Consider the following 252,492-nt stretch of genomic DNA (forward strand, 5'->3'; position numbering starts at 1 on the left):
AGGGCAATCAAGCAACGGAAAACATCTGTTTTTCACTGTCTAAAATGGATTTATCCCCTATGAGTTACAGGTTCTCTGACTTCACTCAGTATATTCTAGTTTGGGAGAGCAGTGTCTTAATGTCACCACCACACTCTCTAATTAGTCCATAAGAAGGCTTTATTTCTACTTGTCCTCTTCTTTCACATCTAGTGTTTATTCAAATTGCTTTTCCCCCCATGAATATTTTAAAATCTCTGTTCTCATAATTGGCTATGACTTCAACTATTACCGTTTTTCTTGGCTAGTTATTTCTCCCTCCTTTGATTTAGTCAATATATTTTATCAAAATAATTTAATGGTGATTCTTTTATAAGAGCAAACAACCACCTCTCTAAGTTCATTTATCTTTTTTGCAATTTGATTTGCTTAAGGAGAATATGCTTGAATTCCTAGTCTTAAGCAATAGGCAAGAACAGCTATTATAAGCTAAAGAACCCAGGTGATTGTCTCTTTTCTCAAGAAATCTACTCATAATGAATAAATATAAGAAATCCTATTTGCATTATCCCTACAGTTTTCATCCTTAGGTCCTTTACATTTCTATGCTGCTAATGTATATATTTCCTACTGCTGGGAGAGGGGAGGAATGTGAAAGAAGGAATTTATGTTTTTGTTGACTTCCATTTTACCCAAATTGACCCTCTTTGGAAATACAAGCTATCCTTTCTGTTGCATAAAAGGAGATAAATGTTGCTATTTACTGTTAGTAAAATAAATGGAAAAGAGCAAGGATATTCCAACTGTAAAGCTGTTCCTTTTACTTGAGAACAGGGAGAGAATCTTGGACTCTTGAGTGTGCCAATTCAATAAATACAATAGCAGTTAAATAAATAAGTTGATATTTAAGTATGTAAAATGATTGTTTTAAATTCTATCCAATAATTTCAGAGACTTTGCTTTGAATAGCATCTCTCTCTCTCTCCTTTTTTTCTCCAGGTTTTTGCGCAATTCAGGTTTTTTTTTTCCAGCCTTTTTGAAACACAACCTGAATTTACTGAAGTTTTATTTACTAGCCTTAATGCACTTGAGTATCTCCAAATCTTAAGTCAGTTTCCAGATGTAAGCTGGCAGATACCAGAGGAATAGACTTTAGTCAGTCATCATTATGGCTGAACTGCTAAGACAGTGAGGTTTTCAGTGTGGTGACGTTGCTAGCTCTGGTGTCAGGCTGACCCAGCTTCTCTCCCTGGCTCTGCCATTTACAAGTTATGCGGACAAACCTCTTAACCAGGATGAGCATAATAATCACCCAAACTAGGATGCTTTTGAGAGTGAATAGTGATGTCATCAATAATTATGCCAGGATAACATGTATAAATCAGGACTGTCTTGGCCAAACCAGAATGCATGGTCACCCAACTCTTAGTAGAATAAGCTGTTTCCTCTGCAAAATGTGTAGGAAAAAATGTAAACATTTGAAAAATACCATCTTACACGGTGGTTTGTGGATTAAATGCGATAATAAATAGAGTCCTTAGTATACAACCTGGCGTATACTAAGTCAGTAAATGTTAGTTATTATTGTGAATATATATCTAACTTTTCATGTCCTTCAGAGCAATCTAAAATGTGAAATAGTATTGATAATTGATAACTACCATTTGCTTATCATATATAACTCACCAAAGCTCTTCGTTTTATTTCTTGAAAGATGTGTGTCATTTTTCCCTGTTTCCCTTAAGTATAATAGTCAAGTCTTGCCATCCCAGACCTTTCACCTGAATGAATTAACTTTTTATTAAATCTGTTATACCAGAATGCTACTTACTGCCCCTGGGTTTAGAGAAAGGGAGTATAGAGGAGGCTATCACAGTTCTGAATTTAAGTTTGTAATTTTCTATTGCAGTCTAATCACCAATAGAGAATTTTATTCTCCAGTTTTAGTGCAGAGATCTGCCTGAAAGCTTCAGAAAATGTTGCATGGCCTTTTCAGAGGTTACTTATGATTCTGGAGGCTTTTAGTGTTGCTGCTCTTGCAATAAGAGCTTGTCTTTGAGAACAAAAATACTTCTCTGATGCCCTGTTTTTGTTTAGTAAAGAAAACAAGAATTGGAGATATTAGAATGTCCTCAATACCAGTGTGATGAAAAACTCAGCTTAGTTGTGCAGGAAGGTTTGTGAGAGGTAAAGAAGGTGGACACCTTGGAAAAACCTCATATTCCTCTCAGAAGCATCCTTGAAAACCCATCCCCAGAGCTGCTTGATGGGCCCAGTAATTTCGTGCTTGTTTCTGTTTTTGTAAGATCTTGTGGATAGCTTTGGAAGAATGTTTTCCTGCTAGCATCATCAAGATACTAGTGGAGTTATTGATGACTTGTCTCCGTGAAGAGCTCTGTAAACTAGCTTCATTAATTCATCCAGCCATCTACACATCCATTAATCTGTGTATCTGTTCAACAAATATTTATTAGGCCTACTAGTATGGACTAGGAGCAAAAGATTTTAAGCAAGTAATATTCATTCTTTGCCTTTGTGGTAGATTTGCAAAAATGTCTCCAATTATTTGCCTCTCCATCTTTGCTTCATAACTTTAGAGTGCTCTTCCATTTCTGACTCTGGTCTTAGCCATAAGACTTGCTTTGGCCAATGATTTGTTGAAAAGCAAGTCACTGGTCAAGCAAAGGCTTGAAAGTACTTGCAAAAATCAGGCTTGTTATCACTCTTACCTTTTCATCACCATAAGAATATCTGTGCTAGTCTGTTGGGTGATTAGAGACACTTGGAAAAGAGATGAATTAGTACAGTCATTCCAGCTAAGAGTATCCTATATTGGCTGATAACCAGCTGACCTGTATACATCAGTACATCTTCCTAAACATGTGATATTGTCCAACCGAGACCAGAAGAACCATCCACTCAACCCAGCCAAGATCAGCAGAGCTACCTAATCAACCATCCCAGAGGCATGAGTAAGGACTGCTTATTGTTGTATGCCTTTGAAGTGTTGTGGTTGGTTGATAGTCAGCATTATTGTGGGAACAGTTAATGATACAGCTTCAGACTTTTGTTCTCATCTTTTCTCCTTGACAGTCACACTCCCATTTTTCCTAAGACATGTTGTGTATCTGCCAACTTGATGTTCTCACACATCCCACAGTGATTTCTTTGGAAGAATGCAATGGCTGTTTTGAGGTATTTATCTCTGGCGAGTTCATGCTTCTGAAAGACTTGGATCAAAACTGCAAAAACCTTGAGTGTCTGTGAAATGGAAGAGACGATTCATTCACTTGTTTATCATTTATTGGGTGTTTGGGTGCTGGCTCTGTATCAGAAACAACACTGAGCCTTAGGGATGGTAGGGGCAAACGTAAATAAGTTTGTTTGTGCAGATCTTGCATTCTACCGAAGGATGCTTCAAATGGGGAAACAAACCAAAAAAGCACAATATGAAAAGAACAAATACAGAGAAATCAGCACAGTTGTGCTTATTTTCCAGCCTAGAGAAAGAGAACTTTTGATGGAAACACTTAAATTAAAGAAATGCTAAACTATTATTAAATCATTATTTATTCAATAAGTACATATTGAACACCTAGTATGGACAAAACAATGAACTAGACACTTGAAGGTTATACAAAAATAAGTTCTTAACAGGTTTATAGTCTAGAAGGGGAGACCCTTAATTTAAAAATTAATGTAAAGCAGAAGTAATGAAGTGCTAAAACAAAGGTGTAAAGTATAATGTAAGCTGAGAGCAAAGAATGACCAATTCTTATTTGGAAAATCATGCAATGCTGTAAGAACACAATGAAATTTAAGCTGGGTTTTGAAAAGATTTGGAAAGAGAAAACTGAGAGGTAACGTGCTGCAGAGGAAGAGCACCTAGAAATAATGAGAGACTTGAGCCTCAGGTTCAATCCTTAGCGGTACGACTCATTGGTGTGACTCTGGCCAGTTTTAATGTTTTTACCTCAAAACTTAGTAGAGTGATGCTACATGATCTATACAGACCCTTGCAGCTTTAATACCCTGAGTCACCTCATTCAATTGCCCATCATATGCTTAAGCACAATAAAGTGGCCAATAATTTCCACTAAGGACAGGCCAGCGTGGGCTCAGTTCATGGGTGTCACTCTGGAAATGTTATTCTTGGAGTAACAGAATCGTTAGTTCTTGTTAGGAGTCTGGAGAGTGGGCTATGTAGGGAGGTTCTATGGCAGAGTAAAGAGAATGTCACACAGACCCGGCTTTGAATGCTGATGCTGTCACCAGCAATGTTCTTCGGCCTAAGTTACTTAACCTCTTCTCACCTCAGTGTTCTCATCTACAGAGTCGGGATGATAATCCTGCTACATAAGGTGAGGAGCGAATAAGGTGGGACATGCAGCGTTACGCATTAGTAATAGTTCACTGTGGATGACACATGGTGAATAAGCGAGGTATTTGTATGAGAATGGCCCTCTCTATACACAAGCGATGTGTTCCTGAAAGATCACGGGTGATTTGAATTGTCTAATGCCTCTTTCATATTTGAAATGTGTTATTTTAAAAGTCTTTGCTGTGACTCTTCTTTCTTAACAATTTATTGTTTATTAGATTATGTAAAGTTTGAATTTATAAAACAGGGTAATTATTTGCTTAAAGAATGAATTATGAAACTAGACTGACCGTGGAATAAACTGGTAGTTTTCTATGCAGTATTCACTTTCCCCTTCTTTCTTAGAAAGATGTTATTTGAGCCGCCAGAGTGCTCAACTAAAAGACTACATTCCACAATATTTCTCGCATGCATGGGTGGCCAATGTGATGTAAACCCAAGGCAGTAAGTAAGGCATCAGGAAGAATCCCCTTACCGTATCCCTTTTTCCCATCTAGAATGAAGGTGAGACACTTGCAGCTTTGAGAATGGAAGTCACACACTAAAGATGATGGAGCTGCAGCCCCCAATGACTGTGTGTGCTGCAGCACTAGCCCTGAACTGCCCATCTTTGGACTTTCCTTTCTGTGAGACAGCAATAAGCTTCTCTTTTGTCTAAGCCTCTATTAGTTCTGTTCTCTGATACTAGCAGCTTATTGCAGTTTCTAACTGATGCCCCTAGCAATATTAGTGAGATCATCAAGTTCAATGGGCTGGCATTATGTGTATCAGAATTGAAAATCAGAGTAATAACCATGGCTGAGCACAACCCCCTGGGAATCTTTTGAACAAGATCCCACAAGATTAACTAGATAATATTAGGAATGCTGTTATCGATAAAGTTTATTGAGCATTCACTTAGATGCCTGGGAACAATGTAGGAAGGGGACCTAGTCTAGTCTTGAAAAACCACAGATGTCTTCATTAGGAAGGTGATATGAATGCTGAAAACCGAAGCAAAGCAGCTAAAGGAAAGGTGGAAGGGAGTGGAGAGGATGGGGGAAGGGTGTATAGGCAAAATAAACAGTGCTTACAAAGGCACGGAGGCAAAGTGAACTTGTTCTATTTGAGGGAACTGTAAGTGCTTTATAAATAAACAGAACATCGTATCAGAGGTCAGGATAGGGAGTAGATGGAGGTACTACGGGAGGCCAGAAAACTAGGCAGGAGAGTAGATCATGCAGACTTTTAAAACCACACTTACACATTCCAGTCTTTCCTAAAAGGTATCAGCTTCCATTTTCAAAAGACCATTGGGATGGCAAGGCAGAGAAAAAACAGGGTGGATGGGAGTTGGTTGTTTCAGTGAACCAGGTACAAGATAACGGTGACTATTGTAGCATGTGGTATTGGAAATATAAAAGGTAGACAAATTCAGAAGGTAATACAAGTTGGAACCGATATGACTTGATAATTGATTGGCTTAGTGGTGAGGAAGATGCCAAGATTCTTGGCTTAGGCCAGAAGACAAGAGAAGGAGTGGCATTAATACTTGAACATTCATCAATGCACATTTGAAAATCTCATAGATTGTGTATTTGGTGCTTCTTATGAGTATCCTAAGTGTCTGTTTCCTGCTTAAAAATTAGCTTGATAGCAATCGGTTTAGTGAAAATCCAATTTTATTGGTAAGAAGGGCAAGCCCTCTGGCTGTTCTCTGACTGGTTGGTATCTATTTCCTGGGGTATAATAAAGATGGACCCCCTGCCACAGGAAGCTACTACCGGATCTTATTTATTTCCTGATTAAAAAGGAGCAAATCATAGCTGGACATCTGTGGAGAATGAGTTTCTAGTACAGCTAAGGTAGTTAATGTCTAAATGGGAGTTTCTTCTGTGATGATAAATGTCTATTCTGTTGAAATGTTTCCATAAAACTCAATCGGTAAAAGGGTAGAGATATTATGCAACCGTCAATGAGGCAATAAAGGGATGCTTGTTTATTGGTTTTATAATCAACAACAAATCCTAACTCTTATGAAAAATGAAAATGTTTTGGTGTACCAGTTTAGCAATATAAGAGCTTCTTTTTCAGAAAAAAACTGTATTTTAATATGAATTTAGTATAACATTCAGTGGATAATAGAAAAAATGTGGAGGACGTCACTAGGAAAAACAGTGAACAACTCCCATGTGTGGGAGCACAATGCTAATAGTTCTTAGAACACATAGTAGCATATTGCTGTCAAGTTAGTGTACACAAGGGGTGGGCTTTTAAAAGTCTTTGTTCTGTATAAGCTTTGCCTATAAAATCCCTCACTGCTAGATTGTTGTCTGTTTTGATGGACTGATGGAATGTAGCTGCAAGAGGTGAAATGTACCTTTACCTTCAATTCCCGCTTCTTTTTCTCCCTTAAATACCTTGATGAAAAATACTGAACTGCTTCAATGACATTGGATGTAATTAGAAACACAAAAATCCATTGTGCTCTGTGTATGTCATGCTACTGCTGTCCTTGTCGCAGTTGCTTTCCATAGACTCTGGTTGGGTGGGGAGGGTAAATGGGAAAGCAAGGAAGATGTGACCATTTCCAGAGGTTTGGTGATCTTCTCTAGGTTATGAAGATCACTGGGTTCCACTAGGTACGTGGTTATCTTCAGCTGGTTGTGCTAGAAACCAGCAGGGCTTCCTCTTTTGGAGACAGTTATCTAGAACCAGTTTCTATTAGTCAAAATCAGACTACGCTGTTTTAACAAAGAGACCCAAACATACCATGACACATGTAAGCTAGAAATTTACTTTTCTTTCACGTAACAGTCCAGAGATGGGGATGAGCAGAGGTCCAGGGTGGGAAAAGAATTGTGCTCTACTGGCCATCTTGGGTTTTGAGTTTCTTTGAACTTGTTGCTTTCCCTTCCCAGACTATTGTCCTGAGCTGCAGGGTCAAAGTCAAGTCATAAGCATCACATTCGCTTTCAAACCCAAGGGAAGAAGGAAACAGAAAATTAAGGGCAACCAGCTTTCTTTTAATGATATAACCCAGAAGCTGCTCGTCCCATGGCCTACCTGCAAGGGATCCTGGACGATAAAGTCTCTAGCTGGATGGCCATGTCCCAGCTAAAACTGAAAAGTTTTCTAGTACTAAAAGGAAGTTAAGGAAAATGATAGTGGGAGGCATATAGCAGTCTCTGCTGCACAGTCCTTTCAGTTTGCTTTAGTGACTGCTCTCTTTCTCAAATTTCATTTCACGGGTGTTTGGGAAGCTGTCCCCATATCTTATTGATGATGCCCAGATGGTGACTATTTATTACTAAGAAAGAAACCATTGGAAACTATATATTTCAAATGTCATGTTTAAACTGACATAGTTTGAATATTTCATACATTTAAGTTATTCATACATGAATACACTTCACTCTTAATGTGGCAGACTCAACATGGTGGTAATTACATTGTCTATCATACTTACCTTCCTACCCTAAGCCATATTCAAGGGAAGCTTGAATGTATGCGCTGGGGATTTTCTTGTGTTGTTCCACAGCTCTGTCCTTGGAACCTGGCAATTAAGATTTGCTACCAAGAAATAAATAATGACAACACTTGAACTGAAATGGGAGGCTTTGTATGTTTAACACTAAAGGAAAATACATTGAGTACATTTGTATTTCAAAATATTATAGAAAGTTTTGTTTCTATGAAGTCAAATGCATCTCAGAGGATTCTGAGTTTTGTTTTCTTCTGCAATATTAAAATTATATTTCCTAGGACTACCATGATGCTTTTGGATGGGTTGGGGCTGGTGAATTGAAAGGGCCTAGTCTTTGGATGTTTAGGAGACATCCAGGATTTACTATCTGAGAGCCCAAAGGAGACATGTGGGGTCATTCAGGACTCTCTTCACACTTTGAGCAAGCAGTAACAGCATAAATATAAATGGTATAAATATAAATATATTTTGGAGACAGGGTCTCACCCTGTCACCTAGGCTGGAGTGCAGTGGCTGGCTGGATCATGGCTCACTTCAGCCTTGACCTTCTGGGCTCAAGTGATCCTCCCACCTCAGCCTCCTGAGTATCTGGGACTACAGGCATGCATCACCATGCCCAGATAATTTTTTGTTGTTGTTGTTTGTTTTAATTTGTAGAGACCAGGTCTCACTATGTTGCTCAGGCCCGTCTCCAACTCCTGGGCTCAAGTGATCCTCCAGCCTCAGCCTCCAAAAGTGCTGGGATTATAGGCATGAGCCACCATGCCTGGCAGCACTAACAATATTTTACTTCACTTATCCATTTTGTAGTATGGTTGCTTTTTTTTTTTTTTTTTTTTTTTTTTAGTAGTATGGTTAACTATTTTTCTCTCCAATAAACCTTGAACTCCTTGATGGGAAGAACTCTGTCCTTTCCCCTTTGTGTTTCCAGGGCCTATCACACACTGGCACAAAGTAGAGGCTGTGTGAGCTGGATGGGAATGGATGGGAAAGAGAAGTGGGACAGTATCTCTAGATAGGAGTTAGGAAACTTCCTTCAGTGTATGAGAACCAAAGGAGGAAAAGATGGGCATGGATATACAAAGTCCAGGACGCCCCTGACTGATGGCTTCTGTGTATTCTGAGAGGGAGGAGGAGCTATCTTCAGTGGGTAGTGAGAGGGGGTGGGGAGTCCAATACTTTTGGGGAGCAGAAAACTTCAAAATAGTTACCGTGGGAAATAGGAGAGACAGTTGATGGGGAAATATAGGGAGCTGGCTTGCAATACTTAGAATCTTTTTCACTTTCTGTCCCATCTTCTATTTATTACCCTCTTTTCCCTTTTGGTTTCTTCCTTTCTCTGTTTAAAAGATGCTCACATGCTTGCAGATTAAATGTACAAAAATCTCCCTCAAGCCCAAATCCCTCTCCAGAAATTGCCTTCTCCCTTGCCCCTATAAAGACAAACCCCTAAGGAGAGTTGCTGTCCTGACTTCTTGACTTTTTCCTGTCCCTTTGGACTCCACCCACTGACCTCCTTCTATTCCCTTCATTGAAATTATTTTCAACAAGTCCTCATGATATATCCCTCTTGCTAAACCCAAGCAAACTTGAGGTCCTTTACTCACTTGATTTCAGAGCAGCTTTTGACTTCTCCTTCGTTCGTGAAATATTCTATTTTCTTGGCTTCCAAATCATTCCCGTGTCTCTTATCTCTTATCTTTCGCCTGATCTTAAGTGCTGGTATCCCTCAAGGTTTTGTCCTGGGCCTTCTTTCTTCCATGTTTTCAGTTATGTCATTATACTGATGACTATCGAATTCACATCTCCACCTCATTTATCTCTCCTTAGCTCCAGACTCATATTTCTAGATGCTTCCTGGACCTCCACACCTGCATGTCCTAAACTCTTCCTGTCCAGAACTCAACTCATCACCATTCACTTAACACCTGCTTTTTCTCCTATGTTCCCTAGTTTAGTGAATGGCATCTGGCAAACAAGCCAGAAATGAGGTCATCGTCCCCACCTGGAAGTTCCCCATCACCATGATTTTCCCTTTTAAAACTTCTTCTCAAAATCCTGCAGCACATTAATGCTGCCCTAGGCTAGCCACCAAAGTCTCTTGTCTACATTACTTCAACAGATTCTGACTGGTTTTCCTATTTTCAGTTCATCTCCTCTCCCAACCCAGATCTCTGCATTGCAGCTAGAATGACCTTTCTAAATGCAAATTTTATCATTTTCTTTCCTGCTTAAATTTTTAAAAAGATGTCCCCTTTTCCTTCTCCAGGAAGTTTAAACTTTTACCTGGCATAGAGTTTTTCATAATCTGACCATTGATTATCTCTCCTGCCGTATCTTTAAACCCTTTCCCCACCACCACCCCAGCAATCTAGGCCACATCCACATTGATCTCCTTTCGGTTTCTTGAACATACCATTCTCTCTCATCTCAACATGACACTTCTGTCTGGAAATCCCTTTCTTCCCTCCTTCTTTGCCTGGCTAATATTCGTTAATTCATTTAACAATCCTTTTTTGGTTAATGTATTGTCGAATTAGGGAAGTATTATCCTAAGCACTAAGGAGATAATAGTGAATAAAATAGAAAACTCCCTGTCTACCAATATCAGGACTATGGATGTTCCAATCAGGCTTTTGTGTCATCTGTCATGCAAACATCCAACTAGGGCTCATTTTGTGGATTCTTCACAGGTCCCCAAGGGAAACTTTTCACTACACCCTTCCCTAGGGGGAGACACTGGGTGGCTCACCAATTTAAACGGAGAACTGAATGACAAAACCTTGGAGAAACAATACCCGAGAAAGCTCTAGGATCTTAAGGTCAGGAACCCTTGGATCGGCTCCACCTGGTGCTAACCTTGAAATGTCTCAGTTCCTGCTAGCTTCCTAAAATTAAGATATGTTGGAGGGGGATTTCTATGTGTTTCCTTGATGATGATTCAAATTTCTTTAAGGGTACAAAGTTTCAGTTATGCAAGATGATTAAGTTCTAGAGGTCTATGGTTCATTGTAGTGCCTATAGCTAATAATGCTATATTACATACTTAAAAAGTAACTAAGCGGGTGGATCTTTAAAGTGTTCTTACCTACACAAAAATTTCAGACTCCTGTAATCAGATTGACTTAAGTAGGTTCAAATATCTATACCTACAGGTTGGATAATGGGTCTGGAAACTAGAGCTACTGTAACTACCACTGCAGTGGTCTAGATAGGAGATGATGGTAATTTGGGTTATAGTCGCAGTGGTGACAGAGAAAAGTGGATGAATATGTTAATGGGCAGAAGCTATCAGGATTTATAGAATAAAGTGATTGTGAAGGTGGAAGGAAAAAGAAAGAGAATCATAAATGATGCCTAGATTTGGGGCTCAAATAACTGGTGGAAGGTGGAGCCATTTACTGAGATTGGAAGAATGTGTAAGGAGGGAGATTTATGTTAGTGGGGTTTGGGGGAAAGACAGGAGAGCATGAGTCTATTTTGATCATAGTACATTTGAGATGCACAATCAGCCACTGGATATGAATCTGAAGCTCAGTGCAGCAGTGAGGTCTAAAGATATAAATACAGGAATCGTCAGCATAGAGATGCTAAAGTCATGAGCCTAGATGATATGACATATGGACAGATGGAAGGTAGAGAAGAGAGAAAGCCCTGGGACTGAGCCCTGGGACACAGCTATACTTAGAGATTATAATAGAGGAAGAGGAGTCTGCAAAGAGGCTGAGAAGGGAGGCCAGCAAGGTAAATGAAAAAAAAAAAAAAAGAAATTTCCCAGCATTGTCAGAGAAGCCAGATTGTCAGCCTAGACAACAAAGTGAGACCCTTCTTTACAAAAAAAAATTTTTTTTAAATTAGCTGGGCATCATGGCACATGCCTATGATCCCCGCTATTTGGGAAGCTGAGGTGGGAGTATGGCTGGAGCCCAGGAGTTTGAGGCTGAGCCGTGATTACACTACTACCCTCCAGCCTAGATGACAGAGTGAGATGCTTTCTCTTAAAAGAAGAAGAAGAAGAAAAAGAGAAAGAGGAAGAGGAGGAGGAGGAGGAGGAGGAGAAGGAGAAGAGGAAGAGGAAGAGGAAGAAGAAGAAGAAGAAGAAGAAGAAGAAGAAGAAGAAGAAGCCGCCAAATCTTATTATCAGTAACAGATCTTCTCCTGTGCCTGCTCAATCTTGAAATGCATAATCTGCTTTAGTTGTCTTGAAGTTGGATTTGGGGGTGATTCCAAGATGGCTGAATAGGAACAGCTCCAGGCTACAGCTCCCACCGTGAGTGACACAGAAGACAGGTGATTTCTGCATTTCCAACTGAGGTACCAGGTTCATCTCACTGGGGTGTGTCGGACAGTGGGTGCAGGACAGTGGGTGCAGCCCACTGAGTGAGACTGAAGCAGGGCGAGGCACCACCTCACCTGGGAAGTGCAAGAAGTAAGGGAATTCCCTTTCCTAGCCAAGGGAAACCGTGACACACAGCACCTGGAAAATCGGGTCACTCCCACCCTAATACTGCACTTTTCCAAGGGTCTTAGCAAACAGCACAATAGTCAATTATATCCCACGCCTGGCTCAGAGGGTCCCACGCGCACGGGGCCTCTCTCATTGCTAGCACAGTAGTCTGAGCTCTAACTGCAAGGCAGCAGCGAGGCTGGGGGAGGGGTGCCCACCATGGCTGAGGCTTGAGTAGGTAAACAAAGTGGCGGGGAAGCTCGAACTGGGTGGAGCCCACTGCAGCTCAAGGAGGCCTGCCTGCCTCTGTGGACTCCACCTCTGGGGACAGGGCATTGCCAAACAAAAGGCAGCAGAACCCTCTGCAGATTTAAATGTCCCTGTCTGACAGCTTTGAAGACAGTAGTGGTTCTCCCAGCACAGAGTTTGAGATCTGACAACGGACAGACTGCCTCCTCAAGTGGGTCCCTGACCCCCAGGTAGCCTAACCAGCAGGCACCCCCCAGTAGGGGCAGACTGACACCTCACACAGCCAGGTACCCCTCTGGGACGAAGCTTCCAGAGGAATGATCAAGCAGCAACATTTGCTGTTCAGAAATATTCACTCTTCTGCAGCCTCTGCTGCTGATACCCAGGCAAACAGGGTCTGGAGTGGACCTCCAGCAAACTCCAACAGACCTGCAGCTGAGGGTCCTGACTGTTATAAAGAAAACTAACAAACAGAAAGGACATCCACACCAAAACCCCATCTGTACATCAGCATCATCAAAGACCAAAGGTAGATAAAACCACAAAGATGGGGAAAAACCAGTGCAGAAAAGCTCAAAATTCAAAAAATCAGAGTGCCTCTCCCCCTCCAAAGAAATGCAGCTTCTCGCCAGCAATGGAGCAAAGCTGGATGGAGAATGACTTTGATGAGTTGAGAAAAGAAGGCTTCAGTCAATCAAACTTCTCAGAGCTAAAGGAGGAACTACGAACCAAGCACAAAGAAACTAAAAACCTTGAAAAGAGATTTGACGAATGGATAACTAGAATAACCAGTGCAGAGAAGTCCATAAACGACCTGATGGAGATGAAAACCATGACACGAGAACGACGTGACAAATGCACAAGCTTCAGTAACTGACTCGATCAACTGGAAGAAAGGGTGTCAGAGATTGAAGAGCAAATGAATGAAATGAAGCGAGAAGAGAAGTTTAGAGAAAAAAGAGTAAAAAGAAATGAACAAAGCTTCCAAGAAATATGGGATTATGTGAAAAGACCAAATCTACATCTGATTGGTGTACCTGAAAGTGATGGGGAGAATGGAACCAAGTTGGAAAACACTCTGCAGGATATTATCCAGGAGAACTTCCCTAACCTAGCAAGGCAGGCCAACGTTCAAATTCAGGAAATACAGAGAATGCCACAAAGATACTCCTAGAGAAGAGCAACTCCAAGACACATGATTGTCAGATTCACCAAAGTTGAAATGGAGGAGAAAATGTTAAGGGCAGCTAGAGAGAAAGGTCGGGTTACCCACAAAGGGAAGCCCATCAGACTAACAGCGGATCTCTTGGCAGAAACTCTACAAGCCAGAAGAGTGGGAGCCAATATTCAACATTCTTAAAGAAAAGAATTTTCAGCCCAGCATTTCATATCCAGCCAAACTAAGCTTTATAAGTGAAGGAGAAATAAAATCCTTTACAGACAAGCAAATGTTGAGAGATTTTGTCACCACCAGGCCTGCCCTACAAGAGCTCCTGAAGGTAGCACTAAACATGGAAAGGAACAACCAGTACCAGCCACTGGAAAAATGCCAAAATGTAAAGACCATCAATGCTAGGAAGAAACTGCATCAACTAACGAGCAAAATAACCAGTTAACATCATAATGACAGGTTCAAGTTCACACATAATAATATTAACCTTAAATGTAAATGGACTAAATGCCCCAATTAAAAGACACAGACTGGCAAATTGGATAAAGAGTCAAGACCCATCAGTGTGCTGTATTCAGGAGACCCATCTCATGTGCAGAGACACACATAGGCTCAAAACAAAGGGATGGAGGAATATCTACCAAGCAAATGGAAAACAAAAAAGAGGCAGGGGTTGCGATCCTAGTCTCTGATAAAACAGCCTTTAAACCAACAAAGATCAAAAGAGACAAAGAAGGCCATTACATAATGGGAAATGGATCAATTCAACAAGAAGAGCTAACTATCCTATATATATATATATGCACCCAATACAGGAGCACCCAAATTCATAAAGCAAGTCCTTAGAGACTTACAAAGAGACTTAGACTCCCACACAATAATAATGGGAGACTTATCACCCCACTGTCAACATTAGACAGATCAACGAGACAGAAAGTTAACAAGTATATCCAGGAATTGAACTCAGTTCTGCACCAAGTGGACCTAGTAGACATCTACAGAACTCTCCACCCCAAATCAACAGAATATACATTCCTCTCAGCACCACATCACACTTATTCCAAAATTGACCACATAGTTGGAAGTAAAGCACTCCTCAGCAAATGCAAAAGAACAGAAATTATAACAAACTGTCTCTGAGACCACAGTACAATCAAACTAGAACTCAGGATTAAGAAACTCCCTCAAAACTGCTCAACTACATGGAAACTGAACAAGCTGCTCCTGAATGACCACTGGATACAAAAAGAAATGAAGGCAGAAATAAAGATGTTCTTTGAAACCAATGAGAACAAAGATATAACATGCCTGAATCTCTGGATCACATTTAAAGCAGTGTATAGAGGGAAATTTATAGCACTAAATGCCCACAAGAGAAAGCAGGAAAGAGCTAAAATTGACACCCTAACATCACAATTAAAAGAACTAGAGAAGCAAGAGCAAACACATTCAAAAGCTAGCAGAAGGCAAGAAATAACTAAGATCAGAGAAGAACTGAAGGAGATAGAGACACAAAAAATCCTTCAAAAAATCAATGAATCCAGGAGCTGGTTTTTTTGAAAAGATCGACAAAATTGATAGACCACTAGCAAGACTAATAAAGAAGAAAAGAGAGAAGAATCAAATAGATGCAATAAAAAATAATAAAGGGGATATCACAACCGACCCCACAGAAATACAAACTACCATCAGAGAATACTATAAACACCTCTATGCAAATAAACTAGAAAACCTAGAAGAAATGGATAAATTCCTGGACACATACACTCTCCCAAGACTAAACCAGGAAGAAGTTGAATCCCTGAATAGACCAATAACAGGCTTTGAAATTGAGGCAATAATTAATAGCCTACCAACCAAAAAAAGTCCAGGAGCAGACGGATTCACAGACAAATTCTACCAGAGGTACAAAGAGGAGCTGGTACCATTCCTTCTGAAACTATTCCAATCAATAGAAAAAGAGGGAATCCTCCCTAACTCATTTTATGAGGCCAACATCATCCTAATACCAAAGCCTGGCAGAGACACAACAAAAAAAGAGAATTTTAGACCAATATCCCTGATGAACATCGATGCAAAAATCCTCAATAAAATACTGGCAAACCAAATCCAGCAGCACATCAAAAAGCTTACCTACCATGATCAAGTGGGTTTCATCCCTGGGATGCAAGGCTGGTTCAACATACGCAAATCAATAAACGTAATCCAGCATATAAACAGAACCAAAGACAAAAACCACATGATTATTTCAATAGATGCAGAAAAGGCCTTTGACAAAATTCCACAGCCCTTCATGCTAAAAACTCGCAATAAATTCGGTATTGATGGGACATATCTCAAAATAATAAGAGCTATTTATGACAAAGCCACAGCCAATATCATACTGAATGGGCAAAAACTGGAAGCATTCCCTTTGAAAACTGGCACAAGACAGGGTTGCCCTCTGTCACCACTCTTATTCAACATAGTGTTGGAAATTCTGGCCAGGGCAATCAGGCAGGAGAAAGAAATAAAGGGTATTCAATTAGGAAAAGAGGAAGTCAAATTGTCCCTGTTTGCAGATGACATGATTGTATATTTAGAAAACCCCATCGTCTCAGCCCAAAATCTCCTTAAGCTGATAAGCAACTTCAGCAAAGTCTCAGGATACAAAATCAATGTGCAAAAATCACAAGCATTCTTATACACCAATAACAAACAAACAGAGAGCCAAATCATGAGTGAACTCCCATTCACAATTGCTTCAAATAGAATAAAATACCTAGGAATCCAACTTACAAGGGATGTGAAGGACCTCTTCAAGGAGAACTACAAACCACTGCTCAATGAAATAAAAAAGGACACAAACAAATGGAAGAACATTGCATGCTCATGGATAGGAAGAATCAATATCGTGAAAATGGCCATACTGCCCAAGGTAATTTATAGATTCAATGCCATCCCCATCAAGCTACCAATGACTTTCTTCACAGAATTGGAAAAAACTACTTTAAAGATCATATGGAACCAAAAAAGAGCCCGCATTGCCAAGACGATCATAAGCCAAAAGAACAAAGCTAGAGGCATCATGCTACCTGACTTCAAACTATACTACAAGGCTACAGTAACCAAAACAGCATGGTACTGGTACCAAAACAGAGATATAGACCAATGGAACAGAACAGAGCCTTCAGAAATAATACCACACATCTACAGCCATCTGATCTTTGACAAACCTGACAAAAACAAGAAATGGGGAAAGGATTCCCTATTTAATAAATGGTGCTAGGAAAACTGACTAGCCATAATTAGAAAGCTGAAACTGGATCCCTTCCTTATACTTTATATGAAAAATAATTCAAGATGGATTACAGACTTAAATGTTAGACCTAAAACCATAAAAACCCTAGAAGAAAACCTAGGCAATACCATTCAGGACACAGGCATGGGCAAGGACTTCATGTCTAAAACACCAAAAGCAATGGCCACCAAAGCCAAAATTGACAAATGGCATCTAATTAAACTAAAGAACTTCTGCACAGCAAAAGAAACTACCATCAGAGTGAACAGGCAACCTACAGAATGGGAGAAAATTTTTGCAATCTACTCATTTGACAAAGGACTAATATCCAGAACCTACAAAGAACTCAAAGAAATTTACAAGAGAAAAATAACCCTATCAAAAAGTGGGTGAAGGATATGAACAGACACTTCTCAAAAGAAGTGGGGAGAGAGGGGAGGGAGGGATAGCATTAGGAGATATAACTAATGTAAATGATGAGTTAATGGGTACAGCACACCAACATGGCACATGTGTACATATGTAACAAACCTGCACGTTGTGCACATGTACCCTAGAACTTAAAGTATAATAATAAATAAATAAGTAAATAAATAGAAGTTGGATTCACTCTTGCCCTCCCTATGTATTCGAATGTCTCTGATTTAATCCATCACTGTTCCAAGTTTCATGGATATGTCACCCAAACCAGAAGGTATGTGTGGCATCATTAGCAGTCTAACCACATGCTGTCCCTCTTCTCTATGGTGCTTATTTTCCTGTACAGGCTATCACCTGTCCAATTAATCCTGCTTTTCTGTGTTTTCGGGGGAATTTCCCCCACCTAATTCCTGTTATGGTCATGTGCTTTCTGCTGTTGATGGTCTGAGATCTGCACTATGGTTAGGCCTTTTTCTAAGCAAATAGAGTATTAGGGCTAGGTGAATGCTAAGCAATCCTACAATTCCAACCCCTTACTTTCCCCCCTAGCTTTATTGAGGTATAATTGACACATTAAAATTGTATGTATTTAAGGTGTACAACTTTATGTTTTGATGTACATATACATTGTGAAATAATGACCACAATCAAGCTAACATATCTATAACCTTGCCACATCAGCATCTTCAACAGATATCTGCCCTACTGTGTTTATTACAGCATTATTCACAATAGCCAAGATATGGAAACAACTAACCCCTTATTTTTAAGGCTAAGGAGGCTGAGCCTAGAAATGATCATCCTATGCAAAGGGATGTGATGATGACATTTTAGCAGCTCTACTAATGGAATGAATTCTTTCTGATGAATGAAATAAATTATTTTGTGTATTCTAAACATAAATTCATAAATGTCATAGACCAAGAGACATAAATATCTGGGGCTGAGGCAAGGGAGGTGGTTGTGTAAAGAAAATGATAACACCAGTTCTGCCACCTTTATGGTTCTATCATTAGATGGCATGAATAATATTGTAAAGTTCATGATAAATAATAATGTGCCATACACATGCGAGGCCATCTCTGTGCTCCAGATAAGACAGGTAAATACTGAGCAATTTTCTCAAAAGTCATTTGCACTCAAGAAAGGAGCTTATCCTCTGTCCTAAGAGCCCTCTGGCTTTAGATTTCTCAGCTCTAATAAGCACATATGGACCCCCAGCCCCAGACTAGGGTAGCCCTTACATGCAGTCAAGGACCTTTGTGGGCTTAAGAAAGAACCCTTGAGATTCACCCCATATTTTGGTATGGGCCAACTGGCTCAAACCTGCTTCTCCCTGTAAAGCAGATGTTCCTAAAGTACCAAAAGGCACCTAAGGGTGGGAAGCTAAGCTGCATGGCAAGTTTAGTCCAGGGGCAAACCCTGGAATGTAGCAGGGTCATTGCATGTCCTCTAGGAGGCATAAGAATGTTGGAAAGACTGATAGGAAGAACACACCATTAAATAAATAGAGACGAATAACACATACGCTTCAAATGAAGACAAATGCATTTTAGCTTGATTTTATTTTCTCATTTTTCCTTAGGGTGCCAAATGGCCCAGGATTCCCACAGGTGGAATTGCTATTAATCATGATCATTTACCTTCCAAAAAGGAAAAAATGAAGCCCAACGTGTGCAAGCTGTATTTCTAAATTTCGTATACATTTGGAAACCATAGCTTCATTCTTCCTAATAATTACCAACTACGGAAGGAGAGAAAAAGCTTGTAATCAGGGACGCAACGTCAGCCTTTTTGGCACTTTCGTTTAAGACATTTATCCACCCTGAAAAAAACATTATTAGGTTTCCGTTCCAGATTGGTTCCAGAGAAAGCTTTTCACTTTCCCTCCCATGACACAGAATTTTAATATAAAACACACAGGGGCTACTGGGTAGAGAAAGGACAGAATCAGAAGGGAATTTAAAGATCTGAAATTATAATAAAGATCACTCTATAGACAAGGCGAGAATGATTTCTAAACATATCCTCTATCCCTGCCCTGACACCTTCCGTTCCCTATTGACTACCTTGTGTACAGATGTTGTGAGTACTCTGAATCTAAAGGACCAATGCCAGGCAGGAGGACAAACACTGTAATGCCTGAAGACAAACACTGAAACCAGAAACTTCACCTAGGGCAATGGCACAAACAAACCATGGCCAAATTCATCCTCCTATTCCTTCTCTCCCTTTCACCTTAGTATGCATCTTACAAATTTAACTATCCGATTTTTTTAAAAATCCTCAGTGGTGAGTTCTCATTTTAAAATAATGGTGTTATACAAGCAGCTCATGATAATCTGGATCCTGGAATAATTTGAGTCCTATACATTCACACTCCTGCTTCCATTTCTCCTAGGACTGACAGGATCATTTTTTCCTCTTTCCCTTTCTTTTTCCTTCCTTTTTCTCCTTCATTTAATTGATTCCCCACTTGTCCCCCACAGTAACAAAACATGGGTTTGAGGCTGCCTACAGAAATATGGGAAATATTAAAAAAAACAAGAAATAGATGAAGAAATTGGGGTGAAAGGAAAATTGGATTGCAAAAATGAGAGGCAGCCAGGGGTGAGGTTAATGTTTGGCAGAAGAAATGATAAAGTTCTATTTGAAAGCCAAAGGTTGGCCACAGAGTTTGTTTTGAGCTTCTTGGGTAAAGGAGGAATGGGATTAGTTGCCAATAGCCAAAAACATACCGGTTGCTCAGAAGAACTTTTATATACTGGTTCACATTTTGTTTACCTACTTTTGACCTTTTTATTGCTTCTCCACTCTATCGTTAGCTGAGACAGGAAGATGGAGCAAGATAGAAGCTGTAGGCTGATTTGAGGCTGAGCCTTTGGTATAGCAGTAGTTTCTACATCAAGCTACACACCAGATTCATCAGCGGAGGGGGAGCTTTGAAAAAATACACATCCTTGGGACCCATTCATGGAGATTATGGTTTTGTAGGTATGGGGTGAACATGAGAAATCTGAAAAACATATCTGCTATAGCAAGTCTGCAGCACACATTTAGAAACTGCTGATGTAAGATGTGGTGAGAGGTGTCATGTTGCTGGTCAGGTTCTCCATGAAACAGAGATTTGCATGCAGAAAGTTGATTGGGGGCACTCTTGCGATCAACACCTGTAGGGAGTGAAGGAGAAAAAATATGGCAGAGGAAAAAGTCAGACTGTGAAGCAATCATTGAAAAGGACTTTGGTCAATTCCAAGAAGAACTTTGAAATAGCTCTGCATATTTTTCTGAATTAGGGTAAGGGAGATGGGCCTTTGTATTTCCTCCTTGACCAGTCACTGGAGGGGAACACAATCTTGGAGGGTGTGGCCTTCTTCAGTGGAGGGCAATCTCTAGAGAGGGACTCAGCATGAGCTGTCCATTGCTGATACTCTGAGCAGCTGGGGAAATGAGACCTTCAGTGCTGGAAAGTAGGATCTGGATAGCACAAGGCAGCATACAGTACAGTCCACCCCTTGACCCATTCATATTGACTTGCTTCATATATGTTTGGGGAGCAGCCCATTTGAGATTCTGGTGGCCCTCTTTTCCTGGGGTGAACTTATAAGTAGAAGTTTAGTGGGATGAACTATAACCCCTATGACTCTCTGTCATCCATAGGGATGCCTTATTCTTTTAAGCATCTCCACATCTTTCTAAGGGTTGGTCCTTCTTGGCAGCCACTCTGTCCTTGCTGTTCTTTGGTCAGTAATTGCATCTACCTTGTCCCTGATGTCTAAGTTCTCCCCTCCCACATCTGTATTATGTTGGGATCCAGTGATCTACATTGCTGCCAGGGAGCTCAATTCTATGATAGCATCTCCTATTGTCAACCATGAACTACAGAAGTTGCTCAACACTGAGCTTCCCAGTGATACTGCTGCCCCTTGCCCTGGGACATTCCTTATGGATTTGTTAATAGAACGCTTTCTGGGCCCTCTTGTGGATCAAAGTCATCTGGTGTCCTTTTCAGCTTTATCTGCTATACCCATGATTGCCACTCTTCTGATGCTTTAAATCTTTCCTTTCACCTATGCCACAGTATTTCTGTACTACTTAGTGTGGGCCATTGCTTTTTCTAAGCTATTAAGGATGCTCCTGGTAGCATATTATCACCGTCTAACTGGGTTCTTGCCAAGGGTTAATTGAGTCTTACTCTACTCTCATATCTATAAATTCTCCTTTATCCACTTTTATGTTCCACCTTAATCCTTAGAATTCAGCCCCATACATGTTCTCCTGGCCTCTGTTGATGTATGTTGTATAGGTTCTACAGCTCCTGCGGCCTGTCAGTCCTTCCTTGCTTAGCATGTCCAGCACTTCTTAGGCCAAATTTTGTTATGAGTTAAACCTAATTACTGTTTTAGTGGTCAGAAGGTAGGTGATTAGGGCAGATCCTGGGTGGAATCTGTCTTGTCTAGCAAGAGAAGAGTCCTTCTGCCTTGTAGTCCATCAAGCAGGACATTGGAAAGAAAGAGGGGGCCACTTCTGCAGAAGATTCAGAAAAATCTGGGGACTCAGATTAAATGCATCAATGCCAGCATTTCTATATCATATCTCAAGGTCTCATTCCTTCATAATCAGGACCTTGACCTGGGTATATAGACCTGCCAGGAATCTTGAGGTATTGGGAGTGATGCAACTCTTATTCTTTTTTTTTTTTTTTTGCTACGGAGTCTCGCTCTGTCACCCAGGCTGGAGTGCAGTGGCGCAATCTTGGCTCACTGCAAGCTCCACCTCCCAGGTTCACGCTATTCTCCTGCCTCAGCCTCCCGAGTAGCTGGGACTACAGGTGCCCGCCACCACGCCCAGCTAATTTTTTGTATTTTAGTAGAGATGGCATTTCACCGTGTTAGCCAGGATGGTCTCGATCTCCTGACCTCGTGATCTGCCCGCTTCATCCTCCCAAAGTGCTGGGATTACAGGCGTGAGCCACCGCGCCTGGCCACAACTCTTATTCTTATAAATCGTGGGCTTGATCCTCAGTTTTGTCTGTCTTGCAGTGGCGGGAAATGAGAGTCACTTGATAATGCTGCAAAGCCGCCTTTGGCTTTTGTACTCAATTTTAATTATTGATGAATTACCCATATGATGCCTATTTCCTCCGTGTTTCTCAAATGCCTCATACACTGGACCTGCTGAACATTTCATTTCACTAGTATATGGTGCTGGCTCACCATCAGTGAAAGTCTTCCCTCACGCTGGCATCTAACTGCCATCGGTGGCAGCCGTCATTATTGCTGCCTGGCTCATGGGTGATCCAGCTCCAACATCTTATTTGTGAGTCGTTGTTTTGACCACTTCTAATACCCTACCTGCTGCAGATCAGGTTCCCTGGGAGCTGGTAATCTTTGGCTCAACCTTTGTGGGAAAGAGAAGAAAGCAAAAGTGGATAGAGGAAGAAACTGGTCTGTGAGGCATTCACAACCAAGACCTCAGCCCATTCCATTGTTTGCTGTGTAGCTGTGGCCACTCTGTATCATCATCCCCAATTGGGGCAGGGGCCCCAGCCTTTATATACCTGACCAGTCATTCACTGGGGGCTGCTCCCAGGTAGTTGATGAGCTTAGGTTTAGCAGAGAACAATCTCTGCAGCAGGACTCTATTATGAGCTGTTAGCTACCAATACTCCCAGGAGCTGGGAAAATGAGTGTCTTAGTCCTGAAAGGGAGGAGATATTTGGATGGCCCAACACAATGTCCACTACAGAAAGAAAAGCAAGTTAGGACTTTGAACTTTGAGTCACTTACAGAAAACATACAAAGTCTGTTCTGTTTGCTTTTATAAGGACAAATATTATAGAGCTGTCTGAGATGAAGACTTAGAATGCTAATATAAATGTGGAAAGATGAAGGAGAAATCATTAGATATCATTTTAGTTATACAAATCCAAAAATGTCTCCTGATGGTGATCATTTCGTTAAGTCTTCTCTTTTCTCCATCTAAGAGAACCTGTGGTTATTAATTGCAGTTCCCCCAGGTCTCTATTCTGAAAGCACTCTGGTCCATCTTCTTAGAGAATACAAGCATCAGCAGACATTTTACCTGTCCTCCAGGTAGGTGGATTGCAAGGCTATTCCCAGCTTGATCAATTGTTAGTCCCGCCGCTGATTGAATGAGAACTGATTAAGGGTGCAGAAGGGAAAGAAGGAAGGAGAACAACACCACATTAAATACACTTATAAATTATAGGATGCATCTCAATTTCAGAAATGTTAAAATGTGTGTAATTATGTGCCTCAGGAAGGGAACAATACAGTAAGAGACAGGAGTAAATGTTATGATAAAAACGGAGAAAATATGGGAAAAGCCATGGAGAGGCCATTCCAAAAAAAAAAAAAACAGGAAAAACCTCAGGGGAGAGGTACAATTGGAATAGGGCCTTGAAGAAAAAAACGTATGACACACTTACATATGTGTGTAATTCTGTGGTCGTTGACCTTTGAAACATCTATATTTATCTATTTAGGCTGGTCTAATCTGGCAGATAAAATCACATTTTTCTGTTCCATTCTTTGTTTTAGCTGAGTCTCCTAGTATATTAAATTTGTAGGGATCTAATTATTGATCCACTTACATTGTATTTTTATTCAACTATTTAAACGATATTTGCATATATATCATGTTATGGTGTCAAGAGACCTTACAGCAAGGTAAACCTATTAAAATATCAGTAAAGCAAATGGTGTTTACATTTGCTTTGCTACTTGTTAACATTTGCCAGTTGAGTGTTGTAGTCTCCTAGTAACAACAGGGACAAAAATAATAATTTTGTAGCCAGTATTACATACTTACCTCAAATTCACAGTAAAGTGATAGAGATAAAGTAATTCCCAGTTACCACCACATTTCATATTTGTGAGTAGTAGAACTAGATAAGGAAGAAAGAACATTTAGATGATGACATCACAATATTTTGGCAAACCTTAAAGCATTTTTTCCATTTAAAATGCTTCTTTCTTCTGCTTATAGAATTAATACAAGCTCATTGTAAGAAATTTAGAAAATATAGACAAATGAAGATTGGGATGAATTATTCATGTACACTTCTCAGTAAGGTAGGAAGAGCAATTTGGCAATTGAAAATTGGAACAGTGCCACCATGAAGTGACTTTTGAATGTTATGATTCACACACACACACACACACACACACACACACACACTTCATTCTATAGCTCAAATCTTCTAGAAAACAGTAATAAGACTGCCTTGCCCCCTCAGTCTTTCCTTCCTCCCCTCCTTTTTGATCTTTCTCAATAAACTAACCCCTTGCGAATAATATGAAATCCACTTTTACAAGGTTTATAGAACAAGGAGCCATGTGCTATCCTAGCACTTGTGAGGCAGTTTTGAGAATAACAAGACATTCAAGATGATTTCAAAGCTGGTGTCACTGCATTATCCTGAAAAGAACTGTTTTTCCCAAGAAGAGATGCCAAAATATTGGCCATGACACTTCAGAATTGTTTCAGAGCGGCGCTCTTAGATGTCATAGTTATGGTGATGTATAATGGAAAATAAGATTTGTTGATTTAGGAAAACCACATTACGTATAAAAACATCCATTTGTAACCATTTGGCTAGTCTGTCTTTAAAGGGATTTGATCACATCTACTAAATCTCTCTGAAACGAAATCTCTCTTGTGGCAGTTGTGGGTCTGCCCTGTAAATCTTATTGGAAAGAGTTAAGATACAAATGATCAGTGAGTGGAAGTGGAACTTTGGGCCATATATCTATGCAGTGAATACTGATGGCATGACAGAACAAGAGCATGGCTCTTGAAAGTGAGCTGTATGATGGAGGCAGATGGTCAACTGAGTATATGTCATTCACCATAACTTGGTCTAAACTAATTACCTAATGCAAGAAACAGATGTCCAGGGAGCCTCATAAACAGAAATGATATATGGATGACTTTATAGTGTGGCTAGAATGATGGCAGCTATTAAAATGCCATTGATCTCCAAAAATAGAAAAAAAGTATGTCAAATAGTACTTTATAATTATTTTTTCTCTCAGAATTTAAAACATCATATTACCAGCAACATGACCCATGCATATGAGTAACCATAAAATAGGGCTATTTGTGGGATTGCTTACTCTGCATAGGTCATCGGGGTACTTTATTTAAATTATTGCTCCTCTGGACGGAATTGTATTCCAGTGACCTGCAAACATAAATGCACCTCTGAAGGTTTCCAGTGCCCAGGCAGAATCTGTTCTTACGAACAATGCAGTGTTTGCTGTATCCTTAAAAGGAAGCCAATGAGAAAACTAAGACCTGCTCTAAGAGGAGTAAAGTCAGCTTCTTAACTCCCAGTTTGGTTTGGGAGATCTGTCTCCCATAGATCATGTTACTGATAAATATAGTGGCTGCACATCAGTCCTAATTTAGGATCTCTGATTTGATCAAACAGAAGCTTATATATTTTAATAAATCACATCTTCTAGTACTTTCTGCTTCCTTTTATTTCACATTAGAAAAGTATAAAGAATGATATAAAACAAACATAGCTACTAATCACGAAGATTTAATAAATGCTAATATTTTGTCATGTTTGCTTCAGATCTTGGGGTGGGGATTGGGGACAGTGGGAAGAACAAAACACTTTAGGTAAAGTTAGGAAGGACTTTTCTTTTTTTTTTTTTTAATTTTTATTTTAGGTTCAGGGGTACATATGCACGTGTGTTATTTAGGTAAACACATATCATGGGGGTTTGTTGTACAGATTATTTCATTACTCAGGTACCAAGCCTAGTACCCAAGAGTTATTTTTTTCTAATTCTCTCCCTCCATCTACCCTCCACCCTCAAGTAATCTTCAGTGTCTGTTGTTTCCTTCTTTGTGTCCCTGTGTTCTCATCATTTAGCTCCCAGTCGTAAGTGAGAAGATGTGGTATTTGATTTTCTATTTCTGTGCTAGTTCACTTAGGATGATGCCCTCCTGTTCGATCCATGTTCCCGCAAAGGACATGCTCTAATTCATTTTTATGGCTGCATAGTGTTCCATGGTGTATATGTACCATATTTTGTTTATCCAGTGTACTACTGGTGGGCATTTAGGTTGATTCCATGTGTTTGCTATTGTGAGTAGTGCTGCAATGAACATATGCGTGCATGTATCTACAATAGAATGATTTCTATTCCTTTGCGTATATAATGGTAGTTCCATTTTTAGCTCTTTGAGAAATTACCACACTGCTTTTCACAATGGCTATGGAAAGTGATTTACCCTCCCACCAACAGTGCATAAACATTCCCTTTTCTCTGCAACCTTGCCAGCAACTGTTATTCTGTTATTTTTTGACTTTGTAATAATAGCCATTATGAATGGTGTAAGATGGTATCTCATCTTGGTTTTGATTTGCATCTCTCTAATGGTCAGTGATGTTGAGCCTTTTCTTCATATGCTTGTTGTCCACATGTATGTCTTCTTTTGAAAAGTGTCTGTTCGTGTCCTTTGACCACTTTTTAATAGGGCTTTCTTTTTTTTTCTTGTAAATTTTGTTTCAGTTCCTTATAGATGCCGGATATTAGACCATTGTCTGATGCATAATTTGTGAATATTTTCTCCCATTTTGTAGGTTGTCTGTTTACTCCATTGATAGTGTCTTTTGCTGTGCAGAAGCTCTTAAGTTTAAGATCCCATTTGTCAATTTTTGCTTTTGTTGAGATAACTTTTGACATCTTCATCATGAAATCTTTGCCCATGCCTGTGTCCTGAATGGTATTGCCTAGGTTGTCTTCCAGGGTTTTTATAGCTTTGCATTTTACATTTAAGTCTTAATCCACCTTGAGCTAGTTTTTGTATATGGTGTAAGGAAGGGATCCAGTTTCAATCTTCTGCATATAGCTAGCCAGTTATCCCAGCACCATTTATTGAATAGGGAATCCAGGAAGGACTTTCCTGAGCTCATTTTTCTCTCTCCTCAAGAGCAACTCTTATCTCAAAGTTGATGTATATCCTTCCTTTCCATGATTTTCTATTTGACTTCAAACATGTGTATGCATAAACAGCATATGGAATAAAAATATACATAAATAGCATCATTCCTATACATATTATACAACCTGCTTTTTAATTAAATGTTATGTTTTCCAATTCCTATCCACATCAGTACAAGTGCATCTTGATCATGTGCTTTTTGACTGGTTAAATAAGGCTTATTTAACTCTGGTTTGGAATTCCTTTGTTGGAGATATACCACAATATATCCACCTATCGATTTCTCTGTTCTGGAACATTTTAATTGTTTCTAATTTTTCTCTACTACAACAAAGTTTCAAAAAAACATCTTTGTACCTGGAAGAGAAATTACCTATTCATATATCAACTTTTTTGTATTTTTAAATTTTCATTTTCTTATTCACTTGAGGGAGCTATTTAAGTTTTCAAATACAATCTGCTGTTATTGTTGTTATATAATGCAAATATCTTCTTCAAGTGTGTGTTTTATTTTTAAACATTGTGCTCTCCTGTTTATAGTCAAATTAATCAAACCTTTCCTTTGTAATTGGTGTTTTTGTCTTGTTAAAGAAATCTTTTCTTCTAAGATTTAGTAGGGATTATAACCTCTAATTTCTACTAAAAATACTACAATTTTGTATTTCTTATTTAAATATTTAATTCCTTTGGAATGTTCGACCGTAGTGGGAGTTTCTAATTTAATTTAATGCTTTTTTTTTTCTATATGAAAAATAATTAACCATTACCAGTTTTTGAATATCCAGTATTTTCTTAATAATCTGTAATGTCATCTCTTTCCCATATCAAGCTCTCGTATAAGGGGTACATGACTAGTGCTCACCAATATCTGGCTATTCTGTCTTCCTGGATATCCCAAAGACTACTTCTCAGCTCTTCACCAGGACCATGTACCTAGAAATGGCCAATGGCCTGTGAGCAGAAATGATGTGTGTAACTCTGGGATGAGACTGTGAAACATCCTTGTTCTATCTTTCAGTTTCCCTCTTCTCATGTGTTGGAAAGCATGAAGAATGTATGTTGGGATGAGAGAGCCCACACAAGATAGAGCTACCTGGATTGTTACATCACCTTGTGTTCATCTGTATTAACAGCAGGTCCTGTGTGAGTAAGAAGTTAACTTCGAAATGCTAAACCTCAGATGTCAGGACTAATGTGTTACTGTAGCTTACCTCGATGAATACCCCATGGTTCTGACTGTGGGCTCTCTATTTTCTTCCACTGGTTCATTTGTCTATCCAAATACCATTACTGCATTATCTTAATTATTTTGGCTTTGTATAAAGTCTTGCTTTCTAATAGGGCAAGTCTCTATCCTCCTCTTTCTTGTCTTTTTTTGTCTTTTTATCTTTCCAAATGGATTTTTGAATAATTATCAAGGTTAACAAAATTGCTGCTGAGACTGATTAGAGTTTTATTAAATCTGTGCTTTAAGTCGAGAAAAAATGACATCTTCATTATATTGAGTCTTTTATTCAAAAGCATGATAAATCTCCTCCGTTTATTAGGTTTAGCCATCTTAAAGTACCACTTTTTTGTAGATTGAAAAAGTCATAGGACCTGTCTGAGGTATCATTTAGAGACAGGAAAAGATGATCAAGTTCACATAGTGAGTTGAAGAAACAATGGAGAAAGAATAGAATATTTCTGCCTGTCCTCTCAAGTCTAATTTAGTCAATAAGCTAGTTATATGAGTTAGATCATGAAAGCTTTAAATTTTTTTAAATAATTAAAAATGTAATTTCATACATAGCAAACGAATATATATGAAAGATTTGTGTGTAGGGCAGTGGTTCTCAATTGGGGGTGATTTTTGTCTCCTAGGGGACGTTTGGCAATGCCTGTGGACAGTTTTGGATGTCACAACTGGGAGGATGGTGCTGCTGTCATTCAGTCAGTAGAGGCCAGGGTACCGCTGACCATCATACAACTGCATAACTGCTTGCTTTTGCCTTATTTATTTATTTTTTATTTTAATGGTTTTTTTAAGAGATGGGGCCTCCTTCTGTTGTACAGGCTGGAGTGCAGTGGTGTGATCTAAGCTCACTGTAGCCTCGGACTCCTGGCCTCAGTTACCACCCACAGCAAATATTTATTTGAGTTTGAGAACTCTGATATGAAGTGATTTAGAATAACAATAAAATAAATACCACATCTCACAATCTGGCTTAAAAAATTAAATTAAAAATTCATTTATGGCCGGGCGCGGTGGCTCAAGCCTGTAATCCCAGCACTTTGGGAGGCCGAGACGGGTGAATCACGAGTTCAGGAGATCGAGACCATCCTGGCTAACACAGTGAAACCCCGTCTCTACTAAAATACTAAAAAAATTAGCCGGGCGAGGTGGCGGGCGCCTGTACTCCCAGCTACTTGGGAGGCTGAGGCAGGAGAATGGCGTGAACCCGGGAGGCGGGGCTTGCAGTGAGCTGAGATCCGGCCACTGCACTACAGCCTGGGCAACAGAGCCAGACTCCGTCTCAAAAAAAAAAAAAAAAAAAAAAAATTCATTTAACCATAGAAGTCGCCACTATACTGAATTTTGAGTTTATCATTTCTTTGCATTTCTTTATAATTTGACTCCATACGCATGCATCCCTAAAAAACATATGGTTGAGTTTTGCATGTCTGTATACTTTATAAAATAAATCCTGCTGCATTTTGCTTCTTCATACCATGTTTACAGGATCCATGTATGTTGAAGTGTGAAGTTGTAGTTCAATTGATTCATTCATTTTTCACTGTTGTATAGCATTCCATTGGGTGAATTTAACTACTTTACTTAGTGTCATGTTGATTATTTAGGTTGTTTCCAGTTTTCTATTATGAACAACATTATTATGTACATTGTTGCATGCACCTTTTGGTGCACATGGAAAAGCTTTTCTTCATGGTATATGCTTGGAATTAAACTGCTGGGCTACAGAGTATATGCATTTTTTACTTTATTGGAAAATGCAGATGAGCTAATACTCATTTTTGTCAGCTGTGTGTAACTGTTCCTGATGCTCCACATCCATGGGACTCTGTGTCTTTATAATTTCTGTTAATCTGGTGAGTCTAAATGGTATCTTTTTGTGATTTTAATGTTCATTTCCTAAATTTATAGTAAGGGGGGAACATTTCATATTTTTATCAGTTATTTGTGTTTATTTTTCGGTGAAATGCTTGCTTATGCCTTATTTATTTATTATTTTAACTTTTTTAGAGATGGGGTCTCCCTCTGTCACACAGGCTGGAGTGCAGTGGTGTGATCATAGCTCACTGCAGCCTCCAACTCCCTGCCTCAAGCAATTCTCCTCCCTCAGACTCCTGAGTAGCTAGGATTACAGGCCCATGCCACCACCTCCAAATAATTTTTAAACTTTTTTGTTTTAGAAATGGGATCTTGTTATGTTGTTCAGGCTGGTCTTGAACACCTGGACTCAGGTGATTCTCCCACCTCAGCTTCCTGCATAGCTGTATTTATGCCTTTTGCCCATTAAGGTATTGGTCTTGTTTTCTTTTAGGAGGTTCTAAATATTCTGCATACTAATCCTCTGTCTATTATATGAATTGCAAATATCATCTACCAATTGGTGGATTGTTGTTACCTGTTAAATAATGTCAGTATTTTCTTTTTTTGGTTTGTTAAAAGTCATATTGAAGAAAATTACTTTCTAACCTAAGAGTATAAAGGAAAGTTCTATTTGAAACTTTAACCCGAATGGAAATATATTTTTGGTTATATTTTAAGGTATCTGGTTCTGTATTTTCAATATACCTACCCAATTGTCCAAGCACTATTTCTTCAAAAGTCCATTTTTCTCTTCCAATATGCAAACTCCCTTCTATCACATATTAATTTTACATATATGTGTGTGGGCCAGTTTCTGGACTCTATTTTGTTTTATGGGTTTATTTATTTATCCCACACCAATATCATGCTATTGTGCTATTTTTGTAAATGGGGCTTAGTATCTGCTAGGATGAGTCACCCAATCTTTTTCTTCTCATTATGTAGAAGTTTTTGTTTCTATTTTTGGCAATCTTGGTCTTCAGCACAAATGTTAGAATTAGCTTATCAAGATTTATAAAAAATCTGGTTAAGATCTTAACTGGAATTGCATCGAATCTATAGATTTAGAGAGAATTGATATCTTTACAATATTTAGTAACCCCACCCCACCAAAATTTATTCAATTTTTCTTATATATTTAAATTTATTCAATTTTTCTTATATATCCTGGCAATGCATTAAAATTATTTTCATGCAGTGATTCTGTGTTTGCAGTGAGAGGGCCTCGTTCTACATCAATCCATCTGCCTTGACTGGTAGTATCCTCAAATACTATTAACCAGATCTGTATTTTTAACAAGATTCTTCAAGAAATGTATAATCTAGTGATAATGGTTAATAGCTATAGCTACACATAGAAAAGATTAAATCAACTAAATCTGTAAAGAATTTTCAGTTTATTTGAATTAAGATGTGTTGGGATAATTCATGATTCTCACTTGAAGCATTCCCTTTTTATTGACCTCTTCCCTAATCTTATTTCTAGAGCAACACTGAAGCTTATTTTCCATTGAAATTTTCTAACATCATCTTCTATTTTAGAATATCCATGTGAACCCTACTTTTCCCCACTAGACTTCAAAATTACATTAATGCTTTCTTGCCCAATACCTCAAATGATCAAAAACAAGGATGTTTCCCCTCCAAATATTTATTATAACAATTTTCAAACATTAAGAAAATTGCAAGAACAGTAAAATAGAAACCATATACCTACCACCGGTAGAAACCATTTAAGGTATTAGTATTTTCCCCTATGTACTTCATCTGTCTCCTATTCTATTATTTATCAATCATCTATTTTGTTGAACCTTTTCAACATAAGTTGCAATATTATGGCCCTTCATCTTTAAATACTTTAACATGCATCTCCTAAAAATGACATTCTTCTACATAACACAATGCTATTATATACCTAAGAAAGTGTTAATGATATTCCAAAAACCATCCAATATCAAGTCCATATTAAACTTTTCCCATTGGTGAGTTTTCTACTTCTACTCTTCCTTCTGTATTACCCAACATTGCTCTTTAAAGCAGAGGTTTTTTGTTTTGTTTTGTTTTTGTTTTTTTTTCTTTTATTATTATTATTATTATTATTATTATTATACTTTAAGTTCTAGGGTACATGTGGATAACGTGCAGGTTTGTTACATATGTATACTTGTGCCATGTTGGTGTGCTGCACCCATCAACTCATCAGCACCCATCAACTCGCCATTTATATCAGGTATAACTCCCAGTGCAATCCCTCCCCCCTCCCCCTTCCCCGTGATAGGCCCCGGTGTGTGATGTTCCCCTTCCCGAGTCCAAGTGATCTCATTGTTCAGTTCCCACCTATGAGTGAGAACGTGCGGTGTTTGGTTTTCTGTTCTTGCGATAGTTTGCTGAGAATGATGGTTTCCAGCTGCATCCATGTCCCTACAAAGGACACAAACTCATCCTTTTTTATGGCTGCATAGTATTCCATGGTGTATATGTGCCACATTTTCTTAATCCAGTCTGTCACTGATGGACATTTGGGTTGATTCCAAGTCTTTGCTATTGTGAATAGTGCCGCAATAAGCATACGTGTGCATGTATCTTTATAGCAGCATGATTTATAATCCTTTTGGTAATCTACTCATCTGACAAAGGGCTAATATCCAGAACCTACAAAGAACTCAAACAAATTTACAAGAAAAAAGCAAACAACCCCATCGAAAAGTGGGCAAAGGATATGAACAGACACTTCTCAAAAGAAGACATTCATACAGCCAACAGACACATGAAAAAATGCTCATCATCACTGGCCATCAGAGAAATGCAAATCAAAACCACAATGAAATACCATCTCACACCAGTTAGAATGGCAATCATTAAAAAGTCAGGAAACAACAGGTGCTGGAGAGGATGTGGAGAAATAGGAACACTTTTACACTGTTGGTGGGATTGTAAACTAGTTCAACCATTATGGAAAACAGTATGGCGATTCCTCAAGGATCTAGAACTAGAAATACCATATGACCCAGCCATCCCATTACTGGGTATATACCCAAAGCAGAGGTTTTATCACTAACTAGAGAAGTAAACATTAGTTGCTTCTAAATAGCCAAATTAAATTAAAATGCAATTTCTTAACCTGGGATTTGTAGTGACCAGAGGACGCATTTCGGAGTTTTGTGAACCTCTTTAAATTGTATATACATACATACATTTTTTTGGTGCGCAAACAAACATTTCATTTGTTTGCTGCAATGGTAACCACCTACTTTAAAGGAGTTCTATAGGAGCTCTAGAGCCCAAAAATCACAGTGGGCTCTGGTTCTCAGAAGTGTCTGTGATACCCCAAAAGATTAAGAACCACTCTTCTAAATGTTCCTTGTTATCCAGTGTGAAACGTGGAGTTCTCTGTGTTGACATACAGAGGAACTATACCAAATGAGAAATAGCCATATGTTCCATTTCAGAATGTGTATTGCTGATTAAAGGGCAAAAGGGAGTTATAAAATTTGGGAAAGTGAAGGAAAATAAATGCAACTATTAATTAGGATCTAGTTTATGATACTATTGTGAAGAGTAATACATCTTTAGTTAAATAATATTCAATATCTTGATCATATGTACCATTAGGGGAAAACAGTGACTAAGTTGTTGTTAGTCTATAAAATTAAAACATACCCTAAAAATTAAAGCATCAGCTGGGTGTAGTGGCTCAAGCCTGTAATCCCAGCACTTTGGGAGGCCGAGGCAGGTGGATCACGAGGTCAGGAGTTCTAGACCAGCCTGGCCAATATGGTGAAACCCCGTCTCTACTAAAAATACAAAAATTAGCTGGGTGTAGTAGTGCATGCCTGCAATCCCAGCTACTCAGGAGGCTGAGGCAGGAGAATCACTTGAACCTGGGAGGCGGAGGTTGCAGTGAGCCAAGATCGTGCCACTGCACTCCAGCCTGGGTGATAAGGCGAGACTCCATCTCAGAAGAAAAAAAAATTAAAGCATTATCATTTGCTGACAGGCACTAATGACTCTGGTGGTGACAGGTTAGCTTAGTTCACACATTTCATAGATGATTAAAGTTAATGAGTGAAGTGTAAGCAGGACTCTACTGAATGAATGTGCTAATTGTTTTCCTTGCTGCAAATGTTAGTGTTGCTTTTAACCACAATATACAGAAGATTAGGAGGCAATTCATTATACGTTATTTAATGAGTTATATTTATACTATATAATGGCATTGTTAAATTCACACAGTACCCTGCTTAATATTCAAAGCACTTTACTAGAGCACACTATTTTAAGCTCAAAGCTGTCCTTTATCATGGGGAGGCAGGAACAGTATGCCTATTTTAGCGTGGTGGTTATGAACTCAGTCTCTGAATTCATGCTGCCTGGATTTAAGTCCTGGCTCCTACTTACCAGCTGTGTGACCTAAGAAATGTTACCGACCTTTCTGTGCCTCAGTTGTCTCACTCATAAAGCAAGGTGAGTGGTAGTATCTACATCATGGGGTGTTATAGAATTTGGTGAGTTAATGCTTGTAAAGGGTTTGATGCAGTGCGGGGCATGCTGCGAGTCTCCGAAGTATGTTACATGATTCTCAATTACACTCCTTCCCTCATGATCCATTCTCCACGCAGCACTCAAAGTGAACTTTCAAAACAGAGAATCCCTTCATGTCACCTGGCTGCTTAAAATACTCTGGGGACTGCCCATGGCAAGGGATTGAAGTCCAAACCGTTCACCATGGCCAGGCCTGTCCTCTAGACTGTGCCTAGCTCTGCACACTCATCTTTCTCTCCTCACCCGTGCCTGGCTCCTGTGCTCTAAGCACGCCGCTCTCCTTTTTGTTTTTCAAACACACCAAACTCCTTTCTGCTTCAAGGACATTGCCTGGACCTCCCTTCGCCCAGATCCTCTGGCACCTCTGATTCACATGCCAACTCAAGGCAGATTCAGGAACGAAGGCTGCCTTCCCTGACTACCCCATCCCAGTTGCACCTGGCTGTTGCCACTGCCCTGTTGAATGAATAAGTGAATGAAATTTTGTGAACCTTCAGGCTCATGGCACACTCTCATCACTAGTCCTTGCTTTATTCTATTTTCTTTATAGCTCTTATCCCTTAAACAACGCGTAAATATACACACAGGATATTTATTTATCTGAATAAATCTGCAGTGGTGCATAAGTCCCTTAGAACTCAGAATCTCCTTGGCTGATACTGTCATTCTTTCCATATGCTCTCTTGGCTGGTGGTTCTCCAAGTTCAGTGTGTGCTGGGCCTATCTCCAGAGTTTCTGATTTGGTAGGCCAGGGCAGATCTCCTTGGGAAAGTGACATTCAAGGATGAGACCTAAAGGATGAGAAGAAGTCCAATCGCATGGGAGCTGGAGGATGAGAGTTCTAGGCAGTAGGAACAGCAAGTGCCAATAAGCTGAGCTGAGGAAAGAGCTATAGGAGTGTTTGAGTAACAGAAGGAAGGTGAGTATGGCTAAAGCTTGGAGGGAGAATGGGAAAGAATTCCAGGCTGACCTTGAACAGGAGGCAGGGGTCTGATCAGACAGTGCTTATTGGCCCTGTGGGAGGGTAGTTTGTGTTCGGAGAAAACTTTGCACAGGGGAGAAACATCATCAAGTTCACATTGTTTTAAAGGATCACTCAGGATGCTGTGTGGACAGAGCCTTGTAAAGGGGCAAAAGTTCAGTAATGAGATTCAATCTACTCCTTCCTCTGAAGCAAACCTCTTGTCTACACTGACTTCCCACAGAGCCTACTGTATTTTTTAGGCTCTAGAGCTTCTATAGAACTCCTTTAAAGTAGGTGGTTGCCATTGTAGCAAACAAATGAATATAGCGTCTGCCTCAATTCCCAACTTGGAGGAAAAGCTTCAAGCTCACAGTCCCTGTCTAAGGAGCAGCCCATGCCTCTTTCTGTGTAGGGGAACTCTGTACTCTGCCTCACCTATCCTGTTGCTCTGGCCCAGCTGTTGGACCAGGAGAGACACCAGGGTGGCCAGAATGCAGCCTGCAGTTAGCAAGGTGGCCCGGCACAGGGCTCTGCCTAGCAAGGTTAATGATAGTGAACAAACCACTCCCATCAGACACTGTCTTTTGCAGCAGCAGCAGCAGTAGCAGATGGTAGCAGGACTCGCTTATGCGCAGGGAAATATCATGAGGCTGCAGGAGCCACAAGAGCGAGGTTATGAATTAGAGTCAGAAGTGAGCAGAACTTACTGGCAAACCTAAAAGCCAGTGGAAAAATACCCAGAGCAAAATGGGTTGCTTGGTGATGGCAGAAGAGGCAGAGGCCAAGGCAAAGCAGCACTGGGGTCCCCAACCTGGTAGAGTCCATTAACTTCTGCTGCTGGGAAGTAGAATGAATGGAAGCAAAGAGGGCCAGGTTTCCAGAGGAGTGCAGAGTCCTCAAGGTAATCTGTTTCAGGCCTGCCTTTTCTGGGCTTCTCTGCCTTCTATACATTTCCTGTAATACCGTCCTACCCACACTCATTACACACAGTGCCCCGAGCCCCTTGCTAAAATGAACACTGATACCCACACCCCATTTAGGAATGGAAATTCCTCCTTGCTTACTGGAATTCCTTTACAGCCCTCAGATGTACAACTTGTTATAATTTAACACTGTTCTATCATTGTTTAGGCCAGAATAATGTCTTCATTTTTATTTGAAACTTTAGTATAAATTTGCCTTCACAGAAAGAAATGAACACCTGTTGTACCAAAATATGAGAAAACAGCCATCTGACTGTAAATTACTATAGAACAGGAAAATCTCCCCTAAAATATAATTTTTAATTCATTGAGCTTATGATTTATACATTTTTTGGTATGTAAAATTCTAAAAATTAAATATAAAATATGGTAACATTTTCTCAGAGGTGCAAAAGAGATGCATCACTTGCCTGTTTAAAACCACTTATTAGGCTGGGTACAGTGGCTCATGCCTGTAATGCCAACACTTCAGGAGACCAAGGCGGGAGGATCACATGAAACTAGGAGTTTGAGACCAGCCTAAGCAACAAAAAGGACCCTATCGCTACAAAAACATACAAAAAATTTTTTAAAAAACTCATTTATTAGTAATTCATGACATTTAGGGAATAATCTCAGATCCTTAGAAGGAAATTGGAGGCCCATCTCTTCAGCCTTCTCCACCAGCCAATTTTTCTTCTTTGTTTTCCAAAATGCAGAGGTCCTGCTCCATCTGTATGGAACCACCTATAACATACTAACCAGGTGTGTTCTCTCATGCCTTGTACTGTTATAGCATGTCTGGTCTGGAAGTCTCTGTCCAACTTCAGTCCTGACTAGTTTGAGTGATTCCCCTCCTTGATCACACTTGGAACTGACTTCTTTCATTACATTGTGATGCGTTCCACCGGATGCTTCTGTTTACTTGTGCATCCAGAGCTAGGATCTCAGCCTCCAGAAGACAGGGACTGTGCCTTTATCTTTCTCCGGAAACTAGCTTTGTGCCAGGGCATATATAGTGTGGGGCCCAAAATAAAGGTTTATGGAATGAAGGAATGAAGCTACAAAGTCTCATGCCACGGTCTCAGAGGTATGGCCTGGGGTTGCCTCAGGAAGACAGATTCAGTACTCTCAATATCTTTATTACAGAATATGTACAAAATCCTTCTTCACACATGATTCCCAAATACTGTTGTGCATGAGTGGCATGCTTCATGAAGTTTCAGGGTTTTAAGTACATCTCCCTTCCCCCAGGTCCCACCTGGAAAGGTCAAGTGTGTTGTACAAACCCCTCCTCTGTATGTGGCTTAGATGAGGAGATCAAACGCCTCACCTGTCCCAGGAGCAGAATGTTTTCTGGGTCTCATTGGAGCCTGGCTTCGATTATTTTTTAATCATTGGTTTCAGCCTGTGGGAACTAAACCTTACATGCCACCTCCTCAGAGGTGTTTTGTCTCTCTGGACAACCTGTTCATTCCTTTGTAGCAGCGGTCCCCAACTTTCTTGGCACCAGGGACCATTTCGTGGAAGACAATTTTTCCAGGGATGAGGGAGCAGGGGGGTTGGTTTTGGCATGAAACTGTTCCACCTTAGATCATCCGGCATTAGATTCTCATATGGAGCGTGCAACCTAGATCCCTCACATATGCAGTTCACAGTAGGGTTCGTGCTCCTATGAGAATCTAATGCTGCTACTGACCTGGTAGGAGGTGGAGCTCAGGTGCTAATGCTTGCCCCTGCTGCTCACCTCCTGCTGTGTGGCCCAGTTTCCAACAGGCCACAGACTGGTACCAGGCCGCAGCCTGGGGGTTAGGGACCCCTGCTTTGTAGCACTCAGTACAATTTTACTGATATATTTATTTCTTTACTGTCTCTCTCAGAGTTGAGTATGAGCTCTGCAAGGGTGGGGACGGTGCCTATTCTATCTGTTGTGTGAAGCACACAACACAGTGTGGTGCTTCAAAGGTACCTGATGAGCATCTGCTGGGTTGTGTTTGGGTTGAAATACCCTCCAAGTTTCATACTACTAACTGGCATGCCCAACTTTGAAAAATATCACATAATTTCTCTCTCTCTCAAAAAAAAAAAACAAAAAACCTGAAAAGTGTGAATTGCTATTGCTGTTTTACCAGTAAGGTAATAGCCCAAAGAGAGATTGACTTGATGAAAATCCCAGTCACTGAGAGAAATAAGACTTAGACCCAGATTTTCTGAGAGAAAACCAGTTTTTTTACTTCTACAATTATCTTTAGAGAAAATTTCAGGAGTGCTAAACTATGGAATGCTATTCCAAAAGGTCACCCGGTGGAAATTCTATTGTCCCTCTGCCCAGTGCATTCTAGGGAAGAGAAAGAAAATCAACAGGATGATAATGAAATGATGGTAGAAATGATCCAGACTATTGAACATGCTACTCGGCTTTTCCTTAAAGTTGTTGTAGTAACTTATTATAAAACAATAAGACACAAATCTTTAATTCACACCAAAAAATAAACTCCCTGTAGTCTCATATGTGTGCCATCACATCTTTAGGAAGCTTTTTATTCGTTGAATTGATAAGCATCAACACTGAGGTCTTATCAGTCCAACAAGACTGAAGAGAATTCAAATGCGAAATTCAATCCGGTCAAGAATTTGTTATTGGGCAGGAGCCAATAAAAATGAGGCTCTGAGTTCATTATTCTAGTTTTTAGAATGCCCTGTCAGAATAAACACTAGAAAATATTTTATTTTCAAAACATAATGTTTTATACATATTAGTGTAAAGCACTATGACTCAGAAATTCTAGTTACCATATCTCAACATTATGGCAAAAATTGCTATAAGAACACATGGAGATAGTACAAGCTTCTATGAATTATGATGAGCAAATGGCATTGATTCATGTCTCTGTGAATTAAAAGCTTGGGAAATGTCTATAGAACTTCCCCTTTGATGTATTGTCTGCTAATCTTTATAAACAATTTCCTGTGTATTCTCATGATAAATTTAGACGCTTTAATACAATGTTTCTTAAATGATTTTGATTACAATTCACTGTGAAAACTACATTGGAACCCAACGTTCACATACATATGTATATATAACTGGAACTGTGTCTTATGATGATACCTTTGCTGTGTACCACGTATCCTGGTATTTTTTATTTTATTCTTTTCTATTTCACTAGTTAAAACAAATTCTGGTCATTACCCGGTAAGTTGACTTCATGTCCCATTCATGGATTGTGTGCATAAGCTTAAAAACTCTCCTAGAGGATGTTCTGGGCATATATTGCTTTGCAGTGAACAACTGCTACTTTGTGGCTGAAAACAAAAACAGTTTTTATTACATTTCAACATTTTATTGGTCAGGAATTTGGGCAGTGTTTGGCTGCGTAATTTTTATGTTCCATATGGCATTAATGGGTTCACTTGGCAGCATTTGGCTGAAGAATGACTGGTTTTAAGGGCCCCAGATGGCTTCACTCATATGTTGTTGGAGATGGCTAAAAAACTTGGCTCAAGTGGGACTGCCAATAGAAGGGCCTGCATGTGCCTACTCTGGCTTAGAGACCTCTAAGTAGTTGAATTTACATGATGGCCCAAGAATCCACCAAATAAGGTGGAAGCTCTATGATCTTTTATGACCTAGCCTTGAAAGTCCCACTGTGTCATTTCCATGGTACGCCATAGGTGAAAGCAGTCACAGAGGCCACCCAGATTTAAGGAAAGGGAATGTAGATCCTAATTCTCAGTGAAAACAATGTCAAAGATTTTTTGGACGTGTTTTCAAAACCATACAAATAGCATTGAGTCATGTTTCTCTGAATTAAGAGCTGTGGATATATCTATGGACCATCCCTTTTGATCTAAAATTTATAAACAATAACTTCTGTATTCTTATATTAAATTCAAATATTGTAATACAATGTTTTTCAAATGATTTGACTATAATCCCCAGTGAGAAATACATTTTTCATTACAATCCAGGACACACACACACAAACTACACATACATAACACTAAAAATGCTTTATGAAACAATACTTACACTGTGTACCTTGCATTCCATAGCTTCTCATGTATTCTATTATATTTGTAGATAATGGTAGCTATTACCTACTAAATGAATTTCACACTTGTTAATGAATTGTGACCCTAAGTTTTAAAAACACTGTTTTAGTGGATGATCCCTTTTTTCAATTTAGACCCAAATTTGCCTTTTCGAGACCCTTAGCTCTTAGAGATCAAGAAAGTAGTTTTATTATTCTTTGTTTCTGATGCCATTGTAGATGTTCAGTAAATGTTTCTTGAGTCTTGAATTGAGAGAAAGAAAAAAATAAAGAATTGAAATTTCTCTCACTCTGTCTACAATTTTACATTTGTCTTCTATTCTCTTTGACCTCAGTGTTATAGTTCAGTGAAACTTGTGCAGAAGTTATACATCATGATATATAACAAGACCAGTGGTGGCTGAAGACCTGTTGTTCAGTCGAATTTCTTTCTTTCCTTCCGGCCTTCCTTCTCTCCAACATGCAGGAGGAAAGACAGAAATGTAAACAGAAAACACTAATACAAGTTCATGACTGAGATGGTTAACAGTCTGTCCAAAGTGTGCAGAGTAGAGAGTTATTACTTCTGCCTGTAGTAGAATTGGTGAGGCCACGCAAAGCAAAAGGCATTTAAGAGGATGAAGAGGACTTTGTTAGATAGATGAGAAGATTAAATGTTTTCCTAGTGGAGGCACATGATGAACAAAGACTGAGAGGTGAGATGTGTCTGCAGGGTGTCCTGAGAGTCTGTGACATTCCTGTGAGTGTAGAGGACAAAGGGAGAAGGGAGGAAGGGAAGGATGGGGAGAGAAAACTGAGGAGGTGAGTTGGGGCCATGTCAAGAAGAGCCTTATGACATATTAAGTCATTTAGTTCAGGGTGCCCTCTGGTACCCGTCAGTGGCTTGTTAGGAACTGGGCGGCACAGCAGGAGGTGAGCAGGGAGGCGGGGGCAAGTGAGAGAAGCTTCATCTGTATTTACAGCCACTCCCCATCACTTGCATTACTGCCTAAGCTTTGCCTCCTGTCAGATCAGTGGCATCATTGGATTCTCACAGGAACACAAATCCTACTGTGAACTACGCATGCGAGGGATCTAAGCTGTGTGCTCCTTATGAGAATCTAATGCCTGATAATTTGTCACTGTCTCCCATCAGCCCCAGATGGAATTGCCTAGTTGTAGGAAAACAAGCTCAGGGCTCCCACCGAGTCTACATTATGGTGAGTTGTATAATTATTTCATTATATATTACAATGTAATGATAATAGGAATAAAGTGCACAATAGACGTAATGCATTTGAATCATCCCGAAACCACTCCCTGACCCAGTCCATGGAAAAACTATCTTCCACGAAACTAGTCCCTGGTGCCAAAAGAGTTGGGGACAGCTGTTTTAGACTTTGTCCTGAAAGCAACGAGGAGTGTTTCATCATATGACACTGTTCTTAAGAAATTATAGGCAAAGGTCAGCACATAGAGATATGAACCAACGCAACCCCGCCAAAGGCCCTCCCAAGGTAAGAATACGTCTGTTTATTTCCAGCAGAGGAAATTAACAGCACCAGACTGTCTTCATTATTAACACGAACAAATGGTGGCTTTGGTCTGTGATCTATAGCTGTAAGATAAGCTGCTATGCTGTATCCCAGGAATACACTGGAACCTGGTTTAGGGACTCAAGGTGGGGACTCAGGACAGCTGAATTGCTTTTGGCCACTCTTAGATTCGTAATCTTTGGTGTGACATGAGACTTCAGAAAACCGGGCCTTAGTTTTCTCCACTGCAAATTATGAAGTGAGATTATATCAATGATTTATATCAAGAGTTGCACTTTTTTTTTCTTATAAAGAGCCAGATCATAAATACATAGGGTTTGTGGGCCATATGGTCTCTGTAACAACTACTCAGCTCTGCCATTGTAGCTTGAAAGCAGCCATAGACAATATAAAAATGAATGGGCGTGGCTGGGTTCCAAAAAAGCTTTATTTACACGTGCTGAAATTTGAATTTAGTACAATTTTCATGTATCATGAAGTAATGTTCTCATTATGTTTTTTAACCATTCAAAATGTGTAAAATACCTTCGTAGTTTGCAGGTTGTAAATACCAGTGGTGGGCTGGATTTTGGCCTATGGGCTATTATTAGCCAATCCCTGTTCTCTATGGTTACATCAAAGTATAAGGTTTCTATATATGCCCTATTTCCTTATAGGGAACATATAATGCTTTTTAAAAGTTCAACAATAGTGTATTTTCTAATGTTTGTACATTTAATAATTTACTTTTAAACATAGCCAACCTGTATGGATAAGACTTATGTTGGTTATAAGGGTGCTTACTTTTTGGTAACAAAGATTTGTGGAAAAACTATAGGACCAAATAAATTAGCTTCCCTGATATTCCCACCATGACTACAGATACTTTAAAGAATTACTTTATCAGTTCTTACATTGTCACTTAGAGGGATAAGAAGTTACAGTATTAATATTTTTAAAACATTTTTTTAAGTGAGAAAGATCTGAACAGATGTTTCTACACCCATGTTCTGACAGCATTATTCACAACAGCCAAAAGGTGGAAATAACCCAATGCCCATCAGGTGAATGGGTAAACAAAATATGCTATATACATACAATGAAATATTATGCAGCTTGAAAAAGTAATGAAACTATGATTTGTGTTACAACATGGATGAACCTTGGAGACATTATCCAAGTGAAATAAGACCGGTACAAAGAGACAAATATTGCATGAATCCACTTAAATGAGAAACCAGAGTAGTCAAACTCATAGAGACAGAAAGTAGAATGGTGGTTGCCGCAGACTGGGAGAGGGAAAAATGGGGAACAGATGAATGGGCACGGTTTCAGTTTGGGAAAATGTAAAAGTTCTGAAGATGGATGGTGGTGATGGTTGTATAGCAATGTAAATGTACTTAATGAACTTAAAAACGGTAAAATTTATGTTATGTCTATTTTACCACAACAATTAAAAAAGGGAAATAATAGAACAATGAAATAGTTAACCTAGCATCACACAAGACGGAAAGAAGATTGGAGTCAGCTGTGGGACTAGGACCTGGGATAGTAGTGCTGGGCTCTTTGACCACAAGATGACTGCGACAACTTTAATGTCTGTCTTTTGAGCTCTCTGTAATGGACACTTTGCAATATTATTTCAGAGAATCTCAACTGACATTTTACAGAGGAGGACACAGAGGTTCATTTGCCAAGGAACCAACAGGCAAGGTTGAGAAGCAAACCCATGACTGTGCTTCCAAAGCCTTTGTGTTGACCACCACAGAACACCACTTCCCCGAAATTCTGAAGCCACCTATCTTGGAGTATGGAAGCCTCTGACACTGAATGCAGGTTTTTCAGTGTAAATCATGGAACATTGCTACCCCGGAAGGCGAGAGGCTCCCGTAACTGCGCTGCCTGAGTCTGGGCCCGCGGCACAGGACCTGGTGCTGTTGGTTTACAAGAAAGCAGGAAGGTGGTGCCTCGTGCTGGCAGATGATGCTGCGGGCCAGGTTGGTTTGTGTCTTCACTGTCAGGAACATGGCTAATACAGCCTTTTAGCTCACAGATTCCCACCTCAAATGTTTACATGACACCACTAAATAAAAAATATGTGCATGCTCTGCCTCCCCCACTTGACTGTAAGGTAAGGGCAGGAGCTGGGCCTCTTTAATATTTATACCCTCCATAAGATCACCCTGTGCTAGGGTTTGCATCAAGTAGGCACTCAGCAAATATTTGTTGAATGAATGCATAAATGAATGTTAAATCATCTGCCTCCAGATTTTCCTTTTGTTTCCAATTTTCCCCTCCAACTGACATATGCAAGTGCCTCCCGTGTCCCTTTCACAGATATTACAGATGCCCTCGACTATTTTTTTGTGTTCTTCTGGCCTGCTTTTTCTCATTGCTGCTGCAACAGACTGAGGCCTAAAAATAGAAACCTCCTTGACAACTCTGCAGAGGACTTACATTCCCGATTCCTAAGGTAGCAACACTGACTCTGTTGGAGCAGGATGGGAATTTCATGACCTGTCACATATTTGATTTTGCCTGATTTTTTAAAGGGATAAGAGTTTTCCCCACATCATGGTTGATGCAACTTGCAATCACCCTTGGAAGTTAGGGTTTGGGACAAATAGAGGAATGTCATCAAACAGGAATGTCACTGCTTGTCTTAAGGATGCTTCAAAATTCTTGAAAAGGAGGCAGAATTTCTTTTCCTTTCTTTTTTTTTTTTTTTTCCTTCACTTCTTCCCTCCCTCTCTCCCTCCTTTCTTAGTTCATTTCTTTCCCTCTCTGGATATCTCTGGTTTATGGCAGGGCCCATGACTCATATGTGTTTTCAAGCCAGTGCATATTATGAAGACACAAGACAAGAATGTGTATAAACACACACTCTGCCATAATGCTGATTTCTTTGGATTAAACTGGGGGAAAAAAAACAGCAACAGACACTGCCTCAGTCTAGAATTATCTGTAATCCATATACATCAGCACATGGTTTCCAGTATTGTGTTATGGGGAATTAGAGAGGAGACCTGGCTCCTTCTCTCAGGGATACCACAGTATGTGAAGAAGATAGGACAGAGATAGAGTTAATAATACAAGTTAGCATCTAAGTGATAAGTGGGTACTAATAAAATCTAAATAGTTACTCTTAATAAAAATCATTTCCATTTATGCAGTGCTTGCTCAATTCTAGACACCGTGCTAAGAACTTTATATCCTTAGCTCTTTTGAATTCCAACCACAACCCACAGCCTCAGTACACAGGTGTTGGGAGGCAGTAAAGTGCAGTGGTGGGTGCCAGGCTATGGAATCACACTGCAAGGTCCTGGTCCCTGGTGTCTCTTGGCATTCCCTACTGTAGAGAGAGAATATTCCTTCCTAGACATTGAGTCATTGTGCCAGCGTCTGCTACCAGCCAGGTGACTCTTTGAGCGCAGATGCCCCTCTCTCTGTTTCCATTTCCTTGTCTATAAAATAGGGATAATAACCGCGGAACTTACCTTATAGGGTTTATATTAAATGAGATAATGTAAGTATAGTGCTTAAAACAGTGCCTGACATAGAGTCAATGACCTATAAATATTAGATTTTATGACCCTGAGGCTCAGAGAAGTTAAATAACTTGCCAGTGTTCACTCAATAAATTTATATCAGAACGAGAATTCACACTCAAACCCGACTGATCCCAAGGCCCTCTGATCTTAACAACTTCACCGTAATGGTTGTTCAGAGAGCGGTAAATCATTATGGATTAGTGTAAAAACGGGTAGATTTACAGAGAATGTGAGAGAGTTTGAAGGATGGAGTAGAATTTATTGAAAAAGAAATGGTGACTCTAGGCTTCAATGTAGAAAGATCTAGAGTTAACAAAGTGCCTCTCCCCACTTCCTTTGCCTAACGACTACCTCTGGGTTTCCTTTTTTTCCAACGAAGAAGACACAGCAGTTAAAATGCCCATCACTGGGGATGGGCAAAAATGCTTCCTGCCCTTCCCTAAATCTCCTAGAGTGGTGCTCTGGATTGTGGTTTCTTTTGTTTTATTTTAGGTTTTACTTGCTAATGCACACGTGAATTTTTAAAAATCTAATATTTTAGCACTTAATTATGTAACTCATTTATTTAAGTCAGAAACAATGTTTGTAAATGTGGTAGGAAGGATGTACCAGCTCTTCTCTCTGAGAGAACTAGGATCCTCTCAAAGTTAAGGAAATAGGGAAACTGTATGTATATATGTATGTATTATTTTTCCATCTCCATCTAGGAACACAACAGAAGTTGGGGAAGCAAACACTCTTGGCATTAGAAGCTACAGGAGACTGGCTAGCACTAATTCAATCTCTGTAGTTCACAAAGATTTGCAGATTATGCTTTACATTTTCTAACCTTAGCATTGGCCACAGTAAGGGTCTCTCCTTCCTTTTCCACATTGATGCTTGTAATATGCTTTGACTGCATCCCCACTGAATCTCCTCTCAAATTACTCCCATAATTTCCACGTGTTGTGGGAGGGACCCAGATAATTGAATCATGGGGGCAGTTTCCCCCATACTGTTCTCATGGTGGTGAATAAGTCTCATGAGATCTGATGGTTTTATAAAGGGTTTCCCTTTTTGCTTGGCTCTCATTCTCTGTAGCCCGCCACCATGTAAGACGTGCCTTTTGCCTTCCGCCATGATTGTGGGGCCTCCCCAGCCACAAGGAACTGTGAGTCCATTAAAATTATTTTTCTTTATAAATTACTCGGTCTCAGGTGTGTCTTTATCAGCAGTGTGAAAACAGACTAATACACCTTGGGCTCAGAGTCTTTAACAGACTGTGTAGAGAGAGGATGGATCACACTGTCTGGGGTGGGGAGTGGAACTTAGGGAAGGGAGAGGAAGGAAGCAGCCTTAGCAGGGCCAAAGGACTGTTTGAGAAGAAGCACAACTGTGGGAGAGGCTGTGGGGAGCCACTTAGTGCAACCAGAGCAAGAAGGAGGAAGCCTCTAGCCCCTACCCGGGTGAACTCCAGGAGGCCTCAAATAGACCAGGGAGGCCACGCCCCAGAGCAGGCGATCTTCTGGTTCTGCATGGAGACCCTTGCTTGCATCTGAGGCAGAGAAGTGACAAAACGCTTTTGTAATTCCAAATCTTTGTTTGACACCTTTTTGTTGTTTCCACCCAAGTCCTCCCATCCCTGACCCTCACCATGACCAACTGTCAGCTGAATTCCACCAATAAAGAAGACAAGGACATGAAGACAGTCCTACCTGGATCTGCTTAACCAGCTGACAGCCACTTTTGTTGCTAACTGTATCACCCGTCCTGCTATGGTAAGGGGTGCAGGGTCTAAGTGAAATCAGTAGCTTTATGTACTATTCATTTCTCCCCCTTCACCCAACAGAATCTGAGATCACTGAACTTGTCTGCCTTACAAAATGCCCTAAAGTATATTCGAACATCTTGTGATGGCTACATTTTGTTTCTAATCTATGTCATGCTTTATCTTCTCTTGCCTGAACCATTGCAGTAGGCACCTTATTGGTTTTCATGCCTTCCAATCTACTTTCTAACTGATGCTGGAGTTGTTTTTCTAAACCACGAGTCTGCAATTGTCGTTTCTTGCTTTTGTCATCTGCTTTAAAAAAAATTTTCAGTTTCTTTTCTATCTTAAATAAAATGTAGTATGGAATCTCAATAGGTAAGACATTCTCAAGTAGCCCTGCTCTGTGAAAGTGGGGTTGGGTGCAGGCACAGTCCTGCCCTCTCAGCCTGTCTCACCACATCTTTTGCCCCCTTGACCTTGACCAGTCCCCGTCCTGTCAGTGGCAACCACAGGATCTGATAGAACCTGTTTTGAACGTGAGCATCCTCAAGCCCATGGCCCGCTTCTCCACTCTCTCCTTCAGCCTTGCCCTACGCGGCTAAAACTCCAGGCCTCTTATTGTTCCTCCTGCCCTTGCATGTTCTACCTCCTTTCACTTCTTTGCTCTTCTCCTCCTCCTCCTCTCACCTGCTGACTTCCCACTCAGCCTTTGAGAAGGAGCTCAGAAGTCACTTTCTCTTAGAATCATCTATAACACCCCTGTGAGAGCTGTTCACCCTCTGTGTCCATGGCTCTCTCTGTCCACCCCCATTATGCCATTTACTAGATTGCTTTGCAGGTCTTCTTCTGCATCAGTGTCATCCCTCACTCAGCCAAAGACGCCATGTCTTACTGTGTGCTATGGGTTGAATATTTGTCCCCTCCAAAACTCATGTTGAAATTTAGCCCCAATGTGGTAGTATTGAGAGGTGGGGCCTTTAAGAGGTGATTGGGTCATGAGGGCTCTGGCTTATAAATTAATTAATCCATTCATGGACTAATGAATTCATGGGTTGATGGATTAATGGGTTATCACAAGAGAGGGACTGGTGGCTTATTTTAAGTTCTGGGATACATGTGCAGGATATGCAGGTTTGTTACATAGGTAAATGTGTGCCATGGTGGTTTGTTTCACCTATCAACCCATCACCCAGGTATTAAGCCCTGGATGCATTAGCTATTTATCCTGATATCCTCCCTCCCCAACCCCCCCAATAAGCCTTGGTGTATGTTGTTCCCCTCCCTGTGTCCCTGTGTTATCACTGTTCAGCTGCCACTTATGAGTGAGAGCATGCAGTATTTGGTTTTCTGTTCCTGTGTTAGTTTGCTGAGGATAACGACTTCCAACTCCATCTGTGTCCCTGCAAAGAACATGATCTCATTCCTTTTTATGGCTGCATAGTATTCCATGGTATATAGGTACCACATTTTCTTTTTTTTTTTTTGAGACGGAGTCTCGCTCTGTCGCCCAGGCTGGAGTGCAGTGGCCGGGTCTCAGCTCACTGCAAGCTCCGCCTCCCGGGTTCACGCCATTCTCCTGCCTCAGCCTCTGGAGTAGCTGGGACTACAGGCGCCCGCCACCTCGCCCGGCTAGTTTTTTGTATTTTTAGTAGAGACGGGGTTTCACCATGTTAGCCAGGATGGTCTCGATCTCCTGACCTTGTGATCCACCCGTCTCGGCCTCCCAAAGTGCTGGGATTACAGGCTTGAGCCACCGCGCCCGGCCGGTACCACATTTTCTTTATCCAGTCTATTATAGATGGGCATTTTGGTTGATTCCATATCTTTGCTATTGTGAATAGTGCTGCAATAAACATACACATGCATGTATCTTTGTAATAGAATGATTTCTATTTCTTTGGGTATATACCCAGTAATGGGTTTGCTGGGTCAAATGGTATTTCTGGTTCTAGATACTTGAGGAATCACCACACTGTCTTCCACAATGGTTGAACTAATTTACATTTGGAAGTGGTGGCTTTATAAGCAGAGGAACAGAAATCTGAACTAACACACTCAGCCTCCTTAACACGTGATGCCCTCTTCTGCCTCAGGACTCTGCAGAGTGTCCCCACCAGCAAGAAGGCCCTCACTAGAGGTAGCTCCCTCAGCCTTGGACTTCTCAGCCTTCATCACTGGAAGAAATAAATTATTTTTAAAAATAAACTACCCAGTTATAGGGAAGCAACAGAAAATGGACTAAAAATCATAGGTTATAAATGACCATTGTTTGTTAAATGGGGAAAAATCATGCACTGAGCCCATGTCAGAATAAAAAATTACTTCGAGCCCATTTATAGCTTAGCAAATTTGGTGAAAGTAACTCAGCATTTTCTTCATTAATGGTGGAGTAAATCAACAGTGCAGTTTTGTCCTTTAAACTACATCACTGAGACAAAATGGACTCTTTTGGCTACATTTTCAGTCAAGATGTCCAGAGTCAAAGAAGTAGAAGAAAAAGGTTCCTTAGCATTCCTGGGAAATGATCTCCTTCTCTCTCAAGGCTCAACTCACATATTTCCTTTTCCCTGGGGGTCGTCATTGGCTTCTCAGTCCCATGTTTGTCTCTATTTAATTCATCTGATGATGATCCTCTCCACTGCATCATCCACTCCTGAATTCCCTATTCTGGACTCAATCAAGATTTTGAGTTGAACTATGTCCATCTATGGAAGCAAAAGCTGGGTACTATGGTCTTTAGTGCTCTGCCTCTTTGAGGTAATGAAGGATTTGCATCTCCAAGGACTCTTTTTTTCCAAAGCCGTAGCAAAAAAAAAAAAAAAAAAAAAAAAATTATTCAAGGAAAATAAGTCATTTTGAAGCATATGCCAGTTGTCGTTTTGACCCATGTGAGTCTTCTTTAGAAGTGTTATAGGAAGGGAAAGATGGCTATTCAAAAACAAAAAGGAAAATTATAGAGCTATATAGCAGCTTCCACATTTTAAAGATGTGGCAAAATTTAATTAAGGGCAAATATGTCTTTGCTAGAAAGTCCAATAATGGGCATAATTCAGAATGCAAAAGAAAGTACTAAGTGTGATGAGTTAGGTAGTCTGTAACAGAAAAGCTCATTTATTCTCTGGTAGGCAGGGGGCTTTTGGAGCTGGAAGAAAAGGAGAGTTGGAAAATGGGAATTTGGATAGGTACAGTGTGCCGCAGCAACATGGTGGCAGGCTAGAGGCCAAGGCCAGAAAGTTCTAGTAAGCAGTTTCCCCTGGTGGTAGGGGAGGGGGGGCGGGCGGTGGTGGTGGTGGAGGAAATGTAAGTATAGTATTTTCTTGTGTGCACTTTTTAGTTGTTTATTATATCATGCAGTGCTAGTTCTTCTTCATTAATCCCAAACATTCAAATAAAGTCCATCATACACAATGGCTTTTAGTTGGTGGTGAATTATGGAAGCATGGAAGAGAAGGGTGGCTGCAAACAGCAGGGAGAGGAGAGAGAGAGCAGCTACAGGAGGTGGGAAAGTAAGCAAGGATAAAAACTTCACAAGAAGCAGAAAGTCTTGACAAGAGGTCATTAGAACATCAATAGACCTCCAGGGAATACCACAGAATCATTAGGCGAATGCTCTGTACCTCCCAGATCATGAATTGGGGACTCAATCATTTTATTTGAATAGTAAAAGAAAGAGTGGCCCCAGGAAGCTAGGGGACTTGGGGAAATTTGGGCTACAAAAGGAATGTATAGCAGAAGAATGTGCATGCTGTCTCAAAAGGATGCTTTTCCCCACTCTGGCAAGGTTATTTTACTACCTGGGCATCTTGATTTTAGAGGGCTAGTATCACATTTGTCACATTAAATACAACACAGTATTTTGGTGTAAAAATGTGAAAACATCTTTGTAACTTTGCTTTTGATATTCTGATATAGTCTTGATATTATTATCAATGTCCACTTTAGAGTTTAATTTTTTTTGAACCCAATAAATTTTTTAAGATCAGATCTTAAAAATTTTATTGTACCTTTGCAAAGCTTATGAGTCTTCAGCCCTGTGCTCAATATAGCTAATGGATAAAATGTTCATACACCAGAGTAAGCTCTTTCTTGCAGAGGTAAAGCCAATTCCCAAAGAGGCCTTATCAGCGTCTCTCGACAAACACAGATAATTAACTCACACCGACAAATGCTTGATTTGGACCCTAATTTTTCAAATGGAATTTCAGTAGGCTAATTAAAATAGCATAGAAATAATTTTTAGTGTAGGTCTTTATCTATAAGCCTTTTGGTTATCAATTAGAGTCTTATTTCTAATAAAAAGAAAAAAGCAACAATGTACTCAGTAATTAGTAAATTAAAACCTTCAAAGTAAACCTCAAGGCCCGATAAGAGCCCTAATTTTTTAAAGTGTTCTCCTGTCAAAAGACTATTTAAAGTACAGGTTTTATAGATACTTTCCTTTTAAATAGAATTCTCTTAGCTAATCAGATGCTGAGCGGCGTTGCCTTTAATTTTATCTGGCCAAGCTTCCCTCCATCTGTTTTCCCATAATGCTCTCATTCCCTCTTCCAGATGTTTGGCACGGCATCTCAACTTGATGTCTATTTCTTCTTGTTCTCCTTCACCTCACATGAACCTTCCAAGTCATAATTCTTTGGAAATAGACATAAGGAGCTTTATTTCAAATTACCATCCTTCACTTAAGAGGTTCCATCTCTAAAGTCAGTACAAGTCAAAAAAAAAATCTCTATCTCATTGTAGAATTTTTGGGTTGTAGAGTTGTGGGGTATATATTTTTAAAAAGAAGCCAAAAGTACAGGAGAGTTAAGCAACATCTCCATGTTCACATAAGCCAGAGACTTGAGAGTAGGAATTTAATATCAAGAATTTTACTTTTAATTCGTTTTTAGGATTTGATTTACTGAAAACTAAAACTATTCTATAAGTCACTCTACAGCTTCAACTTTGATCAATGCCTCTATCCAATAGGGGGTCAAATACCTGAAGGGAAAGAAAAGAATTCTCTGGAACATATGGCAGGAAAGGATCATTTGTGTGTGCCTGCTGAAAAGACAAATGACTCGTCTTCCCTGCTCTCTCGCTGTGTCAGTGATCTCTGCCGCTCAGCTGATCATAGACAATCTTGTGCTCTAGCTAATCTGCTGCTTTTCAAAGCAAACCGAATGGAAACAAAGGTTTAAGTATCTGGAAACTAAATCATGACTTTAAAAAAATCTAGTGACATGAAAAATTTCCTTGATAAAAGTATAGAGTATGTTAGGAAAATTCTTTTCTGAGGCCACCTGCTGACATTCTATTTTATAACCGGAGAGAACACTGCCTTATACCCCAAACTTAGATACAATGAAAGCTTTTTGACCAGGAAAAAGAAAAAAAAAACAAACCATAGACCTTATTTTTAAAAAGTTCAGTAGTTTTCATGGTACAAAGGAATCCGCAAAATAGAAAAACTCTCCTTCCCATCATTCAAAAAATAGTTTATTCATTCCACTATCTCATGCCTATCCTTTATTCTTCCAGTCTTACTGCCAGCATTTTGGGAAAGTCCTTATTGGCTCATGCTGCACAAGAGCAATGGCCAGCAGGCTCTTGCCAATCCTATATCTGTCCTACTAGAAGTCCTCCCAAGGAAAAATCATACATTTATTTGAAATAAACACCTCAAGGTATTGGCAGAGAAAATGAAGCAACATAAGGATCCACCTAAGTGCATGGATGGAGCTGCCCTGCTAGGGAGAAATAAGAACAACTTCTTGTCTGTGTCAGAAGGGAAGAGAGGAGAAAAACCAAACTCAGGGATAGAGGAATAGGTCCAAGCGATGGCAGAAGACATCTCAATCCTTGATGTAATCTTGCCCCATGACTTCCATTCATCTTTAGAAAAGTTCCCAAACTCATAACATATTGGAAGCTGGTGGATTTCTGTGGACACCTGGGATTCACTTGTGCATGGTATCTACACAGATGTGCAAGGAGCAGGAGCCTGGAGATGTTGGGAAATGAGAGGAAAGAAATGCAAGAAAGCATGGAAAATGCGGGGAGAGCTTTTAACAGGCATAGGTTGTGGCATTTGGCCTCACTCAGAGCTCTTGGGGAATGGGTTCCCTGGCTGTTTTAGGTTAGACCGTAAGTCCTGTTACCTATGGAGTTGACTTTGAATTGATCAGCCTGGCATTCCAGCCCTGTGTGATCTTCCCTTGATTGACTACATTCCAGCCTCCTTTTCCAAACCTCCTTGTAAATGAACCAAACTGTGCTGGTCACTTTCCCCGGAATGCGCATATTAAATTCCAGTGCCGCTAGTAATTGCCTGAGTGATCATGGAGAAATTATTTAACATCTTTGATTTCCAGTCTATTCATCTGTAAATTGAGAATAATCTCATAGAATTCTTTCAAGAATTAAATTTGAAAATGTGTAAAAAAATCTGTAACCTGCTTCTTACTCTGTAGACACTCGATGAGTCTCACCTTCAACCCCTGCTTTTCCATTTGTTCCTTATGAAATTTTGCTCCTACAGATCCTTTTACCTTGCCCCTGCCAAGTTCAAACTCTAAGTACTTTAACTCCTATCATACTTTATCAAATATTGCCTAGCCTTCTAGTTATTAACGCCTCTCTCATCTCTTCTAGCAGATTGCAAACATCTGAGGAACATTCATCTTTATATTCCTTAGAGCTCCTACCTAAAGAGTTTGCAAATAGTATATGCTCCATAAATATTTACTGAGTAAATCCTCCATTATTGTTTACCAAAACACTCCACATGATTTTCAATTATGAAGATTTAAATTTAAATTTTTTCTATTAAATCTCAAAAATAAGACAGGATTTCTCTACTAAATATTTTCCACTCAGTTTCCAAAGGCTACATTTTAAACATCAAGCCACATTCCCTTGAAGACTGTCACTGCATAGGTCATAACCAGTACAGTGTTTTGACATAAATCAAGTCCATAATGTGAAATTGAATAGAACTTATTTTGAGCTTCCCACTAATGAAGGAAGGAAAATAAAATCATCTGGGAAAGAGCTGCCAAACATTGGACAGCCTGCTAATGTAAAAAAATGGGATGTTTCTTTTCACCATCTCTAAGTTATTTGGATGGCAGGTGTGCCTGTTTTATGTTGTTGCTTATGCTTTCAATTGAAGAGTAAACTTTGCCTGTAGCCTGTTAATCATCTGAGCCTTTTGGAAAACTTAATTGAGAGGTCATTTGCTTTGCTTCCTTCTTCCTCCACATCTCCACAGCATATCAGCAATCATGGTGACGTGCCACTCTGCTGGTAATTCATATGGCTTATTCAGAAGCACAGATCATGGCTGTTAGACCTGCCAGATGTTCCGGGTCCCTAGCTGCAATTAAGTTCCAACATAGCCCAATTTGAAAGAGATTGAGAAACCACGGTTCTCATTAAGAATATTCATGAGTTTGCACCTTGAAAAGCCGGCAATCACATGATGTGCCAGAATGGACAAGATTGTTTGAGAAGAGAAAAAAAAAAGATGCAATTTAAAATAAGTTACCAGGTATGTGCTGCGAGAAGTTCTGAAGTGAAACAGGGGGTATGGAATTGCATGAACTGTTTGAACTGTCAGTCAAATCTCTCTTAATAAGAATTTGCAGGGCTATCCCAGGGCTGCACATTATCATCTGAAAAGCTTAAAAAAGAAAATCACCCAGGCCATGGGCCCACTCACAGGGCTAGTCTAGATCAAGAAAAAGAAACAACATTGTCGTTGGCATCCTCATCTCCACACATAAGGAGTCACCTCTAGACAGTTGCTATGGTAACCATGAGTGTGCTCTTCTTAGACATTAAAAATGAGAACTCAAAGCATCTTCAGCTGGACTGGAAACAGATGCCATGTGTAGCATATTCAAAGAATAGTCAGCCAACCAAATTAGGCAATGCAGAGGTTATCAGACGTTCCTCATGTCATCTTCAGGAGAAATAAGGAAAATAGTCTTTTTTTATGAGACTTGCCTGAAATGGTAGGATTCACAGTTTAGGAACCATTTTCTGTTGAGTCCATTGTGATCCCTGGAGATAGAACCCTTGAATAGATGAAGAGCACAGGATTGCAAGTTAAGAGACCAAGGTTCTGTTTCTGTCATTAACTAGCTGTGAGACTTGGGCAAACCACTGGTCTTTCTTGGTAACAATTTCCTTATGTAATAAAGGAAAGATTTCAAGAGACAAATTTAGACATATAGGGGTTGGAAAATGACCTTACAGACAATGTGTTTCACTATAGTGATCACCTGTTTTTTCAGGGCTTCCAAAATCCATTTCCCTTCTGTTCTGTAGCTGACTCTTGGTTTTCCTTTAGAAATCAGTCTCTCCTCACTCTGTGTTCTGACTCCACCTTTGGTTCTAGAGGAGATCATTTTACCTCGGTCCGGCCAACTGAAACACTGTGTGTGCCATCACACAGTGTGTGTTTTTGGGATGTGACTGAAGTCAGCCCGAGTCCAACGAAAATTCTGGAACTTCTGGAACTATGGTGAAGGACAAACTCTTTTTGTGATGTAAATCTGGAAATGTGAGGAAGACTCTTACTATAGTGGGAGAATATGCCTGAGGATGCAGCCAACACAATAAAAAGCAGAGTCCAATAGATGAAGAGCAATAGTGTTCCAGTGATGTCACTTAAAGCACCAAGATCCAGCCATGCCTGAAGTTGATATGCCCTTTTCAGTTATTAAAATAATCAACAAAATCCCTTTTTAAAATAAGCTAGTTTAAACTGGATTTCTTTCACTTATGTCCAAAAGAGTTTGATTCATACAAAGCCCTCATTTTATAGGCTTAGGAAACTGACACCAAGGACGATGACTCATCCAGACCTCAATAAGGTCAGAGGCAGAACTAGAACCAGCACTTGAGCTTTTCAGTTCAGAGACTTTCAGAATATCGAAATCTTGAATTTTATAACATTAGGGTACTAACATCTTTGAAATTTCCATTTAGCTGACTCCTTCTTTTCAATAACATCAATCTGCTTATAATTCTTGATAGATTTATTTTCTTGCAGCCTTTTGGCATTTCTGAATTCACTTATTTTGTAACTAGTATACCTACCAACCAAGTTAGATACAAATATAGCAACAATTCACTACTCAAATTAATATTTTGGTACAATGCAGATCAAATAAACAATGGGCTGTCTTCAAGAAATTTTTTTCCAATGGATTTATTTTTCAAATCTATTTTCCAGTAGATTTTTCAATGCATTATAGCATCATAACTTCAATTTCCAATCAGAGGCAGAAGAGATGGAAATCTTAAAAAGAAAGAATATGAAATTAGAAAGGATTAATTTTTAGCTAAAGACTGGGTTCCATGGACTGACTCTCTCAATCTATAGCTAGTGAATTAGGACCAAATTACTATATGTTTTGCTCAATCTGTCAATCCAGTTTAAGAGCTTCATTCTCCATAAACAGTGTACTCCCATAACCTATCATCCTTCTTGCTATTGTAACACTTATGTTAAATATCCGCCTTCTTCACTGGGCCTCTAGCCCCTATATGCCAGGGACCTTGTTTTAATAATTTCTGAGTCTCGTGAACACTCAATCATTTTGCACACTGCATGTGTATGGAGTAGAGTTAGAACACACAGACATTCCCAATTTGCTACCGAGAGCATTGAACCATAATACTTCCTTTAACTATCTCCATGGGCTGGTGTCAAATTCATTTGTCTGTTATTCGTATGTGTGAGAAGAGTTTCTAATATATTCAAACTAATTTCAGGTTTTGAAAGTTTCCACATGGACCATTTTTAAGCAGAATCTCATGGGATTTTAGACCCTGAAGTGTCATATCTAATTGTTATCTCTTCATGTTCATGTCTTCAGTAATCATCTAGAAGTGATATTATGGACTGGCACTCAGAGGCGGTGTGAACTGTGAGAATCTACATTCTAAAATCTTCTCAAATCTTTTTTGCTATCCTTCCCATTTGTCTCACATCATCTGGGGTATAGAAAGTGTGAAACTTTTTAGTTTTATATACCTTGAAGAATTGAAACCAATCAGAGAGAGACTAGAATAAGGAACATTATGGAGATGTATATTATTATGTTTACAGGTGAATTTGTAAAGTTCTGCCCCATTCAGAACAGAGAAGTAGAAAATGCTTTTTTAAAAAAAAAAAGTCTAGAAAAGGGGTGGCAGTAAATTTGTTAGTGTATCACTATTTATTTTTTGAACTTGGAAAAGTACAGAAGAAATCAAAGCAATGTTAATTTTAAAAAATAAGAGAACATATCTAAACAATTTTTATTGGAGATTTCAATTTTATTTTTCCATTTAAAAGTAGAACATTCATTTCAATTTGTATATTAACTTGAGAGAACAGTCAGCCCTACATATAATACCTCATTTACTCTTCACGACATCCCTAAAAATGTAAGTATTATTAGCCACAATTCATAAATGAAAGACTAGTTTTAGGGAGGCTACATAAATTGCCCAAGTTCATGTAGATTATAAGCAGCTGAAATGGATTGGAAGTCAAACGTGACTGACTCATAGTTTTTGTCCTAAACACTCTGCTACAGGCTTCTCAAAACATTGTCTTGTTTACCTATGTAACAAACCTGCACATCCTGCACATGTACCCCAAAACTTAAAATAAGCCATTGTCTCAATAGGACCTTTATGTGTTATGGGTCAGCTATATGCTTTACATTCATTAGCTGGTAATTCAGAAGAATCCTGTGAATTGGATATTATTACCCTTCACAGACCAGGAAACAGACTTAGGTGACTTGCTCAAGATCATCGAACTCCTAGGTGGCAGAATCAGTCAGGCCATTAGTCACCATTCATTCTTTTAGCTCACCTTGATTAAACACAACCTCTGTGCTGGGCATCCCAGGAGCCAGAGGTGGGCCAGGGTGAGAAGGAAACACATACTTCCTATTCTCAGTACTTTAAATATTACTGAAATATTTTGTGAATGAAGGTGTCGACTCATGGAGAAACTAAAGAACAGACATTGTCACAACATTCGTTTCTCTGAAATTATACTTTAGTCTCCCCAAATGACATGTGCATACTCCAGAACCTCCTAGAACACTCTGAGAATTACTGAACTCAGTGTAATCCATTTGCTTTTGAATCTAGGCACAGCCTCTGCTTTCACCCTGGGTCTGTTAGACGTTACTAGTTTTATTTCCCATCTTCTTTTGCCCCACATCTGTCAGGTCCCTCCTACTGGGAAGAGCTTGACTTTACCTGCTGCTGCCCACCCCAGCTACCATTCTGCTTATCTCCTTTCTTGCACTGCCAGGCACTACCAATGAGGGCCTTATCCCCTCTCCTTCCATTTCCACACTGCCTAGTTTTTCCTTGAGTCCCGATAATCTGCCACTATCTGCACCCCAAACTCTAAATACTAGTTTAGTTAATTACTACTCTGGTTATCTTTTCTCACTTACCTCCACCAACTTCTAACTACAGGATCAAGTTCATGCCCCTTAGATTGGATTTTCAGTGTTCTTCACAATCTGGCTTGAATGAAAGTTCTGGGTTTTTTTTCCCCCCATGTCCCTCTGATGCAAACATCTGTGCATCACAAAACTGCTCTACACCCTGTTTCCTGAATATATTTTACACATTCTTGCATCAGGCATATATAGCTGTTTTCTTATTAGGCAAACGAAGTATGGCTTACAGTACTCATAAAGCAAAGGCCACAAGGATACGGAAAGCTGAAAGTTTAATTAAATTATGCAGAATTTTTCTATTAGAAAAATCTAGAAAGAAGGTATTTTAATTTCAGCATACATGAGTGATCTGGACTTTAGAGTTCAGTGTGTGTGTGTGTGTGTGTGTGTGTGTGTATTTCTTAAATTATATAAGAGGTGAGGTAGAGGGTGAACCATGATCTTTTTAGTACTTATTTACTTAAATCTCATGAAAGCCCACTAATTACATGCAGAATTTGGGAGAATTTTTCTAACACGTTAAGCCTCAATTTCCTCATTTATAAGGTGCAGATCATTGTAATACCTGTTTGATGTATTGTCTGGGGGAATTAAAAGACATATCGCATGTAAAATGCTGAGCACAGAGATGTTCAGTAAGTGCTAGAGACAGCTGCTGCCACTCCAGCTGCTCATTATTCTACTGCTATGGTTCAAATGTTTGTCCCCTTGGAAACCTGTGTTGAAACTTAATCCCCAATGTGACAGTGTTGAGAGGTAGGGCCTTTAAGAGGTGATTGTGTCATGAGGGCAGAGCCCATGAATTCCCATGGATTCATGCATTCATGAATTAATCGGTTAATAGATTAGTACGTCATCATGGAAGTCGAATTTGTGGCTTTATAAGAAGGGGAAGAGAGACCTGAGCCAGCACACTTAGCCACCTTATGCCCTTGCCATGTGACACCCTGTACTGCCTTGGGATTCTGCAGAGAGTCTCCATGAGCAAGAAGACCCTCATCAGATGTGACCCCCTCAACACTGGACTTCTCAGTCTCCAGAACTGCACATAATAAATTCCCTTTCTTTATAAATTCCCCAGTTCTAGGAGCCATTATCAGTCTACCACAAGATTCTTGAAAGGAATGATCCATTTGCTTCCCGTTTGTGCCTCCCACAAGACACCAATGGTGAATAAAAGATGACGAATTTATGGGTGTTCATTAAATTATTAAAAAGTAATGATAACATTATTACTTTTAATAATAATAATCTTAAGCAAATTACCAAAAAAAGTTCATTCTTGGGCCAATGATGAGACTGTGTGTGCCTAAGGACTGATCTTAAAAAATCAAAGCAGAGGAGGTGTCCAGCTTATATCCATCGAATGAAAAGCATAACCTTAAATATTTTATAATTAGTTAATACTTTGATATATCAATAAATTGTTAGAAAAAATTCTATTAAAAAAATGTACTGCATATCAAACCATTACCCATGTGGTCCAGTCCTGTCCTGAGTAGTTTCACACCAAAGAAAACATAGCCTTGAGGGATTCCAGTGTTTACCTACCTTCCTCTCAATCATTTAAAGGTCCAAGCACAAGTGTAACAACTCTTGATAAAATGCCCTGTTCTCAGCTGGGTGCAGTGGCTCACGTCTGTAATCCCAGCACTTTGGGAGGCTGAGGCGGTCAGATCACCTGAAGGTCGGGAGTTCAAGACTAGCCTGACCAACATGGTGAAACCCCACCTCTACTAAAATTACAAAATTAGCCGGGTGTGGTGGTGCATGCCTGTAATCCCAGGTACTTGAGAGGCTGAGGCAGGAGAATCACTGGAACCCGGGAGGCAGAGGTTGTGGTGAGCTAAGATGATGGAGCTCCATTCGTTGCACTCCAGCCTAGGCAACAAGAGTAAAACTCCATCTCAAAAACAAAAATAATGCCCTGTTCTCCTCTGGTCCCCAGTCTACTCTGAAATTTTCTGAAACAATTGAGCCTCTCATTTTATTGACCCCAAAGAACACTTCCATCCATGCTGGCCCACTGTATTTACTCCACTTATGCAGTAAATGTGCCTCTATCCTCTGCCTTCTTCACTTCCCGCCTCACTCAGAGAGGCTGGGAGGCATGGACACTCTTTTAGGTCACAGGTGGAGGAGGACATTTTACAGGACTTGGAATTCATAGCCACTGTATGGCTGAACCAGCTGGCTTTTACTTCTTGCCTCCTTGTAGTGTTTGCCAGGCACAGAAATATATTAGCTCTCGTCTGATGATGTATTCGCTATCTGGAAATCAGATGTTTGGCGAACAGCCCACCTTCATCTAGTCAAAATAAGATGAATAATTCTTCAACTAATCTGAGATTAAAAAGACAGAGTCTGTTTATATGTATAAAACCATTTTCTTTCTTAGAATCTTAGAAATCACAAAACATACCCCAAAGTCGGCATTGCACTTTATCATTGCAAAGGAGAAAATTCAAAATAAAGGCTTGCTACTGAATGGATTGCTCAGTCAAAGGAGAGTCATGGCACATTAAATTCAATAAACCACTCAAGCTTCTGATCAAATATATTATGGGAACACTATAGGCTACAGTTTAAAAGATTAGTCCAGGAAGAAACAATATACTGCTGTATTGGCTTTCTTGCTGGCAGTCTCAGCTTCAGGCACAAGACGATGCTACCTGATAGTTGCCATGGTAACCATGCAAGTGTTCAGCTGGAGCATTTTCAAACAGAAAAATATAATATCATACATGAGTCTCTGTTTAAAGAGAAAGAGGATGGGAAGCAACTTGGAAAATGGTAGCATGGGAGTCTGCCAGTACAAATTCCGCAATGTAAGGCTTGTGAGTCTTCTGACTTTTATGAGGCTAATTGAGGGTACCACACCACACCTATTGGTGGATGTCCAAAATTGGAGGTATAGTGAGTAACTTTCAGAGAAACAAGGGTAAGAGCTGCATCCGTGATGCTAAGGAGGTTGGACAGGACTCTCTGTCCTCCTGAGACTTGGGTTTACTATTTTCACCAAACTGTAGCTCTCTAATGTCTTGCTGAATTCACCAGGTCCTAGTATTCACGAGGGATTATTTAACCACTTGCTTCACGTGCCTTGTCCTGACTCTGCCTCCATGCTCTGCACACCATTTCTTTGTTGGTCATAGGTTTTTAAAGATTGAGGAATTCATTCAGTGTTTTCATCATCCTTTCAGCCTATCCAAACATTGCCTTACCACTGAGCTCATGCCTTACCTCTGTCTGCAACTGCCTCACCCTGCGATCACTACTTCCTCCCTAGCATCCCCTGCATTCTACCACCTGTCTTCCTCATGTGCTGGTTTGCTGCTTTATTATTATTATTTTTTTGAGTCATCAGCTTTCTGGTTATAAACTACCCCCATGGGCCATATCTAACCTTTTGTTTGCCCCACACAATGTTTTGAAAAACTGAACCAACATCCAGTCAGGAGATTTCACATTTCCGAGTCTGACAACTCTAGACCCATGTTCTTGATAAGGCAGCACTTGTCTAGAGCTAAGAACTGACTGTCCCCTTTAAAACAAGGTCGTGCTCCCTCACTTGGCTGCGTTACCACAATTACTTACCTGCCTTGCTCCTGTAGCATCTGAAAGGCCTGAAGGAACTTGAGGATACAGACAGCACCACACACGGCTCCTCCATGTTCCTAATAGACTTGCTTTCTCTAGAGCCTCGTCCCTTTGCCGGGTTGGTGCATGATATACATTTGATTTATCAATTAAAATTAAAGATAATTTCATTTATTTGATGAACACTTATTGCTTACTCAGGCTGTCCTCCTCTAACCTTTTATCTACAAATCTGAGTTGCCTGTGTGCTTGAATACCAAGAAAACCTTTGCAGTAGGATGGAGTTTCTAGTAGTGAGTGTTTCATCATCCGTGTGGTCCCTGTCTAGGTATCTTTCTTTAAATGGAATGAAGGGAACACTGGGCAAACCTGGAGATCTATGTCATGGCAATTGCTGCAGGACTACAGTAGGAAACCATTCTTATGGTCCCACCCCCATCATTCATCCATCCATCTATTCATGTGTTCAGTCAGCCGTTCCACCCATACCTACTGGATACATTTCACAAGCAGCCATTATAGACAGTGATCACAACGAGGAAAACAGTCCAAGTTCCTGCCCTCAGGGTGCTTATAGTCTTTGGACTATTTTTTACCCCTTGACCCAAAGGGCTAAAGCAGCTGCTAAGTGGACTTCATGACCAATTCCGGAGAGATCAAATTGTGTCAGAGACAAGTCAAAGAAATAAAAAAGAAGAAGAAGAAGAAATGTAAATGGTCTAAATGTAGATACAAACAGTTTATGTCTCCAAAACACAGAGAAATAAAATTAAAACAATAATGACATATCTTTTAACATCTAAATTTAGCAAAGATCATGAAAAACATTATAATGCCAGTGTGCAGAATGTGTGAGGAAATGAGCCCTCTTGTTTCTTTTCATGGGAAAATGGCTTGGCACAGTGTTTTAAGGGGCAACTTGGCAATTAATGTGAAAAATGCATACATATTTTATGATATAATAATACAATTTCTAAGACATTGCCAGGCAATAAGGATGTACCCCAAAATTTAGCAAGACAGATTTTTTTTTGTGGAAGAGTTGTTAATAATAACAAAGTATATAACTAAATAATAACTACAGAAACTAACCTATGTTGAGCACTTCCTAAGTTCCCTGCCTCAAGATATCAAATGATCCTGTGAGGGAGGCATGATTGCTAGCTGAAAAAATGACTCAGAGAGGTTAGAAAAGTCCATGTTGATATAGCTCTAAGGAAGCACAATGGGAAAAAGGCTGAGCCCATTTAGTGATCACACCATGTCCCTGTTGCTTCTAGTGGTGAAAAGTCAAAAGAACATAGAGGTTTCACATTAGGGATCTGGCTTAATAAATCATAGAGCAATCATGCCATGGAATACTGCTCAGTCACAAAAAAATAACATAGATGAAGCTATATCCACTTGGAAAGATGTTCGAAATATGCTGCAAAGCTGATTATTAGACAGTGTGTATTGTGTGGTCTCAGGTATGTAAGAATCAATTTATAAGCACAGGTAAGGATAGAAACATTCAGAGATGCAGAAACCAAGTTTCAATTAGCGACTCTCTCTGGGTGGTAAGATGATTATTTCATTTTCCATTCATGATTTTTCTTAACTATATTTTTATTTTCTTTAAAAGATCAATCTGTATTGTTTGTGTGCTAACCTCTACATTTACATTTTCAAAATATGGTGCCATTATTGAGTTGGATTTAGCATTCCAGGTGGCTACATGACACTCTGTCACTTGCTTGCCTGAATTAACATTCCTTCCCCTGGGGTGTTACGAAAATCATCCTGGACTGAGAGCAGGTCGCTGGGTTTCAGGCTGAGTGCATCTAGTAATGCGTCCACGATGTGACCCGAGGCAACTCACTTGGGCTCTCCTGGCCTCAGCACAATGAGCCGGCTGGGCAAGCTGAACGCTGAGGCCCCTTCCAGCTCCGACATGCGATGCACTCTTATACATTCATTTTCTCCTTTGGAGACAGCCTGTAACCATTTCCAGTCTACAGGAGAAGGACTTGAGCATGCAAAATCATTTTGTTCTATAAAAAAGCATGGATAAACACCTGCCTACCCCATTTTAAGAAATAATAACATGACATTTATGAACCACTTTGCACGGTGTTTATGAATTCCCTCCCTCGAGGCTCTGAGTTTGACTCTAGTTACTCTAGTTATTTACATGCCTGCATTGGGGCAACGGATTTGCAACTGCAAGAGAGGGGGGCCGTTTTCTCCTGAGTTGATCGTGAATTGAGTGTCCCCTATTATGTTGCTAGTGCAAAATATATTAAGACCAGTTCTGTGACACAGAAAATGACCCAGAAAAACAAAGTGGGACTTCATTACAGATCCATCTTCATCTCCAGCTGTATCTACGGACAATAATCCTTCCAGAAAGCAGCTGAATTGGGCTGGAATTGCATATCAGAGGGGCAGCTTCACCCCACAAGGGCGACTTAGAGCAGCATGACCCACTGTTATGAGGGGGTCCTTTTTCTCTGGGAAGGAACATCTCAAGTGATGTTTGAAATCCCCTGTTTCTTGCAAAGTACTTCTAAGGCTGCTGAGCTTAGGTTCCACCTTTGGGGGTTTTCATCTCTGAGTATGCAACAGAATTCCAGACAAGAACATGAAATAACACAAATTGTTTTGTTTTTGAGCATTTTTGTTTAGTCCTCAGATTACCAAGGACTAACATTTGAAAAATGACGTGAAACTAGTTTGTTTATTTTATTTCAAATTTGCGGCACTGAAAGTCTCTTAAAAATTTTTGATTTGGCTGGGCGTGGTGGCTCACGCCTGTAATCCCAGCACTTTGGGAGGTGGGCGGATCACGAGGTCGGGAGATCGAGACCATCCTCACTAACATGGTGAAACCCCATCTCTACTAAAAATAAGAAAAATTAGCCAGGTGTGGTGGCGGATGCCAAGTCCCAGCTACTTAGGAGGCTGAGGCAGGAGAATGATGTGAACCCAGGAGGCGGAGCTTGCAGTGAGCTGAGATCGCGCCACTCCATCTCAAAAAAGAAAAAATTTGATTCAAGTTAATTTCAAATATATATCATTCATATCTGCATACAAAACAACTCCATTGGAATGAGAATTTTAATTGAAAGTGAAGTTACCAATCTGAACACCCAGAGTGATCCACAGAAAAACATAAAATGCCAGTGCCCAGAGGTACTGCCCGCTGGATGGGTACCACTGCCTCCTCTACAGACCAACCCAAGGAAGCTGAAGATCTCACCTCCTGTCCCACAACCCGTTTAAGACCTTAAATGAGATGGGTCCTCCGTCATATGAGCTCCTTCCTAGGCTCTTCGTCCCAAGCTACTCTGGGCCAGACTAATCTCACTGTCTTCCAAACATCCCCTATTTGCTCATGACTCTGCACCTGGAATGCCCTTCTACCTCCCTAAAGTGTCTCTCATTGTTTAAGACCCTGAGTTCAAGTACTGGTTTTACTCCAAAACTAACCACATTAGTTCACACCAATGTTACCCAACTCCAACCCCGTGACTCTGAGACATATTAGGTGAGCATTTCAGCCTTTCTAACATATTGAATCATTAAGCAAATTCCCCTAATACATCAAAGTACATGTCTGATGTTGTATAGAGCTGGTCAGTACAGGATCACAAGCACTGATTGTTAAATGTTCAGGTGTACTGTAAGCCTGTGATTTCACATTGATAGCTAAAAATCAGCCATGTTGAGAATATTTTTACCACAGGAAATATACTTCAAATCACTTGCCCCTGTAATAAGTGTTGGTTGATAATATTATAAAAGCATATCTTTGTTAATAGATGCTAAGGTTAAAGACCACAATCTGATCTTCCATGGTAGAACCCCACTCAACCACTTACTAGCTATGTGACTATGTTCAAGTTATTAGATCTAAGTTTCATTCAGTATCTTTAAATGTTAAATAGAGGTATCAAAAAAGCCAGCATTACAGGGTAGAAATGAAAACAAAAATCAAACATCCAGGTAATATGGTTGGTAGGATGTCTACATCAAGTATCATTCAATAAACGTCAAGAGATATTATTGTCATTATCATTATTATTACTTTGAACCACCAAGCCTGGCCCAATGATTATTACTTCTTAGGGAGAAGCATGTGAGCAACAGCGATACTTAAAACGAAGGTCACTGCTAACTGAATATGTTTTAGTCAGTTTTAATTGATATATATCCATATTATTTGTTTATTCAATAATTTTATTGTGCTTCTTTAAGGTAAACAACACAATGTTATGGGATACATATAGACAGTAAAATAAGGTTACAACAGTGAAGCAAATCAATGTATTCATCATCTCATGTAGTTATTATCTTTTTTTTTTTTTGGCTAAAATCAACTCATTTTGCATGAATCCCAAATACAGCACCATTTTATTACCTATAGTCCTCATGTTGTACATTAGCTCTCCAGACTTAGCCATCCTACATATCTGCTACTTTGCATCCTCTGACCTACAATCTCCCCATTTCCTTCTCACCTGCAATCACTGTATTGTTCTCTACTTCTGTATATTTGTTTTTGTTTTAGGATTCCACATATAAGTGAGATGGTGCAATGTTTTCCTTTTTTTGGTGTGGCTGATTTCACTTAACATAATGTCCTTCAGGTTTATCCACATTGCGCCAAATGGTAAGATCTTGGGTTTTTTTAGGGCTCAATAATATTTCCGTGTGTGTGTGTGTGTGCGCGCGTGCATTTGTGTGTATCAGTCACAGTTTCTTTATCCATTCATCAGTTGACAGACAAATAGGATGTTTCCATATCTCGGCTACTGTGAATAATACTGCAATGATCATGAGAGTGCAAATATCTTTATGAGATGTTAGTTTCATTTCCTTTGAATGTGCCCAGAAGAAGGATTACTGGGTCACATGATAGTTTTATTGTCAATTTGTTTAGAAATCACATACTATTTTTCATAATGGCTCTACCAATCTACAGTTTTACCAACAGAGGACGAGTTCCTTTTTCACCATACCCTCACTAACATTCGTTGTCTCTTGCCTTTTTGGTAATTGCCATCCTAATGAGTGTGAGGTGGTATCTCATAGTGGCTTCTATCTGCATTTTCCTGATGATTAATGATGTTGAACACCCTCTCATATACCTGTGGGCAGTGTTTATTTCTTTGGAGAAATGTCTATTCAGGTTTTTTGCCCATTTAAAAAATAAGATTATTTGTTGTATGTGTTCTTTATAAATTTGATTATTAACAGCTTATCAGACATATGTTTTGCAAATATTTTTTCTCAGTCCATGGGCCATTTCTTCATTTTGATCATTGTTTCCTTTGCTATGCAGAAGATTTTTATTTTGATAGATTCCCATTTATTTTTGCTCTTGTGAACTGAGCTTTTCATGTGGTACCTAAAAAAAACACTGCCAAAGCCAATGCCCAGGAGCTTTCCCCCATGTTCTCTTCTAGGAGTTTTAAGGTTTCCAGTCTTATATTTAGGTCTTTTCTCTACGTTGAAGTGATTTTTGTACATGGTTTTAGAGCCCAGTTTCATTTTTTTACTTGTGAAAATCGAGTGTTCCTAGTACCATTTCTTAAAGAGACTATTCTTTCCCCATTGTGCCTTCTTGGTACCCTTATCAAAAATTAGTTGATTTATTTCTGGGCTCTGTATTCTGTTCCACTGTTCTATGTGTCTGTTTTTATTGCACTACTATACTGTTTTAATTACTATCACTTTGTAATATCACTTTAAATCAGGAAATGTGATACCTCCAACTTTGTTTTCCTTTCTCAGAATTGTTTTGACTATTCAGGGTCCTTTATGTTTCCATACAAATTTCAGGATTATTTTCTCTATTCCACAAAGAATGCTATTGGGATTTTCATAGGGATTGAGTTGAATCTATATAATATTGCTTTGGGCAGTATGAACATTTTAACAATATTATTTCTTCTGATCCATGAGCATAGGAAATCTTTCCATTATTCTTCTTTCCTTCAATTTCTTTCATCAATGTTTTACAGTTTTCAGTGTACAAAGCTTTTAATTCCGCGGTTAAATTTATTCCTAAGCATTTTTTTGATGCTATCATAAATAGGATTGCTTTCTTTTTTTTTTTGTTTTTTGTTTTGAGACGGAGTCTCGCTCTGTCGCCCAGGCTGGAGTGCAGTGGCCAGATCTCAGCTCACTGCAAGCTCCGCCTCCCGGGTTTACGCCAATCTCCTGACTCAGCCTCCCGAGTAGCTGGAACTACAGGCGCCTGCCGCCTCGCCCGGCTAGTTTTTTGTATTTTTTAGTAGAGACGGGGTTTCACCGTTTTAGCCAGGATGGTCTCGATCTCCTGACCTCGTGATCCGCCCGTCTCGGCCTCCCAAAGTGCTGGGATTACAGGCTTGAGCCACCGCGCCCGGCAGGATTGCTTTCTTAATTTCTATTTTAGTTACGTTTTCATTGGTATATAAAATGCTATTAATTTTTATATGTTGACTTCGTATCCTGCAACTTTACTGAATACATTTATTAGTTCTACCAGTTTTTCTTGTGTGTGCGTAGAATCTTTGGGGTTTTTAAATGTAGGATCATATCTGCAAATAGAGGTAATTTTACTTCTTCCTTTTTGTTCTAGATGTCTATTACTTCTTTCTCTTGTCTAATTGCTTTTGCTAGTACTTTTAGTATTATTGAATAGAAGTGGTAAAAGTGGGCATGCTTGCTTTGTACTGTATCTTTGTGTTAAAGCTTTCAGTTTGGGGTGTTCTGGGTTTTTCACTTAACAGTTGTGTGAATGTGAATGAGTGACTTAACCTCAGTATAGGTTTTTGTGCCTTTAAAATGCAGACAGTGATATTGATGTCATAATGAGATTAAAGTATAAAATCAGTTAGCAAAGTTTATGGTCTTTAAAATAGTCCCACTTAATTTTAGTTTCCTTCCATTCCTTCCAACAGATAGTCAAGAATGTTTTCATCAACTTTCTCTTTATTCCTTCACCTGGCTGACTAGCAGAAAAGGATCTATTCCAAATGGTATCATTTAGAAATTCAGATATTTAAATCTTGACTAAATGATCCCTTATTCAGTGATAGTTCAGAGTTAATAACACCGTTTGACGACTGCTGCTTTTATCAGCTGGGCTTTGACTTTATTTTAATTTCAGATCCCAATGACAGTTTTTAGGGTTGCTTTCAGCAAAATCTACCATTTGATTAGCCAAAAATAGCACACCTTTTATCCAAGCAAGATAAGTAGTTAGCTTAAGAACAGAGCGTCATCTAAAGTCACAGGAACTCTTAAATTTGTATCAACCGTTAATCCTCTGTGGCCATGTCGGGTCTGTCGGTGGATATGCCAAACAGGGAAGATAGTGAAGTGGTGGCTCAGTGTTCTCCAAAGGAATGAGCAAGGAGATGAGGCAAAGCACACTCTGAAGGTGAGACGGGCAAAGAGGGAAAGGCATGTTACAGAAGTGGCCAATCAAGCCTTTCTCTGAATCACGTCAGAAAACTCTTGAGGATAAAAACTCCTTGGCTTCTTTCCAATGAGTCAACTTGATAGCTCTAATGCTACACACACTTTGAAATTATTATTTGTTCTGTGTTTAAAATGGGAAATTGAAGTTTGGCAAAGTCATTTGGACCAGCCCAGAATCTCATGCAAAGCAATTGGTTCAGAGCTATTAGCGCAGCAGATTTCTCGGTCCATTAAGAGTCTGACATAGTAGGAGGCGTCTGCTTGTGATTCTTTCCATTTCTAGCTCCAGACAAACTGCCCTTTCTGAGTCTTTAGTCTGTTTCTCTGATTATCTTTTAAGTGTCTCAGGAAAGTTTTTCCTCGATTTGGTGCTCACTGTTCCAAGCCTTTTGCTTCTCTCTCTCTCTCCTCACTCCCTGGCTGTTATTTTTTTATACACCATCTTTGAGAAACCACGTCATATGGAGATCTCCTAAATTTACTGTTCTCTACTCTTCACTTTTTTTCTTGGCTGTCTATTTAGATTCCTCCTTTATATTCTTGCAGCAATATTTCATGTATTCACTCTTTTCCTCTAAATGGTTGCCAAAATATGCAGCTGCTTCCTCCTCAATATTGTGAAGATCTGCCTTCTTTATCTATCAAAAGTTTTTTTAAAAAGACTTTATTTCCAAACCCTAACTTCGAGTTAACCGCATAGGAAATGACGGAGTCTCTAGACATCCACGGTTCCATCAACTGGTCTTTTCCCTCTTGACTTTCACACCCTAACTTTTCTTGGGCAGCCCAGGCTCAGGCTGGCACCAACATTACCTCCATTGCCTCTGCTTCACTGTTCATTCTGGTGTCTTGTCCAGGCAGCCACAGTGGGCACAGTTAAAAGCAGCACCCTGACAGCCTGCAGCCATATCCTTCTTGTGACTAGAGTCACTGGCAAGACATCCTTGTAGGGTGGGCACCTGTGAGGGAGATCTTCTCTCTCTCACTTCTTATTCTTCTTGGCCAACAAAATAGAAACTCCAATCTGTCTGAGGTAAGAAGAAAAAGAGCTTTTCCTTTTTCTGACCACTTTCCACACAAAAAGAGTGGGATTTATCTGTTTGGTGTGATGGTGAGGGTCAGGCATGCAGTGGTCTGCTGTTGGGGCAGACGGTCAATGCATCAAAGGCTGCATGTACTTGTTGCATCATTTGCTTTGTCTCTGCACTCAAAAGGAATGAGGCAGCCCAGGTCCTCTATGCAGCAAGTGGAGTGAGTATCACCTCTACATGTCTGATGTCCTTGTGTGTGTGTGGCGGAGGCAAATGAAGAAAAAGTATTAGGATGCCTATATTGGCCTCAAGTCCAAGGTTCTTCAATATAGTTTTGGTAGCACTATACAGATTTTTTTAAAACCCCTGTATCTATTAGCTAGTTTGGGGCTCAGAGAAAAGAGGGGGAGTGATTACCATCTCAAACTCCAATAAGACCATGCTATTTCCTTTTATTTCCTGACTATTAAATTAAATGTATATAAAACAACAATTATCTATATTTTCAGAACTCATTTTTTTCTCACATCAGTCCTAAGAGATAGAAGAGTTAAAAGCCGTATCATTCTCAATGCAATTCTAGCAGCAATTTCATGAGAGGGATGGGGCTCACAGAGTTAGCTACAGTCTATAGATGGGAAAACAGGCACAGGGAGGCAAGATGACTTGCCCAAGGTGAGACTACATCTCTAGATACCGGAGGAGCCGCCACGATGACCCTATCTCATTCCCGATAGAGGAGGTCAGCCTGTCTCTGTTGCTTTGTGTTAGGTGCTATTGAACATAGTGGATTCTCCGTCAGTATTACTGGTTCAATATACATTGAATGGTGCTGGGAAAACTGGCTAGCCGTATGTAGAAAGCTGAAACTGGATCCCTTCCTTATACCTTATACAAAAATTGTTTCAAGATGGATTAAAGACTTAAATGTTAGAGCTAAAACCATAAAAACCCTAGAAGAAAACCTAGGCAATACCATTCAGGACATAGGCTTGGGCAAAGACTTCATGACTAAAACACCAAAAGCAATGGCAACAAAAGCCAAAACAGACAATGGGATCTAATCAAACTAAAGAGCTTCTGCACAGCAAAAGAAACTACCATCAGAGTGAACAGGCAACCTACAGAATGAGAGAAAAATTTTACAATCTACCCATCTGACAAAGGACTAACATCCAGAGTCTACAAAGAACTTAAACAAATTTACAAGAAAAAAATCAAACAACTCCATCAAAAAGTGAGCAAAGAATATGAACAAACACGTCTCAAAAGAAGACATTTATGCAGCCAACAGACACATGAAAAAATGCTGATCATCACTGGCCATCAGAGAAATGCAAATCAAAACCACAATGAGATACCATCTAACACCAGTTAGAATGGCAATCATTAAAAAGTCAGGAAAAACAGGTGCTGGAGAGGATGTGGAGAAACAGGAACACTTTTACACTGTTGGTGGGACTGTAAACTAGTTCAACCATTGTGGAAGACAGTGTTGTGATTCCAAAAGGATCTAGAACTAGAAACACCATTTGACCCAGCCATCCCATTACTGGGTATATACCCAAAGGATTATAAATCATGCTGCTATAAAGACACATGCACACGTATGTTTATTGCAGCACTGTTCACAATAGCAAAGACTTGGAACCAACCCAAATGTCCTTCAATGATAGACTGGATTAAGAAAATGTGGCACATATACACCATGGAGTACTATGCAGCCATAAAAAAGGATGAGTTCATGTCCTTTGTAGGGACATGGATGAAGCTGGAAACCATCATTCTGAGCATACTATCGCAAGGACAGAAAACCAAACAACTCATGTTCTCACTCATAGGTGGGAATTGAACAATGAGATCACTTGGACACAAGGTGGGGAACATCACACATCGGGGCCTGTCGTGGGGTGTCGGAAGAGGGGAGGGATAGCATTAGGAGAAATACCTAATGTAAATAACTAGTTAATGGATGCAGCACACCAACATGGCCCATGTATACATATGTAACAAACCTGCACATTATACACATGTACCCTAGAACTTAAAGTATAATAATAATAATTAAAAAAGAAAGATTGTTATTTAGTGAATTGAGTTGTAATTCTACAACTCAAGAAGAATTAAGAAGAGGCATGGTATGGCTGTTGAAGAAAATGGAGTTCTTTCATCACTGCTCAAATACAGTCCTACTCTATTCTTTAAGCTATTCTCTCCCTGGTCCTACTCTTTTCTCTCCCAGCATCCCATGAATCTCCTCCTGCCTGCCATGGACTCTCCCTTAGTTTGTGTCTACCTGGCTTACTTAAACATCTCACTAGCTAACCTAGTGCCTTGGGCAAAAAATCATTTTATGTTTTGCAACTTCGATTTTCTCAAATTTAAAATTAAACCATTCAATGAAACCTCTAAGATTCCTTTTAGACTGGATATGGTGGCTGACGCTTGCAATCCCAGAACTTTGGGAGGCCAAGGCAGGCAAATCACTTGAGGTCAGGAGTTCGAGACCAGCCTGGCCAACATGGCAAAACCCTGTCTCCACTAAAAATTGCAAAAAATTAGCCAGGCATGGTAGTGCATGCCTGTATCCCAGCTACTCTCGGGAGGCTGAGACATGAGAATCACTAGAACCTGGGAGGCGGAGGTTGCAGTGAGCGGAGACTGCACCACTGCACTCCAGCCTGGGCGACAGAGTGAGAGACTCTGTCTTCAAATACTATTACTACTACTACTACTGCTAATAATAATAATAATAATAAGATTCCCTTTAGCTCAAACCATGAGCAGAGTGGGGTGACTTGTTTGGGTGGGAGCTGGGGTCCAGATGCTTTGGCTAGTGAATGTGGTCATCTCCTCTCCATTACCAATGGCTTCTACAGATTTAATATTGAATATTTAATTAATGTTAAATTTCCTCTTTTGAAATAAATGGTGAGATTGCTGTCTCCTAACTGGACTCTGACAAATACCAGGAGAAATTTTGTTTTATAGATTACTTTTACCTAATAAGGTTCTGCTTCATCTTTGGGAAGATACTCATTGCCAGAAAGAAGAGGAAATGTAGGAGGAAGGTGCAGTCCATGATTGGGGCCAGGCTGGCAGAGGTCAGCTGGGTTTCTATTACGGTTTTCTGGAAATACAGATTAGCTTCCATTAGAAAAGCGAAAGACATTTTAGATGCTCAAGTAGACTGGAAAGTAGTGTGGGTTAGAGAACAGAAAGGTAACAGTCTTCCCTCCAACCTAAGAAAATAGCTTTCAGTTTCTCCTTGGAGACCTCAAAATTATAAGGTAAGCATATTTTTTGAAAAGTGCGTCTATTGTGGTCATCAGGTTCTAAACGTTTCTCTGTGCCTACAGTAGCTACATTCCACATGGGTTGAGGCATGGCCTGCTCTCACTCCAGAACTTCATATGCATTGTTGCCTCTGCTGCAAATAATATTCCCACTTTCAACCTTAAACTTCTTCCTCCTGCCTCATTCTTACTTGCCTTCTCTCACAGCCCTCCTTCAACTAGGTTGGGTGCCCCAACTATGTCCTGCTATAGAGGCATATTCTTATTTTTTATTGTACTCATTACAAAATATCAAAATGACTTGTTTCCATAACTAAAATGTAAACTCTGAGGAAGTTACACGTGTGTTTTGTTACACTGTACCTGGCACAGTGACTGGCACATAGGCATTTGACTACAAATATTTAACGTAGGTACCAATAAGGTGCTATGTTTTATGGGGTGGTAGTGGTGAGAGTTAATCCCATGGAGATTTTCAACTTGTCTGTTATATTTTGCATCCTGTGTGTCTAGACCAGTGCTCCCAGGTGATTTTGATAGCATTTGCTAAGGGACCACATTTTGAGAAGCAAAACTAGACATTTGGAAAATGCACAGAAAATGGAGCTGAGGTCCTGAGTAGGAGAGAAGTGAAATAAAGCTTAAGTGTTCCCATGGTTGATGCTGCCTGCTTTTCTCCCCACCCTTTCGATCTTGGGCTTTCTATCCTCCCCATTCAAAGTCTATTTCTTGGAAAGCATTCACATTCCTGAGTTAAATAGCAGAAAAGAGTAAAAGACTGTGTTACTTGTTCAAGATGGTTTGTATTTTTCACAAGGAACAAAGCCCCTGTTGGTTCTGAACCAAAGGAATGGAATTCAAATTGTGTAGTGTCAAGTTTAAGAAGCCAGTAGGAAAGCAGGAGAACACACTCATAGGTGACTGAAGACTCAATCCATATAGGAGGCTCAGTGCAGGGACAGTGTCCAGCACAGGGTGGATGCACAGGCATGCATGTTGAATCAACAAAGTCACACTGGTCTATCATATCCCTCAGTGAGAAGAAAGTACATAAATTGTATGTGCACAGAAATTCGGTGCCATCATGAGCCTTCTGGAATTGTCCATGGGACTCATTAGCAAAACTTAAAAGAATACATCCTACCTAGATAGTGTTTTCTCACTCCTTATGAAAAAAAAAAAAAAAAACCTGAAAATAAAATACTGTTAAAATGAATACTATTCTGGCTGAAAATCTGCACCCTTGATAAGTGATTCGCTCTATTAGACAGGCAGAAATTAGCATAGAGAACTTACTTTGGAAGAGCCACCAACTATCAGTGGCTTGGAATGACAAACATGGAGAAGAATGAATTTCTGGGCTCAATTCCTTGCATTCCCCCATTCCCCCACCATTAAGAAAGATGCTATCATTTCAAAATGAAGATATGTACAGTCTTGGACTTTTGGGGAACTTCTCTTGGAAGTGATTGGTGCTTCCAAAAATGGGTAGTCTGTAACACTTTATAGGGAAGATCTATACTGGGGAGGGCTAGAGCTGTCATAATCTTTGTGGAGAACTGGAGGGCTGCCATGCTGTGTTCCTGAGCATTCATTACTTCAGTGAGGACACCCTCATTCCTTATGGTTAGCCCGATGAGCCACTGAGCAATGCTGATGGATTGGTAAGGCTCACACCCTGACTCCAATGCTCCATCAAGGTTAGATATGCTCGATTTTGCTGCCTTTTCAGTAGTTTTGTGTTTACTTCCCTCTTTTCCTATATTTTATACATGCCTCCACGTGACACTTATTGATATCACTGTTGCTGAGTTTGGGCATTCTTCCAGAAAGCTCAGATTTGCTCTTACTTTCTCATCCAATAAATTCATCTGTTAAGCACTGGGAGAAGAATTCTGGAAACTCCATCACTAGTTGGCAACTATCACATTTCTTAAGAGAAGAAAAATCTTTAATCTAGTTGAAACCATATTTCTTGTGCTGGAATGGATTTAAGACAAAAAATATATTGCACATTTGGGCACGGACCTTGATTTTTCAACATGCATCTTTCATGTGTTAGGAACTGATGCTGCACATTTTCTCCCCCGGGGATTTTCCTTTTCTTAAGGCATTAAATTGCTTGCTCAGATGTATAAAGGATGTACCACCTTGAATGGATGTGCTAATTAGCGATGGTAAAATTTATGTATGCAACATTGATAAGGAAGGAGAGGTTAAAATCCTATTTCATTTATGTATTATATGTTTACAAAAAGGAAAAACATAAGGTAAAGTGACCTCTTTTGTCTAGCTGACAATTTAGAAATGGAAGGCATGCATGCATTTTTCAGAAGGAGGTGAGCAAAATTTTTTACGGCTTTCTGGCAGTTATTCCACACCAATAGTTCTGAAGCCCTGCCATCCATGAGCCCCTGAAAAAAATTCCATGTTTAGCCTTTGTCCTTGTGTAAAGCCTGTTTGCATTCTTCTATCCAACTATAGCCCAGTTCATGTTGTAGATTACCACCACCAAAGGGCTCTTTAAGCCTGGGCAACTCTATTACCATTTACCCTTGTGACATTTCCACTCTCTAACTCAGAGGTTCTCAAAGTGTGGTTCCCACACCAGCAGCACTTGTATTGTTTCCAGTGGGAAACTGGTTAGTATGAACATTCTTAGGTGAAACTCAAGACCTACTGAATAATAAAGTTTGGGGTGATGCCCAGCAGTCCATGTTTTAAAGGACACTCTAGCTGATTCTGATGTATGCCCTAACTGAAAAGGTGTTGCCTCCTAATTTGAAAAGGTGGGTCAAAAGACTGCCCTTTGCCTTAGTCCAAAGTGGTAAACAACTAACCACAGAACAAGTAGTAACCCCATCCTAATCAATTGTTGATAGTGTCATGCTCTTGAAGGTCAGCCAATCAACTATGGTATCACTCCAGGAACTGCTTCTGAAAGTCAGCTCATCCCTAAACCTCACAGCTGAAAGTCAGCCAATCCCTAAACACTCTTGCTTCAGAAAATCTGCCAACCGCTCAGCTCCCTGTTCTTAAAACCCTTTATGAAAGCAAGTCTTGCTCTGTGCAGAGAGAGAGATTTATAAGAGTAGTTCTCCATTACTTAGGAAGCAATACATTTAGCCTATTTGTTTCACATACAGATATATGGGATGTTAAAAACTTCATCCTCCAGCAAAATGATCATTGTAGATTTAGAAGTCAAATTTTGTATTAGAGAGATTTTACCAACATTGTTGAAATGTTGGTGATAGGGAGGTTTGAGGAACATGATATGCTTGTCAAAGACAAGAACCAACTATGAATTACAGACAATATTTTATAGTAAAAACGATAAAATAAAAAACAAGAAATAAAATGTAATTATCCATTACTAAACATATATAGTTATTATAAAGTAAACAATGAACAATTACTTTATGAAAGTTTTGATATAATAATATCAGGATAATAGGGAAGGAGGAAATGGGGTGATGTTGGTGTTAAATCATAATTTTCTATAACAGGAAGCCCCAACCTGGGCAACATACTGAGACCCCATCTCTACAAAACAATTACAAATTTTTAAAAAATTAGCTGGACATGGTGGCATGCACCTGTAGTCCCAGGCACTCAGGAGGCTGAGATGGGAGTACCCCTTGAGCCTGAGTGATTGAGGCTACAGTGAGCCATGGTTGTGCCACTGCACTTCAGCATGGGGGACAGGGTGAGATTTTGTCTTCAAAACACAAAAATAAAAAATAAAAATAAATTACGTCACAACGGACATTAATTAAATTTTAATGCAATTCAAGAAATATTTGTTGAGCGTATACCTTGGACTGTTAGATGCTAGAGATGTGGAGATGAAACTGTCAGAGTAGACAGGCTGTAAGTAATTTCAACACAATCCAAGGAAGAAATGAATTGATTCTGATAATGTGATGATGGTGAGAAAAAAAATTGCAAAGAGGAGGTCCTGGAAAGTATGCCTTCTTAGGCAGACTGAAAAGAGAAGCGCATTCCAGGGTGAGGGAATAACATGGGTGAAGGCAAAAGGTTCTGAAAGTGAGAATGGAGTTAGGGAAATAGTGAGTAATTTGGGGAACTAGTTAGAAGTAATCCTGGAAAAATAGTCTGGTGATGGGATTTAAAAGGTCTTGAATGCCATGATCAGAAGTTTAGATTTATCATAAAGGCATTATTTTCATTTTTCCTAAGGAAGTAATATTAGCTTTTGCTATTTTTTTTTAAACTTTTAGGTTCAGGAGTACATGTGCAGGTTTATTATGTAGGTAAATTGCCTGTCATGCGGATTAAGTATACAGATTATTTCGCCACCCAGGAAATAAGCATAGCACCTGACAGTTTGTTGTTGTTGTTGTTTGTTTGTTTTTGAGACAGGGTCTCACTCTGTCACTCAGGCTGGAGTGCAGTGGCATGATCTCAGCTCACTGCAATCTCTGCCTCCCAGGCTTAAGCCAACCTCCCACCTCAGCCTCCCAAGTAGCTGGGACTACAGGTGTGTGCCACCACACCCAGCTAATTTTTGTATTTTTAGTAGAGACAAAGTTTCACCATGTTGACCAGGCTGGTCTCGAACTCCTGACCTCAAGACATCCACCCGCCTCAGCCTCCCAAAGTGCCAAGATTACAGGTTTGAGCCACCATGCCTGGCCCCAATAGGTAGTTGTTCGATACTAACTTTCCTCCTTCCCTCCACTCTCAAGGAGGCCACAGTGCCTGTCCTTTGTGTCCATGTGTACTCAGTGTTAAGCTTCCACTTATAAGTGAGAACATGCGGTATTTGGTTTTCTGTTCCTGTGTTAGTTCACTTGGGTAATAGGCTCCAGCTCCATCTACGTTGTTGCAAAGGACATGACCTTGTTCTTTTTTATGGCTTCATAGTATTCCATGGTGTGTATGTACCACATTTTCTTTATCCAGTTTACCATAATGGGCAATTAGGTTAATTCCATGTATTTGCTATTGTGAATAGTGTTGCTATACATGTATGCTATACATGCATATGTGTCTTTATGGCAGAGCAATTTTTTTCCTTTGGGTATATACCCAATAATGGGATTCCTAGGTCAAATGATAATTCTGCTTTGAGTTCTTGGAGAAATTGCCAAACTTCTTTCCACAATGGTCAATGTATTAGTCTGTTCTCACACTGCTATAAAGAACTGCCTGATGCTGGGTAATTTGTAAAGAAAAGAGGTTTAATTGACTCACAGTTCCACATGGCTGGGGAGGCCTCAGGAAACTAACAATCATGGCAGAAGGGAAGCAGGCACATCTTACCTGGCAGTAGGCAAGAGAGAGCGTGAGTGTGAAGAAGGAACTATCGAACACATAAAAGCATCAGATCTCACGAGAACTGACTCACCATCATGAGAACAGCATGAGAGAAACCACCCCCATGACACAATCACCTCCTGCCAAGTCCCTCTCTGGACACATGCAGATTATGGGGATTACAATTTAGATGAGATTTGGGTGGGGATACCGAGCCAAACCATATCAGTTGACTAATGTTAGTTTTAATCTTTTAGTATAATCCTAAACTGGAACAGACTAACCTCTACTGTTCTCAATAGGGATGTCCTATGGCCTGAACTGTGTTCCCCCCAACACTCATATATTGAAGCCCTAACCCTCAATGTGACAATATTTTAGAACAAGGTTAAATGTGGTCAAAAGACTGGGGCGCCAATCTGATAGGATTAATGTCTTTACAATAAGAGACACTAGAGATCTATCTCTCTGTCTACCACATGAAGACATAGTGAGAAGGATGCCATTAGCAAGCCAGGAAAAGAGTCCTCCCCTGAAACTGAATTATGCCAGAACCTTGACCTTGGACTTTAAGGCTCCAGAACTGTGAGAAAATAAATGACCATTTTTTATGCCACCCAGTCTATGGTATTTTGTTATGGCTATCCTGATGGATTCAGGCAGAGTGCTACTGGCATTTGGTTGGTACAATCCTTCATTATTCAGGACCATCCCATACATTACAGGATATGTAGTATCTCTGGTCTCCAACTATAAAATACCAGTAGTGCTACTCTGTCACTATGACAACAAAAAAATGCTCCTACACATCTCCAAATGCTTCTTCAGGGGCAACAGTACTTATTGCTTCTGGCAGAAAACCGCAAAAGGAAGCCTGTGAGAAGACTAATACAATTAAAATAATATTTATTATATTCCTTCCTGATCTCCTAGCGACCATAGGAAGGACTTTTACTTATTAAGAGTAAGGCATATGGTATAACAGCAAAATACAATGACAACAATAACCTTGATGTTCCTAAGACTCTCTGGTGTTGGAATCGAGTCTTTTATTTTGAGAAAGCAAAGGCGATACCTTGTCCTATTACCAAATGACTAAACATATTCACATAACACAGTGAAAAAAAAACCAGAAAACAAAAACAAGCACTTTGCATCCTGAGATAAATAAAAGCAAAACAAAGGGAAAACAGTAAAGGGACACTCTTTAACAGTAGTCTTCAAAATAAATAAAACCTTGAATCCTTTCTACTAAGTTGTTAACTCTTTAGGAAAAAGTCATTCCTGATTTTTACAATACTAAATTTGGCAGATGTGTGATGACCTTGAAGATTACAACTGTGTGAGGAAACTGCTATATATCTCATCTTAAAAAATACTAAATTTAACCTTGGTAAACTTGTGGGGTTTCTTTCCCCCCATATCTGTTCTAAACACTTTCTAAAATCCTGCAAATAAAAATACTTGAGAACATTCCAACTGCAACAGAAATTTCATCATGCTCCATTATAATCTATTAGAGGCAATTATTTTCTGATTTATATCACCACAGATCTATTTTACTCTTCTCAAATTTCATTTACATGGAATCAAACACCATGATTATTTTGTGTCTGGCTTTTCTTGTTTGACATGTTTTTTGGGACCTTTTTATTTTGTTGATTTTTTTTTAATTGCTGAGGACTATTCCAATGAATGGATATAACACAATTTGTTTATATGTTATTCTGTTGACAGATACGTGGGTTGTCTCCAGTTTTTGGCTAATATGATCAAACCTTTAGCAACATTATTATACAAGTTCTTTTGTGGATATATACTTTCGTTTCTTACCTAGGACTGGAATTATTGAGACATAGGGTAGGTGTATGTTTAACTTTATAAGAGACTGGAAACAGTTTTTTTGAAGTTTTTATAGAATTTTACATTCCATCAACAATATGTGAGGGGTCCAGGTGTTCCACATCCTTGCCTTATATTGTTAAACTTTAAAAATTTTATGCATTCTAAGTAATTTCAAAGCAGTGTTGCTTTGTGCCTTTAATCTGCATTTCCATGACAATCATGTTAAGCACCTTTTTGTGTTCTTATCGGCTTTACAAACATTTATTTTTGTTTAAGTCTTTTGTTCATTTGTAATTGAGTATCTGTCTTTATCTTGTTTATTTGTAAACAGTATTTTATATTTGTGAATATGAGTTCTTTTTTCACATATATTGTGCCTCGTAAGTTTTTTTCTTTTTCCCAGTTTGTGGCTTGTCTTTCATTTTCTTTTATTTTTTAATAATAATTAAAAAACATATAGGTATACAGTAGGTGTATACATTTATGGAGTACATGAAATGTTTTGATACAGGCTTGCAGTACATAAAAGTCACATCAGGGTAAATGAGGTATCCATCACCTCCAGCATTTATCATTTCTTTTTTTTTTTTTATACTTTAAGTTCTAGGGTACATGTGCACAACGTGCAGCTTTGTTACACATGTATACATGTGCCATGTTGGTGTGCTGCACCCATTAACTCATCATTTACATTAGGTATATCTCTTAATGCTATCCCTCCCCCCTCTCCCCACAATAGGACCCGGTGTGTGATGGTCCCCTTCCTGTGTTCAAGTGATCTCATTGTTCAGTTGCCACCTATGAGTGAGAACATGCGGTGTTTGGTTTTTTGTCCTTGTGAAGATTCTCAGCAAACTATCATTTCTTGTGTTACAAACATTCTAATTATACTCTTTTAGTTGTTTTAAGATGTATGCTATTGTTGACTGTAGTCATCCTGTTGTGCTATCAAATACTAGATCTTATTTATTCTGGCTAACTATATTTTTCTACTTCTTAACCATCTCCATGCTCCCCATACCCCATTACCCTTCCCAGCCTCTGGTAACCATCATTCTACTGTCTATCTACATGAGTTTAATTGTTTTAATTTTTAGATCCTACAAATGAATAAGAACATGTGATATTTGTCTTTCTGTGCCTGGTTTATTTCATTTAACACAATGCCCTCCAGTTCCACCCATGTTGTTGCAAATGACAGGATCTCATTCTTTTATATGGCTGAATAGTACTCCATTGTGTATCTGTACCACATTTTCTTTATCTGTTCATCTGTTGATGAACACCTAGGTTACTTCCAAATCTTGGCTATTGTGAATAGTGCTGCAGTAAACATGGGAGTGTAGATGTCTTTTTTGATTTCACTTCTTTTGGATAATTATCCAATAGTGGAATTGCTGGATCACATGGTAGTTCTATCTTTGTTTTTTTGAGGAACTTTCATACTGTTCTCCATAGTGGCTACACTAATTTTCATTCTCACCAACTGTATATGAGGGTTCCCTTTTCTCCACATCATCACCAGCATTTGTCATTGCTTGTCTTTGGATAAAAGCCATTTTAATTGGGGTGAGATGATATCTCATTGTAGTTTTGATTTGCATTTCTCTGATGATCAGTGATGTTGAGGACCTTTTCATAAACACTTTTCCCATTTGCATGTCTTTTGAGAAGTATCTATTCAGATCTTTTGCCCATTTTTAAATTGGATTATTAGATTTTTTTTTTCCTATAGAGTTGGGCTTCTTACATATTTTGGTTATTAATCCCTTGCCAGAGGGATAGTTTGAAAACGTTTTCTCCCATTCTGTGGATTTTCTCTTCACTTTGCTGATTGCTTCCATTACTGTGCAGAAACTATTTAATTTGGTGTGATCTCATTTGTCCATTTTTGTTTTGGTTGCCTGTGCTTTAAGGGTATTACTCAAAAAGCCTTCGCCCAGACCAATGTCTTAGAGAGTTTCTCCAATATTTTCTTTTAGTAGTTTCATTGTTTGAGGCTTTAGATTTAAGTATTTAATCCATTTTGATTTGACTTTGTATACAGTGAGTGATAGGGATCTAGTTTCATTCTTCTGCATATGGATATCCAGTTTTCCCAGCAATATTTATTAAAAACACTGTGCTTTCACCATTGTATGTTCTTGGCACCTTTGTCAAAAATGAGTTCACTGTAGATGTGTAAATTTATTTCTGGGTTCTTTATGCTGTTTCACTGGTCTGTGTGCCTGTTTCTATGCCAGTATCATGTTGTTTGGGTTGCTATAGTTCTGTTGTATAATTTGAAGTTAGGTAATGTGATTCTTCCAGTTTTGTTCTTTTTGCTCAGGTTGGCTTTGGCTATTCTGAGTCTTTTTTGGTTCCACACAAACCTTAGCATTATCTTTTCTTTGTTATTATTATTATACTTTAAGTTCTAGGTTTCATGTGCAGAATATGCAGTTTTGTTACATAGGTATACACATGCCATGGTGGTTTGCTGCACCCATCAACCTGTAACCTACATTAGATATTTCTCCTAATGTTATCCCTCCCCTAGATCCACACCTCCCACAGGCCCCAGTGTGTGATATTCCCCTCGCTGTGTCCATGTGTTCTCATTGTTCAACTCCCACTTAATGAGTGAGAACATGCGGTGTTTGGTTTTCTGATCTTGTAATAGTTTGCTGAGAGTGATGGTTTCCAGTTTCAGCCATGTCCTTGCAAAGGACATGAACTCATCCTTTTTATGACTGCATAGTATTCCATGGTGTATATGTGCCACATTTTCTTAATCCAGTCTACCACTGATGGATATTTGGGTTGGTTCCAAGTCTTTGCTATTGTGAATAGTGCCACAATAAACATACATGGGCATGTGTCTTTATTGTAGAATGATTTATAATCCTTTGGTTATATGCCCAGTAATGGGATTGCTGGGTCAAATGGTATTTCTAGTTCTAGATCCTCGAGGAATCACCACACTGTCTTCCACAATGGTTGAACTAATTTACACTCCCACCAACAGTGTAAAAGCATTCCTATATTTCCACAACCTCTCCAGCATCTGTTGTTTCCTGACTTTTTAATGATTGCCATTCTAACTGGTGTGAGATGGTATCTCATTGTGGTTTTAATTTGCATTTCTGTAATGACCAGTGATGATGAGCATTTTTTCACATGTCTGTTGGCTGCATAAATGTCTTCTTTTGAGGAGTGTCTGTTCATATCCTTTGCCCATTTTTTGATGGCACTGTTTGCTTTTTTCTTGTACATTTGTTTAAGTTCTTTGTAGATTCTTAATATTAGACCTTTGTCAGATGGATGGCTTGCAAAAATTTTCTCCCATTCTCTAGGTTGTCTGTTCACTCTGATGATAGTTTCTTTTGCTGCACAGAAGTTCTTTAGTTTCATTAAATCCCATTTGTCAATTTTGCCTTTTGTTGCCATTGCTTTTGGTGTTTTAGACCTGAAGTCTTTGCGCATGCCTATGTCCTGAATGGTATTGCCCAGGTTTTCTTCTAGGATTTTTATGATCCTAGGTCTTATATTTAAGTCTTTGATCCATCTTGAGTTGATTTTTGTATAAGGTGTAAGGAAGGAGTCCAGTTTCAATTTTCTGCATATGGCTAGCCAGTTTTCCCAACACCATTTACTAAATAGGGAATCTTTTCCCCATTGCTTGTGTGTGTCAGGTTTGTTAAAGATCAGATGATGGTAGATGTGTGGTGTTATTTCTGAGGCCTCCGTTCTGTTACATTCATCTATATCTGTTTTGGTACCAGTACCATGCTGTTTTGGTTACTATAGCCTTGTAGTATAGTTTAAGTCAGGTAGCATGATGCCTACAGCTTTGTTCTTCTTGCCCAGGATTGTCTTGGCTATGCAGGCTCTTTTTTGGTTCCATATGAAGTTTAAAGTAGTTTTTTTTCCCAATTCTGTGAGGAAATTCATTGGTAGCTTGACAGGGATATCATTGAATCTATAAATTACTTTGGGCAGTAAGGCCATTTTCATGATACTGATTCTTCCTATCCATGAGCATGGAATGTTTTCCATTTGTTTGTGTCCTCTCTTATTTCCTTGAGCAGTGGTTTGTAGTTCTCCTTGAAGAGGTCTTTCACATCCCTTGTAAGTTGTATTCCTAGGTATTTTATTCTCTTAGAAGCAATGAGTTCACTCATGATTTGGCTCTCTGTTGTCTGTTATTGGTATATAGGGATGCTTGTGATTTTTGCACATTAATTTTGTATCCTGAGACTTTGCTGAAGTTGCTTATCAGCTTAAGGTGATTTTGGGCTGAAATGATGGGTTTTCTAAATATACAATCATGTCATCTGCAAACACAGACAATTTGACTTCCTCTTCTCCTAATTGAATACACTTTATTTCTTTCTCCTGCCTGATTGCCCTGGCCAGAACTTCCAACACTGTGTTGAATAGGAGTGGTGAGAGAGGGCAGCCTTGTTTTGTGACAGTTTTCAAAGGGAATGCTTCTAGTTTTTGCCCATTCAGTATGATATTGGCTGTGGGTTTGTCATAAATAGCTCTTATTACCTTGAGATATGTTCCATTGATATCTAGTTTATTGAGAGTTTTTAGCACAAAAGGCCATTGAATTTTGTTGAAGGCCTTTTCTGCATCTATTGAGATAATTATGTGGTTTCTGTCATTGGTTCTGTTTATGTGATGGATGACGTTTTTTGATTTGCATGTTTTGAGCCAGCCTTGCATTCCAGGGATGAAGCCAATTTGATAATGGTAGATAAGCTTTTTGATGTGCTGCTTGATTCAGTTTGCCAGTATTTTATTCAGGATTTTCGTGTCAAAGTTCATCAGGATATTTGCCTAAAATTCCTTTTTTTGTTGTGTCTCTGCCAGGCTTTTGTATCAGGATGATGCTGGCCTCATAAAATGAGTTAGGGAGGATTCCCTCTTTTTCTCTTGATTGAAATAGTTTCAGAAGGAATGGTACTAGCTCCTCTTTGTACCTCTGGTAGTATTCAGCTGTGAATCCGTCTGGTCCTGGAGTTTTTTTTGGTTGGTAGGCTATGAATTATTGCCTCAATTTCAGAACCTGTTATTGTTCTATTCAGGGATTCAACTTCTTCCTGGTTTAGTCTTGGGAGTGTGTATGTGTCCAGGAATTTATCCATTTCTTCTAGATTTTCTAGTTTATTTGCATAGAGGTGTTTATAGTATTCTCTGATGGTAGTTTGTATTTCTGTTGGAATGGTGGTGATATCCCTTTTATCATTTTTTATTGCGTCTATTTGATTCTTCTCTCTTTTCTTCTTTATTAGTCTTGCTAGCAGTCTATCTATTTTGTTGATCTTTCAAAAAACCAGCTCCTGGATTCACTGATATTTTTATGGGTTTTTTGTGTCTCTATCTCCTTCAGTTCTGCTTGATCTTAGTTATTGCTTGTCTTCTGCTAGCTTTTGAATGTGTTTGCTCTTGCTTCTCTAGTTCTTTTAATTGTGATGTTAGGATGTCGATTTTAGATGTCTCATGCATTCTCTTGTGGGCATTTAGTGCTATCATTTCCCCCCTACACACTGCTTTAAATGTGTCCCAGAGATTCTGGTACATTGTGTCTTTGTTCTCATTGGTTTCAAAGAGCATCTTTATTTCTGCCTTCATTTCGTTATTTACCCAGTAATTGTTCAGGAGCAAGTTGTTCAGTTTCCATGTAGTTGTGCAGTTTTGAGAGAGATTCTTAATTCTGAGTTCTAATTTGATTGCACTGTGGTCTGAGAGACAGTTTGTTGCAATTTCTGTTCTTTTACATTTGCTGAGGAGTGCTTTACTTCCAACTAATGTGGTCAATTTTGGAATAAGTGTGATGTGGTGCTGAGAAGAATGTACATTCTGTTGATTTGGGGTGGAGAGTTCTGTAGATGTCTATTAGGTCTGCTTGCTCCAGAGCTGAGTTCAAGTCCTAGATATCCTTGTTAATTTTCTGTCTCATTGATCTGTCTAATATTGACAGTGGGGTGTAAAAGTCTCCCATTATTATTGCGTAGGACTCTTAAGTCTCTTTGTAGGTCTCTAAGAACTTGCTTTATGAATCTGGGTGCTCCTGGATAGGGTGCATATATATTTAGGATAGTTAGCTCTTCTTGTTGAATTGATCCATTGCCCATCATGTAATGGCCTTCTTTGTCTCTTTGGATCTTTGTTGGTTTAAAGTCTGTTTTATCAGAGACCAGGATTGCAACCCCCACTTTTTTTGCTTTCCATTTGCTTGGTAGTTCTTCCTCCATCCCTTTATTTTGAGCCTATGTGTGTCTTTGCACGTGAGATGGGTCTCCTGAATACAGCACACCAATGGGTCTTGACTCTTTATCGAATTTGCCAGTCAGTGTCTTTTAATTGGGGCATTTAGCCATTTATATTTAAGGTTAATATTGTTATGTGTGAATTTCGTGCTGTCATTATGATGCTAGCTGGTTATTTCACCCATTAATTGATGCAGTTCCTTCATAGTGTTGATGGTCTTTACAATTCGGTATGTTTTTTGCAGTGTCTGTTACTGGTTATTCCTATCCATGTTTAGTGTTTCCTTCAGGAGCTCTTGTAAGGCAAGCCTGGAGGTGACAAAATCTCTCAGCATTTGCTTGTCTGTAAAGAATTTTATTTCTCCTTTACTTATGAAGCTTAGTTTGGCTGGATATGAAATTCTGGGTTGAAAATTCTTTTCTTTAAGAATGTTGAATATTGGACCCCACTCTCTTCTGGCTTGTGGGTTCTGCAGAGAGATCCGCTGTTAGTCTGATGGGCTTCCCTTTGTGGCTAACCTGACCTTTCTTTCTGGCTGCTCTTAACATTTTTTCCTTCATTTCAACCTTGGTGAATCTGACAATTTTGTGTCTTGAGGTTGCTCTTCTCAAGGAGTATGTTTGTGGTGTTCTCTGTATTTCCTGAATTTGAATGTTGGCCTGCCTTGCTAGGTTGTGGAAGTTCTTCTGGGTAATATCCTGAAGAGTGTTTTCTTACTTGGTTCTATTCTCCCCGTTGCTTTCAGATACACCAATCAAACATAGATTTGATCTTTTCACATAGTGCCATATTTCTTGGAGGCTTTGTTCATTTCTTTTTACTCTTTTTTCTCTAATCTTGTCTTCTTGGTTTATTTCATTAATTTGATCTTCAATCACTGACATCCTTGCTTCTGCTTGATCAAATCAGCTACTGAAGCTTGTGTATGTTTCAAGAAGTTCTCATACTGTGGTTTTCAGTTCCATCAAGTCATTTAAGCTCTTCTCTACACTGGTTATTCTAGTCAGCCATTCATCTAACCTTTTTTCAAGATTTTTAGCTTCCTTGCAACAGGTTAGAACATGATCGTTTAGCTCGGAGAGTTTGTTATTACTGACCTTCTGAAGCCTACTTCTGTCAACTTGTCAAACTCATTCTCCATCCAGTTTTGTTCCCTTGCTGGCTAGGAATTGTGTTCCTTTAGAGGAGAAGAGGCATTCTGGTTTTTGGAATTTTCAGTCTCTGCTCTGGTTTCTCCCCATCTTTGTGGTTTTATCTACCTTTGGTCTTTGATGTTGGCGACCTAAGGATGGGGTTTTGGTGTGGATGTCCTTTTTGTTGATGTCGATGCTATTCTTTTCTGTTTGTTAGTTTTTCTTCTAACATATGGGTCCCTCAGCTGCAGGTCTGTTGGAGTTTGCTGGAGGTCCACTCCAGACCCTGGGTATTACCAGGGGATGCTGCAGAACAGCAAATATTGCTGCCTGATCCTTCCTTTGGAAGCTTCATCCCAGAGGGGCAGCTGCCTTGAGGTGTCTGTCAGTCCCTCCTGGGAGGTGTCTCCCAGTCAGGCTACACAGGGTTCAGGGACCCACTTGAAGAGGCGGTCTGTCCATATTCAGAATTTGAACACCATGCTGGGAGAACCACTGCTCTCTTCAGAGCTATCAGGTAGGGACGTTTAAGTCTGTAGAAGCTGTCTGCTGCCTTTTGTTCAGGTATGTGCTGCCCCCAGAGGTGGAATCTAGAGAGGTAGTAGGCCTTGCTGAGCTGTGGTGGGCTCCACCCAGTTGGAACTTCCCTGCTGCTTTGCTTACACTGTGAGCATAGAACTGCCTACTCAAGCCTCAGTAAAGGCAGACACCCCCAAACCCCCTACTAAGCTCCAGCATCCCAGGTTGATCTCAGACTGCTGCATTAGCAGTGAGCAAGGCTCCGTGGGCAAGGTATCTGCCAAGCCAGGCATAGGAGGGGATCTCCTGGTCTGCCAGTTGTGAAGACCATGGGAAAAACACCGTATTTGGGCAGAAGTATACCACTCCTCCAGGTATAGTCACTCACAGTGTCCCTTGGCTAGGAAAGGTAAATCCCCCAACCCCTTGCACTTCCCAGATGAGGCAATGCTCCGCCCTGCTTCGGCTCACCCTCCGTGGGCTGCATCCACTGTCCAACCATTCCCAGTGAGATGAACCAGGTACCTCAGTTGGAAATGCAGAAATCATCCATCTTCTATGTCGATCTCACTGGGAGCTGTAGACTGGCACTGTTCCTATTTGGCCATCTTGGGTGGAGGGCCAGCATTACCTTTTCTATTTCTGTGAAGAATGTCATTGGTATTTTGATAGGGATTGCATTGACTCTGTAGATTGCTTTTGGTAGTATACCCATTTTAACAATATTGATTCTTCCAATCCATGACCATTGAATATCTTTCCTTTTTTTTTTTTTTTTTTTTTTTTTTGGTGTCCTCTTGAATTTCTTGCATCACGTTTTACAGTTTTCATTGCAGAGATCTTTCACTTCTTTAGTTAAGTTTATTCCTAGGTATCTTGTTTTATTTGCAGCTATTATAAATGGGATTACTTTCTTGACTTCTTTTTTCTAATTGTTCACCATTGGCATATAGAAATGTTACTGATTTTTGTATGTTGATTTTGTGTCCTGCAACTTTACTGAATTTGTTTATCCATTACAATAAATTTTCAGGGGACTCTAGTTTTTTCCAAATATAAGATCATATCATCTGCAAACAAGCAAAATTTGACTTCTTCTTTTCCAGTCTGGATGCCCTTTACTTTTTCCTCTTACCAGATTGCTCTAGTTAGGAGTTCCAGTACTATGTCAAATAACAGTGGTAAAAGTGGGCATCTTTGTCTCGGTCCAGATCTTAGAGGAAAGGTTTTCAGTTTTTCCCCACTCAGTATGATATTAGCTATGGATCTGTTGTATATGGTTTTTTTTTTTGTTTTTTTTTTTGTTTTTTTTTTTTTTTTTATCATGTTGAGATATTCCTTCTATACCCAGTTTTTGGGGGGCTTTTATCATGAAGGAATGTTGAATTTTATCAAATGCTTTTTTAGTACCAGTTGAAATGATCATATGGTTTTGGATTTTATTCTGTGGATTTGATGTATCACATTGATTTATTTGTGTATACTGAACTATCTTTGCATCCCTGAGATAAAGCCCACTTGATTATGATGAATGTTGTTTTCATGTGTTTTTTAATTGTTTGCTTGTATTTTGTTGATAATTTTTGCATCAATATTCAACAGGGATATTGGCCTTTAGTTTTCTTTTTATTTTTCAATGTCTCTTTGTCTGGTTTTGGAGGGGTAACACTGTCCTCATAGAATAAGTTTGGTAGTGTCCCCTCCTCTATTTTTTTGGAGTAGTTTGAGTAGAACTGGTATTAGTTCTTCTTTAAATGTTTGGTAAAATTCAGCAGCAAAGTCATTGAGTCCTGGGCTTTTCTTTGCTGGGAGACTTTTTAGTACAGCTTCAATCTCATTACTTGTTATTGGTCTATTTAGGCTTTGGATTTTGTGATGGTTCAATCTTGATAGGTTGTATGTGTCTAGAAGTTTCTCCATTTCTTGTAGGTTTTCCAATTTATTGGCACATAATTGCTTATGTTAGCCTCTAATGGTCCTTTGAACTTCTGTGGTATCAGTTGTAATGGCTCCTTTTTTATCTCTGATTTTATTTGAGTCTTCTCTCAAATTTTGTTTACCTTTTCAGAAAACCAACTTTTTGTTTCATTTATGTTTTATATTTTTTATTTCAATGTCATTTATTTCTGCTCTGATTTGTATTATTTCTTTTCTCATGCTAATTTTGAGCTGGTTTGCTCTAGTTCTTTAAGCTGCATCAATAAGTTGTTTATTTGAAGTTTTTCTACTTTTTTGATCTAGGTGCTTATTGCTATAAACTTTCCTGTTAGTACTATTTTGCTGTACTCCATAGGTTTTGGTACATTGTGTTTTCATTTTCATTTATTTCAAGACATTTTTTAACTTCCTTCTTAATTTCTTCATTGATCCACTGGTCATTAGGAGCATATTGTTTAAATTCCATATGTTCGTGTAGTTTCCAAAGTTCCTCTTGTTATTGATTTCTAGTTTTATTCCATTGTGGTCAGAGAAGATACTTATTATGGTTATTATGGTTTCATTTTTTCTTTTTCGCAACTTTTAAGATTTGTTTTGTGGCCACATGATAAGGAGAAGAATGTATATTTTGCAGCCATTGGATAAAATGTTCTGTAAATATCTGTTAGGTTCATTTGTTCTGTAGTGCACATTAAGTCCGATGTTTTTTTGTTGATTTCTGTCTAGATGATCTTTCCAATGCTGAAAGTGAGGTGTTAAAGTTATCAGCTATTATTGTATTGGGATCTATCTCTCTCTTTCACTCTAATAATATTTGCTTTATATATCTAGGTGCTCCAATGTTAGGTGCACATATACTTACAATTATTATAACCTCTTGCTGAATTGATGACTTTATCATAATATAATGACTCTCTGTCTCTTTTTACAGCTTTTGTCTTGAAATTTATTTTATCTGATGTAAGTATAGCTACTCCTACTCTCTTTTGGTTTCCATTTGCATGGAATATCTTTTTCCACCCATTTATTTTCAGTTTATTTTTGTCTTCATAGGTGAAGTATGTTTCCTATAAAAAACAGATAGTTTGGTCTTGTTTTTTTATTTTTATCCATTCCGCTACTTTATGTTTTTTCTTGGAAAGTTTAGTTCATTTACATTAAATGTTATTGTTAATAAGTAAAGACTTCCTTCTGTCATTTTGCTATTTGTTTTCTGGTTGTTTTGTGGTCTTCTCTTCCTTCCTTCTTTCCTTTCTCTCTTCCTTTTTGTGAAGGTGGTTTTCTCTGGTGGCATGTTTTGATTTCTTGTTTTTTCATTTTTTGTGTATCTGTCTTAGGTTTTTTTATTTGGGGTTACCATTAAGCTTGCAAATAACATCTTATAACCCATTATGTTAAAGTGATGACAACTTAACACTGATTGTAAAAAAAAAAAAAAATTAACAAACAAAGAGATAACTAATAACACTACATTTAATTTTATCCCCCTTTTTAACTTTTTATTGTTTTATTTATATATTATTGTGCTATGTCTTGAAAAGTTGTTATAGTTATTTTTGATAGGTTTATCTTTTAGTCTTTCTACATAAGATATGAGTAGTTTACACACTACAATTGCAGTGTCATAATATTTTGTGTTTGTCTGTCTACTTACTATTTCCAGTGAGTTTTGTACCTTCAGATAATTTCTTATTGCTCCCTTTTCTTTCAGAATGAAGAACTCCCTTTAGCATTTCTCATAGCATAGGTCTGGTGTTAATGAGCTCCCTCAGCTTTTTGTTTGCCTGGGAAAATCTTTATTTCTCTTTCATGTTTGAAGTCTATTTTTACTGGATATACTATTCTAGGATGAAAGTATTTTTTCTTCAACACTTTAAATATGTTATGTTGCTTTCTCCTGGCATGTAAGGTTTCCCTGAGAAGCCTGCTGCAAGATGTGTTGGAGCTCATTTGTATGTTAGTTGTTTCTTTTCTCTTACTGCCTTCTTTTAAGATTCTTTCTTTATCCTTGACCTTTGGGAGTTTGATTATTAAATGCCTCAGGGTAGTCTTCTTTGGGTTAAATCTGCTTGATGTTCTTCTGTAACTCTCTCACTTGAATATTGATGTGTTTCTCTAGGTTTGGAAAGTTCTTTGTTATTATCCCTTTGAATAAATTTTCTACCCTGATCTCTCCTTCTACATCCTCTATAAGGCCAATAGCTAGGCTATTTTCTAAATCTTGTAGGTGTGCTGCATTCTTTTTTATTCTTTATTCTTTTTTGTCTCCTTGGACTGTATATTTTCAAATATACCATCTTCAAGCTCACTATTTTTTTCTTCTGCTTGAACAATTCTACTGTTGAAAGACTCTGATGCATTCTTTAGTATGTCAATCGAATTTCTCAGCTCCAAAATTTCTGCTTCATTTTTAAAAGTTATTCAATTTCTTTGTTAAATTCATCTAATAGGATTCTGAATTCCTTCTCTGTGTTATCTTGAATTTCACTGAGCTTCTTCAAGACAGCTATTTTGAACCCTCTGTCAGAAAGGTTTCTCCGGGATTGGTCATTGGTGCCTTATTTAATTTGTTTGGTGATGTCATGTTTTCCTGCATGGTCTTGATGCTTGTGGATGCTGTCAATGTGTAGGCATTGAAGCATTAGGTACTTATTGTGGTCTTGACAATCTGGCCTTGTTTGTATACCCATCCTTCTTGGGAAGGTTTTCCAAGTATTCAAAGGGAATTGACTGCTATGATCTAAATCTTTGGTCACTGCAGCTGTATCTGCATTAGGAGATACATCAAGCCCAGTAATGTTGTGACTCTTGTAGAATCATAGAGGTGCCTTGGGTAAGATCTAGGAGAATTCCCTGAATTATCAGGCTGAGACTTTTGTTCTCTTCCCTTACTCTAGCCCAAAAAAACAGAGTCCTTCTCTCCATGCTGAGATATCTGGAGCTGGGGGAGAGGGTGATGCAAGCAACCCTGTGCCCACCACCAATAGGACTAGGCTGGGTCAGACCCAAAGCCAGCACAGCACTGTGTCTCATCCAAGGCCCATGGCAACCACTGCCTGGTTACTACCAACTTTTACTCAAGGTCCAAGTAATCCATCTCAGATGATTTCTTTGGGTAGGGAGTGGGGTAAGGGTCAAGTTTTTTATAGATTGAGTTATCCATGAAACAGACTTACATGCAGGAGTATTCACAGCTAAAATACTCTTGCGGGATGAAGAAAGCAGAACTGGGCAGAAGAAGACGCTGAACTGTGATGCAACAGGGGCCTCAATGAATCCTGTAAGGAGCCTGATATTTTGTCTAGCTCCTTAGCATCATTCCAAATGATGCAAGAGAGCCGGGCATTTGAACCTCTGCATCAACCAGTCATGGGATTTGGGCTACCACCAGGGAAAGATTGTGATATTGGTTGGCCAGAACAATTCCTGGGGAGACAAGTACTCAGCTGTGAGCCATTAGCAGCCACCAACATGCTAGCAAAAGAGAAAATGAGTCACAGGGCAGGAGGAGGGGTCAAATGAATGGGGTACGGGTGGGTTGGAGGGATGTAGAGGTGAGGAACTATAGAACTCATGACAAGACTCCTTGTTTTATTTTTCCATGTGGATATCTAGTTTCCCTCCCATCATTTCTTGAAAGACCTTGAATTGACTTGGTGCCTTGGTCAAAAGTCAATTGTGTGAGTCAATACCTCTAGTCTATATTATGTTTTATTAATTTATTTACCTATTCTTATGGCAATATCAAACAGTCTTGATGACTATAGTTTTATAATAATTGTTGCTATTGTGTAGTGTAAATCCTCCAAATTATTGTACTTGTTCATTTCCAAAATTGTTTTTGCTCTTGTAGATCATTAGCATTTTCAGAAAATTGTTAGGATCAGCTTAAATGTCTTCAAATAACTTTGCTAAATTTGTTCGTATATTAAATCTATGGATAAATTTGGGGAGAATGAACATCTTAATATTAAACTATTCAATTAATGAATGTCATATATATCTCCCAATGTATTTGCGTTTTCTTTAACATTTTTCAGCAATCTTTGGTAATTTTCAATATGAAGGTCTTGTATGTCTTTCTTTAGTGTAATTTCCAGTTATTTAGTTTTTAAATGCTATTGTAAATAGTACTTTAAAATAATTTCATTTTACAATTGCTTAGTGATAGTATATAGAAATACAGTAGATTTGCCCATTTAACATGTATCATCCTACCTTGCAAATTCACTTGTCGGTTCTAGTAATTTTTGGTAAATTATAATGAATGTTTTAAATGCACAACCATGCATGCAATCCTGTAGTTTGCATATAGTGACAGTTTTACATTTTCCTCTCCAAACTTTTTGTTTCTTTCTCTTTTCTTATTTCACTAGACTAGATTGCAGTACAATATTTAATAGAAGTCATAAAAGTGTACATTTTTCCAGATCATAGAGGAAATGTATCCATCATTTTGTGATATAAAATATTAGCTATTGGTTTTCCATATATGACCTTTATCACATTGAAAAAGTGTCCTTCTATTTCTCATTTACTGAGAATTTTTATCATGAATAGACATGGAATTTTGTCAAGTACTTTTTGTGCATTTATTCAGATATTCATATTTTTAAATTATTCTGTTATGGCCAATTGCCGGTTGATTTTTAAAATAATAAACTAACTATATTCTGGGAATAAAATGAACTTGGTCATACTTTTTATGTATTTCTGTATTCAACTTGCTGATTTTTAAAAAGTTTGTTTAGTATAACCATTATGGAGTACAGTTTGGATGTTCCTCAAGAAACTAAAAATAGAACTACCATGTGATCCAGCAATCCCCCTGTGGGACATATGCCCAAAAGAAAAGAACTCAGTATATCCAAGAGATATTTGTGCTCCCGTGTTTGTTGCAGCACTGTTCATAATAGCTAAGATTTGGAAACAACCTAAATGTCCATTAGCAGATACGTGGATAAAGAAAATGTGGTATGTATACACAATGGAGTACTATTCAGCCATAAAAAAGAATGAGATTCTGCCCTTTGCTACAACATGGATGGAACTGGAGATCATTATGTTAAGCAAAATAAGCCAGGCACAGAAAGATAAACATTGCATGTTCTCACTTATTTGAACTCATGGACATAGCGAGTAGAAGGATGGTTACCAGAGGCTGGGAAGGATAGCTGGGGGTGAGGAGGAGGTGGGGATGGTTCATGAGTATAAAAAATAGTTAGAAAGAATGAATAGAATAAGACCTACTGTGTGATAGCACAACAGGGTGACTATAGTCAATAATACCTTATTTGTACATTTAAAAATAACTAAGAGAGTATAATTCAATTGTTTGTAACACACAAGATAAATGCTTGAGGGAATGGAGACCACATTCTCCATGATGTGATTTTTATGCACTGCACGCCTGTACCAAAACATCTCATGTACCCCACAAATGTATACACTTACTATGTACCCTCAAAAATTAAAAATAAAAAAATTGTTTATTTGAATCTACATTCATATGGAATATTGGTCTGTGCCAAGATCACGCCATTGCACTCCAGCCTGGGCAACAAGAGTGAAACTCCATCTCAGAAAAAAAAAAGAAAGAAAAGAAAAATCTTTTTGTTAAGTATTGTTATTGGGGTTATGCTAGCATCGTAAAAAATGGACAATTTTTACTCCTATTTTCTGAAAGAATTTTCTTCTGTTTTTGATTAAATAAACCCCCAAAACTTGAAATTTCTTTGTAGGAATGTTTTGATTGCAAATTCCATTTACTAGATATTGAGTTATTTAATCTTATATCTTTTATGTCAGTTTTCATAAATTGTTTTTCTTCAAGGAGCCTGTTCAATTCACCAGTTGGTATTGGTAGACAATTCTCCATGGGTCTGTTGTATTTCTGCGTGTCTTGAGCAGAAACACCAACAACTTTTGTTTCAAACTATCTTTTCAGAATGTTTCTATGGAGAGTACTCTAGAAAGACACAAATAGTTTCTCTAGAGTAGAAGGCAGGTTTGTTTGCTGTCCAGGAAAACAAAGATAATGTCTCCTTCTGGGGCAAAGTTCAGGCAGGTTTGCTCACAGCTTCTTATGTAAGCCTTGAGATTGCTCAGCTCTGACACAAACCAGCTGTGTGCACAACACTCATCTGAACTGCTTGTGTCACCCTATGGAATGGAGGATTAAAGAGGAACTGACTCAAGCATGAAGCTCATGTGGCTTGCTGTGCCATGAGTAATAAAGGCCTTAGTCTGTGACCCAGGAGTCTCATATCTTCTGCCAACATACATAAGCCTGGCAGGCTAACTTGTAAGCTTGCAAATAGAGTGAAATCATCATAGTTCTTGACAATTTAAGATCCTTCACAGTCCCTGACAATTGGCATAGGTTGATTATCATATGCTTTATTCTCTTTTGAATGTCTACAGCTCTGTAGTGAAGTTGCTGCTTTCATTTACATTATCGTTGAATAGGTGTTTTTTCTCTCTCTTTCTCTCTGTGTGCATGTGAGTCCTTTGATCACTCTTGCTAGAGGTTTATCAATTTTATTAGCTTTTAATTTTTTAATTATTATTATTTTTGAGACAAGAGTCTCACTCCGTTGCCCAGGCTGGAGTACAGTGGTACGATCTTGGCTCATTGCAACCTCCGCCTCCTGGGTTCAAGTGATTTTCCTGCCTCAGTCTCCCCAGTAGCTGGGATTATAGGCGTGTGCCACCATACCTGGCTAATTTTTGTATTTTCAGTAGAGATGGTATTTCACCATGTTGGCCAGGCTGGTCTTGAACTCCTGACCTCAAATGATCCTCCCGTCTTGGCCTCCCAAAGTGCTGAGATTACAGACATGAGTCACCATGCCCGGTCATCAATTTTACTTTTTTTTAATGACAGCTTTGACTTAACTTTCTCTATTTTTGTCTGTTTTTTATTTCATTAATTTCTGCTCTAATATTTCCTTTCTCGTATTTATCTTGGGTTTGATTTTCTCTTCTTGTTCTAGCTTAATTGGCAAACTTACATTATTAATTTGATTATGCATTCTTATTTTCTAATATAGGCATTTAAAGTAATAAATTGCCCTCTAAAATTGCTTTAATGCATCTCCAAATTTTGATATGTTGGATTTTCAATATCATTTGGTTGAGAATACTTTCTAATTGCCTTTTGACTTCTTCTTTTACCAGGGGTTATTTAGACATAGCTAACTTTCCAAATATTTGAAGATTTTTGAGATGTCTTATGATGAACAATTGCTAATTTAATATTATTTTGGACAGAGGACATATGCTGTACATCTACCCTAGTGAATGCTCCTTGTGCATTTGAAAAGAATGTATCTTTTTGGATGTAAGTGTTGGGTATTTTTCTAAAATATCACACAGTAATGGGGCTAATAGCAGTTTTCACACCTTCTATATTCTTATTGATTTGGTCTATTTGTTTTATCTATTACCGAAAGATGGGTGTTAAAATTTACAACTTTGTGGATTTTTCTATTTCTTCCTTTTATTCTCTTAGCTTTTACTCCATGTATTTGAAACTCTGTTATCAGGCCCATGCACATTCAGAGAATTGTGAGGTCTGCTTGAAGATTTAAACGTTTTATCATTAAGTAAGGTCCCTGTTTATTTCTGGTAACATTATCGATCTTGAAATCTACTTTATCTGATATTATTGTAGCCACACAGCCCTTCTTATGCTTAGTATTTGCATGTTTTATCTTATAGTAATTTTAACTTTTCACCTGTCTTTTTATTTCAAGTAGATTTCTTGCAAACAGCATAGAGTTGGATCTTAAATTTTTAATCGCACCTAGTAATTTTGACTTTTAAGGGAGTATTTAGTTAATTTAAAATTAATATAATTAATGGTATGGTGGTATCTAAGTCTTCCATGTTGCTTTTTTTCTGATTCTCCCATTTACTCTTTGGATTTTTTTCTCCTTCTTTGATGACTTTTGTTGGGTGATTGAGTATGATTTTTTACTTAAATTTTTCTCCTCCTCTCCTAAATTGACTTTTTAGTTGTACTTTTTTGAATGTTTGCTTTAGATATTACAATATGGATCTTTAACATAGTCTACTTTCAATAATATTTAATTACATTACACACAGTATACAGAACCCTACAATGATATAAAGAGGCTTTTCAGCCCCCAACTTACCCTTTGTCTTCTGGTGGTTATAAATTTTACTTCTACATTTGCTATAAGGCCCAAAACACATTGCTACCTTTTGCTTTAGACAATCTCTCTCTCTCTCTCTCTCTCTCTCTCTCTCTCTCTCTCTCTCTCTCTATATATATATATATATATATACACCATTTCAGCTGCTCCTCATTCTTCCCTGCAAACCTTCAGAGGTGAATTTTTCTCACTTCTCCTGCTGTGTCCTCAGTCTTCTAGGTGTTAACCGAATGAACTTAGTGAAGGACTGTGGGAAAGAGTTCCTAAATTGGTGTAAACTTGCTCTGTGATTGGATACCCTTAGATTTCAAATTTACCATGTCAGTCTACATGTGACCATTAAAAGTTTGATTTTTCATGGTTTTCCCATACCCCTGTCTACATTGAATTTTCATTCTCTCACCACTCTGCCAAGAATGAACACAACCATGCATCTCTTTTCTCCTTGAAAGGGCTTGTCACTTAATTCATTTAGGTTTCTTTGTATCCTCAGCTCTCTGATAGATTTAAAAAAACAAAAAAATCCACAGTTATGATTTCATAACTTCTTTGGAGTGTCCTTGTTGCTAAGATGAAAGCAACAGTAACTTGTGACTTTCCACACCTTTAAAAAAAGTGGCAGTACCCCATTGTCTCTCTCAATTTATTTGTGGAACCCAGTCCCTCAGTGAAAGTTAATATAAGCCCCATGGCTTTTCTAATCATTTTCGGTTTAATAAAAAGGTCTTATTGTCAGCTGTTCAAATGTTCGCTTCAATGCCATCAAAAATACTTTTAAGTTTCATTTAACTTTCTCTCTTTTCTCAGGTCCAGCCTATTGCAGGCTGAACACCAGCAGTGAGGGAGGAGGGCAACACTGGCTCCCCTCTCGCCCCTCCGGTGCTTTTCTCTGTCCTCCTGTCTTTCTAATCTGCTTCCAGATCCCTCTAGGGAGGAACGCTGGGAAAGAAAAGAAGCAAGGAAACAGGAAATACCTAACTGACCAACACCTATTCTGACTGTGGTAGATTTTATCTTTTTTTTTTTTTTTTTTTTTTGAGACGGAGTCTCGCTCTGTAGCCCAGGCTGGAGTGCAGTGGCCGGATCTCAGCTCACTGCAAGCTCCGCCTCCCGGGTTCACGCCATTCTCCTGCCTCAGCCTCCCGAGTAGCTGGGACTACAGGCGCTGCCACCTCGCCCGGCTATTTTTTGTATTTCTTAGTAGAGACGGGGTTTCACCGTGTTAGCCAGGATGGTCTCGATCTCCTGACCTCGTGATCCGCCCATCTCGGCCTCCCAAAGTGCTGGGATTACAGGCTTGAGCCACCGCGCCCGGCCTCAGATTTTATCTTTTTTAACCCACCTTCTCTTTGAGATCCTTCATGGGTTCTTAAAGACCTAGATCTCTCTCCCTCGACTGCTAGGGAATCTCTCACCTGACATTCCCTTCATGAAGATACATCCATCTCTCTGACAACTAGCCTTTTATGCTTCTTCAGCCCTTATGCATCTGCTGGTGACTTAAGCTTCAGTTCTGCTGAGACTTTTTTCTCCCAAGTATTTCTCTTAAACAAAACTGAAGACATTTCACACTGCCCTTGCTTGCGGTCGTTATCTGGTCCCAAGGAAATACTTAGACATCCTTTGTCCCAATCAACTCTGAGAGCACAGGCTCCCCTGCAGCTGTCTCTTTACCCTCTAAGCAACTAGCCAGATATCCCTTACCCTTTAGCTTTTCTAGGTGTATTTAATACATTATCCCTTACTTCCAGGGACCACATATGAAACTCCCTGGGCAATCATCTTGAAGCCTTTTCCTTTGTCATGAAATGCGGGTTAAGAATGTCCAGTGCTCCATCATAGGGAGATAGGATTCACAACCTATAGAATCTACTCTCCATAATGCTTCCTAACCTCCAACTCCCACACCATCTCTAGACTCTATAAGTGAGAAACTTGAGTCACAAAATTGGTTTTTCATCTTTAGAAATTATATGATGTTCCACCTTACTTTGAAATGTAACATCTTGGTGTCTTGATGGAAATTGCATTAAAAAAAAAATCCATGAACCATGTAGGTCCATCTCAAAAAAAGAATTCAGCTCTATTTGCAACCACAAAAAATTAAAACAACCTAAAGTTCAGCAATATGGGACTAGTTAAATAACTTATGGTACAACTATGCAAGAGAATGTTCTGCAGCTTCCCCCACCCCAAAAGGACGAGGATGCTCTTCATCTGTTGATATAAAATGATCCCTATAGTGTTAAGGGAAAAAAGGAAGAGTGTGGTGTGTACATACAGGATGGTATTACTATTTTTAAAAAGGCTTTTGCTTGTGTTTAATAAGACATCTCTGATAGGATACACAGGAAACTGGTTGCGTCTGAGGAGGGACATTTGGTAGCCAGGAATAGCTTTTTGTACTTTGTGAATTTTAAACCAAGTGAATATACAACTATATTTTAAAAGAAGATAATATTAAATTTAAAAATGAGTGTACAGCAAGGAAATAAAGATTATAGCTGACTTTCAAGCAAGGGGCTTGGCTGTGAAGGGCAAATGTGAGGAGACGAGCTAGTATGAGTAGCAAGACTGAGAAATGAGGTTTCATTTTTTGTAGTAGGGTCATGGCTATTGCATGATTTGTGTAAGACTATTATACTGATTTGTGACATCCATCTTCCTTCCAGGTAATCAGTTGACACCCATTCCAAGGCCTGTTCTTTTTTGTTTGTTTGTTTGAGATGGAGTCCTGCTCTGTCACCCAGGCTGGAGCGCAGTGGTGTGATCTTGGCTCACTGCAACCTCCATCTCTCGGGTTCAAGTGATTCTGCTGCTTCAGCCTCCCAAGTAGCTTGGATTACCGGTGCAAACCACCACATGCCTGGCTAATTTTTGCATTTTTATTAGAGATAGGGTTTCACCATGTTGGCCAGGCTAGTCTCGAACTCCTGACCTCAAATGATCTGTCTGCCTCGGCCACCTAAAGTGCTGGGATTCATAGGATGCTGAGGATCTTCCTGGGAAACCTTGAGCTGTATCCGTGATGGTGGTTCGGACATAGATAGACGTGTCTAGCAGGTGGCTTTAGTTTGAGGCGGGTAAGCAGAGACTAGATTATTAGACAGGACTGCCCCTGGGAGAGAGGAACACGGAGTTGTGTTTGGGGTGTATTGTTCACATAGAAAATAACTGCACAGAACCCCCTGAGGCAAGGTATCAGGCCTGTTGAGGGCATGCTTGTTATTTGTCTTCCTAATGAAAATTAAGGCAAAGTGATAGGAATCATTCCCTTCCCTTCTCTCTGCAAATCCCAGTTGTCCAGGCACCACGGGGGTGCAGATCAGTGGATGCTAGCACCATTACATTGAGAACATTGGTGGCCACAGCCATCAGCAGACTCTGAATGCTCCTTGAAACCCTACCTCAGCTGAGGATGAGGCCAGCACTTAGGCATATTGCTGACTTAGCTGGAATCTTCAGAGGCTGCTGAGCTGGAGACAGCAGTGCCAGTAGCTCTCCAGTGGTGTGTAATAGAACCTTAACATGGTCAAGCTAAGGGTGGGCTGGGAGAGACAGGTCACTAGCAAAGCAACACAGCAACAAATGAACACAGCTTTTTTACGAACACATGTTAGACCTCCCTTCCTTTGGGAATCCTAGGCATACCTGGAGGCAGGAGTGGGTGGAGGTTAGAATTATCTGCAAGATGCTAGAGAACATTTGTAAACTGGTCATTTTTTTTTTTTTACCCAGTTACAATTTAGATTTAATCTGGAAGCTGATGAAATCTGAAAATATTTAGGTAGTTCTATTTATTTATAGTTTACCTTTTGTATAAGAGAGGTTTATATATGTTTATTAGCTGGGGGTTGAGTAGTTAGGAGGAAGAACTTGAATATAAGGAAATATAAGCAAGGAAGAAAATAAACCAATTTGTCAGGGTCCTGATCTCAAGATGAATTGGAGGTGATGGTAGAGAGATAGGGTCAAAAGCAGGGCACCTTCTCTTCTAAGTCAGGAGGGGAGGAGTTGAAGTAAAGGTAGATTTTTAAATATGCGCTGGACTTCCTCAGTACAGTCAGAGGCTGTGTCATCTCCTGAGAGATGAGTAAGTTAAGAATGGATGGGGCTTTTGAGAGCAATGAAGGCTTGACCATCCACTGGGGGAATTGAGGTGGAGCTGACTAGACAACAGTGAAAGGATTGCTGAATGGTGCCAAGGATCCCAGTGAAGTTGAAGGTGATGAATTAGAAGTGGCAAAGATTTCTCTGTCCCGCAAAGTCTCTAATTTAGAAGCCCTCCTTTGGGCTTCCAGGGCACTCTGCTCTTCCATCCTGATAATGCTCATCACACTATGCGGGAATTGTTGAACTCCACCCCACCACCCCAGCCCATCAGACTTTACGCTCTGAGAAGGAAGAGAACCTCCCTCCTATTTTCTGTGTATTGCTCTGAGTCTAGCAATTTCTTCTACTGTTTCCAGTGCATGGTGGATGCTCAATAAATACTGGCTGAATAAGCATTAGCATTGTGGTCATTGTGAGATTCTTTCATTGCTCTCAGAAGCCTGGGTAGAGAAGCAAAGGAGGCAGATGGTGTAAATGATCCAAGGTGGTTAGAAGGTTTGCAGGGTGGATGTGGCACAGGGTGAAGGTGTCAAGGGTGCTGGCGAGAGTCTTGCTGACACAGTGAACCATGAGGGCTGGGCTGGGTAGGGTTTGAGAGGTGGCACACATCCAGATGAAGGAAAGGTTTAGGGTGAGGCCATGGGAGTGTAGTGCTTATGAGAAAAATTAGGGTTGAAGCAGGGCTGGGATATGACCTTGGCAGTCCAAATGTCTCCTGGTCTCTAAGCTCTACTTCTCAGTGAATTCCTCAAGATCCAGTGGGAACCTCCCATCATCAAGGGTAAGGAGGGGAAAAGCATTTAAACAACAAACAGATTCTAGTTGAAAATAGATTTGTGAGTGAGAGAAGAAAACAGATATTAGAACTTTACTTCTAAACCACAATATTGACATTAAATTTGTACAGATAATTTTTCTTCAACATAGTTAAAATGATATTTGCATAATCATGTGGTTAAACTTTGCAACTGTCATAGCTTTTAGTCACTATTATTATCCTGGTTTCCAAAGCAGAGACCATACCCAAGTCATCTTTGTGGGCCCTGAACTGAGCACATGGGGGTACTGCCCAGCTGGCTGGCACAAACCTGGAAACAGTCTCCAAGTCTTGAGTTCTTTATTTTACTGGTAACTAAAACCTATTTCTACTGACATGTCAGTCAGTTAAATTTACATGTCTCTTTTACGGTCTTTTTTTGAGCTACCGAAGACTTCTGCTTTCCATTTTGCAGATATTCTATTTAGATAATACCAGGCAGGGAAACAAGAGAAGATTTGCACAGATTTGAAAACTCCATAAGTTTTCAAATAAGTGAGGAACACTCACAGGTTCAGGAAGACTGCATTAAGAACTATATTTTTTTCTGGGATAATTGAACTTCACATCACTCTAACAAATAGGTACTGAACATGTACTCTGTGAAAGACACTGAACAAATGGAAAATATATACTGTTCCTGCTGTCAAGAACTTTGCAGTCAGGTAGAGAAGGAATAGAATGATATAAGTGACTACAAAAGAAAGCAGAACTGTGGGGGAGACAGAAGGACAACTGCCTTGGGTAAGAAGAAAATCTTCAAGAGGTCAAGCATCGAGTCTTTTGTGAAAGTTCATAACCACAATCACCTCATGCCCACAAGATGCTCTGTGGATATTCTCTTGGACAAAAACTGTCATCACCAAGGATACCTTTAGAGACCCCGCTCTTAAATGCAAGGCCAGTAGGAGCCAAGGGCAAGTCCAAAGAGAGGTACCAGATGGGCAACAACTAGTCTTTCTCTTAGAAACTGTGGTTTTAGATGTTTTTGTTGTTTTCAGTTTTTACAAATAAAAAAAAATAATAATATACACATGAAATCAGTACTCAAAATGTCATGGTTTAAACAATAAGCATTTATTTGGCACATAAATCCATGGGTTGGACTCCGTGATCCTTCTGATTTGTGTTGGCTTCTTCAGGCCTCTGGGATCAGTTAGGTGTTTCTGCCTCTAAAAGGTGGCCAGTTATTGGCTAGTGCAATAGGGACACTTGCTCTCATCATCTGAAACTCTAGTTCATGCTTGTTCCTATGTGGCATAAGCACAGCCCGAGGGCAAACCCTAATGCACATGTGCTTTTTCACGTCTCTGCTTGTGTCGCATTGGATACTATTCCATGAGCCAAACAAGTCACAGCGCCAATCTCAGACTCGGTGCAAGAGAGCACTGCTACAGTATGTGGAATCAGGGAAGGGGCAGACTTGTACCCATTTTTGTAATCTGACACTCCTTGCTGATTGATAAAGGAGACAGATAGTAGTTACACAACAAATAGAAGGTCATCACAGTGGGTCATCACACATTCATAGTAGGTCATAGTAGGAAACTTCCTATTATTACTAGTGATTAAAGAAATACACATTATCGCTTCTCGGCCTTTTGGCTAAGATCAAGTGAAGAAATATACATTAATATGGGCTTCTAGTCCTCATTTTGTAAAAGAGAAAACTGGAGGCTCAAAGCCTGGCTAAAATGATGGGTAGATGACTATGACTACCCAGCCTGCAGACCAAGCAAGATCCCCAGCTCCAAGTTCAGCAGTCAAAGGCAAGTCTTGGTTCATCCTCTGGCTTTGCCATGTCTTAGTAGTATAACTTTGTATAACATTTCTATGACTCAATTTCACTTCTGTAAAATGAGAGCAATAGACTGGGCACAGTGGCTCACACCTGTAATCCCAGCACTTTGGGAGGCCGAGGCAGCGGATCACAAGGTCAGGAGATCAAGACCATCCTGGCTAACATGGTGGAACCTCGTCTCTACTACAAAAAAAAAAAAAAAAATTAACTGGGCATGGTGGCCGGCGCCTGTAGTCCCTGAGGTGGAGCTTACAGTGAGCTGAGATTGCGCCACTGCACTCCAGCCTAGGCGACAGAGAGAGAGTCTCAAAAAAAAAAAAAAAAAGAAGAAGAAGAAGAGAGCAATAATACCTGCCTCACAGATTATGAGGACTAAGTGAGATCATATGAAAACATTCTTTGAAGGTACTGGTACCTGTTCAGTTCATATCTCCTCTTTTTCTTTCTGATGCAATGTTGTGAAACCAGCTACAAAATAAAGCAAAATCAGAAAAGCCCAGATGAAACAAACTAGCGAATAAATAGATAAAACTATAGGGACCAAGAAGAAACTGCAGTTTTTGTGTTTAACTGGTGACTGTTCGTTCTGTTGTTAATTTACCCAGCAATTACTGAGTGCCTCTTCTGGGCTTGACACTGTGCTAGGCATTGGGAATGCAGTGGTAAACAGAAAGAGGCAGATTCCTACCCTCATGAAGCTTAGAATCTAATGTCAAAAACAGACAATAACCAAATGATCACATTAATTAGTGTTGTACAATGCCTTTGGTTAGTTTTAGTAGAAGAGCATATAATTGGAATATGTGATCCAATTAAGGGTAGGAGGGGGCCAGGAAGGGTCTCCTTGATAAATGGATAAGTGAGTTGAGGTATGAAGGGGACAGTGATTATTTCGTCTAGACCACAGTGGTGTTATAAGAATGGGCCAAGCCATGTCGTCTCTGTGGGGAATGACAAGATTATATTAACCCTTAAGGCAATGGGAAGTCATAGAAGGATATGAGCAAAGTTGAGATTTGGAAAGCTTTCCCTGGGATCAGGGTTAAAAACAGATTACAGCAGGGAAGAAGTGGATGCGGCTAAATTACCAGACTATTGGAAGATTATTGGAATTACAATTCACTGATTATTTACATTAAAAAAAAAAATAAAGTAATGGTAGACCTGTCAATTCTACTTTGCGAAGCATACATCCTAAGGAAATATACCCCAAATACTTGTACATTGATCAGAAGTGGTCAGTGACTAACATTAGACCACTAATAGTACATCTTAGAATGAAATTACTGACTAAATGGGTTTTAGACAGCTAAGTTATTGCTAAAATCCATGTGTGTTGGTCGTTAGGAACCAACAGGGTCATATTTATTTTATCATTACCAATTTTAAAACCCCATGTACCTAGCCAAGTTGTCCCCACCCTAGTGTCACATTGCAGGGAGAAATATTAAGTGGGCTGTGATGTTTCGATATGAAGAGATCCTGCACAGCTACAAAGTACAGCAGGAAAATGTAGATGATGTGAAGATGTTAAATGTTAAACAAGCTGAATACAAATTATTAGCAGCATACTGATTATTAGGAAAAACTCATAAGTAAAGTTCAGAAGAGAAACTGAAATGTTTCCTCCGGCTTGGTTACTTTAAAAAGACTTAAGAGTAACACTTGAGTTTAACAGCAGTGTTGGGAGTGGAGTCTACTTATTCATCACTGAAGGGGCTCAATCGCATTGCTTCCCAAAGAAAGTTGAGAGACTTTGCTGCCCACACTGTGTAATTGTAGCTTGATCCACTAGTCACAGATTCTTAGAAATAAGTAAACACACAGATCTTCAATTGAGACTCTCAACTTCTGCATCTTCATAATAATAACTGTACATTCCAAGTTTTTGGTACTTTATAGCACCTTTTTTTCTACAATTGTAAAGTGCCTGTGGGAAGTGATTGTATTTTAAATATCTCAGCTTAATAAAAAATGCAAGAAGTTAAAGGTAGATCTGAGAAACATTCAGATATCTGCAAAGCAATTTTTTAAATATTAGTGAAATTGGTGACTAAAAATGAAATTTCAAGTTGCTGCTGAATCTCTAAGAATAAACCTAGACTGCATTGACATGTAATTGTTTTTCTATTTCAGAGTGACAACTATAGCTTCCATAAGAAAGTTTTGGAGACTCCTAAAAATGACAGATAAATGAACTAACCTAATCTGCAAAATTAAACTGTAGGAAAGAGTATGAACCTTGAAAAGATGGGTATGGTTCAAATTCCTTCCCTCAGTTGGGAAAATCCCATTACCCTTTGAAATTGCAGCTTCCTTGTAGGAAAAACAGGGATAAAAGTAACTATCTTTCAGTGTTGATAGGAAATTTAAATAAGGTATTATATATGCAAGAAGCTGAAGAACACTCAATTAGAATATTAGAGCCCCTTCCTTATCTTTCAGACTTGGATGAGTTTCTTGGTGCATTTTCTTCCTCTTTCCCAGTTTGACGATTAAAGCAACACCTTTCCAAATAACATTGGAAATTTGACCTCCTCATCAGAAAAATGTGTATAGACACCTCTGGAGTCGAGCTATCCCATTTAAAGCTTGGATTTTGGCTTCACTGTGGCTGCAGGTATTTGAGGATGCAATTAGCTGAACTAATCTCACTCAAACTCCTAAGTGGGACTTCTTACTTGGTTTTCATCTAGCCGTTCTATCTATCCCAACAAGAATCTGTTGCTAGACCTCAAAAACACTGAGTGCTGTCAGGAAAAAATGTGCAAGGCACCACAAAGATTATGGGGCATCTACTACGGAAAACCTAGATATTGTCTAGAGCATTGTTTGTGATTATCTCTGTCTTTCATTGTCTTTGACTTATTTTTCAACTCTCCACATTGTAGAAAATGACTGATAATTCAAATGATTCTTTTCCCTAAAAATGCAAGTGAACAATGTTTGGTGGAATGCAATGGACTAATTTTGTAGGTATTTGTAAATTTATTTTAACATTTTGTATTACCTATGTATATATGTGATTCTCTGAATTCTCTTTTGAACTGATTGTAACATCTTACTGGATCTCATTAATTAATGCATTAAATAAAGTCTTTGACCCATGTTCATTTTATGTGAGAGTCTTGATTTTATATTAAAAAATGATCCTTTGAGAGTGGCTAATCCTGACAAGCGGGATTCTCCCAGCACAGTGCACCAGCTCTTCAGCTGATCCTGACAAAAGGGATTCTCCCAGGACAGTGCACCAGCTCTGCTAAGGGACAGACTGCCTCCTCAAGCAAGTCCCTGATGCTGTGCCTCCTGACTGGGTGAGACCTCCCAACAAGGGTCAACAGACACCTCATACAGGAGAGCTCCAGCTGGTATCAGGCCAGTGCCCCTCTGGGGCAAAGCTTCCAGAGGAAGGAGCAGGCTGCAATCTTTGCTGTTCTGCAGCCTCCAATGGTCATACCCAGGTGAACAGGGTCTGGAGTGGACCTCCAGCAAACTGCAGCAGACCTTCAGAAGAGGGGCCTGACTCTTAGAAGAAAAGCTGACAAACAGAAAGCAACAACATCAACAGAAAAGACCACCCCCCACAAAAATCCCATCCAAATGTCATCAGCCTCAAAGATCAAAGGTAGATAAATCCATGAAGATGAGCAAAACCAACGCAAAAACACTGAAAATTCCAAAAGCCAGAAAGCCTCTTCTCCTACAAATGATCACAACACTTCTCCAGCAAGGACACAGAATAGGGCTGAAGCTGAGATGGCTGAGCTGATAGAAGTAGGCTTCAGAAAGTGGGTAATAAAGAATTTCGCTGAGCTAAAGGATTATGTTCTAACCCAATGCAAAGAAGGTAAGAACCATGATAAAAGATTACAGGAGCTGTTAACTGGAATAACCAGTTTAGAGAATGACATGACATGAGGGAGCTGAAAAACACAGAATGAGAACTTTGTGATGCAAAGACAACTATCAATAGCTGAATTGACCAAGCAGAAGAGAGAATATCAGAGCTTGAAGACTATCTTCCTAAAATAAGGCAAGCAGACAAGACTAGAGAAAAAAAAAGAAATGGAATGAACAAAACCTCTGGGAACTATGGGACTATGTGAAAAGACCAAACCTAAAATTAATTGGAGTAGTTGAAAGAGATGGGGAGAATGGAATCAAGTTGGAAAACACACTGCAGGATATCATCCAGGAGAACCTCCCCAATCTAGCAAGACAGGCCAATACTCAAATTCAGGAAATCCAGAGAACCCCAATAAGATACTCTATGAAAAGATCTACCCCAAGACACATAATCATCAGATTCTCCAAGGTCAAAATGAAGGAAAAAATGTTAAGGGCAGCCAGAGAGAAAGGCCAGGTCACCTACAAAGGGAAGCCCATCAGACTAACAGCTGACCTCTCAGCAGTAACCCTACAAGCCAGAAAACATTGGGGGCCAATATTCAATATTCTTTTTTTTTTTGGGGGGGGGGGGGACTGAGTCTTGCTCTGTTGCCCAGGCTGGAGTGCAGTGACACGATCTCAGCTCACTGCAAGCTCCACCTCCCGGGTTCACACCATTCTCCTGCCTCAGCCTCCTGAGTAGCTGGGAGTACAGGTGCCCGCCACCATGCCTGGCTAATTTTTTTTGTATTTTTAGTAGAGACGGGGTTTCACCATGTTAGCCAGGATGGTCTCGATCTCCTGTCCTTGTGATCCGCCCGCCTCAGCCTCCCAAAGCGCTGGGATGACAGGAGTGAGCCACTGTGCCTGGCCTCAATATTCTTGAAAAAAAGAAATTCCAATCCAGAATTTCATATCTGGCCAAACTAAGCTTCATAAGCAAAGCAGAAATAAAATCTTTTCCAGACAAGCAAATGCTGAGGGATTTTGTCACCACCAGGCCTGCCTTGCAAGAGCTCCTGAAAGAAGCACTAAACATGGATAAGAAACCCACTACAAAAACACATTGAACTACACAGACCAATGACATTATGAAGCAACTATATTAACAAGTCTGCAAAATTAACCAGTCAGCATCATGATGACAGGATCAAATTCACACACAACAATATTAACCTTAAATGTAAATGGCCTAAATGCCCCAATTAAAAGACACAGAATGGCAAGCTGGATATAAAGACAAGACTCATCATGGTGCTGTATTCAAGAGGCACATCTCATGTGCAAAGACGCACATGGACTCAAAATAAAGGGATGGAGGAAAATTTGCCAAGCAAATGGAAAGCAGAAAAAAGCTGGGGTTGCAATCCTAGTTTCTGACACAATACACTTTAAACCAACAAAAGTCAGAAATCTAAGACAAAGAAGGGCATTACATAATGCTAAAGGGTTCAATTCATCAAGAAGAGCTAACTATCCTAAATATATATGTACCCAATACAGGAGTACCCAGATTCATAAAACAAGTTCTTAGAGACTGACAAGAGACTTAGACCCCCACAAAATAATAGTGGAAGACTTTAATACCCCACTGTCAGTATTACACAGATCATCAAGACAGAAAATTAACAAAGATATTCAGGATTTGAACTCAGTTCTAGACCAAGTGGACCTGACAGATATCTACAGAACTCTTCACCCCAAAACATAATGTACATTTTTTTTCAGCACCACATGGCACTTATTCTAAAATTGATCACATAGTTGGAAGTAAAGCACTCCTCAGCAAATGCAAAAGAACTGAAATAATAACAGTCTCTCAGACCACAGTGCAATCAAATTAGAACTCAAGATTAAAAAGCCCACCCAAAACCACACAACTACATGGAAATTGAACAGCCTGCTCCTGAATGACTCCTGGGTAAATAATAAAATTAAGGCAGAAATTAAGAAGTTCTTTGAAACCAATAAGAACAAAGAGACAATGTATCAGAATCTCTGGGATGCAGCTAAAGCAGTATTAAAAGGGAAATTTATAGCACTAAATGCCCACATCAAAAATGTAGAAAGATCTTAAATCAACACACTAAGATCACAGCTAAAAGAACTAGAGAACGAAGAAGAAACAAACCCCAGAGCTAGCAGAAGACAAGAAATAACTAAGCTTAGAGCAGAACTGAAGGAGATAGAGACACACACAAAAAAAAAACCTTCAAAAAAATCAACGAGTCCAGGAGTTGGTTTTTGAAAAAAATCAGTAAAATGGACAGACCACTAGTAAGACTAATAATGAAGAAAAGAGAGAAGACTCAAATAAACACAATCAAAAATGATAAGGGGGATACCACCACTGATCCCACATAAATACAAACAACCATCAGATAATACTATAAACACATCTATGTGAAAAAACTAGAAAATCTAGAAGAAATGGATGAATTCCTGGACACATACACCCTCCCAGGACTGAATCCCTATATAAACCAATAACAAATTCTGAAATTTAGGCAGTAATAAATAGCCTACCAACCAAAAAAAAAAAAAAAAAAGAGTCCAGGTCCAAATAGATTTACAGTTGAATTCTACCAGAGGTACAAAAAGGAACTAGTACCATTTCTTCTGAAACTATTCCAAACAATTGAAAAGCAAGGACTCCTCCCTAACTCTTTTTACGAGGCCAGAATCATCCTGATACCAAAACCTGCCAGAGATACAACAACAACAAAAAAAAACTTCAGGCCAATATCTCTGATGAATATCAATGCAAAAATCCTCAATAAAATACTGGCAAAGCAAATCTAGCAGCACATCAAAACACTTACCAACCACGATCAAGTTGGCTTCATCCCTGGGATGCAAGGCTGGTTCAACATACACAAATCAATAAACATAATTCATCACATAAACAGAACTAAAGACAAAAACCACATGATTATCTCAATACACGGAGAAAAGGTCTGATAAAATTTAACATCCCTTCATGTTAAAAACTCTCAGTAAACTAGATATTGAAGGAACGTATCTCAAAATAATAAGAGCCATTTATGACAAACCCACAGACAATATCATACTGAATTGACAAAACCTGAAAGCATTCCCGTTAAAAACTGCCATAAGACAAGGATTCCCTCTCTCACCACTCTTATTCAACATTGTGTTGGAAGTTCTGACCAGAGCAACTAGGCAAGAGAAAGAAATAAAGGGTATTCAAATAGGAAGAAAGGAAGTCAAAGTGTCTCTTTTGCAGATGGTGTGATCCTGTATCTAGAAAACCCCATCATTTCAGCCCAAAAGCTTCTTAAGCTGGTAATCAACTTTAGCAAAGTCTCAGGATACAAAATTAATGTGCAGAAATCACAAGTATTCCTATACACCAACAACAGATAAGCAGAAACCCAAATCATGAATGAACTCCCATTCACAATTGCCACAAAAAGAATAAAATATCTAGGAATACAGCTAACAAGGGAAGTGAAGGACCTCTTCAAGGAGAACTATAAAGTACTGCTCAAGGAAATCAAAGAGGGCACAAGCAGATGGAAAAACATTCTATGCTCCTGGATAGGAAGAATTAATATCATGAAAATGGCCATAGTGCCCAAAGCAATTTATAGTTTCAGTGCTATTGTCATTAAACTATCACTGACATTCTTCACAGGATCAGAAAAAAGCTGGCTGGGTGCGGTGGCTCACGTCTGTAATCCCAGCACTTTGGGAGGTCAAGATGGGTAGATCACGAGGTCAGGAGATCAAGACCATCCTGGCTAACATGGTGAAACCTTGTCTCTACTAAAAGTACAAAAAGTTAGCCGGGTGTGGTGGCGGGCGCCTGTAGTCCCAGCTACTCGGGAGGCTGAGGCAGGAGAATGGTGTGAACCCGGGAGGCAGAGCTTGCAGTGAGCTGAGATTGCACCACTGCACTCCAGCCTGAGTGACAGAGCAAGACTCCATCTCAAAAAAGAAAAAAAAAGAAAAACACTATTTTAAAATTTATATGGAACCAAAACAGAGCTCACATAGCCAAGGCAATCCTAAGCAAAAAAAAAACAAAAAACAAAAAAAAACAAAGCTGGAGGCATCACACTACCCAACTTCAAATTATACTACAAGGCCACAGTAACCAAAAGAGCATGATACTTGTACAAAAACAGGCACATAGACAAATGGAACAGATAGAGAACTCAGAAACAAAACTGCACATATACAACCATCTGATGTTTAACAAAAACAAGCAATGGGAATAGGATTCTCTACTTAATAAATGGTGCTGGGAGAGTTGGCTAGCCATATGCAGAAAACTGAAACTGGATCCCTTCCTTACACCTTATACAAAAATTAACTCAAGATGGATTAAAGACTTAAATCTAAAACCCAAAACTATAAAAACCCTAGAAGAAAATCTAGGCAATACCATTCAGAACACAGGCATGGGCAAAGATTTTATGATGAAATTGCCGAAAGCAATTGCAATGAAAACAAAAATTGACAAATGGGATCCAATTAAACTAAGGAGCTTCTGCATAGCAAATGAAACTATCCTCAGAGTGAACAGACAACCTACAGAGTAGGAGAATTTTTTTGCAATCTATTCATCTGACAAAGGGCTAATATCCGGAATCTACAAGGATCTTAAGCAAATTTACAAGAAAAAAACAACCCCATTAAAATGTAGGCAAAGGATATGAACAGACACTTCTCAAAAAAAGACTTACATGCAGCCAACAAACATATGAAAAATAGTTCAACATCACTGATCATTAGAGAAATGAAAATTAAAACCACAATGAGATACCATCTCACGCCAGTCAGAATGGCAATTATTAAAAGGTCAAGAAACACAAATGTTGGCAAGGTTGCAGAGAAATAGAAGTGCTTTTACACTATTGATGGGAATGTAAATTAGTTCAACCATTGTGAAGGAGAGTGGGGCAATTCCTCAAAGATTTAGAATTAGAAATACCATTTGATCCAGCAATCCCATTATTGGATATATACCCAAAGGAATATTAAATCATTCTATTTTAAAGATACATGCATACATAGGTTCATTGCAACACTATTCGCAATAGCAAAGACATGGAATCAACCTAAAGGCCCATCAGTGATGGACTGGATAAAGAAAATGTGGTACATATACACCATGGAATACTATGCAGCCATAAAAAGGAACATGTCCTTTGCAGGGCCATGGATAAAACTGGAAACCGTCATTCTAGGAAACAGGACCTATAATAAACAAATGAGTACAAAGATTTTAAAATGTGAATCACCTGGGGATCTTGTTAAAATGGAGGCTGAGATTCTACCTTTCTAACAGTGCCTGGGGTCATACTGATGTGGCTGGTCTTGATCCCACGTTTTAATTTCATTTTAGATTTTAGGTTTTAGATAGTGTCTTAGTCAGTTTGGACTATGATAAAAAAAAAAAAAAAAATACCTTAGTCTGTTCAGGCTACTATAACAAAGTTATAAACAACAGAAACGTATGGCTCACACTTCCAGAGGCTGGGAAGTCCAAGAAAGGTGCAAGCAGATTCAGTGTTTGGTGAGGGCTCTGCTTTACAGCTGGTGCCTTTTTGCAGCATCCTCACATGGACATTCTCACATGGAGGAAGGTGCAAACAAGTTCTCTTGGGCTTCTTTTAAAAAAGCAGGAATCTCCATCCATGAGGGCTCCACCCTCATAACCTAATCACCTCCCAGATACCCCACCCCTCCACACAACTGCACTGGGGATTAAGTTTTCACAAATGAATTGGGGGAGAACACAGACATTTAGACCACAGCAAATAGCATGGTCAATGAAGATCTCTCTGTGGCTCAGTCTCCTTTTCTGTAATTGGGGTCAATAATTGATCCTACTACATAGGTGTTGGTACATTAAAGTACAAAGGGTGTTTGTACATTAAAGTACAGTATCTTGGACATAGTAATAATTCTATACCCTTTTTTATAACTCTATCACTTAATTTAATTTTTAAAAGACTTCCCTGCAGAATAGCCTGGCATCCTTCTAAGGAGTTAATAAGATGATAATAGAAGCAAGAAGGAGATAGGAAAGTTAAGGTGAAGGACATCCACCCTCCATTGACAATATTATTTCCAGGAATGGTAATAACAAGTAGAAATCTTGTGAAATCTGGGAAGTCTTAGTGTATAAATGTGGAATTGGACTTCTGAATATACAGTATTTGGGTTTATTAAACCCCATAATAATTTTAGTAGCAATTACTTCTCTGAGTGTAAAATTAATCTCAATTTATAAAATAAAGTAGAAATTTCATGTCTATCCTTTTATAGAAATTATTTTAGAGATATAGGGTAAACCCACAGGAACAGGAATATACAAATTGCATTAAATTATGTATATTTTATTTAAAAAGCCAATTATGCTGGAAAATGTTATTATTTTATAAACAGAGAGCTAGGATTATGTAGATTATATACAGTTGGTTTTAGAAGCTAAGATATAGCTTATTTTAAACAGATGCTGTATTTCAGAAATGCATTTCAGAAATCTGTTTTTTCAATATATATAAAGCTGAGAAACTTCACCCACCCCCCCTTTTTTAGGAAAATCCTCTGATGAACTTTACATTAAGATATTTCACAGTAAAAGAAAAAAAAAAAACAGCTTCATATTATGCTCTTTGGGGAGTTTGGTTTTTCTCTTTTGTATTGTGTGGTCTTATGTTAGAGTAATCCTGCATAGCACTGTAATCTAGACACAGATCATGGTTATTAATGTCAATGATAATTATATCATTTTTGATGGCATCACAGTCTTCAGAGGGCTTTTCCATACATTACTTCAGTTAATGTGCTCTACAACCCGAGAGGAAGGCAGAACAGGTATAATTTTTTTTTCTTTTCTTTTTTTTTTTTTCACAAAGGAAGACAAGTGAGATTTGCTGAAAATCGCATGGTTGAGAAATGGAGGAACACGAATCAGAACCCAAGGCTTCGGAATTCTGACTCATTACTCTGCACCCAGACCATCTAACGTTGCACTGAGACTCTGACAAGGAAGGCGATGATCTGTGATGACCTTGCTGAATATATTAAGCAGAAATGAGAAGATATAGGACAACAACCTGGGGCAAAATGTAGATAAGGAAAGGAAACCTGTCCTGATTGGGTTGTCTTTCCTTTAAGTACCTGAGCAATGGATGGAAGCAGAGACTCAGAATGGTAACCCTCTCGATCAAGTTTTTCAGGATGATGGTTTGGAAGCATTCTTTTTGAAAACTAGTTGGTAGTTGATGCAGAATGAAATACTGTTCAACTGAGAAAGAGATGAACAAGTATCCAGTGGCTAATGCCCAAGCTGATGGCCCTACCCCACCCCAGTTCTATCACCACCTCATGTCCTGCAGATTGCTGGGGTTTCTGGTGGAAATCCAGCTCCTCTTTAAAACTTCCTCCATTTCCTCACCCTCCACGTCTACTCTTAGCACTTGAGAGCATACATTTCATCTTTGCTCCTCTTCCTTCCCCAGATGATCCAAATAGAAAATACATCAGCACATGGGAAAGAGCAACGTTGATCATCTTCACGGAAAGGCTGAGGACCCTGCGCCTGCCACACATTAGCCAGGGTGAGCAAGCAGTGAGAGAGAAAATACTTTTTTCAAAAAGCCAACTGGTAAGGAATGTTACTAAGCTACCATGTAATTTTCTGTAGCTTTCTGGCTGTGTGTCGCAAGGCTGTTAAGGCCTGGCCATGTAGGATTATCCCTGTTACTTCCAAATTTCAGTTTTGTTTCTGAATTTAATTATCCACAAAGTTTCAGAAAGATCCACATAACTCAAGATCAATTACATTCACTTATTTTCATGTTTTCTGGGATCTGGCTGGTGTATTGGCTGGATCATCTGAAAAGCAGATACCAAGATGGAGTTGAAAATAGAAGAGATTTTAGGGGCATAATTCTTGTGAAAGATAAAGGGGAGAAAAAGCAAGAGAAAGCAAGGAGAGCCTTACACCCAGATCTGACACCTGTAAAAAGATAGAGGGAGGAAAGAAAGATTGGCCAGAAAGGGCCTCAGACTGTGGGACAACCACAAGAAGATTGCTCCTAGAGTCACCTTGCATTGGTTCAATGGTGAGCACTTACGCCAGTTCTGTGCTCAGTCATTGGTTAGGGGATGTCCAGGTAGCACATAGTCCCAGCTTGAATACAGAGTCAGATTCTGAAGCTACTCATAGCCAGAAATTGACAGCAGTTTCTCTCTTGAAGGTAGAGCTGACTTGCACACTTCCACAGCTGGGCAAAGGAAAGAAGATGGTCACAGCAAGCTAAGTCCCTACCTGTGTATGTGAAAGGCTTCATCTAGTCAGTGGATTTATGCCATATGACAAGAGCATAGATACAGATTTATCCATGCATCCATGCATCTGTGGACCCATGTATGCATGCATGCATGCATCCATCCATCCATCCATCCATCCATCCATCCATCCATCCATCCTTCCATCCGTCCATCCGCTCATTTCTTGCTTTAGATGATGGCAGCAATCTGTGGAAGCTTCTATCAGAAGAACCTCTCCTTGGTGCTGCCTCAGAAATCAAATCTAGATTTTGCCTCTTCTGCTAGTAAGGCTGTAAGTTCTGAATGTCAACCAGCTTATATCTCCACCCAACCTGCCTCCAGCTCTCCTTGTAACCATAAGTCAATGTATTATCCGTCTGAGACCAAGCCCTTAACCACACCTTAATTGCTGCCAGTCTGATATACCAATTATTTGAATCCTGCTGGTACTTTGCTCCACTGGATGGATCGTAATTCATGTTATAGTCGCTTTGATTCAGTGTTCCAGGCACAAACAATGCACACCAAGCAAGTGATGAAGTTTACTGCAATGTCCTTCGGTTCAGGGTCAACGAGAGCAACTGACAAGCAGCAGAGGTGGCGAGCTGACTTGGCTGTGTGCCTTCCAGTTCTTAAGTCATTGAAGCTGTTCACCTTCAACATGACCCTGGCTTTTGGTAATAATATTTCATAGCAGCCTCTATCCAACTAATGTGGCAACAAGCCATGCAATTTTGAGCCCAGAGAAATCATGGGCCTTTTGAGAGCACATTATTTTGGAGGATGAAGTCGGTGGAAATGTGTAGGGCTTGGCAGGTAATAAAAAGAGGCTGATTTTTTAAACAAATAATTCTACCAATTAGAATATAATTCTCTTTGAAATCAGCTATCTCTAAGGTCCTTTCATTTCTTTCATCCCATTACTTACTCTATCAAAGAACACAAGTTTCACCATAATAGAAACCAATTCCCCCCCTTTTTCCCCCTAGAACAATGTTTATGTTTTGGCAGGCTTTCTCTCACGTGGCTTAAAGTACCACATGTGCTCGCAGGCATTCTATCAAGTAGTTTAAAGAGCATAAAACTTGCAGTAATATTTTTGGGAGTAAATTTTATTGTTATGGCTTTAAAACACGATCAAATAAAAATAAGAATTCCATTAGTAGTCGAATATTGTAATAATAGAGTTGAGAATAAATTTTACTGTTATAGGAACTATAAAACAGCAATAATAAAACACTATTATTGTGAATAAATTGTGTTGAGATGACTAACTAGAAAGCTATAAAACACAATGATAAGAAATAATCTAATCACCAGGAAAGATGTGATAATAATTCACCCTTGTTAGTGAGGAGCCCATGGTTCCACTTCATTGGCCCTGAGTTCCCTGGGTTACTGCTTGCATTTCATAAGGTCACAGAAAGCTAATCTTTGGCCAGTGGGGTTGGCAGGAGACCACATATTACAGTGAAATTGGACGTGGGGATTGAGGAAAATCCAATTATCAGTGACAGTTAAGAAAATCCTGTGTAGTAATACCAAATGTCCTCACAACACATTTTTAAAATTATTTGCAGGTTTTTACTAACAGTTTGTATGTATTATTTGACTGCATTTTTATGTGTTTTTAAACTTTTATTTATATTCTTTTGTTTCAGAATAACTGTATGGAACTACATATTGGTTGGTGGGGGGAAGCCTACAAAAGTCCTTACAAAAAGTCCCTACAAAAGGGACTACCCATACGTCCCTCTGCCATGAATCCATCTCAGTCCATTCCAATTAGCAAGAGTATGGAAGGAAGACACCCTTAACTTCCAGGTCCCCCTCTCTTTCTGTGGAACTGACAGTGCCATTAGAATCCTTGCCCCAAAATTAGTACTACCAAGGTGCCTGCCAGTCCCCTCACTTGGGCGAGGAAGAGAGTGACATGGGTGTTGCATTTTACCCCTCATTCTGAACAGCAAAATTCAAATTCAGGATTTTTGAATTAACTATATACCAAGGGAAGGATGCAAAATGCTAACAATGCAGTTTTCTTTAAGGTGCCATTATCGTAGGCAAGCTATGCTGAGTTTTCTGTACTCACCGCCTCCACTTTCTCACTTCCCTTTCCTTCTTTAACCAGCTCCAGGCAGGCGTTTGTCCCCACCACATATCTCACCACATATCTACTGAAATTGCTCTTTTCAAGGTCTCTGGGAGCCTCTATCCTGCTGGTTGATTGGTTAGTTCTTCGTCCTCGTTTGACCAGTGGGTAACTCCCAGTTTTTTGTTTTTAATGCTCTCCTCACTTGGCTTCTGGGACAAAATAGTCAGCCATTTCTTAACTACCTCAGTGGCTGTTCTTCACAATTCCCTCGCTGGATTCTTCTCTTCTACCAAGTCCTCTAAATGTTAGGTCAGCCCAGGGCTCAGTCTTTGTCTTTCTCTGTCTATACCCACGCCCCAGATGAACTCCTCTGCCCCACTGTCTTTAAACACCATCATGATATTGTGATATAATAGGAAATACATATTTTGTCTTTGTCCCTGGTTCCTGATACAGAGCTCCTAAAACCCTTGGAATTTCCTCAGTGATAAGATCAATAAAGGTGAAACGGCCATTTTTGTTATTCATGATGTCCCTTTTGACTATGTCTAAGTTTAAGTGAACAGGTAATTTTTGGAAAGTTTCTAAGTTTCTGGTTGCAGGAGAATCAGCCATGTGATTAGAAAGTTGGAACTTTCAGTAATCCCTTCCCATCTCTGGGGAGGAAAGAGGGACTGGAGTTTTATTTAATCACCAATGACCAATGATATGATCAACCATGCCCATGTAATGAAGTCTTCATAAAAATACAAGGGAACAGAGTTTGGAGAGCCTCTGGGTTGCTAAACACATGGAGGGACTGGGTGCATGGCATGCCTGGAGAGAGCATGGAAGCGCTTATCTCCTCTATTTTTTTAACTGCATTCTCTTTCCTTGAAATTGTAACATTTGTTTGTGTACTTGTTTATTTTTCTCTCAACTCTACTGTGAGTTCCATAAAAGAAGGGACTCTGCCTTGTTCACCTTTGTATCCTAAGTATCTAGCGTAGTGTCTTGTATACAGTGGTGCTCATGAGATTTTTGTAGAATGAATGCATGAATACAGGGCAAAAGATTTAAACTGGGTCCCTAAATGCCAGGGACTCCATTTAAATACCCTACCTGCCCTGCACTAAAGTTTGCCTTGCTCAATTAGACTATTAGCAGAGGTCTTAACATGAGTCTTTACTTTTACTGGTCAATGAGACTCAAGCATAAGTTGGCTACGTCTGAAAACATGGTGGAGTATCTGACAGAGTCCTTCATGTAAGAGGGGCGTGGGGGTAAAATCCACTTGGGAAAGGATTGCCATTGTTTTCACTGCTCAGATTTGGAGAGATCTGGGTTTGTTTAAGAAGCTGGTGATGTGGTTCATCAGAAAAAGAGAAGGCATTTGACCCCAATCAAAGCCTTAGATTGAAAGAGGAAGAGGAAATTCTGAATAATGACCATGTCCATTATGACCAGAGCAGAGTATTCTTTCTGGTCTCATGAATAGGCTCGTGATTCAGAAAGACTAGCCTACTATTCCCATCCAACCTGTGTGAGGGGAAGAGCAGGAATGACTGCTCTTGAGTATGAGTGATGGGAATTCCTAGAAATACTCCGAGGTGATTTTACATAGGGAGGAAATTTATTTCAGGATCTGGTGAAGTTGAGAGCTCACATAAATTTGGTTTTAGAGAAGAAATGAAATATCAAATGGTACAGCATTTCCCCCATTGGAAAAGGTGGTTTGAGGACATGATAGAGTTAATAAAGCAATTGCCCGAGTCTCTTTCTGCTGAGACATCCACTAAATGACTTATCTCATCTTGATTGTGGGAGCCACAGTCTTGATGCATTCATTCTCAAGGACACTTGATCCACTGCCAGAGAGGCCCAGAATTTTCTAACTTACTCTGTGGCAGAATGAAGCCTCTGCTTGAAACCCTTTATCTTTTGGGGATGCTGGTTCCTGGAGGGCTGGGATACGATAGGTGAGTGTAAAGTGGGAAGAGGGACTGATTATTATGATTTAGATTGTCTAAATTGAATGCTTTTTTTTTAAGACCAAGGCAGCTGGCTTCTCCTTCCTTACTACTCATATATACCACCACGAGACGAGAATAATAAAGACCACTGAAATTTATCACTGAATAATAATAGTCCTCTAATAATCCTTGAATAAATGAATAAATATCTAACAAACATTTCCTAACACAATGCATGACATATACCAATAGACATGTCATGTTTTGTGATTGGAAAAAGAAAATTGTAATGCAAATTCTATATCCCTCATTTTCATAGTATCTCAACTGGTAAATCACATTATCCTAATTATTAAGAAAAATGTTAAAATGACCAAATAATTTCATCTAGAGATAAGTACTATTAATGTTTTCAGATAGCTAGCTAATTATGTATGCAGCACTATTTCTGAAATATTTCAGTTAAATTGTATTACAGAAATTTTCCTATGGCATTAGCAATTTATTTAAAACATAGTTGAAATTGCTAATAATATTCTGTCATTTAGTCAAGTCTTGCTCTTTCATTTTTACAAATAATGCTGTGATGAGCATCCAGCTACACAATTTTTTGTGCTTTTTCAAATCTTTGATTATTTCTCTAAGAAGTGGAATTATTGGGTCAGTAGCTGAGGAAAATCTAAGAATCTTGCTATACATTGCCCAATTATCCTCTAGAAAGATTACATCAATCTACACTTCCAATAACAGTGTATGAAAGCACTTTTTAAGTGTTTGGCAAATTGACAAGTAAAAAATACACATTGTTGACTTCCTTTGAATTTTTTGATTTATAATAAGAGTAAATATTTTGTCTTGCTTATTACTAATTTTATCATTTTATAAATTGCCCATTAATGTCATTTGCCCATTTTTGTGGTCTCTCCCTATTCTTAATGAATCATAAGTTCTCTAAATACATTCTATTGAAATCTGTGTCTCTGTGTGTGTGTATAGTTTCCACAGAAAGTGTGTATTTCCCTTGTTCATACACAAATAATTATTTTGTTGATTTAGCATATCTCATGAAGCATATGTGGTTATAATTGGTATTTCCTCTTTTGCTTCACAGTTAAAGAAATCTTGCAATGAACTTGCTCTCACATAACATAGAAACTCATTCCAATTTTTGTCCAACAATATTTGTGTGACCTCAGCTTGTTCCTTATCCTTATAGACAGTTCAATTTCAGGTATGTACAGAGTCCAGGATCTCTGAAATATCAAAAACATGTTTGAATATTTCTTTCTCATTTTTCCATTAGTTTACTTCGTTTCATATACATAGTGCATTTACTTTCCTTTCTGAAATTCCTCATCCATAAATTGGAAATGAAGACTCTTACATTTTACAGGAAAATATGAAAAAAAAAATTAGGCTCCTTAAAAATATCAAGAGCCTTAAAACATAAATCTTTTGGCCTAGTGTTCCTGCCTCTGGACATCTATAGTGAGGAAATAAACCAAAGTCTGAAAGAGTTTTATGCAGCTCTGAGAGGCAGCTTTATTTATAATATATATATTCTAATATTTGGAAACAATTGAAATGTCTATGTTAGGTTACATAAATGCTGATATGTAATATAGGACAATGGGATATTATTAATACAACAGAAAAATAAGTATAAAACTTTTTAATGGCATAGGAAAATATGTGTTTTATGCTAAAGAAAAGAGGCTGCATATAAATCTAATGGAGTACTTTAAAAAATAAAATAAAAGCATGTACTAAAATGGTAATTGTTATCTTTGGTTGGTGATATTTTTCCCTTCCCTCAACTATTATTCATTTTGCAAACATTGTGCAATGGATGTGACATAAAACTTTTATTTAAAAAATTAGATTCCAAGCCCAGGTTAAATTATGGAAGTGATTAGGCTCAGGCAGTGGGACTCAGATAAGACAGCTTCCATTGGACAGTTCCTCATGACTGCACTTGACCATGCTTGTCTTTATTGGCTGTTTTTATTTAAATTATTAGTTATTGATATAAAATAATGGTCCCTTTTATGTAACTCTTGCCAACTCAAAACATATGTTAGCTGCAATTTTTGATGGTCTTTATTCACCATGCGCGGTAGTAGTCTAGAAAATTTAAAATTAATAAAAATTACAAGCTTTGTAATATTTCTCTTGAACATTTAGGAAGGTAGTCTCCCATATATTATACATTGCATACATCCTGAAAAAGTGCAACTCTGTATAATCATGCGGGATTTAGCAATATCAATCAAATGGCTTGAAAATGTTCATCCTCTTTGATCTACTAATTCTTCTTTCTGGAATGTAGCTTAAGGAAACAATAGAAAATTAGAACAAAGATTTACACAAAAAGCTATTATCTCTAGAATTATTTACAATAGCATAAAAACAAAAAGGGACATAGCTTTAATATCCAGCATAGAAGAAAATATTTAAATAAATGATACTATGTAACATATGCTTACTGTCAAATAGTGTGCAACCATTAAAGAGGTTTCATTGGTTTGAGGAAATGTCTTTGGTAGAATACAAAATACAAAGAAATGAATACAAAATTATATATAGATATAGATATAATCTGTACGGCATTTAAGAAAAATAAATGCACAGATTAAAGTCTGGAAGGAAATATGCCAAAATATCAGTAGTTGTTACTCAACAAGATGTAATTATTGATAATTCTTCCTTCTCTTTTCTATTTTTCTCTTCCTTTTTCACCTCTCCATACTTTCTACATTTTCCATGTTAGGCATATGTTAATTTTGTAAGCAGAAAAATAAAGTCTGAAAATACAGAACTATCATGAAATATTTATGTAACTATTTCTTCACCAAGTATTTAAAACACAAAATTTGCCTCAATATTCATTAAGATTTTTTTGCCTCTTTATACATTCCAGTCAAAATGCTATCAGACCATCATCTTTGATCTACAGACTTTATTAATAATGTACCCCAAAGGATCATTTTCTCTATTAAACATTTTATGAATTCCCGTTCAAAAAGAATACACAAAGTACAATAATCTTTTCATTTGATCGGTGAGATGAGACCGGTGATAATTTGGGAGATAGCCAACTTTTCCCCTCCTTTCTACATGTATTATGCATCACCCAAGAAATTGCCTAGAAACAGAGAATAGCCTTTTCTAAGTATACGGTTTAAGCATTCATTTGAACAAAGTATTCAAGTTTCTGAGGCTTAAGTATTGTGTTTTAGTTCCATATACAAGTGATAAGCATTTTTAATATCAGGGGCTTTCACTTAAATCCCAGACCATTCACTTTTTTTGCATATGAAATGGACCCAGTTGTTTAGTGCTGGGCTTAGGGAGTAACAGACTCACACAATTTGTAGACATCAGCCAAGAGTAAGGCAAATGCCTGAGGATGTTAGGTTATCTTTATTTATTAAATTAAATAAATTTAATTTATTTTTAATAAATTAATATAATAAAATAATAATTTATTTAATCAGTGCTATGGCATTGCCAGGGAATCCCAGCCCAACTGAAACAGGAATTCACCAGGTGCAAACCCCACTTTTTAGTGTACTCACTTTCCTAGACCACTGAGTAGATAACTATGATAAGGGAAAACCCAAACATTTGCTAAACTATGTGAAGGAAGGAAGAGCAGCCATCATCCTTGTTCTCAACACCATTGCAGAACCATCGTCAATGATCTCATTTCCTGGCAGGACAGGATGGGCCAAACAGCCAGTGTGAGGAATGAGAGACAGGGAGTGGGGGGTTGGGGGAAGTTAAAAGAATATCCTCTTCATTTGCTTCATTCCCTCTCCTCTCCCCATTCTGAGAAGGGATTAAAATGATTTTCTAGTGACTTTATAATACTTATTTTTACTATCTTTATAGTCCCAATCAGAGATAGACAATTTGGATGATTTTTTAGCCCCTAAAAGTGGACTAATTAATACTTCACCCTTATTTTCTAGGATGTAATAAAAGAATAGTTAAGCATATGTCACAAAGTCTTCAGGAAAAAAAAAACCTGGGATAGTAGTATATACCTTAAGAATTATTGTTACTATCAAATGAAGATAGATAGATAGATAGATAGATAGATAGATAGATAGATAGATAGATAGATAGATTATAAACAGATAGACGGACAGACATGAAACAGATATCAAGTTTTTAGAACAGTTTCTAGCATACACAATTGCTAGTAAAATATTGGTTGTTATTATTGGCTATGCTTGAGTTTGGAATTCTGCCTCTCCTGACCTTAATATACTTTGTGCACCATTTAATGGGTAGTTAATCAGACACTAGCTTATACCTTATGTCTTGTTATTTAATGGCTAAGTTATTTTGCTTTTGATGTGTTTATGTCATATTGTCTTAAGCAGATTTTTAATTCTGCAAGAAAGAAATCTTCTTTTCAATTACTACTACCTATTACTACTTTTGCATAGAGTAGTAAGAGTATATAGCCACTGGGCTGTTGAGTGAGTTAAATAAGATAATAATATAAAGTGCTTTGACCAGTGCCTAGCATATAGTGCTCAGTAAGGGTTAACTATTGTTAGTATAAAATATACATATTTGCTGATTAGTTTATAAAGACATGAAATGTGCTCCTGAAAATGCATGTTAAGAATGAATTTTTATGAATTTTAAATACAATAGAAAATACATGTATTTTCTTTACAAAATGATACCCTTTTGTAAAGCAATCAGCCTCAACATATTACTTCCACTAGTATATATTTTTGTATTAAAATTTCTCACTCCAAAGCACCTTTGTTTATTAAAAAAATCAAATGAATGGTAAATATTAGAAATACATTTGTGAATAACATGAAGAAGATAAGTGTTTCTCAACTATTACAATATAAATAACATTTATTTCTTTTAATCTTCTTTTAAAATTCATTTTTATTGTTTTAACCAATTATTTAGACAATCCTATCTCATGAAGACATTGAGATTGTCTTTTCATTTGGACAGGCTAATAGGGCAAACTTCATTCAACAATGTAATAAAACATTTTTAATTTTGAGGACAAAGAGCTTCTGTTAAGTTCAAATTATTATTAATATTACTAACAATTAATAATAAATCTAACTCTAAGTTTAAAGTAGTGGAATTGTGTGGAGAAATTGATTTCCATTGAAGTAGCTTAATGTGGTACATGATGCTAAGTGAACCAGAAAAAAAATAAAATTAGGACTTACATAGATATAACTGGAACTTGTGTTTTAATTAATTCTATCAAAATATTTTGTAGTTTGGCATTATTTGAGGATAATACTAGTTGGATGGCTAAATTATTCTTTGTACAATTTTTATTTTTAATATCATGAAGCAAAATAGGGCTGCTGCTTTGTTTTGAATTGTATTTTAACACTTACTAGGAATTGACTATGTGTCAGAAATTGTGCTCATTGTTAAACACAGATTATCTTATTTAATCCTCATAAAAATCCCTTGGTAAAGTACTATTATTATTCCCATTTTACAAATAAAGAAATGGAAGACTTAGAGAAAGAAAAGATACAATACTATTTTGAGCATTTTTTGAATGCTCAAGAAAATGTAGAAGAATAGGTAAAAGTCATAGAAATGTTAGCTAATTAGACCTCTAACACACTGCATTGCAACTCAGTATCACTATACAAAAGTTTGTACCCCAGCAGCTCCACAAGTTCATACTCCAATGCCATTAACATAGTAGTCATTCTGTACATATTTGCTGGGTAAATGAATTACCACTTAATATGCCCTGACAATAAAAATATAACCCCATTTCTTGCTTACATAAAGCATTTAAACTAGGAAACTAAGTAATTCAACAAATGTTTGTGTGGCTTAGAGATAGAATATTAGCTGTATAACTTACTAGCTTTGTGACTCTTTGCAAATTACCTAATTTCTCTTGGTCTCAGTTTCCTCATTTGTAACATATGGAGAATAACAATTTACAGAGTTGTAGTGAGAATAAAATTATATACTGTGCATGAATGTTTCTCTTAGGTGTGAGCACAGTATCTGGTAAAGAGGTGGCACTGAGTAGCTCTATTAAGCTGTTTGTTAAAAAATAAAGCATAAATAGACATTAAGAATAAGCCCATATCTATTAAAAAATTGAATAGATAGTTAATTAGCCAGGCATGGTGGCACATGCCTGTAATCCCAGCTACTCGGGAGTCTGAGGCAGGAAGATCGCTTGAACCTGGGAGGTGGAGGTTGCAGTGAGCCGAGATCACACCATTGCACCCCAGCCTGGGCAACAAGAGCAAAACTCCGACTCAAAATAAATAAATATTTTAAAATTTTTAAAAAAAATTTTTTTAAAGATAGTTAATAATCTTGTAAAACAGAAAGCACCAGGCCAAGATAGGTTCACTGGTGAATTCTGCCAAACATTTAAGGAAGAAATTATACCAATTCTCTGCAATCTCTTCTAGAAATAGAAGCAGAGAGAATATTTCCTAACTCATTTTATGAGATCAGTATTATCTTAACGCCAAAATCAAAGAATTAAAGGAAAAGAAAATTACAGGTCAATATCTCTCATGAACACAGATAGAAAAATCCTCAATAAAATATTGGCAAATCAAATTCGGCAATGTATAAAAAGAATTAGACACCATAACCAAGTGGAATTTGTCCCAGGTATGCAAGGCTGGTTTGACATTCAAAAAATCAATTAATACTATCTGTTCTACCCACAGGCTGAAGAAGAAACATAACATGATTATATAAATAGATGTAGAAAAAGCATTTGACAAAATCTAACACACATTTGTGATTAAAAAGGTGGTAGGGAACTTCCTCAACTTGATAAACAACATCTCCAAAAAATCTACAGTTAACATTATACTTAATGATGAGAAACTAGAAGCTTTCCTACTAAGGTCAAGGCAAGGATGTTCCCTCTCAGCACTCTTTTTCAACATTGTACTAAAAGTCCTAGCTAATGTAATAAGACAAGAGAAAAAAATTAGAAGTACACAGATTGGGAAGAAAGAAATAATACTGTCTTTGTTTGAAGATGACATGATTGTCAATGCAGAAATCAAAAGGAATCAACAATAAGTCTCCTGGAATAAGCAATTATAGCAAAGTTGTAGGATACAAAGTTAATATTAGAAAGTCAATTGATTTCCTATGTAACATCAATGGACAAGTAAAATATCAAATTAAAAACAAGTTACCATTTACATTAGCATGGCTCAAAATAAAATACTTAGGTACAAATCTAACAAAATTTGTACAAGATCTGTATGAGGAAAACTGAAAATCTCTAATGAAAGAGATCAAAGAAGAACTAAACAAATGGAAAGTCCATGTTCATAGACAGGAAGACTGAATACTGTTAAGATGTCAGTTCTTCCCAACTTGATAGCAAGTTATTTAGTGGTTATTGACAAACTGATTATAAAGTTTTTATGGAAAAGTGAAAGACCCAAAATATTCAACTCAATATTGAAAGAGAAGAACAAAGTCAAAGGACTGACAGTACCCAACCTCAAGACTTAATATAAAGCCACAGTAATCAAGACAGATGTTATTGGCAACAAAATTAACAAACGAATCAAAGGGAGAAAACAGAGATCCCATAAATAAACCTACATAAATATAGTCAAAAGATCTTTGACAAAGGAACAAAATAGTCTTTTCAGCAAATAGTGCTGGAACAACTAGACATCCAAATGCAAAATAAGTGAATCTAGACATAGACATTGCACCTTCACAAATATTAACTCAAAATGTATAATAGACCTAAATAGAAAATGCAAAACTATAAAACTCTAGAAGATAACATAAGAGAAAACCTAGATGACTTTGGTTATGTTGATGGTTTTTAGATATAATACACATGGCACAACCCATGAAAGTAAGAATTGATAAGCTAGACTTCATTAAAATTGGAAACTTCTACTTTGCGAAAGACAATGTTAAGAAACAAGAAGACAAGCCACAAACTGACAGAGTATATTTGCAAAACACACATCCAATAAAGGACTGTTATCCAAAATATATAAAGAACTCTTAAAACTCAGCAACAAGAAAAGGAATAACTTGATTAAAAAATTGGCAAAAGACTTGAACAGACATCTCACCAAAGAAAATATAGAGATAGCAAGTAAACACAAAAAAAGATATTCCACATCATATGTCACTAGGGAATCACAAATTAAAACAAGATAATAATATTTGTTAATAAAACAAGAAGATAATACTTTGCACCTATTAGAATGACCAAAATCCAAAACACTATAAAACAAATGACAACACTAAATGCTGACAAGGATGTGGAGCAACAGGAACTCTCATTCATTGCTGGTGAGAATTCAAAATGGTACAGCCACTTTGCAAGACAGTTTGGCAATTTCTTACAAGACTAAACAAACTCTTACCATATGATCCAACTATTGCACTCTTTAGTATTTATCCAAATGAACTGAAAACATGTCAACACCAAAACCTGTACAGGGATGACTATAGCAGCTTTATTCATAATTGCCATATCTTGGAAGCAGCCAAGGTGTTCTTCAGTAGATGAGTAAGGATAAATAAACTGTGGTATATCCAAACAATGGAATATCACACAGTGCTAATAAAGAAATTAGCTTATTAAGCCATGACAAGACATGGAGGAAACTTAAATGCATATTATTTAGTGAAAGAAGTCAACCTGAAAAAGCTGCATACTGTATGAGTCCAACTATGTTACATTCTGAAAAGACAAAACTATGGAGAAGTAAACAGAGCAGTAGTTGCCAGGGGTTAGGGAAAGGGAGGGATAAATTGGAAGAATACAGAGGATTTCTAAGGCATTAAAACTATTTTGTGCCTGGCTCAGTGGCTCACACTTATAATTCCAGCACTTTGAGAGGCTGCAGCAGGAGGATTGCTTGAGGTCAGGAGTTTGAGACCAGCCTGAGAAACACAGTGAGACCTTGTCTCTACAAAAATTAAAAATTAGCAGAGTGTAGTGGCTTGCACCTGTGGTGCCAATTAATTGAGAGGCTGAGGTAGGAGGATATTCTGAGTCCAGAGCCCAAGGCTGCAGTGAGCTATAATCATGCCATTGCAGTCCAGCTTGGGTGACAAAGTGAGACCTTGTTTCAAAAACAAAACAAAACAATTTAGTATTATATTATAATGGTAAATATGTGTCACCAAACATTTGTCAGAATCCATTCAATGTACAAAGAACGAGCCTTAATATAAACAATGGATGATGTTGGGTGATAATGATGTGTCAAAGTAAGTTCATTGATTCTGACCAATGTATCACTGTGGTGTGGGATGTCTATAGTGGGGAAGATTCTGCATGTGTGAGAATAGCGGGTAAATGGGAACTATCTGTATTTTCTGCTTAATTTTTATGTGAACCTGAAAGTGTGCTAAATAATAAAGTTTATTTTTAAAAAGATATACCATTGCAAAAAAATATTAGTTCTCACTATTATATGCAGTAGAGTAGTTAATATTGCAGGGTCTTCAGTCAGACTGTCAGGGTTTAAATCCCTAATAACACTTTCCCTGTGATTCAGTTTCTTCATCTCTGAAACGGAGATAACAAGAGTACCTATCTCAGAGTTTTAGAGAGAAGTAAATGAGATTTAAATTGCTTAGAACAGTGCATGTCTTGTAAGTTTCACTTCAATAAATCTTAGTTATTATTTCATATACAAATTTTATTTGTATCTACAACATTTTGTCAAATCATCTTAGCCTCCCTGCAAGGTTGGAATAATTGTCCTTACTCTACAGATGAAGAAACTTCAGCTCAGAGTGGCTCAATGGCTGCCTAAGGTCTCACAATTAGTAAGTCACAGACCCAAGGATTCCAACACAGGCCTTTGTCCTCCAAATCCTGTGCACACTGATTCTACTACCTTTTTCATCAACCCACCAACCCTCAGGATATCCCAGTTTCATCACTGCTTTTCCTCTTACTTTCTTCCCTTTGCAGATCCTTAGCACAACACAGACAAGAGATTGTGGACAAGCCAGTCAGTCCACGGAGCCTGGAGACGTATTCCTATAACATATACCACCCCATGGGAGAGGTAAGGAAGGACACATGGCGGGAGGTTGGTGGTGGTCACAACCCACTTTCGAACAGGCAAAGAATGGCTCACTATTAATATCCATGCATTAGAGAGGCTGAAAATGTGGTGTTAAGATCTGTCAATACATTGAGTTCAAGGGATTCCTGAACATCTCCTTACCCACCACCACCACTGAAGCTATAAAAGCTGGTGATATGAAATTTTAAAAAATTAATAACAAAAAGAAAATGGTCAAGAACATCCCAATGAGCCAGTTTTGCTGCTGTGAACATGAACCAGAATTAAATTTTATTTTTGTTTGTCAAGTTCTTAGCAAGTTTAAGCTGGCCAGCATTGCTGTTTACATGAGTGTGAGGTGGAGAAGCCTTCTGATTGAATCATATTTAGCTGAAATGTATTTTTTGTAGGATTTACAGGACACATGCAGTAGTTCTTAAGAGGGGAAAACTTTAAAAAATTTTTTTATAATCTATGCATCTGACAAAGGGCTAATATCCAGAATCTACAAGGAACTTAAACAAATTTATAAGAAAAAAACATCCCCATCAAAAAGTGGGCAAAGGATATGAACAAACACTCCTCAAAAGAAGACATTTATGCAGCCAACAGACATATGAAAAAATGCTCATCATCACTGGTCATTAGAGAAATGCAACTTAAAACCATGTTGAGATACCATCTCACGCCAGTTAGAATGGCAATCATTAAAAAGTCAGGAAACAACAAATGCTGGAGAGGTTGTGGAAAAATACGAATGATTTTACACTGCTGGTGGGAGTGTAAATTAGTCCAACCATTGTGGAAGAGAGTGTGGCGATTCCTCAAGGATCTAGAACTAGAAATACCATTTGACCTGCAATCCCATTACTGGGCATATACCCAAAGGATTATAAATCATTCTATGATAAAGACATAGGCACACATATGTTTATTGCGGCACTATTCACAATAGCAAAGACTTGGAACCAACCCAAATGTCCATCAATAATAGACCGGATTAAGAAAATGTGGCACCTATACACCATGGAATGCTATGCAGCCATAAAAAAGGATGAATTCATGTCCTTTGCAGGGACATGGATAAAGCTGGAAACCATCATTCTAAGCATACTATCACAAGGACAGAAAACTAAACACCACATGTTCTCACTCATAAGTGGGATTTGAATAGTGAGAACACATGGACACAGAGAGGGGAACATCACACACCAGGGCCAATAGGGGGGTGAGAGTCTGGGGGAGGGATAGCATTAGGAGATATACCTAATGTAAATGACGAGTTGATGGGTGAAGCAAATCAACATGGCACATGTATACCTATGTAACAAACCTGCATGTTGTGAACATGTATCCTAGAGTTTAAAGTATAATTTTTAAAAAAAGGGGATGGAACCAAAAAAAATTATGTTGAATGTACCTTTTAAGTATAAATAGACAAGACCATGTAAATTATACCTTACAACCACACCCTCTGTAATCTCCATACAGTAAAACTGGAAAGGTCAAAATATTATTTAATGTTTTACAATTTATATGAAAATAAACTGAATCATAGCTTCTCTCCCCAAAAAAGAAATATTTGTATTGCTATTAAGATAAGTTTGGTGGTTTCCAAAATTGGATACAGTGAAAAATTAGCTTCTACTTATGTACATGTGTGTATGTATGTGACATTATGCAAATCTTTTTTGAGGTATAAATTTCTAAATAGAGTTACTGGGTCACATTGCATGTCTACATTTTTATATAAATGCACAATTTGCCCTTCGAATGACCTTTACCAATTTATTCTCTCAGCATTTGGGAATATATTCATATTTTCCAAAATTTTTTTCAATAAGTACAAGAAAAGATTTACACTTTCTTATATAGTAGTCACCCCAAAGTACTGAAAGTTCTACAGTTTTGAAAAGGTCCAGTATGGCCCATGGACGCTTTATGACCTGGTATCAGAGATGTGTTCACACCTGGCTTGAGCACTTGCTGGCAGTGTGACTTTCACAAAGACACTTAAACTTTTTAATCCTCAGCTTCCTCATCTGTGAAACAGAAATAGTAGTATCTATCTTGTAGCACTGTTGTGAGAGTAAATGAAATAAACAATACTACTATGTACTGAACAAGCAATAAATAAAAAATATTTGTTGCTGCTACTGGCTGCTATTTGTAGCTCTCTCAAGACTTAAGGCATCTGCATCTGACCTAGTCCCATCACAGATATAAACGCAACTATGCTTGTGGTAAGCTGTTATTCTTTTCAGTGAATAGACTGAAATGAAAATACCCTCACTCGAGTAAGTATTATTACTGTTATAATAAATTTTATCTCTACCTATCCCATGCTAAAATGAATGTCAATTGAGATATAACAATTTTCAAATAGGATATTTGTTATCCCTCAATTAACTTTTTTTTTTTTTTTTTTTTTTTTTTGAGATGGAGTCTTGCTCTGTCGCCCAGGCTGGAGTGCAGTGGGCAATCTCAGCTCACTGCAACCTCCACCTCCTGGGTTCAAGCAGTTCTCTGCCTCAGCCTCCTGAGTAGCTGAGATTACAGGCACCAGTCACCATGCCCAGCTAATTTTTTTGTATTTTTAGTAGAGATAGGGTTTCACCATCTTTGCCAGGTTGGTCTTGAACTCCTGACCTCTTGATCCACCCACCTTGGCCTCCCAAAGTGCTGGGATTACAGGTGTGAGCCACCACACCTGGCCAATTAACTATATATAATAACTGTATATTATTTACTATATTTAGTAAATAATAATAAATATATTATTTACTATATTTACTATAACTCTTGGTTGTTGTCTGTCAGAGACATCAACTATATAGAAATTGATTGTAAGAGGTGTGAAATGCTGCTGATTGTCTGAATATGTCTTATGTTTGTGAATTTGCTTATTGCATTCACTGTTACGGAACCCCAAGTTATGGACTTCCAGACCAAGGTGTAAGAACTCTTTCTAAGCACAACATAAGACTTGTAAGTAAATCAGCCACTATTCAGGTCTACTCAATTGAATCAAAACAACTAGCTTAGGACTTGATACAGAAACTTCTGTTGGCATGTGAGAACATGTGAGAAGGCCATACTCAGGTCTTCTCTAATCTTGGAACCATGGTGTATTAGTCCGTTCTCATGCTGCTATAAGGACACACCCGAGACTGGGTAATTTATAAAGGAAAGAGGTTTAATGGACTCACAGTTCCACATGGCTGGGGAGGCCTCACAATCATGGTGGAATGTGAAGGAGGAGCAAAGGTATGTCTTACGTGGGGGCAGCAGGCAAGAGAGTGTGTGCAAGGGAACTGCCCTTTATAAAACCATCAGGTCTCCTGAGACTTATTCACTATCATGAGAACAGCTCAGGAAAGCTTGTCTCCCACCCCATGATCCAATCACCTCCCACCAGGTTCCTCCCATGACATATGGAGATTATGGAAACTACAATTCAAGATGAGTTTTGAGAGGGGACACAACCAAACCAATGTATTCCACCGCTGGCCCTTCCCAAATCTCATGTTGTCACATTTCAAAACCAATCATGCCTTCTCAACAGTCCCGCAAAGTCTTAACTCATTTCAGCATTAACTCAAAAGTCCACAGTCCAAAGTCTCATCTGAGACGAGGCAAGCCCCTTCCACCTATGAGCCTTTAAAATCAAAAGCAAGTCAGTTACTTCCTAGATACAATGGGGGTACAGGCATTGGGTAAATACAACCATTCCAAATGGAAAAAAAATTGGCCAAAACAAAGGGGCCACAGGCCCCAAGCAAGTCCGAAATTCAATAGAGCAGTAATTAAATCTTAAAGCTCCAAAATAATCTCCCTTGACTCCATGTCTCACATCCAGGTCATGCTGATGCAAGAGGTGGGCTCCTACAACCTTGGACTGTTCTGTCCCTGTGCCTTTACAAGGTACAGCCCCACTCCTGGCTGCTTTCATGGGCTGCCATTGAGTGTCTGCAGTTCTTCCAGGTGCATGGTGCAAGCTGTCAGTGGATCTACCATTCTGGGGTCCAGAGGATGGTGACCCTCTTCTCACAGCTCTACTAGGCAGTGCCCCAGTGGGGACTCTGTGTGGGGTTCCAACCCCACATTTCCCTTCTGAACTGCCCTAGCAGTTCTTCATGAGGTTCTTCATGAGGGCTCTGCCCTTGCAGCACACTTCTGCCTGGACATCCAGGCATTTACATGCATCCTCTGAAATCTAGGTGGAGGTTCCCAAACCTCAGTTCTTGACTTCTGCGCACCTGCAGGCTCAATACCATGTGGCAGCTGCCAAGGCTTTGGGCTTTCACCCTCTGAAGTCATGGCCTGAGCTGTACCTTGGCCCCTTTTAGCCATGGCTGAAGCAGCTAGGACACAGAGCACCAAGTTCCTATGCTGCACAGAACAGGGGGGCCCTGAATCTGGCCCATGATACCAATTTTTCCTCCTAGGCCTCCAGGCCTATGATGGGAGGGGATGCTGTGAAGGTCTCCCACATGCCCTGGAGACATTTTCCCATTCTCTTGGTGATTAACAATTGGCTCCTGATTACTTACGCAAATTTCTGCAGCAGGCTTGAATTTCTCCCCGGAAAATTAGTTTTTCTTTTCTATTGCATTGTCAGGCTGCAAATTTTCCAAACCTTTATGCTCTGTCACCTCTTGAACACTTTACTCCCTAGAAATTTCTTCCTCCAGATACCCTAAATCATCTCTCTCAAGTTCAAAGTTCCACAGATCTCTAGGGCAGGGGCAAAATGCCTCCTGTCTCTTTGCTAAAGCATAACAAGAGTCACCTTTGCTTAAATTCTCAGCAAGTTCCTTATCTCCATCTGAGACCACCTCAGCCTGGACCTTATTGTCCATATCACTATCAGTATTTTGGTCAAAGCCATTCAATAAGTCTCTAGGAAGTTCCAAACTTTTCCACATTTTTCTTTCTTCTACTGGGCCCTCCAAACTGTTCCCAACCTCTGCCTTTCACCCAGTTCCAAAGTCGTGTCCACATTTTCAGGTATCCTTATAGAAGGACCCTACTCTACTAGTACTAATATACTGTATTAGTCCATTTTCACAATGCTGTGAAGACATACAAGAGACTGGGTAATTCATAAAGGAAAGAGGTTTAATTGACTTACAGTTCAGCAGGGCTGGGGAGGCCTCAGGAAACTACAATCATGGTGGAAGGGGAAACAAACAATTCCTTCTTCACATGGCAGCAGCAAGGAGAAGTGCAGAGCGAAGGGGGTTGGGGGTAGCACCTTCTAAATCCATCAGATCTTGTGAGACTTATTCACTATCGTGAGAACAGCATGGGAAAAGCCCACACCCATGATTCAATTACCTCCCACAGGGTCCCTCCCATGGCATGTGGGGATTACAGAATTCAAGATGAGATTTGGGTAGAGACACAGTCAAACCATATCGCATGGATATCAGCAAAAGATATCACTGGGATCCATAAAGATGGAAGAAAATCTCACAAAATAAGCCTGACCTGAAATTTCTGGCATGATTGTGTGCCACATGAAAGCTAAGGCTGGTGGTCAATTGAAGGATGTACTGTTACACAATGTTTCTGAAGTGTTACTGGTGGGTTATTCAAGCTGTTAATTCTTAGTAACTTATTTGAAAGTGCAATGGTAGATCCTAAGACTTGGTGAGAGAACAGATTGTAAAAGAAAGGGAAAGATGGGAGGTTTACTTTTCTGTTTCTTTTACCACACGGCTGTTGCAGTCTAGAGCAAAGATAACAGAGTTCAATGTGTCAGTGAAAGAAGCAGTTATCTTAATCAGAGGCATGCAAACAATCTTCCTGCTGATAGCCACAGTCCTCCCTTGCTGTTTCAGATCTATCAGTGGATGAGAGAGATCAGTGAGAAGTACAAGGAAGTGGTGACACAGCATTTCCTAGGAGTGACCTATGAGACCCACCCCATGTATTATTTGAAGGTGAGTGAGAAGGCTGAGAATTACCTTACCGGGAGAATTATCCAATCTGAGGATATGTGTTTACTATTCAGAGACTCTAATCAGAAGTGTGGAAAAGAGGCTATGCAGAATCACTTCGCTTTTTCCACCCCAAACTGGGCTCTTAAAGTTCAAAACTCGTAGATGTTCTTGCCTTAATCATCTGGGTGAAATCAAGTTCAGGAGTGAAGAGAATTTGGGAGAATTGAGTGGGACCATGGGGTAGGGCTGAAAACCAGCAGGGCCCAGAAGTGGACAATGTCCACTCATGCTTCAACCAGAGCCCGTTCACTTCTCATCTGTATTTTAAGTTGTTATTTTGTTTATATTTTTAAATTTTAAAACGTTCTTTTAAAAAAAGAAACATGTTTGAAAACCACAGAGAACCTTCATTTTTAGCTTCTTCCTTTTATGGTTAAGGGAACAAAGATCCAGAGAAGTGAGGTGACTTGTGAAAGGCCACATAGCCAGATGTCAGTATAGCCAGGGGTATAACCAGGTCTCCAGCATCTCCTACCCCTTTTGCATGCAACATGACCAAAAGTATTTGGGACCAAAAAGCCATTTTTCCACAGGGCCAGGACCCTTGGGCTCCTGGTTCTAGACCAGTGATTTTTCAATTCGGGCTGCAAATTAAAATCACCTGGGAGCTGCCAATAATCCTTATGCCTAGACTCCACCTAAGTTGGTTATAGATTTTGACCCAGTTGTTTCAGGATGGGACCGGGCGTACTTCGAACACTCTCTAGGTGATTCTAATGTGTAGCCAGAGTTGACAATCTCTGCACCAAACCAGTGGTTTTCAAAGGGCAGCACTTAAATCATCATCATCAGCAGCAGCAGCAGCAGCAGCATCACCACCACCACCACCACCTGAGGGCTTGTTACAAATGCACACTCTCAGGTCCCTGCAAAGGTTTACTAAATCAGAAACTCAGAGGTTGGAGCCCAACAATCTGTTTTAACAAGCCTTCCTCCAGGTGATTCTGATACACACTCAAGTTTCAGAACCACAGTGCATTTTTACACTTGATCATAGCCAAAAGGCTGAGAAGCGATACCACAGTGCATTTCTAACAAGTTCCTAGGTGATGCTGATACCACTGGTCCTGGACCACTGTTTAAGAACCACTACTAAAGTAGTACGACATTAAGAACCAGCGTTACTTAGTTCACTGCTCTCTTACTACTTAGTGTAGGTGTGTTAATTTACAAAGCACAGCCCTAAATTTGAGAGTTAACTACAACTCTTAAAAATTATTGGCTCTGAAATAGAATTTACCCAGGGATTATGTGAGCAACTGGTTGATATATTAAGCATGGAGCACCTGCCTACCTGATTTTCCATAGGCCATCCAAGTCTATGCTAAAGCAGCCAAAAAGACATCTAAATATCCTCTGCCTGGGGCATATTATAAAGAATAGAACATGCACATAATAAAGAGTTGATAAAGATAAACATGTAGTTAGCATACATGTACTCATAAAAAGGCTAATTATAAGAGAATTATAAGAGGGTGCGGTGGCTCACGCCTGTAATCCCAGCACTTTGGGAGGCCGAGGCGGGTGGATCACGAGGTCAGGAGATCAAGACCATCCTAGCTAACATGGTAAAACCTCATCTCTACTAAAAATACAAAAATTAGCTGGGCGTGGTAGCACGTGCCTATAGTCCCAGCTACTTGGGAGGCTGAGGCAGGAGAATCGCTTGAACCCGGGAGGTGGAGGTCACAGTGAGCCGAGATCATGCCACAGCACAATAGCCTGGGTGACAGAGCGAGACTCTGTCTCAAAAAAAAAAAAAAAATTAAGGTAAGAGGTGGATTAGGAATTGTCCTGACAATTTGGAAAATAGATGAGGCTAAAAGGAGAAAATTCCTTGAATATGATAGATCCAGTCATGTATTTATTTAATTTTGTAAGTTTCTCATAGAGAGGAAGGGAGCCTTCATCAACCCAGCTCCCAGTGGTTTTCAACAAATAGCCATGGTCTAGGCTATTTACAAATCCAAAACAGACATGACTGTTCTAAGCATGGGAGTGTTAACAGCCTCTTCACCAAAGAGAATCCACAGTTAGCAGATTAATTCCCACCCACCCACCCCTCTGAAAGAGGGGAATCTTCCTTAGAGTGAGGCTGCACTGATGTACGAGAATAGCAAATGGGGAGAAGGAAAGAAGATTGGGCTGGCAGGGAGTCAGGGAGTCTCTCAGGGGAAGGGGAATTTGTGTAATTGAATCCATTTGAAATTTCAAGAATTTTGAGTGGAGATTGGGATTCATTTTAAAGACCTATGATTCTTGAATATTACCTCTTGTGCACTTCACCACTCTAAGTGAACTCTAAGTGCAAAGGTTTTATAAAGTTTATCCATATTTAGCCTCTTAGCTTGTGGATTAGAGGTTATACTTTTATCTATAGTTAGGGAATAATTTAAGGTATAGGCAAGATCATTTTTGGGGTGGGTACCATGGGGAGTCAGTGCATGGTCCTGAGAACAACCATCAGGGTAACTGGCAGGAGAACAAGAGTAGCAGAGGAAAGAATCATATTGATGGCTGTCTCATTAGCATCCTTGCCTCCCTCTTGAAACAACAGAGTGGATTTTAAAAAGGGACCTCTAGGGGAATTAAAAATCTCATAACTTTGCACAGTGGCTTACAATAATCAGCAATTGTTTGGTAATGGGGCATGGATGTCTTCTCCAGATCAGCCAACCATCTGGTAATCCCAAAAAGATCATTTGGATGGACTGTGGAATTCACGCCAGAGAATGGATTGCTCCTGCTTTTTGCCAATGGTTTGTCAAAGAAGTAAGTATCTTTAGCTTCCTCATACTGGTAAATCACCCCCATAAAATACCTGTCACTTCTTGGCTACTTACAAACCATGCTTCTTTCACATGTTAGTGATGCAACTCTTTACTGTGCTAATCCTTCACCTCAAGTGAAATAAAATTAATGAGTAACTTCACTGAAAACAATATTCTGATCTATTTCCAGTGCATCCAAAATAATTTTTATTGGAGAGTAAACATATCTAAATGTAGAAGAACAAATGTCTGTGGAGTCAGAGATGAGTTTGAATCCTGTCTGTGCCTCTTTCTAATAGTATTTGGCAAATTTTCTAGGTTTTGTTTTTGTTTTTGTTTTTTTGAGATGGAGTTTTGCTCTTGTTGCCCAGGATGGAGTTTAATGGGCTATCTCAGCTCAATGAAACCTCTGCCTTCTGGGTTCAAGCGATTCTCCTGCCTTAGCCTCTTGAGTAGCTGGTATTACAGGCATGCACCACTATGCCCAGCTAATTTTGTATTTTTAGTAGACATGGGGTTTCTCCATGTTGGTCAGGCTGGTCTGGAACCCCTGATCTCAGGCGATCCACCCGCCCTGGCCTCCCAAAGTGCTGGGATTACAGGTGTGAGCCACCATGCCTGGCCAATTTTCTAGTTTTTCATCTGTAAAAAGAGTATGAAATAACTGCTTCATGGGTCTGTAGTGTGGATTAAGAGATTAGCATACAGAAAATACCCAGCATAGTGAATTTTTGTGTATTACTTATAATCCTCCCTTGAGGGAATAAGAAACCTTTAAAAGTAATACAGAATACTTTCTTGGTCAGTTTTCTCAGAAACCCAAACACAGAGAAACCCATCAAGAGTAGTTCTCAGAGTGTTGTCCCCAGATCAACAGTATCAATACCAACTGTAAACTTACTAGAAATGCAAAGTCTTGGGCTCCATTTCAAACCTAGTGAATTAGAAACATGCAGAGACAGGGATGGTGGGAGGTGAATGGGGTAAGGGAGAGCAGAGGCCAGCAATCTGTGTCTTAACAGGTCCCTCAGTGATTCTGATGTGTGATAAAATTTGGGAACAACTACCATAATAAGACAACGGAGGAGGGCTTGGGGGCTGGAGGGTGGAGGTTTGATGTGCAGTCACCTCTTATAATCAAGTTGAAATTGGTAGGAAATTAAGAGAGAAAAGATCTCTTCTCAAAATAATTCTGAACATTTCTTTCTTAAATTTCCAGATTCTACAAAACTATAAAGACAACTCAAGGATACGCAAGCTCCTTAGGAACCTGGACTTCTATGTCCTTCCAGTTCTTAACATAGATGGTTATATCTACACTTGGACAACTGTGAGTACACCATGTTTGGTCTTGGGATGCATTCATGAACTAAAGCTCAATTCAGGTTAATTTTTCAGCATTAGCCATTCCAGCTCTAAAAATATTTTATACCTTTGTAAAGAAAGGAACCCCATTTGGGATAAAAATCAGCTTAACATCTTTAATCAAACCACCTACACTAAGTTTAGGCCTGAGGAAGCCTAAGGCCTTTTTAGAGTTGAAGTCCATTACAGGTTTTTTCTTTGTTTCTTCCTCTTCTCTTCCATCTTCTTAATGTTTGTGGATTGCCTGCCACCCAATTAGGATTATATTGATAAAAATTCATGTACCAACTTGCATCCATGTCAAATCAGTTCTAGAAGCATAAAGGGAATGAATAATGTATCAACACAAAACCAGCCTACATTTCTCAATGCACTCATTCACACAGGGGGCAAACATCACATAAAGGCTTTTTATGCAGCAGACAACTGTCTCTTTAAAATGTCCCTGAAGTCTATCACTCCTCAAATAAGAGCCCCTATTTCTAGAGAGTATTCATTGCCTCCTCTTTTCCATTGCTCCCCTAAGGACTTCAGGGGCCCCTTTCTCTGGAATAGCCTTTCTGGCCTCGTGTGTGAATCGAGTCCTCCCTCTGTGCTTGTCTGATGACACTTGTCTTTATTTCCATCTCCATTCATCAGTCTTCAGCTTCCAGAAATGTGCAGAGACCATCTCTGACACACCTGGAACGGCCTTTTTCCATCTGTCAAGCTATTTCCCTTTCATCCCGTATCACTTGGACGTAAAAAATGACTCCAAAGCAAACGTTCCCTGAGTAAGCAGATCACGTCCACAGGCACTGCTAATCTGCTCATGAGGAAAAGGCCAAACTACTTCCTCCAATTTAATTGTTTACATGTATGTATACTTTTGGTTGTACAGATGTTCCTATTATTGGGGGCTGCTAGCCCATCTGTAAGACTAAAAATTACACACACAAGCTGCCTCATGTTAAAGGGAAGTTCTTCCAGATAATCCCAGGAAACATTTTTCATGTTCAAGGACCACCTATCATCACCAACACTGTGATTTATGAAACCTTAGAACAGCAACATCCCTATGTTCCTCTGCTACAGGATCGTCTTTGGAGGAAATCCCGTTCACCCCATAATAATGGCACATGTTTTGGGACGGATCTCAATCGAAATTTCAATGCATCTTGGTGCAGTAAGTACCTGCTTAGTAGATGAATTATGAACAAATATAAAGCTGAGAAGTAAGAAAAGAGATGAATTACTAAATGTATAATTTTTGAAAATAAACATCTAATATAGCTTTCTGGGCTTCCTAATGAGTTTTATTCCCTCTAACAGGATAATATCATCTAGATAGTAAGAGCTATCAGCATTCCAGTACAGGACTCTCTTCAAGTGAGGCTGGCTAAACAAGAACAAAGTAGACTTAGACCAGTGTGGATATATTTCAAATCCATCCCTTTGTTTTTAAATATATGAATTATCATAAGGAAAAGAAAAATCAGAGACTTATCCTTGCAGATTATTTCATAGCAGGGGGTGGGCAGTAAACAAACCAAACATTTTTCTCTCCTTATGGCATTTTCATGTTTCCAAATCTCAATATGCCCAGTGAATTGGAAGCAAATAAAGAAGGAGGAATGGCTGAGAACATTGCCATTAACCAGATGGGAAGGGTTAAAATTGAGACTTGGCAGCTGTGTGGTCTTGAAAAAATTGCTTCATCTCTCTGCTTTAGTTTTCTTTTATGTAAAATGTGGGTCACAGTAACCCTACCTTATCAGTAGGTTGTTGTGGGGATTAAATGGGATGCTACTTAGGAAGTGTTGGGTACAGTACCTGGCAGATAAGAGGTGCTCAGCTGATCATTCTTATTATTATTAATGAGGATTACAGACCACTTATGTCCTTGCTAAATAGCTCTAATGAGACTCAAGCTAGTAAGATATGAAGGAGAGATTTAAATCAAAAAGACAACGTCAGAACCTTACCCAGGAACCCAAGAACTGCTTTCCAGGCATTTGTTTCAGGGCCCACCACAGGTTTAAGTAAAAGTATACTAAAATGCCATTTCATTTTTGTAGCCCCTTTCCTGGGCCATGGAAGCATGGAGTTTGTTTCTAAATCCTAACGTTATCCCTTTCTGCCATTCTGAGTTCCTTCTAGAATGGTTATCCTTCAGTGACTATACAAGTTGACTAATCTAGCCAAGACTAACTCAACCAAGGGCAGGCGCTGATTCTACTCACAGATGCCCTGAGTATGGATGACTCCTTGCCATTGGTCATTTCCAAACTGAGATCATGCAGCCTTCTTTGTGGTTTCTTCCATATTCTAGGCATTGGCGCATCTAGAAACTGCCAAGATCAAACATTCTGTGGGACAGGGCCAGTGTCTGAACCAGAGACTAAAGCCGTTGCCAGCTTTGTAGAGAGCAAGAAGGACGATATTTTGTGCTTCCTGACCATGCACTCTTATGGGCAGTTAATTCTCACACCTTATGGCTACACCAAAAATAAATCAAGTAACCACCCAGAAATGGTGAGTCCACAGCACGAAGGCCTCCAGAAAAACCTCAGCAAGACCTCTGCCTTCCTTTTTCTGATTTCCATTTCCAAGATTTTGGCTCCAGTTGCCCTTTTGTTCTCTCTGCTTATCCCTATATTCTTTTTCCTGCTTTTGCACCTTGCCAGACGCCTGCTGGGAAGGCTTTGGGTTAAATGCTGCTTTACCTACGTTAATTAACTACCTGTTTCATAAAGTGTCAAGTTGGGAGACATCTTAGGTATTCATCTATAATATAAATGAGATGATTATGTTAATAATCTGCAGGAATGCACTTTCATTTCTGTAAATTCTCTTGAAGCTCCGTTCAGCAATTACAGCTTTTGAACCATGCTTTCAAGAACTTGCCAGCTGTTAGTGGAATATGGCATATCTAAAATAACATGGCTAAATAATATCTGCTCTCTTCTCTGCTAAACACAATGCTCTATTTTCTTCTAAACTCTTCCTTCAGTATTTGCTTAGGATTATTTGTAAGGGGAAGTGCCAGCAAAATGCAAGCTGGAGCTTGCATTTGGGAAACTGTTTTTGGTCTTATCCGGGTCCTTCTCTGAAGCTGTGTTTACCCAAGCACTGTTGGGCAGAATTACTGAGAAGGACTGGGCTCTTTGCCCTTTTGTGAACCAGAGGACAACAGACACAAATCAAAGAGAGGGTAAATTTAGAATTGCAAATTGCAATATTTGTTTTCCTTTTATTTTTTATTTTTTTTTCCATTTTTAATTGTAGTAAAATAAACATAAAATTTACTATCTTAACCATTTTTAAAGTATACAGTTTGGTAGTGTTAAGTATATTCACATTGTTATGCAGCCAATCACCAGAACTTCTTCATCTTGCATAATTGAAACTATGCCCATTAAACAACTTTCCATTTCTTCCTATACGAGTCCCTGGCAACCATCACTCTACTGTCTGTTTCTATGAATCTGACTACTCTAGATACCTCATATAATAGAATCATGCAGTATTTGTCTTTTTATGACTGGCTTTCACTAAGCATATTATCCCAAGTTTCCCCATGTTGTAGGGTGTATCCTAATTTTCTTCCTTCGTAAAGCCAAATAACATTCCACTGTGTGTATACACTACATTTTGTTCATCCCATCCACTTATCTGCCAATGGACGCACTTGGGTTGCTTCCACCTTTTGGCTATTGTGAACAATGCTGCTCTGAATATGCGTGTGTGAATCTCTCTTAAGACTCTGCTTTCAATTTTTGTGGATTCATATCCAAAATGTAATTGCTGGATCACATGGCAACGCTATTTTTAATTTTGGGGGGAACCACCATACTGTTTTTTATAGAGGCTGCTCCATTTGATATTCCCACCAACAGTACCTAAGGGTTTCTCCACATTCTTGCCAACACTTGTTATTTTCTGTTTATCTTTTTATTTTTTAAAAAAACATGCTCCTCTTTATATGCAAATGCTGAGAAGGAGTGGGGCTAAGCTTGCCCTGTTCTTAATATCACAGAGGCCTGATGACCTCTTGGTTAGGTTACACCTCTTGCACATCTCCCTCTGGAGCACAACCCGGAAGACACAAGGCCTGAACACTAAAAGAAAAACTACTATAGACCTATGTTGGAGGGAGCCCTTCTCCCAACACTCAAAAATATCCAACAATACTCAAGTACCTTTCTTGCAATTATTCTTTCTTTTCTTGGTCCAGGAACACTTGTACTGCATGATCATTTTGTAACACGTGGAAATAACTAACATCTGCCTAGATCTTTACAATTTACAGAGAGATTTATAGCTATTATCTCCTTTGACCCTCATGATAATATATTACATTCACTTTGGAGTATAGAAATTGAAACTCTGAGTTAACTTTATCTTCAGAACTCTATAAATAGAAAGTGGTGGGGCCCAGGCTGGAACTCATGTCTTTAGACTCCAGAGGACACATTCATCATCCCACTACCTCACACTGCCTCTCTCTGCTCAGAAAGGGTGTGCAACTTCTAGGAGTCTATCAGCTAGATTCCCAGTCAACTATGCGCTATTTCCTTCTCATTTGTGAGAACTGGAAGTTCTATTTCTTCAATAAAGAAATATACAGAAGCAGATATTTCAGTCAAGAAGCCCAGAATGCTCCCTTTTTCCCAGTTTTGGGGATATTTGTTGTAGATTCCTACCTTCTGCTTAAAGGGGTCTGTGACAAACACAGATGAATCTCCAAAGACAGGTAATTAGAGATGTTTGATGGAAAGGGGTCTTCCACCAACAGAAAAAGGAGGCTAGTATATTCCAGTATGTTTCTTGGGTACTTCATTCTCTAATTGGTTCAGGAAAACAGATACTATGTGACCATTTTGCAAGTTTGTATTCAAAGGTTGGAGGGTCTCCTACTGCTGATTGACTGTCTGGTTAGAGCCCTGTGCTGTGGCCAGAGGCTAGAAGGAGCAAGACAGCAGGAGGGACCTGAGGCAATGGCACCACCACTGCTGGACAGTAACTCTAAGAAGGGAATAACTAGCAACTTCATAGCACTATATACAGAAAACAGTAAATCAAATTGAGAAAGATGGCTTCAATTCTGTGTCTCTTACAGTCTCAGGTGCTGAAGAGTTCACATAAACAGTCATCTCCAAGCCTTTTCAATAAAAAGACTGTGAATATTTTACTACCACATGTCTACCTTATTGAAGCTACTTAGCAGTGTTTTTAGGTTCTTGGGGGCAAGCTTTGATAGAGTGCACAAAGACACAGAATCAAGCCAACTGCTCCAAGGAGATTTCCATTTCTAGTACTATTTACAAGCAACAGAGACTAGTAATTAATCTTTATTATTTACAAAACCAAAAGTTTATAGAAATCATGGTAAATATTATACTACGTGATAGACAGCTTGGCAATCACTATGTAGGAGAAACATAACTATATATAGACTCTTTCTAAACTGCTCTGGAAATTAGAAGAGCTATAAGAATTTTAATGTTTTACATGCTTACATTCTTTCCATTTGAATTCTCTTCGGATCAGCCTCTGTACTCCATCCCAAGCTCTGTTGCCACCACCCCTACCAGACCAGGGCTTTATTCAACCATTCTGTGGGCCTGCCTCTGAATATATGCTTACAGGAAATTCTCTGGGCCCAGAGAAGGAGTTGTTAAGCAGGCCAGAGGTTTTTAGAAATGTATATTATGTACTATTGGCAAATGAGTTTTTATTATTTTTATTAGGAAGTACCTGTAGGCTGAGAAAAAAAGGGCAGCAAAGAAATTGGCTCTATCATAGCCTTGCAATGTAGTGTCAGGAGAGAGAAGTACAATCAGGAGTTCCACCTCCAGAGACAGAAGTTGGATTCAGAAGTCTAGGGGATTTCCATTTTATCTTCTCAGAAGGGCCCAAATAGCTAAGCTGAGGATCACAACTGAATGCCTCTCATATCTATCTCTTACTCCTCTCCGCTTCTCCATAGTAATTCCTCATGGAATTATTAAAATAGAACTCAGAAGTTCTTTTATCAACAAAGAAGGGTAAACTGGAAAGACTATTTCCTACTCCACAGCCAGGATTTGAGGAAAGGGAATGATGTCACATAAAATAAATGATGGCTGGCAATGAGAAAAAAAAATTTGTTGTCAAGGGTGAGCTGCAGGAAAGAGAAAAAAAAAGCAAGGAACCATTTGGTTGGCAAGTATAGTCTGGGTCTGATGCATATATCTCAAATGAAAGGTAAGGCCTCACATGGACCAGTTAGCATGGTGTTCCATTAAAACACACACACACACACACACACACACACACACACACACACAAACACCCCACATGGGAATTAAAAATAATTAAAAGCAATTCGTATCTCTGCTAGAGACTCTTAAAGAACTTCAGAAGGGAATGTGGTTGGTAAATCACAATGCTTTTCCCAGGCTCCTTCTCTCAACTTCATTACATACAGCAGCTACCCTGAATCCTGCCCACCCCTCACTCTCATTTCCTTACCAGAATTTCTCTCTCCAGCAGACCGTTCTTGGACCTCCTCCCAGTGTAAATGATTAAACCAGCTTTTTTAGCCTCTCCCTACCCATTATCTCAATTCTGGATAACACAAACCCAGGAACTGAGGCAGACTCAGAATCCCTTTTTAGGAAGTGAGGGAGAAGGTGAATGGCCAAAATGGCATTCTTAGTGAGTAGAGAGAGAGCAAGTGACTTGCAAGTATGTCTGACAGAGTGTTTTTTCTCTGATCTTAGTCATACACAGAAAGCCTCAAGTGCCTAAGAACACTGCCCACAACCGTCCAGTATGATCCCCCCAACATCCTTATTGCCTTTTTGCCAACAGAAATATTGTTCCTTTTGAATTTCGCTGGGCCAGTTTCCTCTCTAGACAAGCACTACTCTGCAACATCTCAGGATTCAGCTGGACAATACAGAGCTGGGAGAAAGAGAATCTAAAATGAGGCCTGTCCCTAGTCAGGTATCCGGGGAGCTGGTGCACCTGGAGTGCAGTCAGTCAGCCCTGAGGGGTAAAGCTATGGTGGATCACAGTACAGGCAGGGAGGGAGACTATCACGGGAAGCAGTGGGATATTCCATCTGACGGGTAGAACACACATGTCTAGGCTAGGGAATACCTAGAGGGTCTGTCGGCAAACCTAGAAGAGATGCATCAGAAGGTCAATGAGCCCAGCCAGTAGACTTGGGCCTCACTAACGTGACTCTGATCTCAGGAAAGGGGCTGCAGAGGTGAAGTGGTGGTAGGTGTGGGGACGGGTATGACTTCCAGCTCTGAAATGCTATGAGAGATAAACACTATAAGGAAAACAAAGAGGGGAGTCAGAGAGAGATATGAAGAAAGGGCTATGGGGGTTCAAAGTGGGAAGAAATAGAATCCAGTTGTAGGGATCAGGTAAGGCCTTTTGGAGAAGTTGGCATTTGAAAAAGTCCTTTGAGGCTGGGCAGAATTTCAATAGCAGAGATAAGAGGTAGGGATTCCATGTGGAGGAAACATCCTGAGGAAAGATAGAGGCTGAGGAATATGGGGCAAGGCTGAGGAATGGTAGGAAAACGAGTTTTTGACTATCATCTGGGGGGATGACAAAATGTGGTTTTGGGAAGGTGGGGTAGAGTCATATTGGAGAGGATCTCAAAAACTAGGCTGAGAAGTTTGTACTTAATTCAGTGAGCAACCAGGAGCTCTTGAAGACTTTTCCACAGGATCCTGATCATAGCTGTATGCTACAAAATTTCATCTGGAAGCCAGGTGGGAGAACTTGAAAGAAGGATTGGTGAGAGGAATGGAAATCTATTAGAAGATGCCACAGACAGCCAGGCATGGTGGCTCATGCCTGTAATCCCAGCACTTTGGGAGGCCGAGACTGGTGGATCATGAGGTCAGGAGTTCAAGACTAGCCTGGACAAGATGGTGAAACCCTATCTCTACTAAAAAACCACAAAAATTAGCTGGGTGCGGTGGCAGGCACTTGTAATCCCAGCTACTTGGGAGGCTGCAGGAGGAGAATCGCTTGAACCCGGGTGGCGGAGGTTGCGGTGAGCCAAGATTGTGCCACTGTACTCCAGCCTGGGCGACAGAATGAGACTCCATCTCAAAAAAAAAAAAAAAAAAAAGATGCCACAGACCATTTCAGAGGTAGAGTCCGACATAGAATGATGACACTGGAAATGCAACTTGGCAACTGTTTTAGAGATGGAATATCAGAGATGCCTGCAGAATTCTACATGTGTGTTTGGTAGAGCATGCAAGCCCAGAAATATGAAAGTCAGAGCAGCCTTATTAGCGGGATAGATGGTGAAAATGGATTTGAGCGTGTTGAATCTGAGGTACCAGCAGGCTACCTAGATGTAGATGTCCAATGGGAAGTTGGAAAGGTGGCCTAAAACTCTGGAGATGAATCTGGACAAAACACCAAACGCTTGGATTGTTGGATTTATTTTAAACACCAGATATCTGTCTCTGCATTTCCCACCTACAGATTCAAGTTGGACAGAAGGCAGCAAATGCATTGAAAGCAAAGTATGGAACCAATTATAGAGTTGGATCGAGTGCAGATATTTTATGTAAGTATCTTTTTTTGCCTCTTCAATAGTATCTAAGGCACAAAAGAAGTCAGTGGACTTTGGGTGGCGAGATAGGCGGGAGAGGAACAGAAGAGTTCCTGGGATCAACAGGGAGTTGTACAAATCAAAATGACCAAGGATAAAAGGGAGTCTGTACAAATCCAGAATTATACTCTCTAGGGATAAGGTATGAACTAAAAGAAAAAGAATTAATGCGCTGGCTCAGACCAGAACTTCCCCTGGCTTCAGTTTAAAAGAGCTGGCCAGCTAGAAGGCACAGGAGGTAACAGGAAGGACACTGTCCACTGACCTTTGGTCAGTCAATTCAGTTCCCAGAGGACCCATCAAGCTAAGAAAGCCCTGGAGAAAAATACCTAAAGACAAGAATTTAGTTGAAAGGAGAGCGCGCTATTTCTCCCAACCCCAACCTCCACCTTCTCCACCCTCCATAAGCCCCCCTCTAAATACTTGTATAATATTTTTCTTGTGGGTCATTTTGTTTCTGTTCCTTTCTTTATATGACTCAGTTCACTCTTGCCAGGCAATATTAGGTTGCCAAGTCAGTGACTCAGCTGAGAAACTTTAGCCAAACCTCCCCATGTGCTAGACACAGTGTCAGGTATGATGGGGGACAGAGACACTAAATAAGATGTGGTTCCCGCCCTGCAGAGGCTTACAACCAAGGAGAAAGAGAAGACAGCTATTCCTGAGACCCTGATCTAAAACAGCTTCTTTATTTTACTAAGTGAACCTTTAGTTCCTGAAAAGGCTATAGGAATCTGTTCTTTCAAAGTGCGACTTCTACCTCTGCCTTCATGTTTTCACCTGTAGATGCCTCATCAGGGTCTTCAAGAGACTGGGCCCGAGACATTGGGATTCCCTTCTCATATACGTTTGAGCTGAGGGACAGTGGAACATACGGGTTTGTTCTGCCAGAAGCTCAGATCCAGCCCACTTGTGAGGAGACCATGGAGGCTGTGCTGTCGGTCCTGGATGATGTGTATGCAAAACATTGGGACTCGGACAGTGCTGGAAGGGTGACATCTGCCACTATGCTGCTGGGTCTGCTGGTGTCCTGCATGTCTCTTCTCTAAGTGCATCCCGCCCAGGCCTGCTCAACCCCAGTGGCTTGGGTATGGCTGGAGGAACAGTGTGCTGTGGTTGTAGAGAAACCAAATCATTTAACTAAAAATACTTCCTATTTCAATAAGGAAAAATCATGTCTGCGTTTTAATATTTGTTTTTCTGTGAGTTGAGCTTTATTCCTTTATACGAGGAATTAGTTAGGTATTAGTTAGTACAATAATGCTACAAACCAAACCTCTCTAAAACCAAGTGGTGCAAATCTACAGGTCATGATGCAGTGATCTTGGTTGTGCTCGCTTAGGCATCCGTGGTCAGTTTCAGGGCAGCTGGTAGATCTCGGATGAACTCACTCTGGGGGTTGGCTACTGTAGGCTAATATAGGATAGCCTCAGCTGCAATGAGGAATGGGGTCTCTGCTCCCTGTATCTTCTCCTCCAGCACATTGGTACCATGCACTCATGGCCATGGTGAAGGAGCAAAAGCAGCAGGAGAGCAAGTCTCAATGTGCAGGCACTTTTCAAACCTCTGCTTGCATCCTATTTGCTAACATCCCATTTGCCAGAGGAAGTCACATGGCTGAGCTCTGCATCAAGGGGTGGAACAGAGCAGAAGGTGGTGAGTGAAGAATTGGGGCCATCGGTGAAATGACTCTATCTGGTGTTTATATCGCACCCTTGACCTTCACTGGCTTAGCTTCAGAGTCGGTAGCTCAGCTACAATTCGAGGCAACTCAACTAGATGGCTATTATCCTATTCAGCTTTAAATGCAGAGAAACCTGTGAGTTCCAGTGGAACCCCACTGCTCTTGAAATCTAATTAAAAGTCACATGATGAGATTCTGATAGGGCCATTTGTGTTCTACTAATTTTTGTGATTTATGATCTTAACATTCACTAAGGAAAATGAAGTAGGAATAGGTCTTCTACCCTGGTGTCTGGGAATTTTTTCTCATCTGTATTCTTCAAAAATTTTGCTTATGCTTTTGAATCAGGTTCTTGCTTTCTTAATTTTGTGTTAGTGAGTTAGTAGCAGCATTCAGAGGATAAGTTATACAATCTCTCTTGATGACTGTTGTTGGTTTTATTTACTTATTTATTCATTAAAAAAATTTAAGGATCTACTAGGTGCATTTTGATAGGTTCTGGGATTACAATGGTGAATAAGATAGATGTGGTCCCTGTCTATTTTAAATTTATATTCCAATGGGTGAGATCAGGAGTAGCAGCCATAAATAATTGGAATGGACATGCTATTTCATACCAGGTGAATCCCAGCTCTAGGGGAATACAATAAGCAAGAACACAAATAAATAAACTAAATATTGCAGTTTGTGACACATACTATGAAAGAAATGAAAAGTCAATAGAGAGGAGAGGAAGGCCCACATTGTACGTGTACAGATATCTAGGCATTTAATTGTGCTATCTCATCTATTAAATTGTAAGTGCTGTTAAAGTAGCAGCCATGACTGTCATTTCCTATGTATCTCTACGTGACACCTTGAAATGGTGCTAAGCAGTTGTCAGGCTTCGAATAAATGTAGTTGTGACCAGCTGACAGGGCATCCTTGGGTGTTCAGTCACCCATTGCCAAATATCCTTGTTGGTCACAGTCACAATACACTTCTTGGTTGTAACCCTTTTATTGCCTTTCTTTGTAGTCTTTATTTCTTCATGTTTTGCTAGTGTGTGGCTGATAAGGGTCAGAAAGGAAAATGTCAGAGGCAATAGGGTTTAATGAATCAGAGAACAGCTATTTACATAAAAATGCCAACTCCACAATTGTGGCATTGTCAGGAGGAAATGGTTTGGTTTCATCAACGGTCAGCCTAGAAAGGAAGAAAACTAGTGTGACCACCCAATGCTATATTCAAGAAGGAAGCAGGGGATCTGTGCTTACAGACACTGGTTATCAGTGTTCATCTAGCCTGGGTTTTAGTCTCCAAGGCTATTTTAAAAATAACTCGAACCTCTGAGTACTACGGGAGCTCTGATCTACAAAGTTTAATTTATGTCTAGAGATGGAGCTCATGGGCAAATAAAGTCAGAAGAGAATAGAGAGAAACTCAGTTAATCGATCAGCTTGCCTGAAACTTCCCACATGGATTTTTCCAGATTCCAGGATGCGATCATAGTTTCCTTGAGGGGACTTCACCTGTCTCTGGGGGAATAAGGTACTGGGAAACATGACACATTTTTTACTGCTTCTGGAAGTTTTTTATTTCCTGTGAAAGGATCCTAAGAACAGGGATAGAAAGATGGTGAATGACCACACTGATCTTTCTAAGAATGTTTTCAACTTCGTGGTGGAAAATGATATTTGTTTGGGAAAACTTCACAGCTGATGCTACTAATGCAATCTCGAGAGTATCCTGGTTGTAGTTTGGTTGGGTCTGGGATTTGATTTTATCATACTTTAAAGCTAAGAAGTTAGCTTGTTAATACTTCATGTGTGTTAGTAGAAGACTTGAAACTCCCAGTCAGAGTCAAAGGATACTATTTCCCAAAGCACATGAAGCAGCATGAGCATCAGCATATTTACAGGGATTCCTCCTTCTCCCAAGCTCCAAGAGGATGATGCAAAGAGCCCAGATGCCACGTGCACATGCAGCGAGTTGTGCAACCGAGAGAAACACTAAGCTTTGGAATTCACTGCTTTTACAGCAAGCAGTAAGAAGCCTGATCTTATCCCAGAAGAAGACATGTCCCCATCACTCAAGGTGCTTGCTTACTGCAAATAAAACTGAGAAATGGCCCAGGTAAAAGTGGTCAGGGCCTTGCATCCTTGGCCCAGCCAGGAAGATGTGCAGGAGAAAAAGAGGCTCTAAAGGACTGTCTCCCACTAAGTTTTATGTGTCAGGTTGAATCCTATGAAATTGCTGCTTTTGTGGGTCAACAAAGTTCAAGTATTGGTGATTTTTACATGGTTCAATTTAAGTTTATCTCAGTACTAATCAAAGTACTTTTATAATGCCTCCCCCTTTTATTTTTAGGAAGTTTGACTATTCTGCCTTTTCCGTTACTATTTCTGTCTTTCCACCAAACTCTATCAGTGCTTTTTCCATAACTATTCCTACAAAGGATCTGGATCTTCTTGACTTACAGGTGAATTTAGAGTTTAAAATGATGCAAAATAATAAATGCAGATGATATACAAGCTTCTAGCTCTAGGGTTTTTTTTTTTACAGCACTATCAAAGTGAGTTATATTTTTATTTTCACTATGTATGACAAAGCTCCTATTTCTCTTCCTTATGCAGTTTATCCGTCTCCTGATGTTATTAAAAATATATTCTTTATATCACCCCAGTATTATTCATATCTTATGTATGTAATTTGAATCTGGTATAAATTTATTATGGCACTAAGAGAAGCCCACTGCTCAAGAACATAAAATTGCGGTACTAAATACAGAGTTTTTAAAAAATCTAAAATTAATAATTATTTATTTTATGATGTGCAACAATTGAAATATTTTATGTGTATTATCTTGTGTGAAGATGTTACCAGAAAGGGGTCCCAATCCAGAATCCAAGAGAGGGTTCCTGGATCTCATGCAAGAAAGAATTTAGGGCAAGTCCACTGAGTAAAGTGAAAGCCAGTTTATCAAGAAGGTGAAGGAACAAAAGAATGGCTACTCCATAGACAGAGCAGCCCCAAAGGCTGCTGGTAGCCCATTTTTATGGTTATTTCTTGATGACATGCTAAACACGGGGTGGATTATTCGTGCCTCCCCTTTTTAGACCATATAGGGTAACTTCCTGATGTTGCTATGGCATTTGTAAACTGTCATGGCGCTGGTGGGAGGATAGCAGTGAGGACGACCAGCGGTCACTCTCATCGCCATCTTGGTTTTGGTGGATTTTGGCCGGCTTCTTTACTGCAACCTGTTTTATCAGCAAGGTCTTTATGACCTGTATCTTGTGCCAAACTCCTATCTCATCCTGTGACTTAGAATGCCTTAACGGTCTGGGAATGCAGCCCAGTAGGTCTCAGCCTTATTTGACTCAGACCCTATTCAAGATGGAGTTGCTCTGGTTCACATGCCTCTGACAATACTCATAAGAATCTTGAGTTAGATATTTTTATTTATTTGATGAAGAAACTGGGACAGACAGGTTAAGAAATACGCCCAGTCATGGGCACACATTTGTTTGTTTGTTTGTTTGTTTTTAGAGACAGGATCTCACTCTATTGCCCCAGGCCAGAGTGCAGTGGCACAATCATAGCCCGTTGCAGCCTCAAACTCTTGGGCTCAAGGGATCCTCCATCCTCAGCCTCCTGAGTAGCTGTGACTATAGATGCACACCACTACATGTGGCTAATTTTTTATTTTTTTGTAGAGACAGCTATGTTGCCCAGGCTGGTCTTGAACTCCTGGCCTGAAGCAATCCTACCTCAGCCTCCCAAAGTGCTGGGATTATAAGTATGAGCCACTGTACCCGGCTAGCAACACTGTTCTTAACGATTGATTAGTTGTATTGGAATAGGAATTTTCCAGTTTTAGGATGTCTGAAGTGCTCTCTAAGGGATACTGCCAGTGCTTTGCCAAAACTCCTTCAGGTAACTTCTCCTGAATCCCTCTCCATCTTTGACATGTTTTTACCTCCAATGGCTCATACTTGCATGACTTTTTCCAGTGGCTACCCTTGAGCTACTGCATGTACTTTGCCTACAGCTACAGAGAGTTAGAAGTGTGTGACAGTGACACCTGTTAAAAGAAAACCCTTAGTCAAATTAAAGTCAACAGATTTTAAGTGAGCAAGGAATGATTCACAAATCAGGCAGACTCCTGAGCTAGAGCAGGCTCAGAGAGACTCTGGCACAGTCACATAGTGGAAGAAGATTTATAGACAGAAAAAGGAAAGTGACATATAGAAAACCCAAAGTGAGGTACAGAAACAGTCAGATTGGTTACAGCGTGGCATTTGCCTTATTTGAACACAGTTTGAACAGTTGGCCCCCTTTGATTGGCCAAAACTCTGTGATTGGCACAAGAATAGGTTACAGTCTGTTCATACCTCCATTTAGGTTCTAGTTCACTATGTACAGAGAAACCTTTAGGATGAACTTAAAATATGTAAGAAGGCAGCTTTAGGCTAAACTTGATTGAATACATCTACCACCAGAAACCCCCAGCCTCTGCCTGGAGGGTAACAGATGAGTCCAGGGGTATGAAAGCCCAGTTCTCCTGCAGTGGGAAGTGTAACTTGTTCCAGAGATACTGTGGGATAAGGTTAAAGTTACCCTCCAAAGAACTTGCCTTGAGGTTGCAACCTTGCTTGGCTTCCTCCCTTTCTTCGTCTTGCTTCCTCACTCCCTTACTAGTTTCTCTTGGGAGTACCTCCTTAATAAATCACTTATGCATGACTCCTCACATCTGGACCTGCCTGTAGGGAACCCAATGTAATTGTCAGTGTTTTGGAATTATTACCAAAACATCATAAGTTTTTAATTTCCTAAAATAACCTTTAATACAAGTATTACTATTACTCAATATTCAGAATATGCCTGGAGATTACAAATGTTGTTTATGAAGAGAAATATTTCTATTTTGAATATTTTCTCATTCTAGAACATGAAGACTCTTATTCCAGATAAGACTTTTATTTCAGGATAACATGCATTTTTAGTTGAACCTCTTATTGAAGGCACAGTAAAAAAAAAAAAAAAAAAAAAAAAAAAAGATTAGTCTTTATGGACTTGTAAATTTTAAAGTATTTGGTGTTACGATAAGACTTTATGAGAAAATAATAGACACTTATTATAGTTTTCCACTTTACTGTAATCAAGACTGCATAGTCTTTTCTCAGCTACTCTGAAAAAGGACTTTTATTTCTGTCTCAGGATTTATTCATTTAAAATAATTAAAAAATAAAGCTCCAAAGAACTTTAATGGTGAGTGTATTAACTCTTATCCTGCCAACATGTTCCTTTCCTACAGAGCTCTTATTATGTTTTTGCTGAGGATTTAAAAAAAAGAAAAACATTTTTGAAAGTCAGCTCCAAAATGATGCTTCCAATAAAAGATGAACAGTGTCCTTTTTATTTACATAGATGGTGCAAAAGCAACCACAGAGACACAAAGGAGGCAAAGAGTAACGTGTCTTCACACTATGAGTTTGAACCCACAAAAACCCAGTTGACTAGATAGAGGATCTTGAGAAGGTGAAGTGTAAAGTCAGGTTAGGATCAGGTGGTTGAAGAGCCTGAATGCCAGACCAGCGTCTAAACATTCTCCCTATAAGCTGTGGGGAGTACTAGCAGAGGTAGTAAAGGAGTAAAGAAGTAGAGGGAGTAAAAAGTAAAGATCACTCTGGAAGGACGATCTAAGGTGAAATTATTAGAGGGAAGAAGTCAGGAAAAACAGTTCAGAAAATATTATACTGGGCATGTAACCACCCAGTGGGTTCATTTTGCCCCCTGCCTAGATAGAGCTCATTTACCAAGACAGGGAAATTGCAATAGAGAAAGAGCTTAACATACATAGAGCTGGCTAAATGGGAAATGAGAGTTTTATTATTACTCAAATCAGCCTCCCTGAAAATTTGGAGGCTAGAGTTTTTCAAGGACAGTTTGGGAGGAGGCTAGGACAGGGGGAATGCTGATTGGTTGGGCATGCAATCAAAAGGGTATGGAAAATGGCCCTCATTGTGCTGAGTCTGCTTCTGGGTGGGGGCCACAGAAGAGTCACTAGTCCAGGTGAGGCATCATCAGAAATGCAAAAGCTGGAAAAGACATCTCAAAGGGCCAATCTTAAGTTTTACAATAGAGATGATATTTACAGAAGTAATTGGGGAAGTTGAAAACCTTACGATCTTCAAAATAAAGGCTGGTCTTAGCATAAATCAGGCCCCTCATCCTCCTAACATGGTGGCTGTCCATTAGTTTTACAAAGGTGGTTTAGTTTGGGGAAGGGCTATTATCATTTAAACTATAAACTAAATTTTTCCCAAAGTTAGCTTGACCTATGCCCAGGAATGACCAAGGACATTTTGGAAGTTAAAGGCAAGATGGAGTTGGTTAGATGAGATCCCTTTCACTGTCATAATTTTCTCACTATTATGATTTTTGCAAAGGTGGTTTCATACACATATGAATTGAATAACAACTACATTGAGTTGGTGGACACAGAAATTTCCATTATCTCCCCACAAAGGGACAGAAATCAGAGAGGTTATTCAGAAGGATTCAAGTATTATAAGATCATGAGAACTTGTCTTCAATCATCTTTGTTTCATCCCTGCCTGAGAAAGTATAATAATGCTGAAAATTGACTGATAGACCTACGGAATCCAGAAGGGAAGCAGAATGGAAAAATGAGGAGCCATGTGGTGTCAGATAGGAAACAGGGAATGCAGAATTGTCACGCTGAGGTGTCAGTTGAAATTCAGGATTAGTTTTCAATCTTATAGTCAGGTGTTGAGTCACATGCAACCTTCATTTCAATCTCATATTTCAAACTTCATTCAATATGGAAACTTGAAAAAGTTTTTAAAAAATTAAAAACTGTAATCTCTATCAGTTTCCTCTTACACATACGCTAATTCACCCTATGACATTTACTTTATAATTAGGTTTGCAAGTCTATCACTTCAAAGGTTGACTATTTTCTCAAAGGCTGTTGCTTCAAAGATTTGTTTTGCAGGAGAATTCTTATTTCAAATAAAAATTTACCTTGAAGCATAAAATATAAGTCAGATAAAAACAGAACTGCTCTGTCTGATTTGGGAAGGCTGGGTAATGGGTCTAAAGGTACTCCCCGTCCCCCAATTTCCCTGCAGACCTGAAGCACTTACTACTCAAATTGTGGTCCGTGGACCAATAACATTAGTTTTAGATGAAAGCTCGTTCGAAATTCAAATTTTTCGACATCAGAGCTTGTGTTTAACAAAATCCCTAGGTAATTTGATGCTCTTGAAAATTTAGTTAGCACAACTTTAGAGTACAGACATCACTTGGACAGCTTGTTAAAACAGATTCTTGTCCACATCAATAGATCACTGGTAGAGCATGAGAGTCTGCATGTTTAACAAGCTCCCAGGTGATGCTGATATTGCTGGTCCTCAGACTACTGCACATCAAGTGGCAAGAAGCTAGAGTAGCGATTCTCCAATGTTAGTGGGCATCAAAATCATCTGGAAGGCTTGTTAAAACCTGAGCTGGTGGGTCCCATCTCCCCATGAGAGTTTCTTATTCAGTAGTGGGATGGAAGGAGGGAATGTGGAGAATCTGCATATCTAACAAGTTCCCAGGTACTGTTGATGCTGTTTCTCTGGGGAATGCACTAGAGCATTTGGCTCATAATTAGGAAAAGTTGCCACTAGGTAAGCAGAGGTATCTTGATTTAGTTTTTGAGTAAAAAGAAGTAAATACAAAATAAAGACAAACATCTCTGCCCTTAAGGATCTTTCAGTCTAGTTCAAAATACAGAAAAGTAAACAAACACCTCACAAAATAAGTACTCAAATGAAGACCGCGTGCAGGCAACTAACTGAGAAGAGCCATTAACTCAGCCTCTGCAGGATGGGCGTGGGAGGGGGCTAGGGAAGGGTTCATTCGTTTTCTTAGAATGTGAGAGTAACTTGGAAGTAGTCTGATGGCTTAAAAGATCCGCACTCTGTGCAAGACACAGTCTTTAATTTCAGATCCTGATAATAGCCATGGATATACCAGTTAATTATGCATTTGTAATTAAAAATAATCTCAACATCTTTTATGAGGCAGGATGGGGTAGTTGGGGAGGAGTGTTGAGAATCAGGGGTTTGCAGGGGAAGCAATGGAGAAGGGCTTAAACCTGAACACGCCCTCCCTCAGAGTGAGGAAGAAGAGGCTGGAATTAAATCGCAGTCAAGAAGTAACCTGGTTGTCTCTGGCTCTTTACTTCTCAGAAAGTCAACCATCTGATGTTAGCTTCTGTTCCCAAATTTATTGGTTCATCTAACTAAAAGATCTGAAGAGAGTGAAAGAATAAAAGGATCCAGGGATTCCAAAGATGTTATCAGAATTTCATGAGTTTCCATATTTTAATTTTGCATTAGACCTTTTTCTGTTGGTTTTATTAAAGCAGGCTCTTTCCATGTGGGAGCAAAATGCAACCCCTGCCCTTGTTGTCCTCGCACCCATTCCCTGCAGCTCTAGTCCTGGATCCTATCCTCTCCACAACCCTGGAAAAAAAGTGTTTCTCTTAATAGTGGTTCCAATACAATTCCCAAAGAGGGACTGAATGGGCCTCCATGAGTCAAGGAGTTGGAATATGCTGTTGTCCCAGCCAAGGTCACATGGTCACTCATAGACCAGCTTCCCAAACTACATAGATTGAGATAGGAAATAAAATCAGGCCGCTTACGTTGGAAGAAGAGTGAGCAGACACTGGTCAGTTAAAAAGCAACAACTGGCTGGGTGTGGGTGGCTCGCGCCTGTAATCCCAACACTTTGGGAGGCCGAGGCGGGTGGATCACCTAAGGTCAGGAGTTCGAGATCAGACTGGCTAACATGGTGAAATCCCATTTCTACTAAAAATACAAAAAATTAGCCAGGCGTGGTGGCATGCACCTGTAATCCCAGCTACTCAGGAGGCTGAGGCAGGAGAATTGCTTGAACCGGGGAGACGGAGGTTGCAGTGAGCCGAGATTGCACCATTGCACTCCAGCTTGGGCAACGAGAGCAAAAATCCATCTCAAGAAAAAAAAAAAAAAGCGATAGCTGCTCCCTATCCCAGAAAAAGCACAGGGCCTTTCTACAAGTCTCAGAGTTCACCCTAGCAGATTCTAAGTGTCATATTCTCAAAAAGAAGGTAAAACCATTTATTTCTCAGCTATGTGATGGACATACATTCAAAATTAGGTTCAGGATCCCCCAGAGCAAAGTCACAGTGCATTCTACTCACAGTGTCTACTTAATTGTAGCAGCCATGTCTCTGCCCTTACACAAAATCTTCAGGAATCTATTTTCATGAACCATTCCCAGGATTCAGGTAAGTGAGAGACACTGTAGGGAAGTGTTAACAGCAAAAACTCTGAAGCCATATTGCCCAGGTAAAGCTCCGCCCACTCACTTCATGGCTGTGTACCTGGGGCAAGTCACAGAACATGTTTGTGTCTCAACTGCCTCACTGATAAAATGCAGATAATAAGAGGACCTACCTTACACCGCTGTTGGGGAGATTAATTGGGTTAATGTTTGTAAAGTGCTTTGAATGATTTTCCACGACAGAGTGACTTGTCCACCCTAGACCACCTACTCTAACCACAATGTTAGTGCTCCATAAATATTAGGAGTGAAGGCCGGGCGCGGTGGCTCACGCCTGTAATGCCAGCACTTTGGGAGGCCGAGGCGGGTGGATCACCTGAGGTCGGGAGTTCAAGACCAGCCTGACCAACATGGAGAAACCCGGTCTCTACTAAAAATAAAAAAATCAGCCAGGCATGGTGTCGCATGCCTGTAATCCCACCTACTCGAGAGGCTGAGGCAGGAGAATCGCTTGAACCCGGGTGGCGGAGGTTGCAGTGAGCTGAGATAGTGCCATTGAGCTCTAGCCTGGGCAAAAAGAACGAAACTCCATCTCAAAAAATATATATATATATATTAGGAGTGAAGACTATTAATACTAATGATACTGTCAGAAAATGTGGTGTCTGATGCTCCTGCCACAAGGAAGGCTATGTTCCCAAATCACTTTCATTAGGGTTTCTCTCTAGGGGTAAAGACAGAGAACGTGTCCAAACAGGTGCTGTGGCAGAACCCTGATTCAGCTTTGTTTTCCTGGAGCCTGGGCTGAAGCAAGGTGTTATCTGAGCTTTTCAGATGTGTGTCTCTGAAGGTCCAGGATTTTCAAACGATGAACATTTAAATCTAGTTTCAGTGTGACACCAGGGAACAGAAGAGAAGTGGAAATATCCTTGGCCATTTCTTGTAGGTGCCCAACCCAGGGATCTGCTTATTGCAAATATTCCTGTGGCCCCTCTTTTCTCCCCAAATTAACCAGGATGCCCAAAACTTGAACCCAGGCTTCCAGAGAAAGCTAGCTACAAGAGGCATTTTTAATTAAGAGCTGTTCAGATCACTTTGGCAGTGGTGATGGGGTTTCACAGACATCATTAAATGATAGAAAAAAATGTGTATACATTTCTCTGGAAGAAGCATACAGACATTTTCACGTTTTAAAAATATTTTTCAACGAGTCTCTAAACCCCCTTTCAAAAGATAAGAACTGCTGACTCAAAGGGATACTAGTTGAATTTAAGCAATTCAGGTAATTAATTGAAATCAATCAATTCGGTTAATGAGAATATGTTCTTACTTGCCTGATAATCATATTTTTGTTATTTGAAAGGAAAGCTGTTGATAGAGAAATCTGTTATCCCATTCTTTTTCATGATGATGAGGCTGACATGTCCCCAAATGTATTTTTGCTTTTCTAGTCAAAACCTGACAGCTAGCCTCCTCTAGTCAGCAGGGTGTGCCTCGAAGACACAACACAGTTGTGTGTGCTGGCCTTCATTTGCTGTGAGTCTAAATTGAAACCTATAGGTGCTTTTCTGTGTCTTTGGTGTTTTCTCAAAATATCTCATTAGATGTCTCTACACGCTGGTAAGGTGGAATCTCAAACAATCACCACAGAGCAATAGGGCCGAATAACTCAGGGTTTCCTCCACTCCAACACTCTGCCTGTGCATGTGACTTCTGCTCCAAGTCTTTGGTCCAGTCCTTAACCCATTTATGCCTGAGGTTGCAATTTTTTGAATTTTTGAGATCAGACCTTGGCAATGACCTTGAGCAGTGGGATATAAATAACTTCCACATGCTTAGCGTTCCAATAATGGAACACTAGGCATAATGGTGTAAATAATGCTGGCACTTCTTCCAGAGATCCCGAGGGCAGGATCCTACTGGTGCCAGGCACTCATTTACAGTAAGCAGCATCTGTTACCAGCCTCGGGAGCAGAAGGTGAGAGTAATGATCACAGATCTCTGCACCAGTGGCTTCCCCAACCTAGTTACCTGTTTTTAATTAAGATTACAATGCAGCTGGGCGCGGTGGCTCACGCCTGTAATCCCAGCTTTTTGGGAGGCTGAGGCGGGCAGATCACTTGAGGTCAGGAATTGGAGACCAGCCAGGCCAACATGGTGAAACCCCGTCTCTACCAAAAATAAAAAAATTAGCCAGGTGTGGTGGTGCGCTCCTGTAATCTCAGCTACTCGGGAGGCTGAAGCAGTAGAATCACTTGAACCCCAGAGGTGGAGGTTGCAATGAGCTGAGATCATGCCACTGGACTCCACTCTGGGCGACAGAGTGAGACTCTGTCTCAAAAAAAAAAAAAAAAAAGACAATGCAACACCTTTTCATTTCCTTCAGGAATTAGTACATTCCAATTTGAAGGGGCAGGATAAGATGGCTAGGTGTGCCCACATCTTGGGTTCTAAAGACAGAAGGCCATGAACAAGTGCTTGTTTTCTGGTCAGTGGCATTGGAGGAAGGATATAGCAGGCGCCGCACACAGAGGGTTTCCAGGAGGTGGCAGTGCGCCCTAAGGCTGAATCTTGGCTGTGCCTGCCTTGTGTATCAACCAAAGAATATTGTAATTGAGACATAACATTATAATGCATTCCAGACCACACAGCTACTCGAGTGTCACCTCAAAATGCTTCTTACTAGTTTCAAAGTCACTGTAACCAGGGTAGGGAGCTGGAAGTGAGGTAGAGGGTGGGGAGAAATGGGAGGGAGCTCTTGGAGACAAATCCAGCAGCGACACTTAGCAATGCTGTGAGTGGAGTTTCAATACCATCAGACCAGGAGATACCCTGATGCATATTTACAACTGCTCCCAGGTTCACCTCTGAAGACCAATAAAAGAAACTGAAGGACTCGTATTGTCTGCATTTTAATTCCCAGGTTTACAAGAAATATTTCATTATTCTAATTCACAGAGAAATAAAGCATCTTCCCTTTGGAAATGAAAGGTCTCCTGAAAGGTTCAGGGTGAAGAGCAAAGCAAATCAGTCTCTCCCCTAAGAGGTAAGGCTGGCCCCAGATACCAGGCAGTGAGGGGAATGGCCACGTGCGGATGATGGTGGTGGGAGGAGGGAGGAGAAAAAAGAACACTGGCTGTTGACCAGATCGTGCGTGTGAAATACACATAAGAGATGAATTCACACGGAGTCTATCACAGGCGGGGCAGATTGACTCTGTAATTCCCAATACCTGACAATGACATTTCGGGACAGACTAAGTGATGGAGGAGCAAGAGGGAGGCTAGGCAGGTGTCTTTCCCCTGCAACAGGCTGTTGGCTGGGGTGCTGGTTTACGCAGGCACATTGACAGAAATGAAAGAGCTCGATAAGATCAGAGCAAGGAGTGCTACAATGACTTCTTAGTATTGTCACATCATTTACTAGACACGTTTCTCGCTTGGGAGCCTGACTTTCTGTTTACACAGTTCTCATTTGTAGTTTTTTGTTTATGGCTCCTTGGACTTAGCCAGAGACCTCCATATGGATGAGAGAAGAGTAAAGGCAGCCAGGTGGATTGCTTGGGAAATCTGTGCAAACAAAAATGATGCTTAAAGAAAAAAAAGCCCAGCCTTTAAATGCCTTTGAACTCATCCAGAGTCTGTATGTGGTTTCCCTTTAATTTAGAAAACTAGTTGCTTTCTGCTTTCCTCAACACTCTTCCACTGGAACTTTGTTCTATAGTCTCCACAAATCCTTTCTTCTGCAAAACTCTCTTTATTCAACTCTCTTACCTAATTATAAGAGTGATCCATGTTGAGAATGTACAGAAGTAGTGTTTCTATGCCTTGCTGATAGCACTCAAAATATGCCTGCCTTTCCCATGGCCAAGTGATGTTTTTAAAGCTAGAAAACAAAGCAGACAAACAAACAAAACATTTACACACCAAAAAATTGGTTTTCAGTGCTGGGGTAATGTTCTTCCTATGGCCCTCTGCCAAGAGGCCAGGCCTTCCTAGCAGCGACCAGACTGCTTTCTGGACAAGAAGGGAGAAGTGCCTATTTTGCAGAGAATGGGAAACCATTCACCAAGTGCAGAACTGGGTTATTCAATGGGGTGGTGGCAGCTCAAGAAAGCTCATCAATAATCATCAAGTGAGGGGGGCAGAGAGGGGAAGGCTGGAGAACTACTGAAGCAGGTGGGCTTTCAGCATGGGGACTCAGCAGAAGGCAGGAGTGGAATGTAGACTCCTCTGGGCAGTGCAAGACACAGAACGTTCAGATTCCCACAGAAGAGTAATGTGCAAGAGGTGAGATGCAGTACATTCCCTAGAGGCAATGAAATCATCAAGAAAACCTATAAACATTATGGTGAGGCAGCAAGGTCCTATAAACAAAATAAGTAGACACTGGATAGATCACAGAGAAAATGCATGTTAACTCTTTGCAACCTGTACAGTAACAGGAATCCCAAACAGAACACACAGCTAGAACTCTAAGACATGCAACAGTCCTAATGAGATACCAACTACCCACTCTAGTGAGAGGAATGCATGGTCTACCCTCAGCTCACTATGATGTTTATGATTCCTGTATTCAATTGTTTTCCAAAGATAGCTTTTTGTTTGAGTCCCAATCTAAGAAATCAAGCGTTTGCCTGATGCCCAAATATCTAAATCCAGTATTTCCTACATTCTGGCAGGAATGTTATATCATTAGCCATATGTAAACTCAGAAATATCAGCCAGGAAGATTGTAGAGGTGGCACTAGGATGATACAAATTATTCATGGAAAATGGTGTCATTGTTGTGCAGAAAGGGCGTGGTGAAAAAGCACCTCATTCAAAGTCAGTAAGTGCAGGAGTGCAGGAGATAATGTTCCTATTCTTCATCACAGAGAGAAGTATACAGCGAGGTTTACAAGAGAAACCCGTATCACACAGCTCCAGAACGTGCAGCAAGCCTGCAGCTTTTAAATATTTAGAAACATTTAAGAAAAACGTCATTTAAGAAATATTAAGAAAGAGTTAAATTTCACAGGCCAGTGCAGGAAGATTGGTGGGAAAGAGATTGAGACATCTTTTACATGATCATATTACTGACCTAGGTTTCTTTGTGGTTCCTGTTGGTGGTAACATTTGCATTGAGTCAGCTGCCAGATCTGCAAAACGCATTTTCTTCTGTTGTTTTTTAAGCTTAAAAGCATAAGACTAGGAGCAATATCTAAAATCATTTGGTCCAAACTTTAATATTTTAGCATGGAACTCTTTGCAAAAACCAAGCAAGAAAGCAAAAACGTACCTTGATAAAACTTTATACCCTTAGGGTTATTTGGTTGCAGGCAAGAGAAAGTAATGAGCTAACTAAAGCATAAGGAAATTCACTTGAAAGATACTAATGCTTGCACATGATTGAAGAGAGAATGTAAACATGGGGCTTTGAATATACAGGTAATTTTCTTTGTGATGAAGAGGAAGAACATTGTCTCACACACTTACTGACTTTGAACAAGGTGCTTTTTAGGATTGCGCCCTTTCTGCGCAACAGCAACACCATTTTCCATGACTAATTTGTATCATCCTAGCACCATCTTCTCCATCTTCATGGCTGATATTTATGAGTTTAAATATGGCTAATGATATAACATTCCTGCCAGATAGTCAATAGGAACTATCTGGATTCAGATATTTGAGCATCAGGCAAATGCTTGGTTCCTTAGATTGGGGTTCAAACATAAAGCCATATTTTGAAAACTAATTTAATACTGAACAACCAAAGTGGCAATGAATGAACTTTCACGTTTTCTTTTGCCATTGTAGTTGTTGATGTGAGGGTCAAAATCTAAGGGGAGAGAGTCTGATTAAGCTGGGGTCACATGTTAACTGTACCTAGGTGGTGAGAGCTTCTCATAGAAACCAACAGCCTGTGTGGCTGGCAGTCAGGACATCTTGAGGCTTTATACAATATGAAGGGTGTAATTCTTCACATGGAAATTTGGGAGTTGTTAGAAGAGAAGACTGGGTGCTGAGAAACCAAAATTCATCAAACACACACACACACAAACATGCACCCACACACCAAATAAAACAGATGAACAAAGTTGAGGAGAGGAAAGAAAAGGAGCCTGGAGCCCCACCCCTTACCCGTTATAAAAGTGTCTGGGACATTCCACGACACCGAATGGAAACCACTAACGTGACTCATCTTCTGAAGATTTGGTATCATGAGATCTAATTTATTATTCCCCACATTTTCAGGGCATGCATTCCACACTATCTTTCCACCAATATTTCCTTCAAACATTCTTAATGATCATAGTTATAATTTAAATATCAACTCAATATTGACTGCTATCAAAATTTGATTGTGGAAATCACTAGTGTCTCAAATCCATATGACTTTCTACTTCTGGTCTCATATGATTGTACTTCTTCAGCTTCTTTGAAGTTAGGTGTGACCAGGTGTTGTCCAAAGAAATGTGAGTGGAAGGGTTGTGCATCACTTCCATGCAAAGTGTTAAGAGACTGTGCATAGTTTGTGATGCTTTCTGTCTGCAGCTGCTGTGATGAGGTAAGCACACGGCAAGATAAAGCCTGTGCCAGCCAGGCTCCCTGACTATGATGGGAAGACTCCCCTGCCGATCCCTGCAGGAGGTATTGGGTTAAGCCACTGAGATTTAGGGATTGTTTATTTCTGCAGTTTAGCAGATCCTTACTATCTATTTTCTTTTACTCTGACCTCATAGAAGAATATCTTGTTTGTTCTTCCAAAAAAATACTTAGAATTATGAGTATGCTGTACCCATACAGAGATCATGGACTTTACTGGGCAGAATCTGAAGCTCGGTAAGCTGGTAAAATTAGCATACCAATCCTTACTATTTGTCTTCTCCAACCTCCTTCTGATATGGTTTGGCTGTGGGTCCCCACCCAAATCTCATCTTGAATTGTAGCTCCCATAATTTCCACATGTGGTGGGAGGGACCTGGTGGGAGGTAATTTAATCATGGAGGCGGGTCTTTCCTGTGCTGTTCTCATGACAGTGAATAAGTCTCATGAATGTGATGGTTGTATAAAGGGCAGTTCCCCTGCACACACTCTCTTTTCTGCCACCATGTAAGATGTGACTTTGCCCCTCCTTACCTTCTACCACAATTGTGAGGCCTCCCCAACCACATAGAACTGTGAGTCATTAAACCTCTTTCCTTTATAAATTACCCAGTCTTGGGTATGTCTTTATTAGCAGCATGAGAACAGACTAATACACCTTCTAAGGCAGGAATTCACTTGGCTATATCCCTACTTTGAAACTACACAGACATGGGTTTGAATTCAGGCTGTGTCACTTACAAGTAATAAGATATTAAGCAAGCGATGTAACCCCTCTAGACCTCAGGTCCCTCATTTGTAAAATAGTAGTAGTATTTTTTTCTACCTTGACAGATTATTGTAAGGATTTGAGGTAGTGTATATAAAGCACGTATCATGGAAACTGGCATATAGCAAGCTAGTATGACGGTTGTTAACCTTCTGTCTCTTCTTGGACACTTCGAAAGGCAGCATAGACTCCTCACTTGGTAACAAACCAGTTTCATCACACAGAACATCTCTAATTGCAGCAAACTCTTTCTTCTTCAGCATAAATCTGCCTTAGCTTCCGTCTATTAGGCATTTGGTGTGCTTCTTTTACCTTCTTGAATAACGCGGACCAGTCTTAGTCTTTCCTCCACATGACAATCTATCATATATCTGAACACAGCTATCCTGTTCCTTCTAGAGGTCTTCTCTCCTCTCAGAAAAACATTCTCAGTTTCAGGTGTCATAAAATTGAATTTCTAGACAACTCATCTAACCTGGGGACTGTGTTTTAAAATCTCTCCGTAGTACCTAGTAATTAGTAGGTGCTAGTAGTAGCACCTACTAGTAATTAGTAGGTGCTAAATAAATATGCATTCCTCTACTCCTGCGTTCAGATTTCTGAGGCCTTTAATATGGACCCTAGGGCTGAACACACCTTTGATCTAACAAGCACAGAGCACAGAAGGAGCCAACTTCTCCCATATCCCCTGCTCCCTACTCTGATCTGATATGGATACTGTACTTGTAAATGCAGCCTGAGATGGCAAATCTTTTATTTAAAGCCAAGTCGTGCCACAACCAGCTCGTGGTCAAATAAAATTCTTAGATTTTAAAAAACTAATCATTGTCAAGTCAAGGCTCTTCCATGCTGTTATTGCCAAGTCAATTGTTAACCTAATTAAAGAGTCTTTATCCCATTATATATGATATTATTGTTTTGGGCACTAGGAAAGTCTACCAAACTTTCAGCGTCCTTTTTCTGTCACCTAACATATTAGCTATTTCTCCCAGTTTAAAGCGTCCCCTGAATCTAATCAGCATGCTGCCCTCATCATTAATAACTGTTTTGACTAGGGCAAAGATAGAAATCACGTTCAGGGTGGTAGAATTCATAAAGTGACATTCCCTTGGGGCATGTTACTTTCACTAGCATAGTGGGCATCCGTAATGTTATCTGCCAATGGCCTTTCTTGGAGAACCATCTCTTCTCTTTCATGTGGCCACAAGAGTAGGCTTCTGGGGTGTGTTTGTACAATGCTATATCTGCCCCAAACCTTTGCTCCTGGTTGCTGTGCCAAACTCCTGTTTACCTCAGTGAGGAAGGCACCAGCTTCAAGAGGCCAAAGAAGAGACCTAGAACCAGCAAACAAGACATAGGGTTTTATTAGAGGCTTACATAGAGAGAGAGTACAGCAGTGGTTGAGCTGTACAGGATATCTGCCTTACCTATAGCCCAGTGGTGCCAGATAAGATACCCATATGGCCCGGTGGGTAACTGCTTGCAAACAGCGTGCAGTTTATACAGCATTTTCACTTAACACCCTCCCCTAAATGACCTCCACCTGGTAACCTTGATTTAACCCAAAACTCAGGACCTCAATCTCCATAGAGCTTGTGTCCCAGGGGATGGGTCTGGGGCTCAGATGTTTCTCATAGACAAGGAATGATCTCCATGTTGCCCAGTCTCAAGCTCCCTAGCTTGGAGCACACCTTCAGATGCATCTACCATCCAGGGTCATTCTAGGGGTGTGCTTAAGTCACTGCCCTCAGGTACCCTACACTGGCTAAGACTGATTGGTCCAGGGCTAACTTGACACAGGACCAATAAACATTCCTTCTACTGGAACCAAAAATTGGGACAACGGAGTCCAGTCCAATCTCCCAAGTGGAAGAGAGTGAAATATTCAGAGCTTTATCATGACTGTGCTTTCCTCCACCAGGCCTGGTGGGCAGTGAAGAAAACAGTGAAGCAGGTGCAGAGGTGACAGAGAGGAGGAGAATGTGGGTGGCCTTCTACTGCGGCTGACCTACAGCCCATAGGTCCTCTGTGGCAACCCAATTCTTTTTTCTTTTCTTTTTTTTTTTTTAGACAGAGTCTTACTCTGTTGTCCAGGCTGGAGTGCAGGGCCATGATTTTGGCTCACTATAACCTCCACCTCCTGGGTTCAAGCGATTTTTGTGCCTCAGCCTCCCAAGTAACTGGGATTACAGGCGTGCACCACCACACCCAGCTAATTTTTGTATCTTTAGTAGAGATGGGGTTTTACTATGTTGGCCAGGCTGGTCTTGAACTACCAACCTCAAGTGATCCACCTGCCTCGGCCTCCCAAAGTGCTGGGATTGTAGGTATGAGCCACTATGCCCAGCCTGCACCCTTATGCTTTGAAACACATCATCGTTTTGCATTCAGTCACTTCAGAGGGCTGTCTGTTACTGGGAAACCACAGAGTCCTAATTAATTGAAGCATCTTCTGATTCTTATAACCCATTACTCATCAAACCCACCTTGAACCAAGGCTCTGACTTCTATTCCATTTATTTGTTAGCTTATGTTTTGGTTTTTCTTTCTCTCTACCAAGTAGTCCCTGTTTAAAGCCAGATTCTCTAGAACCAGAGCCTGAGGTTCTAGTGATCTGATTTATGGAGGGGTGCTCTTCAGGAAATGGCTGCATGGGAGTGAGAGGACCAAAAGGAAGGGAAAGGGTTGAGCCAGGAGGTGGTTTCAGGTGAAGTCTAGACTTGGCTTGAGGCCTAGGAGGATCAGAAGACAAATACACCACAGATCGGCCCCAGCTCAGGGAGAAGGGGCTGGATTTTTGTGCCTTGTCTGTCAGCAACTGACTGGGCGACAGGGAGGGAGGTGGGCAAGGCACTGCCGTCAGTTACTAGCAACTCCCCAGCAGCCCTCTAGCTGCTGGGGAAGGGCCCTGCAGCCTCATGAAAGGGATGAGGGTGGGGTGCCCGTCAAGCCTACCACAGCTTTCTTCATTCTAACTATTCCATCATCTTCCTTCTTCCAGCATGCCACTTCAGGGACAGGTCCTCTCAGACTGCTCAGGACAAAAAGCACCTGATGAATCCCAGTGGTCCTTTTTTACCTTTTGTTGTTTTATATATATATATATATATATATTTATTTATTTTATTCTGTAAAATATGTTGTAATTAGTATCAAGAGTAGAAGCCGTTATACGAAGCCCATTAGGGCAGGGGTGGGTGGTGCTGCCCATCATGGTTCTGCATATTGTAGAGGATACCTGGGATTTTATTGCCTATGTCCATTTCCCCCCCTTTCATGATGACAGCACCCCGGATTTCCTTCGGGAAAAAGCCCCGCTCCCAATAGAAGTGATCTGACTTTGTTCCAGGGGTGAGTTCCGATTGACGCAAGCTGATCTGCAAACTCCATCTACCCCTTCCCAGGCCTCGCAATTACCTTTGAGATGAGAACATAATCTAATTTGAACCAACAAAATGCAAGGAGACTTTGAAGTTCCAGAGGGAAAATGCTTCCTAGCTCTTGGTGAGGACTAAGGAAAGATGCTTTCTCATCTTCTGATCAGCATGGGGAAAGGATGTGATGTTTGGAGACATACAGCCATTTCTGGAACCTCAGCCTGGGACCAACCTGAAGAAAAGATCTGACACCCAAAGTGGATGAAAGTCTCTCAAATCCATGGTGCCCCTGAGAATATGGTGAGTCTCTGCCTCAAACCATACCTGAAGCCAAATACCTTGAAGCCATCAGTATGTGAACCAACAAATTCCATTATTTGCTCAAGCTAGTTTCAAATGGGTTTTTGTTTTTTGAAACATAAACTATCCTAAGTGATAGACTGCAGCGAGTGGGAGGAGGAATAGATTACAGTCGGGGAATGTCACCACCCACTTGTTTTTGGCAAACTTTCATGTGTAAACTCTCCCCTTAAGTCTCATAATTTGTTCAGATTTAAAAGCCGGAACAGACGATTCAGCATCCCCGATAACCCTTCATAAAGCATCCTGGCCTGAATGCTGAGTGCCTAGCCTTCCACTGCAGGCATCTGATTTTAGGATCTGGTTTCTGGTATACTAAGCCATTGAAATAACATCAGCTTCATTTGGAAGACCTCCAATTGTTAGCAGAGCTGTGCAGAAACATCTCCTGAAATGAGAAGAAAATGACCTCTCCCGTGGGGGTCTCTTTGAAAGTTTATTAATAAAACATTTGATTGAAACTGTGCATTAATGTCCTTCTGCAACTACTTTGGAAATTATAAAAGTGCTCCAGATAGCTTAGGAGTTACATGTATCATTTCATACTGTGCCCTGTGCTGTCCTAAAACTGATTCCAGGCCTGGGCTGGGTATAAGAGTCCACGGAGGGCTGCCCAGGGGGGACACAGCAAGTCATGATCTGGTCCATTTCTCTTCATCTTTCTTCCTCTCCGCAGCCCTTCTGGAGCTCTCTCCTATGAGGGCTGCGGAATTTGCCTCATGCCTGGAGATTGTAGTGCCCCTAGATGATTTTTAAAAATAATAATCCCAGTTATTATCATAGTTAGATATCTCTTTGTTTCTTTTCTCCATTTACGGTGCCTAATGCCATCTCTGACCAGATGGAGAATGCAATTAAAATAAATATAATGTAATATAAAAATAAAACAGAACATATTGCTTTTGCAGGGCAATCTGGGCCCAAGATTTTCTGCAGTGGAAATTACTGGCTAAATAAACCTATCTTCTCATTGACACAAAGCTGCGAAGAGAGATTGGTTACAACAACAAGAGAAAGAAATGTGATTATTTTCCAAATTGAAGCAAAAGAAGTTTTGTCCAAATGGAAAATTATTGAAGCAGAAAGTTGGAGTTTTTTAAAAATTTCATTTTACATGAACACCATCAGCAAATTCAATAACATCACAGTGCAGGTGTTACAGGGGATGACAAGATGAGTAGGAGAGTCATCTTCCAGAAGAAGATTCTAGCTTAATTGGGGAGAATACATGTACATGGAGGGAAAAACAGAAATACACCGTGGGTGAACTTAAATAAAGAGATTGTTGTAGCTTTGTTCTGGCCGAGGCCCTGCTTCCTTGTATGGCTGCATAAGAAACTCATCCTTCCCAACAAGACATTTCTAATAAGATTGGCTGAATAATAACCTTGACCACTAAATCATCATAGACCCTATCTCATTAAAGAGATCTCTGATACAAGTAACAGACTCCAATGCATGAAAGTGAGAATTTGTTGGAAGGACCCATGTGTATCACACAGAACTCAATAACCCTTCATCTCTAGGAAAGAAGAAATCAGAGCCTGGAGAATCAGTAGGGACCAAGGGAGCTATTGCAAATCTTTCTGTGGCACTAGTGCTCCTTGCCTCTACTTCCCTCCATGTGCCTACTTTATTTTTCTCTCTTTTCATACATTTTGCACATGGAGAGACATCTCTATCACAGCCCTAGCATCACACTGCTTCCTGGCATCAAGACCCCCAAGTAACTGATGACCATACTAGATCCAAACTTCTGACAGAGAATCTAATTGGCCCAGATTGGGGCAGGTGTCCATCTCTGCTCCAATCAGCTATGACCAGTAAAGTAACTGTTGGTCAGTACAGAAATAGCTACAAGAGTCCACCCATTTGGGTGAACAGTTCCCAGAAAAGGGGCTGGGAACACATACCAAAAGGTCTTCTACTACAAATTTGGTTCCAATTCATTATATTCATTCTTGGCAATGTATTAAATTCTTTCACTTATGATCATTTCTGTGGTTGCAAGCCATAAGAGATATCCTTATTCTTAGGTAGAATTTATGTTTGATCTCTATGTCCCATATCTAAAACTTAAGAGCATGGCTGATATAAGTGTTTCCCAAAGTCTATACCCTTAGAATAAAGGCCTATCTATAATCTTCATTCTTTTCAACTGTTCTCTTTAGAACCATACACATACTAACTTAGCGTATCAAAATTAGTATAGGCAAAATTTTACCCAAAGGATTTCTAATTCTAGATAAACAGAGAGGTTGGGAAAGATTAAAGAGCTATATTCTGTCTATTGTATGCCAATAGGAATATCTGAAAAATCAAAAAAAGAGGCAAACAAATAATTATTCCAGAGAGAAGTCTGATCAGAAGGCATACTACAGTCATGGTTAGGTATTTCTGTTGATATCTTGATTATGCTTAACCAATTACAGATCTTTTATTTCTGTTACTCTTCAATATTTTGATTATCAATGCAGAGAAAAAATCGTAACATTTCTTGAACATTTGCTACATGCAAATCATTTTATTTAGTGTAAGGATAACACTTAATTCTTACATTAGTCCCATGAGGCAGATATTTGTGTTATTATTTTGCAGATGAGAAAATGAAAGCCCATTGAAGTTGAGTGGCTGGTCATAGTCACACAGCTAGTGAGCCTGTAATTGTCCATGGGTACAATAACCCAGGTCTATCCACCACTCAAAATTTGCCTCCCCACACTGATGTCTCCCTTAAATGTGTGTATATATATAATATATATGATGTATGATTGCATATCCGCAGAAAGAATAAGAAAATACACAGAAGTTCTAGGTCTTACCTCTGAAATCAGTAACTCTACAACCTTAGGAAAATCAGTTCACCTTTGCAAACCCATTTTCTTCACTTCACTACACATAAAAGAGTTTCCAGTGGCAGGTGCCATGTCAAAGTACTGAAACGAAATGTTATACAGACCAGACAGTGGGTCCTCCTCAGGATCCCCACAATGTTAATTCCTCTGCTTCCTATCACTAATCATCGGATTAGTACGAGAGGTAACCAATAAAATAAAATAGCATCCTCTGTTTCCCTTGACTTCCAGTTCCTAAAGACAGCTTGGAGATGTCTATGAAAGTTTGGGTGGTAATAGAAGGGAAAAAGTTAGCTCTATTTTTAATAACTTGGTATTTTGGCTCGTGATTGAATCATCACTGTTCTCCCACTGCCGGTTCCTCCTTTCTGTATGCATTGCTCTTCCCTTCTTCTGCAGCCAGAAGGTGGAGTGGGGTCATATTCTGAGCAGACCTTAAGTTCTTCCCAGCCAAATCACCCTAGTGCTATGCACAGAGCACTATATTGGAGAGTTGCAAGACCTGGGCTGGACTGGAAGTCTCGACTCTGCCATCACCAACTTAGTAGCTGGGGAATCAGATCCTATCTTTGGCCTTCAGTCTCCCTATCTGTAAAATGAGAGAGCTAGAGAAAAACATCTTCCTAGGCCCCTTCCAGCTTTAATGTTTTATCACCTTGCGTGAGAAGAGACAACATTCATCAAAGTTTACCTGGTCTCTGCAGCCAGTCCTTTCCAGGGCTTTTTGGCCCTGAGAACACTTGCAGGGTTTTCTTTCAAGCCCTAGTTCTTCCTGCTTTCTGAGCCTAACAGATGTGAGGTCAATACACAGAGAAGAGCACAGCGGATGATATTCACTTCCCATGTCATTTGCACATTTCATTGTGACATTTTGTGGTTCATTCTGCATGTTTTGCTGATATCTACTGTAAAAAGGCATGTACTTTAAGTGGTTCCTTTTCATAGAGAATACTTGAGTGAGCAGGGCCTCCAGGCTGCACAGCTCCAGGTATAAAAGACACCTGTGGACTGTGTAACCTGAGGACCTACTACAGTGGTGGGGGACTGGGGAGGAAGAAGTGGTGCAGTCTGTAGCAGACTTTGGCACTGCTGCTCAGGACTGTTATACTCAGAGTGTCAGAGGGGATAACCTGGTTAGCACTTGGTTCAGGTATTTTTAATTCAGATATTTGAAATTCCAGCTTCACTACTTATTTGCCATTTGATCTCAGGCAAGATATTTAACTCTCTGCACTTTCCTTTCTGATCTGTAAAAAGAGAATAACATTCATTCCTACTTCACAGGATTGTTGTTGAAGATAGAAAAAATCTTTCATATAAAACGCTTAGCAGAGTGCCTAGTAATAAAACATGTTAATTAATACCATTACCCCTTCAAACACACATGCACACGTACAGAATACATTTTTTAAAAGCAAAGTTTTGATTATAAGGCACCAAGACCAATTTCCCTATTGCAAAAGCAATAAGAAAAAACACATTTTTCATTTCTTTGAGTTTTCAAGTAAAACCATGGGTATACAATTCAGAGCTGGGCCAAACTGAATTTCCAGGAAAGCAATACCTGAGAAAGTTTTAAAGAAGAGCAAGATTTGTTGGCTGAAAGGCATAAACACATCTCAACCTCAGAACCAGAATGGGAGCAGACAGCATGGCTGGCCTCTGACCACTTACTAATGAACTGCCACCTGCATGAAGACCAGGGTACACTGGTCAAATTTAACTCCATTCCATATCTCTACTCCATGTTCCTTTGTTTCATTTCCTTACTGAGATATTACATCTCCAGAAGGAGCTTAGGAAAACTAAGTGCTTTCATGCAATAAACTTATCATGGGGAATGTGGCAGTGATGGAATATATCATTTTGGACATTCTGAGCATTCTTCCAGCTATGGTTTGAATGTTTGTCTCCTCTAAGACTCATGTTGAAATCTGATCCCCAGTGTTGGAGGTGGGGTCTAATGGGAGGTGTCTGAATCATGGGGGTGAATTCCTCATGCATATTTTTCCTTTGAGAGCTGGCTGTTAAAAAAAGAACCGGACACCTCTCTGTCTCTCTCTTGCTTCCTCTCCCACGATGTGATTTCTGCACACATAGGCTCCCCTCATCTTCTGCCATGAGTGGAAGTAGCCTGAAGTCCTCACCAGATACAGATGCCAGTACTATGCTTCTTCTACAGTCTGCAGAACTGTGAGCCAAATAAACCTCTTTATAAATTACCCAGCCTCAAGTTTTCCTTTATGGCAACACAAAATGGACTAAGACACCATCTATCTGTAAAATTTTCTGCCCACATGCTGAGGTCACACATACAAATAGCTACAGGGATCAGACAGGCAACATAACTGACTAAAATGAACTGGCATGGGACTGTGGGCAGACCAGAAAATACACACCCTGTCTAAAGAAGGGAACTGCTATACTGCTTCAGACTACTATTTCCATGCTCATTGAGTGCCACCTTATCTTTCCATCTTACAAAAAAAGTAAAAACTCCGAATTTTTATGTGAAATTTCTCAAACTTTTAATTAATGGCAACTTGTGCAAAAAATTTAAAATACTGTTGGGGTCTGTCTTGTCCACACAGTCTTAGTGACATTGGAACACCCAACAATAATCAGAGCTCAGAATCTTCAGATGACTGAGTGGGATGAGGGTGTCAGTGAGATAGTCTTCAGCTCCTAATTCATTGTTTTCATCAAACCCATTGTGGTTTGTCATAATATCTTAAAGGTACAAATGATTTTCATACTTCTGCTTCCAATCATTAGGGAATAACTAGTAATGAATCTTCCTTCCCACCATAAACAAGTATAAATACAGTCAAAATATATGAGGCATCTGTTTTCAAGCATTGAACAACAGGTAGTGAAAGATTATGATTTCTGAGAGAAGGGAAACAAACAAGGTTTCTGTAGCTTTTTGCTGGGGAAGCACTTTCCTTCCACAATGTAGAAAACTGGGACCCAAGTGGAGCGGCAATCTTGCCAAGTTAAAAAGGCAGAAAATAAAATTTCAGGCTGCAGAAGTAACTGGAATTTGCAGGGCAGGGTACCAGAAAAGAGAGACCTCCAAAAGCAGATGTCTCAGAAGTCTGTGTGAGGATTAACTATAGGTCCGTGACAAGAATGTACTGAGATTTTTTCAAGGCAAGACCCAACAAGGTCTAGTAGAGAACAGCTGCTGTGGGACTGAGAGCTGAATGGAGAAATAGGAAGTTGTGCAGTACTGAGAAACATTGGAGTCCTGGAACATCCAGAATGAAGAGAAAGTAATGAAAGTTATGGCAAAAAAAAAAAAAAAAAAAAAAAGAGAACGTAATGAAAGTAATGCCATTGAAAGTAACGGCAAAAACCACAATTACTTTTGCACCAACCTAATAGAAAAAGAACCACAACACAAGATTAAGGTCATAACCACCACAGAATTGCCCTAAAAATAATTAAATCTAACAACATCTATAGTTACTCAACTGCTTCCCAGAACAAAACTAAACATTCTTTAAAAGAAGATGAAACAATTTAGGTTCCCACAACATACCATCCACAAGGTCCATTATACAACACAAAATTAATAGATATTGGAAGAGGGAGAAAAATATGACCCATAATAAAGAACAAAGGCAATAATATGCCTAGCCAAGACAGAAAAGAACATGAAAAAAGCTACTGTAAATGACTTCAAAGGCTTAAAGGAAAAGATTGTCACTGTAATTGAACAGATAGGAAATCTCAGCCCAGGAATGGAAACTATAAAGAAAAGAATACAATTCTCCCACTGAAAAGTACTATATCTAAAATGAAAAATTCACTGGATAGAATTAACAGCACGTTGGAGACTACAGAAGAAACAGTGAATGAACACGAAGCTAGATCAAGAGAAATTGTCCAATCTGAAAAGGAGGAGAAAGATGAACACAGATTTATTAATTTGTAGTGGAATATTATGTGGTCTAACATAATAACATACGTGTAAGTGGAGATCCAAAAAAAGAAGAGAGAGAACTGGGCAGAAAAAAATAAATGAAGATATACATGAATAATTTTTGACAAAAGTTTACTCAATTTGGAGAAAAATATCAATATAGACATCTAAGAAACTTGACAAACTCAAGAATAATGGTAAATTTTATGTGTAAACTTAACAGGGCTAAGAGATGCTCAGATAGCTGGTAAAACATTATTTCTGGGTGTGTTTGTGAGAATGTTTTGGAAGAGATTACATTTGAATCAATAAACTGAGTAAAGAAGATCATTGTTACCAATGAGGATAGACATCATCCAATTCATTGAGGGCCTTAATAGAACCAAAAAGGTGGAAGAAGGGAGGATTTGTTTTCTTTTTCAGCTGAAATATTCATTTGCTCCTGCCCTTGGACATCACCACTCCTGGATATCACATCTCTGGGCTTGGACTGGGACTTACATCACCTGGCCCTCTGGTTCTTAGGTCTCAGATTTTGACTGAATTACACCACCAGCCTTCCTGGTTCTCTAGCTTGCAGATGGCAGATCATAAGACTTCTGAGCCTCTATAGTTATGTGAGCCAATTTTCATAATAAATATATCTATACATCTATGTCTATCTATCTATATCCATCTATCTCTATCTCTACATCTATATCTGTCTCTTGTTGGTTCTGTTTCTCTGTAGAACTCTGACTAATATATCAAGCAGAACTTTTTTTTTTTAATCACATAGATATATCACAGCAAACTACTGAAACCATATATATTTAAAAAAAATTTAAAGGAACCAGAAGAAAAAAGAAGACATCTTACATCCAAGAGAATAATAAAGTGGAATAAAATAGCTGATTTATCCCTGAAAACAATTGAGGTAAAAAGACAATGTAGCCGGGCGCGGTGGCTCAAGCCTGTAATCCCAGCACTTTGGGAGGCCGAGACGGGCGGATCACGAGGTCGGGAGATCGAGACCATCCTGGCTAACATGGTGAAACCCCGTCTCTACTAAAAAATACAAAAAACTAGCCGGGCGAGGTGGCGGGCGCCTGTAGTCCCAGCTACTCGGGAGGCTGAGGCAGGAGAATGGCGTAAACCCGGGAGGCGGAGCTTGCAGTGAGCTGAGATCCGGCCACTGCACTCCAGCCTGGGCGGCAGAGCGAGACTCCGTCTCAAAAAAAAAAAAAAAAAAAGACAACGTAATGACACCTTTAAAGTGCTAGAAAACAGTAAGAACAACCTCCACTAGAAGTCTATATGCAGGGAAAATGTTCTTTAAAAATTAGGGTGAAATAAAACATTTTCAGGTAGATGAAGGTTGACAGAACTCCAGCATGTGGGTGCTACAAGAAATACTAAAGGTAGCTTTTCAATTTGAATAAAGTAATATCAGTTAGAAATCTGGATCTATAGGAAGAAAGGAAGGGAATCTAAAATGGTAAATATAGGATTAAATGTAAAATACGTATTTTTTCTCTATTTATTTTGCTGAGTAACAATTCACTTTTTAAAAGAAAAACAATAAAATTGTATTTTTTATTACTTAGGCACATTATCTATACACACACAGATGGCAACAATATATGGCAATAAAAGATAGTAATTAAATAAAATTTTATTATTGTAACATTCATACATTTTATGTGAACTGGTAGAAAATCAACTGTAAGTGCATTATGATAAGTGAAAAATGCATGTTTTAATAACCAGAAAAGTGGTTCTCAAAGCTTGGCTCACAGATCAAGTGTCAGCATCACCTGAGAACTTGTTCAAAATGAAAATGATTGGCCTCACTTGGACTTACCGAATTAGGAGCTATGGGTAAGGGTCCATCAATTTTTGCTTTTAATAAGCTTCCCAGATGGTTGGGGAAACACTAGACCTTAGAGTCACAAAAAAGCAAACAGAAAAATGTATAAAAGACATCTTTCTAAGGCAATAGAGAGTAATAAAGATGTCTATAGGAGTAAGTACTTCTCAGCTCATTTTATGATGCCAACATATCCCTGACACAAAAACCTGTCAAAGAACATTAATTACAAGTACAGAGAATTGTAGACTAATATCTCTAATGAATATAGTTACAAAACTTCTTAATAAAATGTGAGCAAATTAAATTCTGTGGAACCTAAAAGGAATAATACATCATGGCCAAGTAAGGTTTAGTGCAGGTATATAAGGCAGGTTTAATATTTTTAAGAATCAATCAACATAATCCACCACATTAACAGGAAAATAGAGAATAACTATACGCTCATCTTAATAGAGGCAGTAAAATATTTGACAGAATTGAACACTCATTCATGATAAAAGCTTTCAGTAAACTAAAAATGTAAGTGAAATGTTTTTCAACCTGATAAATGGCATCTACAAAAGGGCTAAAGCTACTATCATACTCAAAGGTGAGTTGCTGGACTTTTTCTCTAATACTGGAAGCAATGCAAATTCTCACCACTTCTATTCAAATTGAACTAGAAATGTTAAGGCAAGAAAAGAAATAAAGGGCACAGTGACTAGAAAGAAAGAAAAGCAAAACTACGTATATTCACATATTCACATGATGATGTATAATATTCTAGGTATATTTTCATATACTAGCAACAATTAAAACTTTTTTAAATAAATATTTTAAATTGCATTTTAAAATGTAATAATAAATCTAAAAATTAATAAAACCTATTGTAAATGAAGAAATACACCATGTTCATGGATTGGAAAAACCTCTATTGTTAAGATGTCAATTCTCCCCAAACAGATTTAAAGATTCTACACAATATCAATCAAAATCTCAATTGGAGAGTTTTCTTTTTTTAATTATTTGAAAAATTTTTAAAAACTTAAAATAACCAAAATAGTTTTGGAAAAGTTGAAATAGCTGTACTGTTTTCAAAAGTCACTACGAAGGTGTAATAATCAACATTATGGAATTAGTATCAGGATAGACAAATAGGTCACTAGAGCAGAGCAGAATTTAGAAATAGACACATATAAAATCAACTGATTTTCAACAAAGGCTCCAAGGCAATTCAATAGGGAAAGAAAATCTTTTCAGCAAATGGTGCTGGCTATTTATAGGGAAGAAAAATAAACTGTGACCTTTACCTCTCACCCTCCGCAAAATTAAGTTAAAATGGCCTCTAGACCCAAACAAAGGGGCTTAAATTACATAGTTTTCTAGAAGGAAACAGAAGAGAAACACTGAATCCAGGCGTTGGCAAAAATTTAGACAAGACTCAAAAGCACTGATCATGAAAGAAAATAATTGTATGGAAGCCAACAAAATTCAAATTTTTCTTCTCAAAAAACAATTAAGTGAAAAGGCGAGTCTGCAAAAATATAATCATATTAATTGTACCTGAAAAATTGTCACCCATAATTTATAAACAACAACAACAAAATTTCTATAAATTCACAAATCAAAGACAACCAAATTTAAAAATAGGTGAAAAACATGAACAGATAATTCACAAAAGCAGATATATAAATAGCCAATATGCATGTGAAAAAGTGCTCAAAATTATTAGTCATTAGGGAAAGGCATAAGGAAATTTCCAGTATAATGGAAATGTTCTATGTCTTGATTGGAGTATTATTTACCTTGGTGTATATTTTCACAGAACTCACTGAAATTTATAGTTAAGATTTATATCTGTGTGTATATTTTACCTCAATTTAAAGGAGTATACACAGTTTGTATTTTTTTCTAGCTGATTTGTTGCTATCATTCTATTTGTGCTTGATAGTAGATTTCATTCTAAATGGTTCATTTTTGTTTTGTCATTCATTCATTCATCCCTTTTAGGTTTTAGAGAAAACAACCTGTCATCAATTTGAATATGAATAGGGAAGCATGGGAGGGTGGAATTCAGTGGCCAGTTCAGTTTAGTTTATTATAGCACTAATACAGCAGAGAAATGACCAGGATATCAATCATGGAGTTGACATTGATAATGGAGAAGAGGAAATGTGTGAGAAAGTTTGGTGGTATATACAATAGGACTGATTAACCATGGTGGGCAGAGTAGGGCAGTACAGTAGAGGGAGAAAAGTAGAAGTAATTCTAGGTTCCTGTCTTGAGTGAGTAAAGATGAATGTCAGTGCCCATTAAATAAGAAAAAATAAATAAATAAGAAAAAAAATACAACAGGCAATAAGAACAGGAAAGGCAAATGAGTAATGGGCTGATAAAAGACGATGAGTTCAGTTGTGCACAGATTGAGTTTAAGTACCTAAGGGAACCCCAAAAGGAGAGGTCAAATAGGCAGCTGGTCATAATATCTAGATCCACTAAATCCTTATTAGGTTGTTACAAAAGTAATTGTAGTTTTTGCCATTAAAAGTAATACTTTCGGCCGGGCGCGGTGGCTCACGCCTGTAATCCCAGCACTTTGGGAGGCCGAGGCGGGCGGATCAGAAGGTCAGGAGATCGAGACCACGGTGAAACCCCGTCTCTACTAAAAATACAAAAAATTAGCCGGGCGCGGTGGCGGGCGCCTGTAGTCCCAGCTACTCAGGAGGCTGAGGCAGGAGAATGGTGTGAACCCGGGAGGCGGAGCTTGCAGTGAGCCGAGATCACGCCACTGCACTCCAGCCTGGGCGACAGAGCGAGACTCCCTCTCAAAAAAAAAAAAAAAGTAATACTTTCTGCTTTGCAGTAGAAACTTGGGTTGGTCCCTGCATATCCTTTTTCAGTTTCATCTATAAAAATGAATTTAATCCTTCTGACTCTTTTCACCAAAATATTCCAAGGTCAAGGACAAATTTTTTATTTGGTTTGCACTTTGAAAATAATCATCTCCAAAGTTTAGATCAGGCTCTATTATGAGCTATCATGGTAGGAGTAAAAAGCATCTGAGTTTTGGAATCAGGCTGACCTTGATTCCAATCCTTGTTCTGCCATTTAGAAGCCAGTTGATCTTGGATAAGTTAATTTATGCATCTTGGCCTCAATTTCTTCTTCAGCAAAAGGGGATTAGGAATTCTATCTTGCAGGAGTGTTCTGAGATACTGTGTGGGAAAGAACCTAGCATACAATAAATGCTTAATACATATCCATGTATTTGTAGCCTTCCTTTCAGAGGATGAAGGGTTAATGTTTTACAAGCAAAACAGTATTGGGTAAAATTGTAAAGTACGAAAAAATGCTAGACCATTTTCCTCCCCATGCCTCTTCAAAGTCCAAGACTTTCTTTCCTCTTTTCATCATCAAAAATCAGCTCTCAGGAGAGGATGTGACATCAGTTCTTTGCCTCTCTTTGTTAAGTTTACATCATCCTCTCCTTCATGTGCCTGGGGGGACTTCACATTCCAGGCCTTCTATGCAACAATAGAAAGAATGGCTTTGTTTCTGGTTGAAGTCTCAGTGTGCTGGTTAGAAGGAGGCTGTGACTGGCAAGGTCCCTTCCTGGAACTCCTGAAATCCTCCTGATGAAAGTAGCTAATACCCTCTCTCCTGTGCCTCCAAGTTAGTAGCTTAAAGCAAAGGAAAACATGATTTCACCATATCTAGTATTTACTTGTCTCCAACTAGCCATCTGAAGCTTCTCTCTCTACCCTCCCCATCGTCTACCCACTTCCCTGGCTGTGTGGTTTTATTTTGGATTTCAATTATTTTATTATTAGTAGTAGTAATTCTCCATAAGAGACAAATAGGGGGAAGGGGAGTATTTGTCTATTATTTATTGCTGTTTAGGCTAAATGTCTGCAGGTTAATTACATAGAAAAGTGTTCCCCCCGGGAATGTAGTAGGTCCCTGATGGTCCAATAAGGTAATAAAACCATGGTGAAACTGAAAGCGTTATTGCATGCTGCTTTATTCTCATCAGCAAAGACTTCCAAATACAAATGTAGTCAATTATTGGGTGATTCAGAACAGGAATTTCTGGAATTTAATTATCAAAGTGGTCTGTGTGGGCACTGCAGTCACTGATGGGCAAATGACTGGGAGCTGTCCAAGGGCCAGTGGCCTGATGTCTTGACTAAGCACATTCACCCAGAAAGGGATGGCTGAACAAAGTTTGCTCTGGCTTTATCAAATAAAGTGTCTACCACTACAACAACCTCTCTTCAGTGTGTGTGTGTGTGTGTGTGTGTGTGTGTGTGTGTGTGTGTGTGTGTGTGTCTGTGTACCACCTTATTTTCTTTGTTCCTTCAGCCTCCCTCCATTAATTTGCTAAGTCCTCCTAAGGATCTTAAATTCCTCCCAACAATAGGACAGATATCTTCAGTATCTGAGCAACAATGAAATCAATAAAGACTTTGGAGGGGAACAAGAAGAATGGTGTGTGGTAATGGCAATTATTCACTGAAAGCAATCTAACCCATTTTTAATTTAATTTGGAGTGCCATTATTTCAGGATTCCAAATGCTAAGGTCATTTTAATCATGCAGATCTCATGTCTTATTGAGTTGTGGCAGAGAATTACTCTTTTTTGTGACCCTGAGTTAGCAAGGACATGCTGGGCAAACAGCCAAGGTGCAATACGCTCAATAATAATAATAATCTATACTTAAAGTTAGAGTGATGGTTATTAGCCATTGGATATTCTGATAGGAGGAGTGTCACCTCTTCAGACCCTCTAGCTGTTTGACTTAGCACTTTCTTTAGTGAATGAAAAGCATCATCAAATAAATTATCTTTCTTTCATGGGAGGAAAGAAGGCATAACACACAAACTATAGAGAAAAGTTGTAAAGTAACAAATTTCTTATATATAAAAGAGAAGTAGGTATAGGGGAAGCGGTTTGGGGGGAAAAAGGAAAATAATCTGACCTTGGAAAGAAGGGGAAAAAACCTCTTTCCTGGGGGGTTGTCTTAGAGTGCAGGAGGAACCAGAGATTTATTTTGAACCCATTTCCTCTTCACAAAAAGAAAAAGAACTTGGAGATCTACTTCTTGTAAAAGAGCAAACAGATATTAAGTCCCCGGTCATTTTAGTCAGTAAGTAAGGTTTGTATTCTCTTTTCTGATAGCTGTTGTTTGTTGAATTCAAATTGTATACAGGAAAGTTCACAAGTCTTTTGCATACATTAACATTATTTAATTATCACTGCAAAACCTGCAATATATATTTTCCTCATTTTATAGATGAGAAAAGTGAAGCTTTAAGAGGAAATACGTAATTTGTCCACAACTAGCAAGAGACAGAGCTGGAATTTTTCATTTAGAATTCCAAGCCTCCCACTTTTTATTCTGCGTCACCAGGCTTTTTTCAACTTACAGAGGTATTTTGTTGTTGCTGCTGTTTGTTTTAATGAAGAATTCAAATACTGCCTTCCAAAATATTTTTTCTTGAGTTAAATAGGTTTTAAAGCTCTCAAAAAAGTACTGAAATATCTGATCATGTATTCTCTCCTTTTCAGAGTGCTCTAAATAAGTTTGATTTTAAAGGCACAATTAGTTAAAACAGGCTTAAAAAGTTGGCGTGCACTTGATTTGGAAGCTAAGATTGGAACCCATGGTCTTAGCAATTAGCTATCATGAGAAAGTAGATACTGAACCAGAGGACACTTGATGTGTCCTATCCTGGGCCAGCTTGTGCTAGAAGATTCTATGAATGGGCTGAAACCAGTTTGCTCTGTGACGTTGAAAGCCACTTGCCTTCCCTGTGCCTCACTAGATAGTGATATTAGTAGAAATTTTGGTCACTATCTCATTCTGCAAAAAGCCGCCAGGACAGCTTTTTACTAACAAGTTAGCTACAAGATTAGCAAAATACTATTTGGTATAACGATGTAAGGGAATTAGCGTGTTTTTTTTTTTCTTAAACACAACTCCAAAACATTAATTCCTCTAATTCACCTTCTAGGGAATAAAGTCACAAGCTAGTCAATAATTCAAATTCCCCAGTAAAATGAGAAAGTATTATTGACCCTGAAGAGCACAAAGGTTAATTTATTTGCAAAACTCACCTCCTGCCACCTGCTGTGGGTGGAACAAAAATATGTCAAGACTCATGAGAAAGCAATCACCTCCTTCTCCCTGCACCTCAACGTTTCTGTTTGTTTTGTGTGTGAGTTGGTAGGGGACCTAGGTCTCAGGAAGACATGTTGGAGAGATGTTTGAGTATGCTTGCTACATATCTAAAAATTTGTATGTTCTAACTTTGTCCATGAAGCCATAGGGATCAAGAGGAATATTGGCAAATGTGAATAACAGCCAAGCACATTTCGCTGGCCAGGCAGATTTTTTGCAAGCCCCTTTATTTATTTATTTTTTAATGATTTGCAAGCCGGTAAATTGAATTACTCCGTGTTGTTTATAAAATAGGTTAGTAGGGAAGCCCAGAAGGTCAACTTGTTCACCACTACAACTACTATCTTTTCTCTCTACCTGATACTGTTCTTCAGGGAAATCACTCCTATTTTTATTTTTTTATTTTTTATTTTATTTTATTTATTTTTGAGACAGAGTCTCACTCTGTCAGCCAGGCTGGAGTGCAGTGGCACAATCTCGGCACACTGCACCCTCCGCCTCCTGGGGTTCAAGCGATTCTTCTGCCTCAGTCTCCTGAGTAGCTGGGATTACAAGCATGTGCCACCACACCCAGCTAATTTTTGTATTTTTAGTAGAGATGGGGTTTCACCATGTTGGCCAGGCTGGTCTCGAACTCCTGACCTCAGGTAATCCGCCCACCTCGGCCTCCCAAAGTGCTGGGATTACAGGCGCAAGCCACCGCACCCGGCCATCACTCCTATTTTTAATCTAATCTACAAAAACTATGGCATTTCCTCAAATTAGTCCCAATAATTCAAATAAGAGAACACTAATTTTAAGTCATGACTTGTCGACATTTAACTTTTAAACTTAGTCATGGGCTCATTAAGAGGCTTTTTTATTTAAAATAAACTTGCTTTGACCAGGTGCAGTGGCTCACGCCTGTAATCCCAGTACTTTGGGAGGCCAAGGCTAGTGGATCACTTGAGGTCAGGAGTTCGAGACCAGCCTGGCCAATATGATGAAACCCTTTCTATTAAAAATACAAAAATTAGCTGTGTGTCATGGCACGCACCTGTAATCCCAGCTACTCAGGAGGTTGAGGCAAAAGAATTCCTTGAACCTGGGAGGTAGAGGTTGCAGTGAGTTGAGATCGCACCACTGCCCTCCAGCCTAGGCAACAGAATGAGACTCCATCTCAAAAATAAATAAAAATAAAACAAGTAAAATAAAATATTCCTGCTTTAAAATGCATTTGGGAATGATGTATAGTGGATAATTGTTCTTTTTTTATTATGATACAGAATCCATCCTCCCTTCTTTCAGTAACAGAAACCCAATTCCCTTTAGGGGACATGTATCTCCCACAAGGTGTGTAGTCTGAATAGGACTATAAATGAAGGCTCCTCCCCATCCCCTTGATAAGTGATGGAAGTGTAACCACCCAACAGGCTCTCCTTGCCCCCTGACTACACAGAGACAATTTATCAAGACAGGGGAATTTCAATAGAGAATTGCAACTCATACAGAGCTGGCTGTATAGGAGACCAGAGTTTTATTATTGCTCAAATCAATCTCCCCCAGAACTCAGGGATTGGGGTTTTAAGGATAATTTAGTGCATAAGGGGTTGGAAAATGGGGAGTCCTGACTGATAGGGTCAGAGATGAAATCATAGGGAGTGGAAGCTGTCTTTTGTGCTGAGTCATTTCCTGGGTTGGGGTCACAAGACCAGATGAGCTAGTTTATTGTTCTGCCTGGTGCCTGCTGAACCATCGGGTACAGGATCTGCAAAATATCTCAAGCACTGATCTTAGATTTTACAATAGTGATGTTATCCCCAGGAGCAATTTGGGGAGGGTCAGAATTTTGCAGCCTCCAGCTGCATGACTTCTAAACCGTATCTTCTAATCTTGTAGCTAACTTGTTAGTCCCGTAAAGGCAGTCTAGTCCCAAGGCAGGAAGGGGGTTTGTTTCGGGAAAGGGCTGTTATTGTCTTTGTTTCAAAGTTAAACTATAAACTAATTTCCTCCCAAAGTTAGTTCAGCCTATGCCCAGAAATGAACAAGGACAACTTGGAGGTTAGAAGCAAGGTGGAGTCAGTTATGTCAGATATCTTTCACTCATAATTTTCTCAGTTATCATTTTTGCAAAGGCAGTTTTATAAACCTCACTATGTCCAAGGAGTCTCCGTCCTATATATCTTGAGAGTGGCACTTGCCCATCCTAGCAGCAGAGCCTGGTGAGATAGGTAAATCTTGAAATTGAGAATTCTTTTTCTTTTTTTTAAAGACAAAGTTTTTCTCTTGTTGCCCAGGCTGGAGTGCAATGGCGCGATTTCAGCTCACCACAAACTCCGCCTTCTGGGTTCAAGCGATTCTCCTGCCTCAGCCTCCCAAGTAGCTGGGATTACAGGCATGCACCACCACACCTGGCTAATTTTTTGTATTTTTAGTAGAGACAGGTTTCTCCCTGTTGGTCATTCTGGTCTCGAACTCCCTATCTCAGGTGATCCACCGGCCTCAGCCTCCCAAAGTGCTGGGATTACAGGCGTGAGCCACCAGGCCCGGACAAAACTGGGAATTCTAAAACAACTTGCTTCCTTTATTTTCCTTAGTCAGTCCTGTTCCTCAGTTTTCCCTTTAATTCTGTGAGTCCTCCTAAATCATACTTCTCTCCATCCTTTGTAAATTCCCATTTCATGTAAGTTAACCATAATCCATTCCTTTTGCTTGCAACCAGGTACGCTGCTACACTGTCTTTCTGAAAATACTACAATTAGCTGGAAGCAATGATGTGAAAATCAAAGTCTAACTAGACCAGGGATGTGGATGACTTGTCTTAAACATCAGGCTTTGATCTTATTTCTCCTTTGTATTGTTTTAAAAGCATCTGTGGGAGAAAAAGAAATATTATAATGAAATCTCTCAATTAACTACCAAGTCTCTTGAAGAAGAAGTAAAAACTTAAGCTTCTCTAGTATTCACCTTTTTGGATTCTGTACCCTGAAGGGAAAGTCTTGGTATCCAAGCCAATTCTGATATAAAAAATAAACAATATAAATCAGTTAACTAAAAAGTAAGACTGGGTCAGATTTCCATCTGACTTTTTTTTTTTTTTTTTGAGGCTGAGTCGCACTCACTCTGTTCCGCCCAGGCTGGAGTTCAGTGGCACAATCTCAGCTCACTGCACCCTCCGCCTCCTGGGTTCAATCGATTCTCCTGTAGTCCCTGAGTAGCTGAGACTACAGGCCCCGCCACCATGCCCAGCTAATTTTTGTATTTTTAGTAGAGACGGGGTTACACCATGTTGGCCAGGCTAGTCTTGAACTCCTGACCTCAGGTGATCCACCCACCTTAGCCTCCCAAAATGCTGGGATCACAGGTGTGAGCCACTGCGCCCGGCCTCCATCTGACATTTTTTATCAGCGTCCCTTCAAAAGGCAACATTGGGAAATCATGAGTGAAATAAATTTTGAATTCTGTTTCAAATCATGCCAATTCCTTAGCTTTGCAGATTCCAAAATCTGCTTTCAAATTAGGTATTTCATTAGCTTTAATGTATTTTCTAACCCGATGCAGACTCTAAGTTGCATTTTGTAATTTGGGTTCATTCATAATTTACTCTTCAGAAAATTATTATATGAGTATAACAGCTGCAGACAAGCATCCTCCCTCTTCTGTTTTGAGCATTGAAGTAATAACAGCAAGTTAGCACAAGTTTCTTTGGCTGCTCACATAATGAGCTACTTAAGTAACATTATGGCTGAAACCACATGAAGGGAAAGACAAGAAAGAGAACCAATATTTATGGAACACATACTCTTCGCCAAGCATTAAATAGGAATTTATTATTACCATTTTTAAGAGAGGAAAACTGAGGTTTGAAGATGCTAAATAATCTTTGTTGTTTAATATACATTTATTGGAGATTTACCATGTGTCAGGAACTGTGCTAGGCCCTGGAGATACAAAGGTGACTGCTGTAGTAGTAAATGGCAGATCTGTGAACCAAACCTAGGTCCATCTGTCCCTGAAGCCTAGGCCATAACTGATATATCTCCCATGGTACATCCCCTAGGTCAAGATCTCCTCTCCTGATATGAAAGTGAGACCAAGAGCCAGAATAGAGCCTGTTTCTCCAATGTTTTGGCATCAAGACAATAGATTCTTAAAATTTTTATAATTAGAACCACTTCTAAGCACAGTGAAGAAATTTCATAATTCTCAATCTTATGATTTCTGTTTTCCCAAGGTTCCTTTAAACTTGAAACAAGTATTATTACTCTCAATTTACACACGGGGAAGAAAAAAGCTTAATGAGATTAAAATTTAATAAGGGTCCTGGAATTAAAATAAGAAATGGTCATCTGGGCTTGACAGTCTGGGCAAGATAGTGAGTTAACACAGATGATTGGCTACCCCCATTCTACTACAATTTAACCTTGGAGATACTACAGGAGAGGTCAGAAGGTGGAAGGAATACAGAGCCTTAATAACTTACTGATAACTGCAAGTAGCCCTTGGGGAGACCAAAAGTAGTAAGAAGAACAGCCTTGGAAGGAAGGTCAGAAACCAAAGAAAAGGGAAGAACTCAAGGATGACTTTCTTTCTTCCACATTGTCTTGGGGGCATATTTCTGTCCATCTACTGCCTCAAGGCAGGCCAGTGCCAGTCTGAGGTGGCCTTACCTTAGGGCAATAATGGAGCTCAGTAGATTATTGGAGCTGGGAAACAAAACATCCAAAGTTAGAGACATGTTATAGTTCAAAATATCAGGGACCCAATGGGTAGATTAAATAGCAAGTGAATGAACATAGCTAAAGTAAAAAATAGTAAGCTAGAAAATTAGATACAAAGGGTCCCCTAACAGGAACTCAAAAGGGTAAGAGTTGGAAGAAAAAAGGTAAAAATTAAGTAATATAGAAGGTAGAAATAGAAGTAACAGACTCCATCAATTATGAGTCACAAAAGGAGAGAAATCAGTTTCCAGATGAAGAGAAGAAAGTATTTTTAAATGTAATGGTGATGAATTTTCCATAATTAAATAAAAAGTATATATCCTTTGTACCCTTTGTTCTGTGCTACTGCCGTATGTGTTCCACGAAAAACAGTCAACTCAGAAAGAAAAAGACATGTGATTCAAGAAACAGGGATTCCATCACGGGAGAGAGGCCAAGGGAATTATTTAGTTAATAGAGGGAGGAGATCCTAGAATGATTGTCAAGTGGCAGACCTAGGGAGCAACCAGTCCGTGTTAGAGGAAAAGGTCAGAGGCTCTGAGAGAAATGCTTTCAAGACAATAAATTCTTAGAATATTTGATATTTAAATGTATTGTGAAGAGACATGCTGGTGACAGAAATTTTAGGGATGAATTGGTATTCAGTGCCTACAAAACTAAGCAAGTAGAAAAGCAAAAACAATTATGAATGCCAATAAAAACAAAAAATTATACAAGAAAGAAAATATATGCTGATAATATATTAAATGCTTACTTTTGAATAATCTCTATTATATATACATTGAGCTCAAAAATAGAAAAATGGAAAGCTGATTGCATGCATTTCTTAGGGCTGCTCTAACAAAGAACCACACACTAGGTGGCTTAAGGAGAGAAATCTATTGTCTCATAGTTCTGGAGGCTACAAGTCCAAAAACAAGGTATTGGCAGGATTGGTTCCTTCTGAAGACTGTAAGGAAGGATCTGTTCCAGGTTTCTCTCTCTGCTTGTAGATGACCATCTTTTGTTCACATGGTGTTGTCTCTGTCTTCAAGTCTAAATTTCCCCTTTTTATGAGAACACCAGTCATACTGGATTAGGGTCCTCACTTTATCTCAATTACCTCTGTAAATCCTGCCTCCAAATAAGGTAACATTCTGAGGTATTGAGGGTTAAGAAGGTAACATGAATTTTGGAGAAACGTAATTCAACCCATAACAGTGCCCAATTCATATCATGAGGCCAGTATATTCTTAATATCAAAATTGAATAATAATTTAATTGAGAAGAGATGTCATCAAGATGGCTGACTAGAGGCAGTCAGCACTCACCTCCTCCACGAAGAACAATTAGAACAACAAACATACAATCACATGTTCAATAGTGTCTGGGGGAGAACACTGAAATTCAGCAAAAAAGTGACGAAGACCCTCTGAGGCCCAGAGACTCAGGATGGCAGCACAGAGAGGAAAGCAAAGCACCAGCTCAGATTGACTCAGAGTCAAGAGAAACTCACACTGTGAGGGAAAAGGTAAGTGGAAGATCCCCAGCCATCCACATTTCTACCACAGTTACCTGCAATCCAAGCTAAAGGAGAGAACTACAGCCCTTGCAGGCCTTGAGACTTGTATGGAAAGCTGTCTTGGGTTCCCACAATTGCATTATTCCAAAGGGGATTTTATAATAGGTTCTCCTCAAAATGGCAGCACATTGCCATTTTAAGAGTGAAGCCAACATAAGAGTGTATCATGTCCTAGGGCCCAATAGGTCCAGTATCTCCACAACCTGGGACCCCACCAACATCCCACTACATTCATCCAAAGGGCTGCTGTGTCACAATGCCAGCTCAATCCAGCAGTGCAGCCGTGACTCTGGCACTTCCCACATAGCATACTACATACAATACTACAGTGAGGACACTGCCTTTAGGACAGAGAAAGCCAATGCATGTGCTCCCCAGAACTTAAGAGCTGCTTACCTGGGGCCTCACACCCACCACTGCCTGTGACTCTGCCCCCTGTACCCCCTCCAGGGATCCAAGGACTAGCAAGAACAGGGCCTGCTGCCACTGCTGGCAGTCCTGCCTCCTCCAAAGCAGACCTGTCATGGGTCTTCATGTGCCCCCTAGAGGCCTGAGGACTGGCCTCTCTGGGACCTACTGCTGCTGCTAACAATCTTAACCCCTTCAGCAGCAGAACTACTGAGCATCCACATGTGTCCTCCAGGGGCCTGAGGAGTGGCCTTCTCCAGTGGCAGAGCTGCTGTGCACCTGAGTGTGGCCCCCTGAGGCCAGAGGACCAACCCACTTGGCATCCCCTTCTCCAGCAAAGCCATGCCACAGCCTCTACCACAGGCTAGGCCACTGAGGTACTCACAGACATGCTGACATTGATTAAAACCAAAGAAATCATGTGGAGACTACACTACTGTGTCATTCACAACCAAAGGCAAAGTACACTATCCAACCAACACTACAGGATACACCCAGAGGAAAAAGTCTTTTTATATGAAAGCTACTCCATAAAATTGGAAGAAGTGGCTGTTCCACAAGATGTGCAGATATCAATGTAGAGATATAAGAAATACAAAAAAGCAAGGAAACATGACACCTTCAAAGTAAAACAATATTTCTCCAGTAACAGTCCCCAAAGACAAGAAAATCTTCAAATGTCTGAAAAGAAATTTGCAATAATAATATTAAGAAAACTCAGTGAAATGTGAGAGAACACAGAAAGGAAATTCAGTGAAATCGGAAAAACAATTCATCATCTGAATTAGAAATTCAACAAAAAGATAGGAGATAGATATCATAAAATAGAACCAAATAGAAATCTTAGAACTGAAGAATTTAATGAGTGAAATAAAAAATAAAATGAAAAGCTTTAATAATAGACAAGATCAAGCAGAAGAATGAATTTCTGAACTTGAAAACAGGTCTTTTGAAATACCTGGTCAGACAAAAAAAGAAAAAAAGAAGAAAAAAGAATAAGGAAAGTAAGAAAGTCTACAGGACACATAGAACATCACTGAGTTTCAAAAGGAGAGAAAGATGGGAAATAGCATGGAAAACCAGTCCAATGAACTAATAGCTGAAAACTTTCCAAGTCTTGGGATATGGACATCTAGGTACAAAAAGCTCAAAAATCCCCAAATAAATTCACTCAAAAAAGTCCTCTCAGAGGCACTTTATAATCAAACTGTCAAAAGGTCAAAGATAAAGAGATATTTCTACAAACAGCAAGAGAAAAAGCATCAAGTTACATAGAAGGGAAACTTCATCATACTAATAGCAGATTTCCCTGATAGTCCAGGAGAGAATGAGTTTTATATATTCAAAGTGCTGAACGAAAAACACAGCTAGTCAAGAATTCTATGCCCGGAAAACCTATCCTTCAGAGATGAAGGACAAATAAAGTCTTTCCCAGACAAGCAAAAAGTGAAGAAATTAATCACCACTAGACTGGCCCTAGAAGAAATGCTTGAGGAAGTCCTACATCTGGACATGAAAGGATGATACCTACCATCATGAAAACATGTGAACGTATAAATTCCACAGGTAGAAGAGATATACAGATGGGAAATATAAAGGAATCAAATGTTATTACTAAAGAAAACTACCAAACGGAAAAGATAAACAGAGGAAGAAAGGGACAAAGGATACAAAACAACTAGAAAACAAATAATAAATTGACAAGAATTAAGTCCCCACTTATCAATAACAACTTGAATGTAAATGATTTAAATTCCCAAATTAAAAGATACAGACCGGCTGACTGGATTTTTTTAAGAAAGACCCAACTATTTGCTGCCTACAAGGGATTCACTTCACCTGTAAAGAACACACACAAACTGAAAGCAAAGGGACGGAAAATATAGTACACACAAATGAAGTGGGCAAAAGTAGCCATACTTTTATCAGATAAAATAGACTTGAAATTATAAGAGCCCCAAAGAGACCAAGAAAGTCATTACATAATGATAAAGGAATCAACTCAGCAAGAGGATATAACAATTAAAAATATATATGCACCCAACACCAGCACACACAGATATATAAAACAATTAGAGTGAAAGGGAGAGATAGACCTTAAAAAAATAATATGTTGGAATTTCAACTCTCAGCATTTCACTGTAAGCATTGGACATATCATCTACACAGAAAATCAACAAAGAAACTTTGGACTTAAACGGCAATATAGACAAAGTGGACCTGCCAGACTTTTACAGAACATTTTATACAACAGTTTCAGAATGCACATTCTTCTCACTAGTACATGAAACACTAAGATAGACCATATGTTAGGCCATAAAATCAATCTCAACAAATTTTTAGAAATTGAAATCATATCATGCATCTTTTCAGGTCACAATGGAATAAAACCAGAAGTGAATAACAGAAGGAACTTTGGAAACTGTACCACCAGATGGAAATTAAACAACCTACCTGAAGAAATTAAAGATACACAAAATTTATTGCAACAAGTGAAAATAGAAATACAACACACCAAAACCTATGAAATATAGCAAAAGCAGTACTGAGAGGGAAGTTTATAAAAATAAATGTTTACATCAAAAAAGTAAGACAATTTCAAATTAACAACCTAATGATGCACCTCAAGGAATTAAAAAAGCAAGAGCAAATAGAACCCAAAATTAGTATGAGGAAAGAAATAGTAGAGATCAGAAAAGAACTAAATGAAATAGAAATGAAGAAGCAATACAAAAGATCAATGAAATGACAATTTTTAAAGATAAAATCAACAAACCATTAGCTAGACTAAGACCAAAAAAAAGAAATCCTAGATAAATAAAATCAGAAGCAAAAAAGGAGACATTAAAACTGATACCACAGAAATAAAAAGGATAATTACAGCTTTTATGATCAGTTATACACCAACAAATTGGAAAACCTAGAAGAAATTGATAAATTACTAGACATATAAAACCTATCAAGATTGAACCTGGAAGAAATAGAAAACCTGAACAGAGGAACAATAGATAACAAGATTGAATCAGTAATAAAAAGCCTCTCAACACACATACAAAAAAGGCAGGACCAGTTGGCTTCACTGTTGAATTCTACCAAACTTACCAAAACAACAACAACAAAATAAAAATAAAAATAAACTAACATAAATTCTTCTCAAATTATTCCAAAAAATCAAAGAGAAGCAAATTCTTTGAAACTCATCTTACAAGGCTAGTACTACCCTGATATCAAAACAAGACAAGGACACAACAACAACAAAAAAACTACAGGCCAATATCCCAGATGAACATAGATGCAAAAATTCTTAACAGAATACTACCAAACCAAATCCTACAGTACATCAAAAATATGCACCATGATCAAGTGGTGTTTATCCCAGGAATGCAAGAATTGTTCAACATATGTACATCATCAAAAAACACGATATATCAAATTAATATTAACAGAATGAAGGACAAAAGCCATATGATTACCTCAATAGATGCAGAAAAAGCATTTGATAAAATTCAATATCCCTTCGTGATAAAAACTCTCAATAAATGAGTTATAAAAGTAGTGTGCCTCAACACAATAAAAGCAATATATGACAAACCCACAGCTAACATCATACTGAATGGAGAAAAGCTGAAAACTTTTCTTTTAGGAACCGGAACAAGGGCCGGGTATGGTGGCTCATGCCTGTAATCCTAACACTTTGGGAGGTCATGGTGGGAGGATCACTTGAGCTCAGGAGTTTGAGACCAGCCTGAGCAACACAATGAGACTTCATCTCTACAAAAAATTAAAAAATTATCCAGGCATGGTGGCACATACCTGTAGTCTCAGCTGCTCAGGTGGATGAGGTGGGAGGATTGCTCAAGCCCAGGAGGTCAAGGCTGCAGTGAACCATGCTCATGCCACTGCACTCCAGCCTAGGTGACAGAGCAAGACCCTGTCTAAAAAAAAAAAAAAAAAACAACAACTTACAACAAGACAAGGATGCCCACTTTCACCACTCTTATTCAACACGGTATCAGAAGTCCTAGCCTGAGCAATCAGGCAAGAGAAAATAATATCCAATTTGGAAAAGAGGGAGTCAAATTATCCTTTTCTGCAGATAAAATGATATAGTGAAACCTAAAGTCTCCACTAAAAACCCCTTAGAACTGATATATGAATTCAATAAAATTTCAGAATACAGAATCAACATACAAAAATCACTAGCATTTCTAAGCACCAATAACAAGCTAGCTAAGAAAAAAAATCAAGAAAATGATTCCATTTACAATAGCTACCAAAAAACCCATATAGGAATACATTTAGCCAAGGAGGTGAAAGAGTTCTACAATGAAAAAAACTACAAAACACTGATGAAAGAAATGGAAAGGGACACACAAAAAAATTGAAAATAAAAAAACCTAACGTTCATGATTGAAAGAATTAATACTGGGGCAGGCGTGGTGGCTCATGCCTGTAATCCCAGCACTTTCAAAAGCCGAGGCAGCTGCCGGATCACCTGAGGTTGGGAGTTCACGACCAGCCTGACCAACATGGAGAAACCCCATCTCTACTAAAAATGCAAAATTAGCCAGGTGTGATGGCACATGCCTGTAATCCCAGCTACTCAGGAGGCTGAGGCAGGAGAATTGCTTGAACCCAGGAAGCAGAGGTTGCGGTGACCCAAGATTGCACCGTTACACTCCAGTCTGGGCAACAAGACTGAAACTCCATCTCAAAAAAAAAAAAAAAAGAATTAATATTGTTAAAATGACCATACTACCAAAAGCAATTGACAGATTAAATGCAATCCCTATCAAAATACCAATGGCATACTTTACCAAAATGGAAAAAACAATCCCAAAATGTGTACAAAAGATTCCAAGTAGATAATTCTAAACAAAAAGAACAAACTTGGAGGTATCATACCACCTGACTTCAAAATATATTACAAATCTACTGTAATTAAAACAGGATGGTACTGGTATAAAAATAGATACGTGGACAAATGGAATAGAATAGAAAACAAAGAAACAAATTCATTTATTTACAGACAACTGATTTTCAACCAAGGTTCCCAGAATATATATTGGGAAAATGTCAGCCTCTTCAATAAATGGTGCTGGAAAAACTGGATATTCATATGGAGAAGAATGAAACTAGGCTCATATATCTCACCATATACAAAAATCAACTCAAACTAGACTTAAAAGATTTACGTGTAAGATCTCAAACTAGAAAACTACTAGGAAAAAATACAGGGAAAATGCTTTAGGACATTGGTCTGGGAAAATATTTTATACCCCAAAAGCACACAGGCAGCAAAAGCAAAAATAGGGGAGTCTATCAAATATATAAAAAAGTATTATATCAAACTAAAAAACTTTGCCCAGCAAAGGAAACAACCAATGCAGTTAAGAGACAATCTGTAGAATGGAAGAAAATATTTGCAAACTATACATACAAGTGATTAATATCTAGAATACACAAGGAAATCAAACAACTCAACAGGAACAAAATGACTACAACAACAGAACAATGAATAATCTAATTTTAAAGTGGGCAAAGGATCTGAATAGACATTTCTTAAAAAAAAGACCTACAGGCCGGCCGCAGTGGCTCATGCCTGTAATACCAGCACTTTGGGAGGCCAAGGTGGGTGGATCACGAGGTCAAGAGATAGAGAGCATCCTGGCCAACATGGTGAAATTATGTCTCTACTAAAAACACAGAAATTAGCTGGGTGTGGTAGCACACACCTGTTGTCCCAGCTACTTGGGAGGCTGAGGCAAGAGCATCACTTAAACCCAGAAGGCAGAGGTTGCAGTGAGCCAAGATCGTACCACTGCACTCCAGTCTGGCAACAGAGCGAGACTCTGTCTCAAAAAATAAAAAGACATACAAATGGCCAAGTATATGAAAAACTACTCAACATCACTAATCATTAGAGAAATGCAGATTAAAACCACAATGAGATATCATCTCATCCCAGTTAGAATGGCTATTATCAAAAAGACAAAAAATAAAATAAAATAAAAAACAAATGCTGGCAAGGACACAGAGAAAAATGATCTCTTATGCACTATTGGTGGGAATGTAAATTATTAGTCATTATGGAAAACAGTATGGAGGTTTCTTTAAAAACTAAAAATAGAACCATCACATGATCCAGCAATCCCACTACTGAGTATTTGTTCAAAGGAAAGAAAATAAGTATATTGAAAAGGTATCTGCATTCTCACATTTATTGCAACACTAGTCATGATAGCCAAGATATGGAATCAACCTAAATGTCCATTAACTGATGAATGGATAAAGAAAATGTGGTATATATACACAATGGAATACTACTGAACCATAAAAATGAAATCCCATCATTTGTGACAATGTGGATGAGCCTGAAGGACATAATTTTCAGTGAAGTAAGTCAGACAAAGAAAGAAAAACACTGCATGTTCTCACTCATGTGTAGAATCCAAAAAAGTTAGGCTCATAGAAGTGGAGAGTGGAATAGTGGTTATTAGGGGATAGGCAGTGTAAGAGGGAGATAGGAAGAGGTTGTTTAATGAATACAAAATTGCAGCTAGATAAGAGAAAAAATATTCTAGTGTTCTAAAGCACTACAGGGTGGCTAGTTAACAATAATTTATATTGTTAATTTTCAAATAGCTAGAAGAGAGGATTTTGAATGTTCCCAACACAAAAAATGGTAAATATTTAAAGCGATAAATATGCTAATGACCCTGATTTTATCATTACACATTGTATAAGTGTATTGAAATATCTCTCTGTACCCCATTAATATGCATAGTTATTATGTGTCAATTTCAAATAAAAATGGATTTAATTGAATAAGTACTGATTTATTACAGCATAATGAAGACATAGATGTAATAATTACCTGATCATCCCAGATGCAAAACATTGTTTGATAAAGTTCAGTACTTACATTTATAATTTAGAAAATTTTAGAAACTTGAAAAAATATCTAAATGTGACTGGTGAAGCAATTAAGTTAAAATTACAAAATGTAAGGTAGTATTTTTGTGACAGGGCAGGAAATGACTTCTTTTTTTTTTTTTTTTTTTTTTGAGACGGAGTCTCGCTCTGTCACCCAGGCTGGAGTGCAGTGGCCGGATCTCGGCTCACTGCAAGCTCCGCCTCCTGGGTTCACGCCATTCTCCTGCCTCAGCCTCCTGAGCAGCTGGGACTACAGGCGCCCACCACCTCGCCCAGCTAGTTTTTTTTTGTATTTTTTAGTAGAGACGGGGTTTCACCGGGTTAGCCAGGATGGTCTCGATCTCCTGACCTCGTGATCCGCCCGTCTCGGCCTCCCAAAGTGCTGGGATTACAGGCTTGAGCCACCGCGCCCGGCCCGGAAATGACTTCTTAAACAAAACTTGAAAAGCATAAATCATCAGGCCAAAAAAATGAACTAATTTACACTGAAATTAAGAATTTTATTTCAATAAAGAGCATCACACATTAATAGATACCTATCAAGATGAAGAAGATATTTGTGGCATCTAAACCAACAAGGGATTTTTTTTTTAATATACAAAGATCTAAAAATGGATAAGGAAAATATAACTCTAATAGATAAAATGGGCAAGGCAATTTTACAGAAGAGGAAATCTAGAAAGTTAACAAGCATGTAACAGGATGTTGAAACTCATTGGTAATCAGTGAAATACAAATGAAAACAATTAGATTGACAAAAAAAATTGACAGTTGGATAATACCAAGTATCAGAGAGGATGTGGGGATGTAGGAACACTGGGACTTTCAGGTACTGCTGAAGCAAAGGCAGGCTATAGGGCAGTTTTTCACCATGTAGTATTATTAACTAGGCATATGTCCTAAAAGTTAGCAATTCCACTCTGGATATGTATCCTGGAAATCATCCTTGGGGTCTGTAAAGTGACATGTACGACCACGTTCATTGCAACATGGGTTAAGGGAGCAGAGATTTATAGGTAACTTGAGTATATATCACTGTGGGAGTGGATAGGAAAAACGTGATGGAGACACAACATGGAGCATTATGTAGCAGTTGGAAGCAAAGAATTACAAAACATTACATTGTACCCCATTAATATACATAATTATTATGTCAATTAGAAATTAATAAATGCACATATGCTTGGTGAAAAAAGTTGGAAACAGGAGATATATAATATTATTTACAAAAATTAAAAATTTATGCACACAAAAAAATACATATATTTCAAGAACATTTTGAATTAAAAGGATACACATAAAACACATTAACCTAGCTGGAGGGAAATGGTAGTGTTATGAGAATAAAATGAGATATGCAAATAGAAGAAAAAAGGATGAAGGAATGAAGGATGAAAGATGCATTAGTTAGCTATTATTAAAGTAATACTGCATAATAATTATTAGAATTTCAGTGGTTCGCAAAATAAACATTTATTTCACACCATCTGAAGGTCAGTTTGGAGTTGGCTTATCTAGGTTAGGAACTTGATTACAGGCTAAAGGTTGGGTCCAGGTATGTTCCATATGTTTCTCACCATTCTTAGATTAGTTACTACCAAGTTATGTTTTTCTTGTGATGAAGAGCAGGTGCTCAAGTGTGCAAGCCTAACCATGGTAATGCAATGGGACTAATATTCTGTTAACCAAAGCAAGTTATTCAGCCAAGCCCAAAGTCCAGTGTCAGGAAAAATGTTCCACCCACCAGGAGGAACATTCCTCCTGGCTACAGCAAGGGTATAGATATATAATAATACTACAGGTAGGCTAAATATTTGGAATCAGTAATTCCATCTACCATAATGGTGCCTAAGTAGATAGGTAGGTATGTAGGTAGGTAGGTAGGTAGGTAGATAGATTTATGTTATTATATGTGTGCATATAAATATATTCATACATTCATAAAATAAGAAATAAAGAGGAGACTTGCATGGACAAATAACAACAATAAGGCATAAACTGAGGAATATGATAAATAAACTCCATACACTGAAGGCCCAAAAAAACCAAACCAAAACACCAAACCACACTAGGAACAGAAGGGAATGGTAACTGAGTAGGAATTCAGGCTGAGTATCAGAGGTGGCATTGCAAACGATTTCAATTAGTTATTGCCATACTCATTATAGGAAGCAAGAGCACAAGGAAAATGTATTACTCTTTTATATGGAACTTGTAAGTGTGTTGGGTTTGTCGTTGTTGTTGTTCTTTGATAAAGATAAGTGATCCCATACTGTTAAATAGAGCTATAATCTGCTTCTGTTGCAAGCAATGCTGCAATATGGTCAAGAATATCTAAAGTTTTGGAGTTCTAATATAAAGTGAGATGAGGCCCACTCTGACTCTATTCTGAGCTGCTTAATGTACCAAAGTCAGCTCTTTGCTGTTTGATATACATTTAGCATACCAGAAGGAAAATCACACATGGATTTTACATAGGGGCCATTAGTGGAAATCAGCTAATAGAAAAAAAAATGGTGAATATGACTACACTTAAATTTAAAACTTCCATTTATCCATAGACAAATCAGCAAATTATTGGGAAAAGATATTTGCAAAGCAATGTGGAATTGATATCTAGAACATATAAGAAACTTTGCAAACAAGCAAGAAAAGGACAGGAAACAAACATTTTTAAAAAATGGGCAAAGCACATGAACAGGCAATTGACAGATAGGAAAATTGAAATAGCTATTGTGTATATGAATGATATACACACTCATTAGTAATCAGAAATGCAAATTTTGGGGTTTTCTTTCAACAAAATGAGATATGATTTTGCACTCATTAGATTGGCAAAAATTAGAAAGTGCTGGCAAGAATATCAGGAAGTTTTGTCCTTACTGGTGGTGAATTATAAATTGGTAGGAACATTCTGTATCACAACCTGAGAAGTACTTAGTGAAATAAAGTATGGATATAATATCACAACTCAAAACTTCCCTTCCTGGATACACACTCTAGAGACTCTTTTGCTCAGATCCACAAGGAAACATGCTCATATAAGATTATTGTGGCATTATTTATGGTACCATAAAGTTGGAAGCAGTCTAAGTATCCACTAGAGAATCTGGGTAACCCATAGATATCCCCTAAGGAAATGAGTAAGTAAAATGCATTACATGCAGGAGTCAGAAATGGTGTATGCCTGTATTGGAAAAATCTTCAGGATTCGGAAAAATGAACTAGATTTATATAGTGGAAGTATATAGAGGTCTCAAAAATACTATGTTAGATAAAAATAAGAAAGAAAATGAGATTTATAGGACATTACCATCTACAGAACTTTAAAAATATATATAAATGACACTATACATATTTGTAGATAAACACTAATATACCAAATAAACATATGGAAGGTGGTTTAAAAGGATCTGTAAAACACACTTGAGAAGGTGCTGATGAAAATGTTGCAGTGGGTGATTGGAGATGGACATGAAAGGGCTAACAAAACAAAATAAAATAGGGCTTTGCAAGGGTGATGGTGTTCAATGAATTGTCTCAACTCCATATACCTACGCTAATAGATAAACAGCAATGAAGTGCCTCTAACAATTCTATTTCTTTGAAAAGTGCTGTGATCAGAAACTATGTTTTTAAGTTTCTAATGAAGTCCAGCATCAGAAAACACATGAAAATGGAAGAAAATAAGGCCATTTGTTGATTCTCTTAGCCAATCATTCATTTACACATAGCAGTGGGACAGTGCTCATCTAGAGAGATTTTCTATTGGTTTTGATACAAGTTTGCTGCAGATGAGAGAGTGAACAACGGCATTTGTGTAAGTTAAATTGTTTTCTCTTTGTTCACATGCAGTAACTATCATTTAAGGACTAAACACTTATCAAATAACTCCTCATTTCTGACCAAATAGCTGACTGCCAGGAAATGAAATCTGAAAGCATTCCTACATGAGCCAGCCTGCTCCAAATCTCTCTCTCTCTCTCTTTTTTTTTTTTTAAACAAATAGAGACATCAAGAAGGACTTGAACTATAAGCAAGCAGAAAGTCAGACTGAGCATCAAAGGTGGCACCTCAAATAATTTTAATGAGCCATCTTCCTACACATTACAGGAAGCACTAATGTAACGGGAGTGCATTTCTGTCTTATTTGGAACCTGTAAATATGCAATTTATTAATAAAGCTAAGTGGAAACCATGCTACAAAATAGTGCTGCGATGTGATTCTCTTCCTACCAGAGCTCCAACATGGGCAAGAGGATCTAATACTCTGGAGCTCTAATATAAAGTAAGATGTGGCCAGGCACAGTGGCTCCCACCTGTAGTCCCAGCACTTTGGGAGGCTGAGGTGAGCAGATGGCTTGAGGCCAGGAATTCAAAACCAGCCTGGTCAACATAGCAAGGCCTTGTTTCTACAAAAAAATAATTTCAAAAAAATTAGTTAGGCATAGTGGCCTGTACCTGGAGTTCCAGCTACTCAGGAGGCAGAGGTGGGAGGATCACCTGAGTCCAGGAATTTGAGGCTGCAGTGAGCCTCCAGCCTGGGTGAGAGAGCCAGACTCTGCCTCAAAAAAACAAAAATTAAATTTAAAAAATAAAGCGAGATGCGAACCTTTTACATCTGGCTCTACTCTATTCTGGGTTGCTTAACGTACTAGTGCCAGCTCTGTGCCACTAGACATATATTTAGCATATTGGAAGGAAAACCAAAAACAAGGATTTTTACATAGGAGCCAATCTGATAATTATATGGGTATCCAAAAGTCAGACAGTAAGGGATAGTAAAAACAATATAATTAAACAACTTGAATGAGGCAGGGAGACTAGGGGAATCTATCTCTGAGACTGGATGCTGCATACATTTTATCAAAGAAATTCTAAAGAAAAATTTCATGCAGATGCACATTCACTCCCAGACGATTGATGGGAGCTAATGATCCCAAACATCCCCCTTGACCTAGTGTTCCATTTTCAGGGAGAACTCAAATTGCGATTCTAACTGAAAACAGAACAGTTCGCAGATCAGGAAGGATTTAACTTTTGGCAACATTCCAGGTCAATTCTTCCAATTCCTGAGGCTTGGGAATGGAGATGAGCCATAAGAAATTTGGGATCCCTAAGAATGATAATCTACAAATTCCAATTATTTTCGGTTAAATGTTTTGCTGTCAATGTAGCATTTCCTTTTGCCAGAGACTTCCAGGACATTTTTGAAGCCACTCAAATGTTGCCTCCAAAGAGAGGGGCATCTTTAAATCCAGGTCCCAGATGGTGAGGTTGAGGGGTTAAATGAACAGCCCCAGGCCACACACTTCATTTCCAGGAATCAGATGCCCATATGGGATTATCTCTCCAAGTTTCTCACTCTTTGCACAACAAATAAACCTTTCTAGAGCAAGACATATCATATGACATCTGCTGTTTATACAATATGAGAAACTCTCCTGAGCAGTGTACAGCTCTTGGGATATAACATCTACCCTTAGAAGTACCCAGCACATACTCATCTATGACTCCTCTTCATAACAGGAGGTATACATTATGTTTCTGCAGTAGCAAGTAGGGGAGGCTCGTTAAAAGCACTGGCATTGAATGAGCACCGGACCTTCCAAGTCGTTAGCAAGACTGAGATATGCAGCAAGCAAGCACGGTGGCTCTTAAAAAGTACCTTGTGTCATTTAAAGAGCCAAACAAACTACTTACCATCCTGAGAAGGCAGTATCATGTGGACAGGAAGAGTACAGACTTTTGAATCAGACTTGGTTTGATTCTTGTACTCCACCACTTACTATCTGAGTGAACTTGAGCCTCCTTTCCCTTGTCTGTAAAAGCGAGGAGGGGGTACTAATTGAATAAGGGTTGAATTTTGCCCCCTGGCCCCAAAGTCCTAACCCCAGTACCTCAGAATGTGACCTCAGATGTAAATAGGATCTTTGCAAATATAGTCACATGAAGATGAGGTCATTGGGATGGGCCCTGATCCAATATGACTGGAGTCCTTATAAAAAGAGGAAATGTGGACACAGACACACACAGGAGGAAGATAGTGTGAAGAGACAGAGAGAATACCACGCAAAGACAGGGGATTGAAATAATGACTCTATAAGCCAAAGAAGTCCAGGACTGCTGGCAAACCATGAGGACGTAGGAAGGGGAATGGGAGGACCCTTCCTCTGGAGTTTCCAGAGATTGCACGGCCCTGCCATCATCTTCATTCCAGACTTCCAGTTTCCAGAATTGTACAATTGTACAATCATCAATTACCACACTGTTTGTGGTACTTTGTTACAGACAGTAGCCTTAGAAATGAATACATTGTAAATATTAAAAGCAATTCCTTATGTAAAGCATATTGTAGAACCTCAATCAATCCAAGTTCTCTTTTCAAAGAGAAAGATTTGTACATTGGTATGCAGACAAACATGCCTCACTTTCTCCCTTGAGCTCCACTATGATCTGGCCACATGGCAGATGAATCTTTGAGTCTGCTTAAATTCTACAGAGTAGTGCCAGAAATTCTCTGGTTTCCTGAGGGATCTCTGGGTTAGGACTGAGCCAAAATTCCTAGATCTGAATTAGAACAGAAGAAACTCCTGACTGGAACACAAACTGCCATTTATTGAGAAGAGCTGAGATGCTTTCCTCTAAGGGACACTGTGACACAGTGTCAGGCCTAGCCTGGGGCCTGTCCACACTCACCTGCAGGTTTGTCCCTGGTCAAGGTTCTGGGACTCTGTAACCCTCTAAGGAGTATCTGCTTTGAGAGGCGGTTTGACACAGTAGCTGAGAGTGGACTCTGGAGTTCAACTGCTTGTGTTTGATCCCAGCTCTGCTATCTGCTGTGTGTCTTTGGGCAAGTTTCTCTCTAAGCCTGTTTCCTTCTCTGAAAAATGGGCATATTGATAATCATACCCAGCTCATAAGCTTGTGGTGAGGATTCACTGAATTAACCTACTAAAGCTTAAGGATTGCTGTCAAGTTCCCAGGGTGCCTAATATTGTTTCTGCTGTTGCCATTAAGATCAGGTCCCTGCCTGCCCTCCAGTCCTGACAGCTGGCTTTCTAACCCAAAGCCTGAAGCCTTGTCTTAATGGCTTGCTAGAGAACCAGGGCCTGAATCAGACTCTCTCTGCACCCTTCCACCATTGTCAAGGGAGGGAGTGTGGTGTCTATGACCCTTCTGTCTCCCTAAGACATCCCTGATGCTATTCACCTGCCAGGATGTCTGAATGCTTCGAACTCTCTACCCCTGTGCTCACCCCCTCATGGTGTCATCTTACGACACTCTGTGTTAACTCCTCCAATGGCAGGAAATGATTGGGCTGTCACCTGCTCCTGCTAACTGGAATGGACTTGCTTCACATCTCAGCAGCTGGACAGTCCCTAAAAAATCTGCCCAGACAAGCAGGCTGCAATGCCTCCTATGTACTCTAGCTTCCTGCAGTTAAAGGAGCCCTGTCTAACCATGAGACTGGATGTTTCCACACCCCACCAAAATGGAGTTTGCCTGTTTCAACCACAAAGCTGCCAAAACATTACAAATAGTGGGGACTAGATGGGCACTTGACAGTCTCTAGTTAATAATGGCAAACCCATCACTCAATGGCATTGTATTTAATTTACTAAACCATAAGATTAAGCAGAATGGGAAATTCAACATTTGGAAGACTTTATAAAAGATTCATTTTGCAACATTCATTCTCTCTAACTGCCTCAATGGGTGGTATTAATATTTAGAAAAAACATCAATAGAAAAATATAAAGTCAAAAAAGTTTAGGTCCCTCCTTTCCCTATGATGACTTCATAAGGTATTACTTAAGTTCTACAAAATAAGCAGCTGCAAGGGCAACTGAGCTACAGGAACGCTTAGGGAGCAAGACTTGTTATAAGTGAAGGTTTGTCAAGTACTAATTATGTTCCTAACTATGCTAAATGCTTGATACACATATATAACTGAATCATCATCATAAACTTATAAATTAGGTACTAGTCTTTTTTCTTACAGATAAAGAAACTGAGACACAAAAGAGGTTGAATAACTTGACCGAGATTCGAAATCTATTGTAGGTGAGATTTTAACCTAGACCAAAGTCCAGACCCTGCACACTAAGACATAAAACTCTTCTACACTCTTTCTTCCTTTTCCAGTTGATTTTGGCTGCTACAGCATGACAGTGTCCAACTAAGCATGCTCCTTCTAAACACATTCAGTGACATTTGCTTGTGAGAGCCACAGCCAGCAAACACTACCCTCATTGTCTCCAGCACAATGCAAAGTCACCATGGCCCGCAGCGAGTTCCTTTTCAAATTCATTAACTAACCTTGGTAGAGGCTGGGATGGGGCAAACACTAAAACTGGTTCTCCCAGCCAGCAGCCAGCTTGGACAGGGGCAGAATGTGATTGGGACTTGCCTTAGCATTAGAGGCGATGGTTCACCTCAAGATGAGATAGGCTCTGAAAAGTGATCCTTGGAGATTTCAAATATGTTGATGAAAATGGGAGTGGTGGAGGAAATGGTGAAAATTTTTAAGAATTGCAGGCAGGAAATTAGTGGCAAAAGCTACTCTCCACCCTCTGCCCCCAAATCAGAGAAAATGGATTTAGGAAGTTGTGCCTCAACCCCATTCCTGTTTCCTCCCCATAAATCTACCCCCTAAGTAATCCTCAGGGAATTGGAGTGGTTGCTTTCTCCCTGGCAATAACGGGAATTCCAACTACAGGACAATTAGAATACACCCAGAACTGCCAGTAAAATGTTTCAATGACTTGACTTGATTGGTTTTATAAAACAAGTGAAAGAAATCAGAGACAGTCCAAGATCCTCGCCAAGACGTGAAGTCTCTTTAAGAAGTAGACTGCAGGGAACCGTGTGGGCTCCGGATCTCTGGTGCTTCCTCCAATGTGCTGCTTTTAACTAATGCCATCTGCGCGGGGCCCTGTGGTCTCAGGAACACCAGCTCGTGACACAGACTTGAGATTTAGTCGCCACTTCCCTGAATATTTGTTCTATGTTTTTGAGAGGATCCACTGTTTTTTCTGAGCCTCAGTTTCCCCATTTGACACTTTCAGGTGATACTGTGTTTCTACCTGTTTCAGTCATAGGTAAAATTTGAGGTCTTAGAGGGCAGCCAAACACTTAGAAATGCGATGGATTTTTCCCTTCCCCACTTTACACTTCTAGGTTGCTGTTTGAAGCCTCAGCATAAATTATCTCTGCTCTTATTGACTCCCTATTGCAAATGGGGGTGTGTGTGAGCGTGCGCACGTGTATTTGTGAATGCGCGTGCCCAGCATGTCTGTCTCCTTTTCATTCTTTCTTTGTTCTTTCCCAAGGCTTCTGTGAGAGTAGCAAATAGAATGGAATGTCCTTGTCCAGCCTGCTCCCCCCGCCGTTAGGATGAGGGATGGACCACTTCTTACCGCCACCTTCTTTCATGCCCCCTCCCCCATCCTCATCAGTGCAGTTGATGAAATGAAAGCTGAGGAAGAGTGATTCGATTATTGCCTGACCTTTGCCGGTGCTGGAAAGTGTGTAGATCCACGTGCTTTCCTCCAGTCCCCCTTGGGGCTTTTCTGGACATGTCCCCATAGGAGCCCTCCTGCGGCTGGGTTAAATCAGCCTCAGTGGGCTGAATGTGGTTCAAAGCCTAAGCGGACCCTCCCGCTAGCCCCCACCCCCACCCTGCTTTATCCCATGTGGCGTTCATTACAAACAACAATTACTGACAGTAATTAGCTGTCCGGAATAACAAGGACGTTGTATTTTGCTCAGCTTTAGTGCAAAGGCGCATGAGCAAATCTTATTGTGTTTCAGCACAATAAAGTACATCTGAAAATCCCCTTTTAGAATTTTGGAAAACATGACCCATGCTACTACTTCTTTATAACATGTAGGAACAATTCCTCTCTTCATTAGGTTGGATTTTCCTTTTGGGTAGAGCACAAACAGGTGGAGAGAAAACTGATGTTTAAGAAAACTGTCACTTTGTCCATAATTTTTTGACAATCCTAGTGCTTGATTGGGAATATTTTATCAGACATCCGCTGTTGGATTTCTTGGATTATACACCTTCAGGTGGTGTTGAAATTGTCAATACTGAAACAAAAGCAACAATTAAATACGAAGCAAGAGAAGAGAAAGGGTGAGAAGTTACTACTCTATTTAAACCACTGGAGGGGTTGGAAAGCCGACTTACCAAAATAGCAGTAACAAAAAAAAATCTGAAAAACAAATTCACCACCAAACAGTTTCTACTGCTCCATTTATTTCAACTAGTGTGGTATTAATAGAACGCCTAACAGCAGGGAGTAGGAAAATAAATGTATTCTCACTCACAAGGGAATGACTAAATGACTCACAAATGCAAAAATAAATAAATGGCTCCCTATGAAAATCTGAAACTATATTACCCCAACTGAAGCAACTAAGCTTTTTAACTGTAACCTAACATGTTAAATTCAATCAGTTTTATTTGAGGCCATAGATAGATCGAGCGATCAATCTCCATTATCCTGGGCTTTTTTTCATCTTCATAGTGCTATTTTTCTTCCTACGAGACATTTCAGTTCATTTCCTTGAGCCTTCTTCAGTTTAATGGCTGATTTTCAGACAAAAAAAAAAAAAAAAATCCCCTTCCTCTAGAGGGAATGGAGAAAAATAGAGCAATGAAAAAAAAATTTTTTTAAGAAGGGCATGTCTTAATTCTATGTAGTAGAGAGAAGGAGGACACAATGTGAGGAAAAGATAACAGGTAGATAAATAATGTGTATTATAGCTGGTTTCAAATGCTATGTTAAATGTTAACAGGTGCTGCCTCCTGACACTATAAAAAGATCAACTTTTTCTCTCCTTTATAATTTGTGAACAGGTAGGCCCTGAGGACCAGAATGAGGTCATGCCAATTAACTCAATCACTCTGATTCCTGCAATCAGAGTGATAATGACATCCTTAGCAACCATCCTATCACTATGGCACCAGCCCACTGCTGTAAAACCCCTCTTCATCTACACTGGTTGTAGGTTGGGTGCCAAAGCTGTGATCCTAAAATACACAGGCTGAGAATTTACGGTAAACCTTCCCCACCACCCCACCTCATCCAGGGGCATGACATCTTTCCTCTCTCAAAAGAGGTGCAGTGAGAAAATAAAATTTTTATTGGCTTCAAAAGTTAAGTTTTGGGGCTTTCCCCAAACCTATATAAATCATTACTTGGCTCTTTGGAATCATCTTCTATTAAGAGAAGCTAATGAGCTTTATCTTTCAACTTTATCCAGCCTGATTACACTGTACATACCTAGTTTCACATAAAAACGATTTGTTACTGGACTGCTTTTATCAATAGACATTAATAGTTACTTCACAGGATGGGAACTGATACTCCGAAGGTAGCAAAACAAAAACCATCAACGACTTCTAGGGCTTTCTTCCCGAGAGTACTTTAAATAATGTTAGTTCCCTAGAGATAGATCAAATATATATAACAAACCAAAGCAGAGCAATCAAGAACATATAGTCCAAAAATATCTAAAAAGTATCTTTGGTGGGCACATTTGCATCAATAAGCTTCTCCGGCTCATAGCGTTTCAGACTGAGCCAACTTTCATTATGCTGAGCCTCTCCTATCTGCCCCTCATTACATTGGATACTTTGGGAAATCCATAAAAATCTAAGACACTTGAGTGTATCCTTATCTTCAAGGAAGCAAAAATCTATATGTTGAGAGAGACAGACATCTGAATAACAACAACACAGATCTAATAGGAAGATAAGTCTTTACGGTGTAGGATCTTCATGGCCATCAACTTCCTTAAAAGACTTTGACAGTATATCTTAAGAAATAATAAAATAAAAGAGAGAGAAGAAGGAAGAAGGTGGGGAGGAAGAAAAGAAGGAAGGAAGGAGCAACCAGTCTAAGAAGCAACCAGAGACCAAAGATCAACCAAACACACCAGCAGTGTCCAAGATAAGGCAGTTGACAGATACTTCAGGGCCTTTGCAGTTGATCCCCTGGAGGGAATCCTCTTTACCCAAATCTTCACATGACTTGTTCATTTTCACACAATTTATCACTTACTATGTACTTTTTCATTGTTTATATCCTTCCCTCTCCTCCCCTCCCAACCAGGAACTCTAAAATAGTGCTAGCACAAGGTAGGTTGTCAACACATTTGCTGAATCAATGAACAAATGAATGAATGACTAGGAATAGTTAATTGCATGGCATGGAAACCGCATATTGGAGGAAAGAGTCTGGTAAGCACAGTGGACAGCACAACTGAAGTTAGGGCTGTGTTCTCAGACAGATTCCCTAAGCACCAATGACAGTGTTGGCAGGTCTGGGACTTCAGAAATGATTTGCAGAGGCCACGTTATCGGTAATGTCAGCAGTTACCATATATTTCTCATTGACAGATATCAATTCTCCCTTTTCCTAATTGATTCCAGTAACATAGATACGCTGAGGGCTGTATACAGCTCACTGATTGCTGGGTAAACATTATTGAAGTGTCAATATTTGCTCTTTTTCCTAGAGCATCATTGTCGAAAAGACTGCAATTCATTTGGGGACATGTCTCTTATACTTAATGCAGAGAGTGCCGATACAAACTAAATCTTCATTGTATTATTCTTTACCCTTGCTCTGGTCACAGGGATGGCTTCACTCACCAGCCATCGTGGCTGTCCTTAGGCAGCTCCGGATATCTCCCCCACTGGATGCTGCTACTGGCGACTGCTACACAGTGTTATTGTCACCTCTTCTGATGAGCCCTGAAAAAGAGAATCCAGAGAGGCTTGGGCTCCTGCTAGTCAAGATTCTTAATCCTTCTCTCCTGGACTACCTTAGATATGGCCACTGGCTTTCCTGTCTGACCACGGGGTCCTCAGCATCTTGGGTTAATCTGAACCAAGTTTTGACCAAAAGTTCCATTGTCATGTGGCTACATTATTTCAAGGATAAACACATATAACAGACTTTGGCACATTCTCTTCCACTGTGGCAAAACAAACATACAGTTCCTTTTTTGGTTTGTTTTTGCCTTAGAGAGAAGGGACTTTGCCTTGGCAGAGTCAGTGACCTGAGGCTAGGTCCCCATTACTCATATGAAGGTGATTTTTCCCACACTCATTTCCAGTTGCAAACAGAGCCATGTTCCAGTGCTTTCTGTCTTCTGGGAAAATTCCTGTAGCTAGCTTCCCTTGGAGCATGCGCCCTGCTGCCTCATTAAATTAGTGTGTGCTATTCTAGCCCTGAGCAGACCTGTTTTCAGAGTTACTTTCCTCCCACTCCCACTGGGCGAGAATTCCAGACTTAGAATCAGAATAGACCAAATCACTGTTACATACATAGGGGTTTCCAAGACATTTTGTGAGCAGGGTCTTTGTTTCTGATGACCCCAGAAACAGAGGTGTTTTAATTTCTTGATATCTAAGTTGAAGATATTGATAAACCGCTTCACTCCTTCCAGCCATGTTAATGGCAATTGAGGTGCTTCTGAAAACAAAGAAAACCTGTGATGATCACAAAAATATAATCTGATATGATGTGCTAGGCAGTGATATTTCTGATTAGTCATCACTAGGCCACCTAGATTTTCAGTTTACTTCTAATTGTGTTTCAGATAATGCTATTCCCAGTTAGGCAGATGATCATTGTAATTTCTGGTAATGAAATGGCTAGGGAGCCCTTTCCGTACTGGGAAGAGAGCCAGAGCCCGGCACTTTATAAGAAACAAGTGTTATGGTCTAGGACAGACAGATGAAGCCAAGGTGCTGTTGAACATTACAGCATGTATCAGATTGATTCTCTCTCTCTCATACTTAGGATTGATTTATTTTCAAATGAACATTCCTCAGCTTGAAAGGAAACTCTGCAGAAAGCAAAGACACTAATATTTTTTTCTCTCCCCTTTGTACCATTTAACGTGCCAAAGAATCACTGTTGGCCTTCCATGATGGCTAAGCCATTTTCTCTCACCATGGATAATAGTGGTTTGGTCCATAAGTTACACAGCTGGCATCAATAAATAATAATGGATCTTTTTGGTGAGTTATTAAAATGATTGTGGGTAAGAACTCTCTAGTTGAAAAAGGAGAAAAGAAGAAGAAGGAAGAGGAGGAGGAGAAGGAGGAGGTAGAAGGAGAAGAAGCAGAAGAAGAAGAACAAGAAGAAAAAGAAGAAGAAGAAGAAGAAGAAGAAGAAGAAGAAGAAGAAGAAGAAGAAGAAGAAGAAGAAGAAGAAGCAGCAGCAGCAGCAGCAGCAGCAGAAGCAGTTTCCCAAAAAGTATAGGATTGTCAGCACTTCTTTTCCATGTTTCTTATCATTTTACACTCAAGTACCTTTATAACAAAATAATCACCTGGTTTGAACTTCTGGATCTTTACATCTTCTAGCTAAATGCCAAAACCCTGAATCTAAATGGCTCCTCTTGAATATATCAAGTAGTTCTTTATTCAATTTCATAGGCATGAAGAGATCATTCTCCTTCAAGGTTGAAATCTATCTCTGTTGAGTCTGTACACATTGATGGCTCTACAATTTGTTCCCAAGGCTTCTTTGTCAACAGGCTACTGGCTAGGTTCAGTCAATGGGAGGCATCAAAGGGCAGGAGGAAGGGAGAACCCAGCATAAGTTCTCTTTCCACTTCAGGTCACGGTTCACAGTAGTGATTCTATCTTCTCTATGGTTGAAGCTGCCCTCCCGCAGCCTCTTTCTCTGAGGTTCCAGCTCCTACCAGGTAGTCCCTAGCGTCTGATTTCCGTAACATCACCTTTTCCCTGCAATTCTTCAGTCCCAAGGGTGGCAGCAGCTTCCTGTTAATCTCTGAGTTGCTTCACCATTTCCTGTTTGGTTTCTCATCTCTTCTGTAGCCTGCATAATTAGGTCGTGTATTTAATTCCCTCTGTCTAAAATACTTAGAGGAGTTACTGTTTTCCTCATTTGATTCTATCACAGCCCATTCCGTTTGTTTTTGGGAATCTTCTTTGGACACCGTTACAGATACAGATTAAACCATCATTCAGATTTCAGGTCATCTCACTAATAATTAAAATTAACAATAAGGGCAAAACAGTAACAGTAGCACTTCTCCCTACTCAACCATAGCTTCTGATGTCCTTACATACAGCCCATGTTATGCTAAGCAGGTTACTCACATTAGCTTGCCTAATGCTCTCAAAACATTCTGAAGTAAGTGTTATTATTATCAAGCTCATTTTACAAATAAGGAGACTGAGGCTGAGAGGGTTTAAGTAACTTGACCATGTGAAGATAGATAACAAGTGTCAAAACATTGTTTAGATGCCGGGCGCGGTGGCTCACGCCTGTAATCCCAGCACTTTGGGAGGCCGAGGCGGGCGGATCACAACGTCAGGAGATCGAGACCACGGTGAAACCCCGTCTCTACTAAAAATACAAAAAATTAGCCGGGCGCGGTTGTGGGCGCCTGTAGTCCCAGCTACTTGGGAGGCTGAGGCAGGAGAATGGCGTGAACCCGGGAGGCGGAGCTTGCAGTGAGCCGAGATGGCGCCACTGCACTCCAGCCTGGGCGACAGAGCGAGACTCCGTCTCAAAAAAAAAAAAAAAAAAAGAAAACATTGTTTAGAAAGTATGTTCATTTCATGCCCCTAGTTTTTAATCCACTGGTCATACTGGCTCTGAACATTTTGATAACAACCAACTTCATATTGTAAGGCACAGTAACTCCTGAGTGTGGTCACTGAGGAGTCCAAGCAATGTGCCTTTCAATAGCCTTGCCCACTCTCTACCTTAACCTTTGGGGGTTACTTCCTCTGATTGGAAGCGTTAAAGTGGATGCATGTCTTAAGGACACAAGGGGAAAAAGAAATGTCCAGAGCTGAAAACAACCTTTTTTTTTTTTTTTTTTTGAGACGGAGTCTGGCTCTGTCGCCCAGGCTGTAGTGCAGTGGCGCGATCTCTGCTCACTGCAAGCTCTGCCTCCCGGGTTCACGCCATTCTTCTGCCTCAGCCTCCCGTAGCTGAGACTACAGGCGCCCGCCACCTCGCCCGGCTAGTTTTTTTGTATTTTTAGTAGAGACAGAATTTTACGGTGTTAGCCAGGATGGTCTCCATTTCCTGACCTCGTGATCCGCCCGCCTCAGCTTCCCAAAGTGCTGGGATTACTGCGCGCCCGGCCGAGGACAACTATTAATGTCTGACAGGGTGCTTGTGAGGGATGAGAAAACCGCCATGTACTCAGGAGGACGGGCTGGGCGCCTGCGGATGCCTGCAGGCCTCTCATTCTCTGAGCTCCCTGCAGGCCTGGGATGCTGAGAATTACAGTTTCTGGAGCAGGTGTGCTCAGGCTCTGATCTTTTCTTACCCAAGGGCTAAGAGATAAGCTGCGGAGAAAAATTAATAAGAGTGAAGGAAGGAACAGTCTTAAGAGGAGGAGGGGAGCCTTCTGCTAACAAAGGGAGATTGTCTAGACACATGCTCCATCCTTTCTGCTGTTTTTTTCCCTCCTTTTTCTCTCCATTTTTTCCCTAAGCTTTGTTTTCAGACTGATTTGCCTTGCACATTCTTTTCTTAGCCTTTCTCCTTCCATGTCTAAATATGGTGGTGGGGGGCGGGGGTCAGGAATAAGAACCAAATTAGCTAAACATTTTACCTTTGGGACTGAGTGATAAAAATATCAGCCCAGTTTCAACTCTCTGAATCATTTCAATAGTATTAGAAGCATGCAGAGGAGCTCCACAGGAGGCGGAGCTGGGAAGAGAGGGGTTAAGACTGTCACTCTGTATTAGAACTTGATTTATGGCATGGATCAAGTTCATGTTTCTCTCAGGATCTGGTTTTGAGCAAAAAAAATGACAGTCTGCCAGGTATGGAGTCCAAAATGGTCACGCAGTGTATTAACATGCCACCCTGGCCTCCAGGAAATAGGCATAAGCAAGAACCTGCAAGCCCACAGCTTGCTTTGAAGTGTGCAAAACATATTTGGTCCTTCAGCCCAAGGGTGTCTTCAGAAATAAGAACGGTCAACTTTCTATGATCCAGGGGCAGCTTACCCAGTTTGTGCTTGATGAAAATCCTTTGATTTTCCTGTTTTCTTTTTCTAGCTACTTGTCTTCGATACTCCTCCCAAAGAGGTAGCAATTAAGAATACTAGCAGATTAGCCAATTACTGCTTGTATCTAAACAACACTGATACTGTTTGTTTAGCTCCCTTTTTATCTTATTTTGAGTGCACAAAATGCTATTTTAGAATTTCAAAAAAGCAGGAGATATAGTGAACCTTCCAATTAAATTCACATTTAGATCTCTGTGTCTAACAGATACCATGTTTTCAATTTGACGATTGGAAGGGAAAAAAAGAAATATATTCTTGTTTACCTTCTTGTACAAACTGGTGAATAATCCGTGTGTGTTAGCCCTTGAGGAGCCACATGCACACCACATCTCTTTACACCCCAAACCAGCAAATCATGCAATGATTTAACACTGCAATCATAAGAGCTATCAAAAATGCATTTTTTTTATGAAAAAGGGGCATTTTCATGTAACTGCAATGATGGTGTGACACACAAAAAGCAAACAAATGCAAAGGTAAGTCCTACAAAAGATAAGTGCCTGGTAGTTTAATTATTATTAAAAAGAAAATGAGAGATAGCAGATGGAGAAAATGGAAGACATGTAAGTGTGGTCTGAAAGACAAAGGAAAGGGGAATAAACGGTATCTTAACATTGCGATGTTCACCTCAGCAGCAATTATCACTGGTAAATTCTGCCCTGACAAGGGGAGACATGGGTTGATATAAAAGGGCTTTTTCATTTTTACTTCCTAGAGTTTGTGAATAACTGGCTTCCCAGGTGACAATTACTCTGCTTCTTCCAAACACAATTCCCTACCCCCTTTGACCCCTTGCAGCACAAACACTTCAGAAATAAAAACCCCACTGGGCCCTCTGGTGCTCTTCTTTCTCTGAATTTCAAGTCTGGCCTTGATGGTCTGGATTTTGGAAGATGGAAATAGGAAGAGAAAGGCTGCATTTAAGAGAAAATCTCCTTTTCACAATTGGGCGGCTCTCCAATATCACCTGGAATTAAAATATATTTCCCTGCCACCCTGCTCCGTGAGACTGTCAGTCAAAGACCCAGACAAAGGACCACATGTTTTCTAAATCCACTTCCACCTGCTGGAGTACGTGATTGTCAACATTTGAGTGTTCCAGAGGAAAGAAGGAGCTACTCATCTTCAGGAAGGTGCTAGTACACTGACTTTAAGATATCCATGGAGGCAATGGAGGGTATCTACATCTCCTTTCACTTAAAAATCTCTCCCTGGGGTGCCAGAAATCTCACTAGGATGTGTCTATAGCATTGGGGTGAAGCAATGGACCATATTTGTACTTGGTAACATCCTAAGAAGATATGTTCTCAGAAAGATGGGGCTAAATGTCATGTGCGTCTGTGTGAAGAGACCACCAAACAGGTTTTGTGTGAGCAACATGGCTGTTTATTTCACCTGGGTGCAGGCGGGCTGAGTCCGAAAAGAGTCAGCAAAGGGAGATAAGGGTGGGGCCGTTTCATAGGATTTGGGTAGGTAAAGGAAAATTACAGTCAAAGGGGGGTTGTTCTCTGGCGGGCAGGAGTGGGGGTCACAAGGTGCTCAGTGGGGGAGCTTTTTGAGCCAGGAGGAGCCAGGAAAAGGAATTTCACAAGATAATATCATCGCTTAAGGCAAGGACCGGCCATTTTCACTTCTTTTGTGGTGGAATGTCATCAGTTAAGGCGAGGCAGGGCATTTGCACTTCTTTTGTGATTCTTCAGTTACTTCAGGCCATCTGGGCATATACGTGCAAGTCACAGGGGATACGATGGCTTGGCTTGGGCTCAGAGGCCTGACATTCCTGCCTTCTTATATTAATAAGAAAAATAAAGTAAAATAAAATAAAATAGTGTGAAGTGTTGGGGCAGCAAAAATTTTTGGGGGGTGGTATGGAGAGAGAATGGGCGATGTTTCTAAGGACTGCTTCAAGCGGGATTGGAGCGGCATGGGAACCTAGAGTGGGAGAGATTAAGCTGAAGGAAGATGTTGTGGTAAGGGGTGATATTGTGGGGTCAGTAGAAGACTCGGGCAAGTGAGTAAAGTCAATTTGCCAGTCCTGGGTAGGGGCAAATCCTCTAGCTTGATGTGTAGGAAAGGGAGGGGGCCTGAACAATCCCTGAGGGGTAGTAGAATAGCAGATGGAACACTGAGAAGTGGTCTCCTTGAGGATAGATTTCCATGATGGAAAGGAAATGAGAGGTTCTAAGAGACGGGCTAGCGGCTTGTAAGCTACATGGAAGAGGTTATGAAATGATGACAGAATAGAATGGGCCTGTGAGGCTGCAAGGAGATATTTTCCTTGGTCTAAGAACCATTTGCCTTGTATGGGAAGAGATTGATAGGTGGAAGTTTCAGCGGGGGAATAGGTGGGAGTGGCCGATGTGAAGGAGGAAAACTGCCTTGAGGGATAGAAGTTGGAACGCTAGCTGCTTTTTAGCTAACTTATCAGCATAAGCATTGTCCTGAGCGATGGTTGGGGGAAGAAAATAGATTTTGGAAGTTATGAGAACTGTAGAGAGTTGAGCCTAGTTTGTGATTTTTAGGGCCTCTAACAGTATTAAAGCAGTGGCAGCCACGACATGAAGGCTAGGCTAAAACAGTAAGGTCAAGTTGTTTGGACAGAAAGGCTACAGGACGCGGTCCCAGCTCTTGTGTAAGAATTCTGACTGCACTAACCATGCCTAGCAAGGAAAGGAGTTGTTGTTTTGTAGAAGAGATTGGAGTTTGGGAGATTAGCCGGACAGGATCAGCAGGGAGAGTAAGTGTGTATTTATGAGAATTATGCTGAGATAGGTAACAGATGAGGAAGAAATTTGGGCTTGACTGAAGTAATGGGGGCTGTCTGTGAAGCCTTGCAGCAGTACAGCCTAGGTAATTTACTGAGCCTGATGGGTGTCAGGGTCAGTCTAAGTGAAAGCGATGAGAGGCTGGGATGAAGGGTGTAAAGGAATAGTAAAGAAAGCATGTTTGAGATCCAGAACAGAATACTGGGTTGTGGAGGGAGGTATTGAGGATAGGAGAGGATATGGGTTTGGCACCACGGGGTGGATAGGCAAGACAATATGGTTGATAAGGTGCAGATCTTGAACTAACCTGTAAGCCTTGTCTGGTTTTAGGACAGGTAAAATGGGGGAACTGTAAGGGGAGTTTACAGGCTTTAAAAGGCCATGTTGTAGCAGGCGAGTGATAATAGGCTTTAATCCTTTTAAAGCTGCTGCGGGATGGGATATTGGCGTTGAGTGGGGTTAAGGGTGATTAGGTTTTAATGAGATGGTAAGGGGTGCATGATCAGTCACCAAGGAGAGGTATCCTGTGTTTATGGGTTTTATTTAATGTCGGGAGCGGACTGGGTAATAAAACAAAATGTATATTGAGAATAAGATGGCCTTCTGACCTTTCAGGGTCTTGGGCTGAAAAGCGTCTCAGGGTTGCTGCTAAACGGGCTACGAACTGGGCTGTTTTTCATATTTGATGAAAAAGAGCCTAAACGCTAACTGATTTGGGAGAGGTCGGATAAAGAAAAAGGAACATTAACCTTGACTATGCCTTTAGCTCTAGCCACTTTTTTAAGAGGAAATTTCTGGGCAGGTGGGGGAGGGCTAGTCGTGGAAGGAAACTGTAAACCAGAAACTGTAAGCCAGAGCAGGTGTGAGGAGGGGAGGTGAGAAAAGGATTACAGGGTGGGGGAGCAGAGGCTGAGGAAAAATTGGGACCTAGCTCGGCCTGGTGAGGACGGGGGAGGTCAGATGGGTCTGTAGAAAGGAAGATTAGAAAGACTCAGCCACGCTTGGGGTTGGGGCTAAGGGGACAGGCGGGAGGGAAAGAAGGAAGATTTGGGATGAGTTGCATTGGGAACAGAGACTAGGGAGGGACCGATGTGTAAAAGAATGCCTGAACGTCAGGCACCTCAGACCATTTGCCCATTTTATGACAATTATTTAGATCTTGTAGGATGGAAAAATCTAAAGTGCCATTTTCTGGTTATTTAGAGCCATTGTCAAGTTTGTATTGGGACCGAGCGGTGTTGCAGAAGAAAATAAGGTGTTTTAGGTTTTAGGTCAGGTGTGAGTTGAAGAGGTTTTCAGTTCTTGAGAACACAGGCTAAGGGAGAAGAAGGAGGAATGGAGGGTGGAAGGTGCCCATAGTGAAGGAGGCAAGCCCAGAGAAAAGAGAGTAGAGATACGGAGAGAAGGAGTTTGGCGGTTCTTGCCCTCCAGAGAAGCGGGAAAGGGATCGGGGCGTGGAACTAAGGGATTGGGGCACAAAAATAAGAGGTCAGGGTGCAAAAATAAGAGGGGGCACAACAAATAAGAGGTCGGGGTACTTGCCCCTCCCACAGAAAAGCAGAGAAGGGGTAGAAACAGAGAGAAGGGGTGGGGGTGCTTGCCCCTCCCCCAGAAAAGCGGGACTTGCCGCTTAGGGTGAAGGACGAAGGCAGGCGTCCCTGTAGCATGGTCAGACACCCGTGAAACATGGGTGAGTAATCAGAGAGGCCTCCCTGCAATGACTAAACACCAAGGGAAGGCTGCCTTCCCCAGTCCGTGACCGGCGCCAGCGTTTTGGGTTCCACGGATAAAACATGTCTCCTTTGTCTCTACCAGAAAATGAAAGGAATTGAAATTAAGAGAAGGGAGAGATTGAAGGGTGGTGCCAAGATTGAAAGGAGAAAGAGGTTAAGAGATAGAAAGGTTGAAGAACAGAGTAAAAAGGGGGCCGCTTACCCGATTTAAAATTGGTGAGATGTTCCTTGGGCTGTTGGGTCTGAGGACTAGAGGTCATAGCTGGATCTTTCTCACAGAGCAAAGAGCAGGAGGACAGGGGATTGATCTCCCAAGGGAGGTCCCCTGATCCGCGTCACGGCACCAAAATGTCATGCGCGTCAGTGTGAAGAGACCACCAAACAGCTTTGTGTGAGCACCATGGCTGTTTGTTTCACCTGGGTGCAGGAGGGCTGAGTCCGAAAAGAGAGTCAGCAAAGGGAGATAAGGGTGGGGCCGTTTTATAAGATTTGGGTAGGTAAAGGAAAATTACAGTCAAAGGGGGGTTGTTCTCTGACGGGCAGGAGTGGGGGTCACAAGGTGCTCAGTGGGGGAGCTTTTTGAGCCAGGAGGAGCCAGGAAAAGGAATTTCACAAGATAATATCATCGCTTAAGGCAAGGACCGGCCATTTTCACTTCTTTTGTGGTGGAATGTCATCAGTTAAGGCGAGGCAGGGCATTTGCACTTCTTTTGTGATTCTTCAGTTACTTCAGGCCAGCTGGGTGTATACGTGCAAGTCACAGGGGATGCAATGGCTTGGCTTGGGCTCAGAGGCCTGACTCTAAACATTTCTCTTTTCCTAAAGAACTTTTTCCTCTTTTGAGATTCCTGTATCATGGGGGAAGTTGTCATAATCACTGACAAACCCTCTAGCATGAATTAGTTTGTTCAAATTACATTTCTACAAGCACACTTTTATAAAAAAACAAAAGTCAGTTTTTGAAGATGCTAGAAATCTGTTAGGGGAAGGTTGGGCATAACTGCAAAGGTTACGAAAATTATAGGGCAGTGCATTCATGACGAATTATATAAATATAAAATTCTACAGCAGTTTAGAGTAGGGGGAATCATGGAAAGCCTCTAGGAGGAGGTAGGACTTGAACTAGGAAAGATAAAATACAAGTGGAAAAATGTAGTAATCATCCAAAGTTTTGCTACAGTCACCATTGGGACACTTTTCTTTGAGGGGATAACATCATCTGAGCCAATAGTTTTGAAAAATTGATCTGGAAGGCACCAGACCTCTTCTGGAGCTGTCTTCCCTGCGTTCTCAGAGGTTCCCCAGCCCTCAGCCCTGCCATTTATTCTACGAAGAGCAGTAGAGGGGTCTAAAACTCTAATTGGATCCTAATATGACTCCTCATTGGTTTTAGGAGAAAATTTAAACCGACACACCTGGTTTACAAGCAAGGTCTAGCTTCAACTCTCCCCCTCCCCAACACTGAATTTCAGCTATGTTCTCTCTCTTCCTGGTTTTGAACGGTGATTCCTCCCTCCCACCACCAACCTAGTTAGCTTGCGTGCATCTTTCTGTCTTCATGCTACAGATCATTTCTTCCAGAAACCTACTCTGAATCCCCAGACTATATCCCTTTTTTTCTTTTCTTTTCTTTTCTTGTTCTTTTGAGACAGAGTCTCTCTCTTTTCCCAGGCTGGAGTCAGTAGCGCAATCTTAGCTCACTTCAACCTCCACCTCCTGGGTTCAAGTGATTTCCCCCCCTCAGCCTTCTAAGTAGCTGCGATTACAAGCAGGTGCCACCATGCCTGGCTAATTTTTCTATTTTTAGTAGATACAGATTTTCACCATGTTGGCCAGGCTGGTCTTGAACTCCTGAACTCAGGTGATCCACCCACCTCGGCCTCCCAAGATACTGGGATTACAGGCGTGAGCCCACTGCGCCTGGCCCCTAGATCGCTTTCTACTATGTGTCAGCACTGTTCAACCCAGTGAATCTGCTGCTGACAAGTGAGTCACAGTCTCTGCTCTTGGTGGAGTTCCCATTCTGGTTGGACAAGACACAGAATCATCAAGTAAACATAAATATACAGATAATTTCAGATGATGTTAAGGACTGTAATAAAAATAAAACAGAATGGCGGGCCAGGGAACAATGAACAATGAAGGGGACATGTCCTGCTTCCATGAAGTAATAGGGAGTTTGGGGCCTTCCCACATGTTCCTCTTGTACCCTGCACTTCCCCATTAGCAGTAATAACTTAATGTGATAGCAACTTTTTTTTTTTTTTTTTGAGACAGAGTCTTGCTCTGTCACCCAGGCTGGAGTGCAGTGGTGTCATCTCGGCTCACTGCAACCTCCATCTCCTGGGTTCAAGCGATTCTCCTGCCTCAGCCTCCCAAATAGCTGGGACCACAGGTGCATGCCAGCATACCCAGCTAACTTTTTGTAGCAGCCATTTTTTTAAACCTATTTTCTGTGCGAGATTAAAAATGCAGGGTCAAGGTCTATCCATTTCTTTATTTTCCTCTAGTTGTTAACATGGTGCCCAGAATATAGTGCTTGATAAATATTTGTGGAATGAATGAGAGATTAGACAGGAGAAAGACTTGGAATTTGAAGGCCATTATAGTTGTCCAGATAGAGCTCATGAGGGCCTGGGCTAAGATGGCGTGACACTTAGGATAGAAAACAGAGGCTGGATGTGATGAGTGGTATTGTAGAGGAAATAACAGGAGCTGGTGACTAACTGGAAAAGGGAAGGAGATCAGAAGGAGTAAAGGACACCACCTTTAAGTCTTTGAACACAGGTTATAGGGAGGATGGGAGACAACTAATTACTCACTAAAACCCATCTTCTCTGAGACACATGGTCAGATAATATTACCCGGCCTCCTTAGCAATTACACCATGTGACCAAGTTCTAGCCAATGAAATGTGAGCAATATGATGTGCATCACTCCCAGGCCTGGTCTGTGTAAATCTCCACACAGAGTTCTCTGCCCTTTCTCCTCTTGCCATCTGGATGTCAATGCTTGGGACTTCCTCAGAAGCCATGCACTGAAGATGACAGAACTTACCCTCACCCTGATCCCTGAATGGCAGTAAGAGCAGAGCCCACCCTCCCCTCATCCCTGCCCCCTGGAACTACCTTGAGCTATTTCTAGGTCAAGAGATGTCTATAGATCAAGAAATGAATGGAAATAGGAAATTCAGGAGAAAAAGATTAAGAACTAAATTGAGAACACTGACCAATTTAGTTTTAGGAAGTAGAATATGAAGTTTCAAAAATATTCAGTTGAATGTGTCTCAAAGAAAGGTGGAAAAGCTAGTTCAGAGTTTAGAACCAGGCTGGGGACATGATGAATAGAGATGAGGTCATTTGTTTAAAATGGGAGTAAGTGAGGTTAACAAGAGGGAGGGGATAGAGGGAACACATGGGCAGAATCTTTAAAAATCACTGTATTGAAAGATCAGGAAGAGCAGATGCTGCAAGGGACAGAGGAGTGGTCTGAGGAAACCAAAATGGTGGACACTGAGGAACCAGAAACTGAGTGTCCCAAATCCTGGGGCAAGGCCCAGGAGGAAGGGGGCTTGGGTATGATCAGGGAATGTGACACTGCTGGGGCCAGCGGTGGCATCAGGGCCAGTGGTGGCACCCCACTGCCCACCCCAAGATTCTGATTCAAGAGATCTGGAGTGTAGCTAGGACCTGCATCTACTCTGAAACATCCTTAGCACAGTGGGAATAGAAACCAAAGTGTACACTGGTGGCATGACCGGTATATGGAAGCTATCACTGTAGAATCCTTTTTTTCTCCCCCAAAATATTGCAGTAGATCATTAAAAGCTACGTCTTCCATCCTGGCTAACCCGGTGAAACCCCGTCTCTAGTAAAAAAAAAATACAAAAAAATAGCCGGGCGAGGTGGCGAGCGTCCGTAGTCCCAGCTACTCGGGAGGCGGAGGCAGGAGAATGGCGTGAACCCGGGAGGCGGAGCTTGCAGTGAGCCGAGATCCGGCCACTGCACTCCAGGCTGGGCGACAGAGCGAGACTCCGTCTCAAAAAAAAAAAAAAAAAAAAAAAAAAGGAAAAGCTACGTCTTGAGTACATAGGGGGAATCGCAGAGTAAAGAAAAGGCTGTTCTCACCTTGAGTCTTGAGGGTCTTGAGGGTCTTCATTCTACTGAATGAAGCTGTAAGATGGAGAAGGAATAAGGAATGTGAAAGTCTCTGGCAGAGAATTCGGGAAGTAATAGTATGAAGGGCCTGGGTTAGGGATACATCTCTGTTAACAGAGGGACCCTTTTCATAGAAGGGTTCTCTTTCAGTGAAGGAGAACATAACTGCTTTGACTCCAAAAAGGGTAAAGAAAGTGGGAAGGGGTTAAGGTGCCTGGCCTAGGAGCAGATGGCAAAAACCTGGCCCATGAGGACCAGGTTCTCCCTGCAGGCTGCATACTTGCAAGATCTCCCCTCACCCTTTTGTTCTCAGTTTATTTTGAAGCACCTGTTCACTTTTGTCTAGAGTCTTACCTCTCCAGCTCTATGTACTTCTGGTCACCAAATCTTAAGACTATGTTCAGTGTCATTGACTTGGGGCCTGAATGGTGCTTGAGTACACTGAAAAGAGATGACATATAATTATGGGAAAGCCAATATACTGTCTGAAAGAGTAGAAAAGAAAAACCTGTTTTACACTTGTAACATGGTTACTGTGGAGCCTGCTCTGGAAAACAGACTGCATCTCTTGAATTGTAAACTCTCAGGGACCTGAACCCTGGGATAGAAAGGAAAATCTATTTTCCCCTAGCGTAGAGCCTAAAACATAGTAAGATCTCAGAAAATGTTAGCAGCTCTTATTAATATTATTATTAACAATTCTCCCCTGGGGGATAATGTAGTCAGTCCAGAAACGTTATTGCAAACATTAGAGCAAAGGGGTCTTCGATCCTTTACAGCTGAAGTCCACAACTTCCATGGCAGGGATACCTGGGAGGGGGATGAGAAGAGGAGGCAGGATGACCATGCAGCCTCGGCTTTACATTAATGAAGAGGGTCAAATTTATACTTTAATTATTTCACCAAATGAGATGGTATCTTCAGTCTCAGAGATACTCTGACAGTACTGAAAGAAGTCATTCATCACATAACCTTAAACTTGTGTTCCATTTTTGGATCACGCTGCCTATGGTTTCCTAAGCATTAAAATTTTTCATAAATCTTTTAATTATCTTGTGAGATTAAATTGTATTGCAATCTTATCTTCAGTGATATGAGGTTAAATGTAAACACAGGTTATGGGATTCAAAATGTGCTTACCTATTTAAATGATTTTTAAGCCCCATTTTGACTTTTCTTCATTTTTCAATTACGCGAAAGTCCTAATACATCAGAAATGAGGTTGCCTGCCCTCTCTTGACAGATGAGAGTTCCGGCTAGAGATTAGCTAGTGTAGTGATTCTTAACCAGAGGAACATGTCTGATTAATCGATGGAATTTCTGGAAAAACAATGCCCTGCCCACCCCAAGATTCTGATTCAAGAGATCTGGAGTGTAGCTAGGACCTGCATCTACTCTGAAACATCCTTAGATTTTCTGGTCCACAGTTCTGATTAAGATCCACTGATGTGGTCCGGTTGTCTCTCCAGCCTCCCCACCTGGGGCTCCACCCACAGGTTCACAGCCTGCATGTCATTTACAAACATATGCCCTGACTTGGGGCGCCTGGGGCAGGTGCATTTGCACTCTCTCAATATCAGCAAGTGAATCATTTATTTCTTGCCATCCTTATTAAATCAGAGCCCTGAAGCAGGACCATGATGTGGTGCCTCCTAAAAACCATGTGCATCTGGCTTCGGAAAAAATTAAAAAAAAAAAAAAGAGCCAACTTCTCTCACCTACCCCCTTTCTTCCCACCCTCCCTCTCCCTCTCTTGAAATTTGCTGTGGGAGGCACATGTCCCAAAACTTAAATTGCTGATTAACCGGGAAACTTGCTTTATGGATGGGACTTTAGTTCCTATGCCACTTGGCATGGAAATGTGATCGATAAATTAGCCCTTTCTTAGCATAACAGCCCTTCAGTCGTGCACTTTCTGCATCCTAGGACTGTGGGTCTTGCCCTCGGGGCACTCTTCCCAAAGAGGATCTGGAGTCAAATGGTCCTGCTCCTCCCCTCCAGGACACAGAGGACACTGGTACAGCTGTGCCTCTGGTGCTCCAGGAAAAGACTGAGCATTTGTTGACGTGCGGCAGACTCCTGAGGGACGGTACAGGACACAGATGCTGCTTATAAAGGGATTGACCATGTGTCATCTTTGTGCTTCCAGAGGGTCACGGCACATTAGCACTGGGCTTGGTGCCTCTCAGAGGGACAGGGCATTCTAACTTCAGATTTCATTCAAATTCTGGACTTAATATCTGCACATTTGACACTAAATAATATCCTGTCTTATGAAATTGATGATCTTGTCTTCCATTGTTCTATAACTTTATATATGAGCGTGTCTCATCTCCCCCATTGGACTGTAGGTTCCCAGGACAGAATTGTTAAGCTGCCCATCTTTGTGGTTCTACAACCTGGTACACAGTGTGGGTTCAGCGATTTCAGATCAAATAAACAAGAGTTCAGGAAAGTAGCCCAAAACCTAACTTCTAGTTACTGGTGCTATTAATATTAAGTCACATCCAAACATTCATGATCTTTGTCTAGGCTTTGTTACTAACTGTCAGAAAGATAATGGTAATAAAGTAGATCATCATATACATCCCTGTTGTTAAAGGTAGCTCTTTACAAGTAAACAGATCTGGGCTTTGTCGATTATCAGGGAATCATCTACGGACATCATCATGTCAAATTCCCAAAGTCTCTTGAATGTGAGAAATGCCAAGACAAAAGACAAGAATAATAGTGAGTGACAAATGAGGTGTATAGCTTTGGACTCTTCTTATTTGAGGTCCAGGTTAGGCGTAAGTAGATATTAATAGTATGGCAATTGCTGAGAGCCTGAGGGACTATGCACCCTGATACAAAACTGGTTGGAATGCAAACCAGTATCATCTGGTGTAAACAGGATTTACGTACTTATTTAATTCATCAACTCTTTTACATTTTTTAGCAAAGGAAAGTTATAATTCATTGTAACTTTTTTCAACTTTCATTTTAAGTTCAGAGATACATGTGCCAGTTTGTCATATAGATGAACTCATGTCATGGGGCTGTCCTTTGCAGGAACATGGATGGAGCTGGAGGCTGTTATCCTTAGCAAACTAACAAAGGAACAGAAAAGCAAATACAGCAAGTTCTCACTTATAAGTGGGAGCTAAATGATGAGAACACATGGACACAGAGAGGGGAACAACACACACTGGGACGTACTAGAGGGTGGAGGGTGGGAAGAGGGAGAGGATCGGGAAAAATAACTCATGGGTACTAGGCTTAATTCCTGGGTGATAAAATAATCTGTACAATTCTTTTCACTAATTAGTTAATTTTAAATTGACAAAATTTGTATATATCTATCTTGTACAACATGCTGTTTTGAAATGTGTATACGTTGTAGAATGGCTACATTGAGCGAATTAACGTGCAATCCATCAATTCTGCTTCTAGGAATTCAGACTGAGGAAGTTAACCTAACAAGTGTGCAAAGATATTCATTAAGGAAATTCATGAAAATATTGGAAACAACACAAATGTGCAATACTGGGGGATTGTTAAGTAATTTATGATATGGCCATACAATGCAATATTATGCAGCTGTCAAAAAGGTGAAGGTAGGTTTTTAATACTGTATTTCATCATTTATAAAATGCTTTTTTATTCTTTTAGCATCTCTGAAATAAGGACATGTCTTTTAGTCAAAGGAGTCTGCCACTTATAATCAGCAGCAACTTTTTCCTTCTTAATGGGCACATAATCTTACAATTACAGGTATTTTTGATTCAATGAAGTATGGCATATTGATGTGGAAATATGACCACTACACATGAAGTTAAAAAAGAATCTATATAATATTCCGTAGATAACATCACATTTATGTCAGTATATATGTCAATTTCTGGAAACAGATGCATCAAATTCTTGATTGTGATTGTCTCTTGGTAGGATTATAAAAGCTCTAACTTTCTCTGTATTTTTTTCTAAACAATTTATAACACTCATGTATTATCAGGAAAAATAAAGGTATTTTTAAATAAGTGAGTTGCTTTGTCTTTTTCTTTCCACCCCCTGCGAGGCTGTTACTCAGAGTAAGAACAATTCCAGGACTCACTGCCCATAGAAGACTCAGGAGAGCAAAGTGTTGCCTTTCTCACCCCCGACCATCGTCAGCAACGTGGTCACAGCTGCAAGTCTGTGGTTCTTGACTTCCAAATCCCAAACTCAGACATCTTTTTGTGAAGTACACTTGCATAGCTGAGCTCCTGGATGACCTATTTTCAGTTTAGCCCAGCAGGATTTATGCCACGCTGTCTTAGGATGAGGGCAAGGAGACACGTTAGGGAACTCTGCTTGGTGAGGGACCAGAGAGGAAAGAGACAAAGTAATTGAGGAGAGAAGCTACCTATTCTGATAATGGAAGAATAAAGGATGGAGAATAATGATAAGGCATTCCGAAGCTAAGTTTGCCATTTATCTTCTAACTCAACAACCTCATATGTTTGCAAAGGTGTGACTGTCAGGATAATACTACCTCCACCAGGACTGCAGTGTTGAACATTAAATGCTCAAAAGGAGAATTCAGAATATGAGAGTGATCATTTAAAAGTACTAGAGCTTTTTTTAAAAAGCATTTAATTATATTACATTATTTAAACAACCATAATTAGATGATAACCATAGTCATTTAAATTTATTTAATGTGTGATTTTAAAATTCCTAAGCATTGTGCTAAGTATAATGTTATTATCAATTAAATTAGCATTCTTACTACTTTTGCTCTCAATAACTTTTCAGCCTTCCACTGCTATTATCTGAAATTTTATAGTAGCACCTTATCTGTAAAGGATCAGTGTGGCTATCCCATCTGTTCTATTAATAATTTTTTAATTAAATGAGATGACAGCTATCCCTTCTTGTCCTCACTACCTTGTCACTATCGTTCTTTCCAAAGCAATTTTTTTTCTGGTCTTTCTCATTTTTGCTCCTTTTTTTCCCCCATAGATAAGCTTAGCTCCTGGTGTCTTTCACAAATGAATGTGGAATTTCTTCTCTGATCCTCACGCCGCCTACCCCAATCTGTTCTCTCTCTGTCGTCTTGATTTCAGTACCGTATTCATTTCTCCCTTTCAGATTTTCTTACTTCTCTCCATCTCTCGTCTTTAGTCCTTTCAATTGTCTTGGGGTTCCATTCTTTTGAGTTCCCACTTTTTCCCCAAACAATTCAATCATGTTGCCTTCCATTTCTATTTTTGAAAATTAGATTGCACCTTAGGTTCTAAATATTCAGTTTAGGAACACAATTCTTATATAAAGAGACAAAATTAGTGCCAGCTTCATCATGGAAGCCCTGTGACCTCACAACTGACAGCATCATATAAACAACCCCCATGGCAGCCATTTGTTTATTTATTCAATTCCAAATATTTTTTCTCTAGTGATCTTTCTTGATGAAAAATGAAGGATGTTCACTTTGGAACAAACAATATACTTGATACCCAAATATAACTCCCAGGAGAATGTGTTTCTTAAGTAGTTCATCTGCCAGGATTACCTTTTACTTAAGACTGTTGCCATTGTTTTAAAGTCTTCCCTCTTGTTGATAAATGAATAAGCTATCAAATAAAAAAAAAAAGTCTAGTGTTATATTACACTTAAGAATTTAAAAAAGAAAGCGACTCAGGATTCAACCCTTATTCTATCCAAATTGGCTTATCTATTTCAAAACTGTGCATATAGAAGCATAGATAGAACTAGAAAAGATTTTACTGGATTCTTGTTTTATGGATAAGGACCCAAGAAAGTAGAGCATTTGGACTTGTACTCTTCAATACAATAGCCATTAGCCATACCCGGGAATTGAAGTTTAAATTAATTAAAATTTAAAAATGAAAAATAATATTTATTAGTCACACTAGCCATATTTCAAGTTCTCAATATCCACAATGGCTAGTGGCAGCCCTATTGGACAGTGCAGACATACAATGTTTCCATTTTAGCAGAATGGTCTTTTGGACAGTGCTGGTTTGGGCCATATAAGGCTGAGATTTAAGAATCTGGGACTCCCTAGCTGGGCATGGCAGTGGGCACCTGTAGTCCCAGCTACTCGGGAGGCTGAAGCAAGATAATCTCTTGAACCCAGGAGGTGGAGATTGCAGTAAGCCGAGATTGCACCACTGCTCTCCAGGCTGGGTGACACAGACCCCACCTCAAAAAAAAAAAAAAAAGAATCTGGGACTCCGGTAAACTAAAGACCCCAGTGCCCTATAATAAAATGTATTTTATAACGTTTCCATACAGTATAGGAACCTGAGAGGTCACATACACAGAGAAAGTGAATTACATATAATTTCATACAGTTGACCGCTCATGAAAAGCTGCTTTTCAGCTTACAAAGCATTTTAACATCTATCATCCTATTTGAAGCCCACAAGAGCCCTGTATAATAGGAAGAACAAGTGTTCAGCATCTTCATTTCACAGACGAGGAAATAGTGGCTCAGGGAAATTAGGACTTGTCCAAGCCATGTTTCTTTTAAACTAAGACATGAACCCAAATCTTCTGCTCTAAATCCCTTGATCTTTTTATCATGTCAAAATGCACTGGGAGAATGGATGTTACTAAAAAAAAACAAAAACAAAAACAAACAAACAAACAAAACCATGTGTATTAAGAACATTCTAGAAACCAAGTGCTTTGACAGGTATTTTATATGTGTTATCTTATGTAACCCAGCCTGAGCTTTAGTCTTAAATGTCCAACTGCCTACTTCACCTCAGCCCTTGAAAATCTAATAAGTTTTCAAACTTACAGAGTCTAAGGTAGCATCACAGATAGCCTAGATAAGAGATGGTAGCTCAGATGGAAGTGATTTTAGTAGAGGTGGAGAAAAATTAAGATGCTTAGGGTATATTTTAGAGAGCAGGTTCGCCGAGTTTGCTGATGGCGGGGAGAGGGAAATGAGGAACCAAGAGGGACTCAAGTTTTTCACATAATCACTTTGATGGATGCTGATTCTCTTTACTGAGACAGAGTGTTTGCTTAAAAATGTAAATCAGATAAGGCTGCTCCTCTGTTTAAATCCCTCAGTGGCTCCTTATTGCTCTTAGAGCAATCTCTCACCTTGCCCTACAAGGCACTCCATGATTTGGCCACTCTCCAGCCTCCCTTCCACCAAGTACCCATTTGTTCTGTGTGCTCAGTCCCCAGTGGCCTCCTCTCTGTCCTCCAGCTCTGCACTCCTGTCTCCTCCCTGGGCTTTGCTTTTGCTCCCTCTGCCCAGAAAAACTCTACTGTTTATGCTCCTTCTCCTCTCCTGAGCTCTCAGTTCAGATGTCACCTCCTTAGGGAAGCCTTTTCAGATCGTTCTATCTCAAGCGCTCCCACGTTCACTGTCAAGTTTGCGTTACCCTGTTTATTTCCTTTGCAGCACTGCATCACAATTTTAATTAACTTGTTCACAGATTTTTTTTCCTTATTTATTGTCTAGGAACTCTGTCACCTCTGCTTTCTGAAATACATGCCCCTTAACTTTGAACAGTGCATATTAGCTTCATAGATGCTCAATAACTATTTACATGATGAATATTTATTCAACAAATAAGCAATGCTGAAATTAAGTACCATTATTATTTCCATATTACAGCTAAGGAGACAATTACTTCACATTTAGTAGGTGGTACAGCCAAAAATTGATCCTAAGCATATCTGACTCTTGCTTTTAATCAAATATCTATATTGTGACCTTATTTTTTTTAAAAAAAATTCATTGTGTTTGTTCATTAAACATTTATTGAGCACTTACGATGTACCAGGCACAGCAGACCACACTGGACAAATTCTAGCCCTTCAAAAATGTGATACAATCCCTGTCTTCATGTGGCTTACAAAGCAAGCAGGCAATCCTTTTGTACGGTGAAAAAATGATCACCCACTCATTTTACACATTATGTGACTCACTTAAACCTGCACGTACTTGTTATAACGAAAGAATCAGAGGAATAAGCTAGTTCTTGAAAGGGCATTTTTGTCCCCCTTCCCTCTCATTCCAGATGACAAGAATCCCTTCTTTTAGATAATTTTCTCTAATGGATGTTTTAAAAGATTTTTTAAATAGCTGACCAAAATAAAATATATACAACTTATTTGGGACCATCCTAGTGGTTTTGCATAACAGACTGAATTATTAGTGACGCAGGTGTGATCCCTTAAACTGGCATTAAAGGAAAACCTGGAGGAGGGAGTTGAAATAAGTGAGTTATATATTAAAAACCTGCATTCAGCCAGGCACAGTGGCTCACACCTGTAATCCCAGCACTTTGCGAGGCTGAGGCAGACGCATCACGAGGTCAGGAGTTCAAGACCAGCCTGGCCAATATGGTGAAACCCCGTCTCTACTAAAAATACAAAAATTATCTGGGCATGGTGGCGTGTGTCTGTAGTCCCAGCTGCTCGGGAGGCTGAGACAGAAGAATCGCTTGAACCTGGGAGACAGAGGTTGCAGTGAGCCGAGATCATGCCACCACACTCCAGCCTAGGCAACAGAGCAAGACTCCATCTCAAAAAAAAAAACCAAAAAAACAAAAAAAAAGAATCTGGTTCTAGTTCCAGCTCTAACCCTAAACTAATGACAGCCAAATCACAACCTTTTAAAAATTTCTTTTCTCATCAATAAAATGAAAAAAAAAAAAAAAAAAAGAGTGTGTACTACCTACATCATGACAAAATTGTGTGAAACTAATGAATTCATAAAAATGCTCTGAAAAGCCAATGGTTCCATGAAACATGTTTCTGTTATTTTAGGGCCTCATTTCCTCCTTAAAGGATGGGGAAAGTGGATGGGTCACAGGTACAAAGGGAAAGACAGTTCTGTTTTCTGTCCCAGCCTTATTCTTTCACTCATTCATGATGGGATTCCATACCTCTGGGCTTCCAGACACACGGTTCCTTCTGCCTGCAATGCCCTTTCCTCACTGATGATTTTCTTGTTCTATTTCAAGACTTAGCTTGAACCTCACTTTCCCTATACAGCCTCCCTGACTCCTCTCTCTAAGTGAGTAATTGTTCCTTTTTCAGTGTTTTTTGAGCAATGTGATACACTTCTCGAATCCAGCTTATGTTAACATTATAGTGTCATCTGTTTATAGATCACTAGATTGGGAGCTTCAGGAGGGTAGGGACTGTCCAGTGTTAATGGGATTGTCTTCCCCACATTCACCGTCCAGTAACGGTTCCTGTTCACCTACACCCATGTGGTTATCGTAGGATCCACCATCCTAGTCCAGTGCGACCCCATACCTTGCCCCTGCTAATGGGTTGGAGATGGGCAGCTGACAGAAGCAGAGAATCCCACCCCACAGGGTAGAGTCATTTGGTGTAGGGTGAGCTCCTGGCCCAGAGTTAATTGGTGGCTTTCCTTGGGAATTATGAAATTGGAACTGAGAAAAGGAATTTAGTCTCTGGTTTTGAAGCAAGAAATTTCAGAGCAATTGGTAGCCCTGTTTTCTGACAATAAGGGCAAAATCAATGGAAGTCTTTAGAAAGAGAAGAATGAAATAAATGAACTGAGGGGAACAGAGCTGAGATGGAGGGTCCTAAGCTCTTGAACCCCCTGTTCTAGAAGTCATGTTTCACTGCTAGGGTTTGCACAAAGACACTCTAGTATCCCTATAATAAATTATACCCTGGAGTCCTTATAATGAACTCCCCATTGTGCATAGACCACTTCGAGTTTTTGTCACCACCAAAAATAAATAAGTAAACATAAATGTTCAGTTCTAACAGAAATTGCCTTGTGCAACTCTGGAATCTCCAATGTTTGACACAATCTTTAGCTCATTGTCTACTCACTAGTTAAATTAGTGAATTAATTAATCCTAATCCCAATTCCTGTGTCATACAGTTTTTACAATACTAAACAGAAATGCCTGACCTTATAAATGACCAAATACAAAAATGTAGTTGTGTTTTTAGCTTTAAAAATGGACTTAAACAATATATTTCAACTTACCCTCTGAACAAACCTTCGGAATATTTATAACTTAATTAAAAATATAAGCATCTATTAAGTGAACCGAATATTTGGATATCCCATTACAGTAGGGTAAAATTTGCTTAATGAAATGCTGGTAGCGTACAGTGGGTGAGAAAGAGAATGGACAGAAGAGTGATGTTTTGACCTTAGCTCTACAGCTTAGGACTGCCAGGACTGAACCTCCCTGGGCTTCAGTTTCCTCATTCAAAAAACAAAGAACAGATAAGATAGGGAGTTGGGTTTAGAGAAAATCTACCCTCCTGACCTCACAGATTTATTATGACTCTTAAATGAGATAAGACATTAAAGATCTTGGAGAGCTGTAACATAACAACCAAAATGGGTACAGCTTTCACTATAATAGTTCACCATTACTGTCCTAGCTTTGCTAGTAATTACTTTGATAAATTGTTTTCTGTTTATTTTATGTCTGTTAGAGCTGTTATTTAAAAATCTAAATAACCAAGCCGAATTAACCGAATCAGCTTTACTATTACAGTACTAGAAGTACTACCACCCGTGATTGGTTTGTGATAACCAATATAAAGTTCCCTTTAGAGAGAGATGGGGGACAGGTGGAAGAATGGCTCAGAATATTCTTCTGAAACACTCTTCGGTACCTTTCCCTTTTCTCTTAGCTTCTCTCTCTTTTCTTCACCTCGCACTGAGTGCTACTTCCCAAGACAGAAGCCTTTTATTATAATAACAGTATGTTAGACTTTCCTGACATTTTATTTTGAAGGAAATCCAAGTCATTGAACAAGCAAGTGTTGTCCCCTTTTAAGGGCTAAAGAAACTGGCCCAGGGAGCCGATGCCCCCGGAAAGTCACACGGCTGGTGAGAGACAGAACCAAGGAGAAAGAGCTGAATCTTCTGCTCAGACCATCTAGAATACATGAACAATGCCATTGTTCTCTCTATACCAAAATAACTGAGGCAGGGACGCCTAAATGCTCTTTGTTGCCGTTGGGAAGGAAAGGGGACAGAAATGAGTGGGCGCTTAATCACTGCGCCCCTGACCCAGTCTCCTCACCCTTCTTCCTCCCAGTGCTCTCCAAGAATTGCAGGAAATCAGACCTCTAATATGGAAAAAAACAAAACAAAACAAACAAACAAACAAAAAACACTTAGCAAAGAAAATGGCAAACATTCCCACCGGGGTTCTGTTTTCTGAGAATGCATTGATTAGCTTTTCAAGGATGAAGTCCCCGGACAAAGAGCAGGATGGAACCTGGGAAACACGTGCTCCAGGCTCGCTGAGGGTCCCCCTGTTAAGGGGCACCTTGGCTCCCTGTGGAGTGGGGGACACGACACACGCGGGAGGCTGCAGAAGAGGAGGGGAAAGAGAAGGGCCATGTGCCACAAATGGAGATCCCCACCATTGTTTTTCCTGTCCTGAACCCCAAAGCCGAGGCCACAGTCCAAGCTTCGGGCTGAGCGTGAGCAGTGTGCACATTTTTCCACCAACCATGATTACCTTCAGATCCAGAAAACCCGCCCCCAGAATGATGAGAATTTCTATTAGTAACGATAATGACAGCCCGCACTTATCAAGCATGTTACATGTGCCAGACCTGCCTCCCCTCATTCTCCATGCATTAAATCGTGTAATTCTTAACATCATCTCCAGGAGCTAATAGAGCTTGGACGGAAAACATGGCGGATAATTCATAATTAGTATCTGGCTGTGCTTCACCATGTTTTTACATTTATCTTGCAATATAGGGCTTCTGATGTTTTTGGAAGTTATTCTAAACCAGAAGAGGAAGTCCTGTTGGAAAGATCTGACACAGAAGGATATGGAAAAGAGGCCCAGTGTCTCCCTCCAGCCATGTCCGTGTTTCTCTGCAGCAGTTAGGGTGTCGGGGTTTCCAAGGGCTTCCGCAGGAGAATGAAGCCTGCAGTCACTTAGGGCAAGAAAAAAGAAGCCACATGTCATCAGTTTTGTAGACAAAAACAGCATTTAATGTAAAAGGAAGGCTTACCTCGGAGATACTACAATGTAGATGATAAAGATTTTCTCTCATGAGCTCAATTGTGCATTCAGTGGAAGATTGTATCTGTTGTCATTTGTGTACTCAGAGCCTAGCACAGAGATTGCCAGCATGTAAAACAGTCCTAATAAATATTTGTTGAATGAATGAAAAGAACGATGGAAAAGATAAACAGTTCTCTAGGACCATTCAAATTATTTTGCTGTTCTGTAATGTTTACATCAAATATTTCTTGAAATTATATTATCACAGAATTTATGAAGAGAAGAGAACTTTAAAATTCATTTAATCCATTCTTTTTATTTTTTAGGAAAGAAAGAACGGGGCCCAGAAAGGCTAAGCAATCTGCCTCGGGTCACAAAGCTCACCAGAGGCACAGTTAGAGTTAGGATAAGGCTTCCTGACTCCTCATCCACCATCATTTCTGCCTGTACACCATGTTGCCTCACACCTGGCAATAAGAAAACTCATCTTTGTCCTTGCTGTAATGGGATTTATGTGGTTTTTTTTCTTCATTATGCAGCTTTCCTCTTGATTCTCTCTTGATTCACTGTCTTGAAAAGTGCTCTGATTTTTACCCCTTAAGACTTTTGCAAGAGGATGCAGCAGAAGTATGGATGATGAACAACTGGTAGTTCTGGAAAAGTGAGTGGGTCAATGCAAGAGTTGGCATACATTGTAAATTATGAATACACAAAATAGAACTATTTGCAAGGCTGTGTTGAATATTCTGAGAGAGTTGACCCCAAAATAAAGAGGAAGGCTCTTGCACTGTGCTGAGGAAGCACACCTGAACTGTCCATCTTTTCCTTCTTGCCTATGATTCAGCCTTGGTTCTGGAAGGATAAATGAGTGTGCCTTGGCCTTGTCCCAGGGCAACAGCTGATTCAGCCACTGAGGAGCCTAGCCAATTAAATTCTTTCTCATGGGAAATTGGAATTGGGACCCAGAGACTGTGTCAGTGAGGAGCTAGGTAACAGGTTCTGTAGAGCCTGGAACTCAGGAAGTTTAGAGGCAGCTATGATAGAAGTGACATTTTGGGCCATATGCAATGGGTGAAGAGGCAAGAAAGTTTGTTTGTGGAAGGAAGGACAGAGAAAATATACAAAGAAAAGGATAAATGAAATGAAATGAGAGAGAGGGAGAGGCCCTGATAACTCTCAAATTTCCACAGAGATGATTTTTCCAACAGGATTTCATATAATCTCTCTACATCTTTTTTATTAATCTTTTTACCTTGATACAATTGCAGTACATTTTCGTTCTTTGCAAGGAGATGTTGACGTCTGAGTTGGAGCAGCCAATAGAGCAGAGGATATATTTTGCTTTTAAAGGGGTAAGTGAACTGCTGCTGGAAAAGGAATGCAATTTTGAGAATGAGGATGGAAGAGAATAGAGCTGGCAGAAACAGGAAAGGGGACCCAAGAAGACCGAGGCATGGAGAATGCCACAACAGCGAGCCTGGGGAGGCTCAGGGGCGTGGGTGAACTGGCTGTCTTCCAGACACCCTGTTGACTTGGTGCCCAACCATTCACATTTTCTGTCCCCAAGAGCCAATCAGCTGCTCATCAGCGCAGCACAGGGAGAGCATCAAAGGGATTTAATAATGGTTGGCAAATGTCAAATTACATTGAATCTAAACCAAATTCCAGACATTTAGGGCTGTGTAGTCATTAACAATCAATTAGTGCACTTGCTTTTCAGTCAAAGCATTTTTAATACCCTCTCCTTTCCATGACAAGGAAATACATGCTTCGCCTCCTTCTCCCCTCAGCAGCTGAGCCATGCATCCCTCCTCTAGCTTAGTCAGTGAAGGAACAATTTAGTTGCTGTTCTCATTGTGGTTTCCTCTCCTTGTTTGCACTTTCAGGAGTGGAAGGAAATGTTAAGTGGCATTTACACAACCCATCCTGCAGATGTGGGCTAAGGAAAGAGAAATTGGTCATTTTTCTCTTTCTTAGGAATCATGAAGTAATAAAAGGTAAAGATGTAGAGAATCATCCCAAACCTTTTCTCTAGTCGGAATCAGGAGACCGTGGGCTCCGGTACTCACAGGAATGATGCATACCAATTACACAGGGAGGACGTTACGTGAACTCATTTCACCTCTAATGGCCCATGTTCTGATGCAGCAGGATTACATTCCAGCAACAGAGCCAGTAAACATTTACCACAAAACAAGACGTCGTTCTATTGATTGCTGCATATCTGCTCCATCCTTCCCTTTCCAAATTAGTTCAGATTTATGGCAATTCCCTTCCTGTTCCATGAGCCAACCACATCATCTCTGGGGTGCTGCAGGTCAGAGGAAGGAGATAAGCAGGGATCTGTCTCTGAGCATTTTCAGGAAGAGATTTCACAGGCGTTTTGAGAATTCCTCTTTTGCTCATATTTTTCCCTGCTAGGTCTTCCACAGGCCTATTCTTAGAATAACTTTCTCAGAATATACAAAAGCCCATTTTCGCCAACTACGACATATATTCCTTCCTCCAATTTTGTTGATTAAAAAAATCTGGACATACAACTGGACTTAGCTCAAAATGCTTTGTTGACAGACAACAGACTCATACGGGGTCCTCAAGCTCTCTCTCTCTCTCTTGCTCTCGGGTTCCTCAAGCTCTTAGTCCCGGGAAGCTTCTGCTTAAAATCTGAGCTTCAGTGGCATAAAAATGGCAGTGAGGAAGAAGGCAAAGGTTTAAAAAACAAAGAGGACTTGCAATGTAGAGGGTGCCAGTGGCTCCTGAGAGGCCAAGGGTAAGACACAGACTGTAGTCTTACATCTTAAAGCACGCAAGTTCTTCAGTCTTGGTAACAGGTATTTCGTTCTTTTCTTTTTTCTTTTTTTTTTTTTTTTTTGAGACAGGGACTTGCTCTGTCTCCCAGGCTAGAGTACAGTGGTGCGATCTTGGCTCACTGCTACTTCTGCCTCCCAGGTTCAAGTGATTCTTCTGCCTCAGCCTCCTGAGTAGCTGGGATTACAGGTGTGGGCCACCACACCCAGTTAATTTGCATATTTTTCATAGAGATGGGGTTTTGCCATGTTGGCCAGGCTGGTCTGGAACTCCTGGTCTCAAGTGATCTGCCCGCCTTGGCCTCCCAAACTACTGGGATTACAGACATGAGCCACTGTGCCTGGCCAGTAACAAGTATTTCTATGCTTGGTTTGGGGCCTCTGCCAGAGATTATCTCAGCAAAGGGCATGAGATGCCAAGTCCATCTAAGAGGACTGAATCAAACCCAACCAAATAAAAACTACTATCCCCAAAGAGTTACCACCATAGATGTCTTTTCTGGGAAAAGTCCCAGGGACAGTCTATTTCAGTACACTTTCAAGAGTGGGTTCCTGGAACTTTACCTGAACAGCTGTCTTCTTGGGAGTCACCCCATAGTAACTGGTGGTAGGGCAGTTTTCTTTGTGACAGACCCCAAACATATGCAGTCCAATGAATAGACACACCATACTTTAAGCAAATCATCAGTACAGATGTTTAAAAATCCATATTTTTTAGAAAACTAGAGAAGGCTTATTTTCTTTATTAAAATGTTGCTTTGCTTTGCTTCACAGAATGATCCCTCTCCAGAAGTGTTTGAGACTGAGGTGGTCTAGAATGACCATGAAAGATCCTGTTAAACTGCAGATGTCCAAGCCCCACCCTGCAGAGGGTATGATTCAGGTTTGGGGTGAAACTCAGAAAATTGAATTAAAAAAAAAAAAACCCTTGATGATTCTGATGCAGGTGGTCTTGGCCCACACCTTAAGAAACATTGCACACGGTAGGTTTCTGCATGCATTTAAACAGAAGTCCATTTCTGTTTGGAAAATAATTGTGTTGTGTAAATCAAAGCCCACCTATATTGTCATGGAATGGACTGGAACTAAGGGAGAAGATTTATATTTGGTATTTTACAATCCTAACTCTCTAAGATTCGTAAGATAGCTATTTTATTATTATAATTTTTTATTGCTCATGTGTCTTGTTAAGAAACATTCAAATCTGTAAGTATGTGATTGACATACCTTATACAACATGCATTCCAGTGCTGACCTACTGTCTGGTGTATCACAATGTTTAACAAATAAACATGTGTTGGAATCCTCCATGTTAGCCTGCAGTTTCCTGTTTCTAATTCTCCCTAAGGGGATCAGCAAAACAACCCAAATCACTCTCTTGGTAGCACCATTCTAAATTAGACTGAAAAATGAACACCCTCCAACTGCAACTGGGAGATAATGACTTTATAAAGGTACAGAGGAAGAGGGGAGAGGAAGAAGGATGACCTAGGCGAGATGGGGCCATGTCATTGGGGTGACACTAGAGAAGGAAGCCCAATGTGGGTTTAGGAGGTGGTTCTTCACTGTGATTTTTTTTTTTTTTTTTTTTTTGCAGATATCAGAAGGTAGAGAGGAGAGAAAGTAACTTCCCAGTCATCAGAGAGGAGAGAGAAAGGAAAAGAGAATAAATGGGAAGAAAAATGAAAACAAAGAAACCAAGATTGGGAACAGAAAGGTGTTACCAGTTCTCAGCATCAAAGACAAGATTTACATTTTGGCCATTAATTAATATTATCATCATGTACTATACGTACTATATGTGCATTGGAGTATAGTTAGATATTTCTAAGGAAAGAGAGAAAATAATTTTTTACAAGTTTGAGACAGCATCAATTCACTTAAGGTTTCCAGTGGTAAATCTTTTGGTCTTTGTTTCCATGAGTTCACCAAAGCATGTAAATAAGATCAGAGTTTTAAAATTTCTAATAGTCTGCGTGCTTTGACTAGCAATCCTATAATCCTAGTTCACGTACTTCTCAGAACAGTCTGCAAACTTAACCCCAAGAACAGAATGTTGTCGTCAAGCTGCAAAAAATGTGTCATCGTTGCTTTGGTTCTGATGTTAGAGTTCACAAATGATGATCCTTTAAATATACCACCAGTGACTCAAACACATCCTCATTTTTATAAAAGATTGTTGACTTCCTGCTCACAGCAAAATAAGGATGCTGAAAGTTGTTGATTTAAAGAACAGAAGCAAGGCCAGCAAGTAGGGATGTGTAATTGCCATTATTATCTAACAAGAAGCTGCACACTTGCTGGTAGCTCTTTGTTATGGTAAGTTCTGCAGGCCCAGGTTCCTGTAGACTCTCATTTTGGTCATGTGGGAGACTTTGCCTGCTGGAAAATATTGCTTCAGTTCTTTTATGAAATGGCATGACTATCCTGGAGTTCTGCAGTGATGGGCAAAAAACTGCCTGCCTGATTACTTACACTTCCCACCTCCTGAATCCCCAAACTGGGCACTCGCTTCTATTTTTTTGCTATCCATTATCTCCCTACCTCTCATCCTCCTTGCACTTAAAAACTTTTCATGTGAACGGATGGAATAAACGCATTAACTTTAAGGTCCATATGATAGATAGGGCATAAAGAATGATGTGTTCCTGACTAGTTGTAATTTAAAAATAAGAAAACCCTTAGGTGAAAACAATAAATATTTAATAAGAGAATATCAAGTGTTTGGGAGCTGATTGGAAAAATATTTTGGGGGCTGAGTTTTGTGTTCATGTGCATGTACAGGCAGTGGCCTGGGCATCTCAGAACTGTCCCATGAAGGTGAGCACATTTTGAAGCTGTGCCTCACAGCATGCATTAGTTTCTGGGCATTGACTGTTGATTGGGAAACCTAGCAAAGGCTAAGACTTCCTTGGAGCAGTCAAGATCTAATGCTCAGGGCTCCATCCCCAGAACAATGGCAGGACGTGGCCACGAGCCCACCCACCGAAAGTGCCTGTACCTGAGGGAATGGGTGTTCCAAGCGGGGGAAAATGAGGCAGAGAATGTGCATTCACTCCACTCACAGGCCACATTATCTTTTTCTTCCTAGGGGATCTCTGCATCCTTAAGTAACTTCCCAGTCATCAAATCAGTCTTTATTAAATTTTCACATGCACTTAGTTTTCGATTCAATTTGAAATGTGCTCTGAGGAGCATCATATGGACTAAATAATTAGCTAAAGAGAAATGGTAAAGCATAGATTTTAGAGAATGGCACAGAACAGTGCCTCTTAAATACTACCAGTAGTAACTGAGGGCTTTTACATAACACAAAGATGTGTACTTTTATTTTGAGTTATTTATTTTTTTTTCATTTGTATTTAAAGGAAAAATAGCTTATCAGACCAGTAGTTTTGGGGATATTTTTGCTGAGAACGAAGCTAAAACAGGTATTTGGGTTTTAAAAGTTGTGTCAATTTTAAAAAACTATTAAAGAAGTAATAAATAGTGCAAGGATAATAAAAGAATCTTGAAGGTTGTGCTCAAGTAACTGAAGTTTAAGAAACACTGCCAAGTCCAGGAGAGCATCACTGCATATCAATAGCCCTGGATTGACTCCTGTTCTGCAAAGGATGTGCTATATGACCCTGGACAAGGTGGAACCTCTCTGAGCCTCAGTTGACTCAAGTAGAATGGTGACATTGAAGGAGATTGCCAAGATTGCCTCCAATGGTAGCATGTGGTGATGTATTGATATTACAAGCTACCTTCTGTGTCTAGTGAGGTGGAAATGAGGAAATGATGTCAATTGTGATACCATGTCTGGAGACATCATGTACATAAGCATCGAGTTGACTCCTCCTCACCTTGAAGCAGTGAGATATAGAGAAAAGTCTGCCACTTACTGTGTTCCCTGGGCCTTGATCAAGTCACCTACCCTCTTTGAATCCCAGTTTCTCTACTTGTTTTTTGAATTATGTTTTTAATTGACAAATAAAAATCATATATATTTATTGTAAACAACCTGTTTTAAAATGTGTATACATTGTGGAATGGCTCAGTCAAGCCATAATTAACATATGCATTACCTCATATACTTACCATTTTTTGTGATGAGAACATTTAAAATATATTCTCTTAGTGATTTTTGCACAAATACATTTCTAGTAATTATAGTTACCATGCTGTACAATAGGTCCTTGTCTTCCTCTTGTAAAAGTGAAATTTTACATCCTTTGACCAACATCTCCCCAACCCCTCCTCACTTCAAAGCCCCTGGTAACCATGATTCTACTCTCTGCTTCTATGAATTCAACTTTTTTAGATTCTGCATATAAGTGAGACAATGCAACATTTGTCTTTCTGTGCCCCCAGTTTTACCATTTGTGAGAGAAAATGGTCATGGTGATGAATAATATCTATTCAGAGTATGCAGTCTTATTGGACAACTCAAATGCAGTATGTATATAAAATGAAATATTTCTTAAACATAAGTAAATGTTTATAAAACAAACATAAATTTTGTTCTTCCATGCTCCTGTAACTTTCTTTGTCATCACCTCATCATTTTTAAATACAGTGTTGTTGTATGTATAGCCATATCATGATCAGGCAAAAAAGTTATTAGGTTAAGTTCAAGCCAGTCACTATTGATAGTTTTTAAAATCTCAGATAAAATGTTTAATGTTGGAGAAGGAATTAGGAATTGGCTCATGTATAAAACAGAAAACCATCACCTGCCAGTGACCTCAAAATCTTATTTGAGTTAAAAGTTTTAACCATCTCCTCTTCTAAACCTTTAAGTGGAAGATGAGCTAGAATAATAAATTATTTATCAATTCCACTGAACTCTGCTTTTGATGTGACTTCTTTCCACTACCCCAGCATTCCCAACTCTATACACAACCTCAGATTATAGCTGGTACACACCTTCTTCCCCCTAGGACATCCAGGTTACACTTTCAGACTACCGCCTGTTGGATTCAAATTATAGTTGTTTTTGCACTTAAGAATTCTTGTTACCAAGCTTGCCTATTTGATCGTCTAGTTGACTAGGAGATAAATATTTCTAGAAGATGACACACAAAGAACTTGCAACTTCTAAATAGGGAGAACACAGAAGAGAAAGTAGAATCACCCAATATAAAGTATAAAGTCATTTTGTGCCAGGGCAAGCAACCCCACAGTCTGTAGTCATCCCTGAATTTATATTATATTGTAAAAATGGATGCTCAAAAAGGTTGTAAAGTGGGCAATATATATATTTAGTCCAATCTTAAGCAAAAATTTCGTTTCTAAATATGTAAGCTTAAGTCTTTTAGCATATTCACTTATGTAAACCATCTCATTTCCTTATGGCAGATAGATTAGACTTACCACCCTCTCGTCTGAACATTTCAGTACAGTGCAATTTGTCCTTCACCTAAAATGTTCAATTTGACATCTTTTTGTAAGTCAGGGAAGTGGAATAATAAGCCTTCTTCTAGGTAATATTGCCAAGCTGTCTTATCCTTCTTCACTCAGAGAAATTTCCAGGTAAATGATTTTGGTTATCAGAATTAAATTACTCATCTAGTCCCAGAGCTACTGAAGACACAGGGAGTAGGAGGCAGGTCTTCAGACTCCAGGGGCTGTGCTCTCCCCACTACATCATGTGGTTTCTTGTCAGTGGGCTTTGGGCTGCCGTGTTGTCCCGCTCACTTGCCTGTTCGGGAGATGTGGCAGCTGATGCTTAACACTTCAAAACCATTTTCCCGGCCCCTGCAGCACCAACTGTTCTCACCTTGAGTTTTATGAGAGCAAGAACATGATCACTCAGCATCCCTTCCAAACCCGCTGTCACACTCCTGACACCTGTTTCCTGTTCAGGGACATGAGAAATGTCTGTATCCATGCAGCAAGTTCAGTCACACTAGCCATGGTTTCTAAAGTAAACATTTATTGAAAAGTTTCTTGTCAGATTCATTTGATTAGGGATAGAGGTTATTCACCATTGTATCCACTTCTGTAAGTCCAAAGACTGCAAAGAAAGCTTGATTAGTGCCGTGTCCCATGTGACAAATGTGTTTTACTGTTGTTTCCTGTAAATGACACCACTTCTCTTGGGGAATCGCTGAGCTCGGGATGCTGAGGCGACACCACCAGCTGGGTTCTCTACCTTCCTCCTTACTGGTGATGCTCTTTCCTGGAAGTCAAGTGTGTGGCAGAGATTTTAGTAATTTTCTTTTCAGTTCTGAGAATTTTCCCTGGGGCTTTCATCTCCCTCTCTTCTCTGGGTCTGAAGCTGCTTGTATTTCCATCTACTTTTTTGTACTCTCCACAGCCAGAGGGATTTCCTGGCTTCCGGTAACCCATTTCCTCCCCACTCTAACCATCTCCTGCCATTTTACTGCCCCCTACCCCTCACCTAAATTATTCCCTCTGATCTTTCCCCTTCCTCCTTCCTTCACAAACTGCTTCAAAGATCCTTTCCCAATAGGTTCCTATTAAACACCATCACAGAACAAACTGCCTCCTTTGCTCACCAAATAAACTGCTTTCAATAAGCCTCTCCCAACCCCCTAAACAAATAACATCTTGTAATCTATCTCATTCTAAAATATTGCTTTTTATAACCTCCAACAACTGGCTCCCTTTTTCCTCTTGAAGAAATAAACTCAATGACCCTTCTTATTTGGGCATTGAGCTACCTCAGTGAAACTATAAAATACACACATATGTGCACACACACACACACACACAACTTCCCAAACGAAGATAACCTAATGCAACCTTTTGCTTTCCCTTTCTCCAAGAAAGAAAACTTTCACGAAGTATGTAAGTACCCACTTGCGTCTTTCGAAGATTTTTTTCCCCAGTGAAACAAGCTAAGGAGAAATACAGTAAAGCATTCCAAGGCCAAACACATTCTACTGTTTATTACACATATTACATTCTTAAATAAAAATGCGTCACATAACATTTTTTGCATAGATATCTTACAATATACCAATTTAAAAAAGAATTATGAAACAGACCAGTAACAAAAATAAATTTTTTCTTCATTAATAATTTTGTAACATTAACATACCACCATCATATAATACAAATAATAGTTTTAAATCTTAAGACTTTTGTACAGCAAAAAAACTTGACAAAGTAATATATTTATATATATATATAAAAAGCTTAAAAAAAATAAAATGTCAAAAAAAGGCATAACCAAGGGCTATAAGACTGGGTACTTCTGTGATATATTATAAATACCAGAGAAGGCCTGAGAGAATGTGACGGGGGGAGGCGGGGAAGGAGAGGGGGCTGGGAGTAGGTCTCTCCAAACACACTTGTTAGACACATCTGGCAAAAAGAAAATGTATAGTGCAAAAATAAATTTATTCAAGCAACTGTTAAGAGGATAATAGAGATTTGAAAGAAAAGTTGCGGTGACTGGGAAGTTGTGTGGGAGTAGGAAGTGGGAGAAGGAGCTTGATGTGGGGGCGGGCGGGGGCTTGTGGAAAGGAAGGGGAGGCTTCAAAAACATTAGACATTTATTTTTGCCTCTGTGTTAGCAAGGAGATCTTGGCCATTAACAGGTGTATTTTTCCTCCCTGGAATGAAGCAGAAGTGAAAGATAAGGAAATTAAACTAAGTCTGGGTTTAGATAGGAAATGCATGCTGGGAAGAAAAAACAAAAAGGTTGAGAACCAGCCAATAAGCCCCAAAGCCTTCAGGACCTAGGTTTGCAGAAATCATTCTGCTTCCAGTCCAAAGGCCTAGGTTTAAAACATCCCCTCCGCCCACCCCCAACCCCTCCCCGCTATGTGGAACTCCCAGTGTGGTTTCGATATACTGGCAATTATAAGCATCCATCCCCCCCAAAAGATATTAGGCACTGGTGGCTACTCCTCCGAAACGTCAGTAGCCTGTTTTCCTTCCGTGAAGGTACGACAGGTACATATGCGCATGTCTAGGTGCGAGCATATATACCACCCTCATTATGCTGACGTGGGGTCCATCTTATGGCAGTAGACAGAAGCTGGACTCACAGCAAGTTACGATTCCAAAGCTCACAGTTGAAAAAAAATTGTATAAACAGTCCCCAACAAAGAACGTATTAACCTTCCCTCATGACCACTGAGAGGGAGCCCTGTTTGAAAAGAATATCTTGTTTGGGATATTTGTGAAGTGATGGCCCAGGATTTCTCTCTCTGTTTTTGACACCTGTTTCCCGAGGACTTTAATGTTAAATGCAAAACACCTGAAGAATACAGTACTATATTGGAAGGATGCACATAAGAAAGTTAATTGCAGCTTTATTTTTCCCTTTTCTGGGATCTATTAGGAACCAACAGAGGAGATTTAAGAGTGTTAAAAGCAAGAAAAAACCCTGAAGCCTCAGGCAGTTCGTCATGGGAGGTCACGTTATTTACAAGAAGTTTATGCTTCCTTTCACACGTTTCTGTTGTTCCATCTCAAGTATTCCCAAAGATCCTCATTGAGGAAAGTAGGCCATCAAAGAGACATTGATGTATACTCAGGATAGGCCCTCTAGTTTTCAAACTGAGATACCACCATGTTCACCGAAATTTAATCCAGACACCCAGAATTTGAGTCCTCCCCTCCTGCCCCTCAACTCTTGCGCTTGGCAGGCGGCCATTTCCCCAAAATGCAAAGGAAAGCTTCCAGGAATAAATTTCAATCAGGTTCTACTTACTGAATGTTCATTTTGGCAATGTTCTGGGTACAAAATTGCAGCCAGAAATGCTGGCCCTCCTGATTTCAAAAAAATTACAATAAACTAAAAAATGAATCTGATTTTTGTAGTTAAATGTATTGCATCTTTATCTTACTTTGCCTACCTTCTTCCTGCTCCTAAAAGCAACTCATGCAAAAGAGAAGACAAAAGCACTTCCCACTTTTTATTTAACATTTTATGAAATGACTTCCATAAAGGAAATCATTTCGAACCGTCAAAACTAGTCACTGGGTTTTGTTCTTGCAACTTGAGTTTCTTTTGGCTTTGCCATAAAATGCAGGAATGAAGGCAAGAGGCAATGTTCCGAATGCACTGGAAGAGCCATCCGAAAGCCCCATTTCTTTCCCCTTTGATGCAAATAGACATGGATAATCTGGAAAGCTTATCCCAAACAAAAGTCTTTATAAAATCTTCTCTGAAGCCAGAGAAGATTTTTTAAAACTAGGATTCGGTTCTGCTAATCAGGCATGAGGTTGGCTGTCCTTTTACCCTGTTATCATCAGGCAATCAAAGATGTACAAAGGGCACAAGAGGTGCAGGTGGAGAGGAGATGGCGTCGAGAGAAGAGGATATTTGAAGGGCTTTGCAAGGGAAAGCACACAGAGAGGAGGAAATGGTCAGCATGAAGTTCATTTTGGGGTCTCCAATATTTTTACAAAAATGCAGCTTTGTCATGGAATCTGAACATCTCTTTTTCTGGACATAATACTCATTACCACCAGGCACTGAGCTGAGCCATTAACCATGGGTGGGGCAGGAGGCCAGTAGCTAGGAGCAGCATTCTAATTTCAGGTTTCCATGTCTATGACTTACAGCCATGTGGTAGGAGAAACAAGTATAATTTGAAATTGGAAAAAAAAAAAATTGTCAGTGGCTTAGAAACTCTTTTTCTACATGTCCAACTCTGAACCCTGGATAAAAGCATGCTTGTTAGGACACCACCAGAAACACCAGAACCGGTTTTTCCTTTCAAACTTGGGATCCCCTGGAGTGTTAGGAGATAACAATTGAAATGAGAAAGGGTTTAATGTGTTTCAAATGTCCATTAATGCACTGTTTTAAATACCAGTCCTCTTGGGAGCAAAACGTCTTCAGGT

The 252,492-nt window shown here is 39.6% G+C and overlaps 1 protein-coding gene and 1 long non-coding RNA gene across 27 annotated transcripts; one reads left to right on the plus strand and one right to left on the minus strand.

The window, feature by feature from the left end:
- Positions 1-18,931: 18,931 nt before the first annotated feature.
- On the minus strand, positions 18,932-224,450 carry LOC102138880 (uncharacterized). Of its 26 annotated transcripts, none has more exons than XR_010580052.2 (6): positions 223,928-224,434; positions 214,804-214,905; positions 199,011-199,132; positions 79,880-79,948; positions 22,748-22,793; positions 18,932-20,563 (listed from the first exon to the last, which is right to left on the minus strand). It is a non-coding gene; the product is annotated as an uncharacterized lncRNA (long non-coding RNA). The 26 variants fall into 26 exon arrangements; XR_006691125.2 differs by lacking the exons at positions 18,932-20,563; positions 22,748-22,793; positions 79,880-79,948 and adding exons at positions 105,804-106,732; positions 106,965-107,017; positions 215,482-215,629 and having other exon boundaries at positions 223,928-224,437; XR_010580055.1 differs by lacking the exons at positions 18,932-20,563; positions 22,748-22,793; positions 79,880-79,948; positions 223,928-224,434 and adding exons at positions 105,804-106,732; positions 106,965-107,017; positions 215,482-215,629; positions 216,495-217,497.
- Positions 122,654-154,505, plus strand: CPO (carboxypeptidase O). The gene is made up of 9 exons (XM_005574078.4): positions 122,654-122,803; positions 132,771-132,867; positions 138,714-138,815; positions 141,543-141,647; positions 142,866-142,976; positions 144,086-144,176; positions 145,323-145,525; positions 151,499-151,583; positions 152,415-154,505. Exons 1-9 carry the CDS (start codon positions 122,736-122,738, stop codon positions 152,675-152,677), a joined length of 1,125 nt encoding a protein of 374 aa, XP_005574135.2. The 5' UTR covers positions 122,654-122,735; the 3' UTR covers positions 152,678-154,505.
- Positions 224,451-252,492: the final 28,042 nt, after the last annotated feature.

The sequence above is a fragment of the Macaca fascicularis genome, chromosome 12, assembly GCF_037993035.2.
Source record: "Macaca fascicularis isolate 582-1 chromosome 12, T2T-MFA8v1.1".
Lineage (NCBI taxonomy): Eukaryota > Metazoa > Chordata > Mammalia > Primates > Cercopithecidae > Macaca > Macaca fascicularis.

Bases quoted from the DNA above. Each gene is read 5' to 3' on its own strand.
- CPO (XM_005574078.4), top strand. From the start codon at position 122,736: ATGAAGCCTCTGCTTGAAACCCTTTATCTTTTGGGGATGCTGGTTCCT. The intron at 122,804-132,770 runs GTGAGTGTAAAG...TTCCCTTTGCAG, and splicing joins GGAGGGCTGGGATACGATAG to ATCCTTAGCACAACACAGAC. The intron at 138,816-141,542 runs GTGAGTGAGAAG...TGTCTTCTCCAG, and splicing joins ACCCCATGTATTATTTGAAG to ATCAGCCAACCATCTGGTAA.